A 288,358-nucleotide genomic window follows, 5' to 3' on the forward strand; every position below is an offset into this window, starting at 1 on the left:
TCCCCATCTCCCATCCAACATCACTGCAGCACCCTCTCCACAGCATCCCGCCAACAAGCAGACAAGGTTAGGGGAAAGCTAAGGAAGGTTTGCCCCAAAAAAGCAGCTGGTCCTGACAAGGTGTGTCCTTAGATTCTTAGGACCTGTGCTGCTGAACTGGGGGAGCCCCTTCAATATGTCTTTAATCTAAGCCTAAAATTAGGGAGGGTGTCCAATCTTTTGCAGACTTCCTGCATTATTCCAGTGTCAAAAAAGAACCAGCCCAGTAAGATGAATCACTATAGACTGGTAGCACTCACATGGCATGCAATGAAGACTCTAGAGTGGCTCTTTCTCAACCTCCTTAGGGCCCCTGTGCAACACGCTCAGGACCCACTGCAGTTTGCATATCGTGCTAATGTTCGCGTGGAAGATGACATTCTCTACCTCTTGCACCAAGCCCATGCACATCTGGATAAGGGTAGCAAGGCAGTCAGGATTCTGTTTCTGAACTTTCTTCGCCGTTTTTTTTATTGTGTGTGTGCGAGCTTTGGCTAGCTGCATAGCAGCTCCTCCATCAGTGTGTGTGACTGTGAGTGCGAATGGGTGAATGAGAAGCAGTGTAAGGTGCTTTGAGTACACTCAAACATAGATATACGTAGAAAAAGCGCGTAGAAAAAGTCCGTGGGCAGAGAGAGAAGAGGAAAGCCAAGAGTGTAGGACTGACACCACACTTCATTGTCAACACTGTGTGTAACTTTGTGTCTTCTTACACCCATAGTTGTCTTTTTCCTTTTCTTTCTCCCTCTCTCATTTCCTTTCTGCAGGTGACCCCAGCTTTGGAGCTGTGCGTTTTCCACAGCACAGCTACTGGTCCTACCAACGTGCCCAAAGTTTTGTTGTTACTTTTTGTTGCTCTTTTCTTTTCTCTCTTCACTCTTCACAAATGCCAATAAAATGCAGTTGTTTGTGGTTGTTATGTGACAAAATGTGGAAAGCTTCAAGGGGTATGAATACTTTTTCAAGGAACTGTATGTCAAAAATTATAAATAATAAATCCGGTTTATAGATATCAGTTTTATTTTAAATGTATGCAGTATGTATGCATTTTTGATTGTTTACCAGTTTATTAGAGCTGCATAATGTTTATTTAATCATTTGAAATTGACCATGTTGTAGGAATGTTTAATTTTATAGAAAGGATTTAGCAAAGATTATTTTACACCCTCAGAAAAATTTTCCAAGAACAAATTTAGGATTGGAGAAATTAAACATGAGTTTATGGGAACCACATATTAAAACTGGAAATAACATTAACAATGTTTTGTTAGAATATTCAAAGAATAGTTTGTTAAATGTTTCGAGACTGTACATTTGCTATATACTGTTTAAAGAACATTGAACATTCCAGAAACTAAAAACTAAAATAAAATAATTTGTTATAATATTCTGAGAATATTCTATATGAGGTATTATGGGATCTTTTTGCTGCTAATGTTTAAAGAATGTTGCACAGTAACGTTACCTACATCTTCAAAATATATTTTCTGAACCCTTTAAAAACTCGCCACTGAAAACATCATTGGAACATTTAAAACTAATATTTTTGTAACTAAAGTGAGATATTCTTAAATATATTCTTATATATAATAATATTCTTCTTAATAAAAATCCTACCTAGATTGTCAGCTTAGTGGTATTTAACTCTTGTGTCTAGTTGTTTTACCAGCTGACAAAGTCTAATCTAAATCAACCACCAGGTATTTTCCTGTTATGGTTATCACCTGCCTGGACTTTGTAAAAACAGTATTTCTGTGGACATAAACCACCACGTGATTGATTACTGTAAGTTATGTTGAACTGGAGCTCCAGATCCTTGGAACAGAGGTATTTTTGCTTTCCTAGATAGTCCCTGTTTCAAAATCTCATTTAATTCTTTCAGTATTTCATTTCATATTTTGAATGATTCTTTTTCTACATGACTGGTTTTAAAGAAACAACAAATCTTTCAGATCACAGTTGGCAAAGGTTTATAGCTCTTCTTCTGGATAGTGGGAAATGTACAGACACAGTCTTCCATCAGATGGCAGCCTTGCCTTCCCTTGAAATTCTTTTCCTGCTGCAGCTCTAAAGGCATAATGATATGGGGGGTTATCTTAACACCCTCCTCCTGCTCAATCTGCACCGTGGCCATAACAGAGAACTTACAGCATGATGTTGTTCATAATTACAGAATCGCACTGCTGCCTCATAGATAAAGGTCCCTGGTTTGAATCCTTTTCCTGATACTCTGGTTTCCTCCCACAGTCCAAAGACATGCGTGGTGTGCAGCATGGAACTGGTGACTCTAAACTGCCTGTAGATGTGAATGTGAGTGTGAACGATTGTCAGTTTGTGTATGTGTCTCTGTACTGGCCCTGAGATAGACTGGAGACCTGTCCAGGCTCGACCTGCCACTAAACATAAGAAGTGATTACAGATAATGGATAGATGGAATGTTCATCTTAGAGCTGCCTTCAACATGCATTCATTATGCATGGGGCAGATAAAAGTATTGACCTCTTTAAAAGCTAAAACATTACCCCAAGCTGTGATATCAGAAGATATGTATAGTTCACTGCAACAATACCCTGGACCTGGACCTGGATCCTTTTTTCAAGTAATCCAGATGTTCAGAATGTCTTAGCTCCTGCTTTCTATGATTTGAGTAAAAGCTGCAGTTTTTTAAGCTTATGTTCAATCTTCTGAGCAGCCAAACTCCCTTTCTAAAAAGATTTGAAAACAACATCCTTAAAGATTTAGCTTTGACCTTAAGTGTATATTCAGCTGACACTTATGTAGAGCAAAAGTCAAAATGCATGTCATATCAGTCAGTCTTATCTAAATCATCTGCTTTGTTATCGGTTCCTTTTCTTTCACTTTATATGTTTAATAATTTATTCACAGTTCGTGAATGAAATATGCAGACTGATTACTTTTTCAACTACTGTTGGTGTCTCATTTTGTATCCTTTTCAAAAGGATGCTCTTCAGCACTAACTCATTTGGGCATCAAGCTGTTATCATCTTTGTAAGCCACAACCAAGCTTCATTGAAGAAGGTTTAGTGACTAAACCAGTTAACAGAGGGATTTTACATTGAGGTAAAATAATTACGTGTGTGTTTTAAACTAAGGCTATGTACATTTTGACAAATCAAATAACCCAGTCATGTTTATAAAAATCAGTTTAAGGTTTCAAATTGTGCTTTTTTTAGTTGAATTAATAAGACAAGTGCAGAATATCAATATCATACAACCCACAATAATCTCACAATGTACATGGTGGATGAGAATTTTTCACAATGTGAGATGAAACTTCTGGAGCCCACTGCCTCTCTGACTCCTTCGGTCATCCACCTTGGCATATTTACTATTGGCTGTACCAAGGAACCTGTTAGTGAGGTGGGTGATCGGCACCAGCTGACAAAGTGTTGAATAAAGTCCATCCGATGTGTACTTGTTCCATTTGAAAATAGTTGGCAGCCGGATGACCCTCACTGTGCTGTTATTTGCTGTATTTGTGATCACTGGATGTGTATTTTGAGAATGCATGTGTTAACTCCTCAGTTACGTCTAAGTTCTAAGCCAGTATCTTGTGCTTGGGGCAGCAGTGAGACTCTGAAAAGTCACAAGAGGAAGTACCGCTGGTTCCTTTCTGCAGAAGTATGGACGGTCGGTTTCGCTCTATAACATTATTGCAGTTGATTATATGTAAATATAATCTGCAACTAATCAATCATATATATTGCACTGATTTCTAAAATGAATTGCATATGTAGAGAATTAAGAAAGTGATAAAAGGATTTGAAATGTAATTTGAAATCAGTCTTTGGACTATTCAATTCAATTCAATTCAACTTTATTTCTATAGCGTCAATTCACAACAAAGTCATCTCAGGGCACTTTCCAGAATGAAGATTAGAAAGATGTATGGAGAGAACCCAACAACTCCCCCTGGAGCAAGACATACGCAACAGTGGAGAGGCAAAAAACTCCCTTTAACGGAAGAAACCTTCAGCAGAACCAGGCTCATGATGGACGGCCATTGGACGGAGGAGAGGAGAGAGGGTCAAGAGGAGGAAAGGAGCTATGTGCATCGGGGGGTGGGTCCCCAGCAGGCTAAGCCTATAGCAGCATAACTATAACTAACTATATGCTTTATTAAAGAGGAAGGTTTTAAGCCTAGACTTAAAAGTAGTGAGGGTATCTGCTTCCCAAATCTGAACTGGGGAGCTGGTTCCACAGGAGAGGAGCTTGATAGCTAAAGGCTCTACCTCCCATTCTACCTTTGGAAATTCTGGAAACCACAAGTAGGCCTGCATTCTGAGATTGAAGTGGTCTACATGGATGATATCGTGCTATGAGGTCTTCTGTATATGATGGAGCCTGACCATTCAGAGCTTTATATGTAAGAAGCAGGGTTTTAAATTCTATTCTAGATTTAATTGGAAACCAATGGAGAGAAGCTAGTGAAGGTGAAATATGATCCCTCTTGCTAGTTCCCGTCAGCACTCTCGCTGCAGCATTTTGGATTAATTGCAGGCTCTTTAGGGAGTTACTGGGGCATCCTGAAAGTAGGGAATTATAGTAGTCCAACCTAGAGGTAACAAATGCGTGGACAAGTTTTTCGGCATCACTTTGAGACAGGATGGTCCTAACTTTGGCAATGTTCCATAGGTGGAAGAAGGCTGTTCTAGAGATTTGTTTTTATATGTGAGGTAAACGACAAATCCTGGTCAAAAATAACTCCAAGGTTCCTTGCAGTAGTACTAGAGGCCAGACTTATGCCATCTAGAGTAACAATATGGTTGGACATCATATCTCTGAGATTTTTGGGCCCAAATACTATGACTTCAGTTTTGTCTGAGTTTAGAAGTAAAAAATTGTGGGACATCCAGGCCTTTATGTCTTGTAGGCTTGAAGCTTTATTAACTGATTATTTTCATCTGGTTCCATAGTTAAATATGGCTGGGTATCATCAGCATAGCAGTGGACATTTATGGAGTGCTTTCTAATAATTTTGCCTAAAGGAGACATATATAAAGTAAAAAGTATTGGTCCTAACACAGAGCCTTGTGGAACTCCAAAATGTTGTACTGTATAGGTTGATTGTGGCACAGGAGGTTGTTGGCAAGATCCCCGGCCTGTCATGTTACGTGTCGATGTGTCCTTGAGCAAGACAGTGAACCCCAACTTAGTTGCTCACAGTGATTGTTGGCGAGCTGTATAGGTTTTTAGATGGATTTTCTACACCGGAATTATCAGCAAGCTCTTCAGAAAGAGCAGTAAGACCCTCTAAAGCTCTGGTGATTCTACCATTGGGGGCGGTGTTATTTGGAATAAAGGTACAACAGAATGTTCCAAACATTTTACATACTCCTCCCTTCTCAGCCAGCAACATGTCTAAGGCCATTCTATTTTGCCACACCATCAATGAAGTGGGTCCTAGCTGATCAGCTATGCCATTAAAATGCAACGTGGGTATAATTTACAAATCTTTGTTGGTTATAATGTAGTCTATAATTTATCCAGTCTACATTCTTATTTATTGTTTACCACCAGAACAGGAAGGACTCCAAGCCTGCACCAATCTGGTTTCTGGCTTTGAACTAGCCAGGTACCCCTTTAGGGACACTAATTGCATCAATGTACAACTCTGTTATCAAACGCGCCACGGGGTGGGGCTCGGCGGTGGTGACGACTCTCCCATGGATTTGACCATTACGTGCTGCTGGAAGATCCCTAAAGTCACCTACTGGAAACAGTTGGAAGGGCATGAGCAGCTGTACCATAGCACAGCTCTCATGCCAGGCTTGCGGTAACTTAGATCTTAGATCAGCTTTATGTTGCCACAAAGCCAACACACATCAACTCTGCTAGTTTGATTTACAAACTATGAGGCGGAGTAGTTGCAGGTATTTCTTGGGATATTTCTTATCTATCATATCGTGGTTTCTTCAGGGGTTCCGTACTAACAATGTCCCTATGACTACTTCACCTCTAAGTCAGATCTCAATTCTTTACTGGGTTTGAGACGGCCGCTAAAGTCTTAATAACAAGCCCCCTTTGTAGCCCAGACTTCCCTTAGCCAACGGCAGATCAGTGAGTCCAACAGTTATTAGTTTGGTCTAACCCTTCAGACAACCCAAATACCTTTTTACAGTGTGATAGATGAAACCATGTGGTTCTTTCAGCAATCTTTACAGACGTGGGAGTGGAGTGATTTTGGTGTTATTTTTACAGGTTCTACCCCTTTTATTCTACCCCTTTTTTTCTACCCCTCTTATACAATTTAGTGAGCTGGAATATGTCTTCAATTTCTTACTGTGTGTTGCTTCACCTTTTGTGGGTGGCCAGTCGCTTGTTTCTTCACATGCCATTACAAATGTGCCTAGATCAACCCATTTCATGTCTTTTGGTTTTGATAATGATACATGTGGTGCTCCATAAGATCTATAGAGCTGTCCTATGTGCAGGTTCAGCTGAAAACTGACAGCACATGCAACTTTGTCATTCTAATAAAAGTGTTTAATTGTGAGTATGGTTTGTTTTTCTTTAAGAAACCGTTTCTCATAATTTAAATCTGGTATGTTTGTATGTATGTATGTTTGTAGTAAATGATGCAATGGGGGTCATTTGCTCAGAATGAACTCAGAAATGGGACTAGAGAGTGTTTTTGCTTTCTGAATCAGGGCCTGTGTTATTGCTCCTGGACTGGTCGTAACTAAATCCATGCCATACCAATAGTGTACCGTGCCAGTGCCTTCACAAACGTCGGTTTCCTGCAACCTTTGAGCTTTCAGCCCATCTTTGTGTGGTACTACAGTTATATTTAATGCATGTAGTAATTCTCTCCCTAACAAGTTGCATGGGCACACAGCAGATAATACTGTTTGGCACACATGACCTTTAGATGTCTTTTTTATCATTTACTTTGACAGGTACTGATTGTGTTTCTCACAATGTATTTTCCCATTTGCAGATTTGACATAGATGTTTTGATCTAATGGCTTTAGGTCAGGTAAGTCATTGGGGTGTATTACTCTTTAAGATGCACCTGTGCATAGTTAAAACAGGAGGGAAATGATGTAAAAATTAAGATGTCAAACTGTTGCAACTGCTAACTCCGACTCCGCCAGCTTGGGGTTATTTATTACCGGTAGTCTTCCCACATAGACTATGGACTATTGCTGTACTCAGCGATTTATTGACTCCCTGACTCTGGCTCCCAGACCCAATCTGTTGCCGTACTCAGCTACGGGCTTTTTTGTTTGTTTGTTTGTTTGTTTGTTTGTTTGTTTGTTTGTTTGTTTGTTTCAAGTCCCTGACTCTGGGTCTCAGACCCAATCTTTTGCCATACTCAGATATGGGCTTTTGTTTGAGTTCCTGACTCTGGGTCCCAGACCCAATCCGTAATGATAAATAATACAATTCTAAATCACATTTCCCTCTGTTCAAACAAAGGTGGTTTTTCCTACCTGAGGATCCAGTGATTCTGTTGTCTCTGTATTTTTCTCCTTAGGATCCCGTCACTTCTCCTCACCATACAATTGTATGGTGATAAAGTAAATGGTGAAAGAATCATTTCTATAAATGTGTTGTAAATTTAAATGTTATTAAAATGGTCAGAAAAAGGAAAATGAAATGATCAGTTTCAATGCCTTATGTTAGGACAACTAGGATAAAACAGTGAGAGGGTTTTTTTACAATTTGAGAAAAAAGAATTTAATCTAAGAATTATTTAAATGCAGTGTTGATGCAGTTACTGTCAACATCTACATGAATGTTAAAGTCACTCACTATAATGACTTTATCTGTACTAAGAACCAAACCAGATAAAAAAAATCACACAATTCAGTCCACTGCTTTCAAATCAAAATCAAAATGAGAAAATGTTATTTTAAAATCAAAGTTTTCTTTTTTAAAGATATTTTCAATTCACCTCCACTTCCATGTTTGAAATGACATTTTTTTAAATGTTTCTTAAAATTAAAATTTGGGAAATTGTGAAGATCATTGTTAAAAATAACCTAATATTTAATACCTGATTTCAAACACACAGATACACTGATTTCAGAAAAATAATTAGAAAATTAGCTACAAATTACAGGACCCAGAAATTTAAATTGGCTACTGATCTTTGCTTAGTGTGGCAAGTGTGTCTTTCTATTTTTACTATTTAGAAGAGAGTAGGTTATGTATTAATGCTTTTCTTTTTTCTTCCTGTCTGTAGGCAGGATCTCTTATTTCTTTCTCTGGGCTTTTCCTTTGTCTCTACCTCTCCATGTTTGTCTGTGTTGGCTAATCTGCTCGGGGAGGGGTTCAAACCAGCAGACATGTCTTATTGGCTCTGGCTCTGTGACTATAATGAAAAGAGGGAATTGAGCCGTGCAGTGACGTAGCCCCCCTCCACCCATTGATTTTTGTCCTCTCTCTGCTTCTTTCTTTCTGTTTTCATTGCCTTCGCTCACTCTGTGACTGCCGTGGAAGGGTGATCATGTGATGTTATAATACCCAGGGATTTTCTGCTGGGCATGCTTGATAGCCTCCCTACATCCATCCTGTCTGAAGAGAGCTTACTTTTTCTCATCTTACATCCAGCTGCTTAGGAAGCACTCCTTTCTGGAAGATCTGTTGTTAGCTGGTGGTGAAGTTTACCATGACGATGAATGAAGGCTGAATGTTGTGTTAGGACTGTCTGGTCACAGACTCTAAAATTCACAACACACACTCACACACTCTGGAATACATCTGCATCAGTAATAGGCGGCATCGAGGACGTGACAGCATTTATACGTGTGTGGTAAGTGATACGCTTAGTGTGTTAGAATTGCTGTTCAGCCTATATAACAAGAGTTCATTTATGTCATTATTATCAGCACACAAGAGTAATGCATTGGGATTTTGATTTCCACTGATAACTATACAGTGTGATCTAATACAAACACAGACTGGTTGCTCCTGTGTGTTTGTGTGTGTGTGTATATTTGTGTGTGCACCAGGAATACATTTATCTATTCAATCGTTTCTGTCATAATGAAACCGCTTTCCATTTAGTGGGCTTTGACGCAACTTTGCCAGATATTTTTGAAAATTCTATAAATTATAACAATATTCTGGTTGTAGCTGTAACTGGTGTGTTAATTGTGGTTTTGAGCCTTACATTTTAGCATAACTAGCAAGTTTTTATTCAATGTTTTCATAAAGCCTCATTTTTATGTTTTTATATTTCATTAGAAAAAAAAATACACAGGTCCCGTTGTTTTACATGTTAATCAAACCTTTAAATGGAAAACTAAACACAGAACCACAGCAAACAAATCAAATACATAAAGGCATGTGATTGGCCGTATGGTGTGCTCATCAAAATAAAGCCCTGCCCCTGTCTGCAGTTACAGATACAGTTGGCTATTCTCATTTGCTACAAAGAATCGTCTCTTGCCGGCTCGTTCACATCAGTAGAGAAAACAACGATTCAAAACAAAACAAAAATTGTTACCAGTTACCAGATAACAATAGTTATCGAGGCGACTGTGGTGCAGGAAGATAGAGTGGTTGTTCACCTGCGGTTTTCTCGCAGTTTTCGGTTCAATCCCCGGCGCAAGTGCCCGTGAGCAAGACACTGAATCCCAACTTAGTTGCTCCAGGTGAATGTTGGCCAGCTGCATAGCAGCTCCCCTATTGGTGTATGATTGTGTGAGTGTGAATGGGTGATTAAGAACAAGTGTAAAGCGCTTTCAGTGCCAATAGGTACAAAAGTGCTATATAAGTGCAGACCATTTACCAATACATGTATATACCTTTTTACACAACATTTTTTCATGCAAACAGAAAGATGAGTGAACACTCAACACAAACGTTAACCCCCGTACTCAGACAACAGATCTTAAATTTTTAGTCAAGTGAGTTGTTGGGCAGGTTTGTTTGGGGTATCGAACTCTTAAAATAAGTCAATGCAACAAGACCAATAAAAACATTATGTCTGCAATTTCGAAAAGACAGGTGGTGTAATGTCTGCATAATTCAAAAAGAAAAACCCTAGCTTCAGAAAAGTAAAATTGATGGTCTGGTAGATGGTAGCACCATTGTTTTTTTACTTAGTACTTGTGTTGCTGGGAAAGTGGAAATGTACACATATGCATTATAAAATGATGTGTTTTTAGGTTCACAAGTCAAAACAACCCCGAACCAGCACTGGAAGTAGAATTGTTTTTCCCTTGGTTGATAGAGAGACAGACATGCTTACATGCTTACAAACATACCCACAGGCGCTACAGCTGACAAATTGCTGGGCTCTGGCCAAGCTGTACTTCTGGGGGTGTGTGGGCAGCACGCTAGCAGCCCACTAGCAGACACAACAATGTCTGCAAGTTGTTTTTACAAATTTGACATAATGTGTTAAAGACATGTAGAAAATAATGCGTAAAATGAGACTGTGGTTATTAGCATTTGCTCTGTTTCCTTTAAAATTCATTTACATCAGGTAGTAAACTCACTCTCTGCTTTGGTTTCTTTCGGAATCAAAGTGCTTGAGATTGGCTCTTAAATGTTCTTAAATGGTTTTTGGGCATGATGTAATGGTTTGCTGTTCACAAAAGGTGCAATGTTAGGAAAGCAGCAGCAGCAGCAGCTTCACTACTTCAGGTGCTTTGAAGGCACAATACAGAGTTGGGTAATTATGTAATTTTCAAAGTGCGAAGAGCATGATACACAGCTCCTCTGGTTACGCAGAGTAAAACACACTTGCAATATAAAATTATCCTTCAGGTTGCTTTTATTACATATATTAAACATGTGATGTGTATGGTCAGCTAGATAGCTTAAAAGACAAGAATGTCTGAAGGATGTCTGAAGGATAGTTGTTTTGTGGAGATAATAGTGTTTTTTTAAGTGTAATGTGTTTTTTTTTTTTTAAACTCCAAACATGATGAGGAATGTGTCCGGAAACAAAATGATTCCAATTTATAAGCAACAGTGTATATCACTTTTGTATAAAAATGTATCTTTAAGAAAATTCACTGATTCAGATAATTCTTGTATGCTTTAATTAAAGGTTGAATGAATTTGGTTAAGTTATATTTAAAATTTTAGCTAAAGTATTAATAGTTACACTACTACAGTATATCTAATGGAGACAGAACAAACCAAACAAAGGCAAAAAAAGGCTGTTTGGAGGCTTTAGTTACACTGCCCAGCAGGAGTCTCAACCTTTATAAACAGTTTGATAAACCTTCCACAGTAAATTAATTTGGCTAACAGGAGCTGTTTTGCATGGATATGACTACCAATTTCTTTGTGGGTTATTAATGAGTGAAATCAAAATTTGAAATTCCTAAAATTCAGTAGAAAGACTGTAGAATAATAAATAAAACTGAGTGTAGGTACATCAACGTTCACAGAAACAGAATGAGTTTCTCCTGTGGGTGTGTCTGCATGTCATTTGGCTGGGTGCTGTGCTGAATGCCACATGGCAGCATTAATGTAATCCCAGCCAATTCCTCTCCAATCCTCCAAGTAGAGCTGATCAGAGGCAAAGCAGAATGAAAAGGTTTTAATTCAAGACTTCATCCCCACTCTGTGATGGAATGGTGTGTATGTAGACATACTTTATTTACACTGTGTGTGTATGTATGTGTTATTATGAAAGAAAGGTTGAAAATGGATATTGAGATCAGATTTAATATGGGTCTATAATGTGTGTGTGCATATGTGGACGTGGGGCATTGGTTTCAGGGTTCAGTTTAGTTGCTTATTTTTAAGTCACTTTGGATTAAAGCAGCTACTAAATTATGCATTTTAATTGATTACTCTCAGAAATACAGAAATACATACACACACCAAATAGATACCCAACACAAAACATTCACTGTTAAATTTTCTGATGATGACAACAAATAAATAAAATTATGTAAAAGTAGTCAACAAATTGTTAGCAAGTGCATATGATAGAAACTAAATATCATATTGTGTTTGTTAATGGCTGCCATGTGATGGGGATTAAAAGGTTAAGTACTGCAGCTCTCTGTCTTTTTCTGTCTCTCTCCTTCTCTTTCTTCCCCTTCACACACCCTTTGCAGCCATAGCAATGGCTATAATAATTCAGCAGCCCTTTCACAGACAAAAGATGTGGAGTATGGGGTGGAGAAGGAAAAATTAAGGAAAAGAATGATAGGGTAAATAGAAACAAGATATATGGGGTGGAGAGTGATTTCTAGTGATGCATGAAGACATACAGTGTGCAGTACACAGCCTCAGACTTGGTGGTGGTGTGCAAGCAGTTAGCCATTATTCAATCATCAGCTGCGTACATGCCCCTGGTCTGTTTAATAATTCAGCACTGATGATAGCACCACTGTAACACTAGACATGCAAATATAATAGTTATTACTTTCTCAAATTAGTTTAGCCTCATGTGTGTTCAAAGTTTATTAGACACAGTGGTTTTCAGTGGCTATACTGTTTAAAATAATTACATATCTATTCAGATTAATTTATCTAAATTATCTGTGAATTCATACAAACAGTAGGCTTTACTGCTTAGACATTTCCTCTTGAGAGTGAAACATTGTGCGTGTGTGTGTGTGTGTGTGTCTGTGTGTGTGTGTGTCAAATTGAGAGGTGTGCAGGAGGTGTTCTGCTTTGACAAATGGTCATTACGGACTGGAGGAAATTACAAAAACAAAAAGACCATTAACTAGTCCCTCAGGAGAGGGATAGAGGATGGAAGGCATAAAGACACATTCAATGCCATTGTTATCCTACTAGTTATTTGTAATAAAATTATAGTCCATACTGCAGTAATAGTCAAGTGGAATTAATCAACTATTCAGGTGGTGAATTCATTATAGCCTGTTGTGTGATGGACTTGAAAAAGCTAAGGAATACCTAGACTATTTAGGTCTTTTTTTATCTGGTTTGTCTCAGTTTTTAAGGTGTTGTAGTTGCTGAGCTTCTCTTTCTTCACACACATTTTTTTATCTTATGGAGTATTAATCTCAATGACTCACATAGTACCAAAATGGTAATTCAACCGTCTTTGCTGTGCCATTGCTGGGCATATGTTGCCCAATTTTAAGTGACTACCATGTTACTTAAAGAGTAACATGTTACTCTTTATGCATTTACTGTTGTAGAACGCAGTGACCCTTATTACCCTTACCTTATTATTTTATACACATATATTATATATAATATTACATAGACTTTTTGTCACTGAGCCCTACTTGGGCTGAGGACCAACGTGTCATATTACTTTTAGTATCATAGTCTGTGTGACAGACAGAGATATATATAGAGAGAGAGCAATAACAATTAATCAACAGTATAGTTAAGAGAGTCAGACTTGTGTGTTGTGTTTATGTGTGGAGCAGTTACAACTACTCAGTAAATCTGCAGTGTCACAACCCTCACCCACTCACCATCTTGGTTACATAATCATTACCTATTAAGGCTGTCTCATCCCTTGCTCTGCTTTAGAGTGCAGATGTTCCCCTTTGATCAAATTGGAGAGATCTAATCCGCTGTGGCAGCTAGAAGCTTCTCCCTGACATTTGCAAAAAACATGCCTTACCCATCAATGTCCTGAATCCTGATTCTCCAAACTTCGTAGTTGAGTAGAAGATATACTTGATGTAGTGGTTGATTCTCATTTATATCTTTAAGTTGAGTCATGGAAACTTGATTTCTTTTCTTTCGTTTAAAACATGTCACTACTTATCCTTTTTCGACACCTTTTTCAGTAGCTTCTGAGGAAAGTAGGTCAGAGTCCTCATTTTATTCACCATTTTATCCTAGGATATTTTTGTTTTTCACCTGACCAAAATGGGACTGTTGGGTGGACAACAGAAAGGATGTGCATAGGAGTCATTACAATCTAATGGTCATTACTCCTAAAACCCCTTGTCCCATTAAAAATGGGCTGTCAGGTATTTCCTCTGCAGGGTTCTTGATTTAATTAGGGACAGGTGAAAGGTCAGCATGAAAAATGGGCGACAGAATGGCTTCTATGTCTTGAGTGTGTTGGTGTGTTTAAACTGGAAAGGTTTGCAGTGTTTTTCAAAGATCCTTTTAGTTCAGTCGAGAAGAAAGCAGCCCAGATTATTAAGGACCCCTCGCATCCCCTACATAGTTCCTTCACACGGCTGCCATCAGGAAGGCGTTATAGAGTCCCACTGGCCTGTAAAAGCATCTACAAGAAACCATTCATCACCAATGCAATAACTATTCCAAATCGCAAAATATAGACATTTTATTATGCTGCTGTTGATGTTGTAGTTCTTAACTGTCAACTGTATTGTTATTGTATGTAGTACATGTGATTTGTGGAGCCTGTCAAAGATGAATTTCTGCCACTAATTGGGACAGACAATAAAGTTAATCTTAATCTTAGTTGTCCTTCAGCTTAATGTCTTTGTCTGAGCACCTTAATGCATGGATAATTATATTCCAGTACTAATATACACTATGCCGTTCTGTCAATACTTAAAATTTTTACTTGGTATATATTGATGCTACTTCTTTTGTATATTTATTTTTTTAATAACGTTGGTGGAGGAATTGCCAAGTGGCTTTTGGTAGAGCATAGGGTTAGAATGCAGAAGGTTAGGCCCGCTGGCCCCGACCAGCCACCAAGGAACACCTTGGTGCTCGTCCCGAGCCTGAATAAAATGGAAAGATAGTGGCAGGAAGGGCATCCAGCATAAAAAACCCTTGCCAAATCAATGTGCAAAACATGTTCCACTGTGGCAACCCCTGAAGGGACAAGCCGAGAGCCAATGATTTTTTGTTGAGGAATTGGATTGTAGCCCAATACTTCTACAATGTGATAATGATACATTTACTTGGTAGTGTAATGGAATACTCTTGTTTATAGAAAAGCACTTATACTTACTTATGCTTATACTTAAGTAGATACTGTATGATACTTAGATTACTGTGTGTGTATATATACTGTCCCTTCAGACAGGTTCAATGCTGTGAAAATTAATATTTCAAGTAAAAGACCATGTGGGTAGATATAATAAAAGTCATTTAACCACACTGGGGAATATTATCATGTTGAAAACATCTACCTTACATAAGTCTCAGAATTTTTTTTCAGAAATTTAATAACCATCTTATCTGCACCTAAAAATGGAAATATATGAGAATTTTTTTATTTGTACTGATTGACTTGAAATGATTATCTATACTGTATACTTTTATATAGTATATATACAATTTTGTCTTTGGGGTCTCTATTGCCTTAAGACAGTATTTTGACTCTAATACAACTGAATCTCTCTCCTCTCTCAAAATATCCACAGTTGCTCTACATGAGTGCATTTGATTGTTCAGCTCAGACAAGTTCATAGGTCATCTATTTTTAAACCCCACTGCTTGTGCTCTGCAGTCAAACCACCGGATTTATTTAGCTGGAGGTTTAATGACAGTGAAAAGAGCAGATCCCTTTGGTACACCATATGTTTCAATTCAATTCAATTCAATTCAACTTTATTTATATAGCACCAGTTCACAACAAAGTTATCTCAAGGCACAGAATAAAAAAAGAAAAGTCAAGACTATGTTTCACAGTGGAAATTGTCTTCAGGGTATTGTTATGAGAAACACACTGTTTTTTCTGGTAGGATCTTAACTATGGAAGTGCTATGCCAGTAACACCAAAGCTCATCTTAAGTTTCTCCATTAAAGTACAGTCATCAATTGTATCAAAATCCAGTACAGCAGCATGGAATCTAAATCCATGTGTAGAAGAATGTCATTAACAACCTTAAGCAATCGTTTTTTAGTGCAATTAAAGGGTATAACTGCAGCTTGATATTGCAAAGAAAAAACATTTGTGCAGAATAGCCTTTTTATACTTTCTTGGTAACATCAATGACTTAATTGTAGCAATTACCCACCCGATAATTTATACTTGTAGAGTACTAGAATAATTATAGGATATTGACAGTTTTTATATCAGACCATTATAAGGGCTACTGTATCTACTATACTGTATTTGCATTGTAAAGCAATGTACCTGGTTGTTTTTGTTATTGCTTATGATTGCCCCAAAATTGTATAAAAACAAAAAAGACAAACAAAAAAAGCTCAAGTTATTTTGAGTTATGTGACAACTGAGGTGAGACAGAAAGAAATGGTTGACTGGAAACATTAATTATCTAAAAAGTAATTATCTAAATTAGTCAAGGTTAGGTTTCTGGTTTGTATGTCATTTTTTTTTAAACCAAGGTGCGACTTTTCGGGACTTTCTGGTCTTAGCAATGAGTTGTGCAACTTGTTTAAGATGACAGAACAATATATTATTTAAATCAGCAATGTACCAGGTTCCAAAAGAGCAGAATAAAGTTGAGACAGTACCATGCAGTGGAAAAATGATATTTTATTTTAACTACTTATAAACCTTCATAAAATTGGTTATGATAATAAACACTTTTAAATTTTTTACAATTTTTAAAATTTAAAATTATGTTATGAAAATGTGGAATGAACATCTCTGTTTTGGTTGTTGCTGAGGACGAGAATTATCTATTGATACCAGATAAAATGCTCATATTTTTATCCAGTGGGATGAAATATGGTAAATTACACAATATCAAACTTTATCTGAGTTAAAAAGAGCTGTTGTTAAGGAACAATGTTGGATAAGTGATTAGTGAAAAAACACTGTATGCTCAAGTAAGTGAGCTTAGCAAAAATATCACAGGACATGAGGTCTGAGTCTCTTCGGATGAAAGCATCAGCCAAATGACTGGTCTGTTACACAAATGCTATTATAGATTGAGCACAAAATATATAATTATTATTATAAAAACATACAATGTATTCTCTTCCAAGCTCCCCCTTAAGGGTCCTAACCATCTAGTGCTATGCCCCCGGGGTCACAGAGCACAGTACATTTCTACTAGAAGAGATTTATGCAAACACATATTTAGACCGATTTTTCTTGCCTTGTAGCAAATGAGGGAGCAGCAAGTCTTACAGCAAATTATGATGGGAACACATTGATTATAGAGTGCATGTACACACATGGCTATTTCTGGACTGTGCTGCCATCAGCTCAAACAGGCATAGTTTATACACTCACAACATCCACACAGAGTGAAAAGATGATTGCATCACTATTTTTGAAAAGAAAAAAACATGATGACAGTATATTTGCATGACCCAGTGCCTTTTGTCATTCTGCTGTGTGTGTGATCAGGCAAAGCTTTACTGCTGGCCATGATCGAAAGGTGTCAGAACAAGCAGTGTATGCATCATGTGCAACAGATTGCTGAGATTGCCCATGTTGAACCCGGTCCACCAGGTGGTATAAATGTTGTTGTTGATCAGTGTAAATCTGCATGTAGGTGATGAGTTTCATATTGTGTGGAAAAATAAATATTTCTAAATTAACGTACAAAGATCTTTACTTTAGAAGTTGGTAGTAGCTAAACACTGATTGATCAGACAAACTCCTAAATTGATGTTACATGCAAACTTGTCAGTTTATGTTGTTTTTCTATTGTTTTCTCCTAAATCAAGTTAATCTAGCTTTAATAGAAGACATTAAAACAAAAAAGGGAACAAACACATAGAGAAACAGGTTAACATTTTCTTACATGCTTCCTGTTCTTCTCTGACAGGTTTGGTACATAACACGCAGTTTAAATATGTCTTTAAAAACTGAGCAGTTAGTCTGCAGAATCTATGGTTATAGACAAACTGGCTTTTAATATGATTTTGTAGTGCATTCATGTGACTTTGCATAACTTGCATTGATTTTGTGCATCGGTTGTGTCATGATCTGACACTCCAGTTATACTTCCTCCCTTTGGACTTTTATTTTGTAGCCCCCTTTACCCACTTCCTGTTCCTAGTCCTGTTCTTTAGCTTTACCCTTCGTGATCCCTCTTTATTGTTTGCAACTGTTCCCCTCAGTATTTAGGTCCAGCCTTCCCCACAGTGACCTGCCAGATCCTAATCATCTCACTCCCAAATGCTTTGAACTCCTGGTTTATCTGATCGTAGCAATCGTGACTCCTGTGTATTGGGCTCGGTTTTCCAGCAACTTTTGGTCTGAGGTTTGGTGTGCCTCTGTTTATTAGTTTCTCTAGCCTTTTCCCGTGTGTGTTCATTTTTGTTTAGTATTTTATGTTTCTTACCCGTTTCCTATATTGTTTGGTGGGATTCTGTTTGTTAGTTTCCTAGTCCTTTCCCGTGTGTTCATTTAGCTTTATTTTTCACATTCTAGTCTTATTTTATTCATGAGCCTTCTTTAGTGTTTATTTTGGTTAACTATGTATCATTCCCATTGTTGACATTAGTTCTGTTTGGCGTCTTGGTTTCTTTAAGTTAACTTCCCTAGTGTTTTGTCAAGTTTAAAGTTTGTGTTAGTGTTTTACCTGCTGTGACCCTGTTTCTTTGTACCCTTCTGCTAGGAGCGATTTCTGTTTGTCATTTAGTTCTTATCAATAAACGCTTTTTGATAGTTCAGTCCCTCTCAGAGTCTCCTCACTTGGGTCCACCCTCGCCCTAATTGTGATAGTAGGATCTGCCCAAAAACAAAGACCCAGAGACACAAATGTTTTTTTCAGTGCGCACCTGCTTCCTAGTTGGCCAGTGTTCTGCCTGCTCAGGTTTCTGAGCTCACAAGCAGTCCACCTGAACCCACTCCTAGCTTGACTACACTCCTGAGCCTGCTTCTGGTCCTGACTCTGATCCTATCCCGGCACCCGCATCTGGGTCAGCCGACGTCTGTCCGGTTGCTGTTCTGCTCTCCGGGTCGGCTGTTGTCTGCTCTGCACCTGGCCTCGATGCTGATCCTGCTCCGGCTTCTGCCTCTGCCTCGGTCAACACCTCACCTAGCCTTGGTTCTGTTCCTGTCCCTGTCTCTGAGTGGGTCGACGCCACCTCTGGGCCTGCTGCTGTCCCTGTTTGTCCTGTCCCTGTTTGTTCTGTCCCTGTTTGTCCTGTCCCTGTTCGTCCAGGACCTGTCCGGAGGCCAGGGTCAGCTGCCGCTCCTCCAGCTCCTGTTCCTGCTTGTCCTGTTCCTATTTTGGGGTCTCCAGGCAGGCCAACATTAAGCCTTAGTGTTCATCCTCCTGTCTAATCTTCTAAATTGTCTAGACATAGACTAGGAATTAACAATGGTGTTGATGATGATGATGCCATTCACTTTACATATGTTCATGTTCGCAAATGGCAAGTATAACTGCCATATAAATCATTTCCTTCTCTCACGAACAACACATTAATATTCTTGAGAAGCAGCTCCATTTGCAGTAGTTGAGGCCTAATAATATGAAGACCTTACTTTTGTGGACATGTCCAACTGGTAGCAAACTGGGGGCAGACGCAGAGTATGTTGGAGGGATAATATATCCAACCTGTGAAGCCCTTGGGATCAGTCAGTGAGAACTGGAATGTGACGCCTAGTTTGTTACTTTGCCTGCAACTTAGGTCTGGACATGTCAAAATTTTGACAGTGTCAAAATTCTTTCAAAAAATGTATGAATGGCAGCTGCAATTAGCAGTTAAACTATGTGAATATTGTGAAGATTGTCAAGCATCCTGATGTTTAACACTCTTAAAAGGTGTCTCATTGACTTTGCAGCTGTTGTTTGACCTGGCTGAAGTCCAGTAGAGGTATGGGTGTGCTGCAAGTTTCTAGTATAGCCTGGATATGTGTGAGCGTGGTGGAGGCTTGTAGAGACATGTGAGCATATTAAAGTGGGAGTAGGGTAGAGGATGAGTTGCAGCCCTCCAGTTGGGTGCCTCATCACCTTTCTACACACCCTCTACACACCTGTGTTTTCCGCCTGTGACTAAAGCTTAGTATCTATAATAATAGTTACTCAGACAAAAGAAACTTTCTATCTGGGGTCTTTCAGTCTTTCAATATCCAAATAAGGGAGATGTAGAGAAATGTGGCAACTTTGGAAGAATAACGCTGCAGTTGTGGGAAGGCCTAGTGGAAGCTAGGCTAAGGGCAGAGATGAGGATTTGTGAGCAGAAATATGGTTTCATGCCTAGAAATAGTACAACAGATGTGGTATTTGCTTTGAGGATGCGGATGAAGAAGTACAGAGGTCATAGGGAGTTGCATTGTGTCTTCTCTGATTTAGAGTAATAGTATGACAGGGTGCCGAGGTAGGAGCTGTGGTATTGTTTGAGTCCGGCAAAGAAGTATGTTAGAGTGGGATATGTAGAAGAGCTGTAAGATCGTGTTGAGGTGTGCTGTAGGTGTGACAGATGGACGTGGGTCTACATCAAGGATCAACTCTGAGGCCCTTCTTGTTTGCTCTGGTGATAGACAGGCTGACAGATGAGGTTAGACAGGAATCTCTTAGACTATGATATTTGCAGATCAAATGTGATTTGTAGCGAGAACACAGAACAGAGGAAAATCTAGAGTGATGAAGGTATGCTCTGAAAAACAGAGGAACGAAGGTTAGCTGCAGCATGACAGAATGAGGTGAAGAATGGGCATGACTCTAAGTACTTAGGGTCAATGGTTCAGATCAACGGAGAGTGTGGAAAAGAAGTGCAAGCAGGGTGGAATGGGTGGAGAAAAGTTTCAGGCGTGTTGTGTGATAAAAGAGTATCAGACAGCATGAAAGGAAAGGTGTTCAAGACGGTGGTGAGACCAGTGATGTTGTTCGTCTTAGAGACAGTGGCACTGAAGAAGAGACAGGAGGCAGAGCTGGAGGTAGCAGAGCTTAAAATGTTGAAGTTTTATTTTGTAGTGCTTAGGAGGGATACAATCAGTAATTAGTCCATCAGAGGGACAGCTCATGTTAGACATTTTGGAGATAAATAGAGGCCAAATTGAGGTTTTTTGGTCATTGTTCAGAGGAGAAACTGTGAATATATCGGTATATATCGGATGCTGAGGTTGGAGCTGCCAGGCAGGAGGTCTACAGGAAGATCAAAAAGATTTATGGATGTACTTAGTCGTGGTGAGCGAGAAGGGGATGCAGAGGATAGGGTTATGTGGCTACCCCTGAAAGGGAAGAGCCGAAAGGAAAAGAAGACTTTCAAATCAGACTATACTTAAAAAATAATGACAGTGACCAATAAGTTATTCTGGAGTGGCATGCAGGTGCCCTACCCTCACTTAAGAGTGGAGGGATTACTGTCTGTGCTGAATGGCTTAGTGCAAACAATTTCTCTCACTTTTGATTTGTTTTCATTTAAAAAAGTGTTATATTGTAAATTTTATAAGACATTGGATTTGTAGACTGTGATGCACTTTGATTGGAGTAAAAATGTAGAGATATTTGCTCTTGGATGCATTGGAGTTAAATTAAAAGTAGCAATAATTATAAAACTACTTCAGTAAACATATGTGAATGTAGTTAAGTGTTGATAGAGGTGGTGTGGATGAAGAAACAGGTAACAAGTCCTTCCCGCTACTGTTGCAATGTAAATCATTCATGTTTGTTCAATTTGGAAACAAATATTCACCTGCTGCTTTGTCTGCTCACGGGCTAAATTCAACACCAGCTTTATCATGGTGACCATGATTTTTCATTATGAAAACGTATATTTTAAATACATGGAGTTATCACTATTATTATTATTGTTGTTTTCTGCACTTTAAAACCTGATTTACTTAGTCAAGTGAACTCATTCTAAGTAAGAACAACTTATGTTTATAAGTTCTAAAGTGGTCTGAAATGATTTCAAGTGGAATTTACTTGAAATTATGAAGCTTATTTAATTCCAGTAAACTTTAGTATGTGACAATGCTGTATTTTACAGTGTACACAAATTCCACCTGCAGAGCCAATTAATTATTGCTACTATTAAGTGCTGTGTGAGTATTTCCATTACTAAAGTACAGTGCACTATATTTATGTGTGCCAGAGAGCCCCATCGTTGTCCAAAAGTATATTAACTCAGCAGTGGTTTGTACTGTTGCACTGGGTAACTTGTTCCTTCATTAGCATGAACAAACACATTATAGTTTTAGTCTAACATAGACTAACATGTTGCCACAGAGTAGATCAAATTCATGATTCATGTTTTGCTTGAAATTGTCCTCAGCTAATGTTTTATATTTGTCTGAGATTATACTTCCCTAAAAAAAGATAATTATTAAACCAGGCTGTTGACATTAAACTTTTTCTTTTAATACATTCATTACTGAGAGGGGGAGGATGAAAATCATCAGCTCAGCTCATTACTCAAATACACAGTAAATAATCATTAGAAGAGTGTGGACCATGTTTGAGTCCAGCTTCAGCTCAGTGCTGCTGATTTGTCTGTGCAGACTTTGGATGTCTGCCATGCATACTCGAAATAGTCTTTTGTAAAAACATGGAAACACAGACCTTTCTCCATTCCACCCAATTTGCCTTCAACTTAGACTGCTTTAGAATGAACTAAAGTAAAAGGGAAAAAAAGAAAGAAAAAAGAGAGAGCCAGGCACAGATGGAGGTGAGGGAAAGAAAAGGATAGCAGACATTGACAGGAAAGGGAGTGAAGGGGTTAGTGTTTTGAGTTGCATATTAAATCAATGAATGAGAGATGAAGCAGAGGAGAGGAAGGCGGGAGCATGGTGGGAGATGGAGACAAACAGCAGTGAGGAGGGAGAGGGGTGATAGTTTCTGGAGCTTTGGAGGTTTCAAATTTCTCTTTTCTTTCGATTCTCTGCTCACATGCAGATTGAATCTCTTCCTTCTCTCTCTCCTATTTTCTTCAAGCCACTGGGACTTTTTGCAGACCAGCCCATTCCAGCCAAGCCCCAGCATGTCGTAGGCGGCTGCTACTGACAGGAAGACTGGAGTTAAGAAAGCAACAAAGAACAGAAAAGAGGAAAGTGAAGGAAAGATAAAAGAAGGTAAGCAGCAATGCACATGTTTTTTATTTGAAATAATGAATGGAGGGGAGGGGGCAGAAAGATGAAAGAAGATCAAGTTTCTGCTCTCTTTGTGCAGTTTGTGTTGGGGGAGACACAGTAAGTGTGTGTGCTGATTCATATTTGTGTGTCTGAAACCTGGATCTTATGCCAGGCTTGCTGCTGATGAAGGACTAAACAAAGCCATGTCTGTGGGGTTTGACTGCAGGATATAAAGCCAATCAGAATGCTGAGTGGCTTTCTATCACAGACATTGTTTACATTCAGGGAGAGAGGAAATACAGGAAAAGCTTCTCTTACTACAGACCTTTTTCATAAAAAGCGGTACTCAGCGAATGGGTAACCATATTTTCACTTTACGCTGTGGAACGCAGTAACACAGTAACAATGAATTGCAGTAGTTTTAAACTTCTCTGTCAACAAATAAAATTACTATATTTGTAGTTTAATAAACTTTCATAAAGCAGGACAAGTTGCCAGGTTGCTGTATTTCAACGTCAGAATATTTTCATGTGACATGCTTGATAAACATGATTATGCCCAATTTAATGACTCAATGTACAGATTATCACTTTAATCGCTTATATCACTCTCTCCTGTAAAAAGATTGTATCTCAGATAAGGATATTTATTGTAATGTTATCTGCAACCTACAGCTGTAAACAGAATTACTGTATTGTGCAATAGCTTTAAATATGTGAAGCTTACTAGTTTAAACTTACAGGCTAAATTGATTAGCTTTACATTAGACAATTAGACAGCCTGAAAACGAAAATGGGTTAAAATTCCACAGTCGGAGACATTTATATTACATCTAATGTTATTCATCATTTCTTACCAGTGGGCGGGTGGGAAACAATTAAAATAATTGTGGTCCAGCAGAGAGGTGCAAGTGGCAGCATCCACACTTACATCAGATGAAGAGGAGACTGTTTCCTCTGCAGTTAAATATTTATTTGCCCTTGTGAAAACATTCTCCCTTTCGTGTTAAACTCCATTTAAATGACGACTGCTGACTGCTTTTATGTAGTCCTCCATAGTGAAGTGCCAACTACAAACATACGTGCAACCTATAAGCACCTTAAAACTTCCTTCTTTGCCTCACCTGATTGCCTGCACCCTTTGTCTTTTAAGTTGTCGATCTTTGGGAAATGAGTGAAATGAAAAATATTGCTGTTTACAGACATAAGTGCCACCTATTAGCACCTTAAAACTTCCTCCTTCCTCTTGCCTAATTGCCTGCACCAACATTCTTTAAAGTAGTTGATCTTTGGGAAATGAGTGATATGAAAACTATGGCCGTATTTGCACAGAACAAGAACATTCAGGTACACTACAAAAACTCTGATTTTTAGATATTGCCATTGTCTATATGTAATAACTTACACCAGAAGGTAAGCAGTCTGATTTTGGCAGGCTTTCCGGTTAAGAAATGCGGAAATGTGAAGGTCTATTGACAATAGCTAGTTTTAGATAAGGTTACAAGCAGGTTCTGGCTCAGTGAGGGCACTGCGGTTCTGTTCTTTGATTGATAAACTGAACCAAAGGATTTCAGGCAACCATGGTGTTAATCCATGGTTTTTCACAATTTCAGTGCAAATATACTTTTCTAAAGGAATGGGTACACGACATAAGTGAAACTTTCTCATTGTGTATTTCTAGAGCTTTTTTGTCTTCGTACATTAATGATCCTGAGCCGATGCTAATGTTTGCTCTGATGAGATTTTAGGAATGTGGTAAATGGTCTGCACTTATATAACGCTTTTCTTCCTATTGGTACTCTAACCACTTTAGACTGCTTCTCATTCACCCATTGGCACACACAGGCCACACCAGGCCACTCTGGGTAACGTCCGAGGCTGAATTGTCCCAGCATGTCTGGTAGACTGACAGAGGTTGGAAGAGGAAACAGAAGCAAAAAGACCTTTTCTATTTGGTGAATTAGTTAAACAAATTACCTTTATTGTAGAAGTTGATGTTTCACAGATCAATATTGTAAATGGTATGCACTTATATATAGTGCCTTTCTACCTTTTGGCTTTCAAAGCGTATAGATTTATAGAGGAGGTTATAGGATCTGCCTGTTTATTATAAAGTAATAGTAGTGTCCAGTGTTGTAATTGATTGCCCTGAAATAGCATATAGAGTGAGTTATTCGGTAGAAATTACCCATTTCTACTATATAGCTCCTATTTTTTAAGTCAGTCCATCCAGCCATTATCTTTAACTATTTGGTTTGGGGGGCTGGAGCCTATCCCAGCTGTCATAGGGTCAGAGGGGAGGTACACCCTAGAGAGGTCCCCAATATACCTCAGCACAACACAGAGGACATGCACAGACAACATTAACATTCTCACCTACAGACAATTATTTAGTCACCACTTAACCTAACAAGCATGTCTTTGAACTGTGTGAGGAAAGACTGGGCGACCGCAGAAGTGACAAAGCCAAAAGCCATTGATCTTGACTTAATTTTCGGAGTTTCTATCTGATTTGGTGCTTAGCACAGGTAAAGTCATTATAATGAATGACTTTAACATTCATATCAATGTAGATCGTAACTGCCTCAATACTGCATTTAAATTATTATTAAATTGTTTTTTCTTAAAATGTAACTAAAACCACTGTTTAAATCACACCCTAGACCTTGTCCTTATATAAGGCATTGAAACTGATAATTTGAATTTTGGTAACAAATCTCTTTTGAATTAAGTTCCTAAGGAAAACATAATCACTTTTGCAGTTTATTTGTATAGAAACATAATTTTTCGAAGGTGTGGTTGTTGCAGTAAGCCTCTCTGCACACACTTTGTGTGTGTCTGGGTGTGTGTGTGTATGCCAAATAGAAATGGAAGGAACATTGTATTTAGGAAAATGTAAGTATCAGATCAAACACTTAATAAGCAAATGCTCCACTAAAACTGCTCACTTAAGATGTAATATTGAGTGTTGGAAGGAGACATTGGAGTTTATTTTTCTGCAGACTCTATGACTCCAAAGTGCTTGCTCAAACATAGGTGCAATTTTCTTCAGTGATAGTCTGTACTGTAAAGGTGATCTTACTCGTATCTGATGGTCCGACGTGTAGTTCATGCCGGTAATCGTTGTATGACGAACATTGAACATTTATTCGATAACGGATTATTTGTGAACTTGTTTGTGAGATTACTGTACGTAAACTTGTATGTACAAACAGTTTCATCAAAGAATGGCTAAACCCACAGAACCCGGTAAGAAACCGTGTGGCTCCACACCTCCATGCTCAACCTTTCACTTATACCTTGTTGTGGTCCCCACTACCTTGTAGTCAGTTCCAGTTTGTTCCAGTTACAGTCTCTCTTGTAGTCCATGTCTGTCCCCTTCAGTTGCTGAGCTAAACTGAACTATCTTGTAACAACTGAACAACAAACTTATAAGGTAAACTACAAAGGAAAAAGGCAATATTAAAGCCTAATGACATCACTAATGACATCATCAGTACGCCTATACGTTTACCTCTTAATTCAATTAACCTTACAATACACAATGTAAACAAAACCCTGATGTACTTGTACATGTACTTTTTAACGGTTGCTTTTCAATTTTCCTGGTAATGTACAAATTTGATTGCTCTGATGTGGGAGAAGAGGTGTGGCTTAGGCTGGGTTTTTGCTGAACAGTTGTGCAGTGCAATTATGGTGGTCATTTTGGAGTAAGGCAAATTTTGAACCAGGTCTCGTTCTTCTAGTAACTAGCGCATATGAGCAGAAAAGTAGCACGTCACTGCTGCAACCATCAGCTTTCCCATTTTATAAGTACCAAGCTCTTAGCACTTTCAGTCAGGTCTATCAGTGTTGGGGGTGCTGAGAGGTACACTGAATAATGCTTAAACTATCCCTCTTACAGGAGCAGTTGTCCTCCTGTGTATGCAAAGAGTCTTAAATCTGTTTAAATTACAATAGAAATGCACTAGTGTGTTTTATTTTGTTTGATAAGAGCGCTTCAGCGATGACAAAAATAGAGTTTCTCACGGCAGGGGCTCAACTTTCTATCAAGTACTTATTTTTATGGAACCTACGAAACTTCCATCCATTCATTCTCTAACTGCTTTTCCTGTGCAGGCTTGCAAGAGGCACGGTCCACCCTTGACACGTCTCCTGTCCATCTCGGGCCTAACATAGAGAGACCTACAGTACACAGACAACCATTCACACTCACATACAGGAAATTTAGAAACATGCTCCACAAACAGGCAAACTCCATACAGAAAAGCTACAACTGCCCAGGGAACTCACAGTAGCTTTGAGCCAGCAGCGCTAATTGTGCCCTACTGATGTGAAACACTATCACCTTGATCTTGCAGGCATGAGAGGTTCTTGTCCTTACCATTATGTCCAGCTGTATTTGACTTGGTTCAGTCCAAGATCCCTGAGTTTTATGACAAGCACAGGAGGCACAATAGTGTATAGCAGGGGTCGGGAAACTTTTTGGCTGAGAGAGCCAAGAAAGCCACATATTTTAAAATTATTAGTATTAGTATTAATATTTACGTGAGAGCCATACAATATTTTTTATAGAGTATAATAAGTCCGAATTTATTCTTTTTAGGAGTTGCAGGAGTTGAGGCTAGGTTAAACGTAATCATAGGTTGCTCTTGATGTTGTTTTTGTGTTTTTGGTTGTGAGAATGACTGCTCACATGCATACGTAGAGCCAAACATAAGGCAATTGACCGTTTCATCGATGAAATTTTATCAGTGGATATAGACACACCACAGAACACACTCTCTCCACAAAGGCGCCTTCTTCTGTTCATTCATGCTGAAATTTACGGTACTCCTCATCTTTATTTCTTTTTCCCGTCTTCTTCGTCAAAAGGGTTTGGTCTGCATAAAATAGCTAGCTGACTATTTTATTAAATGGAGGGAAGGAGGACCCTCTCGTACCTCGAAGGACAGCTGGAATTGGCTCCAGACACCCGCAAACTTGAACAGGTGCGGTAGAAAATGGATGTATGAATTAAAATTCAAAAGTTTTTTTATTGTGAACGTTATTTTTAACACTATGATTTCTGTACTGTTTTACTTTAAAATGTCAGCGGAATTAATAATTCCTTACCGTGTTAAGAAATGTCAGCTAAGATTTATCTGCGAGCCAGATGCAGTCATCAAAAGAGCTACATCTGGCTCGCGAGCCATAGTTTTCCGACCCCTGGTGTAGCAATATCCATGAACATAAGTCTTGTGTCTGTCTTTAAAAAAAGTTTTGTAGTAAAAAAAAAAAAAAAACACATTCATATGTCCTTATATGAATGTGATTTTTTTATCACAAAAAACTTGTATTTCCCAAGATAATAATAGGGTAATTATGCCCTTATTACCAGGTACTAACATAAAATTGCATTCAGCCCAGCTTCCGTGGGAAGTTATTGAAATATTACAGTAACATTTAAATATATAAATAAATAAATAATATGCAAAGTCAGAGTGCCATTTGTAGGTCATGCATCGACACAGTTTAGAATAATTTTTTTAACAAAATGGTTACATGCTTACATTCATGGTATTGAAATGAATGGGGAGCCAAAACATTAAAACTACTGTTTTTATATAAGGCACTCCAGTAAGATAAACAGAAAATGAGCACATCTTTGCCAGTTTCAATGTAAAAAAAAAAAATTAATAAATAAAAAATAAATATAAATATATATTTAGAATAAACCATATCCAGGGTTAACAGAAAGAAAACTAGTGAACATGAGCCCATTTGTGTATCTGTTATGTTTGGTAATATTTAGTAGCCTAACTGATCACTAACATATTGTTTAGATTACATTACATGTTGTGTGTGTGTGGCTTTCATATGTCATCCCTAGCTGCAGAGATACAGTAGGGATAAAGAGCTGGCAGAGAGAGAGCGTGAGAGAAAGAAAGTGGGATTGACAAAGAGGTTGACAGGAAGTAAGTGTTTGAATGCCGGCAGCTGCTCTGTGGGGAATGTAACCCATGTGAGAGCCGATCCTTGATCCAAAGACTTGATTGTTCCTACCTCTCCAGCTTTTTTAAATTGCTCTGATTCTGGCCTCACAGACCATGGCTGCTAGTCAACTGTCTGCAAGTAAGGGGGGGAGGAGTGTAGAGCAGTGGGATGGTGAGAGTTAAATAAGTGATGGGTGATTTCAGAAGGAAAGGGAGGAGGAGGTGCAGAGAGAGAGAATTTAGAGGGGAAAAAGGAGGGTGACTGGAGATAAGTTGCATAGTATCAGTCTGATTTCTACTGATTTGCAGAAGAATTATACATATGCACTATACAGGAATGCAGGGGACACAAGCTCCACAACTTTGGAGGGTCAGTTTTCTTTTGAAATGACGAGCAAAAAGATAGTCTTGCTGATGACGTATGGAGTAGCTCTCTAATGTAGAGAGTATCAAAAAGTTATAGTAGTGAATTTCACTGAGAAGTCACCTCTTTTACAAGAACTCCCTCTTTACATGCACACAGTTTCACACATTCACACAAGTGCTGCTTTTTCCCTCCTCCATTGAATTGAATTCAGCTGCTTCCCTAACCCTCAGATGAATTGAACTATTAGGACTATTTCTATTAGGATTTTCAAGCAAATCAATATTGGCTGTTAATTAAAATTAATTAACAGCCAATATTGATTAATTAAATTCAAATTGTCTAAATTTTAATTGTATAAATGAATAATCTAACTGTTCACATGTCAATTCAGAACTGGAACATTTTTTTTAACTTTTCACATGCAATAATGGCAATAACAATCAAAAACATGACCTACTGTAAAATGCAGATTAAATAAATTCACCAGGATTTTCTCAGGCATCACAGAGCACTTTTTTCACTTCAGGTTTAAAGGGCTTGCAGATACAATGCTGCGCTGGCCACTAAGTATAGTACACTACCCTCTAGCACACACTATTTGGGCTGTATTGTCCACTTGGTTTACATCAAAGTAGGTAGAGGTTTTTAAATTTCTAGTGGAACTATTCACAATTTTTGATAGGTCTTCTGTAATAAAATGTGTATGAAAACTACTGAGGGAGACAAACCTACACTGTTTAACATACCGCCTACCCACAAAATTATATATTATCTAGCTGTCAAAACACACTTTTTTACCTGATGATCATGATGCAGCTTTCCTGCTGAGTTGTCTTTTAGTTCAGGGAATTCAGCTGTTCTTCAATTTTGACTTCTCTTCCTGGTTAAATCTTGGCTGACATGGCGACTAAATTAAATTTAGCAATCTATTGCATATAATGGGATTCAGATTGTAGTGGGGCAATTTTTGTTTTTTGTATTTGGAAGCTCCATTATTCCATAGGCTTAGTGTTGCCATAGTGGGTCTTGTGGTCCACATGTTGATTTGGCACAGAAGCATTTCCATCCTGGCCTTCTCAATGTTTACTGGGCTTGGGACTTGCACAATCTCAACAGCTGGGTTCGAGCAGTTTGGCAATCAGTGTCTTGCCTGGTTGCACTTCAACTTTGCAACCCTGTCTCCTAAAAATTATGTTCTTAAACCACTAAACTGAAAACAGGATTAAGTTTTTTGTAGCAAACATTATTAATTGATCACTACATTATGATACAACATATTTTTTGAATGAATGATACAGTACTTTTATTACAGGAAAGGGACCTGAATTGTGAAGCGTGGCAGGTGTATAGGACTGAGTTTGGTTCCTGAGTCCGGCTCCTGACTCCTCTGTCTGGTAAGGTTTAGGCAAGAAAACTAGTGACTTTAGGGTTAGAGTTAGATTGTGGATGTGTTTAAAAGCAATAAAACACCTTTTGTGTAAAATGATTTGTTAGATTTTCCTTTATTATACCAGCCCTCGATCCTTCTCTGACCCTAACCAGCTCCTGTACCTACCTAATCACAACCATAAAATGCTTTAATAATGCTGTAGTCAAAACAAACTGTACATTCTACTGCAGGATCGAGACTTACAGTATAAAATGAAACCGGATATTTTGCTGCAAGATCATATATTTTGTAGGCAAAATTATGTTGTTTGTTAAAATTTCATGTTCATTATGTCCACAGGAAACATAATGTGATTGAGACTACGTTTTACAGGAAATGTAATTACATTTGCAGTTTAGTTGAGATCAACAACTTTCAGATTGTCCTTTCATCGGTCGAAACAGCGGAACATGCCCGTACGTTGAATTGTCATGCGTTTATACACCTGATGCCCTTCCTGCTGCAACACTCCCATTTTATGATGGGCTCGGAACCGGCACCAGGGTCACCCTTGATGGCTATGTGTGGGCTCAGACTGGAATGGAGCTCAGATGGCAGGCAGCTAGAGCTCAGCTCCTTCTCTGTCTGTGTCACAGACCTGGCAACTCACTTTGATTTGGAACAGTTTAGCAGTTTTCACTCTGACCAAACAAATGTACAATGTGGTTCCTTTTTTTTATTTCAGATGTGGTTTGGTCTCAAACCTGTAGGCAGTTTGGCCTGAATAAGAGCTATTGTCTGTCAAGAGCAAAGGAAAAGTTAAGAGAATTTTAGAATTATACACAGGATACCTATTGCTCCTGGAGACCACTGCTGCCATAGAGGAAACAGCACTCTGCAAAGAATAAATAATAGTTTATTGACCCTGTGTAGGAAATGTATACATAATGAATAGATGGGGCATTATTGCATCATATTTTGTTCAAGTAAAGCCCATATCTCTCCACCAGGGGGCAGTATGACTCAGGCCCCTGTCACCTTGTAAAAATAGAAAGTAGGTCAGGTTTGCCAACTGGGTCACATCTCTGCTACCAATTTTCAGTTCTCTGCTGCTGTGAAGTTATGAAGTTAGACCAATTAGACCAGCAGGTGATTCTGAGAGGCGTTTGTCATGTCAGGTGTCAGGGCATCAGGACTTAAGGTCACATTCAAACAACATAAGCTGTTGCTATGGCAAAAATCTAAGCAGATATTGATGTCTGTTTGCAAAACATTTCAGACATTATTTATTTCATAATGATTACATCTTGTTTTCATAAAGCAGAAACACAATTAGTCCACATTTACAACTGCTAACAGATGTTTTGTTTATCATTTTAAATCTGTGTCAAAAAGCTCCAATGTTTAAAAATGTGTGCACCAAATTATTGGTGACATTATTTAAAGCGTAATATTGCCACAACAATCATATTCATGACTGGTGTATGTAAAGTTTTGATTGCAACTGTAAATGCAACAAAAACACTGATATTGTGATTTTCCAAATAATATGAGTATGGACTGGCCCTAAGACAGGTGTGTTGAGTAGTGAATATACAGTTTACCAAGAAAAGCCCTTTGGTTAAGTGAAGTAAAACACTTTTGCTTGAAAATGTCAGGACTGTGACTGATCTGTATTGCCCTTGTTACTGTTCCTCAGTCTCTCCCCCCTCAGCTCTGCCTTATTAGTTTCTCTGGTTTCACCAGATGTCTCCCCTTCATATACCCAGCTCACCTGTTCCTCCGTGCCAGAACGCCCAGGTTTCCTGGTTTTCCCTGAGTCATGTTACCACTCTGTCCTCTGCCTCCTGATTTTTTTTTTTCCCTGCGCTTTTCTCTGTTGATTCTCCTCCGTGTTTTTCCCGAGCTTCCTGGGATTCACGTCTGTTTCTGAAGTTTTCAGTGTTTCTTCAGGGCGAATGTGGCGCAGAAAGGTAGAGCGGTCGTCCACCAATTCCAGTTGTTAGTTCAATCCCCTGCTCCTCTGGTCACATGTTGAAAAGTGTCCTTGAGCAAGACACTGAACCCAAACTTAGTTAGTCATGGTAAGTGTTGGATCAGTATTGGATCAATGTATCTATTAGGTCACATGCATTATTTTCAGCATTGCTCTTACCATACGTTTTTGTTTTGTTGACTAAGTATTAAAAGTGAAGGTGCTGTTTTAGTTGCATTTTGACTATTTTCCTCACTGATGCACTGCCTTATTTGTCTCCATGAGTGAGGAATGTTGGCATACTGGAGACTGTTTTCTCTTAATTCATAGTGACGCTTAGGAAATGGAAGGAGCCTAAACATAGCCCCATCTTAAAGTATTGGAAGGCCAGTTAATAATTAACTGTTATCACTCGCCTATCAGCTAGGTTTTAGGTCCAACAGTTACAGACTGCAAAGAGCACTTGAGGTGAGTATGAACAGCAGCCCAAATTTTAAAAGGGGGGATTCTGTCATTACTTACAGTAATTAGTGGATTACTGCTTTGGTGTAGAATTATCGATCTAGTTGGAATTAAATTAACTTTCTAGGTTCCTCACCATTACATTCCCTTTCTCAAAGTGATAAGTCAAAAATACTGCTAATATTGTGAAGAGAAGAACAACAAGAATCTGCCACCTCAGTCTGCAAGCAAGATTCAGTGAATAGCAATGTGTTGGCTTTATGGCAAATGGCAGTTTCTGACAGCAGGCTAGAGAGATGCAGAGGGTGTGATATTCATACCTTCTGCAAGCTGCTCTAATAGTTTTCATATTAGCAGTGGATGAAATAAAGATGCACCCTAACGCAATAAGATTTGTGCTGATAACCCTTAAATCCTTAATAAAGGAATAAATAAAAAGGCTCTCTTTTTTTTTATTTTCTTTTTTATTCAAGTGACATCATGTTGAATGAGAGCCCAATGTTTCTTTTTACACTGTCATCAGGGGCCAAACCACAACAATAAATAACTCTACATACATTTGTAGTTGGTAATTACAGTCTTCAGTAATCAAGTCATGATTTGTTGCATTGTTCTCCTCTCTTACATTCTCACTATGGCACCATCTAGTGGTCAAACCAAAAAAAGAAAAAACACATGGCAGAAACTCAAGAAGAATGATGCTCTGCAACATCAAAGAATAAAAACATCAAAAAACAACTTAAGAGAACACCTCAAAATTAATTCTAAAACCCTAGTTCCTAAAAATGAGAAAAAAAAATTAAATTGTATTTATGAAGGAACATAACCACTATTCTGATGTGAAGTGATAAATTAAGTGCAAAGAATTAATTTTTTTTAATTTTAATTTTTGTAAGTGGTTGAGACAGAGGCAGACTCAGATTTAAAAGAATGCAATATTTGGAAATCTCATCAACCAATATTTTATTCACAATAGAACATAAACATAAACATTTTATAATTAAATGAAACATTTTGAATTTAACAGCAATGAAACAACTCCAAAAAGGTGGGAGAGGGGAAAAAGGTTAAAAAACTAATAGCCACAAATCAGAAACAAATGGAGGAGCATTTGACAACTAACATTTCAACAAAACAATGGTGACTGTGACTGTGGCGCAGGAAGGTAGAGGGGTTTTCCACCACTCTCGCAGTTGTTGGTTCAATCCCCGGGTCCTCTGGTCACATGTTGAAGTGTCCTTAAGTAAGACACTAAACCCCAACTTAGTCGCTCCCGGTGAGCATAGCGGCATAACAGCTCCCCTGTCAGTGTGTGTGATTGTCAGGTGAATAAGAAGCAGTGTAAAGTGCTTTGAGTGCCAATAGGTAGAAAAGTGCTGTATAAGTGCAGACCATTTACCATTTACCATACTGAATCTATCACAAAAACATAGCTGTTGAATGACAGCCCAATGACTGTTGAACAGCTAGAATCCTAGAATCAGACAAGAATGGGATAACATTACTGTCCTAAAACTCTACCAACTGGTCTCCTCACTTCCCAGACATTTACAGACAGGTGATGAAAGAAGAGGGAATGCTACAGTAGACATTGGAGACCTGTCTAGGGTGGACCCCACCTATCACACAACGACAGCTGGGATACGTTCCAGCCCCCTATGACCCCGAACAGAATGAGTGGTTAAGATATTGAATGGAAGGATGGATGTTTATATCCCTGTGTATACTCCTGCCTTTTTTTTCAATTTCCTGGATGGAGTGAATGTTTGTACCAGAAAGAAATTGGATGTGCATATCTAAATTTTGCATACAGTTAAAGGAAGAAAAGCAAAGCGGCACTGTCCTTCAAGACAAAACCAGCAGATGAATGACAGATACTGACAATGAAAGAAGAGAGAGAAGGAATGAAAGAGAAAGAGGGCGATGCCCAGCAAATGAGATAAAGATAGAGAGAGAGACCATGATAGAGATTAGAATATATATCAGCCACACTGAGGAAAGGAATAAGCTGAGTGGTGCAATTCTCTGTCAGGAGGAGGCAGAGAGAAAGAGAGTGTGTGTGTGCGTGAGTGTGTGTGTGTGAGAGAGAGAGAGGAGGGTGGGAGGTAAAGTGAAGGAGGAGAAGGAGGGTGAGACAGGTAAGGAAACAATCTGAGAGAGAGGCTTGGAGCCTGTAAGAGAGGAAGCGGACATAGAGTATATCTTTCTGCTTCTCCATCTCTCCTGCTGCTTTGCACCTCTCTCTGTCTTTCTATCTGTCCTCTATCTGTCTGTCATCTTGTGTCCTGCGCTGTTGGTACATGATTGATCCAGGGGAGGATGTTGAAATTCCGTGTGGACAAGAGAATCAGGTAGGTGGAGGGAGAAAAGAGGAAGGAGGAAGTGACATGAATGGCTGGGGTTAGGATAGGATGAGGACAAAGACTAAAGGCAAAGGGGAGATAGGGACATTGATGAAGGAGTGTATGACCAGGAGCTTGGAGGTCAGAGATGACTGCAATGCAGTGCCAGCAGGAAACACATAAGCCCTGCTGTGTATGTGTAGAATGTGTCAGTTACTGTGTGTGTGTGAACCATATGACAGTGTGTGGGCTTTTGTCCGTCTGGTGTGTTCAGCAGTGATGCAGTGCTACATCAGGAGCAGGAGTTGAAAGATGTTGGTTTGACTATTCTGTGTCCAGGCTCTGCTGTATGCCTCCTGACTTGTCGACTATAGACTATAGTCAGCAGCACTGCAACCTCTTTTTCCTTTTACATTGTGTTTTGTTCTCTCATTGTTATTATCACTTTGGCCAAGGCTAAGATCATCTAAACTACTCACATGTACAAGTAGTTTGATTAACTTTATTCTAATTCCAATAGGATAAGAAATGTAGCTTAAAACTTGAGTCCAGGATTTGTGATCTTTATGATATTAAATTGGATACATGCAAACAGAGCATAATTGGTAATCCATCTCCCACATGGAAAGAATCAGACAAAATAAAGCAGCTGTTGTTGAAGTCAGTCATATACAAGTCCTGTTTGCATAGAAATTACACCTATAGTCCCATTTGTGAAGGCATTACATACATTTAAAGCAAGGCTGCAGAATAGCAGAGTGGTAAGTTCCTCAACATCACAGAAGGTCATGGGTTTAAACTAGCCAGTTGGTTGTGGCCTTTCTCTATAGACATCTTCCATGTGGCTTTCCTCCCACAGCCCACGTGAATGCAGTTGGATTCCCTTTATCTCATTTTAGGAAAATCCAATCACACAATTGATGCATGACACATTCTAAAGGGTTCACAAACTTGCTGTAATAAAGTGCCTAAGAATACATTTGAGTTGATTTTTACATATGGAGGAATGCAATTAATTTTTAGGACATATTTATTTATTTTTAATCAAATCAGTAATATATTTTACATAACCCCATTATCACAAATTACAAATATGCCAGCAAGCAAAGTGCAAAAAGGAAAAACTCCCCTATACAAACAAATGGTAAAAAATATATGGTAAGTGGTCTGCACTTATATAGGGCAAAGTTTTGTTTCAATGTCTTGCTCAAAGGGATTTAACCAACAACCCTGGGATTGGTGGATGACTGCTCTACCTCCTGAGCCACAGTTGCTCATATATGCTGTCTGTATCGTAGGTATACAGTGTGATTGTTCTCATAAAAGATAAACAAAATGTAAATAAAAGCAGGTTATTTATATGTGTTTAATTTTGACAATAATAATGCCTTATAGGTTTGTAGGTTATCCCTGACAAGGTCTGCCCCACTGTGTTTTTCACACAGAGATAGACAGACACCAGGCCATGTTCAGTTAGTTACTTGCAACCCAGACTCTTGAGTCCCAAACTACATGTTAGGCAACCAAGGACTACTAGCATTCTGTGCCAATTATGTTTGGGAGTGATTTGCTGCTTTGACAAGGAAGTGACAACAGACAATGTATGTGGCCTTAAGTTGTATTATGTCTTCTGCACAGCATTAAATTTGGACTTGTTGATTCTGTTGTGATTGTATTTCAGTAATTATGTGATGATTCAGTACAACCAGTGACCACTGGCTGTAGGGACTGATTGTAAGAAACCATATTGCCACTGGCACTAAGTTAAAGGCCTCTTCTCAAAACCAACAAGGATTTCACACATTCAAGGACTGAAAACAATCTGACTCTTGTTTTGTTTGGTAGTACTGAGTCATTCTATTTGTGTGCATCTGTGTGTCTGTATGCGGGTGTGTGTGATAAAAACTACACAGATATTGATTGACCAACACACACACACTAGTGACGCTGCAGATAGTGAATACTGTCATGGTAATGAAGTGAGGACTTCACCAGCTGCAGTACTTCTGTACTCTGACCAGCTACTGCTGCATCACCTAAGTGTGTGACCTGTAACGGCTGTAGAGTCCAGTGTTTGCTACCTGTGTATGTCATGTTTTACTAGACACTGTCACCTAAACACTAATTAATTAAAAACAACTTCAGCAGGAACACGCTTACCAACACCACGCTAAACAAATGGTTCTTAGCTTTCAGCCTGAGGTTCCCAAATCAATAATGTGACCATACCCTGTGTTTTACACAAGTATCTACATGATCTAATGTGGAAAAGTCTTAGTCAGACATGGCATTAGAAAAAAAATCCAGATTAATTATACACTATTAAGAGATAATCCTGGGTTATTATAAATGGTATGTTATAATTGAAGACCCAGATAATATACTGTTGTACCAGATTGTTCAAACTCTTCATGTCTTAATCTATGTTCTCTTTGTCTGCTTTTAGTCAACATGACTGCAATGGACCAGCTGGACCAGCAGTAATCCTGATCCAGCTTGAAGAGTCCACAACAGTACACTCTTATCTGCAGTAAGTAATGTGTAACCAAAATTTGCAGCAGTGTTTTCAGCTGCAGTACTTCAAACCTATTTGGACATCACATTTCTGATAAACAGTGGGACACAAAACACACGGTACACAGGCATTAGATTGCCTCTACATCTACAGGAGTGTTTGGATGTGACTTATGCTCTGTCTCGCTCATTGATTATCATTGTGGAAATGTGAGGCATAATTTACATTGGTCCCACCAGTGATCACTGGATCCTCCCTGAGGTTGGATATAGAAATCAGACCTGTAACCCATCTGATCAATAAATAGACTCAGAAGTCCATATCAGACTGCAGTGGTCTGAACAGCTGAGAGAAAGAATGCAACAACTCAATCATCTATCACTAAAAATATGTACAGTGCTAAATGGATTTATTTTTTTTTAATACTACGATATTAACTTGATTTGTAGAGAATAAATTACATTCAGTAAAGTTTGTGCTAATTACAGTATAATTATCTAAACTAAAGCAAGGCCTGCTAGAGCAGAACAAATTAAACCTAATAATAACAAATAATAATAAAAAAGAAACAAAGAAAAAAAGATAAATGAAAATATATAAAACAGAAATATTAGTATACATCCACTAATGAGGCATCAAGTTCTAATCTATATTACTGTAAAGTGGGACCAAACCTTCATTATTTTCTTAATTGTAAATATAAAGTTTTGTTGTTGTATCAAAGCCACACGGGTGACAACATTCAGGTTATGTATATATTTATCTGTTTCTGTTTGAAATTTCTTAAGCCTCTGACTCACTATTATAGAAATCGGACTATTATGTTACAAAAATCATCAGGGAAAAATCATCAGGGAAGCTTAGTGTGTTAAACCAATCTAATCTGAGCAGTGATTTTGCACATCATAAAAAGGATGTCCAAACTCCGCTTACCAACTGCTCTGGCAGGTATCTCAAATTTGGGGTTTGACAGCATATACATTTGTTCTAGTTGGGTGCAAGCTATGTAATACCATGTAAGTATTCTCAATGCAAAGAGCCCTGTAAGAGCCATGCCAAGTATGCACCTCCTAAAATGAAAAACATCTCTTATGTAAAGTATGTATGTATGAAATGTATGAGATCTCAGTCATCCAGGTGCTTGTTAGCCTGTGGTACTGTTCAGAGGCAGCTGGACTTGCTTGTAGTTTTTGAAGACATTTCACTTCTCATGTGAAAGGGCTTTGTCAGTTCTACCTGACAGGTGGCATTCCTCAACAGACATTGGAGAAAGAAAACAACCACTTTGCAAGTGCTACTTTTCAGAGCTCTTCAAGACAAACCTCAACAGTCCATCTCAACATGAAAGACAAGTGACAATATTTTGAAAACAACAATTTTTACATTTCCACCTTGCATCCTTAAAAAAATGCAAGCTACTTTATTTTCATGTTTTCTACCAGCCATGAAATTAGTAAGCTACAGTAACTTTTTTGTAGAATTGTTTCTAACAAGCTACAACTAGCATGGTAGTGTTGATGTACTAAGAGTAGCACAGTGCTACAGCCTCCAAACTGATCACACAGTTAAATTAAAGTCTATTTAAAACAAATTGAACAGAAATATTAGCACATTTGTGAAGGAAGATTTATTGCAGGGCTGTTTGTTTAGACATTGTTTTAGACCCATTAAGTGTGCTGTACTATGTTTAAACTGTACTGTACTGGGTCAGCCCACAAATACAAGCCTTTCACATTAATCCTAAAACAGGCCCCTTCTCATGTCAGTTGTGGCAGACAGTGAACAGCAGTCTCATATATCAAAGTCACACCCCTTCAACATTTGCTTTTGACCAAGAGCCATTATTCTCAGAACCACTTGTGAGATAAATGTAAACATTAGTATTTCACATAATGAGGAGGTCTGCAATGAGATAGACTGGATCACATTAGATTTTCACAGATCATAATTTAGTACAATTTGTTAAATTGCATAGTATTTACATTACTTTCCTCTTGTTAGGCTACAAAACACTGATTAACTAACAGCTGAGCCTTTGCTAATGTGTCCAGGCACTGTGATTTGGACATGAATGGGAAGGTGAACTCTGCTGCCGAGAAGATCATTCACTCCAAAAGTGTCAATATGGTGTCGGACCTGTCTTCAGAAGCCCAGCCTTACTCAAGGGTGAACACACATTTCCAGTGTGATGCCTAATAAATAAACCATGTATTGGTCACACTAACTCAGTAATCAAGTTTTCCATATTTTATCACATGTATCTAATTCAACGATTCTACGGTTAAATCTGTGAAATTTTTTTTAGAAATAGTCATGTGCGTATCATTGGCTTCACTGATTAATTTCACTTATTGAATATTATGCACTATAGCTTTAGTTATAGTTATATATTTATATAGTTATATTGTTATTTAGTAGTTCATTTTATAGTTCAGATTTGATGGATACACTCTTTTTTTCTAGTGGAAGTTAACTTTATGGTAGGAGACATATACACTTTCACCATGTGTGTTGACCTTTTATACAGCACTAAAAAAATTTACATTGTATTTGATCATTTATTTAAATCATTCAGAATCCCTCTTCTACTTATATATCTCTGCTGGCCTGCAGATGTCTCGTACTCCCAGAAAGACTGCAACTTTTGGGAAGCGCTCCAACTCTATGCGCAGGAATCCCAAATCAGAAGTCATCAAACAGGGATGGCTGTACAAGCAGGTACAGTGTTTTTAAAGGTTGACTTTATGAACAGGACAACGAGATTAGTAATTTAGTGAAATAACAACAGGATTAGGATGTTGAACACTGCTCTCCTGAATACAGCAGCTGAATAAAGGTAGACAAGTGGACAAAATTGTTGGTAACCTATTGTTAAAGAAAGAAAAACCCACAATGGTTAACTTAAAATGGACAAAAGTAATAATAAATAAAATATTGTTCTGAAAATTAAATAATTTATATCAGTGGTAAATTGTGGTTTAACAAAAGCATTTTTAAAAAATGTATGAAATTGGACTGGACAAAAATTAATATTTTGTTGCACGACCTTTTGAGGCAATCACTGCAATCAAACAATTTCTGTAACTTAAGAGCAGACAGCTGCAGAAGACTCTGCACCTGTCGACAGGTAGGCCCACACCCACACTTTTAGGGGTGACTGTGGTACAGGAAGGTAGAGTGGTCGTCCACCAATCACGCAGTTGTTGGTTTGATCCCGGCTCCTCTGGTCACATGTTGAAGTGTCCTTGAGCAAGACACTGAACCCCAACTTAATTGCTCCTGGTGAGCCAGGGCAGCACATTTCAGGCAACTTTTCACCTTCAAAATAGACAAACTGACAAATTACAGGATGCACTTTAGTTTACCTGTCCCTATGGTCAAATTATGTTCAATCTTCTCTAGCAGAGATATGAAAATATAGAGTCCCTTCATCAGAAATTTCAGAATAATAGTGTTAAAGACTGAGATGATTGTAAATGAGTGTGTGGTATGTTTCCATGCAGGCCAGCAGTGGAGTGAAGCAGTGGAACAAGAGGTGGTTTGTCCTCACTGACAGATGTCTCTTTTATTACAAAGGTTTGTGCTTTTCTCTCACCATTTATTGAAATATATATCTACACAACATGTTGCCAGATTTAAAGTTAGTAATTTGTTAATGTGCTTTAGTAACATCCCACCTGTGGAACACACAAACATAGACTTATCAGACTTGCTAATCCAGTGTGGGGCTTTCTTCATTGCATAGATTGAACAAAGCCTCGAAAAAGGCCTACATCTATGGTGGTAGTAGGAAATAGATCAACCAAAAGAAATAAGAAGAAATAAAAAGGAAATATGAAGAAATAAATGTTAGATCGTTAATGGGTAATAAAGTTACCTTAGCTACAGACATGAGTCTAAACATGAGTATACTGTAGTTTCTGCGAGTGTGTGGGCTAATGTGGCTAGGTATGGCTTATCCATAAATCCAGTGGAGCAGCTACTGTGGAAAACAACAACAGACATTTAAACACTGCTGTTTAATGTCTGGGGCAGTGTACATAGTTACAGTAGACTGAATGTAATTTTGCCATGTGCTATTGTTTATGGTCATTATAAATATATATTGTGTTTTGACCTGTGTGGTTTTCAACCTACTATGTAATCTATAAGCTACTGCTTTCTGAATTACTTGATCCTTGGATCCTTTACAAACCTTTGGGGCGACTGTGGCACAGGAAGGTAGAGCGGTTGTCCACCAATCTCGCAGTTGTTGGTTCAATCCCCGGCTCCTCTGATCACACGTCGAAGTGTCCTTGAGCAAGACACTGAACATCAACTTAGTTGTTCCTGGTGAGCGTTGGCTACTCATTGGTGTATGAGTGTGCGTATGACTGTGAGTGCGAATGGGTGAATAAGAAGCAGTGTAAAGTGCTTTGAGTGCCAATGGGTAGAAAAGCGCTATAAAAGTGCAGACCATTTACGGTTGGCTTGGGCCTTTTTAAAGTTTAGGCAGGTGGAGGCTGAAAATCTCAAGAAAATCAGAAAATCTACACTAGTTTGAACAGCTGAATGTAGACCAATCTACATTTCCTACATAGACATCTGCTGCTTTTTATCATGGATTGAAAGGCTGCAATATTACATTCTTGTTACAAAATCCATGTTGCTTAAAATCCTAGATGGTGGACCTCTTCACCTCTATTTTAAATTCAATGAGGGTATAAGTACAAAATTAAGATTTGATGTTAATGACTTTAAAATAAATACTAATTTTGTACCACAGTTAATCTACAACTCTGAAATAAAATATACAGATGTAACGTAAAAATAGTATTTCTCCTATCACAAGAGTTAGTTTGTATAATTTCATTACATGGAGATATTGCTTTTTTCCATATTTGTTTTTTTGTAACTCTTGTGATTTTGAAAATAGGCATTAGAAGATATACAAATATCCCCATTATATCCTCATTGCAGTCAAATCTCAAGCCAATTTTATCAGCACTTTTGTCATATAAACTCGGTATACATTTTGTAGGTATTTAAAAAAGGAATCAAATATTTGCTGTCAGAGGCCCAAAAGCTATTTACTTACATGTAATGAAATTAAACAAACTAATTTGAAATTAGGCAAAAGTAATGCTTTTGAAGTTGAAAATTTTAGAATTTTATTCGAGTTGATGGTTACATGAACCAACCACATCATTTACAATTTTATTTTGGTAAATGAACTATGCATTCTGACAACGGTTGTTATTAATCATTCACTTACATAATTGTTCCAACTAGTTTTGACATTGTTGTGGTTAAACCTTTACATAAGAAAACAAATTTTGTAAAACTAGAGAGAGTAGTGCCTTAGTGCTCTTTTAGCTGTCAGTTCACTTGTAAATGGTCTGCACTTATATAGCGTTTTTCTAACTATTGGCACTCAAAGCGTTTTACACTGCTTCTTATTCACCCATTCACACTCACAATCACACACTGATGGGGGAGCTGCTATGCAGCTGGCCAACATTCACTGAGAGCAACTAAGTTGGGGTTCAGTGTCAAAAAATACATTAATTAATGTAATGCATTAATTAATTTGTGACCTGAATTGTTGAAATCAAATAAGGGAACAATCATTTTATCATAGCTATTTCCACATTATTAGTACTATCCTGTTCACCACACGATTAATACTAGATGGCATTTGTTTGTTATCGCTGATGGGTGTAGAAGACCCCGTTGTAACTCCTTCTCTCCTGGCCTCTGCCTCAGAGTTGATCGCAGCCCTTACACAATGTGCAGGATCCCAGCAATAAAGTCAGCATAGTCTCATGACATGCAAACAGAAAACACAGTGCAAGAAGAACAGAGAACAGCCAACATTTTAGTCACTTCAGGATTAACAGCTGCACTATTTCTCTGCACTTTTGCTCTACAGTTCTTTGTCAGTGTAATTTTCCACTCTCTGTAACCAAGTAACAAAATAATCTAGGCTAAGACTGCGACCATTTTAAAAACAACTAACTACAGCCACGGTCTTGAAGTCCCCATGCTCTCCTCTTACCTCCTTATTTTGACTTTGAGTTCCATCTGTGCTGGGAGCTTCTCTATTTATTCACATCATGTCTGTTTTGATCCAGCATCTCCCCCTTCTCTGTCTGGGCCAGCTGTATTTTGGAAAAGAGGGCTTAGAAAGAGTGAAGAGTCTGGGGAAGAATGTGTGACGGTGAAATTTACCACTCTGATTGCTATGCTAGCGAGGACCAGTGGCCAAAAAATGGCACAAGGGGAGGAGAAAACGCAGAAGAACTTTGTGGCCAGCATTGTGTTTTTCTCCAAGCAGGATCATTTGTTACGTGAGGCGAGACATAGTCTGGTGCCCCAGGCTGCCCAGTTCTTTGTTAAAATATTTTTGCATAGATACATTTTAAAATACCTTATTATTCAGAAAAAAACTTGATTTTGCTATTGCAAACATATTAACGATGTGATATAGAAAAAAATAATTATATGTCTCTATATGATTTAACAGAGGGCTAGAGACAATGTTGTAAATGTAAATGTAAATGTTTAGTAGCAGACAGGTCTGAGCAGTGTTTAGAAATTAACCTTAGAATGAACAAGTAGTTCAGCTGCTAAATGTTCTTAAAACTGATGCAAAACAAATGTCTATTGCTTTAAAAACTACAACTGAAAGGAGTTTTAATGGAGCCCTATGGAGTGATTTTGACAGCTGTCTCTCTAGGAGTAAACATCTGGATTTATAGGTGTTACAGGTATTAACATGCTTGGATTTGCTGCCTTGTGACATGATAATTTCAGGGCAGAACAACTGGTTATGTCAGATTCAGCCCTCAGCACAGTGTCCTTCCACCTTCTGTCTCCACTCAGGTTTGTAAGACAAAAAAACTCCTTCCTTACCTTTCCTACTCCTTTTTTGTGGCACCGGGTGACTCCCCAAGGTGACCATGTACTGTAGGTGGCCTTTGGTTATAAAGAACTCTGGGTACAGCTTGTTTATGTATGCTAATTATTTCACTTTAACTCATATATTTAAATTTTTCTTAAATCATATAAAATTTTGAAAATAGCAAACTTTAGTACTCATTTCATGGAATTTATGATGTCTTTGTCCGCTCGACTGTTTGTGGGCCATCGGTTCCTAGTAACAATAAAAATTATTTTTAATATATAATTTTGTGTTAGAAACAGGTTCAAAATATGAATTAATTTGACATGAGAGTTCATAATATTGGACTATCATCAAAAAATAGGAGAAATGTTTTAATCACACAGGAGAAACAGTGCATCAGTGGACAAACAATATATGTGGAAATTGATTAAAAATGTACCATAATTTTGCTTGTGCATGTGTAATTGCTAGTAGGATTCATTAACCACATGTTCCACAGGCTCATTGGTTCGATCCCCGGTCCCGGCATGAAGTGTCTCTGGGCAAGACACTGAACCACAAGCAGCCCATTTCTATCACACAAGAGATCAAGGCTATGGTTCCTCAGTTCTGTTCCAAGCCTAGTAGAAATTGGGGAGGGTTGCATCAGGAAAGGCATCCGGGGGAAAAATTATGCCAAATCAACATGCGATCCGCTGTGGTGACCCTGAACTTACGTGATAAGCTGAAAGGACAAAAAAAGATAATAATAATATTTTTTTAAAAATCTCCAGACTTACCCTTAGTAAAATAGTATGATTTCTTTTTAAAATATTTTACTTAATATTACTTATTTTCTGGTTTAAAACATTTTAGTCTGATTTAACTGATCTAGTATCAACTTTGATATCATTGGTCAGTTAAAATTTAAAAAAATAATAATTTCTACATTCTTCAGAAATCCCCTTGTGTCAGTCTATAAATGTAGACTCCAATTAATCATTGATATGAGCATGAGACAGGAGATCTTTATGTGTGTATGTGTGTACATGTTTGTGTGTGGATTTGGATACAGCAAAGTGAGGACCAGTTTGATTTTCTACCCTATGAGTAAGGAAATTTTGATAAAGTGAGGATGGTCGTCACATTCTTGAACCCCTTCAAAGGGCTTTTGGGGTTAGAGTAAGCATTAGGCATTCAATTGTTATGATTAGGGTAATTGGCTAGGGATTGCATTATGTCAGAAAAGTGTCCTCACAAAGATAGAAGAACAACTGTGTGTGTGTGTGTGTGTGTTTGTGTTTGTAGGTGTGTGTGTGCGTTTGTGTGTGTGTGTGTGTGTGTATTGCTGAAGTCTGATTGGTGCAAACGAGGAACAGGTACACTTGGGTAATGGCCAAGATTCCTGCAACACTGAGTCACATGGGCTTATCTTTATCTTACACAACACACAGACAGAACCAGAGAGTGAGAGAGAGAGAGCAGGATTCAGCATATTGTATGATTGCACAGGCCCTTCCCCCTCCCTTAGTGCTCTCTGTCTCTTTCTTTTTCTCTCCCTCCCTGCTCCCTGCCTTCGCCTGCTCCCTCTCTCTCACACACACCCACCCATACACACAAACAGTCAGCAGCAGAGAGAGAGCCGGTGTATGAGCTACGCTCGGGAAATAAGGATTAGGAAGACACAGAGAGACACAGTGGCTCCCTGCTGAAATTTTCAAGCGATCTTCCATTATTCAGTCAGAACTAGTGCTCCTGTTTTTATCACCGAGGGATCTTTGTGCGTGTGAGTGAGTGAGCAAGCCATTATTGATGCTTATCAAAGGGACCTTGAGATCGTAATGGATTCTGTTCTCAGAAGCTGTCAGCATTGAAGCAGTGTGTTCTGGGAGGACAGCAGCTCTGATTGCATTCTAATGTGTGGACACTAAAAACTGTTTTGCTGTGTCTGTTGTAGTTTGAATAAACAGGCTCAGGCTTTAATTGTTGGTTCTCTGACACAGTAGTTGTAACAATGCACCAGATTGCTATTGTTTTTTTGTTTGTTTTTTTGTATTTTCCTGTCATGTTTCACCTTTTCTTCTTCTTATACACAGATGAAAAGGAGGACACGGTGTTAGGGAGTTTGCCCCTGCTTAGTTTCAAGATTGGAGGAGTGGAGCCTTCAGATAGCATCACTCGCAAGTTTGCCTTTAAGGTAAGTAACATCCAGGGGGAGGAGCAGAGGGTGTTGGCAGGATGATTTGTAATTGTATTTCATGCAGGGGGTGCAGTGGGTTATGTAGGAACATAAGTTGCTTCTACATAATATAGTAACAATTGTACTGTAAAGTTCTCAACAGCATACAACAAGCTCTCCTACTTAGATGACCATATACGCTATCTGTCCCTACCCTATGCATTTTTTGATATAGAGTCCTAATTGCAGCAGACACATATTGGACTAACCCTATGGAACAATCACAGATTGGTTATGCAGAAGAACCAAACAACATGGTTAGGTCTAGTAGAAACATGATATTCTGGCCTAAGATAAAGGTCATTAATGTGGCAGGATCATTTTTGTCACGGATATAATAACAAACACATAGCTAATGGTAGAAGCACTCTATAACCATTTTGTTCATATCCAATTGCCTACTGCTAGAAGTTTCATAACTATTTTACTTATCTTACGTCTTACTACTGTTCGTTTTAACCTGCTGGCAGAAACTGCAGATGGCATCATTCCTTATAGGGAGAAAAGAAATGACCAAAATATAAAAAAGGATTACAGAAATGTTCTGAAGGTGACAGAACTATGGCCCTAACCCTTAAAGAATCTCCATGTGCAATATCATTGGTTCTTGCAAAAGTGGGATTTAGTGATGTTTTAACTCATGCCTTGGTTATATTGTTGTGGCTTTGTGAAGGATGGCGGTTTGGTTGGTTCTGGTTGATGTATAGAGATTGACTCGCTTCTTAGCTGAATCACATGGTGTTCTTTATGATGTCATCAGAGCTATGGTTTGATGGATTTTTCAATTTAAAAAGTGACCTTGAGATAGGGCTTCCAGAACAAGTTTGGATTCTTAAACCGGGCCTTGCCTTCTTTGCTTTCTTGTTCCTGGTCGTTTTGAGGCCATTCAGGTGACAACAGACAGTGTTACCTAACTGTTTGGGTTTGATAAGGTTCACAGCTTCTTCTGCTCTTTTAGAATAGTCTACATACGAATGTATGTATGTATGTATGTATGTATTACTCTGCCTATGTATGTGTACAAAAATGAATAGTATGTATATATAAACATTATCAGATTCCGACCACATGGTTTTGCTGGGGTCACTGCACAAAGCAAGCATTACAAAGCCAAACCATTTGTATGTAAATGAGAATGATCCCCATGCTATTAATAAAATCTTGGCACAGATTGCGAGGTCAGAATGTCTATCTCCTGCTGCTGTTTGGTCACTAATTTTTAACTTGAGTCATGCATTTCTAGGCAACTTAAACTGTCGAACAAGTTGTTTAAAGATGATGAAGAAGTTGCTATAGGTGGTCTAATCAGGGTTAAGTCAAGTTTATTATTTTTTGTTTATGTTAATGTTGTGTCTGTTATGTTGCTAGTTAAATAAAATGGAAAATCTGAATGTGGATATTGCATTGGATTCAACATGAGCCGTTTTTCAGTCACATCATGGACTCGTGCCTAAACAAGCGTCAACATTGTGGCTGCTTAGGGTGACTGGGTAATGAGAACACTTTTATCTTGATATGCCCCTTCATAGACTGTACTGATTGCCAAGTGGACATGATCAACAGGACTATCAGGACCACATTCTGGTTTACTAATAATATTTTCTATTGTGAAAATGGTGATTGATAGTGTGTCCAAATTCATCATCTAGCAGTTGAAGACCTGGGACACTCCATGATGTATAGAGTATGCAGTAGTAATCAAACAATTTTTGTTGAGAGGCAATGACAATCCATATCCAAAAATAGATCTATTGTTGCCTGACAAAGAGATCAAGGCTATGGTTCCTCAGTAACACACAGCCACCTCACACAAATATTTGTCAGAGCTGAATAAAGATGAGATTATGAGGATGTAATGTTGTGTGGCTGAGTCTGACTCCGCTGACTAAAGCTTTATATAAGTCTTGATTCCCTTTCAGCATTAGTATAAATCACGCTGAAACAGTGACAAGTTTCTGTCTGTGTGCCCTTCTCTTAGTGCAAACACTGTCTTGTTTTCTTCTTTTCAGAACATTTAGTCCTTTTTTTTGTTCTTTTACTTTGCATGCCCAGTGCAAGTCCTGGTACAAAGTCCAGTCCAATAACACACAAACACATACATGCACACACACACACACAAACATACACACAAATTAAGCAAATATATTCAGTGTGGCTTTGACAGCTTGCCAAGGGTTAAGCTGCTGTTTGTTAACTAATGGTCTAACTGGAAAGTATGTTTACTGTCCACTCTCCCTTCAGAGTACCTCAGCGTAAAGTTAATTTTAACAATCTACACTATGTAATATTGTATAAATCATATTTACAATGTAACAAAGATGCTTGGTACTGCAAATGTACAGATGCACCAGAGGGAAAAGGCTGTAAAGGATTTAGAGCTAAGCCATAAAATGCCATTAAAATGGTAAATATAAAGCCGCATGACAAGTCCTTCGAATTCAAGGTAGTCTAATGAAGAGATTTTACAGTCAACAGTGATTCTGTCATGTAATAGTCACATCCTGGTCACAGCAGAAGGTGGCACAGAAAAAAAGCCCAGCTCATTAACAAAATAGGTGGATGTTTAAACAAGGTTTCTGTATTTATGTACTGTATTTGGGCGACTGTGGCGCAGGAAGGTAGAGCGGTTGTCCACCAATGTCACAGTTGTTCAATCCTCGGCTCCTTCGGTCACATTTCAAAGTGTCCTTGAGCAAGACACTGAACCCCAACTTAGTTGCTCCCGGTGAGCGTTGGCCAGCTGCATAGCAGCTCCCCCATTGGTGTATGAGTGTGTGTGTGATTGTGAGTGTGAATGGGTAAATAAGAAGCAGTGTAAAGCGCTTTGAGTGCCAATAGGTAGAAAAGCGCTATATAAGTGCAAACCATTTATTTAACACAACCACTTATTAGGAAATTGTGGCTAACATTGAGATGGTCACCAAACAACAATGTATGTCAAAATTTAAGTCATATATATTGTTACTATATTTTACAGATGTTGAACTTGAACCTCTGTCAGTTGGTGCTGGTCTTGAAGTGCAATATAACTGGTTGTTTCGGTAATGTCTGTGAGACTGGTCTTTTTGACCATTCAGCTGACACTGCTCCATAACTGTTTGGGTTTGAAAAGGTTCACTTCTTCTTCTGCCCTTTTTAGAATGGTGTACATACGTATGTAAGTATGTATGTATGAATGTATTAATCTGTGTATGTGTGTGTACAATAATGTATATGTAAATGGCTGTCCATCATCTTAAAAGTGACATGTGCAAGTTTGAAATAGAGTATTTTACCATAGTTATTGGGGATATCTACATTCTTTGAAAAAATAAAACACATTACATAAGTAATGCAAACGTAGATTCCGACCAAATTGTTTTGCTGGGTTCACTGCACAAAGCAACCTTTCCAGAGCCAAACCATTTGTATGTAAATTAGGCTGATCTACATCTATTAATAAAATCTGGGCATACATTGCAAAGTCATGCATTTCTAGGCAGCTACACTAATTTAAACTGTATAGCAAGTTGCCTAAAGATGCTGAATAAGTTACTATAGTTGAGTTGAGATAGGACATATCAGATGAACAGGGGTTGGAAGATACACATACCAAAGAGTTGTGGGGGTTGTTTTGGATGCAGCTGAAACTCCACACAGTTGGTATTTACTGTAAGGCAAGATTATGGCGGAACAAAGTTTTCCAAAGAACCTACTGTACACTGAAAAAGCTTCCTGTATTCAGTTATGTTGAGCATGACAGAGGCATGACAGAGGCATGTGGTTCAGAGTGAACAAACAGATGGCACGCTAAAACTCTCAACTGCATAACGACAGATAAGTGTCAGTGACAATAGCGGTTGAGATGTGGTGACAATAGTGTTTGAGATGTGCTCTAAAGCATGTGCTTTTCCAAGGTGGGCTCCTTGTTGTGTTTCATTGTATTTGACAATCTCCCTCGAAGGGTTGTTCAGTTTGGAATCTTTGAGTCTCTGTTATCCTTTTCCTGCATGTTCCCTCCAAAGTGGTGATTCTTGACCACTTTTGTTTACAAGTGTCGGTTGAAAATGACCCAGAGAGGAAAACCAGGCAGGGTTGGAGTCAGCCACTTTTGACCCAACTGATATCTTACTGCATGGTCTTCAGAGATGCTGTTTAAACATAAATTAGGAATGTGAAACAAGTTTTAATTGACGTAGGAGTTATGATTACATTTGTAGTTTTTATAATTTTGGAAACTTGAGAAATGTTTCTCATTGTTATTACAAGAATATAATGTTTGAAATTATTAGAAGACACCTTCTGAGAGGACAGTTAATTTCTTTTTCTCTCTTTTCTGAAACATTCCCACTAGCAGTGAGTGGTATCTTGAATAATGTTGCTTGTTCTCTGTAGAATGTAGTAATTACAGTACTATATCATGAACTTCAAGAGAAAACTGTCAATAGGTGCTTCTTTCCATCTCCAGGAAGTAGTTAATATTAGTCATAATGAATCTAAAGTCATTTTACATAAAATTATTTAAACGTTTCACATCACGCTGTTCTTGCTTTATATTTTATTTAGCATCACAGTAACTCCAAAACTCCCACGAGTTATTCACATTTCATCTTTGAGTAATGTTACTGCATAATGCAAAAACTAAACAAGGGTTAACAGAAAAAAACTGTCCTTTTAAAAAAAAATCTATATTTTTAAACCTGTAAACTAAAAACTGTGTTAAATTATTTTCTTATGCTGTTAAAGTTATGATTGCAACAGTTTTTAGACTGAAATCTCAGTTTCAATTCTGATCAGCAAAGCACTAGCCTACAGTACAGTGTTTCCTACAAATACAATATATACTTGGTGACTTGCTCAAATATATTTGGCTGCGCTTTTTTATCTGTATGATATAATGAAGACATACGCAACCATTTAACAAGAGAACAATTTCCACTCTACTGTGCCTGTGGACTACTTTTTTGATGCTTAAAATGTTAAGCAGAAGCTCAGCTCAACTGTCTGTTACGGTAATCCATTATTTAAATTGATGACAGGACAAACGAAGCAAGTTATTAGTGTATGTGGAGAAACACTGTTTTTCAATCTTTTTTTTTAGTTCATTTGATACAGGTATAGAGAACAAGACAAAAGACAAAGTTATGTGTCTGTGACTACATTTAATGACCGGAGTAACCAATTATGCAACTGTGTCTGTGTGTGTGCTCATGGACATTTTGTACATAAAGGTTGTTGGTTCATAAGGCAAATGAATCAAATAGCCAACAGGAAAGAAATATAAACTTATATCGTAGAGAGAGAAATGGTTACATTCTAATGATAGTGCCACAGATACAGGCATAGACAATGTAACCCTCTGCCCTGACAATTGGTCAATTTTCCATAACTGCTTATCATTGTTGCCCCAGGACAGCATGTGATTACAGTATAACTAGTAGGCAGAATCAGGGGAAATGTTGGAGAAAGCAAAAGACAGTGTGATAGTTAATTGAAAATGTCTTACCAGAATTTATTGATGGCTGTGCAATACCACATAGCAGGAACATACAACCCTAATTCAGAAAAAGGACAATGTGTAAAAATTTAAATAAAAACAAAATACAATGATTTGCAAATTTCATCAATGCATATTTTATTCACAATAGAACATAAACAACATATAATATCATGAAACTGAGACATTGTACTATTTCATGGAAACTATTAGCTCATTTTGAATTTGATGGCAGCAACACATCTGAACAGAGGAAACAAAAGGCTGGAAACGTAATTGCTGCAAATAAAAATGGAGGCGCATTTGAGAACTAATAAGGTCTAGACTACAAGTAAAAAACAGATATAATATTCAACCCCAAAGTGGCTAGTGGGAGTGACACTGTTACCCACCACGAGCCCTGGTAGTCGTTGATGTCACATATTTGTCCATCCTATTAGCTAGTGCTTTGGTGATAATTTTAATGTCAATATTAATAAGGGAAATAGGATGTTAACTTGATGGTAAAGTTGGGTCTTGTTAGGTTTAAGAATAAGTGAAATTGTAGCTGAGTTCATGTCACCGGTGTGACAAAAAAAGGTTGGAAGATTCATTACCTGCACTGGTCAGTTTTATACTTTTCTTTAGTTTTTAGTTTAAATCTGTTTCTGTTAATAAGTCACATATTTTCACAACATATAATTGTCTGCTAATGAACCTGTCCTTGTGATTTGCTAGTTATCAGTCTAGACCAATGATCTTTGCTATAAAACCAAAATGTATTATTCATTTAGTTTTAATAATAATATGTTCTTCCCTATAGTTTCAATGCAAAATGTCCAGGTATTTTTACACACTGGAATCATTCTGTTTATACATCAGAATACCAACATGATGAGAATAGTAATGTTCACCATCTTGTTTCTGCATGTTAGCTAAATAAGATTTGCTAGTTAGGGGGCAACTGTGGCCTAGGAGGTAGAGCTGTTCCTCCTGTCATATGTTGAAGTGTCCTTAAGCAAGAAACTAAACTCCAACTTAGGCGCTCTTGGTGTGTGTTGGCCAGCTGCATAGCAGCTCCCCTATTGGTGCGTGAGTGTGTGTGATTGTGAGTGCAAATGGGTGAATGAGAAGCAATGCAAATTACTTTGAGTACCAATAGGCGCTATAAACGTGGAGACCATTTACCATTTACATTTGCCCTAAGAAACATAGCTAAGGCTAATGGAAATGTCATTAATTTAAGTTTGTCTACCTATTCAGCAATTTGGTACCAACCGCATGTAGTTGAGATAAGAAAGGTCATGAAAGGAAAGATCTGAGAGCACAAGCAGGATTTTTCCTCTGAGAGCTACAGATACAGATACAGATGCCAAAATTCAACGTAACTCATCTTCTAGATTTTGGAACATTTCAGCCTCTCGGCCAGAATCACATCGCTAGCATGCTAAGACCCACTTCCCTGCATTACTTCATACTTAACACAATAAGATTAGCGTATAATTTTAGATTTGGCTGATCCTATCTTTCCCACAGCTCAGTCTGACTGGTATATTTCTTTGCAGGATGAGAAACAAAGATCTGACAAGAATGTAGACAACTTTTTAATCTTGTTCACAAAATGAGACGAAAACAATCTGATTCATCTCACCTACATTGAGGAGATTTGTGCTCTTTAGCAGTGTTGTTTTCAAACGCAGCCTACTCATAGAGCTCTCAAAACCTGTTGTACCTGCACCTTGACTCTACAGAGGTGTGGCCATAGCCAGGAGCCATTATGTTAGTAGAAAAATCTGCTCAGCACAGGTTTTATATGTCACAGTCTGCAATTGAAAACAATATCTTACTTACATATAAAGTTTGCCCTCTTGGTATTACAGTTCTCTAAGAAAAGTGTAATTATGTGTCTGCTGCTTCCATTATAGACTAAGGCTTTATAAGGATAAACCTGCACACATGTGAATAACCCAACTCCTAGCATTTTTAAAAAAATGTATCACAGCCACATTCCTGTAAAAGAATCTGGAGTGTTGAATCCCTCTTATTCTGACTCAAGAGGCAGACTGTAGTTGTGTATTTGTGATGTGTGTGTGCAGTAGGGAACCAGGCTCACCCTTCCTGACAACACACATTTCAGCAGCGACTTACGTTTATTTAAAAAAACGTTTCTCTGTCATTGACTGAAGCAACATTTTTTAGACTCCACTGTTAGTTGACCTTCTTCTGACAAAAGAGATTCAAGAGTTAGGAGGAGTGGAGGGTGTCCCAGGTGCCTCACATATTTGTGCTATACCTTTTTACATAGTTATCCAGGCTTAAAGAAAGTTCATACGCTGCATAAAAATGGGGGCCTGGTGGCATAGTGGTAGAGCATTGGGCTGGGATGCAGAAGCCTGTGGGTTCAAATCCCACCCAACCTGATGTGCTACCAAGGAAGGGCTTTTGGCGTAAAAACTCATGCCAAATCAATATTCAGAGCATGGCCTCACACATTCATGTTCTCTTTTCTTTTTCTGACTCTCTGAACCATCTAAGTATTATTATGTTCAATAGTGTGTTCGGATCCTGCAGGTTGAATATAATGTTAATGCCTCAAAGTTAGGTAAACAGAGGAGTGCTGAATTCATAAGGAAATGCAAAAGCCATATTGTATTTACATTGTTTGATAACCCGCAAGTGCTAATCTGCTCGCTTCATTCGCATTTAAAAGTGTGTGTGAGCACAGCCAGGGCAGCATTTTAATGGCTCACAGTAATTGCTGCTGCCTTCTGAATGGCTGTATTGATAGCATTTCCTGAAGGTTAGGCTTAGCACACTGAACACATACACTCACAAACACAAACACACACACACACACACAGTGACTGAAATATACAGTGTTTGTTGTTCTTGAAGATGACATTATGACCAACACATCAGCATCTTGTGGATGCTCAGTTGTCATGGCAACATGCAGACCATGACATGTAGCTAGAAGGTAATACAAGAATCTCTGTCCAGGACCGAATAATTTGGCTTGAGGACCCAAGTGAGGAAATGGCAAGCGGAGGTTCAAAGTAAAAGGGGTATTCATAATAAAGAATGAGTGAACACAACTAAAAATCACTCCCCAAGGAGATACAAGAATTACATACAGCATAAACTAACAAAGTAAATCCAACACAAACCTAAATACCCAAAGGGGAAGACAAACTAAAGTAAAGAGTCTAACAAAAAATAACCAAACCTTAGACCAAAAACAGATAAAGTCCAACAAAAACGGGAATCGGGCAGAGCTGAGAAACGGGAGTCCAAACGAGGGAGATTGAGGAATGTCCAGTACAAAAAAGGCGTGGCAAACCAACAGTTCAATTCAATTCAACTTTATTTATATAGTGCCAATTCACAACGAATTAATTTCAAGGCACTTTACAGAATTAGGTCAAGACTATAAAGATGTATATAGAGAACCCAACAATCCTCCCTTGAGCAAGCCCTAGGCAACAGTGGAGAGGAAAAACTCCCTTTAACGGAAGAAACCTCCAGCAGAGCCAGGCTCAGGGTGGGCGGCCATCTGCCTTGAATGGTTGGGGTGAGTGGAAAGTGAAGAGAAAAAAGAAGAAAAGCAACAAAAAGCAACAACAAAACATTGGGCAGGTTAGTAGGACCAGTAGCTGCACACTGGAAAACACACAGCTCCAAAGCCGGGGAGACCTGCAGAAAGGGACAGAGAGTGGGGTAAGATGAGAGGAGAGATGGACAATAGGAGGAAAGTAGCTCAGTCCATCGGGGGGGGGGAGGGCGAGCAACTTTAAATACCTGGGTGCCCACATCAGGGAGGACCTCACTTGGACACCTCACGTTACGCAGCTGGTCAAGAAGGCCCAACAGCGACTGTATTTTCTGAGGAGGCTGAGGAAGTTTGGCATGTCACCTAAGATCCTCAGCAACTTCTACAGCTGCGTCATCGAGAGTGTCCTGACCAACTGCATCACTGTGTGGTACGGCAGCACTACTGCCATGGATAATAAATAATAATGAATAATAATAATGAATAAAATAAAAATACAAATAAAATAAAATAAAATAAGAGCAAAAAATAAGTGCAATAAATGCAATAAAGGTGAGGTAGTGCAGTTCTGAATAAGGCAATAAAGTGAAGTAGTGCTGTTCTTGGTAAGGTAGTGCAGCCCGAAAAAATGAATGTGCAAATGCAAAATGTGATTCAATGTAAACAGTTATGTCCATGTTAACAGTTATGTAACAGTTCCATGTATGTCCATGGTTGCAAACTCCTGTCAGCTGTTTAGGAGTCTGGTGGCAGAGGGGAAGAAAGAGTTCTTCAGTCTTGAGGTCCTGCATTTCACACTAATGTACCTCTGTCCTGAGGGTGGAAGTGTGAACACTCCGTGCTGGGGGTGGGAGGGGTCTTTGAGGATGGAAGCAGCTCTCCTGTGGACTCTGCGGTGGTAGATGCTCTGCAGAGAGGTCAGTGGAGTCCTGGTGATCTTCTGCGCAGTCTTCACCACTCTCTGCAGGCGTTTGCGGTTCATGACAGTAGTGCTGCCGTACCACACAGTGATGCAGTTGGTCAGGACACTCTCGATGACGCAGCTGTAGAAGTTGCTGAGGATCGTCGGCGACATGCCAAACTTCCTCAGCCTCCTCAGAAAATACAGTCGCTGTTGGGCCTTCGAGACCAGCTGCGTGACGTGAGGTGTCCAAGTGAGGTCCTCACTGATGTGGACACCCAGGTATTTAAAGTTGCTCGCCCTCTCCACTTCAATCTCCCAGATGAACAGTGGCTGATGCGTTCTCCTCTCCTTTCTCATGTCCACTATCATTTCCTTTGTCTTTTCCACGTTGAGGGTGAGGTTGTTGTCTCCGCACCATGATGCCAGACTGGCCACCTCCCTCCTGTAGGCTGCCTCGTCATCGCCACTCATGCGTCCTATCACTGCGGTGTCGTCCGCGAACTTCAGGATGATGTTGTCCTTGTGGGAGGCGACACGGTCATAGTCACAATTCTAGTCAGCACTCTTGCTGCAGAATTTTGGATTAATTGCAGTCTCTTCAGGGAGTTACTGGGGCATCCTGAAAGTAGGGAATTACAGTAGTCCAACCTAGAGGTAACAAATGCATGGACTAGTTGTTTGGCATCACTTTGAGACAGGATGGTCCTAATTTTGGCAATTTTCCATAGGTGGAAGAAGGCTGTTCTAGAGATTTGTTTTATATGTGAGCTAAAGGACAAAGCCTTGTCAAAAATAACTCCAAGGTTCCTTGCAGTATTACTGGAGGCCAGAGTTATGTCATCTACAGTAACAATATGGTTCGACAACATATTTCTGAGATTTTTGAGCCCAAATACTATGACTTCAGTTTTGTGCGAGTTTAGAAGTTAAAAATTGTGGGACATCCAGGCCTTTATGTCTTGTATGCTTGAAGCTTGATTAACTGATTTTTTTCATCTGGTTCCTTAGATAGATATATCGGGGTATCATCATCAGAATGTTTTCTAATAATGTTGCCTAAAGGAGACATATACAAATTAAAAAGTATTGGTCCTAACAGAGAGCCTTGTAGAACCCCATAGATAACATTTGTGTGCATGGATGATTCATTATTAACTTGAACAAACTGGTATCTATCAGATAGATAAGATTTAAACCAACCTCGTGCAGTTCCTTTAATCCCCATTTCATGTTCCAGTTTCTGTAATAAAATTTTGTGATCAATGGTTTAAAATGCAGCACTAAGATCTAACAGAACAATTATATACATTATAATTCTTGCTCAGAGTTAGGGGAATACTAGGCTCAACAGAACTATGGCTCTTAGTCAGCCTGGCTACAGTGCTGAAAAGAAACCCGGTGTTGTTCTTGTTTTTCCTCTATTAAGGATGAATAATATGCTGTTCTGGCATCACAGAGGGCTTGTTTGTACATTTTTAAATAGTTTTTCCAGTTCCTTATAGTGTTTCACATTCTTTCTAACTTTCATGTTGCCTGTCTGAAGTTGCGTGTTGCATCTTTTGGTTTACTGCCTTCTTTTTCAGAGGGGCAACACTATCGAGTTTTGTACGTAGTGAGGCTGCAGAATTGTCAACAAGATAATCAACTTGTGCAGCAGTAATAAGGCTGCTACTTTCCACTGTATTGACAAATGGTGAAGCAAATGATGAAAGAATCTTTTGTTTAAATTTGTTTAAAGCTTTTTAACTTAAGCACCTGCTGTAGTGGAATTTCCCTAACTGCTGTATAGTCTATTATTGTAAATTCAAAAGTTATTAGGAAATGGTAAACAGAAGAGAGTTGTAAAGAAATATTATTAAATTATCTGTTTTAGTCTTAAATGTTCTTCCTGCTGCAACCAAGTTTCAGTAAGACAAAATAAATCAAATTGATGATCGCTTATTAAGTCAAGTCAAGAACAAGGTAGCAGGTGAAATTAATCAGGACTAACGATGTAAATTACTGAAGAAACCTAAACAGACTAGGAGCAGGAAGTGGCACAGGAGGGACAACAAAATAAAATCCAAGGGCACTAAACACAAGATCAGCAATGTTACAATCTCAAAGCTAAAAATTATGTTGGATTTAGATACATTTTAGCACATACATTGTCATCTACAACACAACACAATGCTAGATACAACAGCCATTTGCTCTACTATGTGATTTAAACAGGCTATAATTGTTTAGCAAAGTCTAAAGTACAAGTCTAAGTACAATTTTGATTACAATATACTGTCCTTGTACTGAGTTCTTTTATTTTCATTTGGTATGACTTTGAAGTTATTGGTCTACGGTATTGTTTTATGAGAGTATACATTTCATTCTTGGGCATTTTTTCAGTCAAATACACATTTGCTGGCATCTGTAGTTCCGTTTGCTCTCAGTAAAAGCCTGCAGTAAATGACTATTAATAAGGAACATTGTCACGTTGCTTGTTTTACTAAAACTAATGCATGTGAAACCTTTGATATATAAATAACTGCACCTTTTATGATGACTTGCCCAGACAGACTGGACAGGTTTGTCTTGTAACAATGTATGTGTTCAGCGCATTGTGAAGTTTGTCATGTTGCTATTTTTTTAACTGTAATGATGTCAACCATACAACAAAGACAACTTTTCAGAAACCTCCTCAGCCATAACCCTGAAGTCAAAACAATAACAGGAAAAGAATATGATCACAAACTCTAGTTAAATGATTTATACTATAATGACATGACCTTTAGCTTATTGTTCTACTTATCTTATATAGAAATATTTAAACAATAAAGTTCGTAAATAGGAACAGATTGTGAACAAATTGTAACAATAATGGAGGAATATTTCATTTAGATACTATGAAGGCATGTAGTTGCTATTTATCGAGCCTCTGTTTGCCATCTTTAATGGTGTTGACTTTTTCATGACTATTTTTAACAGAAAATAAACCTTTCTCGAGTCAGGTAATCACTCCTGATGTGAATTTGAGTGGATATACTTTATATATCTAGTTGACTGTGTTTACATGCAGTTGACTAATCAGGGTACAGCCTTTTGTTACGCACATGCTCAGTTTATAAAAGCCAATTAGAAACCTGGTTTAATTGGTGGTATCCAACAGAAATCTACCTTGGGAAACCAAGGTACCAAAGGTACCAAACCAATCCTCCAACTCAATTTTGGAAGCCTGCTTTCCCCTATACAGAACAGTTAAGAAATCTGCTTTCCTGTAAAAGCAGACTTTAACATGGTTACTTAAACACGCTGATATACACCTGAGTCACACATAAGTATTAGTATCACATCTACTAGCAGAGGTTGAAATGGGCCAGACAACACTAGAATAAAGCTCTGCCTCCTGAGATGTCACACTGCTAGAGTGGAGCTCTATCTTTTTCAGTATTACAACATTGGCAGGTTGTTTTGAACTTGGAGTTTTTAAGCTCTGCCTCACACTCACCAAACACAATAGAATGTAGCTAGTAGTAATGTTTCTAGGACTTACATTGACAAATACATGGTTTAAGGACATTCCGTCTTCCGTCAACTTTTTCACTATTGGGAATGAGTGTGCTGAGTGTTCACAGTTTAGAGCTCATTCCACCATCGCGGGAAGATTGAGGATGGCTAAGGAGCCAAAGGCAAGACAGGAAACTGCTTGGGGCCCCAGGCCAGTAGGGGGCCCCCAAGGGATAACACAATCAAACTATGAACAGCACTGGCTGTGTTCAAAGTTTGCAATGACTGCCAATCACAGACCTCTCTAATAGGGCCTCGACTTTCACTTCGTTGCAAGTAGGGCATTATTCAGCGTAAACAAAAAGGTCTAATGAAACAACAAAAACCAGCTGACGAACATAGGAGGAGTTATCCTTCTAAAAGCCAAAAAAGAAGCACAGGAGGAAAAAACGCAAGATATTGGTAAGTTGAGCAGTGGAGATAATAACAATTAAATATAATACTAAATAGCATTAACGAAATGCTGCTAGAGCAGCCATAATTTTGGTGAAGAGACAGATTAATAACAGAACTCCTACTGCTATTACATTGTTTCTTTTGTTTACTTTAACATTAGTTAACTTAGCTAAGTAACTGATACACTGAGCTGTAGTCAGAATTGGGACACCAGAAGTCAACTTGTTAACTTGTCACCTGCAGAAAGGGACAGAGAGAAGGAGACAGAGAGGGAGAAGTACAACTATGGGAGAGAGAAGACACAATGTTAATATCATGCAGGTGGTGGCGTATAAATGTATGGAGAGAAGAGAGAGGAAACTTTATCAACACGAGCAAACCAACATCTAAGTGCAAAGGCACAAGTACAACAGATTTGAGCTTAAAACATAAAACTAGTTTAATCAAATATTTCTTAACTAATAGAATTATTAGTAGAAGTATGTAACAACTTATATAAGTATATAAAATCCACACAAAATAACAACTAGCGTGGTTGAAACAGGATTTGGTGACCTAACCAGGGTCCACCCTGATTTTTATCCAGTGACAGCAGGGACAGGATTCACCATCCTTGCAAATCTGTGAGACATGCTGTAGTATGTGAATTTACTTAGAAAAAGCTGGTCAATGACAAGCATTTAAAATTACTGCATTTGTTTATTGTTGATTTACTCCAACCATAGTTAGGTACTCCAGATATTTATGCTGTGTTTTTATTTGTACTGTGTTGTGGACAAAAAATAAAATTTTCATAATTTGATTTGTGTGTGTGTGTGTGTGTGTGCGTGCATGTGTGGTGCTTTATGTGTTTGTCTGCCATATAAATATTGTAATGTATAATGCAGTGTGATTGGAAAATATCTTTCTTTTATACAACATAGAATTATATTGTTATTTTAATAAGTTTCTTTGCACTTATCATACATTTCTGGTTGTGGGATTTGAGCCCGTGGACTTCTGCATACAAACCCACCAGGCCCCCTTCTCCATATTTAATTACTATTCATCACACATTAATCACAAGTGTTATGTGACTAAAGTTTCCTGTTAATTAACATTTTAATACTCTTGTCAACATAGAAATGAACGGACTTTATTGACGTTTTGTACCTAATAAACTGAGTCAAATGTCATAATTCTTCTCTACAGTATGTAGACAGTAAAGCAGTACCAGTAAAGTCACATAGACTCAATAAAAATAGTGCTGACATTTATCACTTGGTGAAACTTGAAGAATGAAGATTCTAGAAATCAGTGACTATTACTCACTGATCCTCTCTGCTGAGCAGGTACAGCTATTGGTTTAGCATATTAAGAGCAATTAGGGATCTGTCAATAACCTGATAAACGTGCATGTACTGACAGTGGATGTCTCCATCCACTGTCAGTGTGTACACTGCTGACTTCACCGTTTTCTTGCACGTTCATGATTGTTTTATTATTGAAGCAACTTTTAATTTTTTTTGTTCACATCTCTAACCTTTCCCTTGCACTACTTTATTGCTTTCTGTTTTTTCCAGTTTTTATTTTCCCATTCTAGTTCTTACCTTTTTTTTTAATGTGCTTTTTTATGTTTTGGCTCATGCCTCTTTTTACTTTTTATTAAAATTTCAATAATTCAAAAGTGAGAGATAATAATAGCTGTTGTCTTTCCTTTCTTCTTCATTGTCCATCTCTACATAAACAAGTGAACAAAGGAAGGACATTGAAGGGAGGTTAGGCTCCACACGCACAAACACACACACAGATTCTTCCTATAGCTCCACCTCTGTTGCCAGGTTATGCTGCTTCTTACAGAGCCAATAAGCCAATTGCATCAACCAATGTCACTGCTGAAGGCGGAGCCTCTTGGGCTCCACCGTGTAAGGAAGTGACTTCCTGTTTATCAGTGACATCATTTTCTCTTGCTCGATCATAGGAGTACTGCTCCTACACACTCACACGTAAGCAGGAGCCAAGAATGAACCACTGTGTCGATATTTTTTACATCACCACTGACACCCATAAACACAAGCACATCAGAATAGACTTCTTTACATTTTATCAAACAGCTATCAATATCTGACTTTGATAAGTGTTTGTATGTATAGCAGAGAATGTCATAATGTACATAGATGTTCTACTTTTTCTCCACTACATTTTGCAATGGCCTTTCACATGAAACACATATGTCTTTGAGGAATAAATGCTCTGACTTATGTTCACTCATTAATGCAAAGCTTTGCTTTTGTTTTTTTCATCACTTCATCACATTTCCCAGCTTCTTTGCATTTACTGACTTCTTGAGGTACATGACATTCATTTCTGCACATCTAAGTTTATGATTATGTTTTATATAATCTTTTTTTAGCATTGAGACATTACTGTTTAACCACCTTTTTTATTATTCATTTACATTTTGTCTTTTTTTTTTTGTTAACTGTCAACTGTGTCTTGTGCCAATGACACAGAATGATGCATATTTAAAATCTCTTTGTTGCATTCCTTTTACTATTGCTATGAAGACACCAGGAACATAATATTCTCAAATTAAATACTGAACTTGTTTTGCCAGTTTGGCCATTAATTGCGAAAATCCTCTACACACAGTTTGTTAGGGTCTTCTTTTTAATGTCAAACATTTAGAGGCTCCAACGTTTCTCAGAGTCAATAACCTCCCCAGAGGTTCTGCATCATGCTAACCAGCAGTAACCAGTGACCTTTTATGTTATAGCCCTCAGCCCTTACCCTCTAATTTTCTTCTCTCCCTCCTACCTTCATCCACCCCTGTGAGGTCCGCAGCTCCTCGTTTTCTCCTGGTACAAAAAACAGTAGGTGGAGGACTGATTTATTTCTATGAATATTTATGATATGTCATGTCTGCAAGTAATGTATGATGCATGCATTACTGTTGTACTGCATGTCTGCATGTCAATTGTAAACCTGTATTCAGTGGGGTGCATTGCTAACACTCTAGGTTGTTCAGATACAAACTGCATGAACTGTCAGCTGTGTTTCTCATGGTGCACTCACTGCAATCACTACTCTACAAAGCCAGTGTTTTTTATACTTATCTGTGAGCTGTAGTTTATTACATGTGCATGGTTTACTATAATAAAGTCTTGTTTATAAAATATTGAATGCAATATTAAGTTATGTCCATAAATTAGTAATTCTTCATCATACTTATACTTAAGTTATACACTAAGCTGAAAACAACATGTTTGAGAAGATAGAAGGAAGTAAAAAAGGTTCACATTACGGTCAAGTAAACTTTTTTATGTAATATCATAATCACATTTTCCTTAGGTGGCCTTATAATCTGTAAAGCATCTAACACCTTCAAAACCTCCACTTCAGTCCCAGTACCTGTGCACTTACAGATTTCTTATGCAATATAGAATATTTTTTTTATGTTTTAGGTGTAATAACTTTCTATTTGACCTCTAAATACAGTAGCTGAGAAAGGTTAGATTAACTCTAATGTTCCCAGAGTCCACAACCAAGGACCACATCAAATAAGTTGAACAATAACTGCTTATTAAAGTGACACTTAAAAAGGTTTTGGTGGATGAGAATGATGGAGAGGATGGTGGTATTACTTGGGCTTGTTGCACCAATACTTTATGGTCAGCAGACCTCTCCAGGTCTGCTGACCATCTCCTATGGGAGAAAATACAGCAAAAGATATAGAAGAGAGAGAAAAAAATAAAGTATGGGTGGGTAGATGAGCAATGCCAGGAAAGTATTTATATAGGAATAACATGAATGGAGATGTTTGAAGTCTCTAAATAAGTGTGTAATATCTTAATAAATAAGACTTTCTACCCGGTTATCTTCAATATCACACTTCTTCATGCTTGAGAAGATGTAACTAAGTTACTACTGATAAAGATGTTGAGCCCACTGACTCTAAGATTGCATTACTTATTGGCTGCCTGTCTGTGTTGTGTCTCCCTCTTCAGGTGTGGTTAGAGAAGGAGGAGTGCGAGGACGGGGAGTTGACAGGTCCTGTTGTGTTTTGCATGCAGGCGGAGCATGCTGGGACCAGGACATACTATTTCAGCACAGACAGCCATGAGGAGCAGGAGGATTGGATAAGAGTCATGAGCGAGGCTGCAGAAGTCAACATTCAACCAACAGAGAGGTAGTGTTCAGACAAATGCACCGACCCTGGACATAAGCAATCATCGTCTCTTTTCTGTATTTGATTGGGTTTGGCCACAATATCTAATCGTGATTCTATGCTTTATTTATATACATAACTGTGAAAGTGGTGGTATGGAGAATGACACTTTAACCTTCCTCTTGTGTTAGCTTTCTGTTACCATCCCTTGTGTTAACGGGTCAGTTTTGACCCGTGTCCTAAATCAGCTCTAAAATACACAAAAAAACAATTATTTCTCATCTAATTTGTTTTTTATTTGTTGGTTACCTTGTTAGGCTTCTTTTTCAATGAAAATATTAGTTTTAATGTTTTAGGTGTGGGCCTTTTGAGGCTTTTTTTTTTTGTCAGCATACCCCTCAATCTTAATATAAGAACATAGTAAAATGAACCTCAATAGAAAAATATAAATAAATACAAGGTTTTTTTGTTACCTTACCATTATTAAAGGTTGTTAGAACACATCACTTTAATAATTTTGTTCAGTTTTTTTTTTTTTTATATTTTTAACAATAGTAACATCTATGGTGTTACGGGTCAGTTTTGACCCGTATACATTTACTTCAAGGAAAAGCCAAAAAATAAAATTATTTCACTAAAACTTCACTAAAAGTTTCCTCCTGTGATGCTCTTGTCCAAGGTCATAGCTGGTACAAAAAATTGTCACAAGTGATATTGTGACTCTGCAGTCCAGTAGTCATATCGAGGACCACACGTTTGCCTTGATTTTTCTCTGGGATGCCACCAACAACTTTGCCTGTGTAAATCTGTAAATTCCAGGCATAGCTTGTTTTTGAATCACAGGCTGCCCAGATTTTTACACCATAAGTGACATTGTTGCGCGAAAAATATTTATGTCTGTTGATGCGTCCCAGAGTCTATCAGTGGCCTCATTGCAGGATCTGTACCCTCCAGCAAGAAGAAGAACACCAAGGTAAGCATCTAGGTGTTCCTCATCAATGTCTTTCCACGTGTCACCATGGACTTTTTTTTCCTTCAAGGTTTGTCAAAGCAAGAATGATTCTTTTTAGTGACAATGGCATAAAAAGCTCAAAACGTCTTGATGTCACTGACTCTCGTCACAGCAAACCTTGTGATTTCAGGGGTCATTTTGATGACATTTGAAGCAGCTGCCTTGCCATGTGCATCATGAGGTACTGACCTCCAAAAGATCTTACCATCTTTGGACTTTCAGCAAATTCTTCAATGGTGACCTCCTTATTAGACTCATCAGATGTGTCTGTCTCTTCTGGATGAAAGTCCACATTGTCTTCCTCCTCAGAAACCTGCTCATCCATGTCGCTTTGTTCTTCTGTGTTTATTTCCTCATTTTCACCAAAAATACTATCCAGAACTTGGTTCATTTAAAATCTCTCATTTTTGAAGCTGTAAATTGGAGATGTGAACTCTGCAAGTCACCAATTCAATACTGAATTCACACGTCTGGACGCGTCCATGTTTGTTTGTTTGTTCTGTATTTGTGCAGCTATACAGAAAAAAAAGAGTCACCTAAAGCTCACATGATTGGCAGAGGAGCTGGCTGTCAGTGTTTAGGCTGACAGTGCACTTATCATTTCAGTTTTTGCTCTAAATATTGCTTTATAACCTTATTTTTAGAAGTGGGTCGAAACCGACCCTAACATCACAAATGTCATAATTTCAATAAGAGCATTTCATAATTTAGTTAGAAGTTTTAAATGTTTTTTATTTTGTTGAAATAGAGGTTACTGACAAAGTCAGAAAGCCTTGATGTAACAAACAAATGTATATGGTTTTTTTATGCATTCAAAACTGAAAATGGGTCGGTGCCGACCCTAACACAGGTTAAACTGGAAGGTTAAACTGGCAGCAACAGTTTTATGGTATTTACAGTTGGATATTCACCATTTCTCATCTATCCATTTGTTACCTATTTATCCTATTAAGGATTGTGGGGGGCTGTAACCTATCACAGCTGTGATTGTGATTGAGAGCGGGTGTAAACAGAGGCTCAGGGCCAATACGGACAGACACAGACACAAAATGATTCACACGCACATTCATATGTATGGGCAATATAAAGTCACCAATTATTTCAACTTAAGGACACTGGAGAACCCAGAGGAGACCCATTCAAGCACAGGGAGATGCAAACTTCCCACAGAAAAACCACAGCTGGCTCCATTTATCATACACAATAAAAATACAGTTCATAAATGTTAGAACAAGGATACACTTTTTGGCACTTGGCTTCTGTACCCCACCACATTGAATGAAACACTCGAGATGTGAGTGAAGTCAAGACTTTCAGCTTTAATTCAAAGCATTCAACAAACATGTGGCATTAAACATTCAGGAATTATAGCCATTTTAATATACACACCCCGATTTTAGGGGCTCATAAATAATGGAACACATGCAGCTGACAAGTTGTTGCATAGCCAAGTGTGACCTGTTCCCTCATTACTCCCAGACTAATCAAGCACATAAAAAGGCCTGGACGTGGTTCTGTTACATTTGCATTTGGTAGCTCTTCACTGGAACTGTGAACTTGACGTCCAAACAGGTGTCTATGCAAATGGAGGAGGCCATTATTAGGTGGAAAAATGAAAATAGTCCTTTCGAAAATAGCTAGAAGGACCTGATGGCTAAAGCTCTTCTCTTCTACTTGTGGAAACTCTGAGAGCAAAATAGACAAGATTGTACTATAAGGTCTTTAATATACACTGGAGCTTGACAATCGCCCCTTGAGCAAGTTCTAGGCAACAGTGGAGAGGATAAACTCCCTTTAATAGACAAAACCTCAAGCAGAACAAGGCTCAGGGTGGGCGGCCATCTTCCTTAAACAGTTGGGGTAAGAGGAGAGGAGAGAGGGATGAGAGGAGGAAAGGAGGTCAGTGCATTGGGGGGTGACTTTAACTAACTATAAGCTTTATCAAAGAGGATGTTTTTGAGCCTAGATTTAAAAGTAGAGAGGGTGTCTGCTTCCCGAATCTGAACTGGGAGCTGGTTCCACAGGAGAGGAGCTTAATAGCTAAAGGCTCTGCCTCCCATTCTACCTTTGGAAATTCTGGGAACCACAAGTAGCCCTGCATTCTGAGATTGAAGTGGTCTACTGGGATGACATGGAACTATGAGCTCTTTTAGATATGATGGAGCATGACCGTCTAGAGCTTTATATGTAAAAAGCATGGTTTTAAATTCTATTCTAGAGTTAAAAGGAAGCCAACTGAGATGTTAGTAAATTTGAAAGATGATCTCTCTTGCTAATTTCAATCAGCACTTCTTCTCTTGCTGCAGAAGTTGGATTAATTGCAGGCTTTTTAGGAATTTACTGGGGCATCCCGAAATTAGGGAATTACAGCAATCCAACTTAGAAGTAACAAATGCATGGAATAGCTTTCTGGCATCACTTTGAGACAGGATGCTCCTAATTTTGGCAATGTAGAGATTTAATTTGTATGTGATGTAAACGGCAAATCCTGGTCAAAAATATCTCCAAGGTTTCTTGCAATAATACTGGAGGCCAGAGTTATGCCATCTAGAGTAACGATATAGTTGGACCAAATACTGACTTCAGTATAGTGTGAAGTAAGAAATTGTGGGATATCCAGGCCTTTTTAGTCTTATGTGTAGGCATGCTTGAAGCTTGATTAACTGATTTTTTTTTTAAATCTGGTTCCATGGATTGTTTTCTAACAATGTTGCCTGAAGCAGACATATTTAAAGTAAAAAGTATAGTTCCTAACACAGAACCTTGTGGAACTCCATAACTAACCATTGTGTGGAGATGAGTCATCATTAACACGATCAAATTGGAATCTGTTAGACAGATAAGATTTAAACCAACCTAGTGCAGTTCTTTGTTTCCAAATTTAATGTTCCAGTCTCTGTAATAAAATCTTGTGACCAGTGGTGTCCAAAGCAGCAGTAAGATCTAACAGAACAACTATACTGTTTCTGTACTGCGATGAACTCTAAATCCATTTATTATTACTACTTATTGGTTATCACTACCTTATAGGCATGTTGTACATAGCATGTTTCTAAAGATAGATTGATGATATCTAATACGAATGTGTCTATTAAGAGTAAATCTTCCTTGAGAAATTTAGTTGGAATAGGGTCTAGCAAACAGGTTGTTAATTTAGTTGAGATAATAATTGACGTTAGCTCATCGATATCTATGGGTAAAAAGCAGTCTAAGAGGGATTGGGGCTTTATTTATGATTCTAGCACTGTTGCACATGAGTAAAGCTAGCGACTGTTGCGCAGGAAGGTAGAGCAGTTGTCCACCAATCTCACGGTTGTTGGTTTAATCCCCGGCTTCTCCGGTCACATGTCAAAGTGTCCTTGAGCAAGACACTGAACCTCAACTTAGTTGCTCCCTGTGAGTGTTGGCCAGCTGCATAGCAGCGCCCCCATCGGTGTGTGTGTGTGATTGTGAGTGTGAATGGGTAAATAAGAAGCAGTGTAAAGCACTTTGAGTGCCAATAGGTATAAAAGCGCTATATAAGTGCAGACCATTTACCATTTAAAGCTAAGGTGGCTTGTAATGACTAGAGCAGGTGCTCTAGAAATGAATGAAAATGTGTCACCATGTGTCAGTACAATGGTATTGACACATGGTGACACATTTTCACTTAAGCACCTCCTCTAGTGGAATTTATTTTAGCTGCTGTTCATTATTATATACTCAAATGTTATTAAAAAATGATCAGACAAAAGACAATTTTAGAGAAATAGTGTTAAATTATCAGTTTCAATGTCATATGTAAGGACAAAGTCTATGGTGTCACCAAAACAGTGAGACGGTTTATTTACCTTTTGGATATATATAACATATATATGTTATATATAATATAACATCTAATAATGAATCTAATAATGAATTAAATGCAGTGCTGAGGCAGTTACTGTCAGCATCTACATGAATGTTAAAGTCACCCACTATGATGACTTTATCTATATTAAGCACAAAATCGGATCAAAAAATAAGGGACTGAAGAAGGGTCCACAATGGCAAACAGAAGTGGTTTTTGACCTTTCTAGTTTGGGTGTGAAAGGCTAAGGGTAAGGTTCTCAAATGAGTTATAACTATGTCATTGAAAATTATCAGTCATCCAGGTTTGCTTATTCAATGAATGAATCGCATCAAATGGACTTCTTTTTCTTGGTTAGAAATGTTTCGCTATTTATCCAAGCAGCTTCTTCAGTCTGAATAAAATGGCTAGGGAACCCACTTATATCCTCCAGAGTAGTCCTTTGTTCCACTGTGGCCTGAATAGGCTTGTAAAGGTGGGAGGTGAGAAAAGGGTGGCGTCATCAAGATGTAACGATTATGACCCTAACTCTTTAAACCCTAAGATGGTGGTCGTTAGGTGTGGCCCTCTTGGTGGATATGTGTAGTGGTCTTAATCTTCCTGGAGATGGATGAAAGGGCAGCATGAAAAATAGGTTAAGGTTGTCCCTGAGGCCTCCTCGTCTGTTGAGACAAGGGTTCTCCATGTAAACATAAATGACTTCACGTACTCCCATCTCATACCATCTGCCTTCTCTGTTGAAAATGTGTACATTGTCGTTCTCAAACGAGTGTCCTTTGTCCTTCAGGTGTAGGTACACTGCTAATTCTGGTCGTGAGGTGTTGCTTCTCCTGTGCTGGGCCATCTTGTGTAGAGGCTGTTTGGTTTCTCCAATGTAGAGCTTTGAGCACTCTTCACTGCACTGGACTGCTTTAACTACGTTTCTCTTTTTGTGTTTAGGTGTTTGGTCTTTCAGTTGGACAAAACTTTGTCTCAGTGTGTTGGTGGGTTTGATTGGTGGGTGGTGTTTTCTGAAGATGGTAAATGGTAAATGGCCACTTATATAGTCCTTTTATCCAAAGCGCTTTACAATCTTGAGTCCCATTCATCCATTCGCAGACACACATTCACACTCGCACTCACACACCGATGGCAGTGGCTTCCATGCAAGGTGCTCACCCGACCCACCGGGAGCAATTTGGGGTTCATTCTCATGCTCAAGGACACTTCCACATGTAGCGGGGACTAGGGATCGACCCTGTGGTCAGTGAACATGCCTTACCAACTGAGCTGCAGCCGCCCTTTTTGAAATTGTCTGACACTCAAGCCATGTAAGGAATCACCAGGGTTTTCCTTTGACTTTGAGATTCTGCTCTCTCTGTTGTCCTTCTGTTGGATCTGGATGACATCTTGTTTAAGGTCCACTTAGGATAACTACAGGCCTTGAGAGCTGTTCTCACATGTCTATTCGCCTTCTTTTTGGCTTCAGAGGAGGTGGGGATGCTGCTTTGTGATGCAGGGTCCTGATGACTGAATTTTGTGTTGCAGTAGGTAGTGGGAGTCAACCCATAGGTATTGGTCCTTGTTTGTGGGTTTCCTGTAGATTTCTATTTCTAGCATGCCACAATTCCCAGTTCGACCAGTTCCTTGCAGTAGTACTGGAGGCGAGAGCAATATAGTTAGACAGAATATTTATGATTTTTTTATAAATATTCTATAGCAATGGAAAGTTACAGATTGGTACAAATTAGAATAACACATTTAGATTATTTATTTACAGAATGTGTTGATAACTGACAGTTATTTGGCGTAATATTGAGGTTTTGGGACTTTTTTCTGCTTCAAAGCTGCCTGAATTTATTATGCTTTCTTTTTCCTTCACAGAATCAATTTGGACAACACAACTGATGTCAACCACACTATGGGGACCAAGGCACCAAATCTACAACAGCATCAAAACATACAAATACACAATGAAACTGACAGTGAATTTTCTACTCAGCCTAAGATAAATGGGATTAGCAGCCTTGAGACACCTTCACCCTCTACCCCCTACTCAGAACAGGAGGTTAAAAAGAATGACAGAAGACAAGGAGAAGGTGAAGATATAGGGAAAGAACCTGGTCCTGACCAAACCTGTGACCTTATTCAACATCCAAATGGTTGGGCCAACTACAGCCTCTCCAACACCATGTCCAACAACAATAGCAAATCTCCTTCATCCAGAAGTAACAGTGCAAAACATGCCATGCAGGGACAACTGGGCAGTAATGTGATTCCTTTCCCGGACCCTCGGGAGCAGGAGGACCATGTGGTGCTGCGGAGGGGCTTTGTGCCTAGGACAGCTCCAGAGAGAGTGGCACAGAGGAAGAGTTCCATGGCCCAGCTGCAGCAGTGGGTCAATCAGCGGCGAGGGATGGCCTCCCAGGAGGACATCAACAGGTAGATTAATGGAGAAGAGAAGCGAGAAACCACCTCAATGTCTCCTTAAGTCATCTTTGTGGTTCTTTGCACTTACACGGTATCTTTATATTCTCTTGTTGTTGTTGTTGACTCCATTTATAAAATGATGGTTGGTGCCATATTTGAGTAGAAGCAGTTTTTACGTGTGAACTGTCCACTCTTTGAAAGTCTTAGCTAGTCCTTAGGTGTGTCCCCACTGATATTTGGATCAGCAGTGTCTGCGATTGTTTCTCACCAGCTTAAATGTGCATTGGATTTTATTGTCTAGCATTAATACTAGAAGCACAACAATGATTGTATCAGTAACTGTATAGGGAAGTACTTAAATGTAAGTACTTTGGAACATCCTTAGTTGGTATGTTTGTTTTATATTTATATTTTATATATTTGTTATGTATTTATTAATATTTATTTTCACTGTACCTTTTTGAGAGACAGAGTCTAATAAATATTCCTGTCATTTCAGCCCATCTCATTACTACCCAGTCAACCGAGGGATCTCGGCTAACTACTATGGCTACTCTGGCGGCCCCCAGTATGTGGAGGAGTACCCTCTTTACCCAGCAGAGGTCCGACCTGATAGTATCTGTTCTGTCTCAGCTGTGGGAGGATATGACAGACGCTGGACCGCTGAGGAGAAGCGCCGCTCACTAAGGGATAGACCCCATCATCTTTATGAACCCCTGTTACCTATGGACCCATGGGGGCCACATTACTATAGTGGAATGGAAACATCCATGAGGCGCCTGTCAATCCAGCCACGCTCCAGGTCAGTGCCTAGGTCTCCATCCTCATCTTCAGGAGGTCCCTATTCACCGGTGCCACACAACTTTACGTCACCAGCTCGATCACTATCGGCCCGCTTTGATCGGTTTTCAGGGAGGATGAGGGATGACATGATCTATGCTGATCCATCCATCTACAACCTGAGGAGGTCCCTCAGCTCACCGAAGGTAAAATGAAGTGTGTGTGTGTTTGTGATTGTAACATTTGTTTTGTGAAGTTTTGTGAAGATGCAAAATTAATACAAAGTATTAGAATTCTAATATAAAGTATTATAATCAAGTCAATATTGTACCAAAGGTGACTCAAAAGCTAATGTGAACCAAAAGCTAATAAGAGACTCAGACTGAGAATCAGTCCTCTCCTCCCAGCCATACCTCTCCCTGCTCTGATACAATGTTGCTTCACTCTTTTTGATCTACTAATCTCTGCACAGCCCTTCATTTATTGATATTTAACAAATTACAATAAATAAAAAAGCCACAAAAACAAGTTGTTTTCCTTCTGTAATTAGTTAGAATGTAAACCTTACCCAATTAAAGCCAATATCTGCACAGCTGCCATTGCTATTCAATCAGTCTGTTTCAGAGGACGCTTCCACTGCATCTCCCCACATTACGTTAATTGTTGGAGCACATTTCGATAAAAAATATGTGAAAAATGTTGCACACTGCAATCTATGATAGACATGGAGGATCGGATTTCTTGATATCAGAGAAGCTTTTGTTGCGTTTTAATTTTTTTAAAAATCAGTTTGTAGGTATGCTATGTAGGATTTAGTTCACAGAAAGCAGATAAAAGTAAATAACGTACATCATTCAGAATCACAATTCAAAATACAGAAATTAAAGATTCCAAATTAAAATCGAACTTTAGAATTTTACCTAAAAAACTTCTTCTTACAATAAAGACTTAGGAAATGCCTACTTCCCAAAACATCTTTCAAAATTTAAATGGAATGAAATAAAGAATCAAAGATTGTATTAGTTTTGTGTACTGTAACCATATTCATCTTTCTCTTCTCTAACAACTTTCATTCTTTCTTCCCTCAATTGTTTCCTTTCCCAACCATTCCACTTGGCTTCAGTATGACTACCCTGGTGAAAGGAGGTCCTTAAGCCAAGGAATATACCACCACAACTACCCTGTATCCCCTTCCATCCACAATAAAATGGTATGTGATAATTAAAACACCTACTAACAGTCCTTTGGTTATAGGTTGGCACCAATAGCAGTGTTACTGTATGTTTACTTTTGCTTTGCAACTGCAGCAAGCCGTGGGATGTCTTCTGTACATCTCTCCTTTGTCTGTCTGTCCTTACCCTATACATGTCATTCTGTGTCTGGGCATATTATACTGATATTGACACTTGCTGTCTTCTACTCAATGCTGTTCTGTCTCTAACATACCTGTCCATATTTTCACTTATACTGAAACTGCAGACCTCTATGATTTGCTGTTGTCTTACTAAAAGTCTTGTGACTGTACACTTTGTGTCTGTGATTTCCATGTGTTTTGCTATTGCTGCTGGTTGGCACAGGAGGACATGTTAGACCTTCAGCTCCAGCGCAACCTGGATTACCTAGACCAGCAGGTAGGGCTACACACCCAGAATTATTTGCCATTACAAATATCACAAACTGTGAGTCATTCTCAGTCCCAACACTCTTTACTTTCAGTAAAGGGGAATCCTTTACTGTGTTATTTATTTTTTTATTCAATTCTTTCAAATGATGCTTGCCTATTATCTGCTTTGAAACAATGATTAGCTTTCTTAAAACTGTTCCAGTATTGTTTTAGTCGTCCAGTTAAGCTAGTTGGTTGTCAAGTCTCTGAATCTGAACTGGATCTTCAGGTGCTCGATGGAAGCCACCTAATTGGTGCAGTTACCCGAATGGTGGAGCACTCCGCCTCCTCAGCAAAGCTCTGTGTACAAGTAAGAGAGGGGAGAGCACAGGGAGGCAGGCTTTTCTTATCTTATGGGTTAAGCCATGACTACTGCATACGTTTTCCACCTAGGCTTTCTTTTGAATGACCTTTCTGACTGCGACTAATTAGGGAACCTCAGAGCCAGTTTTGGCTAGTCAAGCCACGTCCAATTTGGTCTTCATTCTGGGCCTTGATAAAGGCCTGTATAATAGAGCAGATATTAGCAGATAATTTGTACCCCAGCCTGCCTCTCTTTTCTTCTGTCGTCGTCTCATTTACATGTGGTCCATGCTATCACTCACAGCCAACAGATTTACAGAGATGTTTTCCATCCTTCTTGAGTTCAAATCATATTTTGCAGATACTCATTGTAGTATTAATAAACCGTGCGCACGTCTGACTTACTGTTTATTATTGTGTTCTTTTTGGACTATTTCTTGGCTCTCTAAAGCCCTTGTTTAATATGGACACTATTCATACTGTGCTGTGGATGTTTTCACAGAAATTTGTGTCACACTCATGTAATCTTGTTGACAGGGGCAGCTAAAAACATTTGTGTGAGCACCTCACAGTCACACAAGGCTTTGTGAATAACAGTATTGCTGACATACTCAATGTTATCCAAGGGGAGCATGGAAAGTCTTCATAGCCTCCTCCTGACTGTATCCCAGAGTCTATTGTGTGTTTACGCTGTCATATCTATATTTCCCCATTGTTGTCACTTTACATTGTCTCTTTGAAATTATTTGGTTTCATGTATCACAGTTTCAGTGATAATATGTAAAGTAATACAATATTGTTTTCTTTTCATACTGTTTCCATTATGTCACAGGTCTTATGACACATAAAGAACGCAAATGTATTGTGGTATTGTGGAAACACACTTTCTCTAAAAATTGTTTAGCTACAGTCCCACATTATTTTAAGTTACTTAGTTCTTTATTCTGAACTATGAAACAAACAGGTTCTGATGCACTGTATGCATTTTGAGCATGCCAATATCTTTTCTATACCAGGCTGAAAAATGGCTCACTGTACAATACTTCTTCTTATCTGACTCCTGGCAGATGTTGCATACTACATTCCTAATAGATTTACATGCCATGGGCTGCAGAAAAAAGCACATCTCAACAAATGATTTACCAATCAATCAACATAATTTCTTTGCTGGCAGACATTTTTCATTTTAGATTTGCTCTATAGCAAGCTCTTATTAATAGAAGAAATAGGAATCTTGATTGTTTTACAAACTAATTAAACTTTACCATCGTCAGAATAAAGAACATTATGAAAACACTGAACTTTGGCTTTCCACCCATTAAATCAGTTATTACCTATGCTGTTTGGCTGATATTTAATATTTTGATAATTTGATCAGTCTTTCTCTTCACAGGTGCCTCCTTTCCATGATGTCTACAGCAGAGACCTACATCCCACACTAAAACTCAATGAGATTGAAACCAGTGTAAGGGAGTCAGTGTTATATACACATAACAAGCACTCAAGGACATGCTTAAATTTAGGTTTAACATCAAACATTTGGTATGAGATAAGCTTTTATTTTTACATTTAAATATGTAGAAGTAAATAACATACATCTTTTGTATCAATTCATCCAAATTTCAAGGGAAAAAATGTAATGGAATTGCAAGTATTAAAGTAAGTTAAACAGTTTATTATTTGGTTGAATATGTTTTTGCAATAGTCAGATCAAATCTGTTACTCACTGTTCACTGACTTTCACTGGTTTCTTCTTTGTACATGCTCTTGTGGGCTTTCACTGCAGCCCACTTCACTTGTAGTTTGTTTTGGGGGGGTTGTCTTTTCTTTTAATCTACTCATTCACACACTGAAATTAATAATTCAGTGCTGCTCAAAGCTGGTGGCTTCTCTGTGCCGGCATAAAAAGGTTTGTTTGTGTAATGGGAAAGTTCAAAGAGCTCAATGCAGATCACGGATAGAGTATGATAGATTCCTCAAGCTTTTCATGTTCCTTCTTCCTTCCTTACTATCGCTTGTGATTGCTGGATCGTCTAAGGGACACCTTTGCACAGATTTTACCTGGAATCCTGCCTTGTATGGTAAACTCCAGGCTCTATTGTTTTTGTACTTAGAGACTGTTCCTGTGCTGACAGGATTAGTGCCTCTGTACTGTCTTTCAGTCTAGGTTTGTCCAGCCACTTATTCTATGAGGGTTTCTTCTCTTATTTCTCTTAATTCTCTGGAATATAGAGGGACTCCCTGCTAGATAGGTAAAGCTTGGACACATCATTGTACTGCAGCAGAAAAAATAAAAATACTTTTCACACTAAACAAAGCCCAATGACAGTCATGTCTGTGATAACTGTAGGTAAACTTTTATTTGCAACTGTAATAGTAAATAGCAGTCAAGTGTAAATTTTATCCTTTCTCCATCATTTCCACCAAAAACATGTGCTAACCAACTACTATCCTGTCTTACACAGAAACTCTTGGGTCGACTGTGTGAGCAGAACCATATTTTAAAAGACCACGAGGTTGTTGTCCACAGACTGAGAATGGACAAGGTACTTAATATTCCTCATATTATACTATACTGATCTCTTACAGCATTAATTCCACCTAGTAATTTTAAAGTTGTGGTTGACAAATATCAGGAAAGGCACTTTGACTGGTCTGCAAACATCTGCAACTAAAAACATCTGGTGGTTTAAGGCACATTAAATCATTAGAATTAAATGCAACATGCTTTCTGTTCCTAGGACAGCCTAGAGGAAGCACTGGTGGCAACACATCAAGAGATGGAGCTGTATCATAACCAACCTTTGGTCATGGAAAAATTGCAGTTTAAAAAGGAAACCCTGCAGAACCAGCTCATCAGCATCAGAGGGGAGCTCTCCCAGGCCTCCAGTGTAAGACAGTTAGGATCCTATCTGGTTTTCTACTTAAAATTTATTACACAATTCACACAATATTGACCTAAATGGTAAGACAGTGCTTTTCTACCTTACTGTACATAACAATTTGCCTTAAACTACTCAAAGTAAAGTTAAGATTTGGCCCAGAGCCTGTAGTAGAAAAAATGCTTAACAGTTTTACAGTTTGGCAGAAAAATTACGGTCTGGACCTATTCTAACGCAATCAAAGTCATGGACAATATTTGAAGAGTTAAATAATAGAACAGAATCAAGGAGCTACACAATGAACTATTAGGTGTTACTAAAATTTATAGTTCAACTATGTAATTTAAACCACTTTGGAATTGAAATCAAAGTGAATATTGAAGGTGTAGCTCAAACTGTCAGTCTTTGATCAATGGACTTACAACAGGATGATTATCCATGCAGAGCAGTGGTCAGTATTATGTACATTTAAATTTCAAAGTTCAACTGTCATAAAGTTATGTATAATACTGTGTTGCCCCTCCCCATATTTTTAACCACTGAATTTGATGACAAAGTCTTTGTGAAGAACTGTTAATATGCATTATACCACACTTGATTTATTCTGGGAGTCAAATTCATTAATTTCAGAAAGGCATGATTCACACTGATCAGCCACAATATTAAAAAAACCTAATTGTTGTAATGTTGTGGGTCAGGGGTCAGCACTGATCTTTGGGCAACAGCTTTATATGCAGAGACCAGTGCTGCAACATTTCTTCTGAAGCCTGCTTATCATTTTCCCATGCTGACTCCTGGTGAAAACAACAAAGCCACCAGGTACAATATAACCTGGTGGCTTAATATTCTGGATAATGTATGTAAGGCAGAGATGTTAGAAACTATTTGTTTCTTCTTTAGGCTTTAACCACCACTCGTATGGAGTTTGAAGCATTAGAGGATGAGGCAAATGCCATCCATGGAGATCTATGGGAACAGCTTAATGCTGGAAGGCAGGTAAAGGTCACACTGTCATTATCCCCGGTTGTATTTAAAGCCAAGCTTTAGGAGAAATAGAAAATGTACAAAAGCCAACACTAAGCCATTTGTAAGTCATATATATAAATTTGCTTGTTAAGTGATGACATATCACCAAAGTTATAATATTGTTTCCAGATTCTTTCATTTGTTATCCAAAATTTAATAAGCAGAAGTGTCAGCCATTTTGTTGTCATTTTGGTGCTTTCCTTGCATTAAGTTTGTTACAGGGCATGGATTTATTATGGACATCTCTCTGTATGCATCCAATGCAAGTGAAAACAATGCAAAATTTGTTTTTATCATTTCCTATCAACAGTTTATAGTAAATGGTCTGCACTTATACAGCGCTTTTTTACCTATTGGCTCTCAAAGCGCTTTACACTGCTTCTCATTCACAATCACACTCACACTCATACACTGATGGGGGAGCTGCTGTGCACCTGGCCAACACTCACTGGGATCAACTAAGTTGGGGTTCAGTGTCTTGTTCAAGGACACTTCGACATGTGACTGGAGGAGCCGGAGATTGAACCAACAATTGCAAGACTGGTGGACAACCGCTCTATCTTCCTGCGAATATGCCACAGTTGCCCCTACCACCGCCCCCCCCATATATACATATAATATGAAAATGAAAGACTTTGTTTAAATTAGAGAGTTACTGTGGATGTACCTATGACACCAAAGTCAACAGTACTCTTGCATTGTTGGGTCCTTCATTACAAATGTTAAAGTAATGTCCTTATGTTAAATTGTTAAAATCAACAAAATGATTTTAGTGACAAATTGGTCAGGATGTATTTTGAGAAGCTAGAGCATAAAATGTATTAGTACACATAATTGTTGTTTCACAGCATGCCTTAATTTTTTGCCTCCATTTTACTGAAGGCCATAAGGAACATGGCTGGACGTGGCCCGTACTTTCCATTGACAATCTATTTTCATTAGTTTCAGTAGGGTATGCTTTTTCAATAGAAAGCGATTCAGCTAGACTCTGCCACATTCTTTTGTATGCCCTGGTTTTTGCAGAGTGAACTGGTTCGTCGACACATCCAGAAGGAGTTTTGGAGAGTCCAGGATGTATTAGAGGGACTGCACAAGAGTAACTCATCCAGAGGCACTGACACAGCCAAGCACAAAGGTAACACATTGGAACTAGGAAAACAACTAATCTAATTTGACAATACCAGTGTGTTATTTGTATTCTAACGCAATCCCTGATAACCCCCACCCAACATCTCCTTGTTACTCTCTTGTACAGTGGCCAGCGGTGCATCAGGCTCCTTTAGCACCAATAGTCCAGCCAGTCCCCTGAGCTCAGTAAGCCTCACCAGCCCACTCAGCCCCTTCTCCCCAGTGCCAGGTTCCCAGGCCTCTCCCACAAAACAGCTGGGCCCGGAGGTAAGCACCGGACACACCCAGCTGGGGACAAACCCCAATTCAAAACCTTGCACAAGCTTATTCTCAGAATCTAGAACAAACCCTGAACTGTGTAGAAAATCAACCCCTAAACCTCGTCCTAAGTCATGTATAGTCCCTCATTTCCAAACTGACCCTAAGCCTAGGTTTAGACCCAAAAGTTACAGAGAGCCTGACACAAGCCTACATGCAGAACATATAAGTGACTATGGTTGTGAAACCCATGAACAAATCTTCCCTCAGTCCTACCTAGCTTTCCAAAATGGTAGGGTAACCCTGGGTAGACTAGACCCAGTGATAGAGGAATCAGACCAAAACACTAACTGTAAGACAAAATTAATTTTTGACCAACCTAAAAATCCAGCCAAAGCCAGAGCACATGAGCAGGTTGGTTTTCTCCAAGGAAAAAGTCAGAACTCAATCAACAACAACAATCAACCTTCAGATAATATCCAAGCCCACTCTGAACTTCATAAGTTTTGTTGGTTAACATCAAATGGTTGCGTTCAAGAAGTCAAGATTGGCCTAAGAAAAGATGTCTATCCAGACTCCCACCCTTCACAACAATCCCATTTTGACCTCACAAACCTGTCCTCAAATAGGCGCTTTTCTATGCCTGAATCCCAGATCATGCTTTACCAGGACTTATATCAAGCTGGTGTTTTATCATTACGCTACAGCCCAGATATTTATAAACCCTCTGCCCCTTATTTTCGAAGTAAAAGTGTTGAAACACAACATCTGCACAACCTAAAGTCTTTGCTATCAAGTAATGCTAGTGCAAGTGGTAGGCCACTTACTTACCCCAACAATCAAGGAGAACTTGATTTTGATCCAGTGAACTGTACCATAACACAGTCCGATTCATGCAGACATAATTCAGGGAAAGTGTTTATGCAGACCAATCTTTAAAAAATTTTGCACCACATAATAGCAAACTTTAACATTCTATGATGCTGATCATTCACCATTCCATCTCGATTTGAAACATTTCATATAAAGGGACAATATTTACCTAAAAGCACAAAAGATTTAATTGCTAGAGATCATGACATTTTTTGTGCCCTTTTGCAAAGTCATTGATCCTTTTAATTAAATTTACAAACAGATGCAAACAGTGCAACCAAAAATTTGAAAGCATACCTAATATATTCAAACACTATTTGCCACTATGTTAAAGTCCGATTCACATTAATACTTTAGGCATTCTCTGTGTTTGTTGAGATAGAGGCCATTGGGAGGTAAAATCAATCATTCAAATTAATATGAAAATCTATCTTTCATATACTATTTGTAAAAAAACATGAAGCTAACCTGTTGACTAGTTCCGGAGGACTGTTACTACTACTTGCTGTAGATCAGGTTCTCTCTTACAGTAAACAATGATAGGTTTAACTTAGATATTAATTGCACTTCTAAATATCAACCTAATCTGCTTCTTGCCAATACACTGCAGGTTAAATACCTGTATTAGTATTAAAGGCTGAGGCCCTTCTCCTAAATCTGTTCTGAGCAAACAGCAACTTGTGACACTGACAGTTACACTGTGATTGTTGAAAAACTAGGGCTGTTTAATTGCAAGTGGGGCTATAAGAATTCACTGAAGCTGCCAGGTCAGGTATTTCATTGGTCACCTGGGGATTATAAGAACATCTGACTTGGGATCACAACCACATTCTACAAAATCATTCCCATAAGTTCTTTCTGCTCTGCACCTTGCCTGGCTCATAATCACTCTTGATATGCACCACTTTCTCTTCCTCCTATCCTTTCTTTCCTTCCTCCTTTCTGCTCTTCTAGGAAAGTGTTCCCCCAAGGCCTCCCCTCCCCAAGTCCTATTATCCTTTGGAGCCTTCCTCTACTTTCCCTCCCTCCATCCCCCCCCTACCCTTTGACAGCACCGCTTGGCTACGCAGCTTGGGCATCAATGATGGTTGCTTTGATGGTGAAGATACCCTCATCAGAAAGGTATTTGGGTGTCTGTGCCTGTGCTCCAAATCATCCTTTATTGAATCTCATCCTTTTTTTTCTAGGTGGTCCACAGATTACTGTTTAGTTCAAAATGCACTATATATGATTTGATTCAAATGTTCCCTCTTGCCAATTATGATCCACACTTAGAACTTTGGGTAACCTTGTCTGGGTTCTCAACAGCCACAAGTCATCTGTCAGACTTTCTATGTGTGTCTACACCTATTTGTGTAGAATCCTTTGATATATTCATGCTACATGGTCACACCAGGAAGCAGTACAGTGAAAGTAATTTGCATCTACATAATGATTGGCTACAAGCCCTGTTGAGTATTTTACAAGCCTCCATTCTGGTTTTCTTTGTCCCCCATTGGTCAACAGCACATTCAAAGTCGACCCAAGTTGAAATCCCAAGTTTCCAAAAGATTTGCGATTGAATCTACTAATCACTGCAATGCCAATAAAATGAGACGTTTCAGGTCTGAAATTTCATACATGCTGGTGATACGGGAATTAGTGTGTATGCAAGTAATGTGTTGCTTCTGTCATTGCAGACACACCAGATATTTGAACTCAATGTCCACATCACTATACATTATAATGCATTATCTAATGCATTGTGTTTAATCAGCAGCTTTGAGTGTATACTGGAATTATGTCTTACCTTCAGGTATTATAATTTTTTTTTTTACTGATGTGATACCTGATAAACAATATTCGTACTCCATATTCCAGCCCAAGTTTGGAGATCACAACATCAGTGATTTGCAGGACCCGGTCCAGGAAAGACAATCTGGCTTGAATAAAGGTACTAACAACCTAAGCTCCAATTCCTATACTTCAGATTCTTTCTACTGTAAGTTAGTAATCATAATCCAGCATTGCCAATACTGACATTTCATTCTAAACATGTAATAATATGAATAGAAGGAAACCGATAATTATTTTCTGGTGTGTTTTTTTCTCAAATCATGTGAGACTCACTGAGATGTGCAAACACTGATTTAGATATCTCTATGTTACTACAAGCACAATGCCAGGGCTCATTTGGTGATTCCTTTCCCCTTTCACCATGCTTGGTTCTCATTTTGGACCAAACTTCATACAACATCTTTATTCACCTTCATTCAACTGTAACTGACAGTGTACAGGTTTCATATGGCAGAGGCACACACACAGCTCTCTAGAAAATCCAAAAAGCCGCTTCCTGTTTGCTGCACCTTTACCTGGATTGCTGACAACACATTAAGAATGTTGGGCCTTTTCTGAGTAGATTAAACACAGTGCGATTCAATATATAGGAACAGAAATATGCATTTGTTTCAACTATACTCTGATTTGGGAAAAAGGCTGTATGTAATGTTGCAACTGAATAGCATAGTAGAAACTTCAAATCTGAATTTGAAAGGCAGCAGGATCAATAAAGTTAAACATTTTTGACTGTAAAATTTCAGAATGGGTCCTTACTTCAACCTAAAATCTTTCACGGCCTTCTAAGTAAAGAAAACATTCTAACTCGGAGTTATATATAACATACACCACAAAATGGTTTACTATTTATTGTCAAAAAATGTTGGATAAACTATTTTTAGAAAAATATTGTGCGGTTGTTTATATTTTTCAAAACATGTACTTTCCGTAGATGGGCAGACATAACAGGAATTGATCTGTGTTTGCATCTGTGCCATGTTTCAGTGGAATAAAAGACAGTGTTCATTTTGACATTCAGGTCACTCTTTTTTGCAATGATATTCAATATATTTCTTGTGTTCCCCCCAGTTGGCATAGTTCCTCCTAGAACAAAGTCCCCCGCTGATGAGCCACACAGCAACTCTGCTGGGGTTTTACGGCATAATGGCAGAGTGTCTAATGGAATCTCAAGGGTATGTAAACCTACACATTAATGTAACATAAACACAAAGTAATTAATATAAAAATATAAGATAAGATAAACCTTTATTCAACCCACAGTGAGAACATTTTCATGGCAGCAGCAAAAGTGTGCAAATGTATGGCAATAATTTCTGTACAGAATAAAAAAAATCAATATTAAAAAAATCAATATAATAAAAAAGAAAAATCTACAATACAAATAACCAACATTTTACAATCATACAGTAAAAATAAGTATACAATCACCACACAAATAATTGCAATAATGTTCATGTTATTGCACAGTTTTACAATCAGTAGGAATCTATATTATGGTGAGTGTTGATTCACTTGGAGCAGCTCTGGTTGTAAAGTCTGACACCTCCCTGTTCTCAGTCTCCACAGCTGGGAGCAGGGAGGGATGGCTGTAGCTCAGTTGGTAAGGCAATTGTCCACGGACCACAGGGTCATTGGTTTGATCCCCACTCCTGGCTATATGCCAAAGTGTCCTTGGGTAATACACTGCACACCAAGTTGCTCCCGGTGGGTCAGGTGAGCACATTGCATGGCAGCCACTGCCATTGGTGTGTGAGTGTGTGAATAGGTAAATGGGAATCAACATTGTAAAGCACTTTAGATAAAAGCGCTATGTAAGTGGCCATTTTAAAAGAGGACTGCTCAGCAATGTTACTACATATACAGGGGGTGGAATTCAATCTTCAGTCAGGATGATAGCTTGGCTACCATTCTCCTTTCTGTACTGTGTCCAGGGGCATCCCCAGGACTAATCTGGGTTTCCTAATCAACTGATGTAGTCTCTTCAATTCAATTCAATTCAACTTTATTTATATAGTGCCAATTCACAACAAAGTCATTTTAAGGCACTCTACAGAATAAAGTCAAGACTATAAAGATGTATGGAGAAACCCAACAATTCCCCCTTGAGCAAGCCCTAGGCAACATTGGAGAGGAAAAAACATGCTCAGGGTGGGCAGCCATCTGCCTTGACCAGTTGGGGTGAGTAGAAAGTGAAGAGAGAAAAGAAAAAGAGCAAAAAAAGCAACAACAAAACATCGGGCAGGTTGGTAGGACCAGTAGCTGCACACTGGAAAACACACAGCTTCAAAGCCCGGGGACACCTGCAGAAAGGGACAGAGGGAGACAGAGAGGGAGAATGGCAACTATGGGAAAAAACAAACATAGTTAATGTCATACAGTGGTGACAATTGTGGGGTGAGAGGAGAGGAGAGAGGGACAAGAGGAGGAAAGGAGCTCAGTGCATTGGGGGGTGGTACCCCAGCAGTCTAAGCCTATAGCAGAATAACTATAACTAAGTATAAGCTTTATCAAAGAGGAAGGGTGTCTTCTTCCCAAATCTGAAATGGGAGCTGGTTCCACAGGAGAAGAGCTTGATAGCTAAAGCCTCTGCCTCCCATTTTACCTTTGGAAATTCTGGGAACCACAAGTAGGCCTGCATTCTGAGATCGAAGTGGTCTACATGGATGATATGGTGCTATGAGATCTTCTATATATGATGGAGCCTGACCGTTCAGAGCTTTATATGTAAGAAGCAGGGTTTTAAATTCTATTCTACATTTAATTGGAAGCCAATGCAGAGAAGCTAGTGAAGGTGAAGTATGATCTCTCTTGCTAATTCTAGTCAGCACTCTTGCTGCAGCATTTTGGATTAATAGCACGCTCTTTAGGGAGTTACTGGGGCATCCTGAAAGTAGGGAATTACAGTAGTCCAACCTAGAAGTAACAAATGCATGGACTAGTTTTTCAGCATCACTTTGAGATAGGATGCTCCTAATTTCGGCAATGTTCCATAGGAGAAAGAAGGCTGTTCTAGAGATTTGTTTTATATGCGAGGTAAAGGACAAATCCTGGTCAAACATAACTCCAAGGTTCTTTGCAGTAGTACTGGAGGCCAGACTTATGCCATCTAGATTGTAGGACATCCAGGCCTTTGTGTCTTGTAGGCCTGCTTAAAGCCTGATTAAATGATTTTTTTCATCTGGTTCCATGGGTAGATATAGTTGAGTATCATCAGCATAGCAATGCAAATTTATAGAGTGTTTTCTATTAATGTTGCCTAAAGGAAACATATAAAAAGCAAAAAGTACTAGTCCTAACACAGAGCCTTGTGGAACTCCATAGCTCCCTGTGTGCATGGAGGATTCAACATTAACATGAACAAATTAAAATCTATCAGCTAGATAAGATTTAACCCAACCTAGTACACTTGCTTTAATCCCAATTTCTCTGTAATAAAATGTTGTGGTCAATGGTTAGTAGTAATAGTCCATTATCTGATGCCATGAGAAGATTGTTGGTGACTGTTACCAGTGCTGTTTCTGTAATATGATGAACTCTAAATCCTGAAGTCTTCGTACAAATTATTCCTGTAAAGGTGGTCAGATAATTGTTTTGCGAATACTTTTTCAAGGATTTTAGAAATAAAGGGGAGATTAGATATTGATCTGTATTTGGCTAAAACACCTGGGTCAAGACAGGGTTTTTTAAGTAGTTCCTGTTCGTAGTTCTTCCTGTCTGATGTATAGATACTGCTGCACCAGCAGACTGTACGATAAAAGATGGCAGAGGCCACCACAGAGTCAATAAAGGTCTTAAGTAGTGCTCCTTGCACTCCAAAACACCTTAGTCTCCTCAGCTGTCCTTTCCTATAAAGTGCACCTCTGTTATCAGTCCAATCCAGTCTATTGTTTAAAGGAACACCCAGATATTTGTAAAAATCCACTCTTTTAATGTTCTTTCCTTGGATGATTACTGGTGATGGTGAAGAGTGTGTGTGTCTGCAGAAGTAGACAACCAGCTCTTTGACCCCTGTTCACGCCTACTGCCTTGTCTTAATCTTTTCTTTCTCTGTGCAGTAACTCACCACAACAAAATCACTGTATGTGGATTTGTACTATTTCTGATTCTAATTCAGTTATCCACACTTAAAGGTTTGATAATACAACTAACAATAACATAAAATGTCTCCTGCATGTGAGATATTACTTGAATATCTTTGTCCAGTTTTGATTTCTGTTCATTCACTTGAAAGGTCAATTTATTTCCTCTCCCTGTGTAACATTTTTACACAGGAGCGTCCAAAGAGCGCAGTGTTGCCAGCAGAGTTGAAGTCAAAAATGAGCGTGGAGGAACAGAATGAGCGAATCCGCCGCAATCAGAGCAGCTCTGTGAGGGACAAAAGACGGAGTCTAAACCTTTCAACAGGCCAGTCTCCAGCCAACTACAAAGTGGTATGATCAGCCATGAGATGATCCATGTCAAAAAATATATAGTGTAACCCAGCTCCCAACTATTCATTCTTCAGATGACTGTTGTAGTCAACTGATTTGTGTTAATTAGCCTGCAATGTGTAGTAGTTGAACTGTCAAAATTTGCCCACCTTAGACAGGTAACTCATTATCTGTGTGCGTGTGTATGTCTGTGTGTGTCGACAGGTTCGTAGGCGACTGACTGCTCACGAGATTGACATTAAAGACTTAGAGGCAGCAGTTCGAGGCCAAGGACAGGAGTCACCACAGGAAGAAATTGCTCGCCTGAGACGGTTACAAGTTGAACCAGAGCACTATGACCTGGACATCAACAAAGAGGTAAGATCAGTCATTAAATCCACCGCTCCTTCATTTCTTCTTCACACTTTGTTTATAATTCTGACATTTCTACTAATTGCATGCAGAACCCGTCAGTACATTAATAATTCTCTGGTGCTGAGAACAAATATTAATTGATGACCAAATTCTAAAAAGATATAGGATGATAATTAAATATAAATACAGATTTCTGGTGAATTTCTTCTCTGAGAAAGAGATATTAAGCCACATGGGTAGGATTTCAAACTGAGTCTCGCCCCTGATAACAAGTTGGCTAAAATGAAGCACAGCTGAGGTTATGCATAGATTAGATTAGGTCTGTTTATTAAAAATTGTCATTTGATCTGGATGTGGAAGAGATTACATCTATCAAGTATGTCAGTGAAGATTCTCAGTCATCCAGGTTTGGTTATTTGAAGGTTAAATCATGAATCATGTCAACTGGACTACTTTTCCTTGGTTAGAAACGTTTCGCTACTTATCAAAGTAGCTTCTTCAGTCAAATTCTCAAAAAAGTGTCCAGGTATAGACTGACTGCAAACTCTATGTTGGTCTTTTGTGTTTACAAGTTTGGTCTTTCAAAAAGGATCTTCAAAAAACACCACATACCTGTTCACTTCAAACCCACTAACACCCTGAGACAAAGACTCCTCCACCTGAAAGACCAAGCACCTAAACAGAAGAAGAGAAGAGCAATGTATTGTATGCAGTCCAGTGCAGTGAAGAGTGCTCAGAGCTCTACATTGGAAAAACCAAACAGCATCTACACAAGAGGATGGCCCAGCACAGGAAAAGCAATGCCTCAGAACCAGAATCAGCAGTGTAGCTACACCCAAAGGACAAAGAACACTTTATTCAGACTGAAGAAGCTGCTTGCAAAATGTTTCTAATTTAAGGAAAAGAAGTCCAGTTGACATGATTCAACCTTCAGATCTTTCAAGTATATTGGAGCTTGTGTGTCTGTGTGTGTGTTTGTGTGTGTGTGTTTGTGTGTGTGTGTGTCCATCTGCATTATTTTTGGTATAGCTTGTGGCCTCTGACAAGGTTGTGATCCCAGAACGCTACCTGGAGGTTGAGGATAACGCTCCTTTGAGCCCAGAGGAACAGAAGGAGAAGCAGAAGAAACTGGAGCGAATAAAAACCCTCATTGCCAAATCCAAGTAGGTCTCAAAAATAAATTTAATGATTAATTCTCTCTGCTGATTCAGACAACTGAAAACCACTAGAAACTCATATCTTTAGGTCAATTTTTAAACCATCCCTTTCTTTCACTATGAATGATGCTGACCTCTTTGAACCATCCATCCATCCATCTTTATGAACATTCATGTCTTGACCCAGGGGTTTTAGCCAATACCAGGCCAATATCCAATCTCCCCTTTATTTCTAAAATCCTTGAAAAAAGTAGTTGCAAAACAATTATGCGACCACCTGTACAGGAATAATTTGTATGAAAACTTCATCTCATCAGAGTACAGAAACAGCACTGGTAAAAGTTACCAACGATCTGCTCTTGGCCTCAGATAATATGCTAGTCTCTGTACTTGTTCCGTTAGATCTTAGTGCTGCATTGATCACAACATTTTATTACAGAGACTGGAACATGAATTGGGATTAATTGAACTGCCCTAGGTTGGGTTAAATCTTATCTAGCTGATAGATTTCAATTTGTTAATGTTAATGATGAATCCTCCATGCAGACATGGAGCTGTGGAGTTCCACAAGGCTCCTATTCTAGATTTCTATTCTAGATTTTGGGAAGACAATAGAGAGAAGCTAGTGAAAGTGAAATATAATATCTCTTGCTAATTACTGTAAGCACACCTGCTGCAACAGTTTGGATTAATTGCAGGTTCTTTAGGGAGTTACTGGTGCATCCTGAAAGTAGGGAATTAAAGTAGTCCAACCTAGAAGTAACAAATGCATGGACTAGTTTTTCTGCATCACTTTGAGACAGGATGCTCCTAATTTTGACAAAGAACAAATTCTCATCAAAAATAACTGTGAGGTTCATTGCAGTAGTACTGGTGGCCAGAGTTATACCAGCTAAAGTAACAATATGGTTGGACATCATATTTTTGAGATTTTTAGGCCTAAATACTATGACTTCAGTTTCAGCTTCAGAAATTTAAGGACATTCAGGCCTTTATGTCTTGTTGGCATGCTTGAAGTTTGATTAATTGAGAGTTGATTAAAAATAAATCAAAATGCTGCTTATATTAGCAATAAAACAATTTGCTTGCAAAACAAGATCAGTCACTAACCTTAACTTATACAACTGTGCTTTAAAGTTTAACCCTTTAGGATTTCCTCTACATCTACCTAAATATGAACTCAAACAGGATCATATTAGACTAGATAATATTAGATAAAGAGAACCTAATCCAATATATCAAACAGATGATTACTTTTAGCACAATATTTCTGGAATTTCTCTGCAGGAGGAATTGTTAACCATTTTTCCTTACGGAACAGTCACTCCGAAATGTTGGCTGGCTTTCTTGCATGAACTGCCTACTTCAGGTCATTTCACAAATGTTAAAAAGTAATGCTCTCCATTGTGCTTAACAGTGTTGTTGTTCTCATGCACCCATTCACAAACACACATCGATTACTTTACCTACTTGAAGCAACTTGGCGTTCAGTGATTTGCTCAAGGACACTCGAGCAAGTAGCCAGGAGGGACCGGGAGTCAAACTACTGTCCCTGTTGTCCGGGGACGCCTTACCTACTTATCAACTGAGCTACAGCTGCCCAGCTACAACATTTCCATAGGACTACATTCAGGATTTTGGCTTAGCCATTTGAAAACATATTCACTCTGCTTTAACCATTCTTTTGAAGAATGACATGTTTAGGGTTGTTGTCTTGCTGCGTGATCCTATGTTGACATTTTCCACTAGAATTTAGAATTCATAGCTCCATAATTAACAGCAACCCATCCTGGCTAAGATGCAGCTCTTTGTTGCAGCTCTGCATGCCATTGTAGTTCAATGTTCCCTTAATGGTGGACTCGCAAGCACTGTTTAAGGAGATGAGAAGGTTTTAGGTCCTCTAGATATTACCCTGGCCTCCCTGATGAATTAATGGACTTTTACAAAGGTTATAGGTAATGTATTACCTATCATTGTGTTCATTAAAACTATTAATTTACAATATTCCATATTACACAGACAATATTACAATCAAATGTAATGAATGAAAAAATATAAAAGTGGAGACAAATACATGTTCCTGTGAAGGTTGAAGCATGCCTAAAACCTGGATGTCTCCAAACTTTCTGCTTTTAAACCCTTATAAGTCTGAAATGCTTGTGGATAATTCAACTGGAAAAAAGAAATTCTACTAGTCAATCAATATTAACATTTATAGTTATCTCATATAAAGAGACAGTTTAAAATCTTTGGGATATTATAAAAGTGATGATTAAAAGCTGAGCACAGTCAAAAATAACAATAAAACTGTTCTTTTTCAATTACATAATATTTCCAAAATTTTAACTTTTCTGTCCTTCACTGACAGTGACAGTTAATTCATGCATTTGTAACATCTATGCATGAATATTGCATTGTACTGCTGTCCGGTCTAACTTTCAGATGATCCAGGTTTGCAGCTAGGGTACCAGAACCAGGAGGTTTAATCATATTAAATCATTAGTTCATTAGATTCCTATATAGGTATAATATGATTTTAACATACTTGTTTGGACCTACAAGATTTTAAATGGAATGGCATGGGCATATCTGTCCGAGCTGTTGAATTCCTTTGTTCCATCTACACCCTTACACATCAGGATTGTTATGTATTTCCAGAGTAAAAAAATTAATAAAAAATCAGATTCTTTTACTTGTATTCAAAGCACTTCATGGTCATGAACTACAAAGTATATTTATGCATAATAATACATAATAGCTCCAAAAGGTTGAAGAACACCACTGTAAGATTATAGTTGCAAAGTGTGTTTTAATCTTTATGACTATATGACAAAAAACCATAAGTCATCTTTTGTATCTCTGTTTATCTCTCCCTCTACTCATCAGTTTGCAGAACATGGTTCCTCTTTTAGATGGCCCTGTAGATGGTGGAGCTCCAATCAGCTCGCAGCAGCAATTACAGGAACAGGAGAAGCGTATTGAGATCTCCTGTGCTCTAGCTGCTGAAGCCTCGCGTCGCAGCCGCATTCTCTCTGGTGAGAACTTACAGTATAGGACAGTATAGGACAAGCCTTGGTACTAACTCCCAACACAACTTAACACATTTCTAAACATATGTCTCATAACTCATAAATTGGTAGATAGTTATTAGGAAATAAGGCTGGTGTGGTTGCTGAGGGACAAGAGTGATCATAAGAGTCGAGTTGGTAAAAGAAAGATACGTCTTAATGTTTCTACATGTTTCAATAGATATCTGTTATATGCTTCATGCTCAACAAAAAACATTTATATCACTTCTGTACCAATAGGATAACCCAGAGGAAACCTTTAACACTCCGTGACAAAGTTGTTATTTCAGTTTCAGTTTTAGTTTCTGTGTTGTCTGATATGTTTCTAGCAATATCAGAAAAATATAAGAGACAAAGTCATCCCTGAGAAATAAGGGATATACCTCTCATGGCTATTTTTTTTGGAGAGACAAATTAACAACCACAGAACGTTGGTTAAGCATTTTAACCCTAGATTATATAAGCACAGCTTTAGGCTCCTGCTTTTGAATTCAACGTATTTATGCTCATGCGCACAACAAGACAAATTTTTCAGTGCCCATCAGGTTTTGTCGCTACCTCCAATTAAGTTTTTAGTTAGGTTTTTAATGGTGAATATCTAGATTTCTTTTTCAAATATGTCACAAATATTCATAAATGCCAGCAAATGATTTCTAATAGCTTTGGTGAGCCCCAGCTTCTCATACATAACCAACATCAGGTTTAAATGTAAAAGTTTTTGCAATATTTTGACTAATCTCTATTGCCAAAAATATGGTTACAGGGGTAAACTTGTTAAAATAAATTTTGTTTGTTTGTTTGTTTGTTTTAGGAGGTTTAAGCAGATTACACTAAATTAATGATGCATTTTAGCATTTTTACCATTAATGTTAAAGAATTCAGATCATACAGTACCGTATGCGAAGTTGAGCCTAATCTGGATATGTATTTAAAGCATACATAGAGATTCAGCAAACAAGAAAAGTTTTTCTTTTACCCTGAATGTCCACAGATGCCTGTTTTCACATGTGAAGGAAAGTTGTTTCTATCATTTACTTAGCTCACAGTACTTCTCCCTTTTACTGGCTCACTCCCATTTTGCTTTTCCATTTTACCTTCTGTTTACTCCTCCCACTCCCTCCAACCTATTTTAGCCCCGTGTATCCCCAGTCCCCCCACCTCCCTGACCAGCCTGGCCCCTTCCCCTCCTTCTGCTGACTTCCCAAACTCTGCCCACATCATGAAGGTTTAATAATTACAAGGTAAGTCTTCGTTCACCACACCAAATCTACCAGTCCCGTTCTTTCCCCAATCTGACCATCTGCTTGCTTTGCTCCTCCTTTCCCCCAATTTAATCTTTGATTCCTTCTGTTCATTAATTAAACATGTTGATGGCCCATTTTTGGACTTGGTGCACTGTATCACCCTGTAGGTTCTATAACTTTGCCAGTGCCCTCAGTGAAATAGATCCACAGAACAGCATTGGCACGAGTACAGAGATAGTCCCTTCTAAAGCTTTTTAAACAAATTAGAGAATCAAACCCTGTCTATCAATTGTGCTATGCAGTTAGGGAATCCGTGTATTTTTACAACCTCAGTTTTTAACTGTGCCAAGGTACATTCACACAATCTAATTTTCACCCTCATCTGCAGCCGAATGCTGCACTCCAGAGCACAGCTGTGAAGGAAAGCAGCTGCTTCACCAGGCTTAGACAAAACATGTTGGTAGTTCAACAAAGAAAAGATAATATTTTAAATGTGCTTCTTTTTTGTTTTTCTTTTTTAATACCACTTCTTTAAAATATTCGCACAATGACTCAGATGTTGATGCTCAGAATTACCCTCTATCTGCACATTAATTTGAGCAAAGTGTGAAAAATACTTGGATATTAGTCTACCCCATCTATCCTCGAGGTCGATCTTGATATTTCTGAACTGATGTTTTTTCCCCTAAAACAAGTGAGTTCTCTTTCCACTAAGAGAGAACTTGTTCATCTATTCTCTGGAACTGCATATGCCAAATGCAAGCAGGCATGGAGAGAAAATGAAAACTCCACCAAGAAAGGCTTATAGATTCAAACTGGGGACCTTCTAGCTGTGAGGTGGCTACTACTCCACCACCATGCGGTCCTAAAGATCTCATAATGAAGTTATAAGCTTTAGACAACAAGCAAGTTGGACCAGCTGTTATTATTTAAATTTTTTAAGAAGTAGATACAATCCACATTACCTCAAAATATCTTGTGGTACATACAGTACCCTGAAAGAAGAGCATTTCAACTATTTTTAAAAACCTTGAATATAAACAGTAAAACCTATGATTACCCAAACTTTCTAATTTTCTTAAAATGAATAAGTGAAAATGAATATGTCTTTCATTTAAGTAAACAGCACTCAGTGTCTAATGACACAATCTAATCTGATCTTGTCTTGTCTATTTTTGTTTTTTTGTTTTTGCCTCATTCTCTCTATAGCTCAAGCCCTTGCTGCTATCAAGTTTGATGGAGCTTCTTTCTGAGGATTCACTGGGCAAACATTATTTTTTAACACCTAAATGGATATGACAAAGCATGAACACCTATCAAAGGATCAACTCCATCAACTCCAATTTACCCAGCCCACAACATTCTACCACTTTGAGAGTCCTGTGACCGCAGAAGGCCCCAGATTTTCCCAGCTTCATGTAGTGTAACATTTCTTTATAATTTAGCTCAGGACATAGTATACAAAGTAAAGATTATTGAAATTTACATGGAAACACTCAGATGCCCACACTAATGAACGAGGAAAATAACTGCAGTCAAAGAGAAAGTCAAGAGAGAATTTGGAATGAGGATGAATGTCACTGAGATTGGCTAGTAGACAAAAGACCCACTAAAACCTATGAACCTATGAGAGGCTATGAACATGCCAAAGGAAGACATGCATCAATAGTTTGTGCAGCTCAGTGATAGACATTTTCTGAAACTTTCAAAATTGACCAAAACAAAAAGCCTCTCCCCCTTTGTATAAGCTCCTTCTGAACTCACTGTGATGCCTGTTCCACCCAGACCTCCAGCCCTACACTGCTGTCAGTTGCACTCATATGCAAGCATTACACACATTTGATTGGGTCTGATTTCATTGGGTATCAGAGAGTAAAATCCCTGATGCAGTATAAGGAATAGACATTTGCATTCTAGTAAGCAGGTGTTCCCCACATCTGCTTACTAGAATGCAAATGTACAAATATACAAGCTTATAGACCTATATATTCTGCACGGTCATAAATTGTTGATGGGAAGTTATTGTTGCAACCATCTTATTGGTTACTCTATAAGTAATTTAGACTTAATTTTTGTATTATAACAGGCAGCTTCATAGCCTGCTTTGTATGCTACAATGCCATAGAGGATATATTTATGCTTCAATGTTATTGTCAGCATGTTTGGGGGGTATACTTCAACACAAATAACTTAGCCAAAAAACCTAGAGACTATGTGCACAGTAAGGAATCACTTCGTTCCTTTTCTCTAAACTGTTTTGACTTAAAGAGGTTTTGAAACTCAGGCGAGTGCTGTCATACAAGAAGTGGCATGTTCCTCCTCAGCGCTGTGAGTCGAACATCAAAGAGCATAGCAGCTACAAGTAATTACATATTTGCTACATCATTTGTATTTAATTTTTTACAAATAATTAATTCCACGTAACAGCAGGCAGTGACACAAATTTTCTGTGCCATATCTCAATAAACACCTGTCCAAGAGAATAAAAAGTAATCCTGAAAGACGAGACAAGTTTCAAGACATCTGTGAATAGAGTCCAGAAGCTTTTTACTAGTTAAATATAGGGCTTTTGGTTAAGTTTTTCTTCAATATGTATACGTGGCAACTACACTATGGTTAAAGTGGGATTCAGTTTTAGCATAAAACATTGTATTAGGCATATGTGTAACCCCACCAATACACATTGTCTGCAGCATCTGGGTTTGGTAAAATCTTTTTGCATTAATCATTAAACTCTTGTGATTGTCTACACGTATATAAGTAAAGTATGTTGGATGTGTGTTTATAAATGTGTTATGTATGAGGAAAGTGAAAAATAGAAGTGACCTTAGAAAATACTTATCTGTGTAAGGAGGAGTTATAAGTACCAATGCAGTCATTATAGAGGGAATTATATGCTGGATACTGGCATGTAAGATATATCCCAACAATATCTCTACCTGTTATGGAGTAAGTCTATGTTTGTCTGTGTGTTTTATCTTGTGATGAATAGACATATTAATGGCATAACTTAAAAAAGTAATTTGAACTTCAGTTAAAAGCAGAGATTGACAAAAAAATAAAGATTTTACATTTTCAATTAACAAAATTAAAATTCACCAATAATGCATCGATTAAAGAATAGGTTCACAGTTTTCAAAGTTCGTCTTAAACAACTAGCAAATGCTAATTTGAACATTAAAGCATGTTTTGCTTGCTGCAAGCATTCCTTTGTTTATACAGGCCTTTAAGTGATCCCTCCGAAAAATGCTTCCTATGTAAATTATGGGTGACCAAAGTCCTGCATCTTTGGAATACTGTATTTTAAAATGTTTCCAAAGACCAATACATAAGGCTATATATTTCCAAATTCATTACATTAAGTGAAAAAGTTAGAGTTTAATTAGTGGTACAAATTGTGTTACTTTCTTTTATCAGCAACAGTCTAAGGACATCCAAACAGGGAATTTTATGCTAATAAAAATATCTTCCTACTTTATATAGGAAGATAGCTACTTGATTTCAAAATTACACAAAACAAGGACACTGAATGTTGTTCCTCATCACTTGTGTTTTTAAGAAAAGAAATGCAGGAGGAATAATTACAGCAAGCCAAATCTCTTATGCTTATGTAGGCACCTGATTGTTGTTTCAAGATAAACAAGTTGTGAATCAATCATTTCAAATAAACTATTTTAATGAACATACAGTACAGTATTATTTTAGTAAAGTTCATTTTTTTATTGTCAGTGGCATTAGGTAGTAAAGAGTGTGTTGGCATTATGGAATTGATACACGTTTTTAGTGTGTCATTTCCACCCGTTCCCATTCACGAGTCTATAAAAGTGCAGCTTTGTCCCTTGTTCCTTCTGTGTCACATGCTGACGCTTCTGGTACCCATTTGCGGTGGTGATTGGTGCTCGGATCTTTCAGTGTAGTTGTATTGAGTTGTGAATGTGATCTTTAGATTGGATTAATGTCTGTTGCTCATACGGTTCAAATTCTTAGAAAACCATTATAGTCTGTATTCTAAAAAAGCAACTATTTCATTCTGCATTCAACTTTTTGACAGATTTATACCACACACACTATCTCTCTTTCTCTCTGATACACACACACACACAGCGTTTTGTTATGTGTATTTCCATGATGTTATTTCACTTACCATTTACTCATCTTCAGAGATAATGCTACAGAAAATGAAGAAAGTGTCATTTTATTTTGAGAGCAGTGAGTGGCTATTACTACGCAAAAACAAAACAAGGATTTAATAGACTACTTCTATTTTTTGTTTTAAGTTTTTTTTTAAATTTTGAATCCGTTCAAAAGAGGCAGTACATATTTTTTTAGATGCATAGATATTCAGTGAAAAGTTGTCAGGGTGAATTTTTACACTCAATAACTCAATAATAATGTTTTACATTTTTCACAAGCAAGATTTTTTTAATGCTCTTGAGGATTGTTTGAAGGAGCAAAAAAATAGATATTTTTGAATTAATTGGAATCTGATGTGTTAAGAAATGACAACCAAAAGGTGGTGTCAAATATTTGATACTAAATGTAGCATTTGTGGACAATGAATATAAAGAATATTTACATTATATACTGTACAATGGTCAATTTATTCAATATTTTGGATTTCATTTACTGTATATCCTATAACCACATGTAACCATTAATACTTTGGGGAAAATAGAAAAATGGCTTGAACTATGCAAATGGATTTAAAAATTTATGCTTGCTTTCAGAAAACCTTGCAATAAAGTGAATGTATAAATAATGTGTTTCTCTAGATGCTTCTGAATTTATCACAGTATTTTGTATGATAAAACATGTCATGCTGTCTAAAATGACTATATATCTCCTGCTGTTATTTTATTCAAATTGATGATGATGATCTTCACTGCCAAAAAGACTACTGAAGTTAACTGTCCAGTCAGCTCATTACCAATAGACTCATTGATGATATTCTGCAGTCTTTGTTATATCAAACTGTATGTCTGAATAAATAAAGTGCAAAAATAAAGAGACTGGATTTCTTTACATTCAAGCTTAGAAAAGGTCTGGAAAGGCAAGTTGTATTTGTGGTTCAGACCAAATTAATAATTTAAAAAAACATATTACAACTCAATGGAAATCTATGCAGTGTTTTGTAATAATGTTGCTTAAAGAAGATATGTATAAAGTAAATTATTGGAAGTGGTGGAAAGTAAAAGTACAAGTACTTGTACATAGACATTAATGCTTTTAAATGTCACTCAGACTGCCCTATATTAAAATATGTGTCTGCTTCTAAAAAAAAAAAACTCCTCCAGATGACATCACATAGAGGAGTTTTTTTATCATTAGTATTTCAGATGATTTCATCTGGGGGAGCTCTGGAAAAGGAGGTTGGCCATGATTACAAACTAGTGTGAACAATGGATGACATAATCTGAACTGAAGGTTCTTCCAAGTGATGTCATCTGGAGACATTTTACGGTTGAAGTAAAGGGATATTCTGACACAGGTAAGGGAGGGAAGTTTTATGGTATTCGTGGACTACGGAAACTAGAACCAAAGGAAGTAAGTTCATAATAAGTGAATCGTCCTTTAGGTAGAATTATCTACGGCTCATCATTCTAATCAGAGCTGCATTACACTTTACAATCACATTACTTTACACATTTTATAATTTAACACTCTGTTTTTTCATGAAAAGGAATCACTTGTGAGACAGGAATTGCTTCACTAAATGTGAAGTGAGTGGGAAATCAATTAAATCTAATAACGAATTAAGTGCAGTTGAGGCAGTTACTGTCAACATTTACAACACCCACTATAATAACTGTATCTGTACCTAGCAATAATTTTGATAGAAAATCTGAAATTTGGTCCAAAACCCAGAAACTTGGATAAGGCACTAGAGGACTGTACACAATAACAAACAGAACTTTTTTTTCAGTTTTACAGTTTGGGTAAAAGTTTATGATGAATGACATTCAAATATTCTGTGTTTGGTTATGGTAACCATGTGCTAGATTTGCTAAATGCAAGTTTAGCAAATGCAAGTATAGGCAAAAGTTCTATAGTTCACAGTTCTTTTTACGAATCAGTGTCAATTTGAGAATAATGCTTGTCACAAGAATATAAATTGTGACACGCAGTAACATCTTCAAAATGTACAGTCAGGTCCATATTGTCAATAGACAATGACAAAGTTTTCATCATTCTGGTTTGTATACTCCACGGTGGATTTGAAATGAACTAATCCTAATGTTGTTTATTAGTAGAATCTCAGCTTCAATTTAATAATTTGGTCAAAATTATTTGAACTGTGTAAGAATTACAGCCACTTCTTATTCGTTTATTTAAATGCATTTGGTGGATTAAAAATGTTTGGGCACATAATTGCAAATTATGTGGCAATGATGGCGCAGGACTCTTGTCTTGTCTTAGTTACTTTGTTTTCTTCCACAGTTATGGTGGTCCTTACTCCCGGGAAGAACTCATGAACATCAGAGGTACTACTCCTATGTTATTTCCGACTTTTGTGGCTTCTACCGCAGATTTACTTGCTGTTATGATTAAGGAGGCTTGCAACAAAGTGAGGCCCAGCAGAAGAGGTAAACTCTCACGTGTGCTTGTGCCTCTCCGCCGACGCAGATTACGCATCGCGCTCCTGGGTATAGCCTCTTTAACGTGCGCTCACTTTACAACAAAATTGAAGATCTGACTCCGACTTAACAAAAACAAAGAATTATACGTCCTGTGTTTTGAGATTTACGGAAACGTGGCTGTGTGATCTTATACCGACTCGATGTAGCTGAGTGTATTTCAGAGAGAGAATTTACAGAGCGGACAGACACACGGAGCTCTCCGGGTAAACAATGGGAGGTGGAATCTGTTTTGATATCAATAGTGGCTGGTGCAACGATGTTTAGGTACTATCTATGCACTGCTCCCCGCCTTTTTTTCACCCCGTGAGTTCTCCTCATTAATGCTTGTTGTTGTTTGCAGCCTGCCAGGCGCAGCGCGCGCTGGCTGACGAGATACTATGTGTGGAACGGACAAACCCAGAAGCCTTCCCCTAGGAGACTTTATCAAAGGTAATCTCTCTCACAAACTCCCCAAATACTAACACTTCATTAAGTGCTCGACCAGAGTGGGGAATGCACCAAACCTCTCCTCTGGCTCCCGGCTACATGTCGAAGTGTCCTTGGGCAAGACCCTGAGCCCCAAGTTGCGGGTCAGGTGAGCACCTTGCATGGCAGCCACCGCCATCAGTGTGTGAGTGTGTGTGTGTGAATGGGTGAATGGGAATCAACATTGTAAAGCGCTATATAAGCGACTATTTACCAAACTTTTGGGCTGAAACAGATTAAAATCCTCCCAGATAACGCCCCTCATCTCACGGGCAGTCGCTCACTTTTTCAAGTTGCACTACCTCCCATTCCACACTCACTTTCTGTACATAGCTTCTTTTTCATTTTTGTTGTGTCTTATTCTCTCTGTGTACATACTTCATTTCATATGTTTTGTGTGTCACACCTTTGAATTTTAACTTTATATTGTAGCACCCCACGGCTTATGGGAGCAACTGTGGGAGGCGGCGAAGCAGAAGCTAAGGCTAACCCTAACTGACTTAGCTAGCTAGCTAAACGGCTAGCATAAGTGCTAGCAGGCTAATAAGTCCAAAATGTCCAAAATGACAGACAGAAGGGAGAACACTCGTGCCCCATACACCGCACGACTCCAAGTGGCTTAGCAGGAAGTAATGATAAGGAAAGTTATTGTCTTTTTACAGCTACCTCTAGCAATAGAGATAGCTGGGCTTTATTTTGAACACACAAACAGTTGCCGGCCACCGTGAAGGCTACTCCTATACACAGCACTTTCCCTCACGGTGCCGGCCAACACATACCGCCGGTCTCTGTAGCGGCCCACTCGCCGTGCCAGACTCAGTCCTTAGTCCATCATTGTCCATGCTGGCACGGGGAGTGGCAGACACAAGGCTGTCTTCCTGTTCATTCACCTGAGTAGGAGACCGAGGATGGTACGGTGCCAGCCGATATCTATGCAGCACCACCCTCCGACCTCGCCCCGGCATGCAGACCCGATACACCACGTCAGAGATCCGGTCCAAGATCTCACCGGGCCCCTGCCAGTGGCTGGTGAGTTTTGGTGAGAGCCCCCGCTTCCTTACCGGGCAGTACACCCAGACCTTGTCTCCCACTGAAAAAGGGTGACCATGGCAACGTCCATCGTACGCCCGCTTTTGTCGGACCCCAGCGTCCCCTTGAGATTCTCGAGCCAGCTGATGAACCACACTAAGGCGCTCCTTTAGCCGCCTGAGATAATCCAACTCTGGGCCCCCAACAATTTCAGGCTCCGGGGGTGGCCCAAAAACCAAGTCCACTGTAGTCCGGAGCTCCTGCCTGAACATCAATGCGGCTAGGGTACATTGGCTGGACTCCTGGACAGCAGTCTGGTAGGCCCACAGGACCAGAGGTAGGTGCTGATCCCAGTCTTTCTGATGCCGACTGGTTAGGACAGCAAGCTGGGTTGCCAGGGTGCGATTAAACCGCTCCACCAGTCCATCGCTCTGAGGGTGGAGTGGCGTGGTACGGGTCTTTTTCACCCCAAGCCGCTGGCACACCTAAGCAAACAGCCGGCTCTCAAAGTTCCGCCCCTGATCACTGTGCAGTTTGTCCGGTACGCCGAACTGGGAGAACATGTCCTCTACCAGGCGCTGAGCCGCTGTGGTGGCAGTCTAGTCCGGCACTGCATACGCCTCGGGCCACTTTGTGAAATAGTCCATTGCAACCAGGATGTAGTGGTTGCCGGCCTCAGTAGCGGGAAAGGGGCCCAGGATATCGACGCCGACCCTCTCCATGGGGCCCCAACCAGGTACTGGTCTTGGAGTTCCCGAAATGGCCAGCCCCGGCCGACCCATGGACCCACCGGAGTACCTCCGACCGAAGAGCACCGGGGACCAGGAGCTGCAGGCGGTCAACCCCCCCACCTGGCGCCCGCCACCGCCGGTAGAGGATACCATCACAGAGCTCCAGGCTGTCCCACTGGTAGTGAAGTATTTTGATCTCTGGCCCTTTTGCTGAAATGGCCTGCCATTCCGGTCGTTGTCGAGTCTCCAGCCAGCTCCGTACCTCAGCCAGCACTGGATCAGTCTCTTGGTGCTGCTGCAGCTGCTCTCTACTGAATTGCTCCCCCTCCTCAGCGGCGACGCCTGGCTGTGCCGCAGCTGCTGATGGCCCCAGCTCTCGTTCTTCATGGCGACGACAGTAGCGGCACTCGTCTGAAAGACAGGGGCGTCGGGAGAGGGCGTCGGCATTGCCATGCTGTAGCCAAGTCAGAGAGGCGTGATCGGTCCTCAAGGTGAACCTGGTGCCAAGAAGATACGGTCTGAAGTGTTGTACAGCCAAGACCACCGCCAACAGCTTTCGCCTAGTGACACAGTAGTTGCGTTCAGCCCGACTCAGACTGCAGATATAGTAGGCCGCCACTCTTTCTCCTGTCTCTCCCCCTTGGGAGAGTACCGCTCCGATTCCCACTCCCCTGGCATTCGTATCCACAACGAACGGCGGCTGGGGGTTGGGGTATGCCAGGACAGGAGCCTCTGAGAGGGCTGTCTTCAACTGCTGGAAAGCCACCGAGCAGGCCTCCGACCACTCGAACCGCCGGCCTTTCTCAGTCACTCGGTGGAGAGGACTGGCGATGGTGGCAAAGTCTTTTACAAACCTCCTGTAGTAGGAAGCTTTGCCAAGAAAACTCCTCAGCTCACTCGTGGTGGTCGGCTGGGGCCACTCCTTAATTGCGGCCAACTTCGCCTGGTACGTGGTCACCCCACGCTCGCTGACCACGTGCCCCAGGAACTGAGTCTCTCTGGCCAGCAAGTGGCATTTTGCTGGGTTAAGCCGCAGTCCAGCCTGACGTATGGCCGTGAAGACTCCTGCGAGGTTGCTGATGGCGTCCTCGAAGCCCTTGGCGTGCACCAGCAGGTCGTCCAGGTAGACCACGCAGCGGCTCCGAGGAATGTCCTTGAGAACCTGCTCCATCAACCGTTCAAAGGTGGCAGGGGCATTGCACAGTCCAAAAGGCATTACCTTGAACTGCCACAGTCCTTGCCCTATGGTAAAAGCAGTCTTTGGACGGGCCTCTGGTGCCAGCTGCACCTACCAGTACCCGCTACGTAAGTCCAAGGAGCTGAACCAACAGGACCCAGCAACATAATCCAGGGCATCGTCGATGCGGGGCAGGGGGTAGGAGTCTTTTCTCGTTACTGCGTTTAAGCGCCTATAATCCACACAAGGGCGCCACTTCCCAGTCTTCTTCCGCACCATGACCATTGGTGCAGCCCAGGGGCTTTCCGAGGGCTCGATAATGTCGTTAGCCACCATGCTTTCGATCAGTTCCTGGGCGGCTTGGCGTTTCACCAGCGGCAGTCTATGGGGCCGCAGGCGAATGGGGGGCGCATCGCCAGTGTCAATGTGATGCTGCACCAGACCCGTCCTAGCGCAGTCCTAGTCCCTGGCAGCAAAAATGTCCTTAAAGTCCTGCAGCAGCCAGCTCAGCTGCTCCCGCTGTGCTGCATCAAGGTGTCCTCCGTTCCGCTGCTCTAGCTCTACAACAGCAGCAGCAGTCTCATCAGAGGGAGGTACAGGGGCAGGAGGGGGCGGCTGTTCAGGAGCTTTTGGCGTGGCTGTGCGGCTCCCACGGCGTCTCTGTTGTCTCTCCTGCCCGACTTGGGCTGGAGAGCGATGGTCTCTGTGAGGCTGCTGGGGTGTGCCGGCCCTGGCTGTGCGGCTCCCACGACGTCTTAGGGATTCTCCAGCGGCGCCCTGGCCTGACCAGTCGACGCATGCCCCCCAGCGGGCCAGCAGGTCCAGACCAACAATGCACTCCTCTCTAATGTCCGCAAACCAAAACTCATGGCTCATCTGTTGCGCCCCCACCACCACAGGTAACAGTTTCTTGCCTGGCATAATTGTCTTTTCTCCCGTCACTGTGAGCAGTTCAGTAGTGGTGGGGGTCCAGTCCTTGGGGAGAGGACCAGCTGTCCCTGGCAGTACCCCCTGCCGCACTAAGCCGATGGTGGATCCCGTATCCACTAGCACACTGCAAAGCCGCCCCGCGATGACACAGTCTAAATACAGTCCCAAAGCGGCTCTGCAGCGTCCCACTGTGGGGCAATCTATTTGGAGGGGTGGTTGGGAGCGGGATGAGGGGTCCCTCACTGCCTCATCCCGTATCTGTTTCCTGTTAGTGGTTCAGCTCTGGGGCGGGGGCTCGCGGCTAGGCAGTCTCTGGCAAAATGCCCCGGCTCCCCGCAGCGGTGACAGCGGTCGTCCCTTGACTGTCGCCGTGTGACAGCTTGCTGGGCCCGACTGGCCCCCTCTCCCTCCAAGCTCTCACCAGCGACACTTCAAGGCAAATGTCAAACATGACACAATGCTTATCATTTCGCTAAATCATCCCTACAGTGAAGTTTTGTGATCGAAGCAATATTGGGTCCTCCTCAGCAGCAGGGACCAAGAGAATGGTCAGAACTAAAAGAAGGATAAATGCAGCAAAATACAGATAAGTCTTTAAAGAATACCTGCTCCGGAATGCATGAGACCTGAGACTAGGGTGACGATTGATCTGTTTGATCCAACTCAAACAGACAAGGCAATTCGCAGGTTGCTTTGCCAAATAGATTCCGAGCTCTACTGATTAAGGGCCTTTAACGAGGTAATGATTTGCAACTTGTTTAGTAATATAGGTTATTATGCATTATTTTGTTCAGATTGACGGCAAAATTGCATTTTTATCCTAAAATAAATCTACAACACAGTAGAAAGTGCTATATTAAGCGCTTACACACACTTGAACATTCAGAAGGGGATATATTTTGAATTCGTCAGCTACATTTGTTTTACTTTAATCTTGGAATGACATCTTGGGAGGGCCTTCAATGTTTGCTGAGTTGTGTTGCTAGGCACTGGTCTCTTTATTTAAAAACAAACAAATAAAAAAGCAGGACACTTTTAAAAACATACTTTATGTTTAGGATTTGACCTAAACTGATAATATACAGTAGAACCTCTAAACTATACCTAACTGGGGGCATCATACTTTGGATAATAGGCTAACCTTAAAAGTGAAGACTTGAAGACTGAGATATTCAAGAGCCAAACACAAATAAAAGGATTAGTGCTTTGAATGGCTGATAACATGACTCACGCAGCTGACCTGAGAATCACGTATTCAAGTATTCACCACAGGGTCTCAGGCATGCGTTTGCTCTGGTTAATGTTCACCCTGCAGACTCACAACATCAACAGACAAAGGTCACTGTTAAGAAAAAAAGCTCCTTTTGTTCTGGACAGTCACAGCAAAGCAAAGACGTGGAAACACATAAGGAATTACCATGGTGGCCATCACAGAGTTCCAGAGTAAGTCTTTTTTCCCACAGTTCCTCTATTGGTATCTGGTATGTACTCGTGCAGCACAGAACAGTGGCCTGCATTCAGTACATAAAGATGTGTTTATGGAAAAAAATGTTGTATCTTAAGGTACAAGACATCTGGATAATACAAGAATATCAACAGTATCAGTTCAACCCATTTAGGTCATTAGCCACATACGATCACTTTTCTGAGCAGCACTGCTATTCTTGAAAATCTGAGAATACGTCTTAGGAATGGTCCTAATCTTTGAGTCATTGGTCAAAACACTGACTGAGGAGTTTGTGTAATGAACTAAAGTGACTTTTAGTGTGATTCTTCTTCAATCTATAGTGACTCCAACAACTATGTCTAGCCCTCAAAAAATGGCACGTTGGGCTATATCACACCAATGATCACAGCTTCTTGTACACCTTGTCATGATTCAACCTACCATTCAGTGTTCAACAAGCTTCAGTTTATTGGAACATAGCATTAATAATTCCCTCAAAGCACTACAAATTTCATAGCTCATACTGATTGGTCTATATACAGAAAAAGGCATTCAATAATTCATATTTGTCATTGGTATCATTCAACCTATTCAAAAATTATCAATTCAGCCACCAGGCCTCGCAATGTGGCTTCCTCATTACCAGTACTAAATGCTAATTTCTGTGGATGTGCAAACAGCTTCTTGTTAAACACAAATTTTATTTGTGTGATATATACAGCTTCTGTAATAACCCCATGTTTAGTTGATGTTTTAGGTGATATAGTGTGTATGTGCTGAATTACTTTATGTATAATGAAAACTAGTAAACTGTTAGAACAGCTATCAAGAAACCTATCAACTTTTTGCAAAAGCTGGCAACAGCAGCATAGTGGCAGGATGAAAGAGAGATAATCCACATGAAGTGATGCCATATAAGTAACTTATAAATATATAAGTCTATGGCTGCCCAGGTCTGACTAAAAGTGAAACTAAAACAAAATGGCCTAGTCTAAAATCTCTCTCAAGTTTTTAAAAATCAAACAGTTTGCTCTGTATATGGACGTGTATGCCTCTGCCTCTGTTCTCTCTTTTGTCACTACTTTGTTTACTCCTCCAGTCTATTAGCTGTGATTAAGTTACTATTAATATTTCCACACTAATTTTAATAGGCTACTGTGTGTCCCACATGTAGTTCTGTGTTGTATTATTGCATTTAATTAATTTAACCATAAAAAAAAAAAAATAACCAAACTAATTAACCATACTAAAAAAATAACCATGCAAGGGAGAGTTGGGGCAGTCCCCATGTATCCCTTGGTGCTTCTTCCAAGTTAGATGAACATAAACTAAGTTTTAATGACTTTGAAAATCCTGGCTTCTTATGTGTTAGTGTCTATTCAATAAAAAATAGGCAATTATTTAATGAAGTTACTACCTTCATGTGTGCATCATGTTCTCTAAAGCAGTGTGTCAGTGTGTCCTCTCTTGGTTGATAGGACCATGTGTAGTTTGGAAGCTAGCTGAGTCTCCCCAAGGTCTCACACTGACCAACAATATACTGTAAATCAAAAAAAGACACAGACAGAGCTACAGAACGTGTTATGAAGCATTTCTAACATGCGCTGGTAAACAGTGGTGTTTTGTTATTGTTATTATGATTATACTTCAGCTCTTGGTTAATTGAAAGCACTGAGTTGATTTCATACAGGAGTTCAACACGGTACACTTTATGGTAGACCTGCTGGCTATACAGTCACTATCTGGTTTACATTTGGTAATTAGGCCCATTCATCACTTTCGATTTGTTTAAATAAATGTATTGCTTCATTTATTCATTCAGAAATACAACACATCTGAATAAAATTCAAAAATAAAAAATTTGGCTCCAACAAGGTTGGCTCAGCTGGTAAAAAAATACAGTAAATAAAATAACTGAACTGACACCAAATTCCCTGTCAGTACTAATTCTGGGTAAAACTTCCAGTAAACCCTGACCAAAGGATTTTTTCCCCCTACGTTTTTCTTTACTTCAATTCAACTAAAGGTCTCATGTCATACGTTGTTCAGCTGAGAGTAAGCTGAGTGCCACCTACAGATATCACAGTGTAAACACATGAGGCAAAAATGAGCAGTCACAAAATTGGCGAATTGTTTATGGCAGATGGTGAAACTTTCAATGCCTATATCTGAATATTTCAAATAATTAATTTGCCATTTATGTTTTCTCATTGTTTCTCATTGCTGTTGATTCCTATCATACTTATGAGACACTAGTTCATCTTTCTATAAATAGCATTGTATTTTTTTATATCTTATAAAAACATCCATCTAAAATGCTAATTACTGACAAATGAACTGACTAGTTGTGTCAGTCATAAATACTATGTGTATGCAAATTTGTTTGTATATTTTTTTTGTATATTTGTTTTCCAGAGATTGGTTTAGGTCTGATGGGATTTGGTTTATTTTTCCTGCTCTTTGGTGTGCTGCTGTACTTTGATTCGGCCTTGCTGGCATTTGGGAATGTGAGTAATTCATGCCACCCACATCTGCTCAGTGAATTTGTGTATGGTTCATTGTTTGGTTTCACTACCAAATTTAAAAAAACAAACAAAAAACAAACAAACAAAAATTTTCTGAGGAAGATTGGTGGGACACCTGGGTACTCGTGCTATTTGGTTCCAGTGTCCACAGAAACGTCACTATACAACAGTTTAAGTATTAGAAACCACTGGATGTCCAGGGGCAGTTTACATGCTGCTGGGTAAAGGTAATCTCAGGGCACTTTACAGAATGAAGTCAAGACTATAAAGATGTATAGAGAAAACCCAACAAATCCCCCTTGAGCAAGCCCTAGGCAACAGTGGAGAGGAAAAACTCCCTTTAACAGAAGAAACTTCCAAAGGGTGGGCAGCCATCTGCCTTGACCGGTTGGGGTGAATGGAAATTGAAGAGAAGAAAGAAAAAAGCAACAAAAAGCAACAACAAAACATTGGGCAGGTTGATAGAACTAGTAGCTGTGCACTGGAAAACACACAGCTCCAACTCCAGGGACACCTGCAGAGGGACAGAGAGGGCAACAGAGAGAGGGAGACAGAGAAGAAAAAGGACAATTACGCGAAAAAGAAAACACAAATGTCATACAGGGGTGACAAATAAATGTGGAATGAGAGGAGAGGAGAGAGGGACGAGGGAAGGAAAGGAGCTCAGTGGATTAGGGGGTGGGTCCCACAGCATTCTAAGCCTGTAGTACATAACTATACCTAACTATAAGCTTTATCAGTAAGGATGGTTTTGAGCCTAGACTTAAAAGTAGAGAGGGTGTCTGCTTCCCGAATCTGAACTGGCAGCTGGTTGTTCCACATCTGCCTCCCATTTTACCTTTGGAGATTCTGAGAAATTCTGAGCAGAGCTTGACCGGTTAGAGCTTTATATGTAAGAAGCAGGGCTTTAAATTTGATTTTAGATTTTATGGGAAGCCAATGGGTAGAAGATAGTAAATCGTAAATTTTCTGCACATATATAGCGCTTTTCTACCTATTGGCAGCTGGCACTCACTAGGAGCAACTAAGTTGGGGTTCAGTGTGTCTTGCTCAAGGACACTTTGACACGTGAACGGAGGAGCCAGGGATCGAACCAACAACTGCAGTATTGGTGGATGGTCATTCTACCTTCATGCGTCACAGTCTAGAGAAGATGTAATATGATATATCTGTCTAATTCCGGTCAGCAGTCTTGCTGCAATGTTTTGGGTTATTGCAGGCTTTTAGGGAGTTACTGGGTATCCTGAAATTAGGGAATTACAGTGGTCCAACCTAGAAGTAGCAAATGAATGGACTAGTTTTTCTGCATCATTTCGAGACAGGATGCTCCTAGAACTGACAACCAGTATTTTTTTCTAGAATCTTAGAGAAAAAAAATGAAGATTGGAGATAGGACGTAGATTATTGAGGTCATTGGGATCTGTACTAGGCTTTTGAGAAACAGCAGGTGTTTTGAGAGGAAAGGGCACCATTTCAGTTAACCCAAAGTTGTTATTTAAATGTATTTTTAGTTATTAAAACTTCACTTAGCAGCAGGCTGTACTATACAACGATCAAGCAAATTATGACCACCTGTAAAATCTAATACGATCCAGTACAGTAGCCCTGGCGTGGATTTTACTTTTAAAGTTATAATTTTTCATTTTTTAACATATGCAGACAGACAACCATCCACTCTCACATTCACACCTACAGGCAATTTAGTCACCAGTTGACCTAACATGCATGAATTTGGACAGTGAGAGCAAACCGGGTTACTCAGAGGAAAGCCAGGAAAGCAGGGGCAGAACATGTACACTCCACGCAGAAAGGCTGCAGTTCAAACTGTGAATGCGCTAGCTGTGAGGATAATGAATGGAACATTTAACATTTAACAACCTGATTTAGAGATAATGAAAGACAATATAATATATTGGACTGTAATAGAATTAATTAAATTATTTTTCTATACAAATATTTAATATGTGCAACACCTTTCTTTGCTGTTTCTTTAGTACATTGTGAAAATTCTTTGAGTCCAGTGTATGTCACGGTGTTTTCTTAGAAACACAAACGTGCATTCTGCTTCAAAATGCAATAAGAGTTTTGTGTCAAAGAGGTCATGTTATGCTTTTTTGTATTTTTAGCTGTACCTGTGATCATGGGTGTCCATACTAAACAAAGAATAAAAATATAAATAAATATAATGTAAATCCTAATCTCTTGCTTTTGGTTTTGAGAAATAAGACATATTTGGAGAAATCAGACATATGAGAATGTCTGATTTTCTGTCATTTCTTTATTCTGTAGATTATGTTCTTGACTGGTTTGACTTTCGTTATCGGCTTCAGGAGGACAGCCCACTTCTTCTTCCAAAGACACAAGTTTCGAGGTTCTTTTTTTTTCCTGGGAGGTGTCTCTCTGGTGCTGTCTCGCTGGCCAATCATTGGAATGCTAGTGGAAAGTTATGGTTTTTTTCTTTTATTCAAGTAAGTTCAGGTGGTACAGTATGTTTCTGAGTCTGACAAAGTCCGAAATTATTCTTTGTATCTAACAATAATTTTAAAATCTGCCAACAATTTACTTGTTTGATCTGGGATCTGATTGGGAAATCTACACAATTTCTACTGTATATACAGTATACACAGTAGCAATAGTTATAGTAATAGAATTGTGTGGTTAATTTACTGAAGCTATGGTGTTCATGTTTCTGATGCTGGCACAGTGTTGTCAAGCCAGTTAAACCCACAACATAATTGGGTTGTGGAAACAATGAGAAATATGAGTTTATGTAAAAACATTAAAAAGATGATCACTTTTTTTTGTAAAATATCAACAATAATTAAGACAACAGCAATTAAGCATATTTATCATTTATTCTCACCCATAGTAACCTCTTATCTGTCACTTAGAATGATGAAAACATGACATGTAGTTTTTTGGGCAATTTCTGGTACAATATCAATGTTGAAAGGATGTTTGAACAGTAGGCATGCTTTCACAGCACAGTTTGAGGATGATATCATGTTAAAGTGAGGGTCAGTATGAGTGTTAACCATTTAGCAGTAATTATTATTGTTAGTACAGTAAGAACAACTACAATTGTTAACAAAGCTCAATATGCAACTTAAAGCTAACGTATGCAAGATTTCCTGAATATGGAGAATGAGCACAAATTGTTGCATATTATAACTTTAAGCCAGCACTAGCATGGGACTTGAAATCACTCCACATTGCTCAACTCAATCCTAGAGTAAGTTTTGGAATACACATCTACCAAAATGCTCTTTAAAAAAGATACATACTTGAATCTACATGCTAGCTGTGTGGAGATAGCAGGTCCTTCCTGTGCTTCTGTGGGTCTCTTCTGGGTGTAACAGAGAGTGACACTGAACAGGATAAGCAGTTACAATGCATGGATGATGTTATAACTGGAGTATTTGATCACAAATGATACTGTAAAGCATATCAGCAGTAAAACTTTCCCACTACAGGTCATTCTTCCCTATGGCCTTAGGATTTGTGCTATCAGCTTTGAAAATTCCTTTCCCTAATGCAGTAAGTATGATTTTGAAAAAATAAAATAGGAATACTTATTTTATGTTAATACAGCCACTTAAAAGGGTCACTTTTGATAAAATCTCTTTTTCTTTCAGTTTGTCTCCAGCAGCTCCTCTATGGTCTGAGCAGAGCAGTTTGTTGCAGTGAAGGAATGCTGGCTTCCCCTAAACGTTATCGTAGAATAGGTTTGCAATGGGGGAAGAACTCATGAGTAACTTTTTTGTTATTTTTTCCTTGTACTATATTTTCAAGATTATATATCAAGAAAATAGAATAGAATTCTATTTCTATTAATATTTTTTTTAAATGTAATCTGTTGAGTTTAACAAGAGCAATTTAAATAGCTCAACACATGTTACAAGTGCTTCCTCTAAACTTTTTGGCTGAGAGAGCCATAAAAGCCACATATTTTAAAATGTATTTCCGTGAGAGCCATACAATATTTTTTTTAACATTTAATACAACTAAACGCATGAATTTTTAAGTAAGACCAACAATTTTAGAGTATAATAAGTCTGAATTTATTCTTTTCAATAGCGTTGTTATACTAAATCTAACCAATATTATTACAATTAGGTGCAGATGAAAATGTATTTATGGAAATAAAATTCCTTAAAATGTTTTTTTAATTTTGAAAGTTATTTTTAACACTGATTTCTGTACTTTTTTACTTTAAAATGTCAGCAGAATTATTAATTACTTACTTGTTAAGAAATGTCAGCTAAGATTTATGTGCGAGCCAAATGCAGTTATCAAAAGAGCCATATCTGGCTCTCGAGCCATAGTTTACTGACCAAAGTAAAAATAAAATGCATTATTTAATGGCTATTGCAGTCTTCTGGCAGTGTTCCTGAGAAAACTTAACCTATAGGCATTGGCCTCTAGCTCACGCTTCCTTTTTCTGCCACATCCAGGTAGTTCAGCCACTGTTCCTTTAACTTTGAACTTGTGAACTATGTTTCCACCAGTGTCTCTAGGAACATTCAGTACTTTTGCTATATTTTTGTAACCTCCTCCTTTTTTTAAGGGACTATGCTTGTCATAAGGAGTTCTGCTGTTGACCTGCATGTGCTTAATGTCTCTTTGACCCTTCTTACCTTAGATTGTTGTATACTTTGTGTTAATTATGGCCAGTGCTTTCAGCTTCCTGTTTTTCCTGAGTCTCTCTCTGAGCAGTTATGCCATCTTGTTACCACATGGACTCCGCTATCTTGACTCCACTCCTCCAAATCACTCTGGCCTCACACCATGCTCTGCATTTCACTCACCTACAGGGAATCATTACTAGCATTCCCTCTCCCATGCCAATGGTAATTGTAACAGTTATCTGAGTCCTTTTGATCCCTTGGCTTTAACATTCACTCACTTGATCTGTTTGTTTCCTCTAAGAAAGATTTATCTGTTCATGGACTAGCCAGCTCCAAGCTCTCTAGTCCAGTTGCTCCAGTCATTGCCTGTAAAACCTCATTCCCCTTTCCCCTTCTCATTTTACTACAATTAAAACACCATACTTACACCATACTTGAGGGACCATACTTCTTCAATGTAAGAAAAAGTAAAAAAGCAGTGATTACATAAAATTATTAATTATTTGTTATTAATTTTATCTGGAATGTCCAGTTAATGGTCCAGTTAACGCTGAATCATTATCGTGGAAGCATACCATGAAAAAGAACTTTCAGTTTAGTTAAATCCATCATTAAAAAGCAGGTAATATAGGCCCCTTTAGATTCTTAATCTAAGAGTATGCTATTTCAAACATATCTTTGGCATTTTATTCAAAAATTATTCAATATAATATATCAAATACTTATGATTTACTAGAAAACACTTGTGTTATTAGCAGCAATCAGATTATTTGACTGGTTTGTCTTCTGTTTATTTATACATAGTATGGGTATTAAGACCACAAAACTGTGCGGCTGCTGCTCCTGCTAAAGTTTGCAGGTGGCTGTGGTATGTAAAGATATTGATCATATCATAAAATAATAAAAAATAGAAATTGTTGTTATTGTTCCTATTTCTCAGCAGATTGGGTGCAGGCCCAACATAAAAGCAATACCTGTCCTTGATAATGCACAATGTTCCTGATGAGCTCAAGGACTCATTCAGGAGGATTTTGAACAGATTCCAACCTGTGCCAGTGACTGTCAAAATATAATTAGTGTCTTTATTCTTTACTTAACCCTCCCCCAAAAATTCTGGAATAGAGAGAATACATCAGATCAAGGCAAGGAAATAGTTGCTGTAGGTATGTAATCATCAAAATACAGTTTAATGTTTTACCTCTGATTTTTTTGTTCCACTCTGCTACATTTTCTTCAAAGGTGATGGATACATCACCTTTGAAAGAGGTCTAGTATTGGTATTGGTCTAGTCTTACCTAGTTTCATACCTTTGTCAAAACAAGTGACTATAACTTTCTTCAAAGGCCATTTCCCTTGGCACTATACATAATGGGAACCATTTCTGGACTGCTAGAACTTGCCACCATGGTCACCTGGAATATGTATAAACTTTATTAAACTAGAGAATCCATTTGATGTTTTTTAGGTAGTGTTAATACAACGTAACAGAACAGAGCAACAAAAAGCAACAACAAAACATTGGGCAGATTGGTAGGACCAGTAGCTGCACGCTGGAAGACACACAGCTTCAGAGCCAGGGACACCTGCAGAAAGGGACAGAGAGAGGGGGACAGAGAAAGACAAAGACAACTACGGGAGAGAACACACAGAGTTAATGACATACAGTGGTGACAATTGCGGGGTGAGAGGAGAGGAGAGATGGTCAAGAGGAGGAAAGGAGCTCAGTGCATCGGCGGGTGGGTCCCCCAGCAGTCTAAGCCTATGGCAGCATAACTATAACTAACTATATGATTTATTAAAGAGGAAGGTTTTAATCCTAGACTTAAAAGTAGAGAGGGTGTCTGTTTCAGAGATTTTTGGGCCCAAATACTATGACTCCAGTTTTGTCTTTGTTTATACGTAAAAAATTGTGGGACATCCAGGCCTTTAAATCTTGTAGGCATGCTTGTAGCTTTATTAACTGAATATTTTCATCTGGTTCCATAGACAAATATAGCTGGGTATCATCAGCATAGCAGTCGCAATTTATGGAGTGTTTTCTAATAATGTTGCCTAAAGGAGACATATAAATTAAAAAGTATTGGTCCTAACACAGACCCTTGTGGAACTCCATAGCTAACCTTTGTGTGCATGGAGGATTCATCATTAACATGAACAAATTAAAATCTATCAGATAGATAAGATTTAAACCAACCTAGTGCTATTTCTGTACTATGATGAACTTTAAATCCTGATTGAAAGTCTTCATACAAATTATTCCTGTGAAGGTGATCACATAATTGTTTTGCAACTACGTTTTCAATTATTTTTGAAATAAAGGGGAGATTAGGTATTGGTCTGTATTTGGCTAAGACACCTGGGTCAAGACAGGGTTTTTTAAGTAGTGGTTTAATAACAGCTACCTTATAGGCTTGTGGTACATAGCCTGTTTCTAAAGATAGATTGATGATATCTAATATGAACGTATCTATTAAGTGTAAAGCTTCCTTGAGCAGCTTAGTTGGAATAGGGTCTAGCAATAGGGTTAGATGAGGTAATAATTGAAGTTAGCTCAGAGAGACCTATGGGTAAAAAGCAGTCTAACAGGGATTGGGGCCTTATCGATGACTCTATCAATGCTTTAGAGATTTAGAGGTATATGAAAAACGTCCACCTATATTGTAAAGTATAATTCAGATTATGGATAAGAGTATTATGTAGTACAATCTTTGGCTCGTGTAAAATGTTATAATACTCCCAGAGCAATATGTCTAAAATTCATACATTGAAGTATATATAATATACATTTAGTGTGTCATAACAAGAATTTGTTTCTTACACCTTTTAAGAGTCTGTAGTGTACTGTAAATGACATGTTAACCAGGCAGGTGTTCAGGTGTTAAAATGGTAAATAAGAGTAAACATGTTTGACCCATAGCAGTAACAACCACCTGGGCTTAAAGGGCATCTTGACCAATTTTCAACTTGCTTTCTATGGCTTTAGTTTAGAGTTTTAATATACATGGATGAATTTAAACTTCCCCCTGGCTTTCCTAATATTCCTCTGTTTCCAGCTGAAAAATTCCTCCACGTAATCACGAGAAATTCAGATGATGTCATCTGGGGGAGCTCTGGAAAAGCAGGTTTACCACGATGACCATACTGTGAGCAACACAATAACATAATCTGAATTTAAGGTTCCTCCAACTAATGTCATCTTAAGGCATTATACAGGCAGGTGTAGAGAGATATTTTAAGGTAGGTTAGTCATATAGAACTTTAATGGCATTCATTTACATCTACTACTCAAACTAGAACCAAAAGAAGTAAGTTCAATATCAAAGAAGGTGCCATTTAAGTAAATACATTAATAAAACACCATTAAAAAGTTTTATGCTGGAATCCCTGGTCAGCAATGTCCAATCATCTTGCTTCACTTGTGTATGGCATATGTGCACATCCATCTGTGGAGGAAGTGCAGGAAAAGAAAGTTATTAAATGACATACAGTAATGTGAGAGGTGAAATTATTGCCCAGTCTATATTTAATTAGTGGAAGGTCCCCAAACTCATGTATTTATACTTAATAACTGCAGGATCTAACTTGTCCAAGGGCTACCACTTGTGTTTCACCTTCTACTCAGGTGACCTCAGGTTCTCATGCTGCATTACTGATTTAGTTTGTTGTGATTTTTACTTAAACTAATATTAACTCCTGCCTAATGTTCCAGCAACATGCAGGGTGATGATCATTTTAACTAGGGTTAGAATTTGTTTTCTGAATGCTATGCATTTAAATCTCTTAAAAAAAAAAATCCTTTCTGCTCTTTCTCGCACTTGCATCTCGCGAACGGTGAGCACTTATCTGATGGGACTTTGCTTTGATGTTTTCTCCTAGACTTAAAATATATTGGGGAAGAATAGCAGAGCTAATATATTTGACTAAATTACTGTATATGCCTTCCTTTAGTTCCTGATATTTACTAACAAGTATAATAATACAGAATATTAATGCACTGTCAAGTTGTATAGTTCAGTAAAACATTCCATCAAAATGCTTCTGTTCAGTGTATATAAGTTTATGAGTGTTTACCTACATTTTACCTACATCTACAAATGTAATAGAAGGCATCAGTTTGCATTCTTCTCAGCAACCCTGATTTCACAGATTACACAATTAGTAAACTACATAATATCCATTTTAAAAGACATTAAAACTGTACAGGATTTCTTGGTACATGGTTATTATATTACACAGGTAGAAAAAAAAATATCAATATACTGTAAATGAAAAGGAAGTTATACATATGACAAAAGAATGATCTGCAATAATCTCCACATAGAATTATACCAGTCTGCTTACCATTGTTTAAAAATAGCCTTTAATGTAGTAGTATAACCCTTAAAAGGTATTGTAAAATAAATACTGTACTTATATAGCGCTTTTTTACCTAATGGCACTAAAAGCACTTTACACTACTTCTACTCCACCCATGCACACTCACAATCACTGATGGGGGAGCTGCTATGCAGGTGGCAAACACTCTCCAGAAGCAACTAAGTTCTGGTTCATTGTCTTGCTCAAGGACACGTCGACATGTGAACGGAGGAGCCAGGGATCAAATGAGCAACCGGGGGATTGGTGGACGACCACTCTAGCTTCCTCTGCAAACAAGTGGTGTGGTGATGCAGAGATCACCATTAAAAATAAACACCAGTAAATGAATTCTCAACACATGACCTACTCCAAACACTGTAGTACAGTATATCGCTATTTTAAGTCAAAATTATAATGATACTTAGATCTAATCACTGTGGGCTAAATTGATTAAATGTGTATTAATCTTAATAGTATTTTTAAAATTCACAGCATTTACAGTTATTTTGATGTATTTCTTATCATCACTTGAGTTCAAATAATATCCCAGCTCCAGCATGGTAGGAAGTCATGTACAGCCAGGAAGGTCCACAGTCTATCACAGAGAAGATACATACAGATAGATAATTATACTCGTGTATAAACGATATATATGTATTCTCCTGTTAACCTGGCCTGGATGTCTTTGTACCATGGGAACACCTGCAGATCATCAACACAGACGAACAGAAAGAGCAGAGGAAGAATATGCTGTCACGGATGTGACTCCGTTCCGTGTTGTCCTGGTGAGCATCACCATCTCTCCCCTCTACTCTGCTCTCCCTGTCTCTCTCTCCCCGCTGAACTGCCTAATTGACCTGTATTTTTTACACCTGTCACCTCCCCTTCATAAGCCCTGGCTACCTGTCTCTTTCTGCAAGATTGTTTTCCTGTCATCACGTGAAAGAACCTGTTTTTGTTACTCCTTATCTCAGAGTGTCTTTACTTTCCTTATGTCTGGGTGCGGCTCACCGTGGATTCCTCTGTTCCGCCCTGCTACACCTGCCTGAAAAATCTTGTAAGTGACAATTGCCATTTAGTTTTTCCTTGGACTAAGTGATTTTTGAATTTCCTAAGAAGTAACTCCACGAGACTGAGGATTACAGTGCCCTTCTGGTTTGTTTCCTCAGACACATTTGGTTGGTACTTTGTTCAGTTCCTACTTTGTATTTTTGTTGTACTTTGTTTTTGGCTCTGTTGTTGTTTTTCCCCTGGTCTCTCAGCCGCCCTTAGTTTCTCCATTTCTCATCCTCCTCTTACCTGTGCGCCGACCCCACTTGAGGGACAGTACTCGCCACCCATCTACAGTAAGAATCCCACTGTCGTTGTAGTTTATACTAATTTTTTGCCATTGCTCACTATCTCTCTCCTCCTCAGATACTCCCGCACTTACCCCATTGGTCACTGCAGTCACACACCTCCCGCGGCCCTGTCTGTCCACCTGTTCCTCCACTCCTCGTTACGCACAATAAACTCATTGCCTTCCTATTCCTTCACTTGTTCTGCGTTTATTTGGGTCCCACAAATCGTTTTTAAAAAGTTCCTTATGCATGCAAAATTATAAGTCACCTTTGTGAAATGCTAACTTTTTGCTAATATGTTTGAATTTGTGCGTGATTCTTTACTTCCTGTTGTCTGACATTTCTGATAAAAATACAGCATATCAATGCAATTCTAAACTTGTGGACACATCATTTACATGTATTATACGCAAAAGTAACCAGCTACAGGTGCAACTCTATTGTAATTTGAGTCCTCCAGGTAGGGTTCCCTTTCTTACACTTATCTCTTACCCCATCACATTTGAATGATTTTTTTAAACAACTTTTCGGCAAAACAAAGAATTTGCAGGTCACCCATTTTAACCACTGCAGCGACCAATGGTAAACTGACCATACTGATCACAAGATGGCACTGCATCTCCCAACAGGGAACATGGTGTGATGTAATTCCACATTTACAGAGTCAACACAAACATCACAGGTCACTCTTCCATTTCCTACCACTCGGCTTGTCCTCCAGTGCAGATGACATTGCCATTGAACTGAAGAGCATCATCTAAGATCACTCTTAAAGTAAAGGATGTTTTAAGACAGGAAAAGGGGAAATATTGTCATATTGAGAAAAAACAAAATCTAATTAATCTACCCAAAAGCTTTTATATTATTGGCAAGATTAATTTTTTAAGTGACTCAGAAGTCACTTGCTTCTCAAAATAATTGTATAATAAAAAAGTAAAAATAAATAAAAAGTATAATTATATAAATATAATAATTGGAATAGATTGCAATATGTGGGTTATAGGTAACATAATGTTAGCTTCGATTAAACAAACTTTTCAAGTTATTTCAATTCCTGAAATTAACTCCCATGTTATCATCTTTATAGTCTGTGACACTGCAGTGGATGGTAGCCCTGAGGAGTCATCCTGGGTCAAGGCTAACATTAGCTAGCATTAGCCTTTAGCATTTGCTAACATTAACTGATATCCACAATAAACTTACTGCTAGGTAACTGCTTGGTTTCTAGTGCCTTTTTGATTGATAGTGTTACATTGTTAACGTTGTAAAGAAATCTCATTTACCTGTTTTGACTTGCTATCTTCTGGTTTTAAATTACTGGATTTAACTTTCTCTGGTCGACGGATGTAACTCAACTAATGCTAAAACCCAAAGGCGAATATGTTGGGTTACCATAGTAACCACACTCCATGAAGTATGACGTTCTCATATTCCTATCCTCCAGATCAGCCCCTTTGGCTGACTGAAACCACCCATTACCATGACAACTACAAGTAACCCCCAAGATTGTAATATTTAAAATGTCCATATGGCATGCCATTTCCTGGTTTCATTCCCTCTGTTTCAGAGCTCACGTATGCTCCCTGTTGACCCAGGGGTCACCAGACAGAAACAAATCTCCGGACCACCCATCACATGGCAACCCCATTAGTGTAAATTCATTCTCACTTGTGTCATCTTCTAAGTCTGGCATTTTCCCCAATTTTCACAGCATTGCCCTTACTATAGATTGACCCACAATGTTATTATCTTCGTATTTCTTAAACAAAGGAATCAGATTCTATTATAATCCATTGATTTTTTTATTGAGCTCTTAACATTGCCATTGTCATTTTATTACTGCACTGTGTATGTAAAAAAAAAAAATACATTTTGTATTTAAAAACATTTGACAAAAATGTTTTTATTTAAAAGTATGAGTAAACATATGAGCACCAACACAGAGTAAAAACAGGAATAAGTGTGTTGTCTGAAGGGTTGTCATTTTCCATAACGTAGACCAAAGGAGTTGAGGTTATATGTGGACATATCTTGACGTTTAATCACAGACTGTGGGATGATCCACCATCTTCTCCTGAGAAATGTTCCATTAGTTGAATGGATCCTATTAGCAAATAAATTCCCAGAAGTCTTTGCTGATGCCGGTATTGATGTTTGGCTTAAATCTCTCAGGGCTTTGAATATCGCCTGATCTGAAGAACAAACAATACAAAGATATCTGACATTGTTCTTTATGACTTAATGAGTCTACTTTTTTAATGCTAATATCTTGGACTGTGAAGATATTAGGTCAAACCAATTAATACATACAAGTGGTTAAAACGATTAGCATATGATTAACATAAAGTAATGATATGTTTAGATTAATGCAAGTACTGCACATCGATCTACCTCCATTTTTTTTTTGTTTAGTTATCATATATTGCAAACACATAACATGATACAACATTTTTTTACTACAAAAGGATGAGATTCTTAAACTTTCAAATGTTAGCTTTTATATGATTAGTGTATTTAAATGAGAACAAGCTGACTTTTGTAAAATCAGCAGTAGATTGTGTTTCACAGGAGGCAGAATCAGCCAGAATGCCCCTGACTTCAACCCTTTGCTAAACACACTGTGAGCAGATGTGTAATATTTGATGTCTGCACATATGTTTACATACAGTATGTCAATGCTCAAGCATGCCTCACAACAATTTAGAGATAAACCTCATTGATCAAGCTTATCATTTCATTAACGTGTCAGAACATTGTGTATGATTCAATGGCACAAGTTCTATTATATCTTAAGAAAAAGCTAACGATGATTTTTTCTGATATCCAAATAGGACTGCATAGATTGATAAATACAATATTTCTATTTATAACCCCTAAATCCATAAATATTTATCTGCTCAACTATACTCTAAACCACCAGACTTTGAAAAACTGTAATAAGCTTATTAAAATTTACAATTAACTCAGCAAAAGAAGCTACACATTATCCTGCAAAACAAACTCAGCAGTTTTTCTTCCACCTTTTTACAAAATGCTTAAAGTGTAATAATTGTCTATGTACTTGAGAATCTTCAAACATTTGGCTACATCAAACTCAAGCACTTTCAAAGTCAATTTTTAAGCTTTTTCACCAGTTTACAGCTGTGACAAATTACATCTTTTCACCAAAAAAAGAAGAAAACTGAAAATGATTCACATTTATCATATTAATCATGTACTGAACACAGTGGACAAGAATAACTGACCAATCTCAACAAGTGATCAAACAGAAACTGACAGACAAAATACATAATTAACTAAACCTAAATGCTGAAACAGAATCTGACAAATGAAGGATAAACAAATGACTAAACCTCAGACCTAGACAAGGGGAACCAAGGTCCAACAAACGGGTGTCCAAAGAATAAGCAGACAGGTGAACAGGATCAGGATCTAAGGAATAAAAGTCTTTAAAAAACAAACAAGTAGGCTCACTCCATATAGGGAGGCATAGACAGAATGTGTGACAGTGACAATCTGGCAAGGAACTGTTGAAAAAGCTGGGTCTAAAAAGGCAAGGGAACAAGAAACCAAAAAGACTGAAACAAAGAAACCAAACTCCAGGATCATTACACCAATACAGCAGCTCTGCCATGAATTTTATTAAAATTTGCATTAGATTAAGACATGGTTTTACTGTTTCTGCCAAGCTATTTAAAATTCAAGAGAAACCAAATAAAGGCTTGAAAAAAAAAACAGCTGATTGAAAACTAGGTAAAAGATCACCACAGCAGAGTGTGTTCTACACGTTCATTGGGCATGAGTTTTATCACTGGATGCCTTAACTGCGGCCACCTTACCATTTTTTTTATCCAGGCTTGGGACTGGCATCAGGGGGGCCCTTGGTGGCTGTGGGGGCACACACCTGGTGGCGTGTGCCCCCACAAGCCTACAGCCTTCTGTATCCTATCCCAATGCTCTACCACTGAGCCACCAGGCCCCCTATGATTGCAAACCATTGTTACCAACCAATGTTACAGTTACTGTTAGGGAATGTTGGGGACCGTCACTGCATATTCAATAAAAGAGCATGTCATAATTGACATGCAACACTAGCATTGCCACACTAAAACACTCACAGTGTCTCTCAATGATTTAGCCTGTGAATTTAACAGCTAGTGGTTAGCTTAAACTTCATGTTACCTGAAAGCACTGACTCTCCTATGGTGAAAAGCTGTAGGTCTCTTCTGCAGAAGGCTGTGCATTGAATTGGCCCTCCTTTTATCGGGACAGGGTCACAAATAAAAACAGACTGGGTGATCACTGTCACACACAGTGGCACAAGTGAGACCCAGGTATACCAGTTTTAATTTTAGACTAACTAGTCTATCACGATGCTATTTTTTGTGAAAGACATACCGTTTCAAGAATTTTCAAGCACTTTAACCAAAATCCAAGTACATTGCAGAATTTGAAAACACAACTTTAGAATTCAAACATTTTCAAAGATTTCCAGAACCTTTAGAAACCCTTTGACATTTTTTTGGTAAAGACTGAGATCAGTGGACACAATGTCATGTCTTTGTGTATGTTGACTTGTTCCATTAAATGTATATACAGTAACTGCTTCATAACTTATAGCCTTGCCTATACATTATTTAATACCTACCTTGTATGTGTGCACCCCGTTGTTTGAATAGCTGTCCTGTCTGTCAGTTACCCTGTATGTGTTTAGTTTGTTGTTTAGTAAGTGCTTTACCCTCCTCCTGTGGAGTGATTTTTTTTTTAGTTGCGTTAAACCTCCTGTTTCTTTATAAATAAATACTCTTTTCTTGATCCCTCCTCTTGCCGTCTCCTTACTTTGGTCCTTGCTAAAATACTTATACTAAACGTAACATTTAGCATGATCCTTGTTGCAAATGTATATTCATCAAGTAACATTTTGTAAATGCAATGAGTGATTGTAGGAACTGCAATCCTGCAGTTTTTGGTTTAATTTGTCTTAGTTTCCTTGAGCAAGACTCTGAACCCCAACTTAGTTGCTCCCGGTGAGTGTTGGCCAGCTGCATAGCAGCTTCCCCATCTGTGTGTGTGTGTGTGTGTGTTATTGTGAGGGCAAATGGGTGAATAAGAAGCCAATGGGTAGAAAAGCGCTATATAAATGCAGACCATTTACCATTATTCCCTGACCTATTAAGCCCTAGGGTGCTGGGAGCTGTGACTACCCTAAACAGACATTAAAATGAATGCCAATCAAACCTTGTTATGACAAAATACAGGACAAATTGACATTTTAATGCACTTCACTAAAATCAGCACTGCACTAGTGCAATGGATTAAGTTATTTTCCTCAAAATTCTACAAGCAATACCCCATTATGGCAACATGAAAAATAAAATAATTAAGCATTTATGACTATTGCCATGGCACTTCGTGATTTTATCTGTGAAAGGGACTATATAAAAATTTTACTTCCTTGGACATGATTTGGAATAGCATACCCCTGTCTATACAAGGTCCCACAGTAAACAGTGCTTGTCAGAGCACAAATCAAACCATGAAGTCCAAGTCCAACTGAGAAACCGATGGTCATTCTAAAAGAGCTCCAGCATTTCTCTGTGGAGAGAGGAGAACCTTTCCACAATCTCTGCAGCACTCAATCAGGGCTGTATGCTAGAGTGGACGGATGGAAACCACTCCTCCGTAAAAAGCATGTGACAGCCTGCCTAAAGGACTCTCAGACCACGAGAAAGAAAATTCACCACCTGGCCAATACCATTCTTACACTAAAGTATGGTGTTGGCAGCAACATGCAGTGAGAATGTTTTTCAGAAGCAGGGACCAGAAGACTAGTCAGCATTGAGGGAAAGATGAATGCAACAATGTACAGAGACATCCTTGATTAAAAACGTGTTCCAGAGCGCTCTTCAAGATTGACCCCTATTGCTACCCGGGCAATAGGGGTCAATCTTGAATCTTGAAGCTGTGTCTGTGATGTCTAGGCCATTCTACTTGCCCATTGTATCTGGAAAAGGTCGCCCGAAGAAAGCATCTGGCCCAGATGGAGTACCTTGGAAGGTACTTAGAGCTTGTGCCTAAGCAACAATCCCTGCCTGCCTATATTCTACAACCATAGTTCCAGCTGGAAAAAAATCTGCCATAAACATCCTACATGACTACAGACTCATTGCCTTGACATCAGTAGTCATGAAGTGCTTTAAAAGGCTCAGCACATCAGAGACATCCTCCCACCCATGTTTTACCCCTACCATTTCACATATAGGGCAAACATTCCACAGAGGATGCCATCAGCATTGCCCACACAGCCCTCCACATACTCCAGCAGCTGGATTGTTATTCTAGAATACACTTTGTTGACTTACAGTTCCATCTTCAAGACAATATTTAAACAAATTCTGGATAAGAAACTGCATGTTTTAGACTTCCTGTCCTCCACATGTGCTTGAATTAAAGACTAAAAGACTACAGACCACCCACAAACAACAAGACTCCCCACTGTAGACTTGATAGCGGATTTTTATGGGTGTTTTATGGATGCAGTATTTTTATGGCTTTTAGTTCATCTTTACTATTTATGCTTGAATGACTAATAGTACAACAAATGAATAATTTCGTTTTTTTTTTTGTTTTGTTTTTTGTGCATTGACAAATAAATCTAATCTATTCTATTGTATTCTATTCTAAGGATAACAGATAATCAATACGTTTTGCATTGAGAAATTATTGATGTGTTTGAATGTTTAAACACATTTAATTCCATAATAATTTAATTCCATAAGAAAATTTAATTCCATAAGCATTAAATTTATTAAATAATTCCATATCATAAGATTCTTATCTTATTCTACAATTCTTAGGAATTTCGAATAAATCACTGCATGGTTAATTGATTTCTATCTGAAAATATATCTTGATGGCTGTGACTTTACAATACGGATGATCTGTTTTTGTGTCATTGTACAATTCAGATCTGTGCAGATTCCAAAATAAGTCAGATATGAAGGAAAATCACATTACTTTGCTGATGCACAGTTTTCCAGTTAGTAGCTTTTTTAGGTGCATGTAAACACTTGTTCCTGATTATCTGGGAAGCTGATTTCTCTGAGTAACCTATTAACTTAAGTCCATGTCAACATAGTCCTTGTTGCATGCTTCTATGTGTTTGTCTAAAAATGTAATTCTCTTTGTAATAATATAAGACATTTAAAGACAATTAATTTATGAACAGTATAATCTATCAAGTATGTCACAGGACATCAACTGAACCATTTGAAACATGTTGTAAACTGTAATATGTATCACGTACACATAAATATATGTGCAATAAAGAAGCCTGCTAATGATGGCAAGGACATAGCTCTACATTGCTTTGAACATGCATGAAAAACCCTAGGTGCTCAGGTATTGTCCCAGACATCTATTGCCCTTTATTTTTATATTAATTTTGAACTATTACTGGATGTGTTTTAACAAATAGGTGTCAATATCAGTTGATTATTTAACATTCTTTATGAAAATTTTGTACAAGAGGATAAAAATACAAATTACAGCCACCATGACCTATTGTTACAGGGATGCCTGCAGGAATGTATTCATTTAATTCATTTATATGGGAGGCACATGGTTTATCTGAACACTTACTAGGTATAAATGTATGGTTTATAATAAAGAGGAGATTTATGGGAGGGTTCTTGGGGACCACTGTGGAAATTTTGGAATTAGTAGTGGAGGACAAACTGTTAAACATCATGGAGAACAGTTCACATCCTCTTCAAGAGATGTTAATCAAACAGCGGAGCAGCTGCAGCAAAGCTTCTTCAAATCCAAGTGACAAAGAACGGTATAGAAGGTCATTTCTGTCAACAGCCCTTAGTCTGTACAATGACTGTCTGTCAGAAGACAGACCTTAACCATTTCATCACAACATAACTAAAATAACTGTAACATACAGCCACTGTTTCTGCTTATGCACATGAGTACAAGCAGTACACAGCATGCACTATGACATTTCAATGGACAATACTAAATAAAGAGACCTGCTAAAATCTACATTCACTGTCAATTTACACTGATTAATTGACAGCTTCTTTGATATCTTCTTCTTCTTTTCCTTTCGGCTGTTCCCTTTCAGGGGTTGCAACAGCAAATCATGTGCCTCCATCTAACCCTGTCTTCTGCATCCTCTTCAATCACACCAACTAACTTAATGTCCTCTCTTCCTACATCCATAAATCTCCTCTTTGGTCTTCCTCTAGACCTCCTGCCTGGCAGCTCCAACCTCAGCATCCTTCTACCGATATATTCACAATTTCTTCCCTGAACATGTCCAAACCACCTCAGTCTGACCTCTCTTTATCTCCAACACATCTAACATGAGCTGTCCCTCTGATGTTCTCATTCCTGATCCTGTCCATCCTCATCACTCCCAAAGAGAACCTCAACATCTTAAGCTCTGCTACCTCCAGCTCTGCCTCCTGTCTTTTCTTCAGTGCCACTGTCTCTAAACCGAACAACATCGCTGGTCTCACCACCGTCTTGAGCACCTTTCCTTTCATTCTTGCTGATACTCTTTTGTCACACAACACACCTGACACTTTTCTGCATCTGTTCCAACCTGCCTGCACTCGCCTCTTCAGCTCTTTTCCACACTCTCTGTTGCTCTGAACCGTTGACCCTAAGTACTTAAAGTCCTGCACCTTCTTCACCTCTGCTCCCTGTAACCTCACTGTTCCACTTGGGTCCCTCTCATTGACACACATGTATTCTGTCTTGCGGCTAAGCTTCATTCCTCTGTTTTCCAGAGCAGACCTCCACCTCTCTAGATTTTCCTCCACCTGCTCCTTGCTCTAACTAAAAATCACAATGTCATCTGCAAACATCATAGTCCATGGAGATTCCTCTCCAACCTCATCTGTCAGCCTGTCCATCACCAGAGCAAACAAGAAGGGGCTCAGAGCCGATCCTTGATGCAGACCCACCTCCACCTTGAACTCCTCTGTCACACCTACAGCACCTCACCATGGTCTTACAACTCTCATACATGTCCTGCACCACTCTAACATACTTCTCTGCCGCTCCAGACGTCCTCATACAATACCACAGCTCCTCTCTCGGCACCCTGTCATACGCTTTCTCTAAATCTACGAAGACACAATGCAACTAACTATGACCTTCTATGTACTTCTCCATCAGCATCCTCAAAGCAAATACTGCATCTGTTGTACTCTTTCTCTCACAAATGTTCACCTATGCCGTTAGCCTAGATTCCCCTACTCTTTCCCATAACTTCATTGTGTGGCTCATCAGTTTTATTTCTCCGTAGTTCCCACAGCTCTGCACATCTCCCTTGTTCTTAAAAATTGGCACCCTCCACTCCTCCAGTCCTCATGCATCCTCTCACTCTCCAAGATCTTGTTCTAGGGACATTCAAAGTCCCTACTGTCAGTCCTACATTCTTAGCTTTCCTCTTCTCTCTCTGCCTACGAACACACCTTCCTCCTGTCCTTCTTCATATTCTACCAAGAGTAATCCAATTTCCAACGGTACCCTGTAGGTCAACAGCAACGAGGCGGTCGTTGTTAACCCAGGCCCCGACCGATCCGGTATGGAAGTCATTGTCACGATTCGCATGTTTGATTTGGCATGTGTTTTACGTCGGATACCCTTCCTGTCACAACCCTCTACATTTATCCAGACTTGGGACTGGCACAAGAAGACACTGGTTTGTCCCCCCTTGCGGTTGCATTCTTCTTTGATATCTTATTACTTTTTATATATACTGTATTATTATGTGTAATACCTAGTGCATCCAAAGAAATTCCCTCTGGGAATTAATAAACCATTTATCTATCTGTCTATCTATTTATCTATCTATCTACTGTATCTATCGATCTATGAAACTGTATTGCCTCTACTAAATAATTACTTTGAAATAAATAATAAACAAAACAAACTTACTCAGCAGCACTTGCAGCAGTGCAGAAATATTAGATTCTGTGGGCCGTGGCACACCAAGCCAAGACCAACAAACATGTGCTGACAAAGACCAACTGCTGGATTCATTATTGTATTATACAGAGCTATAAAGTTCAGATCTCTTAACACAACCCATTAAGCTGTTGATACAAAAATTATGGTGAAAACTGTGGCGTGAATAGCAAGTGTTTGCTATTGGACCATATGCCAGTGAGTGTAGTTTCTAGCAGTTTTCTGTATTCTGACACCATGCACTCAATGAAATGTATTGACTCTTTCATGTGCCTTTTTGCTACATCCTTTAGGTACTTTATTGATCATTGAGAAGTTGGAACAGTGTGATTAAATTTTTATCTTTGATAAACTTTTGAATGTGTGGTGCACAGGTACTTTTCTCAGTTGTAGTTACATAAAGTCCACTGTAAAAAGTTAACCAACATTACCCAACTAATCTAATGACTGAAATGAAATTTTGAAAAACTACTGCTATATATGTAAATGGTGTTGTTATATATCACTTTTCTACTTATTGGCACTCAAAGCACTTTACACTGCTTCTACATACACCCATTTGCACTCACAATCACACACACACAGATGGGGGAGCTGCTATGCAGCTGGCCAACACTCACCAGAAGCAACTGGGTTCAGTGTCTTGCTTAAGGATACTTCGACATGTGACTGAAGGAGTTGAACCCAACAACGTACCAAACAACTGTGGGATTAACTGTGGGACAACCGCTCTACCTTCCTGCAACACAGTCTAACATGTAACAATTCACTTGGGTGAAACCTTAAACAGCATTTTGACTGATAGGTCGCTCTATCAGACAAAGATAAGCTACCATTATCTAACACGTACATGCAAACATACATGCACAAGGATAACAGTGAAACTTTGAACGGACAGAAACACTGCAGCCAAACAAGAAACTTATTGCTGTGACATTAACACTTTTGTTTATCCAGTCTGTTGTCACAAGGAACAGTGTTTAACTTATTTTTTTCAAAAAGATATCTACAGGTAAAACGTTTGTACACTCACCAATTTACTTGGTGTAACGTAGCGCAGCAGCTGGCCAAGACCAGCGGGCTCTTCAAACTTGGTGATAGCCAGACCTGATTGAAGGGGTGACTCCTTTCCCTTACAGAAACCTAACATACCATGTTATGTCTGCTTAACATGATCATTACACTGCGTATTTCAGCTGAATATTACAACATTTTTGGTTTAGTAATTAAATGTTTTCAACTAAACAAATAAAGTAACTTGAAGGCAATAAAATAAGATTTGGCACGAAGCATAATAACATTTTATTTTTTAGTGGGCATTGGTTTAATTACACAAATATGAATGAACTGTGCTGATGAGTCGTGTTAACATCTGTTAAGAGGTTAGTGCACCCCACATTGCTTGCCAAGGACAAAGAAGCTGGCTCACATTTCTGCTAGCATGAGTCAGCAACTGCAACAAATACTAAATTGTCATACTCAGTGAACAAAATGGCTTCTCTGGAAGCCAACGTAAACTGAAATTCCAGTGCGGGAAAAAAAAAAAAAGGGAGCACATTCCCTGAGTCATAGTAAGAATATATGAATATATTAATTTACAGTGTTTGCATTATAGGTTAAGGAGACAGAGGAATATCTGAACACACCCAAAATAAAGTAAAGAGAGAAGCTACAAAATTTTTAACCTGATAAAGCCTTTAAGGCCTCAAAACAAAAGTTTGTCTAAGAGAAGCTATCCTGGAAACAGCGGAATTTAACCAAAACCAGCTCAGAGGAAAAGACAACCCAGGAAATGGGAGAACCATGACAAGCCCATTCTACAACTAAAGAGGAAGAATAGATGAACTACATCCGCTGTGTGTCTCTAACCTGGAATGACATTGCCAAAAGAAGATACAAAACCCAGAAGGCAGGGAAGAAACACTGTGGATCTGACAGTTAGAGGAGATAGAGGTTGATTTTGAAATATTGATTAAAAGAAAATATATGAGTAAAGTTAATCATTAAATAAATATAGCCATGAAGATGAACAAGGGCTCTGACGGTACCTTGATGGTAGTAGGTTGATTTCAAAATGCTGATGGTGCAGACCTCTGTTGACAAAGCAGCTATCATCATTGCAAGAATGAGTTGTGGCATCATGACAGTCGGTAAGAGCTGCTGAACTGTATCTGCATGCAGACAAAAATAGTCATTAATCCTAATAGAGCATGTCAATGAAAAACCTATTACACTAAGAATATGGGAGTGTTGGGATTGGCTCCTGACAGATTCAACAAAGCAGAAAGTATAGCACTAAAACTGACTATTTTCTGAGCGGTATGTATGTACCCTACTGGTGGGTGTATTTAATTGAGAAACAGACTTAAATTTAACCTGCAGTTCTTAATTTCAGCCACCAGGCATTGCAAAGTATCATCCACAGAACTGAATCCTGCTGTCTGTGGTAAACATTAGTTTTAAATATGATTTATCACACAGCAGTATGTTTATGTTGACTTTGTCAGATGATGACATAAGAGTTCCTTTATTTGTTTCATATAAACTATACACATGCTTGCTTTGGAAAGTCTGTGCACTGGTGTAGACTGTGTGTAAATATTGTTACTTGTTATGTGAATTACTTTGATTAGTTTTTATTGATTATTTATTACGCCTTTGCAGCTTCTCTTATCTCAACAGACTGTCTTTTCCACTGCAATGGCCAATTATTCATGCGGTTATCTTATAGTCTATTATTAGAATCCAGGTGTCTCTCTCTTCCAGGAGTGATGACAACTGATGTTAAGTGATCAAGTGATCATGTGAACCATGATCACTTCAGGAGAAGGAGTGATGTCAGTCTACTGCCCCACTAAAGTGCAGGACCTGGTGTTGGTTCGTGTCAGGCTTTAAGTGAGGCTCAAGCTGTTTAATTTCCATCCTAGCACAGCAGATCCTAAGATCCTTCTGTCTCTGCCAGAGAATGAGTGATCAACCAGTGTGATCCCCTGACTGTGTTGAATAGTTTTAATTATCATGTGTTGTTAACTATCTAGACGCAGAAGAGATAGATCAGCCCCCACCTTTCAATGGGTTTGAAAAAAAATTGTTCTACTTTTTCAGCTAGCTCAAATCCTCTGCGTTGCTCCATTGTTATGCTGCAAACTATACAACAGAGAGAGTTACTAAAATTGCTAATATATAGAAGCTGAGTTTCTGCTTGCAAGAGACAAACAGCATTGTGTTAACTAGATTCAACTAAAAGTAGAAACTTCCCCCCACCTCACATTTGTTTCAGAAGCTCCTGTTTGCTACTGAGAAGATTAGTATGTTCCAATTTTGCCAGTGTTAAATAAACACTTCGAGAGTATAAGTATAACACTCTCAGAGTTCATTGAACTATTGATTTTGCTGTGTACCTAAAATTGGTTTGGACTGTAACTGCTGTTTTTCAGTGTAAGGAATTGCACGTAATGCGGCTGAATGTGCGTTGTCATTAGCATCTGAAAAAAGCGATCATTTAAACTGGTCAAAGTGTGTCTGTGTCTGTCTGTCTGGTTCTGTGCTTTAACGGGATAAAAAGACAGATAAACTGCAATAACCTGTTTGGTGATTCCACAGTTCCTCATTTGTTTTCTCAGTATACTTTTCCTTGTTAGGGATGAATATGACGAGAGTAAAACTTTGTTTCATTTAATGTGATCATAAATAGCCTACCGCCTTTGCTAATTCCACACAAGGCTTAGATTGATGTCATCACATAAACAGTGACACAGCCAAAGCATAGCTTTCTTTAGAGAAGGTTAACCTTCAGGTCAGCTGGCCTGCTATACCTCCTGATGGTCAAGGACACAGCGGAGAGGGTGATTAACTGCCTGGACTTTACCATACCATTTGCTTGGATTGGATCCAGAGTGAAACTTAAGGGCTGAGAAGTGCTGGGAGTTGGATAACTGGTTGTTAGGTTCTCTGTGGGAGAAAGGGAGACATGCTTCCTTTAGAGGCATGTTGTGCCTCTAATTTTTACACGCAAATTCTACAGAGAAATATCAAGTTCAACAGAAAAAGGAGAAATCAAGACAGTAACCCTAAATATAAGTTGTTTTATTAAAGAATGGTGAAAAGTAGAAGAAATGTAATATTTACGAATGGCCAAGCCAAATTGCTGACCTTCAGCTGAGGCAAGCTGTGGTGCAGTTGTTTTCTTTTTTTTTTTTTTTTTTAGAAACGTCTGTAAATTTATTATAAAATAAAAACGGAAATATCACATTGCCCCAAGTATTCAGACCCTTTGCAACAACACTTGAAATTTAGCACAGGGGCCTCCAACTTCCTTTGATAATTGATGTTTCTACAGCTCGCCTGGAGTACACCTGTAATAAATTGAATGGACATGATTTGGAAAGGCACACAGCTCTCCATAGAAGGTCTCACAGCTAACAATGCATATTGTATCAAAACAAAAGCCATGACACCTAAGGAAACAGGAAGTGTAGGAGCCTAAATGCAGTTTATGTTTGGTTGATTACAGCAATTTAAGTTAATAGATAAAGTCTTAAAATAAGTGGAAGAAATATTTGCCATATTCAGCAAGTTTGTTTTTGGATGGGAATTGTGTTTGGTTGATTTCAAAATGCTTTATATCAGAAAGAAACTATGATTGTTATTTTTTAATAAATAAGTACTTTTATTCTGATAGACTAGAGGGAGGGGAAGTCAGGTGACAGGTTAGGAAAACAGGGGTTTTTGGGGACAGTGGAGCCACACAGTTTTTTGACCTCTCTCTTTACGTCTCTCTCTTTTTTTTTTGTTTTCGTGTTTCGTGCCAATGATGTTCTGTTGAAATTTCTGCATGTTGAAGACTGTTATGTACACATTATACGTGTGTCTAAGCAAACATGTCAATTTCATCGAGTGGTCCTGTGGATTTCTGGATGTGGACTGAGTGACACGAGAGCGTCAAGCTAAGGCTTCAATTTGGAAACCTACAGGAAGAATCAAGCAAGAACCAAGTCTATTCCAAGAGTCAGTCGTCCAAATAAACAATTTGGTAAAAGGTCTTAGCAAGACAGGTCACTCAGAGCTCCTCTGACTGAGCTCCAGAGATCGTGTGTGAAGGTTGGACAAAGGTCAATGATCACTGCTGCCCTCCGCCTATCTGGGCTTTATGGCAGAGTGACCAGACAGAATCTTCTCATCAGAGAAGGTTCACCTTCCAACATGACAACAAACCTAAGCACACAGCCAAGACAAAACCTCAGTGAATGTACTAGAGTGGCCCAGCCAGAGGCCTTTGAACCATATTGAACATCTCTGGATAGACCTGAAAATGGATGTCCACCAAGGGTTCCCAACTAACTGGACTGAGCTTGAGAGAATTTGCAAAGAAGAATGGCAGAAAATCCCCCAATCCAGGCGCGTAAAGCTTGTTGCGTCATGGCCTCAAAGACTCCCAAAGACGTTTCTTTTTAATAAATTTACCAACATTAATAAAACTGTGTTTTCACTTTGGCACATACTTCATTAAATACAATATGAGGGTCAGTGGGAAGTATCTTTGTAGAAAAGACTTAACACAACTCTAGTAGAGCCTTGAATGAAGCAGCTGTCCACACAACAGAAAAAACAAGCATAGTGATAGTGGGTTCTGAGGCAGGCCCATGTCATGTCCCTTTTCTGTAGCATGCCATTTTTAGTAGAGTTCTCACATACAGACTGATTGAATGCAGCTGCACACTGGCTACTGGGGAAAAATGTCACTCTGACCTAAGCATCAACACACCCTGCAGAGATGAAAAAATTTCTGATCAATAATGCATCATTGGCTGTTTTTATGTCATGGTCATGTTTGGAATATATAGGAACAGTGTGTGTGTTTGTGTGTCTGTGTGTGCCTGTGTGGATCTTTGAGTCCTATTTATTTATTTATTGTTTTAATATTTTAAGTACTTACTGCTTGTCAAAGAGGGATCAACCCAATATCTTTCTGTATTCATAATTAACTGACAACAAAAAATCTAATTTAGTAATCAGTTCTATTTGTGGGTGACTTACATAAACTTTACTATTATGTCTAGTACTTGTTTAAGACTCCACTTATTTGTTTGTTTGGCTAATTTTTAGCTATTTTCCAAACCTAACATAACTAGCACATGACTGTAAACATATGCTTATTAGGGTTTATGGGTGTTTTGACAGGTTTATGATAAATTCCTTATACTTTCTCCATTACTGATTTTATTGCATATATGATTAAAAAGCATTACATTAGACTGCAAGAAAAACAATGTGTCCTGCACTGTCTGTAAACAGCTCACTCTACAGAGGAAAGGAGAAAGTAGAGACTCCTGGGTTTCCGAACTACAACAGCAAAGTAAATAATTTTTATGTTTGTATTTACTCTAGAGATCTATTTTCAATGGTCTGAACTCCGAGAGGAGCATCAGGCATAAACTAAACTGTTTTACAGATATTTGCTTCCTTTCCATGCTTAACAATTGGACAGCAGGACTCAACTGTATTTGTGTCTAAACCAGTGACAATCTCTAGATTCTGAAGAGAAATGTCTGCTTCATCTACCTGGCTGATCCCTTTTTGTACAAACCTGTAGTATTTTTAAATGAGGTACTTTTTTTCATTATTTGGAAATAAAAGGTACTGTTGTGGTCTTACCTTTGTGCTGAAAATGTGCGCTGACCAGGATTCCTGTTCCCCTTCCAGAGGTCTATTTTATAGTGTGAGACCTTTTGCGTCATCACTGATCACTGGTTGGTGCTGTGTGTGTAATGTCACACACTGTACATTAGCACACACATTGCACCATTAATCCTTATTAAGCACAAAATAAAAGTAAAACGGGCTGAATAATAGAAACTAAAAATATACATTGCAGGGACATGAGCTATTTTTATAATTGAAGAAAAATTACTTTGCATACATCCAGTTTGCAAAAAAATAAAACAAAGACATACATTTTAATATGAAAAACTACTGCATTACTTGTATTGTCCACATGATAGGAGCAATTAACAATTAAAGAGGTATCAATTTATTTTTAAAGAAGGTTATTTTAAATAATTTGAAGTGGATTGGCCAAAATGAAACTGGTCCAAGCCTCTGCCTCTGTTTTACACACCTTGAATTAATTGTTTGTCCTTATTTATCCCTTTACTGTTCCGTCCAGTCCCTGTTTGTGTGCCCCTCTCTTCATGTATTCGTATGTACAATATGTGTTTATGTATCTCATTTACATTTTACATTTACATTTAGTCATTTAACAGATTCTTTTATCCAAAGCGATTTACAAGTGAGGTACATGTTTCCCTCCTCATTCAGCTCAGTTGTGGTTTAGTTTTAGTTTTTCCTCGCTACTGTATTTAGTTTTATGTTCTGATTCTTAGTTTATTACCTTTATTGCTTGTAGTTTCCTGTCCTCCTAGTGGAGCAATTTTTCTGTTCTTTTCTCTCCCAATTCCCTGCAATAAAACCCTTAAAACCCTCCTCTTGCCGTTTCCTTACTTGGGCTCTTAAAACCTAATAAGCAATACATGACATGGACAGGTATTTCAGATGGTGTGGTGAGTGAATTAATAAAAATAATAAAAAAAATATATTCTTTATATCTAAATATAAAGTGACAATATTGCTGTCTTATTTTGTAATTTTCAAATTTCAATTTCACTAGCATTTGCAGGGCCAGCTCTGGGTTTGAGATTCAACCTGTTATTGGTCAGGACCTCACAATTGCTGGGGACATTACTGTTAGATCAAGGTGCAATTAAATACAGAATTTCTTATATGAAAAATATACATCCAAGTGCTTTTAATTTAAGTGTATAAAAAAAAAGTTACTTTTGTATTGTAGTGGTAGGTCAGGTGACAAGAATAAACGTTAGCAATTTATTTATACCTATGCCTTTAGTTTATATGTATTGTTTGCAGCTGGCCAACACATGATTTGTGCATGTGTTAGTGTGTGATTGTAAGTGGAGATGGGTGAATGAAAGCTAGTGTAAAGCACTTTGACTACCAATAGGTAGAAAGGCGCTATATAAGCGCAGACCGTTTACCATTTACTTTTAAGAATATAAGGGTATATTTAAGAGGTAATGGCTTTAAATATCTATACTATAATCATTTTTATTAATAATTTATTTTTTATAAAACTATAGTCTAGGATTTTTGCTCTTATAGGAGCCCATTACATAAGTATTTAAGACATCTTATTATTGATCCCCTCTGAGGGCTTGTCAAACACCACAGTCATGTTCAACCTCTTTACCTTTTCAATATGTTGAATTTTTCATCTAATATAGGTCAAACAATTGTAATCTCTATAATTTGTCTAAGAACATGTTCATGGATTTTCAGGAATACTGGATCAAGCAAACCTGGGTGGGTGATTACCCAGTTATACTGTATATCCTTTGTCCTACACTTAGCAATTCGATGAAAACATACTAGGAATGAAATGGGAATTTATTCTGGGCTAACTTATTTTTCTATAGATAATTAAGTTTACACAGCTCTGCTAAAAGCTATAAAGTGGAATTATTGAAACCCTATTTTGTTTCTTGCAGTAATTCTGCGTGCATAGACCCATTTGTCTTGAAGGGGCAGTAGCCACAGCTACACATTGACTTAAATGTTTTGTAAAACACCTTCTCATTCTGCTGCATCACCCCCTTTCACTGCCTGTATGTCTGTGTAATGACACATTGTCCACACTCCAGTGTGACCCAAGGAAATAACAGGGGGCTGCAGGGTCTGTGGGACTAGTCTGAAAACCCCCAGGGACTGAAGAGGCAACAGAAATAAAAGCACTGTTGTTTGCAGCAGAAACACAGCAGTGAGTTGACTTGGCATTTTATTTCCTGTTTTGTGGCAAATACTTATTTTACATTATTTGGTAAATGTTTCCTTTATTTTGCTTTAATACAGTGCTCCTATCAATATATTTTAAGTAAAAAAAAATCATGCTGCTTTATTTCTGATATTTGTCTTACTTGCATATGTTACTATAATCACTGGTGACATTCTTGATTCTCCCTGTGCCAACATCTTACAATACAGTGCAACCAGTGCAGGAACTGCTTTTTTATGCTACATTGTGTACAATGTAGTGTAGGTTTACAATTCAAGTATGTGGATGGTTACTATCCATCTTAATGGCTACTATTCATTCATACAGCAGCTGTTATGGATCTATGTCCCTTGCTACTGAAAAACCTGCACGTTTGTAAAACTGTCCGAGCAACTTTTACACAGCCCTTTAAACTTTAAAAGTACACATTCCTTTGCCACTCCAACCAAACAACCAACAATGGTCTTTTGGCTCACTTATTGAACAAAGGAACCCAGGACTTAAGCCCTTTCATTCTATTTTTAAAATGTACCTTTTACAGTTGTAACTGTAAAATAACTGTACCATAACCATACTCATGTCAACCATACTTTTTTAATCGAACAAAATGAGTTAAGGGTCAGTTCATGATCTCTTGATTTCAGTCTCCATTCAAATGTAATTCGTCCAAAATGTGATGCATGATATAAGGTAGTAGTAGTTGTTAACAACAGTTAACATAGGTTGTTCAAGCAAACACAACATTCTGTCTGCTAGAGAAGTATCTAAATTCAGCAATGTGTAGCAATGACATTTTTGAGGTATTTCCTAAAAATGTTGGCTTAGATTAAAGATTAAGTTGGTTATTTAGCGTTATTTAACAGAAAAATTGCATTTATACCCACCTAGTGTAAATACCTTCATTCTAATCACATTAAAGCACTAAGGTCCAACAGAACAAGTATAAAGTGTCTTTTGGTTGAAGCTAAGAGTAGATTGTTGGTGACGTCCAACCGGTAGCATTTCTGTAATCTAAATGTGACTAGATATCTCTAAAGAAGCACAAATGGTAATTTTTTTTGCAACAGCTTATTTAAGGATTTTAGAAATTAAAGGGTTATTTAGATATGTATATGAATATAATTAGTGAATATAATAAATTAAATCTGTATGAGAAAATAAGCAGAGCTCTACATCATATATACTATTTAAAGAATGGATATTACTTCTACTTCAATGAAATACTTTAACTAGTCTAACTCCAATCAGAGTGTGGGTTGCAGGTATGCCAAATCTGTATATTATGTGAAATTACAGGGCTGAATTGAAGCTGGCATTGTTTTATAGGTATGTTACTCAATAGAATGTCTTCCAGTCTCAATGGATGTAGAATGCTAACCTTTACAGGGTGGGACACCCAAACACTGGATTCAAACCACCAAAATAGGTAGCAAAAAGAAAAGGCCTTTTATTTTTCCACATAAGGGGCGACTGTAGCACAAGAATATAGAGCATTCGTCCACCAGTCTTGCAGTTGTTGGTTTGATTCCAGGCTCCTTCGGTCACATGTCAAAGTGTACTTGAGCAACATACTGAATCCCAATTTAGTTGCTCCCAGTGAGTGTTGGCCAGCTGCATAGCAGCTCCCGCATTGGTGTGTGAGTGTGTGTGCGAATGGGTGAATAAGAAGATCAGGAGAGAATAAGCCATGCAATACTAAGCCGTCATTGATCTTTACCATGAAGGACTATACAAAAAAGCCAAGCCAAGATCAAGGGCCTGTTGGTGCCTTGCAGTAAAGTTACTGTACTCTGCCAAGAGTGAGATTTTCTGAACCCTTATTCCCCATTTTTTCTACCCTCCCGTAACAAGTTAAATATATAGTAAAATACTATATTATCCAGGTCAATAATACTCCAGGACCAAGAGGATGGAGGGGGAATAAAACATAACAAACAAAGCAAACCAAAAACCACAATAAAAACAACCCAACCCACTTACAATCAAAGATCACAATTGTAAAATACTGCAAAAACAAAAAGAAAAAAAAAATGCCAAAAAAAGACAAAAAAGTTACAAAAATAAGAAGCAACATAAAAGAACATTGCACCTGACCATAATTGAATTTAGACAAACACAGAAGGTACAGGAGGATGGGGACTTCTTTGATGCTATGGAACCGATTAAGTTCAAATTCATCAAAGAATTGTTATTCATTAGTTAGCTAAATCATTATTATTTTTTAGTAGCTGCTGGCTCGATGTTTGTACACGAACTTTAATTAAGAAGCTCTTCATCTATGGTAACTGCTGTCCCATACTGACAGAAATTTGCTGGTTGGAGACATCCCACCTTTGTCAAAGGTTCCATGAGTCTCTTGCAAATAATTTTCATGATTTTTCAGAAGCACTAAGAGTCTTAAAGGAATCAAATGCAGGTAAAACTAAAAGATTGTAATTGGATCAGCTTTTTTTTTAAACTTATACCAACCTTTTAAAAGACGATGAGATTGGCTCTGATACAATACTTAGTATGACACAAATGATATTTTCTGTTGTTTTCTCTGTTTAATATTTTTGGCCAAACCAAGGGATGTGCATAAAACAGACTAAATTATTACATTGTAGAGTGGATTAGGCAGTTTCTTAGGCGGGTTAAACATAGTGAGTTTTTGCAGCTGGAATCTTCTCTGCTATGCTTCTTTGATTGTAATGTTGATGTGGAAATCCTTTTTAAGGCCTTTGGAGATTGTAGATCCCAGAAACCTGAAGGTTTCCATTGCCAATGCTTTGCTGTTCTGTGTGTATGTGTGTGTTTGTGTGTTAGAGAGAGAGAGAGAGAGAGATCAATATTGATCATTGAAAAACTTAACACGGGATGGATACAAGATCATTCCCAAGTCAATAAATATTTAGTGTAGTAGAATCATAAAGAAAATGGAAGGAATGTGGCACAAAGTTAAATCTGTATAGAGCAGGCTATCCTCAAAAACTGAACTAAAATACAAGAAAGAAAACCAGTGAGTGAGGGAGACCACCAAGGCTGCTTACAAGGTTATAATCTCTCTGTTCCTAGGTTGAAACTGTCAGAAAGGTGATAATTCTGCTATGTGAAACTTTCAAGGTCTTGAATATTTTTATAGGCACTAAATATCCATACCATTCATAGTAAAACAAATACTAATTTGAAATCTGTTTGTCACTTTCCTCATGTTTATCCTTTGACAACAGATTGAGGTGGGCACCATAGCACCAGATACCCCCTCACCAGCCCATCAGGCCATGACTTAACACAATGAGGAGGACACTAGCATGCATACCATGAATCCACCTCCTGTCACTCTGGATGTTAAGGGGGTCAGGTCTCCTTGACCCTGAGAATAGCCTGGGTAGGCCAGAGTATCAATGGGTCAATATGTCAGACTAATTTTATCTGTATGCATGTGTTAAAAATAAATGTTCTGTCTGTGTACAGGTATGCCCACTTGCCTATTGTGTGTGTGTTGGTGGGATTGTGTACTGTGATGACATGGGCCTGGATCAGACTCTTGACCTGCCCACAGAAACTACCCATTTTTATGCTCGCTTTAACAAGATCCAACATATCAGAAACCCAGACTTTATCTATCTCGGTGAGAAAACAATTTATACACAGCCAATCTACCAAACTGATAAAGAGCATATTATAGCCAAAATCTTTCTTTCATTGTTCTCTGGGAGTTAGGTAATATCAACTGGACTTATTTCTTCTTAGTTGGAAATATGTCACCACTGTTTTGAATTGGTGCTTTATAAATAAACTGTTGAATTACACATTCACGTTTACGCCCCGGCTTGGTACCAGCACTGCACAGCTGGGGATGGGGATGGGCTTTTAGGGGTTCAGTGTCTTGCTCAGGGTCACTTTGACATGTGTTTACAAATCTAGGGTATCTCTTTCCTTGCACCGGATGTATCCCTGAGTAAGACACTCTGCGCTAGCTCCCAAGGCACCTGTGGATGCAGGAGGATGAGTTAAATGCAGAGATCAAATTTCATTGTAACATGTATGTCAAAATGTATATGTGCTCAGTGATGACGAATAAAGATTGCCATATACTCCAGTGCCCCTGGAACCCCAAACAGAACTGGCATGTTGTGTAATGAATGGATTGTCTGGCATCTAAATAGGACTCAAGTTTCATAATTAAGTTCAATTTTTCTGTGCATTGAAAACACAAAGTACACCAAGTTGGCCCCTCCGTCCAACTTGGTAGTTGCCCTTTATACTCTGCAACTAGGAGTTGTTAGGTCACCTAACTATCAATGCGCTTATCCTTCTCATTAATTAGGAGTCACCTGATTTAGTCAGATTAATTCAGCCACAAATCTCAAGTTGATTAGAGTAGAATTATTTTACAAGCTTTTTTACGACTCATCTGGTATCCGTGTGGACCAATAATAATTTCGAATTCGGGAATGTGGTGACGGCAACTAGAGGAGCCTTGTGTTCAACCCTCCATCTCTCGATTATTCTTGCTTTTGGTGTATGTAAACTAATGTGTTCGTAGCAGATAGCGATTTGCCAACAAGCTTGTTGTGGTTAACACGGCAGTGGATGTGGAACTGTGGGCTGAGCTGAAATTATGGATTTTTCTGCATGTTTATGATTGTTTAATGAGTGTTTTGAGAATTTAGTCTTATAGATTTGCTTTTTAGTAGCTCGTTCTACCATCATGGAATCACTGAGCTGATGAGTTTTACTTGGTGTCTTCTGTAGGTTGCTGTAGCTCAGTTGGTAAGGCAGTGAAGTCAGTGGTTCGACTCCCGTTCCCTCCTGCTTAACCCTGTAGGTCAGCTGAGTAACATGCATGCCATTCGTGTGTGATTGCGTGTGTGAACGAGAAGCAACATTGTAAATACCTTTGAATAAAAGCGATTTAGTATAGCTTTCAGAACTCCGCCTTACTCACCCTCTAAATCCTGGACAACAAATCTTTGCTCCCTGGGTTTCTTGTCTTCTTTCTTTGGATTCCGGACTCTGGTTTTTGAACTCTGAGCCCTGTCCGAGGTTTTGGTTTGTTCGGCTTATGATTCAGTTTAGTTATCCCTGCTGTATATCCTCGTGTTTCATGTTAGCTACCTGTCTTGTTTTCTTTCGTGTCCTCCTCTCAGGAGCCAGTTTATGTCAGTTTATGCCCTCCATAACATGGTTATGGAGGGCTTTGAATGTGAGAAGCAAAATTAAAGCATAGAAGAGAGTGGCTGTACTGTGGGGAGTGAGTGATGGTCAGAGAAGGGTGATATTACCTTAATGTAGGCAGATTGTTCTATATTACTGATATGGGCAGAAAATTAGTGGGTACTGTCCAGGATGACACCCAGACTCTTAAACTGAGCGAAGGGTGGGATATTGGAATAGTCAATGTATGAAGAGAAAATATTGGTTTGGAGCATATGGATTTAGTTCAATGGTCTGCACTTATATAGCGCTTTTTTTACCTAATGGTACTTAAATTGCTTTTTACTGCTACTCATTCACCCATACACACTCACACACCGATAGGGCAGCTGCTATGCAGCTGGCTAACACTCACAGGGAGCAACTAAGTTGGGGTTCAGTGTCTTGCTCGAAGACACTTCGACATGTGACCTGAGGAGCCTGGAGTCAAACCAACAACTGTGGGATTAATGGACAACCAATTTAGTCCCTACAAGAAGAAAGTCAGTTTAATTGCTATGAAGTTAATTGATAAAGTTGTATGAAAACCAACAACTTTATTTTCCAACAAGCAGTCAGAAACAGAGGAGGGGGGAAGCACGATGGTAGGTTTGGCGGACAGGTATAGTTGGGTGTCATCTGCATAACATTGGAACTGGATGTTATGTCTTATAAATATTGAATTAATTGGGTTTAGGTATATGATGAAAAGGAGGGGGCCAAGGTAAATTTGTAATTGGCCTGAAATAATAAAATAAGAATGGTCTGAACCAAGAGTAGGAGTAATAATTCTAGTTTTAAAAGAGGATGGGACAGTAATTGAAGTAAGGGATGTGTGTATAATGTTGAGAAAAGAAAATAAATAATAAAAATAAAATAGAAAATAAAGAATTTTTTGTTCCGTTTTAAAAAGTAAACTTGAAATACCAAAAAGTACACAGACCCTCTTTGCACTAATGATTATATGCTAACTGTATCATATTACTATCTAAGTCTCAAGTCAAAATGCCAATATGTACACATATAGAAAGCCGCAGTGAAGAGCTGGGGCCTTGTTCCCTCAACCTCAAAGTCTGTAAATAGACCCGCTTGCCTATGACTTGCAGCTGTCTATGTATGTTTACCCTGGTCTGACCCATTTGAGCCTGTAACAGCTAGTGTGAAAATCGATACATTTAGACTGAAGCTACTCATAGGATTTTTTTTTATTACTTCAATACAGTTTCAACGCAGTTTCCTACAGTTTCTGTGCCAAAAAATGTTATCCAGTCTGACCATGCAATGCATTTTTCCTGAAAGCTATTACAAGAACAATGTTATTTATTGAGTAAAGTGTTCTTTTGCCTAATGTCCCTCAATTAAAATGCTGAAATCTAATGGAGTTATTAACTGAAATAATTTTAATATTATGTATTTAATTGCCAAAGTATGAACTGTATGATCTACTTCTTGTCTTACTATCTATGGTAAACTTCCCTCTGTACTATTTCACTCCTCCCCCTGCCCCTAAGACTTTCTGCTTGTCTTATGGTTATTCACTTTTCATTTCAGCTCTTAGCTCCTGTCTTTATCTGCACCTTGATTTGTTCTATAATTATTTCTACACAAAGCTTTTAAATTCATATATTCATTTTTCACAATGGCTGACAAAAAATATATGCAAATGAGAGGAAAAGACAGAGAAGACCAAGAAGGAGCTGAACAGGCTAAAGATATAGAGGAAGCAAAGCATAAAAGAGAGAATACAGAAATTGATGGAGAGGTTTCTGCAACAAATAATGGTGTACTAGCTAAGAGTCGGAATGGAGATTTCCAGGTTGAGCCAATAGAGCTTCCTCCATTTGAGATCATCACAGGGTAGGTACACATCATATATCAACATACACATCAATATTTTCTTCATCTGTATTTAGGTTGTCTGATGATACTTTTCTGAATCATATTCTCTAAACACAGCAGTGAGCTGTATAGACTGTACCCTGATCTTGTATACCTACTTTGAGAACTGAACTATTGAACTATTTAGCAGTGCTGATTTAATGTCCACAGTAGAAACATGACAAATACTGTAAATGCTATATCTTGCAGGTCTGTTGTTACCTAATAGTTTTATGGCAGTTTTTCAGAAATAAAATCCAGTTTGGTGCCACTTATAGGAAAATTTTAAAGGGACATAAATTGTGCTTGGTAATAATGTTTATTCCTTGGCCTAATTATTTGAAGCCCTATGAAATGCTAGTATTCACATTTTCAGGCCAAATTTTAAGTGCATGGCCAATATACATTTGGTTGAGGTCACACCATCATCATAAAAGACCTGGTTTTGATAATGGGACAATTGGCATTTTAAAAGGGAGGGTATAATGAATTATATGCAAAACGTAACAAGCACAGTGTTGTCTAAAATGTCATTATATGCTCTATACATTATCCGATCCTCCATCAAAACTAACTCTTAGGCCAAGGCAAAATCATGAAGGACGGTGCATCTAGGACGGTGCATCAATGATTTGTTTTAATTAGTTTAAAGGGCAACTTCACCAATTTCCAACTTGCTCCCCATGGCTTTAATTTTGGGTGTAAATATACAATAATGCTTTTAAATTTCTCTCTGATTTCCTTATTTCAAAATATTTCTTTTTCTGGTTGAAAAATGCCTCCAAATGACATCACTCGGAGGAGTCTTACATCAGCAGGTTGCCCACAGTCACAAGTCCATAGTGTCAGCAATGAGATGACATAATCTGAACTGAAGGTTCCTCAAAGTGATGTCATCTGGAGGGATTTTTCAGCCAGAAAACAGGAGATATTCTAATATAGAAGTCACAGAGTAGTTTAAAACCATTATAGTATGTTTACACCTTAAATAAAACCGTTGGGAACAAGTTAAAAATTTGTGAAGTTACCCATTAAGAAGAAATGTAACAAATGGACATACAGCATGTGAATCATATAAGTGCATCAAACTATAGAGATTATATATATTTTATATACTTTGGCTATATCTAAAGTATTCAAGAATTCTTTTAAGTAAAGGAAAATTATATCAGTCAGCTGCATCTATTATTTTAGAGAATCATATGACACATCTTTTATCAACCTGACTACCTGTAGCATGGGCTTTTCAGCTGCCATCCTGTTAAAGACCTTGCAGTTCTGCAACACTCCAGTGGTTACCTGGAGATGATGCACACAAGCATTGATATCCACAATGCCAAAGAAATACTTTACATAATTATTCTGAAAGTTGATGATATTACAAAATAAAACAATATAATTTAGTGGCAGTACATTCAGTCTAGACCTCTGAAGGCCACAAGCTTCAGAAAGCATTGCTCAGTTGTTTAAACGAGTAGAATTTTTTATTTTATTTTATTTTTTTACAATAATACTTACTATTATACTTACAATTAATAATTACTGTTAGCACTAATTGTATAACAAGGTCAGAATGGGATTCTGACTCTCCCACTGGTGGAATACAATGTAAAGGGATCCTGTACAAACACAGTAGCGTAGTCAACAGCAATGTCCATATCATCTGGCTTGATGGCCATTAGCTTTCCTATCACTCTGTATTGTTCTGCTCTAACTACACAAACACTAAATACACAATTACAGAAAATGTACCGTACACCCAGGTTCCATAAGATATTACCTATTATTTCAATATTAAACATATTCAACACTCAGCATGTATTCATATCAATATGAATATAATTCTATATCATCAATCCAGTTCTTTCAGTAACCATGCACATGATGAAATCGTCATAAAACCTTCCTTCAACTAAAACCTTTCTTTAACTAAATATGGGAACTTTACCAGGCATTGCAGGAACATTTATATAACATTTTTAGTTTCATATTACAGATGAAAACAGGTTTTTAAATAGAAAAAAACATTATAGTTTGCATTTAATAGTATTCATTTAATTTTTTTTTCCTGACTCATCATAGGGAAAACATTGACTGTTAATAAGAACAGGGTCAAAATCATTCTAGTATTAATACAGTGAAATTTGAGTCTCAGCCATCCAAATGATTTATATTTAGTTCTGCTTGCTGGTGCCATGCTAGCCCCCACCCTGGAAGTCCAAATGTCAACCTGACACCCACCTCAGATTTTCTTGACTCATCTAGAAAACACACAGGTGCTGTGGATTTTTCATCGTGCTGACAGGACTTAGATTACAATTATTCACACATTCAACACATTTACTGTACTTCATTTTATATCCATAAGTGTGTCTCCATCTCCAAAATCTGTAACCTTCTAGCTTTTAGGGAGCAGCACTAACCACTCCACCATTTGCATCATTTGCACATACAATTGTCCAATAGTATGAATATCAGCAGTTGGACCAGCTGTGGAAACAAAATACAATGCTACAAAATTAAGTTATTGTGGATATGCAAAGAGCCATATCATCTATCACCATTTAGCCCAAAAATACAGAGATATAATTTTGTTGTGTATTTCACCATTCCCTAACATAAGATCAGTGGAGAGTTTGGCAGAGCGTAGCAGACATTAGAAGATCATAGGAACAGAAAGAGGAAGGGCTGGGATGAAAGCTGAGAGTAACAAAACCCCAATCACTTTTTTCAGTTTAAAAAGAATGTGTATAGGTATTAGTAGTGTTGTGGATTCAAGTCCAAATCTTGACATTTTTAAGCAAAGTAATTCATATGTGCATAGTGCTATCAATATGCCAGCCACTGCTTGAACACAGCTACTGGAATTTATTTCTGCTATATTGGGCTGATCTAGTGGCGGGTGAGGCCAGAGATGAGGCCTGAGAAAGTCTGGTTTTCTTTAAAATTATTTTTAGTCTTTCTTAAGTTTTCTTCCCAAATAATAGTTAGTAGAAGCTGGTGATCCACTGTCCGATGGATAACGATACAGAGAGCTAAGAGTGTTTGGAGGATATGGATTTCTGGAACAATAGTGTTGAATCTGGAGTTAAAATCCACAAACAAAAACCATGCATATGCCCCAGGGCTGTTGAGGTTTTGCAGGATGTAATACAGTCCCATGTTGCAGGGTACTAGCAGAGGCCCTGTGACATGGTGGTTCAACACTAGTCCTTCAGATGATATAATGACTACAGATTTCAGAGAAATTAAACTGTACTCATTTAGTCCTCTGCTAGTAGCTTTCTTAGGTCCTAGAATTATGATTGAATGTTTAAAGGTTGAGGGGGAATGCACACACCTATTGTGATCTATTGGGACCAGATGGTCAGCAAAGTCATGAGGGACTAACTTTATTTAGGCTTGCTAATTTCCTGGTCATGTGTTGGGTTTACTTCCTCATTGCCTATCCTGAGCGTGTTTTGTTTGTCTGGAGGGGGGTTGTTGGGGGGTACTCTGTGAGGGGGTGGATATAGGTGTAGTGGTGGTGATCAGTGAGCTAGTGCAGGTGAGGGGTGTGGAGTTGTGTCTTTCAAACCTGCAGTAAAATGCATTAAGACAGTTACATTCACCAGCTGAGAAAAGCATGTAATTTGTAATGTCCTGCAAGGCTCTCCACACTTGTGGCATCACTGGCAGAAACACGTTGTACTGGGATCACTGGCAGAAAAGCTGTTTTTCAACTTTTCAGCATAGTTTCTCCTTGCCACCTTGCTCTTCTTTATGAGTAGTTAATCCAGTTTTTCAGTTGCAGATTCAAAAACATGCTGCCTTGCCTAGCTGGTCCATCTCGTTACAGTTCTAACTACTTGCACTACCAATTTTAGTAATCACTTATAGGTTGGCAGGAGATGAACAATACAGTGATCTGAGTGACCCAGATCTGCCCTGGGAAAAAGCAATCTGGATCTTTGAGTATGGTCTTGCCATGATTCCATGTATTCTTAACTCTGTGGGGGCAGTTTATGTGCTGTCTGTAGTTAGGCAGTTCATGCCTCAGATTTGCTTTGTTAAAATCTCCAACTGAAATGAAAAAAAAAAAAAAGCCTGGTTGTACCAACCAACACAAAAATTTAATTTGTCATGGAGAAAAAAATGATTTACAGTCTAAAAATAAATTTTCTATGTTCAGGCTGCACGATCTACGTAATGGTAATGGAAAGTCCGGCTCTTTTTAGAAGACCGATTCTTTTGGCTGAGCTCACTAAAAAGAACCAGATCTTTCGGCTCCCAAGTGGCCATTAATTTATTATGAGTAAATTATATCAAATATTTATAGTATATGGCTAACTACTCAACGGGGAGCAGAGCACTACAAAAAATAAATTATAAAGTACAAATACAAAGACCCATCTCAGCATTTAAATGTGCTCAAATGTTACTGCATGTCCTACGTCAGTCATTTTCTCACCTTTCTAGCGTCTGTGTTTCGCCTGTTCTCTCTCGTCTTCCTCTCTCCTTCTTCTTAAACAAAAAAAAAAAAAAAAAAAGAATAGACAAAAAAAACAAAAAAAAAACAAAAGCTTCTCGAAGACAGGGGCTCGTGTTGTTCACTTCAAAGAGCACCGTGACAGCAGTACACCAACCTTCATAGAAGCAGATTTTGCTTCCTCTCATTTTCCCAGATACCTCCCTTACACAGTCTACTCAGTGAAGCGTAAAGCACTGCGGAAAGTGTGCTATCTGGGATGGATGTGCTGAGCTAGGTTTGATTGAAGCAGAGATATACAGAAAGTGCAAAGTCCAATTTTGTTCTGTTAGAAAGTAGCAGCTCATCTATTTTGTTGGTCAGGAAGTGGAGATTAGCTAGATCAATGGAAGTACCTTGGGAGATTCAGCAGCACACCATCGGGCTTGTCTCACCTGCATCTCCTCCAAGATCAAAGATTACTCCCTTAACTAAGATTTCTAAATAAGTTTGTGGATAGATGAAGACTGGTTAAAGACTATGTGGAGTGGATTGTCTGAAATTAAGCAGGTCTTCTCTAGTGTATGTAATTAATTGTATTTAAGTAGCCCTAAAACTGAGTGCATTGTTGGAGTCTAATAGAAAAATAAGTCCAGTTAGGTAAATTCACTTAGCATAGATTTTTCGCTCTAGTACACTAGTACACTGTTCTAAGACATATACAAGATATCTCATTAAAATTAATACATCCTCTCCTACTAGTCCTTTACACCACAATGAAGTGAAATATTCAACCAAAGTAGTGAAATTTGGCTTAATCTTTACTGATAAATGCAGCATTGTCTGAACATGACCGATTTATGTGTAACACTGCTTAAAACGTATTTAATGTTTTAGCTTGAGCTTCGAACCTGATGCAGGTAGTTACAGGAAGCTAGATTAAAAAGGAGACATTCTGCTGCATTTAGGATCATTTGGAGAGTTTTGATTGTGCTTGCCTGTAGCCACACCAACAGTTGCATTATAGTAATTGAGATAAATAGGAGATAAAATGAGGCGAGTAATGCACTGTAAGGATGTCTCTTCTAAAGTAAAGAAGCTGGCAAACCCATCGGCAGTTAGAGAGGTGGATGGGGGAGGTGGAGGGGGCTAGATGAGTGATTTGAACAGCTTCCTGGTGTAAGTGGTGTTGCTAAGTTTGATTTTTTTCACAAATGCCAATTTGTGTTTACTAACAATTTCTGTATTACTTCTGTTATCAACAGGGACCGTATAGATCCTTTGGTCTTTAAGTTCCAGTTTAAGAATGTGGAATACTCTTCTGGGCGCAACAAGACTTTCCTTTGCTACCTGGTGGAAGAAGGCAACACAGCTGATGGGCTGCAGAGGGGTTATCTGGAGGATGAGCACACTGGCTCTCATGCTGAGGATGCTTTCTTCAAGCAGTGTCTGCCACACTACGACCCTGCACTTACATACACAGTCACCTGGTATATAAATGTATCTCTTAATTATCAGAGGGCTTCACAGTCCTTTGCCAGATGGAACCTATAGTCTAAGATTTTTTTTTCCCAACAGATTTTTAATAGTGTAAGGATTTTGTGTAAGGCTTGTTGTGCGACAGGCATTTTTTAACTCTAACAGTGTGACATAGAATCCTATCTTTATAGGATCCTATATTGCCACTTTAAGTCATTTTCTTTTATCTATGATACTTACCTAGATTTACTGATGTCAACATCTTTGTCATGTCTGAGCCTGGTCTAAGTGGTCTACTGGGATGATATGCAACTATGAGATATGAACTAATAGATATTTTAGGACTTTTAGAACTTTTAGATGATGGAGCACGACCGTTTAGACCGCTTTATATGTAAAAAGCAGGGTTTTAAAATTTATTCCAAATAGTATGGGAATCCAATAAAGAGAAACTAGTGAAGGTGAAATATGATCCCTCTTGCCAATTCCAGTCGGCACTCTTACCGCAGCATTTTTTTTTATTAATTGCAGGCTTTTTAGGGAGTTACTGGGGCATCCTGAAAGGAGGGAATTACAATAGTCCAACCTGGAAGTAACAAATGCATGGAATAGCTTTTGGGCATCACTTTGAGGCAGGATGCTCCTAATTTTGGCAATGTTCTGTAGGTGGAAGAAGGCTGTTCTAGAGGTTTTATATGTGAGGTAAAGGAGAAATCCTGATCAAATATAACTGCAATGTACTAGTTTTAGGGTTCTGTAACACAGGCAGGCCTGGTAGTGAGCATGTGGACCGTAGCCGTGGTGAATCTCCAATCCCTGATCGTGAAGAGAACTCCAAAATCCTATTTGTGACATAATATGCAAATTCCGAAATCCCTTTAGTGACTCAGTGAACTAGTGCACCATTCTCAAAGCTGAATGGTCCATAATTCTCTTGCGTGACACAAACATGGTTCTTAACATTGGTATGAGAATTCTTACAGTGGATATTTACTTAGTGGAGTCCTTGAAACTTGATAATGTCTTCGTCAACAATGCTACACATGAAAAACCTTTCAGTGGATATTCCCTGGGTGAAGTCTTTGATACAGGTAACTTGAACACATGATGGATACTCATCCTGAATTCCGCATCAGAGTAGTAGCAGATAATCACATAGCTTGGTAAAAACGTGGCATGATCAGAAAACATGGACATGACATGGTAAATCTTCTCCTTACAATCACGCGGAGAGGTGAGAGCAGGTGAAACTGATCAACGGTGATTAGTTAAGCGGGGGAAAAACAGACGGGAGCAGGAAGTGGCTGCAAAATGAAAGCCATGAAGTGTGAAATGAAGTTGGGGAGTCCATTATCTGAAGCCAAGAGAAGATTGTTGGTGACTTTTACCAGTGCTGTTCCTGTACTATGATGAACTTTAAATCTCGACTGAAAGTCTTCAAATAAATTATTCGTGTACAGGTGGTTGCATTATTGCTTTGCAACTACTTTTTTCAAGGATTTTAGAAATAAAGGGGAAATTGGATATTGGTCTGGAATTGGCTAAAACACCTGGGTGAAGACAGCATTTTTAAGTAGTGGTTTTATTACAGCTACCTTATAGGCCTGTGGTACATAGCCTGTTTCTAAAGATAGATTGATGATGTCTAAAACGAAAGTGTCTATTAAGGGTCAACCTGTCTACCAGATAGGTTGTTTGTTTAGATGATGTAATAGTTGAATTTAGCGCAGTGAGATCTATGAGTAAAAAGTAGTCTAAGAGGGATTGGGGCCTTAATGATGATTGTAGTACTGTTGTACATGAAGATCTGTGTGTATTATTTGGGGGGAAGGACCTTTTGAAATAGAATTGTATTCACAAAGAAAGTAATGAAATAATTGCTGCTCAGAGTTAATGGAATACTAGGCTCAACAGAACTATGACTCTTAGTCAGCTTGGCTACAGTGCTCTATTAATGATGAATAATATGCTGTTCTGGCATCACAGACAGCTTTTTTGTACATTTTTCCAGGCTAAATGAGATTCTTCTAAATTCTGGAGCGCCACTTCTTTTCTAACTTTCGTGTTGCCTGTTTTTCATTGTTGTAAGGTGGCTACCCTCCATTGTATTGACATGTGGTAAAGCAAATGATGAAAGAATTGTTTATTTAAATTTGTTTACAGCATTTTCACTTAAGCACCTGCTGTAGTGGATTTATTTTCTAACTGCTGACTAGTCCATTATTGTAAATTCAAATGTTATTAGAACATGGTCAGACAGAAGAGAATTATGAGGAAAAACTTTTAAAATTATTGGTTGCGATGCCATGTGTAAGGGCAATGTTTAAGGTGTGACTAAAACAGTAAGTAGGTTTATTTACATTTTGGGAAAAAACAATTAAATCTAATAATGAATTAAATGCAGTGTTGAGGCAGTTAATGTCAGCATCTACACCCACTATGATGACTTTTTTCACTAAGTACTAAATCAGATAGAAAATCTTAAAATTCAATCATAAACTCTGAATAAGGGACTGGAGGATGTCACGGAATAACAAATAGATTTTTTATTTTTTTTTTGAGTTTTCCAGTTGGATATGAAAGGCTAAGAGTAATGCTCTCAAACGAGTTATAACTACGTTATAGATTGCATTAGCAGATTGAGTAGATTGCAGCTACTCCTCCACCTCGGCCTGTGCTTCTAGGAACATGATAATTAATATGACTTGGGGGGTGGACTCATGTAGACTTAATAATAATGTTACTGTATCTTACTAAGGAAAAAAACATTTCAACTAGCTAAATGTCTATTGTTTTTGTATTGTAAGTTTGCATCTCCTGACACTAATATGGCACTTAGAGGAATGCAAACTTAACCCTAAACCAAACAGAATAACTATCTAAATTCGACTTGGTTCAAAACTTTACACCCCCTTGACAAATTGCTTAAAAATGTATTTTTAATTTATGATGTAGGCACTTTGATGTGTAAAATTTAAATAAAAACAGAATCGAATGATTTGCAAATCTTATCAACCCATATTTTATTCACAATAGAACATAAACAACATATAAAATGTTGAAACTGAGACATTTTACCATTACATGGAAAATATTTGCTTACTTTAAGTTTAATGGCAGCAACACATCTCAAAAAAGTTGAAACAGGTGGAACATGTTTGCCATTGTGTAACATCCCTTCTTTTTTTAACAACTATCTGTACACATCTGGGAAGTGAGGAGACCAGTTGCTGGAGTTTTAGGAGAGGAATGTTGTCCCATTCTTGTCTGATGCAGGATTGTAGCTCCTCAACAGGTCTTTGTTGCCAGATTTTTTCTGTTTTATGATGCACCAAATGTTTTCTATTGGTGTATAGTCTATACTGCAGGTAGGCCAGTTCAGCTTCCGGACTCTTGTCCTGCGAGGCCATGCTGTTGTGATGTATGCAGTGTGTGGTTTATCTGTGGTTTGTCTTGCTAAACATCCAAGGCCTTCCCTGAAAGAAACGTTGGTGGATAGGCTCATATGTTGTTCTAAAACCTCTATGTACTTTTCAGCATTGATTGTGCCTTTCCATATGTCTACCCTTGCCATAGGCACTAATGCACCCGCATACCATATGAGATAACACTAACCACTAATAACCACTAATAACAACCTGGATGGTCCCACTCCTCTTTAGTCCGCAGGAAAAGGCGTCCATGGTTTCCAAAAAAATTTTTAAATTTTGATTCATCTGACCACAACACAGTTTTAAATTTTGAATCAAACTATTTTAAATGAGCTTTGGCCCAGAGAACACGGTGGTGGTGTTTCTGGATCCTTTTTATATATAGCTTCTTCTTTGCATGAAACAGCTTTAACTAGCATTTGAAGATTGCACAGCGAACTGTATACCCAAGACAGTGATTTTTGTAAGTGTTCCTGAGCCCATACTGTGATGTCCAGAAGAACATGCTGACAGTTTTTAATACAGTGTGTGGCCTGAGGGCCTGAAGATCACGAACATCCAGTTTTGACCTTCAGCCTTGTCCATTGTGCAAAGAGGTTCCTCTGTCTCTCTGCATCTTTTAATGATATTTCATAATGCAGATGGTGGGTTCTTCAAAATCTTTACAATTGTGCGTTGAGGAACATTTTTCTGAAATTGTGACACTTTTTTTCTGTTTACGAACCATTGGATTTTTAGACATATTTGCCACATGTACTGATAAATGTTTGTAAAACAGTTTTGTAAAAAATAAGTAGTTACATAAATGGAGAGGGAAGGACATTCAACTTCTGTCAAATCAGCATGTTTGGAACCATTACAGCCAACACTATTGGCTACATTTGTCTGTGTGGTATGTGACAAGAAAGCTACAAGCTGCAAGTGTTGCTAATTTGGAGATACACGCATTTCCAGCTGACCACAAACTTCACAAAACAAGGTAAATTTATAAATTTATCCAGGTAACTCTTCATGTTAAGGCTCCGGTGGCAGAACTAACGTTAACTGTTAGTGTTGCATTTTGATATTATTCTCAAAAACAAATGCAACTATTTTACTACAATTTTCCTGTGGATAACTGACCAGTTTAATGCCACCTCTGTCTATCTAATTTCATCCTTAGGTTTTTTTCTTGTAATATATTCATTTGAGAGTAAAGTGATAATTACTTCAAGTCCTTTATTCTTTTAGCTAGTTAGTTATATCATATTCAGAGACAACTAAAAACATTTAGCTCCAATCTCTTTACTACACTGATGTAATTATTGTCCTTGGTTTTGTTTACACAGGAATGCTGTCAGTAGTGGATTTTGGCCATGAGGACATCCAACGATCATCACTGTTTAACATTTCAAAGATTAAGTGTAAAAAACTAAACGCATGATTGTTTTACAATGGAAAAAAAATGGATTTCAAAAGTCCATGATAATACCTAAATCATGTTGCCACTTAACAAATGGGGTTATGCAAATAACTGCGACTGTGGTAGGTCCAGGCAGAGAGATCATCCACCAATGCCACAGTTCGATACGTGTTCTTCCTGTCAAAGTGTCCTTGAGCAAGACACTGAACACCAACTTACAGCAGCTGCTCCCGGTGTGTTGGCTAGCTGCATAGCAGCTTCCGTCAGTGTGTAAGTGTGTTTGTGATTGTGAGTGCGAACGGTTTAACGAGAAGCAGTGTAAAGCCCTTTGAAAACCAATAGGTAGAGAAGAACTCTATAAGTGCACAGCATTTACATTTTTTTCAATACTCTATAGCTTTAAAGTATTTGTACTTGGCTTTTTCCATTTTGCACCGCTGCCTCACAGCTTGAAAGTCCTCAGTTGGAATTCATCAGTCGGGTGTGGCCTTTTTGTGTGGAGATTGCTTGTGTGGGTTTCCTCCCAAAGTCCAAAGACATGGATGTTATGTTAACTGGTGACTCTAAATTGCCTTTAGATGGGAATGTGAGAGTGAATTGTTTTCCGTCTGTGTATGTCTCTGTGTTTATCCTGAGAGATAGACTGCGTGACCTGTCCAGGGCATGCCATGCCTCTTGGCCAAAGGCAGCTGGGGTGGACTCTGGCCCTTGCGACAAACAGGATAAGTGGTTAGGATAAAAGATGGATGGATATACAGTATTTGCGTTTACCTCTTTTCATGTTTTGCTAGTTTTTTAAATTAGATAAGTCACAATATGAGGTGAATAGTTAAAAAATAGAATTTTGACAAAATGCCTTTGTAACTGCAGCCTGTGGTTTTAAAGCAATACATGAGGATGGTTGTAGCATTTCTGCTTGCATACATTCTGCTTTGCAGGGGATAATACACATATACATTTATAAAGTCCAAGGTGTGCCAACCTTGAAGATAATTTATGCTAGAACATATGTACATACATATCTGTATGAATTACGTTAAGTTGAGATTTCAACAAAATTACAACTTAGAACTAATAATCATTTCTTTAAGACTAGGACACAAACTCAATGCTAAAAACATCATGATTAAGATGATAACATTGTATGGGAACAGTTTAGAAAGTCATTTTTAGGGCTTACAACTTTTTGTAAAGATCTATTAATGATTTTCCTGGAAAGAGTTGAGAGAAACCTTGTTGGTCCTTCCTACTGCCCTCATATCAATTGGGGCAGTCAGAAAAAAGCCAGTACTTGAAACCAGATTTCTAAACTGGTGCATTTGTGAGGACTCATACCATAAAGCTGTGGTGGCATAATAAACATTTACCAATAAGTATGTTGCCTAGGGCTTCCTCAAGGGGGATTTGTTTGGTTTTCTCTATACATCTTTATGGTCTTGACTTTATTCTGTAATGCACCCTGAGATGACTTTGTTGTGAATTGGTGGTATATAAATAAAGCTGAATTTAATTGAAATGAAATATTGCTGTTTGTTTTACTTCACTCCAACTTTCATTTTATTGAGTCTTCTTTTCCTTTCGGCTGTTCACTTTCAGGGGACGCCACAGCAAATCATGTGCCTCCATCTAACCTTATCCTCTTAATCCTCTTCTCTCACACCAACTAACTTCATTTTCTCTCTCACTACATCCATAAATCTCCTCTTTGGTCTTCTTCTAGACCTCCTGCCTTGCAGCTCCGACCTCAAAATTACTTCTACCGATATATTCAGTCTCTCCTCTGAACATGTCCAAACCACCTCAATCTGGCGTCTCTGACTTTATCTCCAACACATCTAACATGAGCTGTCCCTCTGATGTACTCATTCCTGATCCTATCCATCCTCATCACTCCCAAAGGGAACCTCAACAACTTAAGCTCTGCTATCTCCAGCTTTGCCTCCTATGTTTTCTTCAGTGCCACTTTCTCTAAGCTGAACAACATAGTTGGTCTCACCATCATCTTGAAAACATTTCCTTTCATTCTTGCTGATACTCTGTTATTACACAACACCTGACACTTTTCTCCACCCGTTCCAACCTGGTTGCCCTCGTCTCTTCACCTCTATTCCACACTCTCTGTTGCTCTGAACCGTTAACCCTAAGTACTTAAAGTCCTGCACCTTCTTCACCTCTGCTCCCTGTAACCTCACTGTTCCACGTGGGTCACTGACACACATGTATTCTTCTAAACTTCATTCCTCTTAATTTCCAGAGAAGACCTCCACCTCTCTAGATTTTCTTCCACCTGCTCCCTGCTCTCACTACAAATCAAAATGTCATCTGCAAACATCATAGTCCACAGAGATTCTTGTCTAACATCATCTGTCAGCCTGTCCATCACCAGAGAAAACAAGAAGGGGCTAAGAGCCGATCCTTGATGCAGACCCTACTCCACCTTGAACTCCTGTCACACCTACAGCACACCTTACCTAGCTGTCTTACAGCTCTTATACTGGACCACTCTAACATACTTCTCTGCCACTACAGACTTCCTCATGCGATACCATAGCTCTTCTCTCTGCACCCTGTGATACACTTTTTTTAAATCTACAAAGACACAATGCATCTCCCTATGACCCTCTCTGTACTTCTCCATCAGCATCCTCAATGCAAATACTGCATATGTTGTACTCTTTGTAGTCATGAAACTTTATTGCTGCTCACAAATGCTCACCTCGCTTCATTGTTTGGCTCATCAGCTTTATTCCTCTGTAGCTGCCACAGCTCTGCACATCTCCCTTGTTCTTAAAAATGGGCACCAAGTACACTTCTCCTCCATTCCTTAGGCATCCTCTCACTATGTCATCAGAACCAACTGCCTTTCTACTCTTCATCCTCTTCAACCTCCTCCTCACTTCACTTTACTAATCTTTGCTACTTCCTGCTTCACACTAGTCATCTCTTCTACTCTTCGTTCCCTTTCATTTTCCTCATTCAGCAACTCTTCAAAGTTCTCCTTCCATCTTCCCATCACATTCCTGGCACCTGTCACATTTCCATCCTTATCTTTAATCACCCTAACCTGCTGCACATACTTCCCATCTCTATCTCTTTGTCTGCCCATCTGTACAAATCCACCTCTCCCTCTTTAGTGTCCAACCTTGCATACAAGTCCTCATATGCTCTTTGTTTGGCCTTCGCCACCTCTACCTTCACCTTACGCTGCATCTCCCTCTACTCCTGTCTACTCTCTTCAGTGTCCCAGTGTCCTTCTTAGCTAACCACTTTCCCTGAACTTCCTTGTTCTAAAAACCTTGGTGAAGTAGAGATTATTAATGTCTACAATACTTGCAACAATCAATAGAAGGAAATCTAGAAAATGAATTTATTACAACTAGCAGCAACTGTGAGTCATTTGAAATTTTGATAATTTAACTGATTTGTTCTGCTCATAAATTATGAACAGAACAAATCATTCAGCACATTTTACGCTGTCAATATTACATTGAGCCAGAGTAACATGTGATTTTAGTTTGATCTTGATACAATGTAACTGAATGATAAACGTAGTTAGTAGTAGTTAGCACATTAGTCAAATTGGTGCTTTACTGGAATAAACCAGTAAATGGGTCCAAATATGTTTGTGAGAATAATTTCAAATTTGGAGTAAGGGTAGTGTTAAAGGAGCAAAAATGAGTGTTAATTCTGTCCACCAGGGCTTTCAGTAAAGTGCTAATAGCTTACAGCAGTAACAAGCTAACACTAACATCATACTGAATTGCCTTTTTAATCTTAAGGTACTTCCACAGCACGGCGATGTAATATCAACATAGTGCAGACGTTTTGAAAAGAGTGGCGCAGTATCTTTGTACAGCAGGTGCTCATAGTGCAGGTGCTCAAGATGTTGCAGAGATGTTAATTTACCGCTGCTTTCCCTACATTTTCTCGCTGTCTACATGACCCCGCCAGTGAGGCATATATAATAGTATAGCATTACATAATACAGAGGTCGCTTGCACATTGTAAAGACGTCGCTAACATTTACAAATTTGAGATACATTCAGAAAAAGGGTGTAATCTTAATTGTATATTATAAATAGACAGCATTCACAGTTATTTTGATGTTGCATGCATCAGTATTTCTTATCCCCATTTGTGAAACACAATGTCTAATGTCTATTTCTGTTCAACTCGAAAAGTGTATCACGTCTTAACCATTATTATTCAGTCTACCTTTGCGGACACAGCATTTATATATATTAAACCAAGCTGTAAAATCTTCAATGTTACAAAATTAACCATCTACAGGCGAAAACAGAGGACACTAGTTGGCAATGCTCATGTACCCTAATCCAATAAGAACACAGAAGCAGCAGAAATTAGGACTGTGTTTCATACTATTAGTAAAAATTATAGGAGGTAGAAAAGGACAAGCTATAAAGCTCTGTCTTGTAGAGCAGAGATTTTTGGTAAAAATTTGCCCATGACTGGAGAAGATAGCAAAAAAACAAAACAAAACAACAACATTGATTTCATGGACATTTCTCCATGTGCTGTCTACACAGTCATAATCCTGACCTCACTAAAGACTTGCATTCCTCCTGGTCAACTGAATTTTTTTTTTCCTGAATCGATAGCAACATAAGGGTTATAGGTAACATAATGTTGGCTTCAATAAATCCCAATTTTTAAGTTATGTCGATAGCTGAAGTTTACTCCCACAACGCCATCTTAATAGGCATGCATTTGCCCTGAGGAGTCACCCTGGGTCAAGGCTAATGTGATCTATTATTAGCTGTTAGCATGTGCTAAGATTAACTATAAAAAACTTGTAACTAGTAACTTTTAGGTTTCAATGCCTTCTTTAATGATAACATTACTTAACATTGAAACAAATCTCATTTAACTGTTTTGACTTTGGTGTTGTCTGGGTATTGTTTGGCCTATACTTTATTTTACTTGAGGTTGTGTTCACACGTGATGGGGAGTGTAATTTAGCCTTTTTCACCATGCCAGTAGCTAAAAGGTTTCTGCATATTGTTTCTGCAGACTCCACAGAGTTATGAAATGAAGAAACTGGAGGCTAAGGGTTTCCTTGAAGCCTTTCTTTAAGCAACATCCACCCTCATTCAAACTGAAGGCTAAGGGTTTCCTGGAAGAATTTCTTTAAGTAACATCCACCCTCATTCAAGCAATTAATTTGCCTGGAAATTACACTACGGAGTGAATAATAAAATTTACTCATGCTATATTTATTTAAATATTTAACAAAACTACAGATTTTTTTAAATATTTATGCACCAGTTAACTCTGACCCAAGGGGCTGTGTGGAAGTTTAATCAATAAATTGACCCTTCCGATGCGATTGTACAAATAAAGTTTTATGGACATAAATACAATGTTTTAATCTCATACAGTGCTACAAAGAGATGTGTGAACTGTTTATTATTTCTTTGTTGTGCCACCTTTCTCTTAGGTATGTTTCCTCCAGTCCTTGCTCCACTTGTGCAGCAAATATTGCTGAAGTGTTAAAGGCCAGGAAAAACATCAAGCTTAGCATCTTCGCTGCTCGGCTGTTTGAGTGGGAGGAAGAAGAAGTCCAGACTTGGCTGAAGGCTCTGCATACTGCTGGCTGTAAACTGAGGGTGATGAAGCCTCTAGACTTTGCCTACACCTGGGACACATTTGTGGAGAATGAGGAACAACCTCTGAATCTGTGGGAGGACTGCAAAGAAAACTATGAGTATTACCAAGAAAAACTGGCTGACATTCTAAAATGACCATAGTTAGTATTGTAGGAAAAATATTTTCCTACAATTTGAGAAAAAAGGTGTACTGATCAGCCACAACATACATACCATCTGATGGTTTGATTAATGAATTTCTCTAAAGTTGCATTATTTGCTTGGTTAGTCTCTCAAAAGGATATTTATGACCAGGATCTTTGGTGGTCTTTATAATGATGGGAAATGCAGCTGTTTGTAGTGAGCAAGATCATTCAGGTCAGCAATAACAGCCAGCTGTTTTGGCTCCCAAATTACTTTTTAATTAGTACAATTTCTGGTTTTGTTTAATTCATTTATTTAATTCAGATTCATGATCCTGTCATCCCCAGCTTTACTTCCTCTTTCTCAGCTCTTATTTTTCAGTTCTCTTGTTTCTACTTCCTGTCATGTATTAATTCACTCCTCAGTCCTAATTATTTTCACCTGTGCACCTGTCTATTTATATTATACACACAGCTAAAGGTGATCCTTGTCTTTTCTCTCTGTTGTATGGGTTGGGTTGGTTTGGTTTGGTTTAGTTTAAATCAAATCAAATCAAATCAAATCAAATCAAATCAAATCAAATCAAATCAAATCTTTATTAATGCTTCTTGTTGGTTTTTCTTTCATGGATACCTACCTTTAATTTTGGGTAGTTTGAAAACAAGCTAAAGTTTGTCGGTCTTTGCACCAAACACAAACATTCGGGAATGCTAAAAACGCTCAAGATCTTAGCTTTTGCAATTGTTCCTATGGATTGAGTTACAACTGAAGTTAAGCAGCATGTTCTCGGCTGCGTTAGAGTAAAAAAGTCTATCCTTGACCTCAGTTTCCTTGTTTTGTTCTAGTTTTCTCCTAGCCTCTTTATTTTCTAGTTTGTTTTTTGTATTTATGTTCTAATCTTTATTTTACACTAGCCCTGGTTTGTGGTTATTTCCTAGTTCATGTATTAACCCTTAGGAGACCTTAGGGACATTTTGTGCCATTCAGTTCTTATTTTAAAGTCATTTTAGCTGTTTGGAATCAATATAGCTCAAATTGGCCAGAGGATATTCCTTTTTTTTTATTTTTATTTTTTTTTGTAGAGGACCTCCTTGAGGCTTAATGCTTATCTTGGTTTCACCATTTTGTTGATTTCCACTTCGGATTCTTCAGTTTCCCAACTCTGCTCTTGACAAATCCCTAGTTTGTTTTTTTTCCTGCATTATATTTTTGTCTTGACATGTAACTTTAGCCTTTTGTAATCCCAGTTTTTGTCCTCCTTGCTGGAGCAACTTTTTGTTAGTCTTTTCTTTCCCTGTATTTGTAAATAAATTTTACTTTCTTTGCCACGTGTGTGTTTCCTGCTCAGGCACAAGCATGCAAAACAGAAATGAAAGACTTTGTAGGCAAAGACACACGGTGAAAACTGTTGATTCAGTACCATGTTGCTCACATTCATGCACAGAAGAACATTTTCTGACAAAATATCCTTTATATCAAAATATCCTTATCCCCACTTATCTGATTCAGCTAATGAAATGTGGAGAACAACATTTCAAAATCATAGAAGCGGGTTTGTTCCTCATTCAGAGAGCCAGTGCCCATCTAAACAGACCAATATAAAACCACTATAGATAATTACTTCACTAAATCCCATCTTTGATCAGAAGGAACATTAGCGCTATGTGAAACGTGCTTTAAAATGTAAATCTGTGCACCTTGGTGACACCAATGTGAGAGTAACTCTGTAGACAAGACAGACCTCTGTAGCTTCCATTCTTACACATAACAATGAATCAAGACCCCATAGTGTGTATTTGTAAATCTTGAATTATTGAACACTTGTATTCCTTTGGATGTAGACATCAGACCGATCCACAATTTAATCATTAGATATGTCACATTGATGGGGCATAAATTTGACAACATGAATGCATGCATAAAGATCGATCTTGAGAATAAGACAATAGCTGAGTCAAATGTTCTTTTGTGGTTTCCCAGGAACACCTACACTATACACAGTGTTGCCAGTCATTTTAGGTACTGTAATTCAGTTGCTTTTAATACTGCCCTAGATGCTCAACTGTCTACCAAAAATGTCACCACTTGACCATTCACTTTTAGAATGTATTCAGAAAATGTACTCTTTCCCTCCTTCCCTTGTGAGTTTTGTCAATCAGTTTTCATTGCATTTGTCTGGCAAATTGTCAGTCTATGCAAGCATTTCTTCATTGCAGTTAGCTGGTAAATCAGTGTATGTGTATGTAAGCATGTCTTTATTGCAATGTGTGTCAGTGTGTGCAGTACCTCCCTCTTTTTGCACCGTCACCTGCTTTTCCTCCTCCTGTCAATTTGACTTCTCAGGACAATCTCTGGGTCTATGTCCTCCTCAGTGACCACACTGCTCTTTACCAGAGGGACAATCTTTTGCCCAGTGTACCCTTTTACCCACATGCATGTCATTCATCTGCAGTTGTTGGCACATAATGCACAAATTGTTACCATTTCTTTTTGTTTCTCTGTATGCTTGAGTTGATATGAACTGTACACTACAATGTACAAAGTAGACTGCAACAGTTTTTTAGTTTTTGTCTGTAACGTAAAAAAAAATATATATGATACTTTGAATGTTGATAGGGTGTGGAGAAAACCCTACATTTTAGCAAGCCAACTTTAAATAGATTAAACAAATATTAGCATTAAATGTATTTTGTCCATGTCCGACAACCATTTTCCCACTCCACATCTTTGGTTTAACATAATGACAGACCATCCAAATTTTCATGTAAAAGGTAAAGCTCAAAAGAAACTGAGTAACATTAGCTTGTAGTAAACAGATGCTTCCACAGACACTGCCTTATAGGAGGTTTGCTTGCTGTGTGTGTGTGTGTGTGTGTGTGTGTGTGTGTGTGTGTGTGTGTGTGTGTGTGTGTGCGCGCGCGTGCATGTGATGTATGCATGCTTAACATGCTCAATCTGTTTTTTCTTATGAATGTCTAACTTCACTGTAATTTATTCATATCATGATAAGAGACAAACAGATGTCAGACTGGCACTGAGGCACTGCTCTCTCTTCCCTCTTTCTGTGTTTCTGCTTGTCTGCATATCTGTGTGTCGATGTGGATCGACCACATCGACACACGCATCGACGCAATGGTTTAAATTGTGGCAAGTGGGAGACAGTGGTTATTAAGGATCTTTAGTCATTTCTTTTATAAAGGCAAGGCTTGTTATATAATTTATACATAATGGTTTAGACAAGTTATGAAATTAATAACAAATTTTAAAAAATTATATTTTAACTGTGTGAATTGCTGCTAAATCATGTTCAGAATTTGAATTAATTTCATGATAATGTACCGAACATATTTGACAGGGGAAAATACTATGTAATTTATTATATTTGAAGAATATAATAATCTGGGTAGATCCAGGGTTGAAAATGGTTGAATTAATAAAAAAATATACTTGTCTGATGTCAACTGACTTTCCTTGTAGCCCAAATATGAGGGGCCTTTGGGTCTTTCTGATGGAGTGCTTACACTCACCTTAATGCTGAACAAACAGGTTCAAAGATATGAAAAAAGTAAATTGCTTTAATACATCGTTTATTTTATTTAGGTACAGACTTTAAGTACAAACAAATCTCTAGATTAAGATATTGCCAATATCAGAATGCCGTCAAATTCAGTAACAAAACAAAGCTGGTAATTGGCAGATTTACTTACATAGTAATTTCATAATTACATGTGATGAACATAAAACTAAAATATGTTTTTAATAACTGTTCAGAACTGGAGGCTTAGCTGACAAAGTTTTGCTATCTCTCCCCAAATTGAGCAAGAGTTGACAGCATCATCTTCCAGACTCTGATATGCCCTTCTGCATATCAACATTATCTATGGTGAGTATTTGTTTTTGTCCTTGTTTGAGCTATTAGTGTTTAATGTATTTGAAATAGAACATACATTTATACAAATACTGTGTCTCATATTTTTATGTCCTCAAATGGCACCACAGAAACTGATGAACATGAAAGTAGCATGCATCTTGTTGTCGATGGTTCCAGTCAGACCACTACATCCTTCCAGATATTCATATTCTGAATTGCTTACCCTGTGAACGGTTGCGGGAAGGCTGGAGCATTCCTGTCATATGTGAGAGGCGGGGTGCATCCTTGACAGGTCAGAAAATATTATACAGAAGTGAACAAATATTAAACAAATAAAAATGTCGCTATAAATAAATATATGTGTATATATATATATATATATATATATATATATATATATATATATATATATATATATATATACACACGTATATATACATGTATATATGTGTGTGTATATACGTGTATATATATACAAACACACACACACACACACACACACACATATATATATATATATATATATATATATATATATATATATGTATATGTGTATATATATATGTATGTGTATATATATATGTATGTATGTGTATATATATGTATGTATATATATGTATATGTATGTATGTATGCATATATATATATATATGTGTGTGTGTGTGTGTGTCTGTGTATATATATATATACACAGACACACACACACATATATATATATATATATATGTGTGTGTGTGTGTGTGTGTGTGTGTGTGTGTGTGTGTATGTACAGTTGAGCAATTAGAAGCCGGTATTAGACAAGAATGGGACAACATTCCTATTCCTAAACTTGAGCAACTTGTCTCCTCAGTCCCCAGATGTTTGCAGACTGTTATAAAAAGAAGAAGGGATGCCATACAGTGGTAAACATGGGCTTGTCCCAACTTTTTTGAGATGTGTTTATGCCATGAAATTAAGTCAACTTATTTTTCCCTTAAAATTATACATTTTCTCATTTTAAACATTTGATATGTCATCTAAATAAAATATAAGTTTATGAGATTTGTAAATTATTGCATTCCTTTTTTATTCATTTTGTACAGTGTGCCAACTTTTTTGGAATCGGGTTTGTACTTATTGTGTGTTTAAATTTTGTATTGGACAGGGTTGGTGACAAAACTGCAAACTGGTGTCCTCCATTACACCTGGGGTGACTGTAGTTCAGGAAGGTAGAGTGGTCCTCCAGCAATCTCATGTTGTTGGTTTGATCGCCAGTCATGTGTCAAAGTGTCCTTGAGCAGGATACTGAATCCTAACTTAGTTGCTACCAGTGAATCTTAGCCAGCTGCATAGCAGCCCCCCCATCAGTGTGTGGGATTGTGAGTGTGAATGGGTGAAGGAGAAGCAGTGTAAAGTGCTTTGAGTACCAATAGGTACAAAAAGCTCTATATAAGTGCAGACCATTTACCATTTAGATGGGTTTTGTCACAGCCAGGATCTGATATACAGGTAAAATGTAGGTAAAATCTTTAGCCACAAAAATTAACAAGAAATAATAGTAAACATCTATTGTCAATTTTTTTCCAGCATGTCTGCAGTTTATTTATGTTTTTAAACCTTAGATACAGATGGAGTGTCTTAGAACTGCTGAGAACTGCCCTTGGATGCCTGTCAGGGAGGTGTCACCCGAATGTTATGCAGTTCTCAGATTTATATTAGCAGCCCCCTTTTCCTGTTGTCTCAATGGTGGGTGTAGACATTTCAAATTAACTCATTTCATTAACCTATTTAAGCTCCATTCATGCAAATCCAAGGTACCTCCAGAAGGTGGTGCTTTGCTCACAATAACACATTTACACAAAACCAGCGCTTCACCTCTATGTGTCACTGCTGTAGACACAGCATATTTTAGAGCCATTTTTATTTTATGCCAGATTATAAACGATTCCACAGTATGGAACTATTTTCTGCTAGTATAATTATTAAATATAAATATAATAATAAATACATGTTTTATCCTGATGTCTTGTGGTATTATATAGAGGCAACTGGAGTGGATTGTGAGCTGACACACAGACAGAGAAACATGATCACTCTTAAACTATAATATTTAATTAATTAATGTGTAGGTAAACATAAAATAAATTCATGAAATTTAATTAAAATCCAACATGCTGTTTCCACTATTATAAAGAAATATCCACTGTCCTTCAATGGTCCAAGGGTGATAGTGGATTGTTGTCCTTAAAAAAACTTGATGTTTGGGCTGTGATTTGGTACAAAGCAGTGTGGTTTACATGCACTTAAGAAACCAGGCAACTCAAATCTGTGTTGCATGCAGTAGAACAGTCTTACAGCAAAATCTGAATAAAAAACTCCAGAGTGGAAAGTGACTTATTTAGACTTGTATAAATGCTGATTTCAGTCAAATCTTGGGCAAAGGTTGATTTGAAAAATGAGGTGGCATCACCCTATTTATAATCTCTTCCTCATCAGACTTTCACTCTAGTTACTAGAACTCTGCATTACATGCAGGAACAGAGGAATCTGATTTCCCCTTCACCTCTGCCCTTTTCAGATTTTACCTGTGTCTGTGTGTATGGGTGGTTATTGCAGCAGGCAAAAAGTAAAGAGAGAGGAGATGCCAGTTAAATATTTTGTTGGAGTTCAGATAGACTTTGTTTTACAAACAAGGCAGCATCGCCTCTGTAACAACCTCTTCCTCATCAATTTTTCAATTCAATTCAACTTTATTTATTCAGCGCCAATTCACAACAATGTCATCTCTTTATAGTCAAGACTATAAAGATGTATAGAGGGAACCCAACAATTCCCCCTGGAGCAAGCCATAGGCAACAATGGAGAGGAAAAACTCCCTTTAACAGGAGAAACCTCCAGCAGAACCAGGGTCAGGGTGGACGGCCATCTGCCTTGACCGGTTGAGGTTAGTGGAAAGTGAAGAGAGAAAACAAAAGAGCAAAAAAAGCAACAAGGGACAGAAAGAGACAGAGAGAGGGGGACAGAGATGGACAAAGACAACTACGGGAAAAAACACACAGAGTTAATGGCATACAGTGGTGACAATTGTGGGGCGAGAGGAGAGAGGGTCAAGAGGAGGAAAGGAGCTTAGTGCATCGGGGGGTGGGTCCCCCAGCAGTCTAAGCCTAAAGCAGCATAACTATAACTAACTATATGCTCTAATTAAAGAGGAAGGTTTTAAGCCTACACTGTAAAAAAAAAACTGTTGTTTTTACGGAAAAAAACTGGCAGCTGTGGTTGCCAGAATAATTCTGTAAAAAAAACAGGATCACTGTTAACATCTTTACAGGAAAAAATGTATATTTTACAGTTTAAAACTGTTGAAATTCTACAAAAAATTTACATTTTAAATCTATAAATATAACGGCTCCTATCTGCTGTGTTAGCATGACAATGCTGTAAAAACTACAGATTATTTCAGTTATATTTACATAGAGTTGTCGCTTATTTTACATTAAATCCCATTTTATTTTATTGAGAAATACCAAACACGCAACACAATTTAACTGTAAAATCCTCTTTATAAGGCTGTCTTTTAACTGAATTTTTCCGCAAATTTTAATCAAATGTTGTGTGGATTGTAGTGTCTTCTCCAGTATTAATGACAAGAGTTTTACAGAAAAAGCAACATCTAAATACTGTAATTTTTTACAAAATGTATTGAGCAGTTTAAAGGCATAAAATCCCGTTCTGAATAATTTTCAGTATCAATCTCAAAAACTAAAGACCACTAGGATCATTGCTCTGTCCAAAATAGTTTCTCTACATACATTACATGCAAGTTCGATCATTTTATTTAAAATGGATTGTCCTGTTATATTTGACTTGCAGAGGAAATCTTAATATAACCTAGGCAATACAGATCAAGCATGGAGGTATTGTACAAAAAGAAAAAAGAAATAAACTTGCCATTCCAAGAATTTATTCATCTCAAAACAGTTAACAATCATTTTCATTCAAGTTAATTCTTAGCATATGTATTTGTTTTTTAGATTTGTAAAGTACATATCACAAAGAATGTGATACATTTACAATCCTGCTTTTTGAACTGAAATACCAAAGTTGGGGAAAAAAGTGGGGGAGGCTTTACTCAAAAAATGTCATAGGGACAAATACATTTTTAACTTTTGTTATTCCAACTCTTATTTTTCCTCCCTTAAGGATTGCATTTCCTTAACTAAAACATCTTTAAACAAGTCTTCAAAATGAAGAAGAGACATAAAAAAAAAATTAAATACAACAATATTAAAACTCAGTAACAATGGAGTTAAAAATTTCTGTTTCTTGAGCTTGAAGAACTAAGCAGATAATGAGGTGAAACTAACCTCTAAACTCCATGTAGGGCATCATTATGTGCCATAAATTCTACTAAGTTCAGTCCATATTCAAACATCACGCCACTCATGGTCTGAAAGTTCTTGAATCAAGGTAAGCACTCTGGGGTTCACATGAAGACGGGATGTGCTGGTCTTCTCCACTTTAGTACCCTTCTCTGGGTTGATGGAAAAAAAACACCTTCGAAAAGAGAAGAAAAAGAAAAAATGTATTACTATTGATGGGAACCACACGCACCATAATTTTTTTTATTCTAGCTAATATTTTAGAGACACAAAACAGTGAAAGGTAAAATGACAAGTCCCCCAACAACAGGTCGGAGTAGCTACTTTAAGTTCATTAATGTGAGTATGTTGGATAAAGCCCATCTAAAAGACACACCTCTGCAAAAACTCCAGGGTTGATGCCAGCTGTGATGGGTAATGGATGTTAAAGCAATAATCATGCAAATGGCAGAAACCATGCAGGTTATATTGTCATGCACAATGTTTCGATCAACACTCAGCATAAAACGTCTTGAGGAAAAGCAGGATTGTCCTAAAAAGCAAAAGCAAGCAAATAAAAACACACAATTAAATAAAAATTACGATGGGACAATGTTCCTGAAATGTTTCATGAAACAATTTGGACTTAAACATTTTCAAAAAAAAATTAAAAGTAAAGCATAGAGAAATGTAAGAAAAACAATGTTTACTTACCACACACAACAATGGTGGGAGTCAATTGAACTTGATCCATCTGTACTTCCCCAGCCAGGCATACGCCATCCACATAGCAGAACATGACATCTTCCTTCTCATCAAAGTAGGACAGCAGGAGCAGCATTATCTCTTTAATATCCTCAGAGCAACCACTCATCTGTCCTCTCAGCACTTTAAACTTTGTTACATCCTGTAGAAACCTTTTGCTTTTGTTCACACAAACCGTATTCATGTAGTTCAGGAGTCGTTTCCCCTTCAAATCAACATTCCGTATGAACGTTTCTTTAAGTCCAATACCAGTGAGTTCCTTGAAGTGGACTGCCATGCCAAGTTCCTTGAACCAAAATGGCCACTCTTCCTGAAGGTGTTTTATATTTGTCCCCTGGTTGACCTGTTTACGCTGTGTGTAAAAAGTCAGTTTCATCAGACATTTGACCTCTTCCGCATTTGCATCTGCTTGCTGATCCATCTTCTTCAGTTTTTCTTTCTTTTCCTGCTGACTCTCTAGAGTCTCTCCACGGGGCAGGAATTTTAAATCCCAATTAATGCATCCATAAGTGTCTTGAATTGCGGCTCTTTGCTCCGGAGGGACTTCGTCTGTGTCAGAATCATCAGTGCGATGCCTTCGTTTTCTTATTTTTGGGGTCGTAGGCCGCCTCACATTCTCTATCCTATTTTGCATTTGCTTGACTAGAGAGTGATACCCTGGGCCAATCACATCTCCCTCTATAACATCTTGCAGAGAATTTGGATATTTAGCCACAATCTTTTTGGCTATTTCAGTAGTATTCCTTTTACTTATGCAAGAACTTACTTGCATCATCTCACGAACCAAAATCCGGACCATCTCCCTTCTCATTTTAGGGCTTGGTCTTTTCCCTCTCTCCAATGATTGCATCAGTTCTTCTGGGAACTTATCCCATGGTATCATAAAAGTATCCATCCAGTCTACACCTGGACTTTGGCTGCTGTTGGAAGAGGCTGAGGAAGAACTTCTGGGTGAAGGAGACTGCAAGGATGTTACAGGTACTGGCGAGGCATGGACAGATGAGCTAATAGTTTCAGGTGTCTGCCTGCAAAGCACACAGAAAAAGGTTTCAGTGACACATGTTAATATTTTTATATTTCTCAATCTTTTACAAAGACTATTTTGGCCATTGAATGCCTTCTGTACTGCAATACTTTGCTTACATTTCAGCTTCCAAGCAGCAAGGAATTTGCGAGCTTGAATTGGCCTCAATGCCGACAGCAAATCGGCTTCCTCAATAAATGAAAAATCATCATACGTCTCGACCCCAAGGGACTGTAAGGTTTCTTCAAGAATATCTTTCACTGCATCCGGGAGGTCAGGCATGACCTCAGTGATGGCGGTGCGTAGAAATGTTTGCTCCAAGTCAGTCATTTCTGGAATCAAAGAAGTATGACAGATTTTCAAGATTACAAATGAAAGAAGACAAAATAAATTAAGACATTTCTACAGATGACAGAAGCCTCTTCTTTTCACTTTTAATCTCTGTACATCTAGAGGAAGAAAAAAATAACTGCTGTCACTTTCTGTAAGTATATATGTGCAATACTACGGTTTCTCCACTACAAAGATCACATTTATTTTGATAACACACTGTGTTTCAGTGGAATGACTTGTTGGCTGTTAAGAACGTTTGATGGTAATGGATAAAAATCTACCAAGTCATTAATGTTAAGACATTGCGTCCTTGTACTCTGTTTTGTCACCGAGTACAAATGGTATTCAGAATGATAGTCAGCTTTGTGTATATCCATTAGCAAGTAGACAGCTTCATCGTTTTTAATTAAAATAATAAGCAGCTCACCAAATTCCATGGACTCCTCATTTTTTGACACAAGGAAATCCCCCTTTTTATATAATGTGCCTTTATACTGTATTTCTGTGGAAACGCTAGTATTGTGTCCTGAAAAGTCAAACTCTCTTACTGCTTTTTTAATTGCATCACTGTAAAGGTTGGGGTAAAAGGTACAACTGTCTTTGACTTGCAGAAGCTGGCTGCATCCTGATCCAGCTAAAAGATATGCCTGAAACATCTGATGTCTCTCAGATAAAGTTGAGCAAAGGTTTTTAAAGTTTTTGAGATGTCTGGCACACCTCTTGAAGTAGCTGTGTTTACTTTCAAAACGCATCGTCCACAATCGAATCAAGGGACCAAATTTCAAAATTAGGGCCGGATAGTGGCGCAAGAAATGGTGTTTTGGTTTTAGTGGACTCTCAGGAAATAAATACTTCCTTGATTCCAAATATTCCTGGACTATAATTTCAAGATAAGCTACTTGTGCCACTGAAATCTTTTGTGCACAAATCATATCAACAATATCTTTAAGTTGGAGAGTTAACTGCCACACATCATCTTCTGGATTTTGCACTTTGTCACCAATTAATACAGGCAACAACCTTAACAAATTCCAATTTTGAACGGCCTGACCTGAAAGCTTGGATGCTTCAGAGTTGAGAGCACATGGCTTTGTGAGAGCATCAGATCCTTTGTACTTAAACTGCTTCATGCGCCGGTTCAAAAGCGAATATGTAAGCCATTTCTTTGTCTTAATAAAGTACTTCAGGTATAGTGCAACATCATAGGATAGGACACCTTCAAAAATGTCATGACCTAAACAAGGTGGGAGGCCAGGCTGACAAACATGGAATGATTTCAGAACATTGAAAACTGAGTTTACCTTTATGCCTTTGCTGTTCTGGACGTCTTTCATTTGTAGATCACCAACAGCAGAATTATAATTCTCAGGAGTACGCTGTGGGCCACATACATTTGGATCATCACTTTGAAATTCACTTCGTGTGATTTCACAGTATCTGCAAAAGTACTGAGAATTACTAAAGTTTTCAGTAAATCCACCGATGCTATGTGAACCCAAATTGTCACCAGCAATACAATACAGAGCCCCTTTGATTATTTCATCACCTATAGTTATCCCATTGTCCTCCAACTCTTTTAAATCTACCAACATCTCAGAGAAAATCTTAGCACTTCCAAATTGTTTTAGGTCATTCTCTCCACAAAGTAGTACAAGAGACATGTAATCAGTATTTGACCGCATATGAGTAGGTAAATTTGCCACAGAAAGATAGACTGCAACAACCTTGTGCTTCTTCTTAGCAGAGCCGAGGGGATTCACAATTTCAAAGGCATCCTGGTATAGAATTAGTTTTAGGCATCCTGGATTTTCTGTGAAGAACTTGTTGGTCTTAAAGTTTTGGCCATCACTAATGTCACAAAAATCCTCTGAGTCTGTTTCACAAAACTGTTGGGACAAATTCTTCCAGAATTCTGATTCTAATAAGCTTTTTAACGTTTCTCTCACTGGTATGTAGTAAGCAAACTTTTGCGTCATATTTTCATCTGTTCCTAACATGACTTTTTTAGGCCCAATGTATTTGAACATCTTTTTGAATGTCTGAGCTCTTATATATGTTGTTCTCAGCGGCCCCTGATGACAGACAGAGAAGAGATCTGAATCCTTTACACAATCAATAATTTTAGCAACAGCATCATCTGTTAGACCCATGTCATTTTTTAAAAGTAAATGTAGCTTAGTTAAAGTGTAATCCTGTCCCATCTCATGCAGATTTTGCATCTCTTCAACAATCGTCTGTATTGTTGAGGCTGGAAGAAGGTGCTGTCCTTGCAGTTTTAGATAAAACAAACATATTCCTAAGAAAGGTTGCACTGAAATTCTCTGGCAAATCAGTGCTTTCATTTGTTGTTACATCATTTAAGCTCTGGGAAACATCTTCACATGTAGTGACAACAGAATTAGCTTCCTTGTAGATGTCACTTATGCTTTCTATAGAACATGCTTTATGCTTCCTGGACATATGTGCAGTGAATGAAGATTTCACGGTGAACGTATTTTTACAACCTGCTACTGGACACGACACAACTCGTCCCTCCACTATATGCTCCTTTAAGTGGGATATCAGTTCTTTCACTGTTTGAAATTGGTGCGCACACAGCGAAAATGCACATTTGAAATCTGTAACAACTGCTTTAGCAGTACCAGAGGGAGCAGGCACATTGTGAACTCGATAGAAATGAGCTTTAAAAGCTGCGTAAGAACAAAATGTCCGCTTGCAGTCTGTGCCGACACGTGAAAAAACAATGGGGTTCGGTCCTATGAACTCTACAATGCAGCACATAACCCCTCAAAGTCTGTAGTGTTTTGTTGCAAAAACGGCAGATAATTTTACTCATTTTTAATCAAACTACCACTAACAACCGTCCGTTTTCACCCTAGAACATTTTCACCCTCAAATAATGCTGCCAAAAAAAACAGTCCAAGTTCATGCGTCCACTAATTATACAGACCCAGTCAGTGAGCCTTATTCTAAACTACAAAATAAACCCTCGCTCAAAACCATAAGCTAGCATTTTGCTAAAATAAGGTCATTTATTTCAAGCTTAAAGAAAATAAATTTTTAGCTTACCAAACAATGCTATAGCTCGTGATTCTCCACGTCCTCCCGTACAGACAAATCCATGCAGCGACAGACTGAGCGCGCACTTCGCCCATAGATCGCTGCTCGCGCGATAATCAAATAGTCCAATGAGAGAACGGAAAAACACGCTGCTGCTCTGTGATTTGACGAGACTAGCTCAACTTGAGACGAGAATGTTTATTTTTGCGGGAATGTCACAAAATTGAAAATGATTACTGTTACATTTAAAATAGCCATAACCACTTAACTTAAGAAAATTTTAATTTTATCATGAAAAATGTAAAACAAATTAACAGCTACTGTATAGAACATAAGCATAACATTGTCACCTTAAACATTTTATGATCAGTTTGTTGTTAAGTCATGAAAATTATCTGTGTTTCAGAACATCCATTAAATTGAAATATCTCATTATAATGGCATAAGCTGCTTTTCTTATTATAAAAAAATAATTTTATGTTTTTTGGATATACGGTTTTTCTTGTTATTGGTACTAATTTATTCTGTTGTTATGAGCCAAAAATTAACAGCATATGTCACTTAATCATAAGCATAACACACTTTACTGTATATCAACATTTTTACTTTAGGTTGCAGTGTCAGCATAGATTTCCCATTTTTTGTCACATAGTCTTTTTCTTCACTGAGACATTTCACATTAACTAATTGTAAATGTTACTGGGTTCAGATTAATGTAAGGGGAGGCATATCTTTGGGTAGCACAGCGGTGAAATCTTTAGCACTGTTGCCTCACAGCTAGAAGGCCTTTGGTTTAAAGCCACAGCCAGCTGTATCCTCCAGGTATCTCAGTTTCCTCCCAGAGTTCAAAGGTATGCACATTAGATTAATTGGTGATTCTAAATTGCCCGTAGGATTTAATGTGAGTGTGAATGGTTGTATGTCTATCTGTGTAGGCCTTGAGACAGACTGGAGACCTGTTCAGGGTGTACCCTGCCTCTTGTCCAATGATAGCTAAGATAGGCATCACTAAAGGACACTTCATGAGTCCCACCATTTGATGTCACGACAGAGACTTTATATACACACAAAACTGCGTTATGGTTAGAAAAAACAACCTTAGGGTAAGGTTATGCTAAGAAACAATATTGGCTAAGTTTAAGCAGTAAAACTTCAGGGTATGGTTTAGTTAAATGGCCGTTTGAGGGGAATCGAAACACTGACCCTGTGGTCGTGGACGGCTGCCTTACAAACTGAGCTATAGCTGCTACAGATTGCATACAACCGAAACACTACATACAGTGACAAGTCAAACACATACTTTCTAACTATAATAACATGTTTTATGTTGGTTGGTTTAAATCTTATCTATCTGATAGATTTCAATTTGTCCATGTTAATGATGAATCCTCCATATACACAAAGGTTAGCTATGGAGTTCCACAAGGCTCTGTGTTAGGACCAATACTTTTTACTTTATATATCTCTTTTAGGCAACATTATTAGAAAAACACTCCATAAATTTCCACTGCTATGCTGATGATGCCCAGCTATATTTATCTATGGAACCAGATGAAAATAATCAGCTAATACAGCTTCATGCCTATAAGACATAAAGGCCTGGATGTCCCACAATTCTTTACTTCTAAACTCAGACAAAACTGAAGTCATAGTATTTGGGCCTAAAACCTCAGAAATATGCTGTTCAACCATATTGTTACTCTAGATGGCATAAGTCTGGCCTCCAGTACTACTGCAAGGAACCTTGGAGTTATTTTTGACCAGGATTTGTCCTTTACCTCACATATAAAACAAATCTCAAGAACAGCCTTCTTCCACCTATGGAACATTGCCAAAATTAGGAGCATCCTGTCTCAAAGTGATGCCGAAAAACTGGTCAATGCCTTTGTTACTTCTGGGTTGGACTACTGTAATTCCCTACTTTCAGGATGCCCCAGTAACTCCTTAAAGAGCCTGCAATTAATCCAAAATGCTGCAGCAAGAGTGCTGACTGGAACTAGCAAGAGAGATCATATTTCACCTTCACTAGCTTCTCTTCATTGGCTTCCCATTAAATTTAGAATAAAATTTAAAACCCTGCTTCTTACATATAAAGCTCTGAATGGACCTCATAGCACCATGGGGGTGGCTGTAGCTCAGTTGGTAAGGCAATTGACCATGGACCACAGGGTCAGTGTTTCAATCCCCGCTCCAAGTCGAAGTGTCCTTGGGCAAGACACTGAACCCCAAGTGGTGGGGTCAGGTGAGCACCTTGCATGGCAGCCACTGCCATTGGTGTGTGTGTGTGAATGGGAAGCTATATTGTAAAGCGCTTTGGATAAAAGCACTATATAAGCGACTATTTACCATTTACCATATCGTCCCAGTAGACCACTTTGATCCCACAATGCAGGCCTACTTGTTGTTCCCAGAATTTCCAAAGGTAGAATGGGAGACAGAGCCTTTAGCTATCAAGCTCCTCTCCTGTGGAACCAGCTCCCAGTTCTGATTTGGGGCTCAAAACCTTCCTCTTTGATAAAGCTTATAGTTAGTTATAGTTATGCTGCTATAGGCTTAGACTGTTGGGGGACCCACCCCCCAATGCACTTAGCTTCTTTCCTCCTCTTGTCCCTCTCTCCTCTCACTCTACAATTGTCACTACTGTATGACATTAACTTTGTGTGTTTTCTCCCATAGTTGTCTTTGTCCTTCTCTGTCCCCCTATCTCTGTGCCTCTTTGCAGGTGTCCCCGGGCTTTGAAGTTGTGTGTTTTCCAGCGTGCAGCTACTGGCTAACCAGTAGACTGACTACCAACCTGCCTAATGTTTTGTTGTTGCTTTTTGTTGCTCTATTCTCTTTCCACTCACCCCAACCAGTCAAGGCAGATGGCCGCTCACCCTGAGCCTGGTTCTGCTGGAGGTTTCTTCCGTTAAAGGGAGTTTTTCCTCTCCACTGTTGCCAAGGGCTTGCTCAAGGGGGAGTTGTTGGGTTCTCTCTGTACATCTTTATAGTCTTGACTTTATCCTGTAAAGTGCCTTGAGATGACTTTGTTGTGAATTGGCGCTATATAAATACAGGTGAACTGAATTATGTTGTCTACCGGTCATCATTAAAACGCACAACATCAAACACTGGAGTTGGATTATGGTCTACTGTGGGACTGTTCTTTGTCCTGTTAGATTTAGAGAAGGAAATCACAGTACGTAGAGGAAATCCACACATGCACACAGAAAGGCCATGGTTTGCCTGGGATGCGAACCTGCAACCTTCTAGCTGTGAGGCGGCAGAACCAACCACTCCACCACCGTGCTGCCCATTGTAACCAACGAGACACTTAAATGTATTAGTTCCAATTACTTATGCAATCCAATCTATTTACATAATTCTACTGTAATTTTTCACATTCTTAACTGTAAAGTATAGCACATGATTTTGTATAATGTAATGCAGTTTCATTCTGTAAAAAAAAGGACAAAAATCTTTATATTAACACCATCTTGTTGTATTTTTAACTGTATTGTATTGATTTTTATATTACAGTTTTTATGTGTTTAGGGTACAGTATTCTGTCAAATATACAATAATATATGATTATTTTAACATATATTTACCTTAGAATTAACAGCTGTGTTTGGTTCACCACTTTACACAATTTTACTGTAAATTAAACAAGGCATTAGTGTTTTTCGATTTACATTTTTTTGATGTCATGATTTTACAGCAATTTACTGTTAATTTCACAGACATTTCTTACAGTGTAGACTTAAAAGTAGAGAGGGTGTCTGCTTCCCAAATCTGAACTGGGAGCTGGTTCCACAGGAGAGGAACTTGATAGCTAAAGGCTCGACCTCCCATTTTACCTTTGGAAATTCTGGGAACCACAAGTAGGCCTGCATTCTGAGATCGAAGTGGTCTACTGGGATGATATGTAACTATGAGGTCTTCTGTATATGATAGAGCCTCACCATTCAGAGCTTTATATGTAAGAAGCAGGGTTTTAAATTCTATTGTAGATGAAATGGGAAGCCAATGGAGAGAAGCTAATGAAGGTGAAATATGATCTCTCTGGCTAGTTTCAGTCAGCACTCTTGCTGCAGCATTTGTGAATAATTGCAGGCTCTTTAGGGACTTATTGGGGCATCCTGAAAGTAGGGAATTACAGTTGTCCAGCCTAGAGGAGCAGGGTAGGGGCAGTGCAGGAAGTGAACGAGAGTGTCAGATCATGACGGCCGGTCTCTCTAGAGAGAGAGAGAGAGAGAGAGACAGGCCGTCATGATCTGACCGCTCAAATTGCTTTCACCTGTTCCCTTGCCCTTTGAAGCCCGGCTCTCCCCTTGGTTCCACGTCGGATCATTGTCTTTGTTCACTGACTTTGTCACCCATGCCAAACTGCTCTCGAGTTTACCTGCTGGTAAGTGCAGACCATTTACCATTTCAAATTGTATGCAAAATCTGTCCCTATCTGCTGAACCAAATTGGGCGGAAAAAAAATCAATAATCAAGCTTCAAGCATGCCTACAAGTCATAATATTTGGGCCTAAAAATCTTAGAAATATGCTGTCCATATCGTTGCACTAGATTGATATAACCATGGAGAACCGAATTATTTTTGACCAGGATTTGTCCTTTACCTCACATATAAAATACATCTCTAGAAAAGCCTTCATCCACCTACGGAACATTGCCAAAATTAGGAGCATCCTGTCTCAAAGTGATGCTGAAAAACGTCTTACATCCAAAACTTTAAAAAGTCAAGCTCCATCATATCAAATGACCTCATCATCCGAATAAACCAGATCAGAATACAGGCTTACTTGTGGTTCTCAGAAATTCATTGCAAATAAACAAGGTGTGGGCACCACGGCTTTGGAGCAGTGTGTTTTCCAGTGTGCAGCTACTGGTCCTACGAATGTGCCCAATGTTTTGTTGCTTTTTGTTGATCTTTTCTTTTCTCTCTGCACTTTCCACTCACCCCATCTAGTCAAGTCAGATGGTTGCCCACTCAGAACCTAGTTCTGCTGGAGGTTTCTTCCGTTAAACTGAGTTTTTCCTCACTACTGTTACGTAGAGCTTGCTCAAGGGGGATTTGTTGGGTTTTCTTTACATAACTTTATAGTCTTGACTTTATTGTGTAATGTACCTTGAGATGACTTTGTTGTAAATTGGCGATATATAAATAAAACTGAATTGAATTGAGTCTACTTATATCATTTCATAAAATAAGTACAAAACATTTAGGATAGTTAAAAAAACAGACAATGTCAATACAACTACTTTACATAGATAAAGTAGAATTTTGCACACACACACACACACATACATACATACACACACACACACACACACACACACACACACACACACACACACACACATATATATATATATATATATATATATATATATATATATATATATATATATATATATATATATATATATATATAGCTGGAATTCGAAGCATTAAAAAAGTTGCAAAGTGTCACATAAATTTTAGAGACCTTTTTATACACAATTCCAATTCCAACTGTGGTATGCAAAACTACAAACCTTTTTTCACTGTTTAAATACATCTGAACCTAATTGAGAAGAGTTTTAAATCAATCATGCAGTTAAACAACAGATTTGTACTGAATATGTTGTGTTTTAATGAAATAAATACTGTACAACTAGTGAATATACTTTTAGATGAGCATTCAATGTTTGTATGTACATACATACACACAATAAATGTACATACATACATACATACATACATACACACACATGCATGTGTGCATGTGTACATATGTGTGCACATATGCACAAGTGTTTTGTGATTTTAGTCAGCAAAGTGGAATAGTACACAAAAGAAAATGTAAGAGGTGAGTTTAATAAGTAACTGTGGAGAAAGGCATAATGGCTTTCTTTGTTTATCTAGTAACACTGTACTAAGATCACAGCAGTAAAAATCCGCCCTACCTCACCTCTGTTTTTCTGGCACAGATTATGAGGTTTCCAGTAAGCTGCGTGCTACATAACAATTGTGGCCTGTGGCCAACACTACCTGCTAGACAGGTATATTGACCTAGTAGACAGAGAACAGAATCAACTATCCCCTCACAAAAGACTCTATTCTCTGTTCAGCTAGTTAACAGGTCTTACAAAAACAGTGAATGAGGACTGAATCAGGCTTGTTGTTATGACATATGGTCTTAGTCGAATTAAATTAGAAAAGATTTAAAATATTTTTCGAACATTAATTTAATACAACAAAGCAACAGCAACTTATACAAGACTGAATCCCTTACTGCCCACAGTTGTTTCCAGTGTTGTTTGAGGAAACACAGTTTTGAAAAAGAGGGATTTCATTTTATGGGTGTTTTAGATCTGTTTCATGTCCCTTTCACACAGTCAATACATACGCAATTATTAGTTTATTTAAAAAAAAATCTAATATAATCTATATGACTAGAGAACGTATTACATTTTAATACAGATAAGGTAAAACGTAATGGCAAACAATTTACATGAATTAGAAGTGAGCTGATTGTTGCAATCAGCAGGTAGCAGTAATTAAATCCCAGCTGTTAAAAAATAACTGGGCATGAGGAGATTGAGATGTCAATTTTGGTGGTCAATTTGTAGTCCACCGCTTAGTTGGTCAGACTACAAGCTATTTTATGCCGCCATAAACATATTTGTACACTGAGTCTTATGGCCCAAGATGTGAAGACAACGCTAGAGACGGAGTGAAGAGAGTTTGGAGTTTTTGGTGATTGTTAAATGGTACATGGTAAATGGTCTGCACCTATATAGTTTGGTGATTGTTATTGTTGGTAGTTTAGATGTAACATTTGTCACGGATATTCTGAGGTTGTACATACAAACAACGAGAATACTCTGATGATTTATATTTGTAAACAACAGTCCAGAAGGCGAATATTTTAGGTGTGGTCCCGCTACTGAACTTCAGATATTAAGATATTATTCCAAAGCTGAGTTCACTTTGTACTTTGGATCATTGACCAGACCACAAGTCCTTGACCATTGTTGAATGATCCACTGCCTGGTAAGAGGTTACATTCTGCTACTACTTTACAGAGCACCAGAAGCTTGTAATTCCTTGAGAGGTATCATTGGTGTCTTTGCCCCTCAGTTTTGAAGATCTGCTCTAAGAAGATTTATACTTGTATGGATTAAACTATACTGCATGGCATATTGAGTGACATGCAGATTTTCTTGTATCCACCACTTGACTTATGCCATGTCTACAAAGAAAGCACACTGAGCAGCACATTTTCAAAGGAATGGCTGCTACTTTGATGCAGAGTGTGTCTACACAGGTACACATGCACAGTACAAAGAGTAGATCACCAATTCTTTGGAAGTCCTTGAATCTGTAAATGGAGATAATGAGTTGTGCAGAAAACTTAATTTAAGTCTGATTGGTGTCTCGTTATGCACATTTACTTTATAAATAATAATACATATAAATAAAAATAAATTTAACATGTTATATTTAAGTTATAATTCTTTACATTTTTAGGTTCTTACATAATCCTTTCAAAGAAACTGACATTAAAATCACATGTTGTATAATAAACTTTTTTTTACATTTAACATTCTTAAAGGTTTTATGTATTTATGTAATGTTTTTGTATTTATGTTTCCTAAATGTAAAGTAGTTATAGTCAGCTGTATAGTCAGAAATAAGGAATACAAGATCAGTTAATCATCCAGATTTCTTTATTCAACTTAAAAAGAAAGCTTTAAAATTAATTAAAATGATTTTATTTTCACAAAATGATATGTTTAATTAGACACATAAAGTGAAATGAGATTTACTCATACATATACATTTATTAATCCAAAGTGGATAACAACATACTGGCCTAAACACACTAAAAGGATGACACAAATGTTGTGCAACCAAATTGTGCCTGATTAAAATCACCCAACAATATTTAACAGACTAAAAATAGTACATATATATATAATGTGATTTATTTACACTTCAATTTTTTTGTCAAATATTGTGTAAACACACTTTAGAATAAGTGATACTGACATGTAGTGCACATTATTACTGTATTACATTATTACTGTATTTATGTGAGGTAACAGTACCTACATTTTTGTTTTTTCTTTGTGTTTTATATAAAGTTTAGCAGTAGGCCTTTTCCAAACTGAAGCTCTACAACAGATTTTACATTTAAGTAAAACTGATGAAAATGACAGTTTTACCCTTTTAGAATAACAGTAAAAGACTGTTTTCAGTGCTGTAATACAGCCGTTGATATCCATATACCACACAAACTCCACAGTTAAAAGGGGGTTAGCTATTCCTACATCACTAAAGAAATTAAAATACAAAAAGTTTAAATTCTGTACAAGTGTAAAAAGGTTGTTTTAATCACCATCAAGGTCCTTACAGTAACTAACTATCATTCTAAATTCCGTGCACTTTAGTTACTGTACACCTGGTTTGACATTTGACGTTCATAAACAAAAAACAAAAACTGGTAAAACATTAATAGTGGTTCATAAAACCTACTGGAGCCAAAAACACTGGCTTACATTTTCTGCAACACCTTCCTTCTAAGAGGAAGTTAGTGTCTTGAACATCTAGGCACCAATTTTTAAAAACTGGCTGCACAGGTATATCTTGATCCTAGACTACTATTACCTATTGGCTGCTGGGTTTCTGCTGATGCCTCACATGCCTATGCCAATCTCCTCAATCTTCCACCCACTGGAGTTCTTCCCGAATTTGTATACAAGCCTTCGGCCATCAACTCGCTCCAGGATCTCCCTCTTATAGTAATACCTTAATGTGGAGGAGTGTCAGTTAGTCTGACATGCTGCACTTTACTATTTAAGATACTCAGAAAATATTTTCTATTTAAAAATGTTTGTAATTTTTTACTCACCTCATGGCACGGCTGAGTTTTTCGTATGTCATGCTGCTGTTCTTTTTTTTCTGGCCCCACATCTGAGCCACAGCTTCAGACTTGAGGAACTTAAAAACACCCTCACGTCTGTCCTCCCACTTCATCAAGCCCTGGTTCCTCTCTGGATGAATCAGAATGTCCCTGATGAACTCCCATAGGTGAGTGCCACGTGGTGCTAGATGCGAACAGTAGGGTACAATAAGCTAACTGTGTGTGGATGTATAAGCATAAGCAAACAAGTCAAACAAATATGCATCTTGATAAAGATGCAAAGTTGATGCAAAGTAGAAATAGTTCAGCAGTTCAGTTACAGATACACTATGTGTAAGTGTTATAGGTATGAAAACTATATACTAGGCTAATAATTTTCTAAACATGGCATTACCGTGTTTGTTTTTCTTTGGATTGTCATACATGTTATTGCTGTGCTCTCGGCTTAGCTTAGGAGGTCGCCCCCGTGGTCGTTTCAGTCGAGACTCTACTTTCTCCATTTTTATGTGAGCTGTCAGCACAACAGTTACATATTTGATTAAAATGTTTCCTGATATTACTCACAGAGTTTGTAAAATGCATTGCATTCTACACTTTTTTTTGCTTACTCACTTGAAATCAGAGGGTAGGAAAACTCTGGGTCTGATTCTCCACTGCCAGACTCTGGTGAGCCAAGGTTTGAGAAGCCAAACATGCCACCTAAACATATGAAAGGCTTTCATTTGACATACACAAACTTATTTTGAAACTGAGAAAGATTTAAGTGAGATGGTACTGGCAAAGAGAAAGAATAAGATGAAATACTGACTGTTTGAGGAAGAGCTATATTCACTGTCAGACTGATTATCTGACAAGTACTCAGTGTCTCCTAGAGGTGTCATAGGCTCCATAGTCAGACTGGTCAGATCATAATCATTCCTGTAGTCAAAATCCCTCTGGCAGACAGCTTCTTCAGCTGTTGGTAGTAAGCAGTAAATTTAGCCCCTATCATTTTATACTGGTATCTCACATCTATGTGCAATATGTACCTTGGCCAATTCTAATGGTGCTGAGCAAGGGGAAGTTTAGGTTGTCTAAGAAGTTGTCCAGGAGTTGGCAGGTCTCATTCAGCTCTGGTCCTGACATAATCTGTAGTTCTAAGAAAAAAAAAAAGCGATTTTGAATTAATTGGTCATAAGGAGAATAAAACATAAATAGGCGGGTAATTATGCTGGCCCCTTCAAAGAGAGGCCAAACCTGTCCTTATTTCATTGTAAAAGGCTATTTTGCATTAGTGTGCTCTTAAACACTTTGAAACACACCATATTTTCTTGGTTATTACAATTTGTACACTACCAAATAACATGAATTACTATATGTAAGCATTCAGCTTTAAAAATTGGTTAATGATGCTAGACGTCAATTGTTTCTTTTGCTAGACGTCAATTGCTAGACGTTTTTTTTACCAGATTTTGTTTTGTATTCCTGCAGACTGTTGTGTAGGTGTTGGCCAAGTTGCAGTCCAAAGACCCCAATCATTTGGTCCTGGTTCATCTGACAAAGGGTGGCGCCATTCATGGTGCAGTAGGCCAGACTCAGGGTGTTTGCATCAAATTTTGTGCTCTCTACATTGTCACTGATCCATTCCAAAACATTGTCTTCTGTCCAGCAGTGAGGACTGATCTGCCCATACCACTGACCTGTTGAGAGACAGCAGGTCAGTAATACAAGTAAATCCTCCCTAACCACTATTTAGCATTTGCTCCTTAAATTTTTTTAGGTCACCACACAGGTCTACGTGCCTAGCTATGTGTGTCTTGGACTGATGCCAAGCTACATCATTGCCCTCTCTGGATTTTTGTGTCTAAGGTCAGACAAACAAAGCCTAAGCTGTTTCAGCTATGAGGTGGCAGCATTCCTCTCTTTGATGGTTATGCTGAGTTAAACATTGGCCGACTGGTAAATTTCTCAGCCAACAGCATGTAAATGAGGTCAAAGCAAAGTTCTTTGAGCAACCATACCTGCTGGCTGAAATTTTTAAATTTATTTTAGTTTCACAATTCAAACTTACAACTTAGCAATATCAGTAATATACAGAAATGTGTGCCCTTACCACTGATGCTGGAGGTGTAGGCTGAATTACTAATCTGTTGTGAACTGATGCTGGGTAGCAAACTTGACTGCTGCGGCATGACTTCAGGAGCGCTAGTCTGATACATGGTGAGGTTGGCATTAGTCAGGACACTGCTGAGGCACGGCGATGACATGGAGATACTGAGAAACACAGAAGACATTTACTTATATACTAGTTTGAAAACGAACACAGTATTGCTTCTACTTCGAACACAATACATACAATAAACTGCAGTTGCTGTCTTTATTTATAACAATTAGCAAAATCTGTATCATTTTATTCCATTACTGTTAAAAGTAAAGAGTTACCTAATGGATTTTACCTGAGCACAAGCCACAATGATTCAATAGAATGACGCTCCAAGTCAATCCAATGTGCGAGTATTAGTGCTAAAGGCAGCTATACACTTTCGGTTCTATTTAAGCACCTGAGTTTTATGCTCCTATAAAGGAGTGGTGCAAGGTGAGTTCAGGGGAATTCCACCTGAAACTGGCCACACCTCCAACCCCCCTTCCTCCTCCGCTTTCCTGAGAACTTGATCAACAAAACAAACCTGTTCTACTATTTTTGCTAAGCTTTTTTGGTTGTATTTATACTTATACTGACTGTGTTATACTTATTAAGGTGAAGACAGCAGTGCTGTATTTTGTACAATGTCGGTTTGTCAACCTGTGTTTACGCTGAATTTTTTTTGTGTGTGTCAGGAAATGTTTAGTATATATCATTATATAGGTTAGCATTTGTATAGACTAGAACCATCCAATATTGGCATGTTTGTTCCAAAGATTGTGACAGATTATTTAACATTTTTAATTCCCCTTTCTAATTTTCTTTTGTCTTTTTTCTTTTATCATTTTGTCTTTTTTCTTCTTTTGTCAGAAATCGCACAGTGTCACTGCTGTGACTGTCAAATTTCCATGACAGCCACCATTCACAGGGGGTGGCTTGGCCACAGTGAGGATGGTCACACTTTCTAAAAATAGCTACATACACTGTGACAGCAGCAAACAGCCAACTATATGAACGGACTTTATCAGTCAACAACCAAGTGATTAAACTACTTAAAGACTTTTTTTGTTCCACTGCACTCTATTAACTTCTGATATATAATCAGCATGTGCTGTGTGTATTACTCAGTGTATATAACACTAAAATTTATATACCTTGATAAACCTTAACATATACAAAAAACATTTAGTGTCTGTATTGATCAAAACAAAAACCTTGATCACCCAAGGCTAACAAAAAGTGACTTTTTGTTTACTGAATGAAATCAGCATGTGTGTTTAGTGCTAGTGTTAAGCTTGACACTGTGACTCACACAGTTTCTAATTGACTTTATCAGTCTCTTTGCCAAGTTTGGTTGGCCAATACAAACTATAGCAGCCCAGGAGCCATGTACTTGGTAAATAACATTCACACTGCCTTCTGTTGATTTCAGGTCACCAAACTATATCAGCACATAAACAGAATCCAGCTCACTTATTGTCCTAAGAGTGTTTTTCAATATTTGATGAAATGCAAATTACATTAGGGAACTTTTTATGATATTAACTTATATATTCATAGTTTTTTCAATCTTTCCTCTCCTCCCCAATACCCTCCCTTTATTTGCTACTTCCCCCTCCCTCCCTCCCTGTCCTTTGTCTCACTCTCTCTTACCCCCTCACAACACACAGTAGTATTAACACACCTGGTTCACAGCACTTCACACACACATACACGCACGCAAATAAACACACACACACACACACACACACACACACACACACACACACACACACACACACACACACACACACACACACACACACACACACACACATACAAAATAAACCACTGTATACACAACCACATATCTGCACTATTGTGTATGTTTAATATTTACTGTTGTGTCTCAAGCACTGTACTGTCTTTTTTGTTTGTGAAACTAAGTTTTTTTATGAAGTAAAAGCTGTGTAAATACTGGATGAGGATGTGTTTATTTGCACAATATATTTCTTTACACATTTTAAGTAGTATTAGGAAAGCACACACTATTTACTCAGATTAGTTTTTATGTTTTAGTGTTTTTGTTTAAGGATGTAAACTTACACTGATTGTGCAAAAGTGTTTTAAGTGCCTTGAGCAGATGTCTGTGTAGCTCCAGCACTACTGGAGCTACAAGGGAAAGATGAAACAGCAGATGAGGGCACATGGTGATGTCAGTTCACATTTTTATTATAATCCTATCCACTATTTAGCTTTGGAATGTGTTTCAAAAATGACTGGCAAACCTCCATGTTTTGTCCTAAATTTCACAACATCACTCACACCTTATTTCCACAGTTAGCATGGAATGCAGCTCTACAGGTTTTTGTTCTGTCAAAGCACCAGCTTTCTTCCTGGAAAATAACTGGCAAATTGTTGAACCACCAACCCTGGGGACTCATCATGGACGAGTGCCTTGCAAAGTTATATTAGTTTTTTCCTCTCTTTTTAAATTAATTCAACATTATTTATATAGAGCCACTTCACAAAAAAATCACCTCAGGCACTCTACATAATAAAGTCAAGACGATACAGAAAAGAAAAAAAAAATACAGAAAACGATACAAATCCCCCTTGAGCAAGCCCTAGGCAACAGTGGAGAAGAAGAACCAGGCTCAGGGTGGGCACCCATCTGCCTTGAAGCAACAACAAAACACTGAGCAGATTGGTAGGACCAGTAGCTGTGTACTGGAAAAAGACAGCCCCAAGGCCAGGAACACTTGCAGAAAAAAATAGAGAGAGAGTCAAAGAGGGAGAAGCACACCTATAGGAGAAATAAGACACAATGTTAATGTCATATAAATGTGGGGTAAGAGGAGAGAGGGAAAAGGGGAGGAAAGGAGCTCTGTGCATTGTGGGTTGGGTCCCCCAGCCATCCAAGCATTTTAAACAGTACATCAGTATGCATGTGGTCCTACAAGGACATCTACTGGACTGATAAAAGAATACATATATTTAATTGATAGTTGATGATAGCAAATAAAACAAAGGAATACACAGCTTTGCAAATGAATTTAGCCGAATCTCATTAGCATATTATTTTCTTTCTCAGATTTTCAACTTCTCTTTTTTCTTTTTATTATCATCCATCCATCTTAGTCAAACTATTGTAAATAATCAGTTTTTAATAATATGATTTGGACTTGCACAGTGTTAACTGTAGTATCATGTAGCATGACTGGGTGGCATCCAAGCTAGAAATATATTGTTACAAGAACAACCCCTAATGCTTCTATTTCTTACAAAACAATGCAGAATATTTAAATAATATTTGTTTAAAATCTTTTTATTAATACAAAAACCTTAATATGTGATGTCACATAGTAATCACCTAAATGCTCTGATATGTATAAATAAAATGTATTGTGGAATTATACCAATCTAAATTGCCAGCATAATGTGAAATGTATGTCAAAACAAGATAATGAATCTAAAACATCATCTCACCCTTCAAAAAAATCAAAACATGCTGTTAAAAAGTTGTTTACCTAAAAAATACTGAAGGTCAGGATTACAATATAATGTCATTGTGTTATTACTTTAAGGTGGGGACACAACTGAAGACAACCGACTGGAAAGCCCACATAAAAAGACTGTTTCTACGTACTATAACAGATTTGTAGACTCTGACAGTCTTCATGTTTGACCCAGAACAACTCAGTTAAGCATGGAAATATCACTGCAATAGCTTATATTTAGCCACAAATCAAGAGTGTAAGTTTTTATGCGCTTAAAAGCATTTTCAGGCAGAATGAGCTGATTTCTGCCAATTGCAGCAAAATACTGAAGGGAAAGTGGGATAGCCTTCATATTTGACCAAGAAAATCTCAGTTCAGCATGGAAATATCATTGCAACAGCTATTATTTAGCCACAAATGAAGAGTGTCGGTTTTTATGCGCTTAAAAGCATTATCAGGCCGAAGGGAGATTTTATGCTTGTTTCAGCAAATTGCAGTAAAATACTGAAGGGAAAGTGGGATTGCCTTCATATTTGACCAAGAAAATCTCAGTTCAGCAGGGAAATATCATTGCAACAGCTTTTATTTAGCCACAAATCAAGACTGTAAGTTTTTATGCGCCTAAATGCATTTCAAGGCCGAATGAGCTGATATACTTGTTTCTGCCAATTGCAGTAAAATATTGAAGGGAAAGTGGGTTTGCCTTCATATTTGAACCAGAACAAGTCAGTTCAGCATGGAAATATCATTGCAAAAGCTTTTATTTAGCCACAAATCAAGAGTGTAAGTTTGTATGCGCTTGAAAGCATTTTCAGTCCGAATGAGCTGATATGCTTGTTTCTACCAATTGCAGCAAAAACTGGAGGGAAAATAAGTTTGCTTTCAGGTTTTACCCAGAACAACTCATTTCAGCATGGAAATATCATTGCAACAGCTTTTATTTAGCCACAAATCAAGAGTGTAAGTTTTAATGCTCTTAAAAGCATTTTCAGGCCGAATGGAGCTGATATGCTTGTTTCTGCCAATTGCAGCAACATACTGAAATGAAAGTGGGTTTGCCTTCATATTTGACCCAGAATAACTCAGTTCAGCATGGAAATATCACTGCAATAGCTTTTATTTAGCCAGAAATCAAGAGTGTAAGTTTTTATGCGCTTAAAAGCATTTTCAGGCCGAATAAGCCGATTTCTGCCATTTGCAGCAAAATACTGAAGGGAAAGTGGGTTTGCCTTCATATTTGACCCAGAACAACTCAGTTCAGCATGGAAATATCATTGCAACAGCTTTTATTTAGCCAGAAATCAAAAGTGTAAGTTTGTATGCGCTTAAAAGCATTTTGAGGCCGAATGAGCTGATGTGCTTGTTTCAGCCAATTGCAGCAAAATAATTTCAACTCAATTCAACTTTATTTATATAGCGCCAATTCACAACAAAGTCATCTCAGGGCACTTTACAGAATAAAGTCAAGATTATAAAGATATATAAAGAGAACCCAACAATTCCCCCTGGAGCAAGCCATAGGCAACAGTGGAGAGGAAAAAAACTCCCTTTAACGGAAGAAACCTCCAGCAGAACCAGGGTCAGGGTGGACGGCCATCTGCCTTGACAGGTTGGGGTGAGAGGAAAGGGGATAGAGAAAAGAACAGAGCAACAACAAGCAACAACAAAACATCGGGCAGATTGGTAGGACCAGTAGCTGCACGCTGGAAGACACAGAGCTTCAAAGCCGGGGGACACCTGCAGAAAGGGACAGAGAGAGGGGGACAGAGGAGGACAAAGACAACTACGGGAGAGAACACACAGAGTTAATGTCATACAGTGATGACAATTGCGGGGTGAGAGGAGAGGAGAGATGGTCAAGAGGAGGAAAGGAGCTCAGTGCATTGGGGGGTGGGTCCCCCATCAGTCTAAGCCTATGGCAGCATAACTATAACTAACTATATGCTGTATTAAAAAAGAAGGTTTTAAGCCTAGACTTAAAAGTAGAGAGGGTGTTTGCTTTACGAATCTGAACTGGGAGCTGGTTCCACAAGAAAGGAGCTTGATAGCTAAAGGCTCTAAAATACTGAAGGGAAAGTGGGTTTGACTTCATGTTTGACCCAGAACAACTCAGTTCAACATGGAAATATCATTGCAACAGCTTGTATTTAGCCAGAAATCAAGAGTCTAAGTTTTTATATGCTTAAAAGCCTTTTCAGGCCGAATGAGCAAATATGCTTGTTTCTGCCAATTGCAGCAAAATAGTGAAGGGGAATTGGGTTTGCCTTCATATTTGACACAGAAAATCCCAGTTCAGCGTGAAAATATCATTGCAACAGTTTTAATTTAGCCAGAAATCAGGAGAGTAAGTTTGTATGCTCTTAAAAGCATTTTCAGGCCGAATGAGCTGATTTCTGCCAACTGCAGCAAAATACTGAAAAGAAAGTGGGTTTGCCTTCATAATTGAACCAGAACAAATCCAGTTCACCATGGAAATATCATTGCAACAGGTCTTATTTAGCCAGAAATCAAGAGTGTAAGTTTGTATGCGCTAATAAGCATTTTTAGGCCGAATGAGCTGATTTCTGCTAATTGCAGCAAAATACTGAAAGGAAAGTGGGTTTGCCTTCATATTTGACCCTGAAAAACTCATGGAAATATCATTGCAACAACTTGTATTAACAGGAAATCAAGAGTGTAAATGTTTATGCGCTTAAAAGCATTTTCAGGCCAAATGAGCTGATTTCTGCCAATTGCAGCAAAATACTGAAAAGAAAGTGGGTTTGCCTTCATATTTGACCCAGAACAACTCAGTTCAGCATGGAAATATCATTGCAACAGCTTTTATTTAGCCAGAAATCAAGAGTGTAAGTTTTTATGCGCTTAAAAGCATTTTCATGCCGAATGAGCTGATTTCTGCCAATTGCAGCAAAATACTGAAATGAAAGTGGGTTTGCCTTCATATTTGACCCAGAACAACTCAGTTCAGCATGGAAATATCATTGCAACAGCTTTTATTTAGCCAGAAATAAAGAATGTAAGTTTTTATGCGCTTAAAAGCATTTTCAGGCCGAATGAGCAAATAAGCTTGTTTCTGCCAATTGCAGCAAAATACTGAAAGGAACGTGGGTTTGCCTTCATATTTGACCCAGAACAACTCAGTTCAGCATGGAAATATCATTGCAACAGCTTTTATTTAGCCAGAAATCAAGGGTGTAAGTTTTTATGCCCTTAAAAGCATTTTCAGTTCAAATGAGCTGATTTCTGGCAATTGCAGCACAATACTGAAAGGAAAGTGGGTTTGCCTTCGTATTTGACCCTGAACAACTCATGGAAATATCATTGCAACAACTTGTATTAACCAGAAATCAAGAGTGTAAGTTTTTATGCCCTTAAAAGCATTTTCAGTTCAAATGAGCTGATTTCTGGCAATTGCAGCAAAATACTGAAAAGAAAGTGGGATTGCCTTCATATTTGACCCAGAACAACTCAGTTCAGCATGGATATATCATTGCAACAACTTGTATTTAGCCAGAAATCAAGAGTGTAAGTTTTTATGCGCTTATAAGCATTTTCAGACCAAATGAGCTGATTTCTGCCAATTGCAGCAAAATACTGAAAGGAAAGTGGGTTTGCCTTCATATGTGACCCAGAAATATTCAGTTCAGCATGGAAATATCATTGCAACAGCTTTTATTTAGCCAGAAATTAAGAGTGTAAGTTTTTATGCGCTTAAAAGTATTTTCATGCCGAATGAGCTGATTTCTGCCAATTGCAGCAAAATACTGAAATGAAAATGGGTTTGCCTCCATATTTGACCCAGAACAACTCAGTTCAGCATGGAAATATCATTGCAACAGCTTTTATTTAGCCAGAAATAAAGAATGAAAGTTTTTATGCGATTAAAAGCATTTTCAGGCCGAATGAGCAAATATGCTTGTTTCTGCCAATTGCAGCAAAATACTGAAAGGAACGTGGGTTTGCCTTCATATTTGACCCAGAACAACTCAGTTCAGCATGGAAATATCATTGCAACAGCTTTTATTTAGCCAGAAATAAAGAATGTAAGTTTTTATGCGCTTAAGAGCATTTTCAGGCCGAATGAGCAAATATGCTTGTTTCTGCCAATTGCAGCAAAATACTGAAAGGAACGTGGGTTTGCCTTCATATTTGACCCTGAACAACTCAGTTCAGCATGGAAATATCATTGCAACAGCTTTTATTTAGCCAGAAATCAAGAGTGTAAGTTTGTATGCGCTTATAAGCATTTTTAGGCCGAATGAGCTGATTTCTGCTAATTGCAGCAAAATACTGAAAGGAAAGTGGGTTTGCCTTCATATTTGACCCTGAACAACTCATGGAAATATCATTGCAACAACTTGTATTAACCAGAAATCAAGAGTGTAAATGTTTATGCGCTTAAAAGCATTTTCAGGCCAAATGAGCTGATTTCTGCCAATTGCAGCAAAATACTGAAAGGAAAGTGGGTTTGCCTTCATATGTGACCCAGAAATACTCAGTTCAGCATGGAAATATCATTGCAACAGCTTTTATTTAGCCAGAAATCAAGAGTGTAAGTTTTTATGCGCTTAAAAGCATTTTCATGCCGAATGAGCTGATTTCTGCCAATTGCAGCAAAATACTGAAAGGAAAGTGGGTTTGCCTTCATATGTGACCCAGAAATATTCAGTTCAGCATGGAAATATCATTGCAACAGCTCTTATTTTGCCAGAAATCAAGGGTGTAAGTTTTTATGCCCTTAAAAGCATTTTCAGTTCAAATGAGCTGATTTCTGGCAATTGCAGCACAATACTGAAAGGAAAGTGGGTTTGTCTTCATATTTGACCCTGAACAACTCAGATCAGAATGGAAATATCATTGCAACAGCTTTTATTTAGTCAGAAATAAAGAATGTAAGTTTTTATGCGCATAAAAGCATTTTCAGGCCAAATGAGCTGATTTCTGCCAATTGCAGCAAAACACTGAAAGGAACGTGGATTTGCCTTCATATTTGACCCTGAACAACTCAGTTCAGCATGGAAATATCATTGCAACAGGTCTTATTTAGCCAGAAATCAAGAGTGTAAGTTTTTATGCCCTTAAAAGCATTTTCAGTTCAAATGAGCTGATTTCTGGTAATTGCAGCAAATCACCGAAAGGAAAGTCGGTTTGCCTTCATATTTGACACAGAACAACTCAGTTCAGCATGGAACTATCATTGCAACAACTTGTATTTAGCCAGAAATCAAGAGTGTAAGTTTTTAAGCGCTTAAAAGCATTTTCATGCCGAATGAGCTGATTTCTGCCAATTGCAGCAAAATACTGAAGGCAAAGTGGGTTTGCCTTCATATTTGACCCAAAACAACTCAGTTCACCATGGAACTATCATTGCAACAACTTGAATTAGGCAGAAATCAAGAGTGCAAGTTTTTTTGCGCTTAAAAGCATTTTCAGTCCAAATGAGTTGATTTCTGCCAATTGCAGCAAAATTCTGAAATGAAAATGGGTTTTCCTTCATATTTGACCCAGAACAACTCAGTTCAGCATGGAAATATCATTGCAACAGCTTTTATTTAGCCAGAAATAAAGAATGTAAGTTTTTATGCGCTTAAAAGCATTTTCAGGCCGAATGAGCAAATATGCTTGTTTCTGCCAATTGCAGCAAAATACTGAAAGGAAAGTGGGTTTGCCTTCATATTTGACCCAGAACAACTCAGTTCAGCATGGAAATATCATTGCAACAGCTTTTATTTAGCCAGAATTCAAGAGTGTAAGTTTGTTTGCGCTTATAAGCATTTTTAGGCCGAATGAGCTGATTTCTGCTAATTGCAGCAAAATACTGAAAAGAAAGTGGGTTTGCCTTCATATTTGACCCTGAACAACTCATGGAAATATCATTGCAACAACGTGTATTTAGCCAGAAATCAAGAGTGTAAGTTTTTTTGCGCTTAAAAGCATTTTCAGGCCGAATGAGCAAATATGCTTGTTTCTGCCAATTGCAGCAAAATACTGAAAAGAAAGTAGGTTTGCCTCATCATTGTAACAGCTTTTATTTAGCCAGAAATCAAGAGTGTAAGTTTTTATGTGTTTTAAAGCATTTTCAGACCAAATGAGCTGATTTTTGCCAATTGCAGCAAAATACTGAAAGGAAAGTGGTTTGCCTTCATATGTGACCCAGAAATACTCAGTTCAGCATGGAAATATCATTGCAACAGCTTTTATTTAGCCAGAAATCAAGAGTGTAAGTTTTTATGCGCTTAAAAGCATTTTCATGCCGAATGAGCTGATTTCTGCCAATTGCAGCAAAATACTGAAGGCAAAGTGGGTTTGCCTTCATGTTTGACCCAAAACAACTCAGTTCATCATGGAAATATCATTGCAACAGCTTTTATTTAGCCAGAAATCAAGAGTGTACGTTTTTATGTGTTTTAAAGCATTTGTAGGCCGAAGCAAATATGCTTGTTTCTGCCAATTGCAGCAACATTCTGAAATGAAAATGGGTTTTCCTTCATATTTGACCCAGAACAACTCAGTTCAGCATGGAAATATCATTGCAACAGCTTTTATTTAGCCAGAAATAAAGAATGTAAGTTTTTATGCGCTTAAAAGCATTTTCAGGCCGAATGAGCAAATATGCTTGTTTCTGCCAATTGCAGCAAATACTGAAAGGAAAGTGGGTTTGCCTTCATATTTGACCCAGAACAACTCAGTTCAGCATGGAAATATCATTGCAACAGCTTTTATTTAGCTAGAAACCAAGATTGTAAGTTTTTATGCGCATAAAAGCATTTTCAGGCCAAATGAGCTGATTTCTGCCAATTGCAGCAAACCACTGAAAGGAACGTGGATTTGCCTTCATATTTGACCCTGAACAACTCAGTTCAGCATGGAAATATCATTACAACAGCTTTTATTTTGCCAGAAATCAAGAGAGTAAGTTTTTATGCGCTTAAAAGCATTTTCAGTCCAAATGAGCTGATTTCTGCCAATTGCAGCAAAATACAGAAAGGAAAGTGGGTTTGCCTTCATATTTGACCCAGAACAACTCATTGCAGCATGGAAATATCATTGCAACAGCTTTTATTTAGCCAGAAATCAAGAGTGTAAGTTTTTATGCGCTTAAAAGCATTTTCAGGCCAAATGAGCTGATTTCTGCCAATTGCAGCACAATACTGAAAGGAAAGTGGGGTTGTCTTCATATTTGACATAGAAATACTCAGTTCAGCATGGAAACATCATTGCAACAGGTTTTATTTAGCCAGAAATCAAGAGTGTAAGTTTTTATGCGCTTAAAAGCATTTTCAGGCCAAATGAGCTGATTTCTGCCAATTGCAGCACAATACTGAAAGGAAAGTGGGTTTGCCTTCATATTTGACCCTGAACAACTCATGGAAATATCATTGCAACAACTTGTATTAACCAGAAATCAAGAGTGTAAAGGTTTATGCTCTTAAAAGCATTTTCAGGCCGAAACAAATATGCTTGTTTCTGCGAATTGCAGCAAAATACTGAAAAGAAAGTGGGTTTGCCTTCATATTTGACCCAGAACAACTCAGTTCAGCATAGAAATATCATTGCAACAAGTTTTATCCAGCCAGAAATCAAGAGTGTAAGTTATTATGCGCAGTAAAGCATTTTCAGGCCGAAGCAAATATGCTTGTTTCTGCCAATTGCAGCAAAATACTGAAAAGAAAGTGGGTTTGTCTTCATATTTGACCCAGAAATACTCAGTTCAGCATGGAAATATCATTGCAACAGCTTTTATTTAGCCAGAAATCAAGAGTGTAAGTTTGGATGCGCTTCAAAGCATTTTCATGCCGAATGAGCTGATTTCTGCCAATTGCAGCAAAATACTGAAGCGAAAGTGGGTTTTCCTTCATATTTGACCCAGAACAACTCAGTTCAGCATAGAAATATCATTGCAACAACTTTTATCCAGCCAGAAATCAAGAGTGTAAGTTATTATGCGCAGTAAAGCATTTTCAGGCCGAAGCAAATATGCTTGTTTCTGCCAATTGCAGCAAAATACTGAAAGGAAAGTGGGTTTGTCTTCATATTTGACCCAAAACAACTCAGTTCAGCATGGAAATATCATTGCAACAGCTTTTATTTAGCCAGAAATCAAGAGTGTAAGTTTTTATGCGATTAAAAGCATTTTTAGGCCAAATGAGCTGATTTCTGCTAATTGCAGCAAAATACTGAAAGGAAAGTGGGTTTGCCTTCATATTTGACCCAGAACAAGCCAGTTCAGCATGGAAATATCATTGCAACAGCTTTTATTTAGCCAGAAATCAAGAGTGTAAGTTTTTATGCGCTTATAAGCATTTTCAGGCCAAATGAGATGATTTCTGCTAATTCCAGGAAAATTCTGAAGGCAAACTGGGTTTTCATTCATATTTGACCCAGAATAACTCAGTTCAGCATGGAACTATCATTGCAACAGCTTTCATTTAGCCAGAAATCAAGAGTGTAAGTTTGTATGCGCTTAAAAGTATTTTCAGTCCAAATGAGTTGATTTCTGCCAATTGCAGCAAAATTCTGAAAGAAAAGTGGGTTTGCCTTCATATTTGACCCAGAACAACTCAGTTCAGCATGGAACTATCATTGCAACAGCTTTCATTTAGCCAGAAATCAAGAGTGTAAGTTTTTATGCGTTTAAAAGCATTTTCAGGCCAAATGAGCTTATTTCTGCCAATTGTAGCAAAATACTGAAATGAAATTTGGTTTGCCTTCATATTTGACCCAGAACAACTCAGTTCAACATGGAAATATCATTGCAACAGCTTTTATTTAGCCAGCAATCAAGAGTGTAAGTTTTTATGCGCTTAAAAGCATTTTCAGTACAAATGAGTTGATGTCTGCCAATTGCAGCAAAATTGTGAAAGGAAAGTGGGTTTGCCTTCATATTTGACCCAGAAATACTCAGTTCAGCATGGAAATGTCATTGCAACAGCTTTTATTTAGCCAGAAATCAAGAGTGTAAGTTTGTATGCGCTTAAAAGCATTTTCAGGCTTAATGAGCTGATTTTTGCCAATTGCAGCAAAATTCTGAAGGCAAACTGGGTTTTCATTCATATTTGACCCAGAACAACTCAGTTCAGCATGGAAATATCATTGCAACAGCTTTTATCTAGCCAGAAATCAAGAGTCTAAGTTTTTATGCAATTAAAAGTATTTTCAGGCCGAAGTAAATATGCTTGTTTCTGCCAATTGCAGCAAAATACTGAAGCGAAAGTGGGTTTGCCTTCATATTTGACCCAGAACAAGTCAGTTCAGCATAGAAATATCATTGCAACAACTTGTATTTAGCCAGAAATCAAGAGTGTAAGTTTTTATGTGTTTTAAAGCATTTGTAGGCCGAAGCAAATATGCTTGTTTCTGCCAATTGCAGCAAAATACTGAAAGGAAAGTGGGTTTGTCTTCATATTTGATCCAAAACAACTCAGTTCAGCATGGAAATATCATTGCAACAACTTGTATTTAGCCAGAAATCAAGAGTGTAAGTTTTTATGCGCTTAAAAGCATTTTCAGTACAAATGAGTTGATTTCTGCCAATTGCAGCTAAATTCTGAAAGGAAAATGGGTTTGCCTTCATATTTGACACAGAACAACTCAGATCAGCATGGAAATATCATTGCAACAGATTTTATTTAGCCAGAAATCAAGAGTGTAAGTTTTTATGCGCTTAAAAGCATTTTCAGTCCAAATGAGCTGATTTCTGCCAATTGCAGCAAAATACTGAAAGGAAAGTGGGTTTGCCTTCATATTTGACCCAGAACAAGTCAGTTCAGCATGGAAATATCATTGCAACAACTTTTATCCAGCCAGAAATCAAGAGTGTAAGTTTTTATGCGCTTTAAAGCATTTTCAGTCCAAATGAGCTGATTTTTGCCAATTGCAGCAAAATACTGAAAGGAAAGTGGGTTTGCCTTCATATTTGACCCTGAACAACTCATGGAAATATCATTGCAACAACTTGTATTAACCAGAAATCAAGAGTGTAAAGGTTTATGCGCTTAAAAGCATTTTCAGGCCGAAACAAATATGCTTGTTTCTGCCAATTGCAGCAAAATACTGAAAAGAAAGTGGGTTTGCCTTCATATTTGACCCAGAACAACTCAGTTCAGCATGGAAATATCATTGCAACAACTTGTATTTAGCCAGAAATCAAGAGTGTAAGTTTTTATGCGCTTAAAAGCATTTTCAGACCAAATGAGCTGATTTCTGCCAATTGCAGCAAAATACTGGAAGGAAAGTGGGTTTGCCTTCATATGTGACCCAGAAATACTCAGTTCAGCATGGAAATATTATTGCAACAGCTTTTATTTAGCCAGAAATCAAGAGTGTAAGTTTTTATGCGCTTAAAAGCATTTTCATGCCGAATGAGCTGATTTCTGCCAATTGCAGCAAAATACTGAAGGCAAAGTGGGTTTGCCTTCATATTTGACCCAAAACAACTCAGTTCAGCATGGAAATATCATTGCAACAGCTTTTATTTAGCCAGAAAATAAGAGTGTAAGTTTTTATGCGCTTAAAAGCATTTTCAGTCTAAATGAGCTGATTTCTGCCAATTACAGGAAAATACTGAAAGGAAAGTGGGTTTGCCTTCATATTTGACCCAGAACAACTCAGTTCAGCATGGAAATATCATTGCAACAACTTTTATCCAGCCAGAAATCAAGAGTGTAAGTTTGTATGCGCTTTAAAGCATTTTTAGTCGAAATGAGTTGATTTCTGCCAATTGCAGCAAAATACTGAAAGGAAAATGGATTTGCCTTCATATTTGACCCAGAACAACTCTGTTCAGCATGGAAATATCATTGCAACAGCTTTTATTTTGCCAGAAATCAAGAGTGTAAGTTTTTATGAGCTTAAAAGCATTTTCAGTCCAAATGAGTTGATTTCTGCCAATTGCATTAAAATTCTGAAAGAAAAGTGGGTTTGCCTTCATATTTGATCCAGAACAACTCAATACAGCATGGAAATATCATTGCAACAGCTTTTATTTAGCCAAAAAATAAGAATGTAAGTTTTTATGCGCTTAAAAGCATTTTCAGGCCGAATGAGCACATATGCTTGTTTCTGCCAATTGCAGCAAAATACTGAAAGGAACGTGGGTTTGCCTTCATATTTGACCCAGAACAACTCAGTTCAGCATGGAAATATCATTGCAACAGCTTTTATTTAGCCAGAAATCAAGAGTGTACGTTTTTATGTGCTTAAAAGCATTTTCAGGCCGAATGAGCTGATTTCTGCCAATTGCAGAAAAATTCTGAAAGGAAAGTGGGTTTGCCTTCATATTTGATACAGAACAACTCAGTTCAGCATGGAAATATCATTGCAACAACTTGTATGAACCAGAAATCAAGAGTGTAAGTTTTTATGAGCTTAAAAGCATTTTCAGTCTAAATGAGCTGATTTCTGCCAATTACAGGAAAATACTGAAAGGAAAGTGGGTTTGCCTTCATATTTGACCCAGAACAACTCAGTTCAGCATGGAAATATCATTGCAACAGTTTTTATTTAGCCAGAAATCAAGAGTGTAAGTTTGTATGCGCTTTAAAGCATTTTTAGTCTAAATGAGTTGATTTCTGCCAATTGCAGCAAAATACTGAAAGGAAAATGGATTTGCCTTCATATTTGACCCAGAACAACTCTGTTCAGCATGGAAATATCATTGCAACAGCTTTTATTTAGCCAGAAATCAAGAGTGTAAGTTTTTATGCGCTTAAAAGCAATTTCAGGCCGAATGAGTTGATTTCTGCCAATTGCAGAAAAATTCTGAAAGGAAAGTGGGTTTGCCTTCATATTTGATACAGAACAACTCAGTTCAGCATGGAAATATCATTGCAACAACTTGTATGAACCAGAAATCAAGAGTGTAAGTTTTTATGAGCTTAAAAGCATTTTCAGTCCAAATGAGTTGATTTCTGCCAATTGCATTAAAATTCTGAAAGAAAAGTGGGTTTGCCTTCATATTTGATCCAGAACAACTCAATACAGCATGGAAATATCATTGCAACAGCTTTTATTTAGCCAGAAAATAAGAGTGTAAGTTTTTATGCGCTTAAAAGCATTTTCAGGCCGAAACAAATATGCTTGTTTCTGCAAATTGCAGCAAAATACTGAAAAGAAAGTGGGTTTGCCTTCATATTTGACCCAGAACAACTCAGTTCAGCATGGATATATCATTGCAACAACTTGTATTTAGCCAGAAATCAAGAGTGTAAGTTTTTATGCGCTTAAAAGCATTTTCAGACCAAATGAGCTGATTTCTGCCAATTGCAGCAAAATACTGAAAGGAAAGTGGGTTTGCCTTCATATGTGACCCAGAAATACTCAGTTCAGCATGGATATATCATTGCAACAGCTTTTATTTAGCCAGAAATCAAGAGTGTAAGTTTTTATGCGCTTAAAAGCATTTTCATGCCGAATGAGCTGATTTCTGCCAATTGCAGCAAAATACTGAAGGCAAAGTGGGTTTGCCTTCATATTTGACCCAAAACAACTCAGTTCAGCATGGAACTATCATTGCAACAACTTGAATTAGCCAGAAATCAAGAGTGCAAGTTTTTTTGTGCTTAAAAGCATTTTCAGTCCAAATGAGTTGATTTCTGCCAATTGCAGCAAAATTCTGAAATGAAAATGGGTTTGCCTTCATATTTGACCCAGAACAACTCAGTTCAGCATGGAAATATCATTGCAACAGCTTTTATTTAGCCAGAAATCAAGAGTGTAAGTTTTTATGCGCTTAAAAGCATTTTCAGGCCGAATGAGCACATATGTTTGTTTCTGCCAATTGCAGCAAAATACTGAAAGGAAAGTGGGTTTGCCTTGATATTTAACACAGAACAACTCAGTTCAGCATGGAAATATCATTGCAACAGCTTTTATTTAGCCAGAAATCAAGAGTGTACGTTTTTATGTGCTTAAAAGCATTTTCAGGCCGAATGAGCTGATTTCTGCCAATTGCAGAAAAATTCTGAAAGGGAAGTGGGTTTGCCTTCATATTTGATACAGAACAACTCAGTTCAGCATGGAAATATCATTGCAACAACTTGTATGAACCAGAAATCAAGAGTGTAAGTTTTTATGCGCTTAAAAGCATTTTCAGACCAAATGAGCTGATTTCTGCCAATTGCAGCAAAATACTGAAAGGAAAGTGGGTTTGCCTTCATATGTGACCCAGAAATACTCAGTTCAGCATGGAAATATCATTGCAACAGCTTTTATTTAGCCAGAAATCAAGAGTGTAAGTTTTTATGCGCTTAAAAGCATTTTCATGCCGAATGAGCTGATTTCTGCCAATTGCAGCAAAATACTGAAGGCAAAGTGGGTTTGCCTTCATATTTGACCCAAAACAACTCAGTTCACCATGGAACTATCATTGCAACAACTTGAATTAGCCAGAAATCAAGAGTGCAAGTTTTTTTGTGCTTAAAAGCATTTTCAGTCCAAATGAGTTGATTTCTGCCAATTGCAGCAAAATTCTGAAAGGAAAGTGGGTTTGCCTTGATATTTAACACAGAACAACTCAGTTCAGCATGGAAATATCATTGCAACAGCTTTTATTTAGCCAGAAATCAAGAGTGTACGTTTTTATGTGCTTAAAAGCATTTTCAGGCCGAATGAGCTGATTTCTGCCAATTGCAGAAAAATTCTGAAAGGGAAGTGGGTTTGCCTTCATATTTGATACAGAACAACTCAGTTCAGCATGGAAATATCATTGCAACAACTTGTATGAACCAGAAATCAAGAGTGTAAGTTTTTATGACCTTAAAAGCATTTTCAGTCCAAATGAGTTGATTTCTGCCAATTGCAGCAAAATACTGAAAGGAAAGTGGGTTTGCCTTCATATTTGACCCAGAACAACTCAGTTCAGCATGGATATATCATTGCAACAACTTGTATTTAGCCAGAAATCAAGAGTGTACGTTTTTATGTGTTTTAAAGCATTTGTAGGCCGAAGCAAATATGCTTGTTTCTGCCAATTGCAGCAACATTCTGAAATGAAAATGGGTTTTCCTTCATATTTGACCCAGAACAACTCAGTTCAGCAAGGAAATATCATTGCAACAGCTTTTATTTAGCCAGAAATCAAGAGTGTAAGTTTGTATGCGCTTAAAAGCATTTTCAGGCCAAATGAGCTGATTTCTGCCAATTGCAGCACAATACTGAAAGGAAAGTGGGTTTGCCTTCATATTTGACCCTGAACAACTCATGGAAATATCATTGCAACAACTTGTATTAACCAGAAATCAAGAGTGTAAAGGTTTATGCGCTTAAAAGCATTTTCAGGCCGAAACAAATATGCTTGTTTCTGCCAATTGCAGCAAAATACTGAAAAGAAAGTGGGTTTGCCTTCATATTTGACCCAGAACAACTCAGTTCAGCATAGAAATATCATTGCAACAAGTTTTATCCAGCCAGAAATCAAGAGTGTAAGTTTTTATGCGATTAAAAGCATTTTTAGGCCAAATGAGCTGATTTCTGCTAATTGCAGCAAAATACTGAAAGGAAAGTGGGTTTGCCTTCATATTTGACCCAGAACAACCCAGTTCAGCATGGAAATATCATTGCAACAGCTTTTATTTAGCTAGAAACCAAGATTGTAAGTTTTTATGCGCATAAAAGCATTTTCAGGCCAAATGAGCTGATTTCTGCCAATTGCAGCAAACCACTGAAAGGAACGTGGATTTGCCTTCATATTTGACACAGAACAACTCAGTTCAGCATGGAAATATCATTACAACAGCTTTTATTTTGCCAGAAATCAAGAGAGTAAGTTTTTATGCGCTTAAAAGCATTTTCAGTCCAAATGAGCTGATTTCTGCCAATTGCAGCAAAATACTGAAAGGAAAGTGGGTTTGCCTTCATATTTGACCCAGAACAACTCATTGCAGCATGTAAATATCATTGCAACAGCTTTTATTTAGCCAGAAATCAAGAGTGTAAGTTTTTATGCGCTTAAAAGCATTTTCAGGCCAAATGAGCTGATTTCTGCCAATTGCAGCACAATACTGAAAGGAAAGTGGGGTTGTCTTCATATTTGACCCAGAAATACTCAGTTCAGCATGGAAATATCATTGCAACAGGTTTTATTTAGCCAGAAATCAAGAGTGTAAGTTTTTATGCGCTTAAAAGCATTTTCAGGCCAAATGAGCTGATTTCTGCCAATTGCAGCACAATACTGAAAGGAAAGTGGGTTTGCCTTCATATTTGACCCTGAACAACTCAGTTCAGCATAGAAATATCATTGCAACAACTTTTATCCAGCCAGAAATCAAGAGTGTAAGTTATTATGCGCAGTAAAGCATTTTCAGGCCGAAGCAAATATGCTTGTTTCTGCCAATTGCAGGAAAATACTGAAAGGAAAGTGGGTTTGTCTTCATATTTGACCCAAAACAACTCAGTTCAGCATGGAAATATCATTGCAACAGCTTTTATTTAGCCAGAAATCAAGAGTGTAAGTTTTTATGCGATTAAAAGCATTTTTAGGCCAAATGAGCTGATTTCTGCTAATTGCAGCAAAATACTGAAAGGAAAGTGGGTTTGCCTTCATATTTGACCCAGAACAACCCAGTTCAGCATGGAAATATCATTGCAACAGCTTTTATTTAGCCAGAAATCAAGAGTGTAAGTTTTTATGCGCTTATAAGCATTTTCAGGCCAAATGAGATGATTTCTGCTAATTCCAGGAAAATTCTGAAGGCAAACTGGGTTTTCATTCATATTTGACACAGAATAACTCAGTTCAGCATGGAACTATCATTGCAACAGCTTTCATTTAGCCAGAAATCAAGAGTGTAAGTTTGTATGCGCTTAAAAGTATTTTCAGTCCAAATGAGTTGATTTCTGCCAATTGCAGCAAAATTCTGAAAGAAAAGTGGGTTTGCCTTCATATTTGACCCAGAACAACTCAGTTCAGCATGGAACTATCATTGCAACAGCTTTCATTTAGCCAGAAATCAAGAGTGTAAGTTTTTATGCGTTTAAAAGCATTTTCAGGCCAAATGAGCTTATTTCTGCCAATTGTAGCAAAATACTGAAATGAAATTTGGTTTGCCTTCATATTTGACCCAGAACAACTCAGTTCAACATGGAAATATCATTGCAACAGCTTTTATTTAGCCAGAAATCAAGAGTCTAAGTTTTTATGCACTTAAAAGTATTTTCAGGCCGAAGTAAATATGCTTGTTTCTGCCAATTGCAGCAAAATACTGAAGCGAAAGTGGGTTTGCCTTCATATTTGACCCAGAACAAGTCAGTTCAGCATAGAAATATCATTGCAACAACTTTTATCCAGCCAGAAATCAAGAGTGTAAGTTTTTATGTGTTTTAAAGCATTTGTAGGCCGAAGCAAATATGCTTGTTTCTGCCAATTGCAGCAAATACTGAAAGGAAAGTGGGTTTGCCTTCATATTTGATCCAAAACAACTCAGTTCAGCATGGAAATATCATTGCAACAACTTGTATTTAGCCAGAAATCAAGAGTGTAAGTTTTTATGCGCTTAAAAGCATTTTCAGTCCAAATGAGCTGATTTCTGCCAATTGCAGCAAAATACTGAAAGGAAAGTGGGTTTGCCTTCATATTTGACCCAGAACAAGTCAGTTCAGCATGGAAATATCATTGCAACAACTTTTATCCAGCCAGAAATCAAGAGTGTAAGTTTTTATGCGCTTTAAAGCATTTTCAGTCCAAATGAGCTGATTTTTGCCAATTGCAGCAAAATACTGAAAGGAAAGTGGGTTTGCCTTCATTTTTGACACAGAACAACTCAGTTCAGCATGGAAATATCATTGCAAAAACTTTTATCCAGCCAGAAATCAAGAGTGTAAGTTCTTATGCGCTGTAAAGCATTTTTAGGCCGAAGCAATTATGCTTGTTTCTACCAATTGCAGCAAAATACTGAAAAGAAAGTGGGTTTGCCTTCATATTTGACCCTGAACAACTCATGGAAATATCATTGCAACAACTTGTATTAACCAGAAATCAAGAGTGTAAAGGTTTATGCGCTTAAAAGCATTTTCAGGCCGAAACAAATATGCTTGTTTCTGCCAATTGCAGCAAAATACTGAAAAGAAAGTGGGTTTGCCTTCATATGTGACCCAGAAATACTCAGTTCAGCATGGAAATATTATTGCAACAGCTTTTATTTAGCCAGAAATCAAGAGTGTAAGTTTTTATGCGCTTAAAAGCATTTTCATGCCGAATGAGCTGATTTCTGCCAATTGCAGCAAAATACTGAAGGCAAAGTGGGTTTGCCTTCATATTTGACCCAAAACAACTCAGTTCAGCATGGAAATATCATTGCAACAGCTTTTATTTAGCCAGAAATAAAGAATGTAAGTTTTTATGCGCTTAAAAGCATTTTCAGGCCGAATGAGCACATATGCTTGTTTCTGCCAATTGCAGCAAAATACTGAAAGGAAAGTGGGTTTGCCTTCATATGTGACCCAGAAATACTCAGTTCAGCATGGAAATATTATTGCAACAGCTTTTATTTAGCCAGAAATCAAGAGTGTAAGTTTTTATGCGCTTAAAAGCATTTTCATGCCGAATGAGCTGATTTCTGCCAATTGCAGCAAAATACTGAAGGCAAAGTGGGTTTGCCTTCATATTTGACCCAAAACAACTCAGTTCAGCATGGAAATATCATTGCAACAGCTTTTATTTAGCCAGAAATAAAGAATGTAAGTTTTTATGCGCTTAAAAGCATTTTCAGGCCGAATGAGCACATATGCTTGTTTCTGCCAATTGCAGCAAAATACTGAAAAGAAAGTGGGTTTGCCTTCATATTTGACCCAGAACAACTCAGTTCAGCATGGAAATATCATTGCAACAGCTTTTATTTAGCCAGAAATCAAGAGTGTACGTTTTTATGTGCTTAAAAGCATTTTCAGGCCGAATGAGCTGATTTCTGCCAATTGCAGAAAAATTCTGAAAGGAAAGTGGGTTTGCCTTCATATTTGATACAGAACAACTCAGTTCAGCATGGAAATATCATTGCAACAACTTGTATGAACCAGAAATCAAGAGTGTAAGTTTTTATGAGCTTAAAAGCATTTTCAGTCCAAATGAGTTGATTTCTGCCAATTGCATTAAAATTCTGAAAGGAAAGTGGGTTTGCCTTCATATTTGATCCAGAACAACTCAATACAGCATGGAAATATCATTGCAACAGCTTTTATTTAGCCAGAAAATAAGAGTGTAAGTTTTTATGCGCTTAAAAGCATTTTCAGTCTAAATGAGCTGATTTCTGCCAATTACAGGAAAATACTGAAAGGAAAGTGGGTTTGCCTTCATATTTGACCCAGAACAACTCAGTTCAGCATGGAAATATCATTGCAACAGTTTTTATTTAGCCAGAAATCAAGAGTGTAAGTTTGTATGCGCTTTAAAGCATTTTTAGTCTAAATGAGTTGATTTCTGCCAATTGCAGCAAAATACTGAAAGGAAAATGGATTTGCCTTCATATTTGACCCAGAACAACTCTGTTCAGCATGGAAATATCATTGCAACAGCTTTTATTTAGCCAGAAATCAAGAGTGTAAGTTTTTATGCGCTTAAAAGCAATTTCAGGCCGAATGAGATGATTTCTGCCAATTGCAGAAAAATTCTGAAAGGAAAGTGGGTTTGCCTTCATATTTGATACAGAACAACTCAGTTCAGCATGGAAATATCATTGCAACAACTTGTATGAACCAGAAATCAAGAGTGTAAGTTTTTATGAGCTTAAAAGCATTTTCAGTCCAAATGAGTTGATTTCTGCCAATTGCATTAAAATTCTGAAAGAAAAGTGGGTTTGCCTTCATATTTGATCCAGAACAACTCAATACAGCATGGAAATATCATTGCAACAGCTTTTATTTAGCCAGAAAATAAGAGTGTAAGTTTTTATGCGCTTAAAAGCATTTTCAGGCCGAAACAAATATGCTTGTTTCTGCAAATTGCAGCAAAATACTGAAAAGAAAGTGGGTTTGCCTTCATATTTGACCCAGAACAACTCAGTTCAGCATGGATATATCATTGCAACAGCTTTTATTTAGCCAGAAATCAAGAGTGTAAGTTTTTATGCGCTTAAAAGCATTTTCAGTCCAAATGAGCTGATTTCTGCCAATTGCAGCAAAATACTGAAGGCAAAGTGGGTTTGCCTTCATATTTGACCCAAAACAACTCAGTTCAGCATGGAAATATCATTGCAACAGCTTTTATTTAGCCAGAAATAAAGAATGTAAGTTTTTATGCGCTTAAAAGCATTTTCAGGCCGAATGAGCACATATGCTTGTTTCTGCCAATTGCAGCAAAATACTGAAAGGAAAGTGGGTTTGCCTTCATTTTTGACACAGAACAACTCAGTTCAGCATGGAAATATCATTGCAAAAACTTTTATCCAGCCAGAAATCAAGAGTGTAAGTTCTTATGCGCTGTAAAGCATTTTTAGGCCGAAGCAATTATGCTTGTTTCTACCAATTGCAGCAAAATACTGAAAGGAAAGTGGGTTTGCCTTCATATTTGACCCTGAACAACTCATGGAAATATCATTGCAACAACTTGTATTAACCAGAAATCAAGAGTGTAAAGGTTTATGCGCTTAAAAGCATTTTCAGGCCGAAACAAATATGCTTGTTTCTGCCAATTGCAGCAAAATACTGAAAGGAAAGTGGGTTTGCCTTCATATGTGACCCAGAAATACTCAGTTCAGCATGGAAATATTATTGCAACAGCTTTTATTTAGCCAGAAATCAAGAGTGTAAGTTTTTATGCGCTTAAAAGCATTTTCAGGCCGAATGAGCACATATGCTTGTTTCTGCCAATTGCAGCAAAATACTGAAAGGAACGTGGGTTTGCCTTCATATTTGACCCAGAACAACTCAGTTCAGCATGGAACTATCATTGCAACAGCTTTTATTTAGCCAGAAATCAAGAGTGTACGTTTTTATGTGCTTAAAAGCATTTTCAGTCCAAATGAGTTGATTTCTGCCAATTGCATTAAAATTCTGAAAGGAAAGTGGGTTTGCCTTCATATTTGACCCAGAACAACTCTGTTCAGCATGGAAATATCATTGCAACAGCTTTTATTTAGCCAGAAAATAAGAGTGTAAGTTTTTATGCGCTTAAAAGCATTTTCAGTCTAAATGAGCTGATTTCTGCCAATTACAGGAAAATACTGAAAGGAAAGTGGGTTTGCCTTCATATTTGACCCAGAACAACTCAGTTCAGCATGGAAATATCATTGCAACAGTTTTTATTTAGCCAGAAATCAAGAGTGTAAGTTTGTATGCGCTTTAAAGCATTTTTAGTCTAAATGAGTTGATTTCTGCCAATTGCAGCAAAATACTGAAAGGAAAATGGATTTGCCTTCATATTTGACCCAGAACAACTCTGTTCAGCATGGAAATATCATTGCAACAGCTTTTATTTAGCCAGAAATCAAGAGTGTAAGTTTTTATGCGCTTAAAAGCAATTTCAGGCCGAATGAGTTGATTTCTGCCAATTGCAGAAAAATTCTGAAAGGAAAGTGGGTTTGCCTTCATATTTGATACAGAACAACTCAGTTCAGCATGGAAATATCATTGCAACAACTTGTATGAACCAGAAATCAAGAGTGTAAGTTTTTATGAGCTTAAAAGCATTTTCAGTCCAAATGAGTTGATTTCTGCCAATTGCATTAAAATTCTGAAAGAAAAGTGGGTTTGCCTTCATATTTGATCCAGAACAACTCAATACAGCATGGAAATATCATTGCAACAACTTGTATGAACCAGAAATCAAGAGTGTAAGTTTTTATGCGCTTAAAAGCATTTTCAGGCCGAAACAAATATGCTTGTTTCTGAAAATTGCAGCAAAATACTGAAAAGAAAGTGGGTTTGCCTTCATATTTGACCCAGAACAACTCAGTTCAGCATGGATATATCATTGCAACAACTTGTATTTAGCCAGAAATCAAGAGTGTAAGTTTTTATGCGCTTAAAAGCATTTTCAGACCAAATGAGCTGATTTCTGCCAATTGCAGCAAAATACTGAAAGGAAAGTGGGTTTGCCTTCATATGTGACCCAGAAATACTCAGTTCAGCATGGAAATATCATTGCAACAGCTTTTATTTAGCCAGAAATCAAGAGTGTAAGTTTTTATGCGCTTAAAAGCATTTTCATGCCGAATGAGCTGATTTCTGCCAATTGCAGCAAAATACTGAAGGCAAAGTGGGTTTGCCTTCATATTTGACCCAAAACAACTCAGTTCAGCATGGAACTATCATTGCAACAACTTGAATTAGCCAGAAATCAAGAGTGCAAGTTTTTTTGTGCTTAAAAGCATTTTCAGTCCAAATGAGTTGATTTCTGCCAATTGCAGCAAAATTCTGATATGAAAATGGGTTTGCCTTCATATTTGACCCAGAACAACTCAGTTCAGCATGGAAATATCATTGCAACAGCTTTTATTTAGCCAGAAATAAAGAATGTAAGTTTTTATGCGCTTAAAAGCATTTTCAGGCCGAATGAGCTGATTTCTGCCAATTGCAGAAAAATTCTGAAAGGGAAGTGGGTTTGCCTTCATATTTGATACAGAACAACTCAGTTCAGCATGGAAATATCATTGCAACAACTTGTATGAACCAGAAATCAAGAGTGTAAGTTTTTATGAGCTTAAAAGCATTTTCAGTCCAAATGAGTTGATTTCTGCCAATTGCAGCAAAATACTGAAAGGAAAGTGGGTTTGCCTTCATATTTGACCCAGAACAACTCAGTTCAGCATGGATATATCATTGCAACAACTTGTATTTAGCCAGAAATCAAGAGTGTAAGTTTTTATGCGCTTAAAAGCATTTTCAGACCAAATGAGCTGATTTCTGCCAATTGCAGCAAAATACTGAAAGGAAAGTGGGTTTGCCTTCATATGTGACCCAGAAATACTCAGTTCAGCATGGAAATATCATTGCAACAGCTTTTATTTAGCCAGAAATCAAGAGTGTAAGTTTTTATGCGCTTAAAAGCATTTTCATGCCGAATGAGCTGATTTCTGCCAATTGCAGCAAAATACTGAAGGCAAAGTGGGTTTGCCTTCATATTTGACCCAAAACAACTCAGTTCACCATGGAACTATCATTGCAACAACTTGAATTAGCCAGAAATCAAGAGTGCAAGTTTTTTTGTGCTTAAAAGCATTTTCAGTCCAAATGAGTTAATTTCTGCCAATTGCAGCAAAATTCTGAAAGGAAAGTGGGTTTGCCTTGATATTTAACACAGAACAACTCAGTTCAGCATGGAAATATCATTGCAACAGCTTTTATTTAGCCAGAAATCAAGAGTGTACGTTTTTATGTGCTTAAAAGCATTTTCAGGCCGAATGAGCTGATTTCTGCCAATTGCAGAAAAATTCTGAAAGGGAAGTGGGTTTGCCTTCATATTTGATACAGAACAACTCAGTTCAGCATGGAAATATCATTGCAACAACTTGTATGAACCAGAAATCAAGAGTGTAAGTTTTTATGAGCTTAAAAGCATTTTCAGTCCAAATGAGTTGATTTCTGCCAATTGCAGCAAAATACTGAAAGGAAAGTGGGTTTGCCTTCATATGTGACCCAGAACAACTCAGTTCAGCATGGAAATATCATTGCAACAGCTTTTATTTAGCCAGAAATCAAGAGTGTAAGTTTTTATGCGCTTAAAAGCATTTTCATGCCGAATGAGCTGATTTCTGCCAATTGCAGCAAAATACTGAAGGCAAAGTGGGTTTGCCTTCATATTTGACCCAAAACAACTCAGTTCACCATGGAACTATCATTGCAACAACTTGAATTAGCCAGAAATCAAGAGTGCAAGTTTTTTTGTGCTTAAAAGCATTTTCAGTCCAAATGAGTTGATTTCTGCCAATTGCAGCAAAATTCTGAAATGAAAATGGGTTTGCCTTCATATTTGACCCAGAACAACTCAGTTCAGCATGGAAATATCATTGCAACAGCTTTTATTTAGCCAGAAATAAAGAATGTAAGTTTTTATGCGCTTAAAAGCATTTTCAGGCCGAATGAGCACATATGTTTGTTTCTGCCAATTGCAGCAAAATACTGAAAGGAAAGTGGGTTTGCCTTCATATTTGACCCAGAACAACTCAGTTCAGCATGGAAATATCATTGCAACAGCTTTTATTTAGCTAAAAACCAAGATTGTAAGTTTTTATGTGCATAAAAGCATTTTCAGGCCAAATGAGCTGATTTCTGCCAATTGAAGTAAAACACTGAAAGGAACGTGGATTTGCCTTCATATTTGACCCTGAACAACTCAGTTCAGCATGGAAATATCATTGCAACAGCTTTTATTTAGCCAGAAATCAAGAGTGTAAGTTTTTATGCGCTGTAAAGCATTTTCAGGCCGAAGCAAATATGCTTGTTTCTGCCAATTGCAGCAAAATACTGAAAGGAAAGTGGGTTTGCCTTGATATTTAACACAGAACAACTCAGTTCAGCATGGAAATATCATTGCAACAGCTTTTATTTAGCCAGAAATCAAGAGTGTACGTTTTTATGTGCTTAAAAGCATTTTCAGGCCGAATGAGCTGATTTCTGCCAATTGCAGAAAAATTCTGAAAGGGAAGTGGGTTTGCCTTCATATTTGATACAGAACAACTCAGTTCAGCATGGAAATATCATTGCAACAACTTGTATGAACCAGAAATCAAGAGTGTAAGTTTTTATGAGCTTAAAAGCATTTTCAGTCCAAATGAGTTGATTTCTGCCAATTGCATTAAAATTCTGAAAGGAAAGTGGGTTTGCCTTCATATTTGATCCAGAACAACTCAATACAGCATGGAAATATCATTGCAACAGCTTTTATTTAGCCAGAAAATAAGAGTGTAAGTTTTTATGCGCTTAAAAGCAATTTCAGTGTAAATGAGCTGATTTCTGCCAATTACAGGAAAATACTGAAAGGAAAGTGGGTTTGCCTTCATATTTGACCCAGAACAACTCAGTTCAGAATGTAAAAATAATTGCAACAGCTTTTATTTAGCCAGAAATCAAGAGTGTAAGTTTGTATGCGCTTTAAAGCATTTTTAGTCTAAATGAGTTGTTTTTTTTCCAATTGCAGCAAAATACTGAAAGGAAAGTGGATTTGCCTTCATATTTGACCCAGAACAAGTCAGTTCAGCATGGAAATATCATTGCAACAACTTTTATCCAGCCAGAAATCAAGAGTGTAAGTTTTTATGCGCTGTAAAGCATTTTCAGGCCGAAGCAAATATGCTTGTTTCTGCCAATTGCAGCAAAATACTGAAAGGAAAGTGGGTTTGCCTTGATATTTAACACAGAACAACTCAGTTCAGCATGGAAATATCATTGCAACAGCTTTTATTTAGCCAGAAATCAAGAGTGTACGTTTTTATGTGCTTAAAAGCATTTTCAGGCCGAATGAGCTGATTTCTGCCAATTGCATTAAAATTCTGAAAGGAAAGTGGGTTTGCCTTCATATTTGATACAGAACAACTCAGTTCAGCATGGAAATATCATTGCAACAACTTGTATGAACCAGAAATCAAGAGTGTAAGTTTTTATGAGCTTAAAAGCATTTTCAGTCCAAATGAGTTGATTTCTGCCAATTGCATTAAAATTCTGAAAGAAAAGTGGGTTTGCCTTCATATTTGATCCAGAACAACTCAATACAGCATGGAAATATCATTGCAACAGCTTTTATTTAGCCAGAAAATAAGAGTGTAAGTTTTCATGCACTTAAAAGTATTTTCAGGCCGAAGTAAATATGCTTGTTTCTGCCAATTGCAGCAAAATACTGAAGCGAAAGTGGGTTTGCCTTCATATTTGACCCAGAACAACTCAGTTCAGCATAGAAATATCATTGCAACAACTTTTATCCAGCCAGAAATCAAGAGTGTAAGTTTTTATGTGCATAAAAGCATTTTCAGGCCGAATGAGCTGATTTCTTCCAATTGCAGAAAAATTCTGAAAGGAAAGTGGGTTTGCCTTCATATTTGATACAGAACAACTCAGTTCAGCATGGAAATATCATTGCAACAACTTGTATGAACCAGAAATCAAGAGTGTAAGTTTTTATGAGCTTAAAAGCATTTTCAGTACAAATGAGTTGATTTCTGCCAATTGCAGTTAAATTCTGAAAGGAAAATGGGTTTGCCTTCATATTTGACACAGAACAACTCATATCAGCATGGAAATATCATTGCAACAGATTTTATTTAGCCAGAAATCAAGAGTGTACGTTTTTATGCGCTTAAAAGCATTTTCAGTCCAAATGAGCTGATTTCTGCCAATTGCAGCAAAATACTGAAAGGAAAGTGGGTTTGCCTTCATATTTGACCCAGAACAAGTCAGTTCAGCATGGAAATATCATTGCAACAACTTTTATCCAGCCAGAAATCAAGAATGTAAGTTTTTATGCGCTTTAAAGCATTTTCAGTCCAAATGAGCTGATTTTTGCCAATTGCAGCAAAATACTGAAAGGAAAGTGGGTTTGCCTTCATTTTTGACACAGAACAACTCAGTTCAGCATGGAAATATCATTGCAAAAACTTTTATCCAGCCAGAAATCAAGAGTGTAAGTTCTTATGCGCTGTAAAGCATTTTTAGGCCGAAGCAATTATGCTTGTTTCTACCAATTGCAGCAAAATACTGAAAGGAAAGTGGGTTTGCCTTCATATTTGACCCTGAACAACTCATGGAAATATCATTGCAACAACTTGTATTAACCAGAAATCAAGAGTGTAAAGGTTTATGCGCTTAAAAGCATTTTCAGGCCGAAACAAATATGCTTGTTTCTGCCAATTGCAGCAAAATACTGAAAAGAAAGTGGGTTTGCCTTCATATTTGACCCAGAACAACTCAGTTCAGCATGGAACTATCATTGCAACAACTTGTATTTAGCCAGAAATCAAGAGTGTAAGTTTTTATGCGCTTAAAAGCATTTTCAGACCAAATGAGCTGATTTCTGCCAATTGCAGCAAAATACTGAAAGGAAAGTGGGTTTGCCTTCATATGTGACCCAGAAATACTCAGTTAAGCATGGAAATATCATTGCAACAGCTTTTATTTAGCCAGAAATCAAGAGTGTAAGTTTTTATGCGCTTAAAAGCATTTCCATGCCGAATGAGCTGATTTCTGCCAATTGCAGCAAAATACTGAAGGCAAAGTTGGTTTGCCTTCATATTTGACCCAAAACAACTCAGTTCACCATGGAACTATGATTGCAACAACTTGAATTAGCCAGAAATCAAGAGTGCAAGTTTTTTTTGCGCTTAAAAGCATTTTCAGTCCAAATGAGTTGATTTCTGCCAATTGCAGCAAAATTCTGAAATGAAAATGGGTTTGCCTTCATATTTGACCCAGAACAACTCAGTTCAGCATGGAAATATCATTGCAACAGCTTTTATTTAGCCAGAAATAAAGAATGTAAGTTTTTATGCGCTTAAAAGCATTTTCAGGCCGAATGAGCACATATGCTTGTTTCTGCCAATTGCAGCAAAATACTGATAGGAACGTGGGTTTGCCTTCATATTTGTCCCAGAACAACTCAGTTCAGCATGGAAATATCATTGCAACAGCTTTTATTTAGCCAGAAATCAAGAGTGTAAGTTTTTATGTGTTTTAAAGCATTTGTAGGCCGAAGCAAATATGCTTGTTTCTGCCAATTGCAGCAAATACTGAAAGGAAAGTGGGTTTGCCTTCATATTTGATCCAGAACAACTCAGTTCAGCATGGAAATATCATTGCAACAGCTTTTATTTAGCGAAAAACCAAGATTGTAAGTTTTTATGTGCATAAAAGCATTTTCAGGCCGAATGAGCTGATTTCTTCCAATTGCAGAAAAATTCTGAAAGGAAAGTGGGTTTGCCTTCATATTTGATACAGAACAACTCAGTTCAGCATGGAAATATCATTGCAACAACTTGTATGAACCAGAAATCAAGAGTGTAAGTTTTTATGAGCTTAAAAGCATTTTCAGTACAAATGAGTTGATTTCTGCCAATTGCAGTTAAATTCTGAAAGGAAAATGGGTTTGCCTTCATATTTGACACAGAACAACTCAGATCAGCATGGAAATATCATTGCAACAGATTTTATTTAGCCAGAAATCAAGAGTGTACGTTTTTATGCGCTTAAAAGCATTTTCAGTCCAAATGAGCTGATTTCTGCCAATTGCAGCAAAATACTGAAAGGAAAGTGGGTTTGCCTTCATATTTGACCCAGAACAAGTCAGTTCAGCATGGAAATATCATTGCAACAACTTTTATCCAGCCAGAAATCAAGAATGTAAGTTTTTATGCGCTTTAAAGCATTTTCAGTCCAAATGAGCTGATTTTTGCCAATTGCAGCAAAATACTGAAAGGAAAGTGGGTTTGCCTTCATTTTTGACACAGAACAACTCAGTTCAGCATGGAAATATCATTGCAAAAACTTTTATCCAGCCAGAAATCAAGAGTGTAAGTTCTTATGCGCTGTAAAGCATTTTTAGGCCGAAGCAATTATGCTTGTTTCTACCAATTGCAGCAAAATACTGAAAGGAAAGTGGGTTTGCCTTCATATTTGACCCTGAACAACTCATGGAAATATCATTGCAACAACTTGTATTAACCAGAAATCAAGAGTGTAAAGGTTTATGCGCTTAAAAGCATTTTCAGGCCGAAACAAATATGCTTGTTTCTGCCAATTGCAGCAAAATACTGAAAAGAAAGTGGGTTTGCCTTCATATTTGACCCAGAACAACTCAGTTCAGCATGGAACTATCATTGCAACAACTTGTATTTAGCCAGAAATCAAGAGTGTAAGTTTTTATGCGCTTAAAAGCATTTTCAGACCAAATGAGCTGATTTCTGCCAATTGCAGCAAAATACTGAAAGGAAAGTGGGTTTGCCTTCATATGTGACCCAGAAATACTCAGTTAAGCATGGAAATATCATTGCAACAGCTTTTATTTAGCCAGAAATCAAGAGTGTAAGTTTTTATGCGCTTAAAAGCATTTCCATGCCGAATGAGCTGATTTCTGCCAATTGCAGCAAAATACTGAAGGCAAAGTTGGTTTGCCTTCATATTTGACCCAAAACAACTCAGTTCACCATGGAACTATGATTGCAACAACTTGAATTAGCCAGAAATCAAGAGTGCAAGTTTTTTTTGCGCTTAAAAGCATTTTCAGTCCAAATGAGTTGATTTCTGCCAATTGCAGCAAAATTCTGAAATGAAAATGGGTTTGCCTTCATATTTGACCCAGAACAACTCAGTTCAGCATGGAAATATCATTGCAACAGCTTTTATTTAGCCAGAAATAAAGAATGTAAGTTTTTATGCGCTTAAAAGCATTTTCAGGCCGAATGAGCACATATGCTTGTTTCTGCCAATTGCAGCAAAATACTGATAGGAACGTGGGTTTGCCTTCATATTTGTCCCAGAACAACTCAGTTCAGCATGGAAATATCATTGCAACAGCTTTTATTTAGCCAGAAATCAAGAGTGTAAGTTTTTATGTGTTTTAAAGCATTTGTAGGCCGAAGCAAATATGCTTGTTTCTGCCAATTGCAGCAAATACTGAAAGGAAAGTGGGTTTGCCTTCATATTTGATCCAGAACAACTCAGTTCAGCATGGAAATATCATTGCAACAGCTTTTATTTAGCGAAAAACCAAGATTGTAAGTTTTTATGTGCATAAAAGCATTTTCAGGCCGAATGAGCTGATTTCTTCCAATTGCAGAAAAATTCTGAAAGGAAAGTGGGTTTGCCTTCATATTTGATACAGAACAACTCAGTTCAGCATGGAAATATCATTGCAACAACTTGTATGAACCAGAAATCAAGAGTGTAAGTTTTTATGAGCTTAAAAGCATTTTCAGTCCAAATGAGTTGATTTCTGCCAATTGCATTAAAATTCTGAAAGGAAAGTGGGTTTGCCTTCATATTTGATCCAGAACAACTCAATACAGCATGGAAATATCATTGCAACAGCTTTTATTTAGCCAGAAAATAAGAGTGTAAGTTTTTATGCGCTTAAAAGCATTTTCAGTCTAAATGAGCTGATTTCTGCCAATTACAGGAAAATACTGAAAGGAAAGTGGGTTTGCTCTCATATTTGACCCAGAACAACTCAGTTCAGCATGTAAAAATAATTGCAACAGCTTTTATTTAGCCAGAAATTTAAGAGTGTAAGTTTGTATGCGCTTTAAAGCATTTTTAGTCTAAATGAGTTGTTTTTTTTCCAATTGCAGCAAAATACTGAAAGGAAAGTGGATTTGCCTTCATATTTGACCCAGAACAAGTCAGTTCAGCATGGAAATATCATTGCAACAACTTTTATCCAGCCAGAAATCAAGAGTGTAAGTTTTTATGCGCTGTAAAGCATTTTCAGGCCGAAGCAAATATGCTTGTTTCTGCCAATTGCAGCAAAATACTGAAAGGAAAGTGGGTTTGCCTTGATATTTAACACAGAACAACTCAGTTCAGCATGGAAATATCATTGCAACAGCTTTTATTTAGCTAAAAACCAAGATTGTAAGTTTTTATGTGCATAAAAGCATTTTCAGGCCAAATGAGCTGATTTCTGCCAATTGAAGTAAAACACTGAAAGGAACGTGGATTTGCCTTCATATTTGACCCTGAACAACTCAGTTCAGCATGGAAATATCATTGCAACAGCTTTTATTTAGCCAGAAATCAAGAGTGTACGTTTTTATGTGCTTAAAAGCATTTTCAGGCCGAATGAGCTGATTTCTGCCAATTGCAGAAAAATTCTGAAAGGAAAGTGGGTTTGCCTTCATATTTGATACAGAACAACTCAGTTCAGCATGGAAATATCATTGCAACAACTTGTATGAACCAGAAATCAAGAGTGTAAGTTTTTATGAGCTTAAAAGCATTTTCAGTCCAAATGAGTTGATTTCTGCCAATTGTATTAAAATTCTGAAAGAAAAGTGGGTTTGCCTTCATATTTGATCCAGAAATACTCAGTTCAGCATGGAAATATCATTGCAACAGCTTTTATTTAGCCAGAAATCAAGAGTGTAAGTTTTTATGCGCTTAAAAGCATTTCCATGCCGAATGAGCTGATTTCTGCCAATTGCAGCAAAATACTGAAGGCAAAGTGGGTTTGCCTTCATATTTGATCCAGAAATACTCAGTTCAGCATGGAAATATCATTGCAACAGCTTTTATTTAGCCAGAAATCAAGAGTGCAAGTTTTTTTGCGCTTAAAAGCATTTTCAGTCCAAATGAGTTGATTTCTGCCAATTGCAGCAAAATTCTAAAATGAAAATGGGTTTGCCTTCATATTTGACCCAGAACAACTCAGTTCAGCATGGAAATATCATTGCAACAGCTTTTATTTAGCCAGAAATAAAGAATGTAAGTTTTTATGCGCTTAAAAGCATTTTCAGGCCGAATGAGCACATATGCTTGTTTCTGCCAATTGCAGCAAAATACTGAAAGGAACGTGGGTTTGCCTTCATATTTGTCCCAGAACAACTCAGTTCAGCATGGAAATATCATTGCAACAGCTTTTATTTAGCCAGAAATCAAGAGTGTAAGTTTTTATGTGTTTTAAAGCATTTGTAGGCCGAAGCAAATATGCTTGTTTCTGCCAATTGCAGCAAATACTGAAAGGAAAGTGGGTTTGCCTTCATATTTGATCCAGATCAACTCAGTTCAGCATGGAAATATCATTGCAACAGCTTTTATTTAGCGAAAAACCAAGATTGTAAGTTTTTATGTGCATAAAAGCATTTTCAGGCCAAATGAGCTGATTTCTGCCAATTGCAGAAAAATTCTGAAAGGAAAGTGGGTTTGCCTTCATATTTGATACAGAACAACTCAGTTCAGCATGGAAATATCATTGCAACAACTTGTATGAACCAGAAATCAAGAGTGTAAGTTTTTATGAGCTTAAAAGCATTTTCAGTCCAAATGAGTTGATTTCTGCCAATTGCATTAAAATTCTGAAAGAAAAGTGGGTTTGCCTTCATATTTGATCCAGAACAACTCAATACAGCATGGAAATATCATTGCAACAGCTGTTATTTAGCCAGAAAATAAGAGTGTAAGTTTTTATGCGCTTAAAAGCATTTTCAGACTAAATGAGCTGATTTCTGCCAATTACAGGAAAATACTGAAAGGAAAGTGGGTTTGCTCTCATATTTGACCCAGAACAACTCAGTTCAGCATGTAAAAATAATTGCAACAGCTTTTATTTAGCCAGAAATCAAGAGTGTATGTTTGTATGCGCTTTAAAGCATTTTTAGTCTAAATGAGTTGTTTTTTTTCCAATTGCAGCAAAATACTGAAAGGAAAGTGGATTTGCCTTCATATTCGACCCAGAACAAGTCAGTTCAGCATGGAAATATCATTGCAACAACTTTTATCCAGCCAGAAATCAAGAGTGTAAGTTTTTATGCGCTGTAAAGCATTTTCAGGCCGAAGCAAATATGCTTGTTTCTGCCAATTGCAGCAAAATACTGAAAGGAAAGTGGGTTTGCCTTGATATTTAACACAGAACAACTCAGTTCAGCATGGAAATATCATTGCAACAGCTTTTATTTAGCCAGAAATCAAGAGTGTAAGTTTTTATGTGTTTTAAAGCATTTGTAAGCCGAAGCAAATATGCGTGTTTCTGCCAATTGCAGCAAATACTGAAAGGAAAGTGGGTTTGCCTTCATATTTGACCCAGAACAACTCAGTTCAGCATGGAAATATCATTGCAACAGCTTTTATTTAGCCAGAAATCAAGAGTGTACGTTTTTATGTGCTTAAAAGCATTTTCAGTCCAAATGAGCTGATTTCTGCCAATTGCAGAAAAAATCTGAAAGGAAAGTGGGTTTGCCTTCATATTTGACACAGAACAACTCAGTTCAGCATGGAAATATCATTGCAACAACTTGTATGAACCAGAAATCAAGAGTGTAAGTTTGTATGAGCTTAAAAGCATTTTCAGTCCAAATGAGTTGATTTCTGCCAATTGCATTAAAATTCTGAAAGAAAAGTGGGTTTGCCTTCATATTTGATCCAGAACAACTCAATACAGCATGGAAATATCATTGCAACAGCTTTTATTTAGCCAGAAAATAAGAGTGTAAGTTTTTATGCGCTTAAAAGCATTTTCAGTCTAAATGAGCTGATTTCTGCCAATTACAGGAAAATACTGAAAGGAAAGTGGATTTGCCTTCATATTTGACCCACAACAAGTCAGTTCAGCATGGAAATATCATTGCAACAACTTTTATCCAGCCAGAAATCAAGAGTGTAAGTTTTTATGCGCTGTAAAGCATTTTCAGGCCGAAGCAAATATGCTTGTTTCTGCCAATTGCAGCAAAATACTGAAAGGAAAGTGGGTTTGCCTTGATATTTAAGACAGAACAACTCTGTTCAGCATGGAAATATCATTGCAACAGCTTTTATTTAGCCAGAAATCAAGAGTGTAAGTTTTTATGCGCTTAAAAGCATTTTCAGGCCGAATGAGCTGATTTCTGCCAATTGCAGAAAAATTCTGAAAGGAAAGTGGGTTTGCCTTCATATTTGATACAGAAAAACTCAGTTCAGCATGGAAATATCATTGCAACAACTTGTATGAACCAGAAATCAAGAGTGTAAGTTTTTATGAGCTTAAAAGCATTTTCAGTCCAAATGAGTTGATTTCTGCCAATTGCATTAAAATTCTGAAAGGAAAGTGGGTTTGCCTTCATATTTGATCCAGAACAACTCAATACAGCATGGAAATATCATTGCAACAGCTTTTATTTAGCCAGAAAATAAGAGTGTAAGTTTTTATGCGCTTAAAAGCATTTTCAGTCTAAATGAGCTGATTTCTGCCAATTACAGGAAAATACTGAAAGGAAAGTGGGTTTGCCTTCATATTTGACCCAGAACAACTCAGTTCAGCATGTAAATATAATTGCAACAGCTTTTATTTAGCCAGAAATCAAGAGTGTAAGTTTGTATGCGCTTTAAAGCATTTTTATTCTAAATGAGTTGTTTTTTTTCCAATTGCAGCAAAATACTGAAAGGAAAGTGGATTTGCCTTCATATTTGACCCAGAACAAGTCAGTTCAGCATAGAAATATCATTGCAACAGCTTTTATTTAGCCAGAAATCAAGAGTGTAAGTTTGGATGCGCTTCAAAGCATTTTCATGCCGAATGAGCTGATTTCTGCCAATTGCAGCAAAATACTGAAGCGAAAGTGGGTTTTCCTTCATATTTGACCCAAAACAAGTCAGTTCAGCATAGAAATATCATTGCAACAACTTTTATCCAGCCAGAAATCAAGAGTGTAAGTTATTATGCGCAGTAAAGCATTTTCAGGCCGAAGCAAATATGCTTGTTTCTGCCAATTGCAGCAAAATACTGAAAGGAAAGTGGGTTTGTCTTCATATTTGACCCAAAACAACTCAGTTCAGCATGGAAATATCATTGCAACAGCTTTTATTTAGCCAGAAATCAAGAGTGTAAGTTTTTATGCAATTAAAAGCATTTTTAAGCCAAATGAGCTGATTTCTGCTAATTGCAGCAAAATACTGAAAGGAAAGTGGGTTTGCCTTCATATCTGACCCAGAACAACTCAGTTTAGCATGGAAATATCATTGCAACAGCTTTTATTTAGCCAGAAATCAAGAGTGTAAGTTTTTATGCGCTTATAAGCATTTTCAGGCCAAATGAGATGATTTCTGCTAATTGCAGCAAAATTCTATAGGCAAACTGGGTTTTCATTCATATTTGACCCAGAACAACTCAGTTCAGCATGGAACTATCATTGCAACAGCTTTCATTTAGCCAGAAATCAAGAGTGTAAGTTTGTATGCGCTTAAAAGTATTTTCAGTCCAAATGAGTTGATTTCTGCTAATTGCAGCAAAATACTGAAAGGAAAGTGGGTTTGCCTTCATATTTGAGCCAGAAATACTCAGTTCAGCATGGAAATGTCATTGCAACAGCTTTTATTTAGCCAGAAATCAAGAGTGTAAGTTTGTATGCGCTTAAAAGCATTTTCAGGCTTAATGAGCTGATTTTTGCCAATTGCAGCAAAATTCTGAAGGCAAACTGGGTTTTCATTCATATTTGACCCAGAACAACTCAGTTCAGCATGGAAATATCATTGCAACAGCTTTTATCTAGCCAGAAATCAAGAGTCTAAGTTTTTATGCACTTAAAAGTACTTTCAGGCCGAAGTAAATATGCTTGTTTCTGCCAATTGCAGCAAAATACTGAAGCGAAAGTGGGTTTGCCTTCATATTTGATCCAAAACAACTCAGTTCAGCATGGAAATATCATTGCAACAACTTGTATTTAGCCAGAAATCAAGAGTGTAAGTTTTTATGCGCTTAAAAGCATTTTCAGTACAAATGAGTTGATTTCTGCCAATTGCAGCTAAATTCTGAAATGAAAATGGGTTTGCCTTCATATTTGACACAGAACAACTCAGATCAGCATGGAAATATCATTGCAACAGATTTTATTTAGCCAGAAATCAAGAGTGTAAGTTTTTGTGCGCTTAAAAGCATTTTCAGTCCAAATGAGTTGATTTCTGCCAATTGCAGCAAAATTGTGAAAGGAAAGTGGGTTTGCCTTCATATTTGATCCAGAACAACTCAGTTCAGCATGGAAATATCATTGCAACAGCTTTTATTTAGCCAGAAATCAAGAGTGTAAGTTTTTATGCGCTTAAAAGCATTTTCAGTCCAAATGAGCTGATTTCTGCCAATTGCAGCAAAATACTGAAAGGAAAGTGGGTTTGCCTTCATATTTGACCCAGAACAAGTCAGTTCAGCATGGAAATATCATTGCAACAACTTTTATCCAGCCAGAAATCAAGAGTGTAAGTTTTTATGCGCTTTAAAGCATTTTCAGTCCAAATGAGCTGATTTTTGCCAATTGCAGCAAAATACTGAAAGGAAAGTGGGTTTGCCTTCATATTTGACCCAGAACAAGTCAGTTCAGCATGGAAATATCATTGCAAAAACTTTTATCCAGCCAGAAATCAAGAGTGTAAGTTCTTATGCGCTGTAAAGCATTTTTAGGCCGAAGCAATTATGCTTATTTCTACCAATTGCAGCAAAATACTGAAAGGAAAGTGGATTTGCCTTCATATTTGACCCTGAACAACTCATGGAAATATCATTGCAACAACTTGTATTAACCAGAAATCAAGAGTGTAAAGGTTTATGCGCTTAAAAGCATTTTCAGGCCGAAACAAATATGCTTGTTTCTGCCAATTGCAGCAAAATACTGAAAAGAAAGTGGGTTTGCCTTCATATTTGACCCAGAACAACTCAGTTCAGCATGGAAATATCATTGCAACAGCTTTTATTTAGCCAGAAATGAAGAGTGTAAGTTTTTATGCGCTTAAAAGCATTTTCAGACCAAATGAGCTGATTTCTGCCAATTGCAGCAAAATACTGAAAGGAAAGTGGGTTTGCCTTCATATGTGACCCAGAAATACTCAGTTCAGCATGGAAATATCATTGCAACAGCTTTTATTTAGCCAGAAATCAAGAGTGTAAGTTTTTATGCGCTTAAAAGCATTTTCATGCCGAATGAGCTGATTTCTGCCAATTGCAGCAAAATACTGAAGGCAAAGTGGGTTTGCCTTCATATTTGACCCAAAACAACTCAGTTCACCATGGAACTATCGTTGCAACAACTTGAATTAGCCAGAAATCAAGAGTGCAAGTTTTTTTGCGCTTAAAAGCATTTTCAGTCCAAATGAGTTGATTTCTGCCAATTGCAGCAAAATTCTGAAATGAAAATGGGTTTGCCTTCATATTTGACCCAGAACAACTCAGTTCAGCATGGAAATATCATTGCAACAGCTTTTATTTAGCCAGAAATAAAGAATGTAACTTTTTATGCGCTTAAAAGCATTTTCAGGCCGAATGAGCACATATGCTTGTTTCTGCCAATTGCAGCAAAATACTGAAAGGAACGTGGGTTTGCCTTCATATTTGTCCCAGAACAACTCAGTTCAGCATGGAAATATCATTGCAACAGCTTTTATTTAGCCAGAAATCAAGAGTGTAAGTTTTTATGTGTTTTAAAGCATTTGTAGGCCGAAGCAAATATGCTTGTGTCTGCCAATTGCAGCAAATACTGAAAGGAAAGTGGGTTTGCCTTCATATTTGATCCAGAACAACTCAGTTCAGCATGGAAATATCATTGCAACAGCTTTTATTTAGCGAAAAACCAAGATTGTAAGTTTTTATGTGCATAAAAGCATTTTCAGGCCAAATGAGCTGATTTCTGCCAATTGAAGTAAAACACTGAAAGGAACGTGGATTTGCCTTCATATTTGATCCAGAACAACTCAGTTCAGCATGGAAATATCATTGCAACAGCTTTTATTTAGCCAGAAATCAAGAGTGTAAGTTTTTATGCGCTTAAAAGCATTTTCAGGCCGAATGAGCTGATTTCTGCCAATTGCAGAAAAATTCTGAAAGGAAAGTGGGTTTGCCTTCATATTTGATACAGAACAACTCAGTTCAGCATGGAAATATCATTGCAACAACTTGTATGAACCAGAAATCAAGAGTGTAAGTTTTTATGAGCTTAAAAGCATTTTCAGTCCAAATGAGTTGATTTCTGCCAATTGCATTAAAATTCTGAAAGGAAAGTGGGTTTGCCTTCATATTTGACCCAGAACAACTCAGTTCAGCATGTAAATATAATTGCAACAGCTTTTATTTAGCCAAAAATCAAGAGTGTAAGTTTTTATGCGCTGTAAAGCATTTTCAGGCCGAAGCAAATATGCTTGTTTCTGCCAATTGCAGCAAAATACTGAAAGGAAAGTGGGTTTGCCTTGATATTTAACACAGAACAACTCAGTTCAGCATGGAAATATCATTGCAACAGCTTTTATTTAACCAGAAATCAAGAGTGTAAGTTTTTATGTGTTTAAAAGCATTTGTAGGCCGAAGCAAATATGCTTGTTTCTGCCAATTGCAGCAAATACTGAAAGGAAAGTGGGTTTGCCTTCATATTTGACCCAAAACAACTCAGTTCAGCATGGAAATATCATTGCAACAGCTTTTATTTAGCCAGAAATCAAGAGTGTACGTTTTTATGTGCTTAAAAGCATTTTCAGGCCGAATGAGCTGATTTCTGCCAATTGCAGAAAAATTCTGAAAGGAAAGTGGGTTTGCTTTCATATTTGATACAGAACAACTCAGTTCAGTATGGAAATATCATTGCAACAACTTGTATGAACCAGAAATCAAGAGTGTAAGTTTTTATGAGCTTAAAAGCATTTTCTGTCCAAATGAGTTGATTTCTGCCAATTGCATTAAAATTCTGAAAGAAAAGTGGGTTTGCCTTCATATTTGATCCAGAACAACTCAATACAGCATGGAAATATCATTGCAACAGCTTTTATTTAGCCAGAAAATAAGAGTGTAAGTTTTTATGCGCTTAAAAGCATTTTCAGACTAAATGAGCTGATTTCTGCCAATTACAGGAAAATACTGAAAGGAAAGTGGGTTTGCCTTCATATTTGACCCAGAACAACTCAGTTCAGCATGTAAATATAATTGCAACAGCTTTTATTTAGCCAGAAATCAAGAGTGTAAGTTTTTATGCGCTGTAAAGCATTTTCAGGCCGAAGCAAATATGCTTGTTTCTGCCAATTGCAGCAAAATACTGAAAGGAAAGTGGGTTTGCCTTGATATTTAACACAGAACAACTCTGTTCAGCATGGAAATATAATTGCAACAGCTTTTATTTAGCCAGAAATCAAGAGTGTAAGTTTTTATGTGCTTAAAAGCTTTTTCAGGCCGAATGAGCTGATTTCTGCCAATTGCAGAAAAATTCTGAAAGGAAAGTGGGTTTGCCTTCATATTTGACCCAAAACAACTCAGTTCAGCATGGAAATATCATTGCAACAGCTTTTATTTAGCCAGAAATAAAGAATGTAAGTTTTTATGCGCTTAAAAACATTTTCAGGCCGAATGAGCACATATGCTTGTTTCTGCCAATTGCAGCAAAATACTGAAAGGAAAATGGATTTGCCTTCATATTTGACCCAGAACAACTCTGTTCAGCATGGAAATATCATTGCAACAGCTTTTATATAGCCAGAAATCAAGAGTGTAAGTTTTTATGCGCTTAAAAGCAATTTCAGGCCTAATGAGTTGATTTCTGCCAATTGCAGAAAAATTCTGAAAGGAAAGTGGGTTTGCCTTCATATTTGATACAGAACAACTCAGTTCAGCATGGAAATATCATTGCAACAACTTGTATGAACCAGAAATCAAGAGTGTAAGTTTTTATGAGCTTAAAAGCATTTTCAGTCCAAATGAGTTGATTTCTGCCAATTGCATTAAAATTCTGAAAGAAAAGTGGGTTTGCCTTCATATTTGATCCAGAACAACTCAATACAGCATGGAAATATCATTGCAACAGCTTTTATTTAGCCAGAAAATAAGAGTGTAAGTTTTTATGCGCTTAAAAGCATTTTCAGTCTAAATGAGCTGATTTCTGCCAATTACAGGAAAATACTGAAAGGAATGTGGGTTTGCCTTCATATTTGACCCAGAACAACTCAGTTCAGCATGGAACTATCATTGCAACAACTTGTATTTAGCCAGAAATCAAGAGTGTAAGTTTTTATGCGCTTAAAAGCATTTTCAGGCCGAAACAAATATGCTTGTTTCTGCAAATTGCAGCAAAATACTGAAAAGAAAGTGGGTTTGCCTTCATATTTGACCCAGAACAACTCAGTTCAGCATGGATATATCATTGCAACAACTTGTATTTAGCCAGAAATCAAGAGTGTAAGTTTTTATGCGCTTAAAAGCATTTTCAGACCAAATGAGCTGATTTCTGCCAATTGCAGCAAAATACTGAAAGGAAAGTGGGTTTGCCTTCATATGTGACCCAGAAATACTCAGTTCAGCATGGAAATATCATTGCAACAGCTTTTATTTAGCCAGAAATCAAGAGTGTAAGTTTTTATGCGCTTAAAAGCATTTTCATGCCGAATGAGCTGATTTCTGCCAATTGCAGCAAAATACTGAAGGCAAAGTGGGTTTGCCTTCATATTTGACCCAAAACAACTCAGTTCACCATGGAACTATCATTGCAACAACTTGAATTAGCCAGAAATCAAGAGTGCAAGTTTTTTTGTGCTTAAAAGCATTTTCAGTCCAAATGAGTTTATTTCTGCCAATTGCAGCAAAATTCTGAAATGAAAATGGGTTTGCCTTCATATTTGACCCAGAACAACTCAGTTCAGCATGGAAATATCATTGCAACAGCTTTTATTTAGCCAGAAATCAAGAGTGTAAGTTTTTATGTGTTTTAAAGCATTTGTAGGCCGAAGCAAATATGCTTGTTTCTGCCAATTGCAGCAAATACTGAAAGGAAAGTGGGTTTGCCTTCATATTTGACCCAGAACAACTCAGTTCAGCATGGAAATATCATTGCAACAGCTTTTATTTAGCCAGAAATCAAGAGTGTACGTTTTTATGTGCTTAAAAGCATTTTCAGGCCGAATGAGCTGATTTCTGCCAATTGCAGAAAAATTCTGAAAGGAAAGTGGGTTTGCCTTCATATTTGATACAGAACAACTCAGTTCAGCATGGAAATATCATTGCAACAACTTGTATGAACCAGAAATCAAGAGTGTAAGTTTTTATGAGCTTAAAAGCATTTTCAGTCCAAATGAGTTGATTTCTGCCAATTGCATTAAAATTCTGAAAGGAAAGTGGGTTTGCCTTCATATTTGATCCAGAACAACTCAATACAGCATGGAAATATCATTGCAACAGCTTTTATTTAGCCAGAAAATAAGAGTGTAAGTTTTTATGCGCTTAAAAGCATTTTCAGTCTAAATGAGCTGATTTCTGCCAATTACAGGAAAATACTGAAAGGAAAGTGGGTTTGCCTTCATATTTGACCCAGAACAACTCAGTTCAGCATGGAAATATCATTGCAACAGTTTTTATTTAGCCAGAAATCAAGAGTGTAAGTTTGTATGCGCTTTAAAGCATTTTTAGTCTAAATGAGTTGATTTCTGCCAATTGCAGCAAAATACTGAAAGGAAAATGGATTTGCCTTCATATTTGACCCAGAACAACTCTGTTCAGCATGGAAATATCATTGCAACAGCTTTTATTTAGCCAGAAATCAAGAGTGTAAGTTTTTATGCGCTTAAAAGCAATTTCAGGCCGAATGAGTTGATTTCTGCCAATTGCAGCAAAATACTGAAAGGAAAGTGGGTTTGCCTTCATATTTGATACAGAACAACTCAGTTCAGCATGGAAATATCATTGCAACAACTTGTATGAACCAGAAATCAAGAGTGTAAGTTTTTATGAGCTTAAAAGCATTTTCAGTCCAAATGAGTTGATTTCTGCCAATTGCATTAAAATTCTGAAAGAAAAGTGGGTTTGCCTTCATATTTGATCCAGAACAACTCAATACAGCATGGAAATATCATTGCAACAACTTGTATGAACCAGAAATCAAGAGTGTAAGTTTTTATGCGCTTAAAAGCATTTTCAGGCCGAAACAAATATGCTTGTTTCTGAAAATTGCAGCAAAATACTGAAAAGAAAGTGGGTTTGCCTTCATATTTGACCCAGAACAACTCAGTTCAGCATGGATATATCATTGCAACAACTTGTATTTAGCCAGAAATCAAGAGTGTAAGTTTTTATGCGCTTAAAAGCATTTTCATGCCGAATGAGCTGATTTCTGCCAATTGCAGCAAAATACTGAAGGCAAAGTGGGTTTGCCTTCATATTTGACCCAAAACAACTCAGTTCAGCATGGAACTATCATTGCAACAACTTGAATTAGCCAGAAATCAAGAGTGCAAGTTTTTTTGTGCTTAAAAGCATTTTCAGTCCAAATGAGTTGATTTCTGCCAATTGCAGCAAAATTCTGAAATGAAAATGGGTTTGCCTTCATATTTGACCCAGAACAACTCAGTTCAGCATGGAAATATCATTGCAACAGCTTTTATTTAGCCAGAAATAAAGAATGTAAGTTTTTATGCGCTTAAAAGCATTTTCAGGCCGAATGAGCACATATGTTTGTTTCTGCCAATTGCAGCAAAATACTGAAAGGAAAGTGGGTTTGCCTTGATATTTAACACAGAACAACTCAGTTCAGCATGGAAATATCATTGCAACAGCTTTTATTTAGCCAGAAATCAAGAGTGTACGTTTTTATGTGCTTAAAAGCATTTTCAGGCCGAATGAGCTGATTTCTGCCAATTGCAGAAAAATTCTGAAAGGGAAGTGGGTTTGCCTTCATATTTGATACAGAACAACTCAGTTCAGCATGGAAATATCATTGCAACAACTTGTATGAACCAGAAATCAAGAGTGTAAGTTTTTATGAGCTTAAAAGCATTTTCAGTCCAAATGAGTTGATTTCTGCCAATTGCAGCAAAATACTGAAAGGAAAGTGGGTTTGCCTTCATATTTGACCCAGAACAACTCAGTTCAGCATGGATATATCATTGCAACAACTTGTATTTAGCCAGAAATCAAGAGTGTAAGTTTTTATGCGCTTAAAAGCATTTTCAGACCAAATGAGCTGATTTCTGCCAATTGCAGCAAAATACTGAAAGGAAAGTGGGTTTGCCTTCATATGTGACCCAGAAATACTCAGTTCAGCATGGAAATATCATTGCAACAGCTTTTATTTAGCCAGAAATCAAGAGTGTAAGTTTTTATGCGCTTAAAAGCATTTTCATGCCGAATGAGCTGATTTCTGCCAATTGCAGCAAAATACTGAAGGCAAAGTGGGTTTGCCTTCATATTTGACCCAAAACAACTCAGTTCACCATGGAACTATCATTGCAACAACTTGAATTAGCCAGAAATCAAGAGTGCAAGTTTTTTTGTGCTTAAAAGCATTTTCAGTCCAAATGAGTTGATTTCTGCCAATTGCAGCAAAATTCTGAAAGGAAAGTGGGTTTGCCTTGATATTTAACACAGAACAACTCAGTTCAGCATGGAAATATCATTGCAACAGCTTTTATTTAGCCAGAAATCAAGAGTGTACGTTTTTATGTGCTTAAAAGCATTTTCAGGCCGAATGAGCTGATTTCTGCCAATTGCAGAAAAATTCTGAAAGGGAAGTGGGTTTGCCGTCATATTTGATACAGAACAACTCAGTTCAGCATGGAAATATCATTGCAACAACTTGTATGAACCAGAAATCAAGAGTGTAAGTTTTTATGAGCTTAAAAGCATTTTTAGTCCAAATGAGTTGATTTCTGCCAATTGCAGCAAAATACTGAAAGGAAAGTGGGTTTGCCTTCATATTTGACCCAGAACAACTCAGTTCAGCATGAATATATCATTGCAACAACTTGTATTTAGCCAGAAATCAAGAGTGTAAGTTTTTATGCGCTTAAAAGCATTTTCAGACCAAATGAGCTGATTTCTGCCAATTGCAGCAAAATACTGAAAGGAAAGTGGGTTTGCCTTCATATGTGACCCAGAACAACTCAGTTCAGCATGGAAATATCATTGCAACAGCTTTTATTTAGCCAGAAATCAAGAGTGTAAGTTTTTATGCGCTTAAAAGCATTTTCATGCCGAATGAGCTGATTTCTGCCAATTGCAGCAAAATACTGAAGGCAAAGTGGGTTTGCCTTCATATTTGACCCAAAACAACTCAGTTCACCATGGAACTATCATTGCAACAACTTGAATTAGCCAGAAATCAAGAGTGCAAGTTTTTTTGTGCTTAAAAGCATTTTCAGTCCAAATGAGTTGATTTCTGCCAATTGCAGCAAAATTCTGAAATGAAAATGGGTTTGCCTTCATATTTGACCCAGAACAACTCAGTTCAGCATGGAAATATCATTGCAACAGCTTTTATTTAGCCAGAAATAAAGAATGTAAGTTTTTATGCGCTTAAAAGCATTTTCAGGCCGAATGAGCACATATGTTTGTTTCTGCCAATTGCAGCAAAATACTGAAAGGAAAGTGGGTTTGCCTTCATATTTGACCCAGAACAACTCAGTTCAGCATGGAAATATCATTGCAACAGCTTTTATTTAGCCAGAAATCAAGAGTGTAAGTTTTTATGTGTTTTAAAGCATTTGTAGGCCGAAGCAAATATGCTTGTTTCTGCCAATTGCAGCAAATACTGAAAGGAAAGTGGGTTTGCCTTCATATTTGACCCAGAACAACTCAGTTCAGCATGGAAATATCATTGCAACAGCTTTTATTTAGCTAAAAACCAAGATTGTAAGTTTTTATGTGCATAAAAGCATTTTCAGGCCAAATGAGCTGATTTCTGCCAATTGAAGTAAAACACTGAAAGGAACGTGGATTTGCCTTCATATTTGACCCTGAACAACTCAGTTCAGCATGGAAATATCATTGCAACAGCTTTTATTTAGCCAGAAATCAAGAGTGTAAGTTTTTATGCGCTGTAAAGCATTTTCAGGCCGAAGCAAATATGCTTGTTTCTGCCAATTGCAGCAAAATACTGAAAGGAAAGTGGGTTTGCCTTGATATTTAACACAGAACAACTCAGTTCAGCATGGAAATATCATTGCAACAGCTTTTATTTAGCCAGAAATCAAGAGTGTACGTTTTTATGTGCTTAAAAGCATTTTCAGGCCGAATGAGCTGATTTCTGCCAATTGCAGAAAAATTCTGAAAGGGAAGTGGGTTTGCCTTCATATTTGATACAGAACAACTCAGTTCAGCATGGAAATATCATTGCAACAACTTGTATGAACCAGAAATCAAGAGTGTAAGTTTTTATGAGCTTAAAAGCATTTTCAGTCCAAATGAGTTGATTTCTGCCAATTGCATTAAAATTCTGAAAGGAAAGTGGGTTTGCCTTCATATTTGATCCAGAACAACTCAATACAGCATGGAAATATCATTGCAACAGCTTTTATTTAGCCAGAAAATAAGAGTGTAAGTTTTTATGCGCTTAAAAGCAATTTCAGTCTAAATGAGCTGATTTCTGCCAATTACAGGAAAATACTGAAAGGAAAGTGGGTTTGCCTTCATATTTGACCCAGAACAACTCAGTTCAGCATGTAAAAATAATTGCAACAGCTTTTATTTAGCCAGAAATCAAGAGTGTAAGTTTGTATGCGCTTTAAAGCATTTTTAGTCTAAATGAGTTGTTTTTTTTCCAATTGCAGCAAAATACTGAAAGGAAAGTGGATTTGCCTTCATATTTGACCCAGAACAAGTCAGTTCAGCATGGAAATATCATTGCAACAACTTTTATCCAGCCAGAAATCAAGAGTGTAAGTTTTTATGCGCTGTAAAGCATTTTCAGGCCGAAGCAAATATGCTTGTTTCTGCCAATTGCAGCAAAATACTGAAAGGAAAGTGGGTTTGCCTTGATATTTAACACAGAACAACTCAGTTCAGCATGGAAATATCATTGCAACAGCTTTTATTTAGCCAGAAATCAAGAGTGTACGTTTTTATGTGCTTAAAAGCATTTTCAGGCCGAATGAGCTGATTTCTGCCAATTGCATTAAAATTCTGAAAGGAAAGTGGGTTTGCCTTCATATTTGATACAGAACAACTCAGTTCAGCATGGAAATATCATTGCAACAACTTGTATGAACCAGAAATCAAGAGTGTAAGTTTTTATGAGCTTAAAAGCATTTTCAGTCCAAATGAGTTGATTTCTGCCAATTGCATTAAAATTCTGAAAGAAAAGTGGGTTTGCCTTCATATTTGATCCAGAACAACTCAATACAGCATGGAAATATCATTGCAACAGCTGTTATTTAGCCAGAAAATAAGAGTGTAAGTTTTCATGCACTTAAAAGTATTTTCAGGCCGAAGTAAATATGCTTGTTTCTGCCAATTGCAGCAAAATACTGAAAAGAAAGTGGGTTTGCCTTCATATTTGACCCAGAACAACTCAGTTCAGCATGGAACTATCATTGCAACAACTTGTATTTAGCCAGAAATCAAGAGTGTAAGTTTTTATGCGCTTAAAAGCATTTTCAGACCAAATGAGCTGATTTCTGCCAATTGCAGCAAAATACTGAAAGGAAAGTGGGTTTGCCTTCATTTTTGACACAGAACAACTCAGTTCAGCATGGAAATATCATTGCAACAGATTTTATTTAGCCAGAAATCAAGAGTGTACGTTTTTATGCGCTTTAAAGCATTTTCAGTCCAAATGAGCTGATTTTTGCCAATTGCAGCAAAATACTGAAAGGAAAGTGGGTTTGCCTTCATTTTTGACACAGAACAACTCAGTTCAGCATGGAAATATCATTGCAAAAACTTTTATCCAGCCAGAAATCAAGAGTGTAAGTTCTTATGCGCTGTAAAGCATTTTTAGGCCGAAGCAATTATGCTTGTTTCTACCAATTGCAGCAAAATACTGAAAGGAAAGTGGGTTTGCCATCATATTTGACCCTGAACAACTCATGGAAATATCATTGCAACAACTTGTATTAACCAGAAATCAAGAGTGTAAAGGTTTATGCGCTTAAAAGCATTTTCAGGCCGAAACAAATATGCTTGTTTCTGCCAATTGCAGCAAAATACTGAAAAGAAAGTGGGTTTGCCTTCATATTTGACCCAGAACAACTCAGTTCAGCATGGAACTATCATTGCAACAACTTGTATTTAGCCAGAAATCAAGAGTGTAAGTTTTTATGCGCTTAAAAGCATTTTCAGACCAAATGAGCTGATTTCTGCCAATTGCAGCAAAATACTGAAAGGAAAGTGGGTTTGCCTTCATATGTGACCCAGAAATACTCAGTTAAGCATGGAAATATCATTGCAACAGCTTTTATTTAGCCAGAAATCAAGAGTGTAAGTTTTTATGCGCTTAAAAGCATTTCCATGCCGAATGAGCTGATTTCTGCCAATTGCAGCAAAATACTGAAGGTAAAGTGGGTTTGCCTTCATATTTGACCCAAAACAACTCAGTTCACCATGGAACTATGATTGCAACAACTTGAATTAGCCAGAAATCAAGAGTGCAAGTTTTTTTTGCGCTTAAAAGCATTTTCAGTCCAAATGAGTTGATTTCTGCCAATTGCAGCAAAATTCTGAAATGAAAATGGGTTTGCCTTCATATTTGACCCAGAACAACTCAGTTCAGCATGGAAATATCATTGCAACAGCTTTTATTTAGCCAGAAATAAAGAATGTAAGTTTTTATGCGCTTAAAAGCATTTTCAGGCCGAATGAGCACATATGCTTGTTTCTGCCAATTGCAGCAAAATACTGATAGGAACGTGGGTTTGCCTTCATATTTGTCCCAGAACAACTCAGTTCAGCATGGAAATATCATTGCAACAGCTTTTATTTAGCCAGAAATCAAGAGTGTAAGTTTTTATGTGTTTTAAAGCATTTGTAGGCCGAAGCAAATATGCTTGTTTCTGCCAATTGCAGCAAATACTGAAAGGAAAGTGGGTTTGCCTTCATATTTGATACAGAACAACTCAGTTCAGCATGGAAATATCATTGCAACAGCTTTTATTTAGCGAAAAACCAAGATTGTAAGTTTTTATGTGCATAAAAGCATTTTCAGGCCGAATGAGCTGATTTCTGCCAATTGCAGAAAAATTCTGAAAGGAAAGTGGGTTTGCCTTCATATTTGATACAGAACAACTCAGTTCAGCATGGAAATATCATTGCAACAACTTGTATGAACCAGAAATCAAGAGTGTAAGTTTTTATGAGCTTAAAAGCATTTTCAGTCCAAATGAGTTGATTTCTGCCAATTGCATTAAAATTCTGAAAGAAAAGTGGGTTTGCCTTCATATTTGATCTAGAACAACTCAATACAGCATGGAAATATCATTGCAACAGCTTTTATTTAGCCAGAAAATAAGAGTGTAAGTTTTTATGCGCTTAAAAGCATTTTCAGACTAAATGAGCTGATTTCTGCCAATTACAGGAAAATACTGAAAGGAAAGTGGGTTTGCCTTCATATTTGACCCAGAACAACTCAGTTCAGCATGTAAATATAATTGCAACAGCTTTTATTTAGCCAGAAATCAAGAGTGTAAGTTTTTATGCGCTGTAAAGCATTTTCAGGCCGAAGCAAATATGCTTGTTTCTGCCAATTGCAGCAAAATACTGAAAGGAAAGTGGGTTTGCCTTGATATTTAACACAGAACAACTCTGTTCAGCATGGAAATATCATTGCAACAACTTGTATGAACCAGAAATCAAGAGTGTAAGTTTTTATGAGCTTAAAAGCATTTTCAGGCCGAATGAGCTGATTTCTGCCAATTGCAGAAAAATTCTGAAAGGAAAGTGGGTTTGCCTTCATATTTGATCCAGAACAACTCAATACAGCATGGAAATATCATTGCAACAGCTTTTATTTAGCCAGAAAATAAGAGTGTAAGTTTTTATGCGCTTAAAAGCATTTTCAGTCTAAATGAGCTGATTTCTGCCAATTACAGGAAAATACTGAAAGGAAAGTGGGTTTGCTCTCATATTTGACCCAGAACAACTCAGTTCAGCATGTAAAAATAATTGCAACAGCTTTTATTTAGCCAGAAATCAAGAGTGTAAGTTTGTATGCGCTTTAAAGCATTTTTAGTCTAAATGAGTTGTTTTTTTTCCAATTGCAGCAAAATACTGAAAGGAAAGTGGATTTGCCTTCATACTTGACCCAGAACAAGTCAGTTCAGCATGGAAATATCATTGCAACAACTTTTATCCAGCCAGAAATCAAGAGTGTAAGTTTTTATGCGCTGTAAAGCATTTTCAGGCCGAAGCAAATATGCTTGTTTCTGCCAATTGCAGCAAAATACTGAAAGGAAAGTGGGTTTGCCTTGATATTTAACACAGAACAACTCAGTTCAGCATGGAAATATCATTGCAACAGCTTTTATTTAGCCAGAAATCAAGAGTGTAAGTTTTTATGTGTTTTAAAGCATTTGTAGGCCGAAGCAAATATGCTTGTTTCTGCCAATTGCAGCAAATACTGAAAGGAAAGTGGGTTTGCCTTCATATTTGACCCAGAACAACTCAGTTCAGCATGGAAATATCATTGCAACAGCTTTTATTTAGCTAAAAACCAAGATTGTAAGTTTTTATGTGCATAAAAGCATTTTCAGGCCAAATGAGCTGATTTCTGCCAATTGAAGTAAAACACTGAAAGGAACGTGGATTTGCCTTCATATTTGACCCTGAACAACTCAGTTCAGCATGGAAATATCATTGCAACAGCTTTTATTTAGCCAGAAATCAAGAGTGTACGTTTTTATGTGCTTAAAAGCATTTTCAGGCCGAATGAGCTGATTTCTGCCAATTGCAGAAAAATTCTGAAAGGAAAGTGGGTTTGCCTTCATATTTGATACAGAACAACTCAGTTCAGCATGGAAATATCATTGCAACAACTTGTATGAACCAGAAATCAAGAGTGTAAGTTTTTATGAGCTTAAAAGCATTTTCAGTCCAAATGAGTTGATTTCTGCCAATTGCATTAAAATTCTGAAAGAAAAGTGGGTTTGCCTTCATATTTGATCCAGAAATACTCAGTTCAGCATGGAAATATCATTGCAACAGCTTTTATTTAGCCAGAAATCAAGAGTGCAAGTTTTTTTGCGCTTAAAAGCATTTTCAGTCCAAATGAGTTGATTTCTGCCAATTGCAGCAAAATTCTGAAATGAAAATGGGTTTGCCTTCATATTTGACCCAGAACAACTCAGTTCAGCATGGAAATATCATTGCAACAGCTTTTCTTTAGCCAGAAATAAAGAATGTAAGTTTTTATGCGCTTAAAAGCATTTTCAGGCCGAATGAGCACATATGCTTGTTTCTGCCAATTGCAGCAAAATACTGAAAGGAACGTGGGTTTGCCTTCATATTTGTCCCAGAACAACTCAGTTCAGCATGGAAATATCATTGCAACAGCTTTTATTTAGCCAGAAATCAAGAGTGTAAGTTTTTATGTGTTTTAAAGCATTTGTAGGCCGAAGCAAATATGCTTGTTTCTGCCAATTGCAGCAAATACTGAAAGGAAAGTGGGTTTGCCTTCATATTTGATCCAGATCAACTCAGTTCAGCATGGAAATATCATTGCAACAGCTTTTATTTAGCGAAAAACCAAGATTGTAAGTTTTTATGTGCATAAAAGCATTTTCAGGCCAAATGAGCTGATTTCTGCCAATTGCAGAAAAATTCTGAAAGGAAAGTGGGTTTGCCTTCATATTTGATACAGAACAACTCAGTTCAGCATGGAAATATCATTGCAACAACTTGTATGAACCAGAAATCAAGAGTGTAAGTTTTTATGAGCTTAAAAGCATTTTCAGTCCAAATGAGTTGATTTCTGCCAATTGCATTAAAATTCTGAAAGGAAAGTGGGTTTGCCTTCATATTTGATACAGAACAACTCAGTTCAGCATGGAAATATCATTGCAACAGCTGTTATTTAGCCAGAAAATAAGAGTGTAAGTTTTTATGCGCTTAAAAGCATTTTCAGACTAAATGAGCTGATTTCTGCCAATTACAGGAAAATACTGAAAGGAAAGTGGGTTTGCTCTCATATTTGATACAGAACAACTCAGTTCAGCATGTAAAAATAATTGCAACAGCTTTTATTTAGCCAGAAATCAAGAGTGTAAGTTTGTATGCGCTTTAAAGCATTTTGAGTCTAAATGAGTTGTTTTTTTTCCAATTGCAGCAAAATACTGAAAGGAAAGTGGATTTGCCTTCATATTTGACCCAGAACAAGTCAGTTCAGCATGGAAATATCATTGCAACAACTTTTATCCAGCCAGAAATCAAGAGTGTAAGTTTTTATGCGCTGTAAAGCATTTTCAGGCCGAAGCAAATATGCTTGTTTCTGCCAATTGCAGCAAAATACTGAAAGGAAAGTGGGTTTGACTTGATATTTAACACAGAACAACTCAGTTCAGCATGGAAATATCATTGCAACAGCTTTTATTTAGCCAGAAATCAAGAGTGTAAGTTTTTATGTGTTTTAAAGCATTTGTAGGCCGAAGCAAATATGCTTGTTTCTGCCAATTGCAGCAAATACTGAAAGGAAAGTGGGTTTGCCTTCATATTTGACCCAGAACAACTCAGTTCAGCATGGAAATATCATTGCAACAGCTTTTATTTAGCTAAAAACCAAGATTGTAAGTTTTTATGTGCATAAAAGCATTTTCAGGCCAAATGAGCTGATTTCTGCCAATTGAAGTAAAACACTGAAAGGAACGTGGATTTGCCTTCATATTTGACCCTGAACAACTCAGTTCAGCATGGAAATATCATTGCAACAGCTTTTATTTAGCCAGAAATCAAGAGTGTACGTTTTTATGTGCTTAAAAGCATTTTCAGTCCAAATGAGCTGATTTCTGCCAATTGCAGAAAAAATCTGAAAGGAAAGTGGGTTTGCCTTCATATTTGATACAGAACAACTCAGTTCAGCATGGAAATATCATTGCAACAACTTGTATGAACCAGAAATCAAGAGTGTAAGTTTGTATGAGCTTAAAAGCATTTTCAGTCCAAATGAGTTGATTTCTGCCAATTGCATTAAAATTCTGAAAGAAAAGTGGGTTTGCCTTCATATTTGATCCAGAACAACTCAATACAGCATGGAAATATCATTGCAACAGCTTTTATTTAGCCAGAAAATAAGAGTGTAAGTTTTTATGCGCTTAAAAGCATTTTCAGTCTAAATGAGCTGATTTCTGCCAATTACAGGAAAATACTGAATGGAAAGTGGATTTGCCTTCATATTTGACCCACAACAAGTCAGTTCAGCATGGAAATATCATTGCAACAACTTTTATCCAGCCAGAAATCAAGAGTGTAAGTTTTTATGCGCTGTAAAGCATTTTCAGGCCGAAGCAAATATGCTTGTTTCTGCCAATTGCAGCAAAATACTGAAAGGAAAGTGGGTTTGCCTTGATATTTAACACAGAACAACTCTGTTCAGCATGGAAATATCATTGCAACAGCTTTTATTTAGCCAGAAATCAAGAGTGTAAGTTTTTATGCGCTTAAAAGCATTTTCAGGCCGAATGAGCTGATTTCTGCCAATTGCAGAAAAATTCTGAAAGGAAAGTGGGTTTGCCTTCATATTTGATACAGAAAAACTCAGTTCAGCATGGAAATATCATTGCAACAACTTGTATGAACCAGAAATCAAGAGTGTAAGTTTTTATGAGCTTAAAAGCATTTTCAGTCCAAATGAGTTGATTTCTGCCAATTGCATTAAAATTCTGAAAGGAAAGTGGGTTTGCCTTCATATTTGATCCAGAACAACTCAATACAGCATGGAAATATCATTGCAACAGCTTTTATTTAGCCAGAAAATAAGAGTGTAAGTTTTTATGCGCTTAAAAGCATTTTCAGTCTAAATGAGCTGATTTCTGCCAATTACAGGAAAATACTGAAAAGAAAGTGGGTTTGCCTTCATATTTGACCCAGAACAAGTCAGTTCAGCATAGAAATATCATTGCAACAGCTTTTATTTAGCCAGAAATCAAGAGTGTAAGTTTGGATGCGCTTCAAAGCATTTTCATGCCGAATGAGCTGATTTCTGCCAATTGCAGCAAAATACTGAAGCGAAAGTGGGTTTTCCTTCATATTTGACCCAGAACAAGTCAGTTCAGCATAGAAATATCATTGCAACAACTTTTATCCAGCCAGAAATCAAGAGTGTAAGTTATTATGCGCAGTAAAGCATTTTCAGGCCGAAGCAAATATGCTTGTTTCTGCCAATTGCAGCAAAATACTGAAAGGAAAGTGGGTTTGTCTTCATATTTGACCCAAAACAACTCAGTTCAGCATGGAAATATCATTGCAACAGCTTTTATTTAGCCAGAAATCAAGAGTGTAAGTTTTTATGCGATTAAAAGCATTTTTAAGCCAAATGAGCTGATTTCTGCTAATTGCAGCAAAATACTGAAAGGAAAGTGGGTTTGCCTTCATATCTGACCCAGAACAACTCAGTTTAGCATGGAAATATCATTGCAACAGCTTTTATTTAGCCAGAAATCAAGAGTGTAAGTTTTTATGCGCTTATAAGCATTTTCAGGCCAAATGAGATGATTTCTGCTAATTGCAGCAAAATTCTATAGGCATACTGGGTTTTCATTCATATTTGACCCAGAACAACTCAGTTTAGCATGGAAATATCATTGCAACAGCTTTTATTTTGCCAGAAATCAAGAGTGTAAATTTTTATGCGTTTAATAGCATTTTCAGGCCAAATGAGCTTATTTCTGCCAATTGTAGCAAAATACTGAAATGAAATTTGGTTTGCCTTCATATTTGACCCAGAACAACTCAGTTCAACATGGAAATATCATTGCAACAGCTTTTATTTAGCCAGCAATCAAGAGTGTAAGTTTTTATGCGCTTAAAAGCATTTTCAGTACAAATGAGTTGATTTCTGCCAATTGCAGCAAAATTGTGAAAGGAAAGTGGGTTTGCCTTCATATTTGACCCAGAAATACTCAGTTCAGCATGGAAATGTCATTGCAACAGCTTTTATTTAGCCAGAAATCAAGAGTGTAAGTTTTTATGCGCTTAAAAGCATTTTCAGGCCGAATGAGCTGATTTCTGCCAATTGCAGAAAAATTCTGAAAGGAAAGTGGGTTTGCCTTCATATTTGATACAGAACAACTCAGTTCAGCATGGAAATATCATTGCAACAACTTGTATGAACCAGAAATCAAGAGTGTAAGTTTTTATGAGCTTAAAAGCATTTTCAGTCCAAATGAGTTGATTTCTGCCAATTGCATTAAAATTCTGAAAGGAAAGTGGGTTTGCCTTCATATTTGATCCAGAACAACTCAATACAGCATGGAAATATCATTGCAACAGCTTTTATTTAGCCAGAAAATAAGAGTGTAAGTTTTTATGCGCTTAAAAGCATTTTCAGTCTAAATGAGCTGATTTCTACTAATTACAGGAAAATACTGAAAGGAAAGTGGGTTTGCCTTCATATTTGACCCAGAACAACTCAGTTCAGCATGTAAATATAATTGCAACAGCTTTTATTTAGCCAGAAATCAAGAGTGTAAGTTTGTATGCGCTTTAAAGCATTTTTAGTCTAAATGAGTTGTTTTTTTTTCCAATTGCAGCAAAATACTGAAAGGAAAGTGGGTTTGTCTTCATATTTGACCCAAAACAACTCAGTTCAGCATGGAAATATCATTGCAACAGCTTTTATTTAGCCTGAAATCAAGAGTGTAAGTTCTTATGCGATTAAAAGCATTTTTAGGCCAAATGAGCTGATTTCTGCTAATTGCAGCAAAATACTGAAAGGAAAGTGGGTTTGCCTTCATATCTGACCCAGAACAACTCAGTTTAGCATGGAAATATCATGGCAACAGCTTTTATTTAGCCAGAAATCAAGAGTGTAAGTTTTTATGCGCTTATAAGCATTTTCAGGCCAAATGAGATGATTTCTGCTAATTGCAGCAAAATTCTATAGGCAAACTGGGTTTTCATTCATATTTGACCCAGAACAACTCAGTTCAAAATGGAAATATCATTGCAACAGCTTTTATTTAGCCAGCAATCAAGAGTGTAAGTTTTTATGCGCTTAAAAGCATTTTCAGTACAAATGAGTTGATTTCTGCCAATTGCAGCAAAATTGTGAAAGGAAAGTGGGTTTGCCTTCATATTTGAGCCAGAAATACTCAGTTCAGCATGGAAATGTCATTGCAACAGCTTTTATTTAGCCAGAAATCAAGAGTGTAAGTTTGTATGCGCTTAAAAGCATTTTCAGGCTTAATGAGCTGATTTTTGCCAATTGCAGCAAAATTCTGAAGGCAAACTGGGTTTTCATTCATATTTGACCCAGAACAACTCAGTTCAGCATGGAAATATCATTGCAACAGCTTTTATCTAGCCAGAAATCAAGAGTCTAAGTTTTTATGCACTTAAAAGTACTTTCAGGCCGAAGTAAATATGCTTGTTTCTGCCAATTGCAGCAAAATACTGAAGCGAAAGTGGGTTTGCCTTCATATTTGACCCAGAACAACTCAGTTCAGCATAGAAATATCATTGCAACAACTTTTATCCAGCCAGAAATCAAGAGTGTAAGTTATTATGCGCATTAAAGCATTTTCAGGCCGAAGCAAATATGCTTGTTTCTGCCAATTGCAGCAAAATACTGAAAGGAAAGTGGGTTTGTCTTCATATTTGATCCAAAACAACTCAGTTCAGCATGGAAATATCATTGCAACAGCTTGTATTTAGCCAGAAATCAAGAGTGTAAGTTTTTATGCGCTTAAAAGCATTTTCAGTACAAATGAGTTGATTTCTGCCAATTGCAGCTAAATTCTGAAAGGAAAATGGGTTTGCCTTCATATTTGACACAGAACAACTCAGATCAGCATGGAAATATCATTGCAACAGATTTTATTTAGCCAGAAATCAAGAGTGTAAGTTTTTGTGCGCTTAAAAGCATTTTCAGTCCAAATGAGATGATTTCTGCCAATTGCAGCAAAATTGTGAAAGGAAAGTGGGTTTGCCTTCATATTTGATCCAGAACAACTCAGTTCAGCATGGAAATATCATTGCAACAGCTTTTATTTAGCCAGAAATCAAGAGTGTAAGTTTTTATGCGCTTAAAAGCATTTTCAGTCCAAATGAGCTGATTTCTGCCAATTGCAGCAAAATACTGAAAGGAAAGTGGGTTTGCCTTCATATTTGACCCAGAACAAGTCAGTTCAGCATGGAAATATCATTGCAACAACTTTTATCCAGCCAGAAATCAAGAGTGTAAGTTTTTATGCGCTTTAAAGCATTTTCAGTCCAAATGAGCTGATTTTTGCCAATTGCAGCAAAATACTGAAAGGAAAGTGGGTTTGCCTTCATATTTGACCCAGAACAAGTCAGTTCAGCATGGAAATATCATTGCAAAAACTTTTATCCAGCCAGAAATCAAGAGTGTAAGTTCTTATGCGCTGTAAAGCATTTTTAGGCCGAAACAATTATGCTTGTTTCTACCAATTGCAGCAAAATACTGAAAGGAAAGTGGATTTGCCTTCATATTTGACCCTGAACAACTCATGGAAATATCATTGCAACAACTTGTATTAACCAGAAATCAAGAGTGTAAAGGTTTATGCGCTTAAAAGCATTTTCAGGCCGAAACAAATATGCTTGTTTCTGCCAATTGCAGCAAAATACTGAAAAGAAAGTGGGTTTGCCTTCATATTTGACCCAGAACAACTCAGTTCAGCATGGGACTATCATTGCAACAACTTGTATTTAGCCAGAAATCAAGAGTGTAAGTTTTTATGCGCTTAAAAGCATTTTCAGACCAAATGAGCTGATTTCTGCCAATTGCAGCAAAATACTGAAAGGAAAGTGGGTTTGCCTTCATATGTGACCCAGAAATACTCAGTTCAGCATGAAAATATCATTGCAACAGCTTTTATTTAGCCAGAAATCAAGAGTGTAAGTTTTTATGCGCTTAAAAGCATTTTCATGCCGAATGAGCTGATTTCTGCCAATTGCAGCAAAATACTGAAGGCAAAGTGGGTTTGCCTTCATATTTGACCCAAAACAACTCAGTTCACCATGGAACTATCGTTGCAACAACTTGAATTAGCCAGAAATCAAGAGTGCAAGTTTTTTTGCGCTTAAAAGCATTTTCAGTCCAAATGAGTTGATTTCTGCCAATTGCAGCAAAATTCTGAAATGAAAATGGGTTTGCCTTCATATTTGACCCAGAACAACTCAGTTCAGCATGGAAATATCATTGCAACAGCTTTTATTTAGCTAGAAATAAAGAATGTAACTTTTTATGCGCTTAAAAGCATTTTCAGGCCGAATGAGCACATATGCTTGTTTCTGCCAATTGCAGCAAAATACTGAAAGGAACGTGGGTTTGCCTTCCTATTTGTCCCAGAACAACTCAGTTCAGCATGGAAATATCATTGCAACAGCTTTTATTTAGCCAGAAATCAAGAGTGTAAGTTTTTATGTGTTTTAAAGCATTTGTAGGCCGAAGCAAATATGCTTGTTTCTGCCAATTGCAGCAAATACTGAAAGGAAAGTGGGTTTGCCTTCATATTTGATCCAGAACAACTCAGTTCAGCATGGAAATATCATTGCAACAGCTTTTATTTAGCGAAAAACCAAGATTGTAAGTTTTTATGTGCATAAAAGCATTTTCAGGCCAAATGAGCTGATTTCTGCCAATTGAAGTAAAACACTGAAAGGAACGTGGATTTGCCTTCATATTTGATCCAGAACAACTCAGTTCAGCATGGAAATATCATTGCAACAGCTTTTATTTAGCCAGAAATCAAGAGTGTAAGTTTTTATGCGCTTAAAAGCATTTTCAGGCCGAATGAGCTGATTTCTGCCAATTGCAGAAAAATTCTGAAAGGAAAGTGGGTTTGCCTTCATATTTGATACAGAACAACTCAGTTCAGCATGGAAATATCATTGCAACAACTTGTATGAACCAGAAATCAAGAGTGTAAGTTTTTATGAGCTTAAAAGCATTTTCAGTCCAAATGAGTTGATTTCTGCCAATTGCATTAAAATTCTGAAAGGAAAGTGGGTTTGCCTTCATATTTGATCCAGAACAACTCAATACAGCATGGAAATATCATTGCAACAGCTTTTATTTAGCCAGAAAATAAGAATGTAAGTTTTTATGCGCTTAAAAGCATTTTCAGTCTAAATGAGCTGATTTCTGCCAATTACAGGAAAATACTGAAAGGAAAGTGGGTTTGCCTTCATATTTGACCCAGAACAACTCAGTTCAGCATGTAAATATAATTGCAACAGCTTTTATTTAGCCAGAAATCAAGAGTGTAAGTTTGTATGCGCTTTAAAGCATTTTTAGTCTAAATGAGTTGTTTTTTTTCCAATTGCAGCAAAATACTGAAAGGAAAGTGGATTTGCCTTCATATTTGACCCAGAACAAGTCAGTTCAGCATGGAAATATCATTGCAACAACTTTTATCCAGCCAGAAATCAAGAGTGTAAGTTTTTATGCGCTGTAAAGCATTTTCAGGCCGAAGCAAATATGCTTGTTTCTGCCAATTGCAGCAAAATACTGAAAGGAAAGTGGGTTTGCCTTGATATTTAACACAGAACAACTCAGTTCAGCATGGAAATATCATTGCAACAGCTTTTATTTAACCAGAAATCAAGAGTGTAAGTTTTTATGTGTTTTAAAGCATTTGTAGGCCGAAGCAAATATGCTTGTTTCTGCCAATTGCAGCAAATACTGAAAGGAAAGTGGGTTTGCCTTCATATTTGACCCAGAACAACTCAGTTCAGCATGGAAATATCATTGCAACAGCTTTTATTTAGCCAGAAATCAAGAGTGTACGTTTTTATGTGCTTAAAAGCATTTTCAGGCCGAATGAGCTGATTTCTGCCAATTGCAGAAAAATTCTGAAAGGAAAGTGGGTTTGCTTTCATATTTGATACAGAACAACTCAGTTCAGCATGGAAATATCATTGCAACAACTTGTATGAACCAGAAATCAAGAGTGTAAGTTTTTATGAGCTTAAAAGCATTTTCTGTCCAAATGAGTTGATTTCTGCCAATTGCATTAAAATTCTGAAAGAAAAGTGGGTTTGCCTTCATATTTGATCCAGAACAACTCAGTTCAGCATGTAAATATAATTGCAACAGCTTTTATTTAGCCAGAAATCAAGAGTGTAAGTTTTTATGCGCTGTAAAGCATTTTCAGGCCGAAGCAAATATGCTTGTTTCTGCCAATTGCAGCAAAATACTGAAAGGAAAGTGGGTTTGCCTTGATATTTAACACAGAACAACTCTGTTCAGCATGGAAATATAATTGCAACAGCTTTTATTTAGCCAGAAATCAAGAGTGTAAGTTTTTATGTGCTTAAAAGCTTTTTCAGGCCGAATGAGCTGATTTCTGCCAATTGCAGAAAAATTCTGAAAGGAAAGTGGGTTTGCCTTCATATTTGACCCAAAACAACTCAGTTCAGCATGGAAATATCATTGCAACAGCTTTTATTTAGCCAGAAATAAAGAATGTAAGTTTTTATGCGCTTAAAAACATTTTCAGGCCGAATGAGCACATATGCTTGTTTCTGCCAATTGCAGCAAAATACTGAAAGGAACGTGGGTTTGCCTTCATATTTGACCCAGAACAAGTCAGTTCAGCATGGAAATATCATTGCAACAGCTTTTATTTAGCCAGAAATCAAGAGTGTACGTTTTTATGTGCTTAAAAGCATTTTCAGGCCGAATGAGCTGATTTCTGCCAATTGCAGAAAAATTCTGAAAGGAAAGTGGGTTTGCCTTCATATTTGATACAGAACAACTCAGTTCAGCATGGAAATATCATTGCAACAACTTGTATGAACCAGAAATCAAGAGTGTAAGTTTTTATGAGCTTAAAAGCATTTTCAGTCCAAATGAGTTGATTTCTGCCAATTGCATTAAAATTCTGAAAGGAAAGTGGGTTTGCCTTCATATTTGATCCAGAACAACTCAATACAGCATGGAAATATCATTGCAACAGCTTTTATTTAGCCAGAAAATAAGAGTGTAAGTTTTTATGCGCCTAAAAGCATTTTCAGTCTAAATGAGCTGATTTCTGCCAATTACAGGAAAATACTGAAAGGAAAGTGGGTTTGCCTTCATATTTGACCCAGAACAACTCAGTTCAGCATGGAAATATCATTGCAACAGTTTTTATTTAGCCAGAAATCAAGAGTGTAAGTTTGTATGCGCTTTAAAGCATTTTTAGTCTAAATGAGTTGATTTCTGCCAATTGCAGCCAAATACTGAAAGGAAAATGGATTTGCCTTCATATTTGACCCAGAACAACTCTGTTCAGCATGGAAATATCATTGCAACAGCTTTTATTTAGCCAGAAATCAAGAGTGTAAGTTTTTATGCGCTTAACAGCAATTTCAGGCCTAATGAGTTGATTTCTGCCAATTGCAGAAAAATTCTGAAAGGAAAGTGGGTTTGCCTTCATATTTGATACAGAACAACTCAGTTCAGCATGGAAATATCATTGCAACAACTTGTATGAACCAGAAATCAAGAGTGTAAGTTTTTATGAGCTTAAAAGCATTTTCAGTCCAAATGAGTTGATTTCTGCCAATTGCATTAAAATTCTGAAAGAAAAGTGGGTTTGCCTTCATATTTGATCCAGAACAACTCAATACAGCATGGAAATATCATTGCAACAGCTTTTATTTAGCCAGAAAATAAGAGTGTAAGTTTTTATGCGCTTAAAAGCATTTTCAGTCTAAATGAGCTGATTTCTGCCAATTACAGGAAAATACTGAAAGGAATGTGGGTTTGCCTTCATATTTGACCCAGAACAACTCAGTTCAGCATGGAACTATCATTGCAACAACTTGTATTTAGCCAGAAATCAAGAGTGTAAGTTTTTATGCGCTTAAAAGCATTTTCAGGCCGAAACAAATATGCTTGTTTCTGCAAATTGCAGCAAAATACTGAAAAGAAAGTGGGTTTGCCTTCATATTTGACCCAGAACAACTCAGTTCAGCATGGATATATCATTGCAACAACTTGTATTTAGCCAGAAATCAAGAGTGTAAGTTTCTATGCGCTTAAAAGCATTTTCAGACCAAATGAGCTGATTTCTGCCAATTGCAGCAAAATACTGAAAGGAAAGTGGGTTTGCCTTCATATGTGACCCAGAAATACTCAGTTCAGCATGGAAATATCATTGCAACAGCTTTTATTTAGCCAGAAATCAAGAGTGTAAGTTTTTATGCGCTTAAAAGCATTTTCATGCCGAATGAGCTGATTTCTGCCAATTGCAGCAAAATACTGAAGGCAAAGTGGGTTTGCCTTCATATTTGACCCAAAACAACTCAGTTCACCATGGAACTATCATTGCAACAACTTGAATTAGCCAGAAATCAAGAGTGCAAGTTTTTTTGTGCTTAAAAGCATTTTCAGTCCAAATGAGTTGATTTCTGCCAATTGCAGCAAAATTCTGAAATGAAAATGGGTTTGCCTTCATATTTGACCCAGAACAACTCAGTTCAGCATGGAAATATCATTGCAACAGCTTTTATTTAGCCAGAAATCAAGAGTGTAAGTTTTTATGTGTTTTAAAGCATTTGTAGGCCGAAGCAAATATGCTTGTTTCTGCCAATTGCAGCAAATACTGAAAGGAAAGTGGGTTTGCCTTCATATTTGACCCAGAACAACTCAGTTCAGCATGGAAATATCATTGCAACAGCTTTTATTTAGCTAAAAACCAGAAATCAAGAGTGTAAGTTTTTATGCGCTTATAAGCATTTTCAGGCCAAATGAGATGATTTCTGCTAATTGCAGCAAAATTCTATAGGCAAACTGGGTTTTCATTCATATTTGACCCAGAACAACTCAGTTCAGCATGGAACTATCATTGCAACAGCTTTCATTTAGCCAGAAATCAAGAGTGTAAGTTTTTATGTGCATAAAAGCATTTTCAGGCCAAATGAGCTGATTTCTGCCAATTGAAGTAAAACACTGAAAGGAACGTGGATTTGCCTTCATATTTGACCCTGAACAACTCAGTTCAGCATGGAAATATCATTGCAACAGCTTTTATTTAGCCAGAAATCAAGAGTGTACGTTTTTATGTGCTTAAAAGCATTTTCAGGCCGAATGAGCTGATTTCTGCCAATTGCAGAAAAATTCTGAAAGGAAAGTGGGTTTGCCTTCATATTTGACCCAGAACAACTCAGTTCAGCATGTAAAAATAATTGCAACAGCTTTTATTTAGCCAGAAATCAAGAGTGTAAGTTTTTATGCGCTGTAAAGCATTTTCAGGCCGAAGCAAATATGCTTGTTTCTGCCAATTGCAGCAAAATACTGAAAGGAAAGTGGGTTTGCCTTGATATTTAACACAGAACAACTCAGTTCAGCATGGAAACATCATTGCAACAGCTTTTATTTAGCCAGAAATCAAGAGTGTACGTTTTTATGTGCTTAAAACCATTTTCAGGCCGAATGAGCTGATTTCTGCCAATTGCAGAAAAATTCTGAAAGGAAAGTGGGTTTGCCTTCATATTTGATACAGAACAACTCAGTTCAGCATGGAAATATCATTGCAACAACTTGTATGAACCAGAAATCAAGAGTGTAAGTTTTTATGAGCTTAAAAGCATTTTCAGTCCAAATGAGTTGATTTCTGCCAATTGCATTAAAATTCTGAAAGGAAAGTGGGTTTGCCTTCATATTTGACCCAGAACAACTCTGTTCAGCATGGAAATATCATTGTAACAGCTTTTATTTAGCCAGAAAATAAGAGTGTAAGTTTTTATGCGCTTAAAAGCATTTTCAGTCTAAATGAGCTGATTTCTGCCAATTACAGGAAAATACTGAAAGGAAAGTGGGTTTGCCTTCATATTTGACCCAGAACAACTCAGTTCAGCATGGATATATCATTGCAACAACTTGTATTTAGCCAGAAATCAAGAGTGTAAGTTTTTATGCGCTTAAAAGCATTTTCAGACCAAATGAGCTGATTTCTGCCAATTGCAGCAAAATACTGAAAGGAAAGTGGGTTTGCCTTCATATGTGACCCAGAAATACTCAGTTCAGCATGGAAATATCATTGCAACAGCTTTTATTTAGCCAGAAATCAAGAGTGTAAGGTTTTATGCGCTTAAAAGCATTTTCATGCCGAATGAGCTGATTTCTGCCAATTGCAGCAAAATACTGAAGGCAAAGTGGGTTTGCCTTCATATTTGACCCAAAACAACTCAGTTCAGCATGGAACTATCATTGCAACAACTTGAATTAGCCAGAAATCAAGAGTGCAAGTTTTTTTGTGCTTAAAAGCATTTTCAGTCCAAATGAGTTGATTTCTGCCAATTGCATTAAAATTCTGAAAGAAAAGTGGGTTTGCCTTCATATTTGATCCAGAACAACTCAATACAGCATGGAAATATCATTGCAACAGCTTTTATTTAGCCAGAAAATAAGAGTGTAAGTTTTTATGCGCTTAAAAGCATTTTCAGTCTAAATGAGCTGATTTCTGCCAATTACAGGAAAATACTGAAAGGAAAGTGGGTTTGCCTTCATATTTGACCCAGAACAACTCAGTTCAGCATGTAAATATAATTGCAACAGCTTTTATTTAGCCAGAAATCAAGAGTGTAAGTTTTTATGTGCTTAAAAGCATTTTCAGGCCGAATGAGCTGATTTCTGCCAATTGCAGAAAAATTCTGAAAGGAAAGTGGGTTTGCCTTCATATTTGATACAGAACAACTCAGTTCAGCATGGAAATATCATTGCAACAACTTGTATGAACCAGAAATCAAGAGTGTAAGTTTTTATGAGCTTAAAAGCATTTTCAGTCCAAATGAGTTGATTTCTGCCAATTGCATTAAAATTCTGAAAGGAAAGTGGGTTTGCCTTCATATTTGATCCAGAACAACTCAATACAGCGTGGAAATATCATTGCAACAGCTTTTATTTAGCCAGAAAATAAGAGTGTAAGTTTTTATGCGCTTAAAAGCATTTTCAGTCTAAATGAGCTGATTTCTGCCAATTACAGGAAAATACTGAAAGGAAAGTGGGTTTGCCTTCATATTTGACCCAGAACAACTCAGTTCAGCATGTAAATATAATTGCAACAGCTTTTATTTAGCCAGAAATCAAGAGTGCAAGTTTGAATGCGCTTTAAAGCATTTTTAGTCTAAATGAGTTGATTTCTGCCAATTGCAGCAAAATACTGAAAGGAAAGTGGATTTGCCTTCATATTTGACCCACAACAAGTCAGTTCAGCATGGAAATATCATTGCAACAACTTTTATCCAGCCAGAAATCAAGAGTGTAAGTTTTTATGCGCTGTAAAGCATTTTCAGGCCGAAGCAAATATGCTTGTTTCTGCCAATTGCAGCAAAATACTGAAAGGAAAGTGGGTTTGCCTTCATATTTGATCCAGAACAACTCTGTTCAGCATGGAAATATCATTGCAACAGCTTTTATTTAGCCAGAAATCAAGAGTGTAAGTTTTTATGCGCTTAAAAGCATTTTCAGGCCGAATGAGCTGATTTCTGCCAATTGCAGAAAAATTCTGAAAGGAAAGTGGGTTTGCCTTCATATTTGATACAGAACAACTCAGTTCAGCATGGAAATATCATTGCAACAACTTGTATGAACCAGAAATCAAGAGTGTAAGTTTTTATGAGCTTAAAAGCATTTTCAGTCCAAATGAGTTTATTTCTGCCAATTGCATTAAAATTCTGAAAGGAAAGTGGGTTTGCCTTCATATTTGACCCAGAACAACTCAATACAGCATGGAAATATCATTGCAACAGCTTTTATTTAGCCAGAAAATAAGAGTGTAAGTTTTTATGCGCTTAAAAGCATTTTCAGTCTAAATGAGCTGATTTCTGCCAATTACAGGAAAATACTGAAAGGAAAGTGGGTTTGCCTTCATATTTGACCCAGAACAACTCAGTTCAGCATGTAAATATAATTGCAACAGCTTTTATTTAGCCAGAAATCAAGAGTGTAAGTTTGTATGCGCTTTAAAGCATTTTTAGTCTAAATGAGTTGTTTTTTTTTCCAATTGCAGCAAAATACTGAAAGGAAAGTGGGTTTGTCTTCATATTTGATCCAAAACAACTCAGTTCAGCATGGAAATATCATTGCAACAGCTTTTATTTAGCCAGAAATCAAGAGTGTAAGTTTTTATGCGATTAAAAGCATTTTTAGGCCAAATGAGCTGATTTCTGCTAATTGCAGCAAAATACTGAAAGGAAAGTGGGTTTGCCTTCATATCTGACCCAGAACAACTCAGTTTAGCATGGAAATATCATTGCAACAGCTTTTATTTAGCCAGAAATCAAGAGTGTAAGTTTTTATGCGCTTATAAGCATTTTCAGCCCAAATGAGATGATTTCTGCTAATTGCAGAAAAATTCTATAGGCAAACTGGGTTTTCATTCATATTTGACCCAGAACAACTCAGTTCAACATGGAAATATCATTGCAACAGCTTTTATTTAGCCAGCAATCAAGAGTGTAAGTTTTTATGCGCTTAAAAGCATTTTCAGTACATATGAGTTGATTTCTGCCAATTGCAGCAAAATTGTGAAAGGAAAGTGGGTTTGCCTTCATATTTGACCCAGAAATACTCAGTTCAGCATGGAAATGTCATTGCAACAGCTTTTATTTAGCCAGAAATCAAGAGTGTAAGTTTGTATGCGCTTAAAAGCATTTTCAGGCTTAATGAGCTGATTTTTGCCAATTGCAGCAAAATTCTGAAGGCAAACTGGGTTTTCATTCATATTTGACCCAGAACAACTCAGTTCAGCATGGAAATATCATTGCAACAGCTTTTACCTAGCCAGAAATCAAGAGTCTAAGTTTTTATGCACTTAAAAGTATTTTCAGGCCGAAGTAAATATGCTTGTTTCTGCCAATTGCAGCAAAATACTGAAGCGAAAGTGGGTTTGCCTTCATATTTGACCCAGAACAACTCAGTTCAGCATAGAAATATCATTGCAACAACTTTTATCCAGCCAGAAATCAAGAGTGTAAGTTATTATGCGCAGTAAAGCATTTTCAGGCCGAAGCAAATATGCTTGTTTCTGCCAATTGCAGCAAAATACTGAAAGGAAAGTGGGTTTGTCTTCATATTTGATCCAAAACAACTCAGTTCAGCATGGAAATATCATTGCAACAGCTTTTATTTAGCCAGAAATCAAGAGTGTATGTTTTTATGCGCTTAAAAGCATTTTCAGTCCAAATGAGCTGATTTCTGCCAATTGCAGCTAAATTCTGAAAGGAAAATGGGTTTGCCTTCATATTTGACACAGAACAACTCAGATCAGCATGGAAATATCATTGCAACAGCTTTTATTTAGCCAGAAATCAAGAGTGTATGTTTTTATGCGCTTAAAAGCATTTTCAGTCCAAATGAGCTGATTTCTGCCAATTGCAGCAAAATACTGAAAGGAAAGTGGGTTTGCCTTCATTTTTGACACAGAACAACTCAGTTCAGCATGGAAATATCATTGCAAAAACTTTTATCCAGCCAGAAATCAAGAGTGTAAGTTCTTATGCGCTGTAAAGCATTTTTAGGCCGAAGCAATTATGCTTGTTTCTACCAATTGCAGCAAAATACTGAAAGGAAAGTGGGTTTGCCTTCATATTTGACCCTGAACAACTCATGGAAATATCATTGCAACAACTTGTATTAACCAGAAATCAAGAGTGTAAAGGTTTATGCGCTTAAAAGCATTTTCAGGCCGAAACAAATATGCTTGTTTCTGCCAATTGCAGCAAAATACTGAAAAGAAAGTGGGTTTGCCTTCATATGTGACCCAGAAATACTCAGTTAAGCATGGAAATATCATTGCAACAGCTTTTATTTAGCCAGAAATCAAGAGTGTAAGTTTTTATGCGCTTAAAAGCATTTCCATGCCGAATGAGCTGATTTCTGCCAATTGCAGCAAAATACTGAAAGGAAAGTGGGTTTGCCTTCATATGTGACCCAGAAATACTCAGTTAAGCATGGAAATATCATTGCAACAGCTTTTATTTAGCCAGAAATCAAGAGTGTAAGTTTTTATGCGCTTGAAAGCATTTCCATGCCAAATGAGTTGATTTCTGCCAATTGCAGCAAAATTCTGAAATAAAAATGGGTTTGCCTTCATATTTGACCCAGAACAACTCAGTTCAGCATGGAAATATCATTGCAACAGCTTTTATTTAGCCAGAAATAAAGAATGTAAGTTTTTATGCGCTTAAAAGCATTTTCAGGCCGAATGAGCACATATGCTTGTTTCTGCCAATTGCAGCAAAACACTGAAAGGAACGTGGGTTTGCCTTCATATTTGTCCCAGAACAACTCAGTTCAGCATGGAAATATCATTGCAACAGCTTTTATTTAGCCAGAAATCAAGAGTGTAAGTTTTTATGTGTTTTAAAGCATTTGTAGGCCGAAGCAAATATGCTTGTTTCTGCCAATTGCAGCAAATACTGAAAGGAAAGTGGGTTTGCCTTCATATTTGATCCAGAACAACTCAGTTCAGCATGGAAATATCATTGCAACAGCTTTTATTTAGCGAAAAACCAAGATTGTAAGTTTTTATGTGCATAAAAGCATTTTCAGGCCGAATGAGCTGATTTCTGCCAATTGCAGAAAAATTCTGAAAGGAAAGTGGGTTTGCCTTCATATTTGATACAGAACAACTCAGTTCAGCATGGAAATATCATTGCAACAACTTGTATGAACCAGAAATCAAGAGTGTAAGTTTTTATGAGCTTAAAAGCATTTTCAGTCCAAATGAGTTGATTTCTGCCAATTGCATTAAAATTCTGAAAGAAAAGTGGGTTTGCCTTCATATTTGATCCAGAACAACTCAATACAGCATGGAAATATCATTGCAACAGCTTTTATTTAGCCAGAAAATAAGAGTGTAAGTTTTTATGCGCTTAAAAGCATTTTCAGACTAAATGAGCTGATTTCTGCCAATTACAGGAAAATACTGAAAGGAAAGTGGGTTTGCCTTCATATTTGACCCAGAACAACTCAGTTCAGCATGTAAATATAATTGCAACAGCTTTTATTTAGCCAGAAATCAAGAGTGTAAGTTTTTATGCGCTGTAAAGCATTTTCAGGCCGAAGCAAATATGCTTGTTTCTGCCAATTGCAGCAAAATACTGAAAGGAAAGTGGGTTTGCCTTGATATTTAACACAGAACAACTCTGTTCAGCATGGAAATATAATTGCAACAGCTTTTATTTAGCCAGAAATCAAGAGTGTAAGTTTTTATGTGCTTAAAAGCATTTTCAGGCCGAATGAGCTGATTTCTGCCAATTGCAGAAAAATTCTGAAAGGAAAGTGGGTTTGCCTTCATATTTGATACAGAACAACTCAGTTCAGCATGGAAATATCATTGCAACAACTTGTATGAACCAGAAATCAAGAGTGTAAGTTTTTATGAGCTTAAAAGCATTTTCAGTCCAAATGAGTTGATTTCTGCCAATTGCATTAAAATTCTGAAAGGAAAGTGGGTTTGCCTTCATATTTGATCCAGAAATACTCAGTTCAGCATGGAAATATCATTGCAACAACTTGAATTAGGCAGAAATCAAGAGTGCAAGTTTTTTTGCGCTTAAAAGCATTTTCAGTCCAAATGAGTTGATTTCTACCAATTGCAGCAAAATTCTGAAATGAAAATGGGTTTGCCTTCATATTTGACCCAGAACAACTCAGTTCAGCATGGAAATATCATTGCAACAGCTTTTATTTAGCCATAAATAAAGAATGTAAGTTTTTATGCGCTTAAAAGCATTTTCAGGCCGAATGAGCACATATGCTTGTTTCTGCCAATTGCAGCAAAATACTGAAAGGAACGTGGGTTTGCCTTCATATTTGTCCCAGAACAACTCAGTTCAGCATGGAAATATCATTGCAACAGCTTTTATTTAGCCAGAAATCAAGAGTGTAAGTTTTTATGTGTTTTAAAGCATTTGTAGGCCGAAGCAAATATGCTTGTTTCTGCCAATTGCAGCAAATACTGAAAGGAAAGTGGGTTTGCCTTCATATTTGATCCAGATCAACTCAGTTCAGCATGGAAATATCATTGCAACAGCTTTTATTTAGCGAAAAACCAAGATTGTAAGTTTTTATGTGCATAAAAGCATTTTCAGGCCGAATGAGCTGATTTCTGCCAATTGCAGAAAAATTCTGAAAGGAAAGTGGGTTTGCCTTCATATTTGATACAGAACAACTCAGTTCAGCATGGAAATATCATTGCAACAACTTGTATGAACCAGAAATCAAGAGTGTAAGTTTTTATGAGCTTAAAAGCATTTTCAGTCTAAATGAGCTGATTTCTGCCAATTACAGGAAAATACTGAAAGGAAAGTGGGTTTGCCTTCATATTTGACCCAGAACAACTCAGGTCAGCATGGAAATATCATTGCAACAGCTTTTATTTAGCCAGAAAATAAGAGTGTAAGTTTTTATGCGCTTAAAAGCATTTTCAGACCAAATGAGCTGATTTCTGCCAATTACAGGAAAATACTGAAAGGAAAGTGGGTTTGCTCTCATATTTGACCCAGAACAACTCAGTTCAGCATGTAAAAATAATTGCAACAGCTTTTATTTAGCCAGAAATCAAGAGTGTAAGTTTGTATGCGCTTTAAAGCATTTTTAGTCTAAATGAGTTGTTTTTTTTCCAATTGCAGCAAAATACTGAAAGGAAAGTGGATTTGCCTTCATATTTGACCCAGAACAATCAGTTCAGCATGGAAATATCATTGCAACAACTTTTATCCAGCCAGAAATCAAGAGTGTAAGTTTTTATGCGCTGTAAACCATTTTCAGGCCGAAGCAAATATGCTTGTTTCTGCCAATTGCAGCAAAATACTGAAAGGAAAGTGGGTTTGCCTTGATATTTAACACAGAACAACTCAGTTCAGCATGGAAATATCATTGCAACAACTTTTATTTAGCCAGAAATCAAGAGTGTAAGTTTTTATGTGTTTTAAAGCATTTGTAGGCCGAAGCAAATATGCTTGTTTCTGCCAATTGCAGCAAATACTGAAAGGAAAGTGGGTTTGCCTTCATATTTGACCCAGAACAACTCAGTTCAGCATGGAAATATCATTGCAACAGCTTTTATTTAGCTAAAAACCAAGATTGTAAGTTTTTATGTGCATAAAAGCATTTTCAGGCCAAATGAGCTGATTTCTGCCAATTGAAGTAAAACACTGAAAGGAACGTGGATTTGCCTTCATATTTGACCCTGAACAACTCAGTTCAGCATGGAAATATCATTGCAACAGCTTTTATTTAGCCAGAAATCAAGAGTGTACGTTTTTATGTGCTTAAAAGCATTTTCAGGCCGAATGAGCTGATTTCTGCCAATTGCAGAAAAATTCTGAAAGGAAAGTGGGTTTGCCTTCATATTTGATACAGAACAACTCAGTTCAGCATGGAAATATCATTGCAACAACTTGTATGAACCAGAAATCAAGAGTGTAAGTTTGTATGAGCTTAAAAGAATTTTCAGTCCAAATGAGTTGATTTCTGCCAATTGCATTAAAATTCTGAAAGAAAAGTGGGTTTGCCTTCATATTTGATCCAGAACAACTCAATACAGCATGGAAATATCATTGCAACAGCTTTTATTTAGCCAGAAAATAAGAGTGTAAGTTTTTATGCGCTTAAAAGCATTTTCAGTCTAAATGAGCTGATTTCTGCCAATTACAGGAAAATACTGAAAGGAAAGTGGATTTGCCTTCATAATTGACCCACAACAAGTCAGTTCAGCATGGAAATATCATTGCAACAACTTTTATCCAGCCAGAAATCAAGAGTGTAAGTTTTTATGCGCTGTAAAGCATTTTCAGGCCGAAGCAAATATGCTTGTTTCTGCCAATTGCAGCAAAATACTGAAAGGAAAGTGGCTTTGCCTTCATATTTAATACAGAACAACTCAGTTCAGCATGGAAATATCATTGCAACAACTTGTATGAACCAGAAATCAAGAGTGTAAGTTTTTATGAGCTTAAAAGCATTTTCAGTCCAAATGAGTTGATTTCTGCCAATTGCATTAAAATTCTGAAAGGAAAGTGGGTTTGCCTTCATATTTGATCCAGAACAACTCAATACAGCATGGAAATATCATTGCAACAGCTTTTATTTAGCCAGAAAATAAGAGTGTAAGTTTTTATGCGCTTAAAAGCATTTTCAGTCTAAATGAGCTGATTTCTGCCAATTACAGGAAAATACTGAAAGGAAAGTGGGTTTGCCTTCATATTTGACCCAGAACAACTCAGTTCAGCATGTAAATATAATTGCAACAGCTTTTATTTAGCCAGAAATCAAGAGTGTAAGTTTGTATGCGCTTTAAAGCATTTTTCGACTAAATGAGTTGTTTTTTTTTCCAATTGCAGCAAAATACTGAAAGGAAAGTGGGTTTGCCTTCATATTTGACCCAGAACAAGTCAGTTCAGCATAGAAATATCATTGCAACAGCTTTTATTTAGCCAGAAATCAAGAGTGTAAGTTTGGATGCGCTTCAAAGCATTTTCATGCCGAATGAGCTGATTTCTGCCAATTGCAGCAAAATACTGAAGCGAAAGTGGGTTTTCCTTCATATTTGACCCAGAACAAGTCAGTTCAGCATAGAAATATCATTGCAACAACTTTGATCCAGTCAGAAATCGAGAGTGTAAGTTATTATGCGCAGTAAAGCATTTTCAGGCCGAAGCAAATATGCTTGTTTCTGCCAATTGCAGCAAAATACTGAAAGGAAAGTGGGTTTGTCTTCATATTTGACCCAAAACAACTCAGTTCAGCATGGAAATATCATTGCAACAGCTTTTATTTAGCCAGAAATCAAGAGTGTAAGTTTTTATGCGATTAAAAGCATTTTTAAGCCAAATGAGCTGATTTCTGCTAATTGCAGCAAAATACTGAAAGGAAAGTGGGTTTGCCTTCATATCTGACCCAAAACAACTCAGTTTAGCATGGAAATATCATTGCAACAGCTTTTATTTAGCCAGAAATCAAGAGTGTAAGTTTTTATGCGCTTATAAGCATTTTCAGGCCAAATGAGATGATTTCTGCTAATTGCAGCAAAATTCTATAGGCAAACTGGGTTTTCATTCATATTTGACCCAGAACAACTCAGTTCAGCATGGAACTATCATTGCAACAGCTTTCATTTAGCCAGAAATCAAGAGTGTAAGTTTGTATGCGCTTAAAAGTATTTTCAGTCCAAATGAGTTGATTTCTGCCAATTGCAGCAAAATTCTGAAAGGAAAGTGGGTTTGCCGTCATATTTGACCCAGAACAACTCAGTTCAGCATGGAAATATCATTGCAACAGCTTTTATTTTGCCAGAAATCAAGAGTGTAAATTTTTATGCGTTTAATAGCATTTTCAGGCCAAATGAGCTTATTTCTGCCAATTGTAGCAAAATACTGAAATGAAATTTGGTTTGCCTTCATATTTGACCCAGAACAACTCAGTTCAACATGGAAATATCATTGCAACAGCTTTTATTTAGCCAGCAATCAAGAGTGTAAGTTTTTATGCGCTTAAAAGCATTTTCAGTACAAATGAGTTGATTTCTGCCAATTGCAGCAAAATTGTGAAAGGAAAGTGGGTTTGCCTTCATATTTGACCCAGAAATACTCAGTTCAGCATGGAAATGTCATTGCAACAGCTTTTATTTAGCCAGAAATCAAGAGTGTAAGTTTTTATGCGCTTAAAAGCATTTTCAGGCCGAATGAGCTGATTTCTGCCAATTGCAGAAAAATTCTGAAAGGAAAGTGGGTTTGCCTTCATATTTGATACAGAACAACTCAGTTCAGCATGGAAATATCATTGCAACAACTTTTATGAACCAGAAATCAAGAGTGTAAGTTTTTATGAGCTTAAAAGCATTTTCAGTCCAAATGAGTTGATTTCTGCCAATTGCATTAAAATTCTGAAAGGAAAGTGGGTTTGCCTTCATATTTGACCCAGAACAACTCAGTTCAGCATGTAAAAATAATTGCAACAGCTTTTATTTAGCCAGAAATCAAGGGTGTAAGTTTGTATGCGCTTTAAAGCATTTTTAGTCTAAATGAGTTGTTTTTTTTCCAATTGCAGCAAAATACTGAAAGGAAAGTGGATTTGCCTTCATATTTGACCCAGAACAAGTCAGTTCAGCATGGAAATATCATTGCAACAACTTTTATCCAGCCAGAAATCAAGAGTGTAAGTTTTTATGCGCTGTAAAGCATTTTCAGGCCGAAGCAAATATGCTTGTTTCTGCCAATTGCAGCAAAATACTGAAAGGAAAGTGGGTTTGCCTTGATATTTAACACAGAACAACTCAGTTCAGCATGGAAATATCATTGCAACAGCTTTTATTTAGCCAGAAATCAAGAGTGTACGTTTTTATGTGCTTAAAAGTATTTTCAGGCCGAATGAGCTGATTTCTGCCAATTGCAGAAAAATTCTGAAAGGAAAGTGGGTTTGCCTTCATATTTGATACAGAACAACTCAGTTCAGCATGGAAATATCATTGCAACAACTTGTATGAACCAGAAATCAAGAGTGTAAGTTTTTATGAGCTTAAAAGCATTTTCAGTCCAAATGAGTTGATTTCTGCCAATTGCATTAAAATTCTGAAAGAAAAGTGGGTTTGCCTTCATATTTGACCCAGAACAACTCAGGTCAGCATGTAAATATAATTGCAACAGCTTTTATTTAGCCAGAAATCAAGAGTGCAAGTTTGTATGCGCTTTAAAGCATTTTTAGTCTAAATGAGTTGATTTCTGCCAATTGCAGCAAAATACTGAAAAGAAAGTGGATTTGCCTTCATATTTGACCCACAACAAGTCAGTTCAGCATGGAAATATCATTGCAACAACTTTTATCCAGCCAGAAATCAAGAGTGTAAGTTTTTATGCGCTGTAAAGCATTTTCAGGCCGAAGCAAATATGCTTGTTTCTGCCAATTGCAGCAAAATACTGAAAGGAAAGTGGCTTTGCCTTCATATTTAATACAGAACAACTCAGTTCAGCATGGAAATATCATTGCAACAACTTGTATGAACCAGAAATCAAGAGTGTAAGTTTTTATGAGCTTAAAAGCATTTTCAGTCCAAATGAGTTGATTTCTGCCAATTGCATTAAAATTCTGAAAGGAAAGTGGGTTTGCCTTCATATTTGATCCAGAACAACTCAATACAGCATGGAAATATCATTGCAACAGCTTTTATTTAGCCAGAAAATAAGAGTGTAAGTTTTTATGCGCTTAAAAGCATTTTCAGTCTAAATAAGCTGATTTCTGCCAATTACAGGAAAATACTGAAAGGAAAGTGGGTTTGCCTTCATATTTGACCCAGAACAACTCAGTTCAGCATGTAAATATAATTGCAACAGCTTTTATTTAGCTAAAAACCAAGATTGTAAGTTTTTATGTGCACAAAAGCATTTTCAGGCCAAATGAGCTGATTTCTGCCAATTGAAGTAAAACACTGAAAGGAACGTGGATTTGCCTTCATATTTGACCCTGAACAACTCAGTTCAACATGGAAATATCATTGCAACAGCTTTTATTTAGCTAGCAATCAAGAGTGTAAGTTTTTATGCGATTAAAAGCATTTTCAGTACAAATGAGTTGATTTCTGCCAATTGCAGCAAAATTGTGAAAGGAAAGTGGGTTTGCCTTCATATTTGACCCAGAAATACTCAGTTCAGCATGGAAATGTCATTGCAACAGCTTTTATTTAGCCAGAAATCAAGAGTGTAAGTTTGTATGCGCTTAAAAGCATTTTCAGGCTTAATGAGCTGATTTTTGCCAATTGCAGCAAAATTCTGAAGGCAAACTGGGTTTTCATTCATATTTGACCCAGAACAACTCAGTTCAGCATGGAAATATCATTGCAACAGCTTTTATCTAGCCAGAAATCAAGAGTCTAAGTTTTTATGCACTTAAAAGTATTTTCAGGCCGAAGTAAATATGCTTGTTTCTGCCAATTGCAGCAAAATACTGAAGCGAAAGTGGGTTTGCCTTCATATTTGACCCAGAACAACTCAGTTCAGCATAGAAATATCATTGCAACAACTTTTATCCAGCCAGAAATCAAGAGTGTAAGTTATTATGCGCATTAAAGCATTTTCAGGCCGAAGCAAATATGCTTGTTTCTGCCAATTGCAGCAAAATACTGAAAGGAAAGTGGGTTTGTCTTCATATTTGATCCAAAACAACTCAGTTCAGCATGGAAATATCATTGCAACAACTTGTATTTAGCCAGAAATCAAGAGTGTAAGTTTTTATGCGCTTAAAAGCATTTTCAGTACAAATGAGTTGATTTCTGCCAATTGCAGCTAAATTCTGAAAGGAAAATGGGTTTGCCTTCATATTTGACACAGAACAACTCAGATCAGCATGGAAATATCATTGCAACAGATTTTATTTAGCCAGAAATCAAGAGTGTAAGTTTTTATGCGCTTAAAAGCATTTTCAGTCCAAATGAGCTGATTTCTGCCAATTGCAGCAAAATACTGAAAGGAAAGTGGGTTTGCCTTCATATTTGACCCAGAACAAGTCAGTTCAGCATGGAAATATCATTGCAACAACTTTTATCCAGCCAGAAATCAAGAGTGTAAGTTTTTATGCGCTTTAAAGCATTTTCAGTCCAAATGAGCTGATTTTTGCCAATTGCAGCAAAATTCTGAAAGGAAAGTGGGTTTGCCTTCATTTTTGACACAGAACAACTCAGTTCAGCATGGAAATATCATTGCAAAAACTTTTATCCAGCCAGAAATCAAGAGTGTAAGTTCTTATGCGCTGTAAAGCATTTTTAGGCCGAAGCAATTATGCTTGTTTCTACCAATTGCAGCAAAATACTGAAAGGAAAGTGGGTTTGCCTTCATATTTGACCCTGAACAACTCATGGAAATATCATTGCAACAACTTGTATTAACCAGAAATCAAGAGTGTAAGTTTTTATGCGCTTAAAAGCATTTTCAGACCAAATGAGCTGATTTCTGCCAATTGCAGCAAAATACTGAAAGGAAAGTGGGTTTGCCTTCATATGTGACCCAGAAATACTCAGTTCAGCATGGAAATATCATTGCAACAGCTTTTATTTAGCCAGAAATCAAGAGTGTAAGTTTTTATGCGCTTAAAAGCATTTCCATGCCGAATGAGCTGATTTCTGCCAATTGCAGAAAAATTCTGAAAGGAAAGTGGGTTTGCCTTCATATTTGATACAGAACAACTCAGTTCAGCATGGAAATATCATTGCAACAACTTGTATGAACCAGAAATCAAGAGTGTAAGTTTTTATGAGCTTAAAAGCATTTTCAGTCCAAATGAGTTGATTTCTGCCAATTGCATTAAAATTCTGAAAGGAAAGTGGGTTTGCCTTCATATTTGATCCAGAACAACTCAATACAGCATGGAAATATAGCTTTTATTTAGCCAGAAAATAAGAATGTAAGTTTTTATGCGCTTAAAAGCATTTTCAGTCTAAATGAGCTGATTTCTGCCAATTACAGGAAAATACTGAAAGGAAAGTGGGTTTGCCTTCATATTTGACCCAGAACAACTCAGTTCAGCATGTAAATATAATTGCAACAGCTTTTATTTAGCCAGAAATCAAGAGTGTAAGTTTGTATGCGCTTTAAAGCATTTTTAGTCTAAATGAGTTGTTTTTTTTCCAATTGCAGCAAAATACTGAAAGGAAAGTGGATTTGCCTTCATATTTGACCCAGAACAAGTCAGTTCAGCATGGAAATATCATTGCAACAACTTTTATCCAGCCAGAAATCAAGAGTGTAAGTTTTTATGCGCTGTAAAGCATTTTCAGGCCGAAGCAAATATGCTTGTTTCTGCCAATTGCAGCAAAATACTGAAAGGAAAGTGGGTTTGCCTTGATATTTAACACAGAACAACTCAGTTCAGCATGGAAATATCATTGCAACAGCTTTTATTTAACCAGAAATCAAGAGTGTAAGTTTTTATGTGTTTTAAAGCATTTGTAGGCCGAAGCAAATATGCTTGTTTCTGCCAATTGCAGCAAATACTGAAAGGAAAGTGGGTTTGCCTTCATATTTGACCCAGAACAACTCAGTTCAGCATGGAAATATCATTGCAACAGCTTTTATTTAGCCATAAATCAAGAGTGTACGTTTTTATGTGCTTAAAAGCATTTTCAGGCCGAATGAGCTGATTTCTGCCAATTGCAGAAAAATTCTGAAAGGAAAGGGGGTTTGCCTTCATATTTGATACAGAACAACTCAGTTCAGCATGGAAATATCATTGCAACAGCTTTTATTTAGCCAGAAAATAAGAGTGTAAGTTTTTATGCGCTTAAAAGCATTTTCAGACTAAATGAGCTGATTTCTGCCAATTACAGGAAAATACTGAAAGGAAAGTGGGTTTGCCTTCATATTTGACCCAGAACAACTCAGTTCAGCATGTAAATATAATTGCAACAGCTTTTATTTAGCCAGAAATCAAGAGTGTAAGTTTTTATGCGCTGTAAAGCATTTTCAGGCCGAAGCAAATATGCTTGTTTCTGCCAATTGCAGCAAAATACTGAAAGGAAAGTGGGTTTGCCTTGATATTTAACACAGAACAACTCTGTTCAGCATGGAAATATAATTGCAACAGCTTTTATTTAGCCAGAAATCAAGAGTGTAAGTTTTTATGTGCTTAAAAGCTTTTTCAGGCCGAATGAGCTGATTTCTGCCAATTGCAGAAAAATTCTGAAAGGAAAGTGAGTTTGCCTTCATATTTGATACAGAACAACTCAGTTCAGCATGGAAATATCATTGCAACAACTTGTATGAACCAGAAATCAAGAGTGTAAGTTTTTATGCGCTTAAAAGCATTTTCAGTACAAATGAGTTGATTTCTGCCAATTGCAGCAAAATTGTGAAAGGAAAGTGGGTTTGCCTTCATATTTGACCCAGAAATACTCAGTTCAGCATGGAAATGTCATTGCAACAGCTTTTATTTAGCCAGAAATCAAGAGTGTAAGTTTTTATGCGCTTAAAAGCATTTTCAGGCCGAATGAGCTGATTTCTGCCAATTGCAGAAAAATTCTGAAAGGAAAGTGGGTTTGCCTTCATATTTGATACAGAACAACTCAGTTCAGCATGGAAATATCATTGCAACAACTTTTATGAACCAGAAATCAAGAGTGTAAGTTTTTATGAGCTTAAAAGCATTTTCAGTCCAAATGAGTTGATTTCTGCCAATTGCATTAAAATTCTGAAAGGAAAGTGGGTTTGCCTTCATATTTGACCCAGAACAACTCAGTTCAGCATGTAAAAATAATTGCAACAGCTTTTATTTAGCCAGAAATCAAGAGTGTAAGTTTGTATGCGCTTTAAAGCATTTTTAGTCTAAATGAGTTGTTTTTTTTCCAATTGCAGCAAAATACTGAAAGGAAAGTGGATTTGCCTTCATATTTGACCCAGAACAAGTCAGTTCAGCATGGAAATATCATTGCAACAACTTTTATCCAGCCAGAAATCAAGAGTGTAAGTTTTTATGCGCTGTAAAGCATTTTCAGGCCGAAGCAAATATGCTTGTTTCTGCCAATTGCAGCAAAATACTGAAAGGAAAGTGGGTTTGCCTTGATATTTAACACAGAACAACTCAGTTCAGCATGGAAATATCATTGCAACAGCTTTTATTTAGCCAGAAATCAAGAGTGTACGTTTTTATGTGCTTAAAAGTATTTTCAGGCCGAATGAGCTGATTTCTGCCAATTGCAGAAAAATTCTGAAAGGAAAGTGGGTTTGCCTTCATATTTGATACAGAACAACTCAGTTCAGCATGGAAATATCATTGCAACAACTTGTATGAACCAGAAATCAAGAGTGTAAGTTTTTATGAGCTTAAAAGCATTTTCAGTCCAAATGAGTTGATTTCTGCCAATTGCATTAAAATTCTGAAAGAAAAGTGGGTTTGCCTTCATATTTGACCCAGAACAACTCAGGTCAGCATGTAAATATAATTGCAACAGCTTTTATTTAGCCAGAAATCAAGAGTGCAAGTTTGTATGCGCTTTAAAGCATTTTTAGTCTAAATGAGTTGATTTCTGCCAATTGCAGCAAAATACTGAAAAGAAAGTGGATTTGCCTTCATATTTGACCCACAACAAGTCAGTTCAGCATGGAAATATCATTGCAACAACTTTTATCCAGCCAGAAATCAAGAGTGTAAGTTTTTATGCGCTGTAAAGCATTTTCAGGCCGAAGCAAATATGCTTGTTTCTGCCAATTGCAGCAAAATACTGAAAGGAAAGTGGGTTTGCCTTGATATTTAACACAGAACAACTCTGTTCAGCATGGAAATATCATTGCAACAGCTTTTATTTAGCCAGAAATCAAGAGTGTAAGTTTTTATGCGCTTAAAAGCATTTTCAGGCCGAATGAGCTGATTTCTGCCAATTGCAGAAAAATTCTGAAAGGAAAGTGGGTTTGCCTTCATATTTGATACAGAACAACTCAGTTCAGCATGGAAATATCATTGCAACAACTTGTATGAACCAGAAATCAAGAGTGTAAGTTTTTATGAGCTTAAAAGCATTTTCAGTCCAAATGAGTTGATTTCTGCCAATTGCATTAAAATTCTGAAAGGAAAGTGGGTTTGCCTTCATATTTGATCCAGAACAACTCAATACAGCATGGAAATATCATTGCAACAGCTTTTATTTAGCCAGAAAATAAGAGTGTAAGTTTTTATGCGCTTAAAAGCATTTTCAGTCTAAATAAGCTGATTTCTGCCAATTACAGGAAAATACTGAAAGGAAAGTGGGTTTGCCTTCATATTTGACCCAGAACAACTCAGTTCAGCATGTAAATATAATTGCAACAGCTTTTATTTAGCCAGAAATCAAGAGTGTAAGTTTGTATGCGCTTTAAAGCATTTTTAGTCTAAATGAGTTGTTTTTTTTTCCAATTGCAGCAAAATACTGAAAGGAAAGTGGGTTTGTCTTCATATTTGACCCAAAACAACTCAGTTCAGCATGGAAATATCATTGCAACAGCTTTTATTTAGCCAGAAATCAAGAGTGTAAGTTTTTATGCGATTAAAAGCATTTTTAGGCCAAATGAGCTGATTTCTGCTAATTGCAGCAAAATACTGAAAGGAAAGTGGGTTTGCCTTCATATCTGACCCAGAACAACTCAGTTTAGCATGGAAATATCATTGCAACAGCTTTTATTTAGCCAGAAATCAAGAGTGTAAGTTTTTATGTGTTTTAAAGCATTTGTAGGCCGAAGCAAATATGCGTGTTTCTGCCAATTGCAGCAAATACTGAAAGGAAAGTGGGTTTGCCTTCATATTTGACCCAGAACAACTCAGTTCAGCATGGAAATATCATTGCAACAGCTTTTATTTAGCTAAAAACCAAGATTGTAAGTTTTTATGTGCACAAAAGCATTTTCAGGCCAAATGAGCTGATTTCTGCCAATTGAAGTAAAACACTGAAAGGAACGTGGATTTGCCTTCATATTTGACCCTGAACAACTCAGTTCAACATGGAAATATCATTGCAACAGCTTTTATTTAGCTAGCAATCAAGAGTGTAAGTTTTTATGCGCTTAAAAGCATTTTCAGTACAAATGAGTTGATTTCTGCCAATTGCAGCAAAATTGTGAAAGGAAAGTGGGTTTGCCTTCATATTTGACCCAGAAATACTCAGTTCAGCATGGAAATGTCATTGCAACAGCTTTTATTTAGCCAGAAATCAAGAGTGTAAGTTTGTATGCGCTTAAAAGCATTTTCAGGCTTAATGAGCTGATTTTTGCCAATTGCAGCAAAATTCTGAAGGCAAACTGGGTTTTCATTCATATTTGACCCAGAACAACTCAGTTCAGCATGGAAATATCATTGCAACAGCTTTTATCTAGCCAGAAATCAAGAGTCTAAGTTTTTATGCACTTAAAAGTATTTTCAGGCCGAAGTAAATATGCTTGTTTCTGCCAATTGCAGCAAAATACTGAAGCGAAAGTGGGTTTGCCTTCATATTTGACCCAGAACAACTCAGTTCAGCATAGAAATATCATTGCAACAACTTTTATCCAGCCAGAAATCAAGAGTGTAAGTTATTATGCGCATTAAAGCATTTTCAGGCCGAAGCAAATATGCTTGTTTCTGCCAATTGCAGCAAAATACTGAAAGGAAAGTGGGTTTGTCTTCATATTTGATCCAAAACAACTCAGTTCAGCATGGAAATATCATTGCAACAACTTGTATTTAGCCAGAAATCAAGAGTGTAAGTTTTTATGCGCTTAAAAGCATTTTCAGTACAAATGAGTTGATTTCTGCCAATTGCAGCTAAATTCTGAAAGGAAAATGGGTTTGCCTTCATATTTGACACAGAACAACTCAGATCAGCATGGAAATATCATTGCAACAGATTTTATTTAGCCAGAAATCAAGAGTGTAAGTTTTTATGCGCTTAAAAGCATTTTCAGTCCAAATGAGCTGATTTCTGCCAATTGCAGCAAAATACTGAAAGGAAAGTGGGTTTGCCTTCATATTTGACCCTGAACAACTCATGGAAATATCATTGCAACAACTTGTATTAACCAGAAATCAAGAGTGTAAGTTTTTATGCGCTTAAAAGCATTTTCAGACCAAATGAGCTGATTTCTGCCAATTGCAGCAAAATACTGAAAGGAAAGTGGGTTTGCCTTCATATGTGACCCAGAAATACTCAGTTCAGCATGGAAATATCATTGCAACAGCTTTTATTTAGCCAGAAATCAAGAGTGTAAGTTTTTATGCGCTTAAAAGCATTTCCATGCCGAATGAGCTGATTTCTGCCAATTGCAGAAAAATTCTGAAAGGAAAGTGGGTTTGCCTTCATATTTGATACAGAACAACTCAGTTCAGCATGGAAATATCATTGCAACAACTTGTATGAACCAGAAATCAAGAGTGTAAGTTTTTATGAGCTTAAAAGCATTTTCAGTCCAAATGAGTTGATTTCTGCCAATTGCATTAAAATTCTGAAAGGAAAGTGGGTTTGCCTTCATATTTGATCCAGAACAACTCAATACAGCATGGAAATATAGCTTTTATTTAGCCAGAAAATAAGAATGTAAGTTTTTATGCGCTTAAAAGCATTTTCAGTCTAAATGAGCTGATTTCTGCCAATTACAGGAAAATACTGAAAGGAAAGTGGGTTTGCCTTCATATTTGACCCAGAACAACTCAGTTCAGCATGTAAATATAATTGCAACAGCTTTTATTTAGCCAGAAATCAAGAGTGTAAGTTTGTATGCGCTTTAAAGCATTTTTAGTCTAAATGAGTTGTTTTTTTTCCAATTGCAGCAAAATACTGAAAGGAAAGTGGATTTGCCTTCATATTTGACCCAGAACAAGTCAGTTCAGCATGGAAATATCATTGCAACAACTTTTATCCAGCCAGAAATCAAGAGTGTAAGTTTTTATGCGCTGTAAAGCATTTTCAGGCCGAAGCAAATATGCTTGTTTCTGCCAATTGCAGCAAAATACTGAAAGGAAAGTGGGTTTGCCTTGATATTTAACACAGAACAACTCAGTTCAGCATGGAAATATCATTGCAACAGCTTTTATTTAACCAGAAATCAAGAGTGTAAGTTTTTATGTGTTTTAAAGCATTTGTAGGCCGAAGCAAATATGCTTGTTTCTGCCAATTGCAGCAAATACTGAAAGGAAAGTGGGTTTGCCTTCATATTTGACCCAGAACAACTCAGTTCAGCATGGAAATATCATTGCAACAGCTTTTATTTAGCCATAAATCAAGAGTGTACGTTTTTATGTGCTTAAAAGCATTTTCAGGCCGAATGAGCTGATTTCTGCCAATTGCAGAAAAATTCTGAAAGGAAAGTGGGTTTGCCTTCATATTTGATACAGAACAACTCAGTTCAGCATGGAAATATCATTGCAACAACTTGTATGAACCAGAAATCAAGAGTGTAAGTTTTTATGAGCTTAAAAGCATTTTCTGTCCAAATGAGTTGATTTCTGCCAATTGCATTAAAATTCTGAAAGAAAAGTGGGTTTGCCTTCATATTTGATCCAGAACAACTCAATACAGCATGGAAATATCATTGCAACAGCTTTTATTTAGCCAGAAAATAAGAGTGTAAGTTTTTATGCGCTTAAAAGCATTTTCAGACTAAATGAGCTGATTTCTGCCAATTACAGGAAAATACTGAAAGGAAAGTGGGTTTGCCTTCATATTTGACCCAGAACAACTCAGTTCAGCATGTAAATATAATTGCAACAGCTTTTATTTAGCCAGAAATCAAGAGTGTAAGTTTTTATGCGCTGTAAAGCATTTTCAGGCCGAAGCAAATATGCTTGTTTCTGCCAATTGCAGCAAAATACTGAAAGGAAAGTGGATTTGCCTTGATATTTAACACAGAACAACTCTGTTCAGCATGGAAATATAATTGCAACAGCTTTTATTTAGCCAGAAATCAAGAGTGTAAGTTTTTATGTGCTTAAAAGCTTTTTCAGGCCGAATGAGCTGATTTCTGCCAATTGCAGAAAAATTCTGAAAGGAAAGTGAGTTTGCCTTCATATTTGATACAGAACAACTCAGTTCAGCATGGAAATATCATTGCAACAACTTGTATGAACCAGAAATCAAGAGTGTAAGTTTTTATGAGCTTAAAAGCATTTTCAGTCCAAATGAGTTGATTTCTGCCAATTGCATTAAAATTCTGAAAGGAAAGTGGGTTTGCCTTCATATTTGATCCAGAACAACTCAATACAGCATGGAAATATCATTGCAACAGCTTTTATTTAGCCAGAAAATAAGAGTGTAAGTTTTTATGCGCTTAAAAGCATTTTCAGTCTAAATGAGCTAATTTCTGCCAATTACAGGAAAATACTGAAAGGAAAGTGGGTTTGCTCTCATATTTGACCCAGAACAACTCAGTTCAGCATGTAAAAATAATTGCAACAGCTTTTATTTAGCCAGAAATCAAGAGTGTAAGTTTGTATGCGCTTTAAAGCATTTTTAGTCTAAATGAGTTGTTTTTTTTCCAATTGCAGCAAAATACTGAAAGGAAAGTGGATTTGCCTTCATATTTGACCCAGAACAAGTCAGTTCAGCATGGAAATATCATTGCAACAACTTTTATCCAGCCAGAAATCAAGAGTGTAAGTTTTTATGCGCTGTAAAGCATTTTCAGGCCAAAGCAAATATGCTTGTTTCTGCCAATTGCAGCAAAATACTGAAAGGAAAGTGGGTTTGCCTCGATATTTAACACAGAACAACTCAGTTCAGCATGGAAATATCATTGCAACAGCTTTTATTTAGCCAGAAATCAAGAGTGTAAGTTTTTATGTGTTTTAAAGCATTTGTAGGCCGAAGCAAATATGCTTGTTTCTGCCAATTGCAGCAAATACTGAAAGGAAAGTGGGTTTGCCTTCATATTTGACCCAGAACAACTCAGTTCAGCATGGAAATATCATTGTAACAGCTTTTATTTAGCTAAAAACCAAGATTGTAAGTTTTTATGTGCATAAAAGCATTTTCAGGCCAAATGAGCTGATTTCTGCCAATTGAAGTAAAACACTGAAAGGAACGTGGATTTGCCTTCATATTTGACCCTAAACAACTCAGTTCAGCATGGAAATATCATTGCAACAGCTTTTATTTAGCCATAAATCAAGAGTGTACGTTTTTATGTGCTTAAAAGCATTTTCAGGCCGAATGAGCTGATTTCTGCCAATTGCAGAAAAATTCTGAAAGGAAAGTGGGTTTGCCTTCATATTTGATACAGAACAACTCAGTTCAGCATGGAAATATCATTGCAACAACTTGTATGAACCAGAAATCAAGAGTGTAAGTTTTTATGAGCTTAAAAGCATTTTCAGTCCAAATGAGTTGATTTCTGCCAATTGCATTAAAATTCTGAAAGAAAAGTGGGTTTGCCTTCATATTTGATCCAGAACAACTCAATACAGCATGGAAATATCATTGCAACAGCTTTTATTTAGCCAGAAATCAAGAGTGCAAGTTTGTATGCGCTTTAAAGCATTTTTAGTCTAAATGAGTTGATTTCTGCCAATTGCAGCAAAATACTGAAAGGAAAGTGGATTTGCCTTCATATTTGACCCACAACAAGTCAGTTCAGCATGGAAATATCATTGCAACAACTTTTATCCAGCCAGAAATCAAGAGTGTAAGTTTTTATGGGCTGTAAAGCATTTTCAGGCCGAAGCAAATATGCTTGTTTCTGCCAATTGCAGCAAAATACTGAAAGGAAAGTGGGTTTGCCTTGATATTTAACACAGAACAACTCTGTTCAGCATGGAAATATCATTGCAACAGCTTTTATGTAGCCAGAAATCAAGAGTGTAAGTTTTTATGCGCTTAAAAGCATTTTCAGTCTAAATGAGCTGATTTCTGCCAATTACAGGAAAATACTGAAAGGAAAGTGGGTTTGCCTTCATATTTGACCCAGAACAACTCAGTTCAGCATGTAAATATCATTGCAACAGCTTTTATTTAGCCAGAAAATAAGAGTGTAAGTTTTTATGCGCTTAAAAGCATTTTCAGTCTAAATGAGCTGATTTCTGCCAATTACAGGAAAATACTGAAAAGAAAGTGGGTTTGCCTTCATATTTGACCCAGAACAACTCAGTTCAGCATGTAAATATAATTGCAACAGCTTTTATTTAGCCAGAAATCAAGAGTGTAAGTTTGTATGCGCTTTAAAGCATTTGTAGTCTAAATGAGTTGTTTTTTTTTCCAATTGCAGCAAAATTCTGAAGGCAAACTGGGTTTGCCTTCATATTTGACCCAAAACAACTCAGTTCAGCATGGAAATATCATTGCAACAGCTTTTATTTAGCCAGAAATAAAGAATGTAAGTTTTTATGCGCTTAAAAGCATTTTCAGGCCGAATGAGCACATATGCTTGTTTCTGCCAATTGCAGCAAAATACTGAAAGGAACGTGGGTTTGCCTTCATATTTGACCCAGAACAAGTCAGTTCAGCATGGAAATATCATTGCAACAGCTTTTATTTAGCCAGAAATCAAGAGTGTACGTTTTTATGTGCTTAAAAGCATTTTCAGGCCGAATGAGCTGATTTCTGCCAATTGCAGAAAAATTCTGAAAGGAAAGTGGGTTTGCCTTCATATTTGATACAGAACAACTCAGTTCAGCATGGAAATATCATTGCAACAACTTGTATGAACCAGAAATCAAGAGTGTAAGTTTTTATGAGCTTAAAAGCATTTTCAGTCCAAATGAGTTGATTTCTGCCAATTGCATTAAAATTCTGAAAGAAAAGTGGGTTTGCCTTCATATTTGATCCAGAACAACTCAATACAGCATGGAAATATCATTGCAACAGCTTTTATTTAGCCAGAAAATAAGAGTGTAAGTTTTCATGCACTTAAAAGTATTTTCAGGCCGAAGTAAATATGCTTGTTTCTGCCAATTGCAGCAAAATACTGAAGCGAAAGTGGGTTTGCCTTCATATTTGACCCAGAACAACTCAGTTCAGCATAGAAATATCATTGCAACAACTTTTATCCAGCCAGAAATCAAGAGTGTAAGTTTTTATGTGCATAAAAGCATTTTCAGGCCGAATGAGCTGATTTCTTCCAATTGCAGAAAAATTCTGAAAGGAAAGTGGGTTTGCCTTCATATTTGATCCAGAACAACTCAATACAGCATGGAAATATCATTGCAACAGCTTTTATTTAGCCAGAAAATAAGAGTGTAAGTTTTTATGCGCTTAAAAGCATTTTCAGTCTAAATGAGCTGATTTCTGCCAATTACAGGAAAATACTGAAAGGAAAGTGGGTTTGCCTTCATATTTGACCCAGAACAACTCAGTTCAGCATGGAAATATCATTGCAACAGTTTTTATTTAGCCAGAAATCAAGAGTGTAAGTTTGTATGCGCTTTAAAGCATTTTTAGTCTAAATGAGTTGATTTCTGCCAATTGCAGCAAAATACTGAAAGGAAAATGGATTTGCCTTCATATTTGACCCAGAACAACTCTGTTCAGCATGGAAATATCATTGCAACAGCTTTTATTTAGCCAGAAATCAAGAGTGTAAGTTTTCATGCGCTTAAAAGCATTTTCATGCCGAATGAGCTGATTTCTGCCAATTGCAGCAAAATACTGAAGGCAAAGTGGGTTTGCCTTCATATTTGACCCAAAACAACTCAGTTCACCATGGAACTATCATTGCAACAACTTGAATTAGCCAGAAATCAAGAGTGCAAGTTTTTTTGTGCTTAAAAGCATTTTCAGTCCAAATGAGTTGATTTCTGCCAATTGCAGCAAAATTCTGAAATGAAAATGGGTTTGCCTTCATATTTGACCCAGAACAACTCAGTTCAGCATGGAAATATCATTGCAACAGCTTTTATTTAGCTAAAAACCAAGATTGTAAGTTTTTATGTGCATAAAAGCATTTTCAGGCCAAATGAGCTGATTTCTGCCAATTGAAGTAAAACACTGAAAGGAACGTGGATTTGCCTTCATATTTGACCCTGAACAACTCAGTTCAGCATGGAAATATCATTGCAACAGCTTTTATTTAGCCAGAAATCAAGAGTGTACGTTTTTATGTGCTTAAAAGCATTTTCAGGCCGAATGAGCTGATTTCTGCCAATTGCAGAAAAATTCTGAAAGGAAAGTGGGTTTGCCTTCATATTTGATACAGAACAACTCAGTTCAGCATGTAAATATAATTGCAACAGCTTTTATTTAGCCAGAAATCAAGAGTGTAAGTTTTTATGCGCTGTAAAGCATTTTCAGGCCGAAGCAAATATGCTTGTTTCTGCCAATTGCAGCAAAATACTGAAAGGAAAGTGGGTTTGCCTTGATATTTAACACAGAACAACTCTGTTCAGCATGGAAATATCATTGCAACAGCTTTTATTTAGCCAGAAATCAAGAGTGTAAGTTTTTATGTGCTTAAAAGCATTTTCAGGCCGAATGAGGTGATTTCTGCCAATTGCAGAAAAATTCTGAAAGGAAAGTGGGTTTGCCTTCATATTTGATCCAGAACAACTCAATACAGCATGGAAATATCATTGCAACAGCTTTTATTTAGCCAGAAAATAAGAGTGTAAGTTTTTATGCGCTTAAAAGCATTTTCAGTCTAAATGAGCTGATTTCTGCCAATTACAGGAAAATACTGAAAGGAAAGTGGGTTTGCCTTCATATTTGACCCAGAACAACTCAGTTCAGCATGTAAAAATAATTGCAACAGCTTTTATTTAGCCAGAAATCAAGAGTGTAAGTTTGTATGCGCTTTAAAGCATTTTTAGTCTAAATGAGTTGTTTTTTTTCCAATTGCAGCAAAATACTGAAAGGAAAGTGGATTTGCCTTCATATTTGACCCAGAACAAGTCAGTTCAGCATGGAAATATCATTGCAACAACTTTTATCCAGCCAGAAATCAAGAGTGTAAGTTTTTATGCGCTGTAAAGCATTTTCAGGCCGAAGCAAATATGCTTGTTTCTGCCAATTGCAGCAAAATACTGAAAGGAAAGTGGGTTTGCCTTGATATTTAACACAGAACAACTCAGTTCAGCATGGAAATATCATTGCAACAGCTTTTATTTAGCCAGAAATCAAGAGTGTACGTTTTTATGTGCTTAAAAGCATTTTCAGGCCGAATGAGCTGATTTCTGCCAATTGCAGAAAAATTCTGAAAGGAAAGTGGGTTTGCCTTCATATTTGATACAGAACAACTCAGTTCAGCATGGAAATATCATTGCAACAACTTGTATGAACCAGAAATCAAGAGTGTAAGTTTTTATGAGCTTAAAAGCATTTTCAGTCCAAATGAGTTTATTTCTGCCAATTGCATTAAAATTCTGAAAGGAAAGTGGGTTTGCCTTCATATTTGATCCAGAACAACTCAATACAGCATGGAAATATCATTGCAACAGCTTTTATTTAGCCAGAAAATAAGAGTGTAAGTTTTTATGCGCTTAAAAGCATTTTCAGTCTAAATGAGCTGATTTCTGCCAATTACAGGAAAATACTGAAAGGAAAGTGGGTTTGCCTTCATATTTGACCCAGAACAACTCAGTTCAGCATGTAAAAATAATTGCAACAGCTTTTATTTAGCCAGAATTCAAGATTGTAAGTTTGTATGCGCTTTAAAGCATTTTTAGTCTAAATGAGTTGTTTTTTTTCCAATTGCAGCAAAATACTGAAAGGAAAGTGGATTTGCCTTCATATTTGACCCAGAACAAGTCAGTTCAGCATGGAAATATCATTGCAACAACTTTTATCCAGCCAGAAATCAAGAGTGTAAGTTTTTATGCGCTGTAAAGCATTTTCAGGCCGAAGCAAATATGCTTGTTTCTGCCAATTGCAGCAAAATACTGAAAGGAAAGTGGGTTTGCCTTGATATTTAACACAGAACAACTCAGTTCAGCATGGAAACATCATTGCAACAGCTTTTATTTAGCCAGAAATCAAGAGTGTACGTTTTTATGTGCTTAAAAGCATTTTCAGGCCGAATGAGCTGATTTCTGCCAATTGCAGAAAAATTCTGAAAGGAAAGTGGGTTTGCCTTCATATTTGATACAGAACAACTCAGTTCAGCATGGAAATATCATTGCAACAACTTGTATGAACCAGAAATCAAGAGTGTAAGTTTTTATGAGCTTAAAAGCATTTTCAGTCCAAATGAGTTGATTTCTGCCAATTGCATTAAAATTCTGAAAGAAAAGTGGGTTTGCCTTCATATTTGATCCAGAACAACTCAATACAGCATGGAAATATCATTGCAACAGCTTTTATTTAGCCAGAAAATAAGAGTGTAAGTTTTTATGCGCTTAAAAGCATTTTCAGTCTAAATGAGCTGATTTCTGCCAATTACAGGAAAATACTGAAAGGAAAGTGGGTTTGCCTTCATATTTGACACAGAACAACTCAGTTCAGCATGTAAATATAATTGCAACAGCTTTTATTTAGCCAGAAATCAAGAGTGTAAGTTTTTATGTGCTTAAAAGCATTTTCAGGCCGAATGAGCTGATTTCTGCCAATTGCAGAAAAATTCTGAAAGGAAAGTGGGTTTGCCTTCATATTTGATACAGAACAACTCAGTTCAGCATGGAAATATCATTGCAACAACTTGTATGAACCAGAAATCAAGAGTGTAAGTTTTTATGCGCTGTAAAGCATTTTCAGGCCGAAGCAAATATGCTTGTTTCTGCCAATTGCAGCAAAATACTGAAAGGAAAGTGGGTTTGCCTTCATATTTGATACATAACAACTCAGTTCAGCATGGAAATATCATTGCAACAACTTGTATGAACCAGAAATCAAGAGTGTAAGTTTTTATGAGCTTAAAAGCATTTTCAGTCCAAATGAGTTTATTTCTGCCAATTGCATTAAAATTCTGAAAGGAAAGTGGGTTTGCCTTCATATTTGATCCAGAACAACTCAATACAGCATGGAAATATCATTGCAACAGCTTTTATTTAGCCAGAAAATAAGAGTGTAAGTTTTTATGCGCTTAAAAGCATTTTCAGTCTAAATGAGCTGATTTCTGCCAATTACAGGAAAATACTGAAAGGAAAGTGGGTTTGCCTTCATATTTGACCCAGAACAACTCAGTTCAGCATGTAAATATAATTGCAACAGCTTTTATTTAGCCAGAAATCAAGAGTGTAAGTTTGTATGCGCTTTAAAGCATTTTTAGTCTAAATGAGTTGTTTTTTTTTCCAATTGCAGCAAAATACTGAAAGGAAAGTGGGTTTGTCTTCATATTTGATCCAAAACAACTCAGTTCAGCATGGAAATATCATTGCAACAGCTTTTATTTAGCCAGAAATCAAGAGTGTAAGTTTTTATGCGATTAAAAGCATTTTTAGGCCAAATGAGCTGATTTCTGCTAATTGCAGCAAAATACTGAAAGGAAAGTGGGTTTGCCTTCATATCTGACCCAGAACAACTCAGTTTAGCATGGAAATATCATTGCAACAGCTTTTATTTAGCCAGAAATCAAGAGTGTAAGTTTTTATGCGCTTATAAGCATTTTCAGCCCAAATGAGATGATTTCTGCTAATTGCAGAAAAATTCTATAGGCAAACTGGGTTTTCATTCATATTTGACCCAGAACAACTCAGTTCAACATGGAAATATCATTGCAACAGCTTTTATTTAGCCAGCAATCAAGAGTGTAAGTTTTTATGCGCTTAAAAGCATTTTCAGTACAAATGAGTTGATTTCTGCCAATTGCAGCAAAATTGTGAAAGGAAAGTGGGTTTGCCTTCATATTTGACCCAGAAATACTCAGTTCAGCATGGAAATGTCATTGCAACAGCTTTTATTTAGCCAGAAATCAAGAGTGTAAGTTTGTATGCGCTTTAAAGCATTTTCAGGCTTAATGAGCTGATTTTTGCCAATTGCAGCAAAATTCTGAAGGCAAACTGGGTTTTCATTCATATTTGACCCAGAACAACTCAGTTCAGCATGGAAATATCATTGCAACAGCTTTTACCTAGCCAGAAATCAAGAGTCTAAGTTTTTATGCACTTAAAAGTATTTTCAGGCCGAAGTAAATATGCTTGTTTCTGCCAATTGCAGCAAAATACTGAAGTGAAAGTGGGTTTGCCTTCATATTTGACCCAGAACAACTCAGTTCAGCATAGAAATATCATTGCAACAACTTTTATCCAGCCAGAAATCAAGAGTGTAAGTTATTATGCGCAGTAAAGCATTTTCAGGCCGAAGCAAATATGCTTGTTTCTGCCAATTGCAGCAAAATACTGAAAGGAAAGTGGGTTTGTCTTCATATTTGATCCAAAACAACTCAGTTCAGCATGGAAATATCATTGCAACAACTTGTATTTAGCCAGAAATCAAGAGTGTAAGTTTTTATGCGCTTAAAAGCATTTTCAGTACAAATGAGTTGATTTCTGCCAATTGCAGCTAAATTCTGAAAGGAAAATGGGTTTGCCTTCATATTTGACACAGAACAACTCAGATCAGCATGGAAATATCATTGCAACAGATTTTATTTAGCCAGAAATCAAGAGTGTACGTTTTTATGCGCTTAAAAGCATTTTCAGTCCAAATGAGCTGATTTCTGCCAATTGCAGCAAAATACTGAAAGGAAAGTGGGTTTGCCTTCATATTTGACCCAGAACAACTCAGTTCAGCATGGAAATATCATTGCAACAACTTTTATCCAGCCAGAAATCAAGAATGTAAGTTTTTATGCGCTTTAAAGCATTTTCAGTCCAAATGAGCTGATTTTTGCCAATTGCAGCAAAATACTGAAAGGAAAGTGGGTTTGCCTTCATTTTTGACACAGAACAACTCAGTTCAGCATGGAAATATCATTGCAAAAACTTTTATCCAGCCAGAAATCAAGAGTGTAAGTTCTTATGCGCTGTAAAGCATTTTTAGGCCGAAGCAATTATGCTTGTTTCTACCAATTGCAGCAAAATACTGAAAGGAAAGTGGGTTTGCCTTCATATTTGACCCTGAACAACTCATGGAAATATCATTGCAACAACTTGTATTAACCAGAAATCAAGAGTGTAAAGGTTTATGCGCTTAAAAGCATTTTCAGGCCGAAACAAATATGCTTGTTTCTGCCAATTGCAGCAAAATACTGAAAAGAAAGTGGGTTTGCCTTCATATTTGACCCAGAACAACTCAGTTCAGCATGGAACTATCATTGCAACAACTTGTATTTAGCGAGAAATCAAGAGTGTAAGTTTTTATGCGCTTAAAAGCATTTTCAGACCAAATGAGCTGATTTCTGCCAATTGCAGCAAAATACTGAAAGGAAAGTGGGTTTGCCTTCATATGTGACCCAGAAATACTCAGTTAAGCATGGAAATATCATTGCAACAGCTTTTATTTAGCCAGAAATCAAGAGTGTAAGTTTTTATGCGCTTAAAAGCATTTCCATGCCGAATGAGCTGATTTCTGCCAATTGCAGCAAAATACTGAAAGGAAAGTGGGTTTGCCTTCATATGTGACCCAGAAATACTCAGTTCAGCATGGACATATCATTGCAACAGCTTTTATTTAGCCAGAAATAAAGAATGTAAGTTTTTATGCGCTTAAAAGCATTTTCAGGCCGAATGAGCACATATGCTTGTTTCTGCCAATTGCAGCAAAATACTGAAAGGAAAGTGGGTTTGCCTTCATATTTGTCCCAGAACAACTTAGTTCAGCATGGAAATATCATTGCAACAGCTTTTATTTAGCGAAAAACCAAGATTGTAAGTTTTTATGTGCATAAAAGCATTTTCAGGCCGAATGAGCTGATTTCTGCCAATTGCAGAAAAATTCTGAAAGGAAAGTGGGTTTGCCTTCATATTTGATACAGAACAACTCAGTTCAGCATGGAAATATCATTGCAACAACTTGTATGAACCAGAAATCAAGAGTGTAAGTTTTTATGAGCTTAAAAGCATTTTCAGTCTAAATGAGCTGATTTCTGCCAATTACAGGAAAATACTGAAAGGAAAGTGGGTTTGCCTTCATATTTGACCCAGAACAACTCAGGTCAGCATGGAAATATCATTGCAACAGCTTTTATTTAGCCAGAAAATAAGAGTGTAAGTTTTTATGCGCTTAAAAGCATTTTCAGACTAAATGAGCTGATTTCTGCCAATTACAGGAAAACACTGAAAGGAAAGTGGGTTTGCTCTCATATTTGACCCAGAACAACTCAGTTCAGCATGTAAATATAATTGCAACAGCTTTTATTTAGCCAGAAATCAAGAGTGTAAGTTTGTATGCGCTTTAAAGCATTTTTAGTCTAAATGAGTTGTTTTTTTTCCAATTGCAGCAAAATACTGAAAGGAAAGTGGATTTGCCTTCATATTTGACCCAGAACAAGTCAGTTCAGCATGGAAATATCATTGCAACAACTTTTATCCAGCCAGAAATCAAGAGTGTAAGTTTTTATGCGCTGTAAAGCATTTTCAGGCCGAAGCAAATATGCTTGTTTCTGCCAATTGCAGCAAAATACTGAAAGGAAAGTGGGTTTGCCTTGATATTTAACACAGAACAACTCAGTTCAGCATGGAAATATCATTGCAACAGCTTTTATTTAACCAGAAATCAAGAGTGTAAGTTTTTATGTGTTTTAAAGCATTTGTAGGCCGAAGCAAATATGCTTGTTTCTGCCAATTGCAGCAAATACTGAAAGGAAAGTGGGTTTGCCTTCATATTTGACCCAGAACAACTCAGTTCAGCATGGAAATATCATTGCAACAGCTTTTATTTAGCCATAAATCAAGAGTGTAAGTTTTTATGTGCTTAAAAGCATTTTCAGGCCGAATGAGCTGATTTCTGCCAATTGCAGAAAAATTCTGAAAGGAAAGTGGGTTTGCCTTCATATTTGATACAGAACAACTCAGTTCAGCATGGAAATATCATTGCAACAACTTGTATGAACCAGAAATCAAGAGTGTAAGTTTTTATGAGCTTAAAAGCATTTTCAGTCCAAATGAGTTGATTTCTGCCAATTGCATTAAAATTCTGAAAGAAAAGTGGGTTTGCCTTCATATTTGATCCAGAACAACTCAATACAGCATGGAAATATCATTGCAACAGCTTTTATTTAGCCAGAAAATAAGAGTGTAAGTTTTTATGCGCTTAAAAGCATTTTCAGACTAAATGAGCTGATTTCTGCCAATTACAGCAAAATACTGAAAGGAAAGTGGGTTTGCCTTCATATTTGACCCAGAACAACTCAGTTCAGCATGTAAATATAATTGCAACAGCTTTTATTTAGCCAGAAATCAAGAGTGTAAGTTTTTATGCGCTGTAAAGCATTTTCAGGCCGAAGCAAATATGCTTGTTTCTGCCAATTGCAGCAAAATACTGAAAGGAAAGTGGGTTTGCCTTGATATTTAACACAGAACAACTCTGTTCAGCATGGAAATATAATTGCAACAGCTTTTATTTAGCCAGAAATCAAGAGTGTAAGTTTTTATGTGCTTAAAAGCTTTTTCAGGCCGAATGAGCTGATTTCTGCCAATTGCAGAAAAATTCTGAAAGGAAAGTGGGTTTGCCTTCATATTTGATACAGAACAACTCAGTTCAGCATGGAAATATCATTGCAACAACTTGTATGAACCAGAAATCAAGAGTGTAAGTTTTTATGAGCTTAAAAGCATTTTCAGTCCAAATGAGTTGATTTCTGCCAATTGCATTAAAATTCTGAAAGGAAAGTGGGTTTGCCTTCATATTTGATCCAGAACAACTCAATACAGCATGGAAATATCATTGCAACAGCTTTTATTTAGCCAGAAAATAAGAGTGTAAGTTTTTATGCGCTTAAAAGCATTTTCAGTCTAAATGAGCTGATTTCTGCCAATTACAGGAAAATACTGAAAGGAAAGTGGGTTTGCTCTCATATTTGACCCAGAACAACTCAGTTCAGCATGTAAAAATAATTGCAACAGCTTTTATTTAGCCAGAAATCAAGAGTGTAAGTTTGTATGCGCGTTAAAGCATTTTTAGTCTAAATGAGTTGTTTTTTTTCCAATTGCAGCAAAATACTGAAAGGAAAGTGGATTTGCCTTCATATTTGACCCAGAACAAGTCAGTTCAGCATGGAAATATCATTGCAACAACTTTTATCCAGCCAGAAATCAAGAGTGTAAGTTTTTATGCGCTGTAAAGCATTTTCAGGCCAAAGCAAATATGCTTGTTTCTGCCAATTGCAGCAAAATACTGAAAGGAAAGTGGGTTTGCCTCGATATTTAACACAGAACAACTCAGTTCAGCATGGAAATATCATTGCAACAGCTTTTATTTAGCCAGAAATCAAGAGTGTAAGTTTTTATGTGTTTTAAAGCATTTGTAGGCCGAAGCAAATATGCTTGTTTCTGCCAATTGCAGCAAATACTGAAAGGAAAGTGGGTTTGCCTTCATATTTGACCCAGAACAACTCAGTTCAGCATGGAAATATCATTGCAACAGCTTTTATTTAGCTAAAAACCAAGATTGTAAGTTTTTATGTGCATAAAAGCATTTTCAGGCCAAATGAGCTGATTTCTGCCAATTGAAGTAAAACACTGAAAGGAACGTGGATTTGCCTTCATATTTGACCCTGAACAACTCAGTTCAGCATGGAAATATCATTGCAACAGCTTTTATTTAGCCATAAATCAAGAGTGTACGTTTTTATGTGCTTAAAAGCATTTTCAGGCCGAATGAGCTGATTTCTGCCAATTGCAGAAAAATTCTGAAAGGAAAGTGGGTTTGCCTTCATATTTGACCCAGAACAACTCAGTTCAGCATGTAAATATAATTGCAAGAGCTTTTATTTAGCCAGAAATCAAGAGTGCAAGTTTGTATGCGCTTTAAAGCATTTTTAGTCTAAATGAGTTGATTTCTGCCAATTGCAGAAAAATACTGAAAGGAAAGTGGATTTGCCTTCATATTTGACCCACAACAAGTCAGTTCAGCATGGAAATATCATTGCAACAACTTTTATCCAGCCAGAAATCAAGAGTGTAAGTTTTTATGGGCTGTAAAGCATTTTCAGGCCGAAGCAAATATGCTTGTTTCTGCCAATTGCAGCAAAATACTGAAAGGAAAGTGGGTTTGCCTTGATATTTAACACAGAACAACTCTGTTCAGCATGGAAATATCATTGCAACAGCTTTTATGTAGCCAGAAATCAAGAGTGTAAGTTTTTATGCGCTTAAAAGCATTTTCAGGCCGAATGAGCTGATTTCTGCCAATTGCAGAAAAATTCTGAAAGGAAAGTGGGTTTGCCTTCATATTTGATACAGAACAACTCAGTTCAGCATGGAAATATCATTGCAACAACTTGTATGAACCAGAAATCAAGAGTGTAAGTTTTTATGCGCTTAAAAGCATTTTCAGTCTAAATGAGCTGATTTCTGCCAATTACAGGAAAATACTGAAAGGAAAGTGGGTTTGCCTTCATATTTGACCCAGAACAACTCAGTTCAGCATGTAAATATAATTGCAACAGCTTTTATTTAGCCAGAAATCAAGAGTGTAAGTTTGTATGCGCTTTAAAGCATTTTTAGTCTAAATGAGTTGTTTTTTTTCCAATTGCAGCAAAATACTGAAAGGAAAGTGGATTTGCCTTCATATTTGACCCAGAACAAGTCTGTTCAGCATAGAAATATCATTGCAACAGCTTTTATTTAGCCAGAAATCAAGAGTGTAAGTTTGGATGCGCTTCAAAGCATTTTCATGCCGAATGAGCTGATTTCTGCCAATTGCAGCAAAATACTGAAGCGAAAGTGGGTTTTCCTTCATATTTGACCCAGAACAAGTCAGTTCAGCATAGAAATATCATTGCAACAACTTTTATCCAGCCAGAAATCAAGAGTGTAAGTTATTATGCGCAGTAAAGCATTTTCAGGCCGAAGCAAATATGCTTGTTTCTGCCAATTGCAGCAAAATACTGAAAGGAAAGTGGGTTTGTCTTCATATTTGACCCAAAACAACTCAGTTCAGCATGGAAATATCATTGCAACAGCTTTTATTTAGCCAGAAATCAAGAGTGTAAGTTTTTATGCGATTAAAAGCATTTTTAAGCCAATGAGCTGATTTCTGCTAATTGCAGCAAAATACTGAAAGGAAAGTGGGTTTGCCTTCATATCTGACCCAGAACAACTCAGTTTAGCATGGAAATATCATTGCAAAAGCTTTTATTTAGCCAGAAATCAAGAGTGTAAGTTTTTATGCGCTTATAAGCATTTTCAGGCCAAATGAGATGATTTCTGCTAATTGCAGCAAAATTCTATAGGCAAAGTGGGTTTTCATTCATATTTGACCCAGAACAACTCAGTTCAGCATGGAACTATCATTGCAACAGCTTTCATTTAGCCAGAAATCAAGAGTGTAAGTTTGTATGCGCTTAAAAGTATTTTCAGTCCAAATGAGTTGATTTCTGCCAATTGCAGCAAAATTCTATAGGCAAAGTGGGTTTTCATTCATATTTGACCCAGAACAACTCAGTTCAGCATGGAAATATCATTGCAACAGCTTTTATTTTGCCAGAAATCAAGAGTGTAAATTTTTATGCGTTTAAAAGCATTTTCAGGCCAAATGAGCTTATTTCTGCCAATTGTAGCAAAATACTGAAATGAAATTTGGTTTGCCTTCATATTTGACCCAGAACAACTCAGTTCAACATGGAAATATCATTGCAACAGCTTTTATTTAGCCAGCAATCAAGAGTGTAAGTTTTTATGCGCTTAAAAGCATTTTCAGTACAAATGAGTTGATTTCTGCCAATTGCAGCAAAATTGTGAAAGGAAAGTGGGTTTGCCTTCATATTTGACCCAGAAATACTCAGTTCAGCATGGAAATGTCATTGCAACAGCTTTTATTTAGCCAGAAATCAAGAGTGTAAGTTTTTATGCGCTTAAAAGCATTTTCAGGCCGAATGAGCTGATTTCTGCCAATTGCAGAAAAATTCTGAAAGGAAAGTGGGTTTGCCTTCATATTTGATACAGAACAACTCAGTTCAGCATGGAAATATCATTGCAACAACTTGTATGAACCAGAAATCAAGAGTGTAAGTTTTTATGAGCTTAAAAGCATTTTCAGTCCAAATGAGTTGATTTCTGCCAATTGCATTAAAATTCTGAAAGGAAAGTGGGTTTGCCTTCATATTTGATCCAGAAAAACTCAATACAGCATGGAAATATCATTGCAACAGCTTTTATTTAGCCAGAAAATAAGAGTGTAAGTTTTTATGCGCTTAAAAGCATTTTCAGTCTAAATGAGCTGATTTCTGCCAATTACAGGAAAATACTGAAAAGAAAGTGGGTTTGCCTTCATATTTGACCCAGAACAACTCAGTTCAGCATGTAAATATAATTGCAACAGCTTTTATTTAGCCAGAAATCAAGAGTGTAAGTTTTTATGCGATTAAAAGCATTTTTAGGCCAAATGAGCTGATTTCTGCTAATTGCAGCAAAATACTGAAAGGAAAGTGGGTTTGCCTTCATATCTGACCCAGAACAACTCAGTTTAGCATGGAAATATCATTGCAACAGCTTTTATTTAGCCAGAAATCAAGAGTGTAAGTTTTTATGCGCTTATAAGCATTTTCAGGCCAAATGAGATGATTTCTGCTAATTGCAGCAAAATTCTATAGGCAAACTGGGTTTTCATTCATATTTGACCCAGAACAACTCAGTTCAACATGGAAATATCATTGCAACAGCTTTTATTTAGCCAGCAATCAAGAGTGTAAGTTTTTATGCGCTTAAAAGCATTTTCAGTACAAATGAGTTGATTTCTGCCAATTGCAGCAAAATTGTGAAAGGAAAGTGGGTTTGCCTTCATATTTAACCCAGAAATACTCAGTTCAGCATGGAAATGTCATTGCAACAGCTTTTATTTAGCCAGAAATCAAGAGTGTAAGTTTGTATGCGCTTAAAAGCATTTTCAGGCTTAATGAGCTGATTTTTGCCAATTGCAGCAAAATTCTGAAGGCAAACTGGGTTTTCATTCATATTTGACCCAGAACAACTCAGTTCAGCATGGAAATATCATTGCAACAGCTTTTATCTAGCCAGAAATCAAGAGTCTAAGTTTTTATGCACTTAAAAGTATTTTCAGGCTGAAGTAAATATGCTTGTTTCTGCCAATTGCAGCAAAATACTGAAGCGAAAGTGGGTTTGCCTTCATATTTGACCCAGAACAACTCAGTTCAGCATAGAAATATCATTGCAACAACTTTTATCCAGCCAGAAATCAAGAGTGTAAGTTATTATGCGCAGTAAAGCATTTTCAGGCCGAAGCAAATATGCTTGTTTCTGCCAATTGCAGCAAAATACTGAAAGGAAAGTGGGTTTGTCTTCATATTTGATCCAAAACAACTCAGTTCAGCATGGAAATATCATTGCAACAACTTGTATTTAGCCAGAAATCAAGAGTGTAAGTTTTTATGCGCTTAAAAGCATTTTCAGTACAAATGAGTTGATTTCTGCCAATTGCAGCTAAATTCTGAAAGGAAAATGGGTTTGCCTTCATATTTGACACAGAACAACTCAGATCAGCATGGAAATATCATTGAAACAGATTTTATTTAGCCAGAAATCAAGAGTGTAAGTTTTTATGCGCTTAAAAGCATTTTCAGTCCAAATGAGCTGATTTCTGCCAATTGCAGCAAAATTGTGAAAGGAAAGTGGGTTTGCCTTCATATTTGACCCAGAACAAGTCAGTTCAGCATGGAAATATCATTGCAACAACTTTTATCCAGCCAGAAATCAAGAGTGTAAGTTCTTATGCGCTGTAAAGCATTTTTAGGCCGAAGCAATTATGCTTGTTTCTGCCAATTGCAGCAAAATACTGAAAGGAAAGTGGGTTTGCCTTCATATGTGACCCAGAAATACTCAGTTCAGCATGGAAATATCATTGCAACAGCTTTTATTTAGCCAGAAATCAAGAGTGTAAGTTTTTATGCGCCTAAAAGCATTTTCATGCCGAATGAGCTGATTTCTGCCAATTGCAGCAAAATACTGAAGGCAAAGTGGGTTTGCCTTCATATTTGACACAAAACAACTCAGTTCACCATGGAACTATCATTGCAACAACTTGAATTAGCCAGAAATCAAGAGTGCAAGTTTTTTTGCGCTTAAAAGCATTTTCAGTCCAAATGAGTTGATTTCTGCCAATTGCAGCAAAATTCTGAAATGAAAATGGGTTTGCCTTCATATTTGACCCAGAACAACTCAGTTCAGCATGGAAATATCATTGCAACAGCTTTTATTTAGCCAGAAATAAAGAATGTAAGTTTTTATGCGCTTAAAAGCATTTTCAGGCCGAATGAGCACATATGCTTGTTTCTGCCAATTGCAGCAAAATACTGAAAGGAACGTGGGTTTGCCTTCATATTTGTCCCAGAACAACTCAGTTCAGCATGGAAATATCATTGCAACAGCTTTTATTTAGCCAGAAATCAAGAGTGTAAGTTTTTATGTGTTTTAAAGCATTTGTAGGCCGAAGCAAATATGCTTGTTTCTGCCAATTGCAGCAAATACTGAAAGGAAAGTGGGTTTGCCTTCATATTTGATCCAGAACAACTCAGTTCAGCATGGAAATATCATTGCAACAGCTTTTATTTAGCGAAAAACCAAGATTGTAAGTTTTTATGTGCATAAAAGCATTTTCAGGCCAAATGAGCTGATTTCTGCCAATTGAAGTAAAACACTGAAAGGAACGTGGATTTGCCTTCATATTTGACCCTGAACAACTCAGTTCAGCATGGAAATATTATTGCAACAACTTTTATTT

At 37.5% G+C, this 288,358-nt stretch overlaps 6 protein-coding genes across 31 annotated transcripts; 3 read left to right on the forward strand and 3 right to left on the reverse strand.

Moving 5' to 3' along the window:
* Nucleotides 1-8,501: 8,501 nt before the first annotated feature.
* plekha6 (pleckstrin homology domain containing, family A member 6) lies at nt 8,502-98,208 on the forward strand. Of its 20 annotated transcripts, XM_067503378.1 has the most exons (28): nt 8,502-8,821; nt 22,713-22,849; nt 30,503-30,584; nt 37,785-37,868; nt 39,905-40,019; nt 40,467-40,571; nt 41,357-41,429; nt 46,815-46,915; nt 64,789-64,970; nt 71,654-72,211; nt 72,699-73,185; nt 74,103-74,189; nt 74,557-74,610; nt 76,339-76,410; nt 77,411-77,491; nt 77,687-77,836; nt 78,728-78,823; nt 79,877-79,988; nt 80,109-80,248; nt 82,067-82,234; nt 82,973-83,045; nt 84,017-84,120; nt 87,220-87,378; nt 87,583-87,735; nt 88,762-88,895; nt 91,776-91,924; nt 93,091-93,198; nt 94,411-98,208. In XM_067503378.1, the coding sequence occupies exons 5-27, from the start codon at nt 39,921-39,923 to the stop codon at nt 93,186-93,188; spliced, it is 3,435 nt and encodes a 1,144-aa protein (XP_067359479.1). In that variant the 5' UTR covers nt 8,502-8,821; nt 22,713-22,849; nt 30,503-30,584; nt 37,785-37,868; nt 39,905-39,920; the 3' UTR covers nt 93,189-93,198; nt 94,411-98,208. The 20 variants fall into 20 exon arrangements, 18 of the variants coding, with proteins under 18 accessions (XP_067359479.1, XP_067359478.1, XP_067359472.1 ...); XM_067503377.1 differs by lacking the exon at nt 30,503-30,584; XM_067503371.1 differs by lacking the exons at nt 8,502-8,821; nt 22,713-22,849; nt 30,503-30,584 and adding an exon at nt 35,301-35,347.
* A 7,261-nt stretch (nt 98,209-105,469) lies between these two features.
* On the forward strand, nt 105,470-119,263 carry golt1a (golgi transport 1A). 2 transcript variants are annotated; one of them, XR_010914527.1, is made up of 6 exons: nt 105,470-105,614; nt 108,034-108,125; nt 110,433-110,611; nt 111,617-111,680; nt 111,779-118,473; nt 118,544-119,263. XR_010914527.1 is itself a non-coding variant. In XM_067506078.1 (5 exons), exons 1-5 carry the CDS (start codon nt 105,590-105,592, stop codon nt 111,806-111,808), a joined length of 390 nt encoding a protein of 129 aa, XP_067362179.1. In that variant the 5' UTR covers nt 105,470-105,589; the 3' UTR covers nt 111,809-119,263. The 2 variants fall into 2 exon arrangements, 1 of the variants encoding a protein (XP_067362179.1); XM_067506078.1 differs by having other exon boundaries at nt 111,779-119,263.
* Nucleotides 119,264-120,447: 1,184 nt separating this feature from the next.
* Nucleotides 120,448-130,610, reverse strand: kiss1 (KiSS-1 metastasis suppressor). The gene is made up of 2 exons (XM_067505102.1): nt 130,503-130,610; nt 120,448-120,659 (listed from the first exon to the last, which is right to left on the reverse strand). The coding sequence occupies exons 1-2, from the start codon at nt 130,594-130,596 to the stop codon at nt 120,448-120,450; spliced, it is 306 nt and encodes a 101-aa protein (XP_067361203.1). The 5' UTR covers nt 130,597-130,610.
* Nucleotides 130,611-144,034: 13,424 nt separating this feature from the next.
* On the forward strand, nt 144,035-162,188 carry apobec2a (apolipoprotein B mRNA editing enzyme, catalytic polypeptide-like 2a). Its single transcript, XM_067506151.1, has 3 exons — nt 144,035-144,334; nt 150,068-150,292; nt 160,573-162,188. The coding sequence occupies exons 1-3, from the start codon at nt 144,117-144,119 to the stop codon at nt 160,874-160,876; spliced, it is 747 nt and encodes a 248-aa protein (XP_067362252.1). The 5' UTR covers nt 144,035-144,116; the 3' UTR covers nt 160,877-162,188.
* Nucleotides 162,189-168,658: 6,470 nt separating this feature from the next.
* LOC137128159 (uncharacterized) lies at nt 168,659-174,473 on the reverse strand. Of its 4 annotated transcripts, none has more exons than XM_067505952.1 (6): nt 174,264-174,473; nt 172,496-172,631; nt 170,981-171,193; nt 169,787-170,862; nt 169,470-169,625; nt 168,659-169,268 (listed from the first exon to the last, which is right to left on the reverse strand). In XM_067505952.1, coding segments are annotated over exons 3-6 (1,305 nt in total). In that variant the 5' UTR covers nt 170,983-171,193; nt 172,496-172,631; nt 174,264-174,473; the 3' UTR covers nt 168,659-169,197. The 4 variants fall into 4 exon arrangements, with proteins under 4 accessions (XP_067362053.1, XP_067362055.1, XP_067362056.1 ...); XM_067505954.1 differs by having other exon boundaries at nt 172,496-172,570; nt 174,264-174,366; XM_067505955.1 differs by lacking the exon at nt 169,470-169,625 and having other exon boundaries at nt 174,264-174,466.
* A 7,470-nt stretch (nt 174,474-181,943) lies between these two features.
* Nucleotides 181,944-185,756, reverse strand: elf3 (E74-like factor 3 (ets domain transcription factor, epithelial-specific)). Of its 3 annotated transcripts, none has more exons than XM_067505747.1 (9): nt 185,593-185,755; nt 185,250-185,410; nt 184,603-184,836; nt 184,186-184,293; nt 183,966-184,112; nt 183,770-183,856; nt 183,552-183,668; nt 183,146-183,341; nt 181,944-183,042 (listed from the first exon to the last, which is right to left on the reverse strand). In XM_067505747.1, exons 2-9 carry the CDS (start codon nt 185,401-185,403, stop codon nt 182,931-182,933), a joined length of 1,155 nt encoding a protein of 384 aa, XP_067361848.1. In that variant the 5' UTR covers nt 185,404-185,410; nt 185,593-185,755; the 3' UTR covers nt 181,944-182,930. The 3 variants fall into 3 exon arrangements, with proteins under 3 accessions (XP_067361848.1, XP_067361849.1, XP_067361850.1); XM_067505748.1 differs by having other exon boundaries at nt 185,579-185,712; XM_067505749.1 differs by lacking the exon at nt 184,603-184,836 and having other exon boundaries at nt 185,593-185,756.
* Nucleotides 185,757-288,358: the final 102,602 nt, after the last annotated feature.

This window comes from Channa argus, chromosome 5 (genome assembly GCF_033026475.1).
Source record: "Channa argus isolate prfri chromosome 5, Channa argus male v1.0, whole genome shotgun sequence".
NCBI classification, from domain to species: Eukaryota; Metazoa; Chordata; class Actinopteri; order Anabantiformes; family Channidae; genus Channa; species Channa argus.

What these genes read in the sequence shown, in the direction of transcription:
- plekha6 (XM_067503371.1), top strand. Translation starts at nt 35,316, where the DNA reads ATGTTGAAATTCCGTGTGGACAAGAGAATCAG. An exon ending in CAAAACAGCTGGGCCCGGAG is followed by an intron (nt 80,249 to 82,066) that starts GTAAGCACCGGA and finishes CTGCTCTTCTAG; the next exon opens with GAAAGTGTTCCCCCAAGGCC. An exon ending in TGTCTAATGGAATCTCAAGG is followed by an intron (nt 84,121 to 87,219) that starts GTATGTAAACCT and finishes ATTTTTACACAG; the next exon opens with GAGCGTCCAAAGAGCGCAGT.
- golt1a (XM_067506078.1), top strand. Translation starts at nt 105,590, where the DNA reads ATGGTGGCCATCACAGAGTTCCAGA. An exon ending in GGCCATCACAGAGTTCCAGA is followed by an intron (nt 105,615 to 108,033) that starts GTAAGTCTTTTT and finishes TTTGTTTTCCAG; the next exon opens with AGATTGGTTTAGGTCTGATG. An exon ending in CCTTGCTGGCATTTGGGAAT is followed by an intron (nt 108,126 to 110,432) that starts GTGAGTAATTCA and finishes TTTATTCTGTAG; the next exon opens with ATTATGTTCTTGACTGGTTT.
- kiss1 (XM_067505102.1), bottom strand. Translation starts at nt 130,596, where the DNA reads ATGATGCCACAACTCATTCTTGCAATGATGATAGCTGCTTTGTCAACA. An exon ending in ATCAACCTACTACCATCAAG is followed by an intron (nt 120,660 to 130,502) that starts GTACCGTCAGAG and finishes TTTGTTCTTCAG; the next exon opens with ATCAGGCGATATTCAAAGCC.
- apobec2a (XM_067506151.1), top strand. Translation starts at nt 144,117, where the DNA reads ATGGCTGACAAAAAATATATGCAAATGAGAGGAAAAGACAGAGAAGAC. An exon ending in CCATTTGAGATCATCACAGG is followed by an intron (nt 144,335 to 150,067) that starts GTAGGTACACAT and finishes TGTTATCAACAG; the next exon opens with GGACCGTATAGATCCTTTGG. An exon ending in CTTACATACACAGTCACCTG is followed by an intron (nt 150,293 to 160,572) that starts GTATATAAATGT and finishes CCTTTCTCTTAG; the next exon opens with GTATGTTTCCTCCAGTCCTT.
- LOC137128159 (XM_067505952.1), bottom strand. An exon ending in TCCCACCATTGTTGTGTGTG is followed by an intron (nt 169,626 to 169,786) that starts GTAAGTAAACAT and finishes TTTGCTTTTTAG; the next exon opens with GACAATCCTGCTTTTCCTCA. An exon ending in ACCCTGGAGTTTTTGCAGAG is followed by an intron (nt 169,269 to 169,469) that starts GTGTGTCTTTTA and finishes CTCTTTTCGAAG; the next exon opens with GTGTTTTTTTTCCATCAACC.
- elf3 (XM_067505747.1), bottom strand. Translation starts at nt 185,403, where the DNA reads ATGTCATCGCCGTGCCTCAGCAGTGTCCTGACTAATGCCAACCTCACC. An exon ending in CACCATTAGAATTGGCCAAG is followed by an intron (nt 184,113 to 184,185) that starts GTACATATTGCA and finishes TACTACCAACAG; the next exon opens with CTGAAGAAGCTGTCTGCCAG. An exon ending in AAACTCAGCCGTGCCATGAG is followed by an intron (nt 183,043 to 183,145) that starts GTGAGTAAAAAA and finishes CTCCACATTAAG; the next exon opens with GTATTACTATAAGAGGGAGA.